This window comes from Micropterus salmoides, unplaced genomic scaffold (assembly GCF_014851395.1).
Source record: "Micropterus salmoides isolate LMB-PRFRI ecotype aquatic unplaced genomic scaffold, ASM1485139v1 Ms_hic_scaffold_15, whole genome shotgun sequence".
Lineage (NCBI taxonomy): Eukaryota > Metazoa > Chordata > Actinopteri > Centrarchiformes > Centrarchidae > Micropterus > Micropterus salmoides.
This window is the reverse complement of record NW_024040596.1, coordinates 26,238,398-26,526,755: the sequence shown is the minus strand read 5'-3', so window position 1 is coordinate 26,526,755 and position 288,358 is coordinate 26,238,398. Positions and strand designations below refer to the sequence as shown.

The following is a 288,358-nucleotide window of genomic DNA, read 5'->3' as shown; positions in this document are numbered from 1 at the left end:
TTCTAGCAGTCCTTGCGCTCTTTCTGTGTTTCTAATTAGACCTTTGAACTCTGTACACTTCTGTTATTTATTTACTCGTATGTGATATGATCACAATGTGTTACACACATACTGTCTGTTAGAGAAGCCTGATAAAGGCAGAAATCTGATTCTTTTAATCTTTATAGATCATTTGAGGACAAAATACATCCAACAACAGCTGTGAGTCACTGATGACATTAAACAGTCACATTCAGTCTGAGAGGAAATCTTTGATGAGTGAACAAACGGTGAGACAATGGTTACTGCATTTCCCTACTGGACTCTTGGGTACAGAAGTATTATTAGGAAAAGGCCTTCACCCAGCAAAGAGTTTTTTACTAATATGTCTTATATTATTGGATTATTATTATGGATGTATTAAGTAGCATTTTGCTGTAGTAATAGTAGTTGTAGTAATTTTAACTATTGTATATACCATTTTGACCTTTAATCTATAATAGTGCATCATTTATAAACTTATTATTTTTGTATGTAAAATCCCAATCTATAAAGTAAAAAGTAACACAAGCTGTAAAAAGTACATGTCTCTCTTAATTGAGCATCAGTATAAAGTAGTATGAAATGGAAATGCTCATGTAAAGTGCTATTACCTTAAATTCCACCACAGACAAAGGTATTGTTCATTGCTGTACTATTGTAGAGTGTTCTTATGGCTTTTTCCTCTCCTAGCACATGCATATTTATATTCGACAATTTAAGACATTAGCTTAATCACAGGCTGCTCTGGTCACGGTGAATTGTGAAATGTATTAAAAGGTCAACTCAATTTTTTCTTCAAGAATACGTGGAGAATATGAAAGAAAATGTGCTCACGGCGCAGGAAATGCAATCAAATTAAAAACTAAAGGATCTCTGCAAAATGTGGTTTCATTTTCACCCATGCTGTTAGCACAGCTAAATCGATGGCTATGCTGGTCCCCAACTGTAGAATGGATTACAATAAAATTCCATACACATACACATAGACATGCATTGTTACAAGACGACTTTGGTAATTCTCTGGCTTTTCATGTTTTGCCACCAGCAAGTTGAATCATGGCTCGACAATTTTCGATGGACTGCAAAAAATCCATTCCTTGCACGATAAATGCATTTTTCCTATAGCGCCGTGACCCAAATGTTAGCATGCCAACACATTAAACTAAATTATGATGATAAACATGATAACAGCTAAACATCAAAATATTGGCATTGTCATTGTTAGCATTCTATCATGCTGACAAAAGCATTTAGCTCAAAGTACTGCTGTACCTCTAAGTACAGCCTCACAGAGCTACAGAGGGAAGGTAAGAGAAAATACATACAACATGTGTTCAGAATCGAAACAACAGCAATTTCCAAAGCTGACCATTGTGAGAGAGAGCTCCCAACACAACCAAGAAAACCTTGGAGAAAAAGAGACAAAGTGAAGGGGCTTTGTTGCCGCACTATGCGGCAGGAAGGTTTTGTAGTTCCTCATCATTTTCTTAAGTGTTTTTTAAATATTCTTTTTGCCCTTTTGGCCCTGGTCTGTGGCACAGTAGCTTCCTTAAGAGCCAGAAAAAGAGCCACAGCAAGAGAGAGAGAGAGAGCGAGAGAGACAGACAGAGAATTAGGAAGAAAAAAGAGAAAATGTCAAAGACGGAGGCATTGAAGTAAGAATGGGAGCGAGACAAGAGAGAGATAATAAAAGAAAGCATGGTTATACAACTCGGAGCCTCAGAAGAGTGTGCCTTTGGCAAGGCTTCTTGAGTATGGCTGCTAAGATAACAAGGCAGGAATTATCTCCTAAAGTGCTATTAATAGCAGGCAAGTCACATCTTGTCCCTCAGTGAGAGAGCATCCTGCGCCCAGAGGCACTACTTTCCCATTTTAACTCCTTTTGAAATGTGCATTTTGACAGACATTTGCAAGCTAGGACAGTATCAATGAAAATACTGCTCACCTTTGGTCTCCTTTAACTGAGAGTTGGGTACGACTAGGGAGGACTGATGGTGGGTTCGCTGGAGCTGCATGATGAGGGCAGAAGTGATTATTGATTATGTTATTGATGAAATTTCCAGCCCAGGGCCCTTAGACTCATCCTACCCCCACCACCCACCCCTACCCCTTTATGATGTCCCTGGTAAAAGTTCAGGTTCACTGATTATGTTTTCACACCAAATCAGACATTGCGACAAAAATTGCTCCCATTCATTTGAATGTGGTGTAGCGCATTTAGCGATGGGGCATGTCGGGGTAAAAAACGCAGCGACCTGTGTGAAAAGCATAACCAATTTTTGGAGAAATGCAACCTGACATCACACTGCAGTGGCCAATCACGAAGGCTGGCGATCAGACCACACCCATTTTATTTTTATTTTATGTTGTTATGTTCATGTAGCATTGTAGCAAAGACATTAAAGGTCCAATGTGCGATTTTTCTGAGGATCTATTCAAAGAAATGTAAAATAATATCCATAACTATGTTTTCACTGGTGTGTAAAGATCTTACATAATAAACCGTTGTGTTTTTGTTACCTTACAATGAGCCATTTCTATCTACATAACCAGCGGGTCCATGGATGTCGCCACGTTGCGTCGTCACAGACAAACAGCGCTACAGAACACGTTCTGTCACTACGTTTTTCTTGTTCTATTTCTGGTAGAATTCAGGCAGAGCAGACACTTATCACTATGTTGACTATGTACGTTAGAAGAAGATGAAGTAGTAATAATATACAGTAGGGGTCAGCAAATTAGTTTAGCATCCGAGCAATATTTTCAACCATCAGATGGTGGATTAGAAAATAAGATATAATATTGACTTTCATTGACATGTTGTTTGGTTAGCTCAGTTGGTAAAGTGCAGGACATGCAACCTAAATATTGAGTGTTCAGCTTTTTTTTTTTTCACTTCAGCTAATGGAATCTGCAGCAAATTTTTCTCAGATTACAGCATGTGCTGCACTGTTTGTGTTTCGGTGTTTGATCCAGTTTTGGAGAGGATACATAATCACAGAGAGAATTAATGTGTTTCCCTTGTCAATGTTTGTTTAAACTTTATCTAATGTGTGGAAAGTGAGTAAATGTAATTTCTTAATAAATATACCTAAAGAAACCTCATTTCTTAACTGGCTACTCTCTGCTGTCTCATACGAGACACCTTTTGTGCTGTGTCAGCCTCCGTAGCTGACCTACGCTCTTTGAAGGAGTAGGGGGCAGTGGTAGACTGGAAAGTTGATTGCAATTCACAATCCTCACCACTAGTTGCCACTAAATTTTACACTTTGAACCTTTAATCTGCACAGTCGCTTCACATTTGGGATTTCTGGTTACATTGAGCACACATGTCACACAAATAGACCATGTAGTGACACTAGACCACACAACCCTGCCCTAATCACACAATTCCTGATTTGGTGTGAATAAAGCCTAAAAATATATAAGAGTTTGAATTCTAAAAGAAAAAAGATCTTCATGTTATGTAGATGTATAGTTTGTGTATTGAAAATGATCAAAACAGTGGTAGGAAACAGGAGCTCCATCCAGCTTATCATTTTTCTGAGCTCTTTTATGTTGGCTTAAAAGCTGAGGTTCAAAGTAAATTCTTGAAATGGGCAGTTTAGAAAAAAATCTCACCATGTGGCCTGTTTAGTATGTTCTGGAGCTGACAATTAACTTTAAAGGGGAACTCATGGAACACCTATTTTACACATCAAAGTGTTTACAGGTGGAGTACCACTTCAAATGTGAATGAAGTCATATAAAGTATTCTGTGGCTCCAAAGGGAGCTCTGCTAAATCTGATAAATGCCTTAAGTGATGTCATGTGAGTGAGTGTTGGTTGGGTCTGAGGAAGTGAGATTACCAGATCTCTGTAGCCCGCTCCTCATCTCTGCTGCAGGCTAGAGGCTCCAGGCTACTTGAGCAGCTACAACACACCTGAATGCTTCGATTGCACCGCCTGTGGTCAAGTTGCATTATGGATAATGTAGGCACCAGATCTAACAAGGAAGAATAAAGACCCTGTCTCTGGTTGTGCTGCATTGGTTTTGATCTGTATTTTTTAAGCTGTCCTTAATGAGTCTGAAGGTGAAGTGAAGTACTTTACAGCCAACAAGGACAAAAGTCCTTAAAGTGCTCTGAAAATGCTACTTTTGTACATTTGCAATTCAATGTCCTTAACAATTGGGCAAACTCCATACTTAAATAATGTGCCTCTCAACTACAAGATGGACCTTGTAGTGAGATTGTTTTCTCCACTGCTGTTTCCCAAATCAAAAATAAACTTCAAATCTCATACTGTGTGCCTGTCTGTCCAGGGAGGTGGTCCTACATCTACATGAAGGATCATGGTTCAGATGTTACAAGCGAGGAATTTTTGTGGCATCCTCACCTGGTTTAGTAAGGGATTCTTAGTATTAGGATTAGCCTACATTGCACCCAGGTAGCACTGCTGACCTGGCCGTTATGTCAGTGTCACACTAACCTACAGTAGTAGTCTTTGAGGGAGCAGGAAATATGCAGTTTAAATCACTCCCTGCCTTCACAATGCCCACTGTCACACTCGCAGTCATACAGAAAGAGAGGTATGTACACAAGCAGCATGTCACCCTTTGCATATGGCACATTTATTTAAGGAAAGAGTAAGAACGGCAACACAATGTGCTCATTCTCCACACGCCTCCAAGTGACCACCCACCACATCCGCAGCAACGAAGAGGCGCACCATACAGTGGACCTGCAGGCTGTTGCTTATGAAATTGTCTTACGGAAATATGTCCTCTGCTATTTAATGCTTCACACACATGTACAATTAAATTTGACAGTGGATATTTTAAAGCCCTCTCACCTCCATATTTTTCCAGTGCTATATCTCCAAGTGGAGCTCATATCCTGAAAGACAAGCTGTTTGCCTTTGGCCTTCGACCTCTGGGATAACCACTGTTAGCACTGTATCCTGTGTGTTTGTCTGTTCTTACTATTATTGACGTTTGCATTTTGTAGAGTTTATATGGGGGATCGCTAATTTGGGGACAGAGGTGATAATGACAATGGTTATTTATTTACGACCTCTAACCTTTGGGTTTCAACAGCCGTTCCTCCACACACATAGTTGTGAGCAAACACACACAAGTCTTAACATCTTATTTTCTCTCAATGAATCATTTTGAGTTACAGGCCAAAGCTGTAACATTTAGACTTTGACTGCAGCGCGGTGGTGCAGTGGTTAGCGCTGTCGCCTCACAGCAAGGTCGTGTGTTCAAACCCCTGAGTTTGCATGTTCTCCTTGTGTCTGCGTGGGTTCTCTCCGGGTGCTCCGGCTTCCTCCCACCATCCAAAGACATGCAGGCTAGGTTAATTGGTGTCTCCGAAATTGTCCTTAGGTGTGGTTGTGTGGCCCTGTGATGGACTGGCGACCTGGGTGTACCCTGCCTTTCGCCCAAAGTCAGCTGGGATTGGCTCCAGCCCCCCTGCGACCCTGTATGCAGGATAAGCGGTTGATGATGGATGGACTTTATTTATGGTGCCTGGTCAAGCTTTTCTAGTGGGTTGGGTCTTGCATTTAGGGTGACTTGGATTCATGGACAGACTGACTAACCTCATGGTTCATATTGTCTCCCAGTGTAAAGGGTGTTGCAAGTTAATTATTTGTTTATAAATAAAGATAAGCAGGTTTTTGTATTAAAACAATGCAAGTAGCCTAATGCATGCAGCAGTATTTTAGATGCAGGTGCTATGTAACATTTGTGATTTGAGGTATTTGATTTTATGTATTTCCTACAATCTATTCATTTCTATCATTTAATTGAAATAAATTTACTTTTTTATTATCCCCATTAATCCTCCTGGAACACGAATCTGTTGCATTACTACAGTGTTAAAGTTAACTTTAAACACAAGAGTTTGATAATATGTTCAATGAAGTAGTTACAGCGTGTTAAAGCTAACAGCCACAGTTCATCAAATACAGTTGCTCTTACAGTGAAATAATCTATCATTAGAGTCCAGGGAAAAAGCCAGGGTGACACTGGCGTCAGCCTCGGGTTTCGATCTTTAGTATATTTCCACCGCAGCTGGCCCTTTAACAAACGCATCTTGGCATTGATGGTTGAAAAAAATGTGAATGAAATCCAGCCATTCATAAAAATAGGCCACAGCTGCGCTGTGATTGGCCAAACCAAACTTCATGCATAATTCATTAGCTCCGGGGACGCCATTGGCTTCTTGCTTGACTGACAGGGTCGATCAACCAATCAGCTTGCGTCTCTGCGTGCCGCTCGAGCCCAGGGGAAAACCAACCGGACCATTAACGAAAAGCTCAGTCAAGTTTTGTGAGTCGAAGGAGGCACATCAGTTTGTCCGTGCGCAGACGACCATACGAATATCGACACATTGTTTTTTTATTTGTGGATATTTCTACCGCATTATTTCGGATATAGAGGACCTATATACATACAACAAGGTAAGCTGCAATATTTATTCCGGTGAGAACTTGCTTTTTGAAGCCCTCTTATGGCTAGATATTTGTTCTAACGCTCTTTTAGACCTACAAACGAGCGCAACGCCATCTTATTTAAAGATATTTACTTTGGCAACCATTTTATATCTGCTCCTTTCTGCATAAAATAGACGCTGTATGTCCGTGGAAGCCCAGCGTGTGTTATGTTTGGTCCGTGGCTTATCTGCGTGGATATTGTCTTTGGCTTAATCAGCGCGGTCAGACGACTGTTTGTGATTTTATGAATGGCCGGGCGATTTTTTTCTCTCCCACTGTTTCCTCACGGGTCGAGTTTCACTTCATTGAGAAAAACAAGGGAGGGAATGGGTGGGGGGAAGGGCGGGGAGGAGGAGTGGCGGGGGTGGGATGGTAGGGGTACGGTAGGGGGTGTCGGGTGATTTTCGTCCCCCCAGCGGCGGCCCCCTATCCTCGGCTGAAGCGCAAAAGTTGTACTGAAAATTAGCAAGTTCCAGTAGTGATAAAAGTTGGTCCTAATTGCGCAGTTTCCGAGTTTGACTGTTTACTTTTTTTAAATACCCCGATGGCTGTGAAGCTGTTGTGGTAAACTTTGTTTTTAGCGCCTTTGGGCATCTCATTGGGCATTGTAGTTTTCTTCTCTTTCAGTAGATCAATGCTGTAGGTGTTTTTTTTTTTAAATAATAAACTAACTTTTTACCCCATATTTAAATAAAAAAACAGACATTTAAATCCTCTTCATCTTGCAGATACATTCTCACTGACTGACTTCTTTATTTTAACTACTACCATATGAATATCATGTTAGAGTAGAGTCCATAAAATTGTTGGTTGACGCACTATAAGAGCATGTTCCTGTATGAAGGTATGTAAAGTGAGTCCCGGTGTTATGAGTGGTATCTGTGCTCTGCGCTTGTAATTATTGCCCAGCAGCGATCCTGTGTTCGTCATCCATTAACAGGAGATTGAGGAGTGAGTCATATCACTCTGCTGAGAGAGATGTGAGAGCAGAGGGCAGTGGCTTTGTTTTACTGTCGTTTAAAGGGAGCTAGTGTTTCTAACTTTATTGTATTGTACACAGGGGGAGCAGGGAGTTTGGGTTCTGCTAATTGTTACACCGGTATTGTCACCCAAGAATAGGTTCAAGCCGCTATAAGACACTAATCAGATCTATGACTGGCCCTTTTTTCTATCTTGTTTGGAGGCTTTGCGTTGTAGTGCACGCCACAGACCAGAGAGATTCGCCTTTCCAAGTCTTTTACTCAAGTTCACCAAGCTGATTATACTGGAGAGTAGTTCCTGCAGATGGCCAGTGAGTGTGGCTGCTTATATAACAGTATTACGTGTTTTCCATACTGACTGTGTGTGTTTATGTTGTGCTGCGTCCTCTCACTCGGCATGGAGCGGTTCAAAGAGCTGTTTGTTGGTAAAATAAAGGGCTGCAAGGAGATGGTGGCCTTGTTGCAGCATCAGAATGTGATACAGAGGACCAAGTTGGGCCGCTGCGTAGATGCTTTACTATATAATTAATCACCTCAAGACAAAAGAAGTGACACAGTAACACTTTTAACACACTCAAACTCTGATTTTAAGTATACTATTGCATTTAACAGTAAGGTCTAACTGTTATTTTGTCCACCTGTATTATAACTAAAATACATTTATATTGCAAAAGAGGATGTTTCTTGTTTGAAATGCATATCTGAGCAGTTTTGTGATCCCTGCTGCATGTTTTCACTTCCAATCATGTGTTTTCCAGTGACCCCACAAAGTGACGCAGGCGCCGTCGCTTTAAAGCGAACACCTCCCCTCCCCCCCAACATTGGTGCCCCCAATCACCTAGATAACATGGACGGATTCTATGACCAGCAAGTCCCATTTATGGTCCCACCCAGTGTAAGTGGACACATGCCAGCGTCACGGATCACATCCTCACACTTTTAACCCATGGCTCCACATTATGGATGGTCCTCCTTGTGGTTGCCGTACATTTATTGTACACTTTATGTCCCATCTCCATTGTGCATCTGGGATGGAAGTGATGGTCTGAAGTTTCTTCATCTTCTCTTTCTCAACAGCACAAGTCTCACGTGGAGGAAGCATCTCACAACAGGCCTCTGAGCGACAGGAAAAGGAAGTTTGTCGACACGGAGCTCGCCCAGGACACAGAAGGTAACATTGCAAATGCGTGTCTTAGATGCCACAACAACATATGCAAACATAGTCATTGTTTTGCAATTAATGCTCAATATCGTTTTGATTTCCAGAACTCTTCCAAGACCTCAGTCAGCTTCAAGAGATCTGGATTGCTGAAGGTGAGATCTATATTGACTTTTACAATTGTTTTATTTAGTGAAAGTCTGTGCCTACGCGTTCCACTGCTCTGCCACTGGACCTAGAAAGTCCTGTAGCTATTAAACACTGCAAAATCATTTTAGCAGAATTAAGTTAGATTTGTGATATACTTTCACTACAACCAGCCACCGGAGAGTGCGTTTTGTACTGTAGTGGAAACATCTCTAATCTCTTAGTCCGGTGTTTCCAAATGGTGAACAGGATGAAATTGGGCAAGTTTTAAGATTAAAGAGTAACTCGATGGGAATGTGAAATACTGCTATTTTTGTGTTCGCAATTAGAGCAAGAAGAGCAAAGTCCTGTTCATGAGAAAGTGCTGACCAAGACCCCCTTTGTCTTCTCTAAAAGTAGTTTTTGTGGCAGTTGCTCACTTTCCTTTTTCTGTTGGATTACGTTGTTACTCTTTTTAAAATGCGTATTAATTTCTGTTGTAATTTTTTTTTCTTTGTGCACACTTTCATGGGCGCTTAACAGTGTCAGTGTTAGGTTGTTGGATATACAGCGGTCAAAAGAGGAATGTGTTTTTCTCACATGTGCGACATTCTCCTGTATCTTTACAGCCCAGGTGCCTGATGACGAACAATTTGTCCCAGATTTCCAGTCGGATAGCTGTGAGTACCTGATTTTTTTTTATTAATTTCTGATGATTGTGAGTCTCCTGAACCAATTTGGTATCAGTCAAACCCAGTCGTGATTAGCATGTTTTAGCCCAGCTTGGTTCTTGCCTGATTTGGCCAGAGATTTAAATGGCTGTGGCAATTGAGGCTGAAAATCAAGAAATGTTTTAGCAGCACTGCGTCAGAAATTTTCACCCCAAAATTTGCACAGGCTTCTTTTATGCTATGAGGAAATGGCTCTTATTCTATTTGTCCCTGACCGGATGTCCAAGTCACCACTCTTTTATAAAAATGTCTTCATCCTGCCGAGGGCAAACACCATTCTTCGTCTTCAAAACACAGCTCTGGGGAAAGGCTGCTCTCCCCCTCCCTCTCCTCCATTTTGAGTTTAATCAGCCGATTGGCATGGGGCATCACATGAGCCAAGCTCCTAATCTGATTTCACACTTTCCCGCACTCAGGCCCTGCTGCTGAAGTGGGCTAGATTCCAGTGGATAGGGCAGCTTCAGAGCTGCCTGTTTCACTCAGCTCGTGTCCCCAAAACTGTCAGCACCCCATCCCCTAAACTACTCCATACAAGCTCCTGTTTGTCTCTGCACATAGCCTTTAGGCTGCAACCCAGGGATATATTTGAATTATGCCCAATGGAGCATTTTATGATCTCCCCCCTCCCCTCTGTCTTTCTGAGTTTATGTTTTTGTCTGATGCGTAGGAGGTGGAGACAGGGTGTGGTTGCTGCCTGTCTTTGTCAGAGCTGCCTTTTAAATCATGGTTAATGTGGCACATCGCGCTGCAAACTGACCACCAGCGTGTAGTGCTGTAACATATTACTGAGGTTGATGCATTGACATGTATGTATTTTTATAGAGGGACCCCATCCAAGGTTGGGTGCATAAGTTGGTGTTTACCTTATGTAGTCAGCTCACTGTAAAGTACTGTTGTGGTGTAGTCCTTGACCTTGTAGTGTGTGTGTGTGTGATACAGAGAAGTGAGTTTTGCAGTTTGCTTCTGTTGCTAGGCTGCAGGCAATTCTCTCACAAGTTGCCTATTCACCAAAACCCGATTTTCTGATATGAGCTACAGTAAGTAGAACATCACATGGTGTGAACCACCCTTTCAATGACCCAGGCCTGAACTATGTATCATTTTGCTCTGAGGTGGAGAAGCCCTCTCAGTGAGATGGTACAGGAGAGGAGTTTGCATGTTGGGTGCTTGTTTGTTAATCCACCCTCTCTCCCCATTATTTACTTTTCTCTGTGTGAGGAGTCTCACTCGAGCCATTAGGTTTCACAGTGCACACGAGGGGAGCTCACGTGCCCATTGTGAGCTCTGCTTAGGTCCATCAGCACCATGGGTGATTTATTTGGCTCGCGCTCCTCTGTACCCAGGGATCTAGTTTCTGCCTGGCTATTATGTGGCGCCCCGGAAACTGCAGCCGATACGAAGAGAGCTGCAGCTAGTGTCTAATGGTTACAGCACGGGAGAAGAAAATCATTCAACGCCATTAGATTACAGCCACACTGATTCATGGGTATTGGCATTGGCCTGCTCTAATGGGAATCAGATGAGAAGTTTGATGGCTTTTGTGTGTTTACTGCAGTTAGTATCATGCTACCTAGCAGTGGTGGATAGATGCTTGTTTTCAGAGCCCAGAGTCGACCGTCATTAGGGCAGATGATAAATTGCTGCTAAGTGGCTCTGTCATTCGAGGGAATACAGAGATGTTGTCCATACATCCATTTATCCATCACTTCCAAATGTGGTTAAGATAACTGCTGCACTTCTGTTTATGGCTTCAATTAGGTGATCTAGAGTTTATCCAGTGCACTCAATTGTGTTGTTTCTCTGAATGTCTCCTCCTATCTAGTGATGTTTCATGGCCCGCCACCAGCCAAGATCAAACGAGAGCTGACTCCCTCCAAAGAGCTTTCTCCCTGCCGCCAGGACAGGAGTCCCATGCCCTACGGAGAGAAGTGCCTTTACAGCTACAGGTATGTGGTGTGTAATTACATTTGTAGAAGTCTACCAAGCGCATGCCAGCAGCTGCTGGAAAGTGTATTGATTATCCCTCTCAGATTAAAGGGTTGTCTGAATGTGTGTGCCCCATCTCTTCATCCACAGTGCCTGTGACAGGAAGCCCACTCCTGCGTTCAAGCCATTAACTCCCCCCTCGACACCAGTCTCTCCTTGTGGCCCCACCAGCACACCAGGAACGCACCCACTGAGTGAGCAGACCCCCCCTCCTCACCCGCATGTAGCCACTCCTATCCCAGGGCAGCGTCCAGTGCACGTGCAGCAGCCTGTAACAGCAAGCGCAGGCTCTCCCAGCCAGCAAGCACTCCACAGCCACAGCCCACCCTTTGCCGTGCCCTGCGCACCCGTCAGCCAGGATGCCAACAACTTCACACCTGAGCACAGGTGAGCACTCAGTTTCATCTCTATCCGGGTATGAGACTTGCTCAGTGTCTTTGCAAGCAGTGTTTCTGAAAAGAGACTTTCCCCTCCATCTTTAGGTTCCAGAGGCAGATGTCAGAGCCATGTCTACCTTTTCCCCCATCAGAGAGTCAAGGGCGCCCCCATTTCTTGCCCCAGGCTCCCAGCAGCAGCAGCAGCAGCAGCAACAACAACAACAACAATCTGCCACGCGATAGCCGGCCACCGTACCACCGGCAGATGTCAGAGCCATTGGTAGCTGTGCCTACCCAGGGTTTCAAGCAAGAGCTCATCGACCCACGATACACTGAGCAGGGCGTCCCCACTATGGGCCCCCCTGGTCCACCTCCGGGACCTCCACGTCAGGCTGCTTTCCACCCTATGGCCATCAAACAGGAGCCTCGTGACTTCTGCTTTGATTCTGGTGAGTGAAAGGGTAGTTGTTTACAAAATGTTCAGAAGAGTCGATTACCTCTCTAGGAATCCCGAGCTTTCTGCACTTGCTCAGCGAGAAAGTCCATGGCTAGCTGTTTGACAATAATTGTCTAGGGCTGTGTGCAAGTAGAGCAGGCGGAGGGTGAGGAATGTGCCTGGCCATGTTTGTTCTGGGCACTAACGCATGACTGTGAGTTTTAGCATGCAGCAGAGTCCTGGGCACAGGTGCTCATTTCACACACATCTACTTTCTCAAAGCCTAATCTGCATCATTCCTCCAGAGTCATGCAAGGAAAGTAAGTGGGTCTATTAGCTCAGCCTAAGCCTCCAAGGGCACAAAGTAAATGGGTCGTCCAGCCAGGTGCAGAGAACCTCTTCTCTGAGCCTACCTGGAATAGATCTAGGCCAGTGCCCTCAGGACTTAGTGACCTGCAGCACAGCAAGTTGATTGTAAGAGCCTGGAAATTCTCATCTTTACAGAATACACAAGGGGACAAATGGTGCCTTTCCTCCCCTCTCTTCTCCAAAAAGCCTTGTCAAATAGCCATGGCAGAGATGCTGTTTACTCACATGGTTTAAATCAAACAAGCCAGAGCAACTGGTGCATTGTTTGATCCCAACGCCCACACACCCAGCTGTTGTCCCCGCTCAGTTGCATTAACATCCTCTTTTCCTGAAACTTCTTTTGCTCACTCACTCTCATATACTCTCATTCCTTTTCTGCCTGGTGGGTGACCGGCTGGCTGGGCAGTGATGTAATGACAAATCCTCTTAGCTTCTTATGGCCTTTAAATACCTACGTCACAGAGGCCTAGCATCTCTACATGGATGGGAGACGCATTGTTACCTCCCATTGGTGGTCTACAAACAGTGACAAAACCATTTAGATTTAAAGCCACAATTTGAATCCATGTATTATAAGCATTTGACGTACAAGTTTTTAACTTTTTATTCCCTCTTTTCGCTTCCTCTATATAATGATAAGACTTAACTATAACAATTACTTCCTGCAGACTCTTTAAGTGAGGACAAGAAGAGACAGACTTAAGGAAACACTTGAACAAGATTCATCTCTGGTTGTCTTATCAGTAGACAGGAAACAGAATAATGGGTGTGGGTGGAGAAGGAGATGGTTGGTACGCATCGCAGAGACACTGTGAACGGAAGACAGGCCTTGACCCCTCAGGGGGGAGGACTGGCGTAACTTGATTGTCATTGAGATTTAAAACAGGAGCCATGGTGCTAATCTAATTTACAGGCTTGGTGGACATGCGAGGGGATGTAGTGTGCAGTGCAGAGTACTCTGATCTGGGCTTGAGTCCACTACTGTGTGTGTGTGTGTGTGTGTGTGTGTGTGTGTTTTTCAGCCCAGCTGTTGAAGCTGCTGATGAACTTGACCAGAAAGCAGCCACCATGTGTTTTGGCCTTTTTAATAGCTGTACTGTATATTTATCAACATAGCTTTGACTGAATATCTTCTCCATAAACATAAAATAAAACAAACCAAACACACTGCAGATAAATATCGAAACCATGTATCTTTGTACACAGGGATCCAAATATATCTGCCAGCTGCACATTTGATATGACAGTGAGGATGTTTCTGGTCTAAAATTAAACACCCATCTTCTTTGTTTACAGAAGTGCCTAACTGTCAGTCATCGTTTGGGAGAGCGGGAAGCTTCTACCAAAATAACCATGAAAGTAAGTTCAGTTTATTGTCTGCTTTTGTCTTTTTATGTCTCAGATGTTTGAAGTATTTCATTAGTTAGGTGCAATCTCTGTGACCCTGAGCCTCGAGACTTATCGAGCTGCTGAAACTTCAGCATTAGGGATGGCTGGTATAGCAGTCAGCAGCACTGAAATGACAGCCCAAGGGGAAGTGAATCTATGAATGAGTCCTGTGTAGCTGCTCCACACATACAGTTTTGTGTGGAGCATCAGCAGCTGGCAGACGCTCCGCACAATACAAGCTTCCACTCTTGGGAAGCGGCCCAACTATATTGCTTTGCATGCAGTTTGGATCTCTGGTTTGCTCACTGGCCTTCATGTCCCACGCTCTATCTGCTATTACACCTTCATCCTAGTAAGGTTGCATTTCTTTCTATTTTCCATTTCAGGCTTCTCCTTTGACAGAGATCCTCAGCTGTACTTTGATGATACCTGTGTGGTCCCTGAAAGATTAGAAGGTGAGACTGATAAAACAATAAAGGAAATTGTAAATATAAAACCTAGATATTGTATGCCCATAAAGTGCGATACTGTGGGCATTTTCTGTCCAGTTCTGACTGCTCATGGTGCATAATGTGCAGCAAGTCCACTTCACAGTCACCATCTGGCAGGAATGTCTCACCACACTGTGGCAATGGTGGAGGACAGTGCTGACTGACTTTTCTTTTTCTTCCCCCTTCTGCCTCTTTTTATTTCTCTATACTCTCTTCTATTTCCCTCTTCTTCCACTACCAGGGAAAGTAAAACAAGAACCCTCTGTGTATCGTGACGGACCTCCCTACCAACGCCGTGGCTCCCTGCAGCTCTGGCAGTTCCTGGTCACTTTACTGGATGATCCGGCCAATGGCCACTTCATAGCTTGGACTGGTCGTGGCATGGAATTCAAGCTCATTGAGCCTGAGGAGGTCAGTCCCCACTGCACTGGACTTATCTTCTGTCTAGTTCTTCACCTCCTACTTCAAGTCTGTTATCATGTTGATCTAATAAACTACATCAGTTCTCTATAGCTAATAGCAATTCTTTGTGTGTGTGTCTTACTTTGCTTCAGGTGGCTCGTCGCTGGGGCATCCAGAAGAACAGACCAGCCATGAACTACGACAAACTGAGCCGCTCACTGCGTTACTACTACGAGAAGGGCATCATGCAGAAGGTAAAGGCACGTTCACTCTTTTCTTGTCTCTTCCTTCACCATCTTCCCTCAGCAACTTTGTGCTGCACGGGGGCTAAAATATTCTAGATAGTGATATTTGATTACAGACATGGGGGGGGTTCGCAAATGTAGACTTATCAGTCACAGTGAATATTAGCCTGCTAGGCTACATCTCTTCTTCTACGAAAAAATTATGTATGGGTGAATCAGTCAGGGCTGAATTTCCCCAGGAAATTAGACATTTACAAATGCGATGCTATGTATGCATTAAAAATACACAAGAAGTATTTATCAGTTTCATATGTGAGTTAAATATGTATTTTCTTTTGTTTCTCAGGTGGCTGGGGAGAGGTATGTGTACAAGTTTGTGTGTGATCCCGAGGCTCTCTTCTCCATGGCCTTCCCCGACAACCAGAGGCCCAACCTGAAGGTCGACCCGGACAGCCTGCCAGGGCTGGACGAGGACACTGTGCCCCTCACCCACTATGACGAAACTGCGCCATACCTGCTGGATGCCGGCGAGCAGTGTGTGGCAGGCCTGCCCTTCCCAGACGGCTATGGCTACTAACAAGCAGGGGGGGTCCTGACACACAACATACATGTACACGCAAACACTCCCAAAGTCTCTTGACACCCACTCTTATAATCCAGAGCTGGAACTACTGAGCTGCTTGGAAGGAAAGCCTCGCGCTCTGCTCCTTCATGGTTCCCTCTTCTGCTCCCTGGAAAACCTTCATAAAACTCTGTAAGCTCCCAGGCTAAGAATGAATGAGGGGAAAAACCTGCGACAGCTCGTCTACTGCGACCTCATAGAGAGTGAGAGAAAGAGAGAGAGAGAACGGGGTTGTGAAACCAGTGAGTGTGAGCTGGACTTGGTTTCTCTGCCCACCTTACAAGCTTCCTAAAGTAAGGCAAGGGACTGCTGTTGCTGAGGAGACCAAAACGAAGGAAGGCCCCACGCTGCCGACTTTAAAAAGAACTGACAGATGCCCCTTTGTACAAGACTGCAAGAGTTGTTACATTTCTGATTTTGTGACAATCTGCTTTTCTTAAACAATTGAATAACCAACAGAGTAAATCCTTCAAAATCAAATGAGATATTCTAAATGCAGCACTATTCTTTAGTTGCCTTTTTGGGTTCCCTTCCCCCATTTTCATGTCACCACATCTGAACTACAAGATCCGTAAAAGGGCTTTAATTTGCAAAAACGGATTGACAAAAAACTAAACACAACATATTTTAAACCCACAAATCAGTTTGTTTTTTGTAGATAGGACTACACCTTTTTTTTTTTAAATATGCCAGCTGTTCTTCTACAATTTTGTTGAAACTTTAGAGACCCAGAACTCTCAGGTTTCTGGGGCGTTGCTGTATTTCAGGTTAGTTGGTTGGGCTGCTCTCTCGTGTATATGTTACGTTCTTTAATCGTTCTGCCCGTGTAAGAGATTGTATCTGCTTCCCTTTAGAGACTGCACCCCGTGGTAGGAGCCCACAGTCTATACAGTACACTCCTCTCATGTCTGTCCATCACTGCTGGGTCCTTTTTATTGCTCAAGTTCAGAGATGATTAGCACTCCATCTCCTCCATTTCAAAAGGGATTCATAACACGTACATATTTTCCCAGAGGCGTTGATAACTCATAAAAGCCTAAGAAGTTGTTATGTATGATAAATTGTCACATTGCTCATTTTTTTTTGTATTTCTGTCCAGGTGCTTAATATTTCCTTGGCAGTGTACTAGTTCCTCTGATGCACCAGTATGGCAGGAGCATCAGGACATTGCATGCAAAAAACAAAACAAAAAAAAAAACGAAGGGTGACTTTTTGATACCTTCTTTTGGACACCTCTCTGCCAATCACAAGTTGTCAACAGAAGACTTCTGCTTCTCTTTGCATGGTGTCAAGTCAAGACTGTGTCCACTAACATATCGCTTTACTGTCTTTGGACAAAGAAGATATTTGTGATATTCTCTGCATTTTGTTAATGTTCATTATCTGTGTTTCTGAATGGGGGCAAAGACAAACATATATAAAGTATATATTTTTGCTATAAGGCTGCATTTGTTTTGATTTAATGTATAAGCTGTATAGTTCTGCCTCTATTAGACATGTCCCTTTTTAAAAAAAACAACAAAAAAACAATCTCAATCCTTACGATGCTACTACTGCAGACTGTTTCTTTAAGAGGCCTCTGTATTGGGTTGGAGAATGGCTGAGAAGATGTTATCTTGCCTGTAAAGTGTGTCAGTGAGTGTGTTTGTGTGTGTATGGGTGTGTTTAAAGGCCAGAGTTCCAGCAAAGGCCACAATGAAGACACACATTATATCATGGGATCCACCCCAGGCATGGGGATTGTCTGCACTTGTATAGGCTTCGGTACCCTCCCCTCACAACGTGTTTCTTACACTGCTGAGTTTATGATAATCTGTACTGGGTACAATAAACGGTCCTTTATGCTTCACTGCCTGCAGTCCTGGTGTGTTTCATCATTTTCTCTGCGCTTGTCAGCTGACTGGCTGCTGTGCTTGACCTGGCTGACTTCTGAGTCACATGCTTGTCCTAACGCTTTCAGATACGTTTCTGGGTAAATGATTACTCCCTTTTAACCTGGGAGCAAATTTGTTTGAGCAACGTCTGGTTAGTTGTGTATAAGAAGAAACACTCATTCGATATGTTCTCTTAATGCCATAATTGGTGCTTAAGCTCATTTAAGTGAGCATTTTGGCAGTCTATGTATTTCTTTGATTAATCCACATGATGACAATGTTTAATTTCCATTAGGCTGTTTCTGAAGCCACGGGTTTTGAAATTAAAACCACATTGTGTTCAGCACTTTTGTTTGCTGTCAACATACCAGAGCGTAAGAGAACAAGAAAAGCTCTATTGACTCTTTTAATATTTATGGATTAGTCACACTGTAATGCTCTCGTGGTTGAGTGTGATTCACCAGTAAATAATTCACAATTTGATGCTGTAAACGGTGAGCTCCAAAAGTATACTGCACATACTTCTTTGAGTGTGTACAATGATTCATGAGTATCATAGAAGAGAAGTATTAGACTTGTCTAAGAACACAGAGCAAGTCATAAATATCAAAATATCCAGTACATGCTCTTCCATACACTAACGAGGTTAAAGTGTAGTCTTCAAGCCGGGATAACACCAGGATAAATTGCATTGAAAAGATATAAAATGTTGTCACCAATGAACGCTATTTGACATTCTGTAATGTAACATCTTTTACAGTAATAGACTGATATTAAACCAAATAACAAATAATTTTGGGGTGGCATATGTTGATATTTGATGTAATATTAATCAAAAGACCCAGGTTGACTGTGAGATTTGATTCATTGTTGCTGTGTTTAGGGTCTGAAGGTTGGTCCTGCCACATTATCCAATCTTAGGGCCGTGTGTCAAAATATAGTTTTACAATTAATGCAGTTAAATGACGCACACTGCTAAATTAATATTATCACTAAATTTGTGTTATGACAACAAAGCAGTCCTGAGGCTACACAATATCCCATGAGAATACCTCTCTGTACAATATTGCACAGAGAGGGGATGAAACAGGTAGCAGGTAGTTGTATCCTTGTCGACTGTAATGGGACTGAACATTTCTGCATGCCTATGTCCTGACATTGCCCTATTTACCCTACACATTTATGTAAATGTGTACATCTGTGGGTAATTATGAAGACATTAGTGGAAAAAGTATTTTGACCCTTTTCCACACTAGAAAAATACTCACATGCAAGTAAAAGTCCTGCAGTCAAAGTTTTACTGAAGTAAAACTGCAGAAGTATTAGCAGAATGTACTTAAAGTTTCAAATATAAACGTACTCAGAATGCTAAACCCCCTGCCATTGTTACATTATTATTTTATTGGATCAATATTATTTAAGTGGTTCTTAAATTCTGTGGTTTGAAAAAGGAGTAGCTAATTCTAAAAGCTTCATAAAGCGTTGGGAAGTTCTTTAATCGATAACAAAGCATCACATTTTATAAACTAATAATATATTTTGTGTCTTGTATCTCAAGATACTCTGAAAAGAAGTGAAATAAATGTAGTGGAGTGAAATGTAGGATACTTTCATATGCTATAAAGTAGCATAAAATGGAAGTAACTCAAAATCACACTTGGATCTGTTTAGCTCATGTAGCCACAGAGTGTTGTTTGAACTGATCGTGTGTGTCTGATGTTTCACAACTATCTTGTGACGTTTGTTTAATTTTAACAACTCAGCGAAGATTTCCCAGTGCCTGAAATGCATCCCCGAGGCATGTGTAGTCCTTCTTTACAGTGCCTGTCTTGTCAAATTTGCCTTGAACTAGAATACTTAGCATGATGGTATCTGCTATGAGATAAAACTGTGAAGCTTTAGACTCAGACTTTGTTTTGATGGCCAGCAGCACTCTGCCTTGTGTTGAGTCAGAGCCTTATTAAACCACAGAGTGTAAAAGCCAAGCTCTGGTCTCCAGTAACACAGCCTGGCAGGCAACTTTCCATTGATTGAGAGAGCAGAGTGCCTTTGAATGCTGTGAAAGACCTTTTAGTGTGCTCATGGGAGTTGCCCTACCCTGATACTGCTGTATATGTGTGAGTACAGTAGCTGCCAGCACTTACAACAGATGTTTTTTTGATAAACTCCTGGCCGCCGAGCCGCTTTCCTTTCTTTGAAAGCAGTTGGTGGAGGTGTACGGGTGGCCTGGAACATGATTTATTTATAAAAGTCCACTTCAGATTGATTTCTATGAAGAGTGGCGATACTGTCAACCATGCTTGTTTCCACAGCTCTGTCACTGCAACAGTGTGGCAGAAATTTACACTGCCTATAACACTTCTGAAATCATTCACATTCGTCTCCTGACTAATAAGCAACAGTAAAAATGCATATTATTCAAGAAAATCAATATTCACACCGTAGGTGCGAATTCTCAAAAAGACACCCACAGTCCTCTTCAGTCAGATTCAGATGGAACAATGCATCACTGTTAAAAAACAAAATACACCTTGAAGCGGTTTTGAGCAACAAAGTTGATTCTTAACCATGGAAACAGTAGTTTGAACAAAAAGAAAAAGTCCACTTACTTTCAACTTTAGGTTTGCTTACTTGCTTTTTCCATAGTTATTGTCATATTTCCAGTATCTCTGTATTGTCACACCCCCACAAATCATTGTTTGTTGCATCTACAGTAGATTCTAGAGTCCACAGCCATGCTAACGGTTCTGTGAGGCTGTACCAAGGGTACTTTGAGCTACATGCTAACATCAGCATATAATAACATGCTCACAATGACAATGTACATGGTGATGTTTAGCTGGTATAATGTTAACCATGCTGACCATGTTAGTTTAGGATAGTTTAGTTGGCATCCAAACATTAGCTAATAAGGACTAAACCCAAAGTACAGGTGAAGATAATAGGAATGTCATGTGGTCAAGTATTGGACACCTTCAAATATTGACCAAATGGCGGTGCAAGATGGAATTCCGGATGAAAATTTGTTCTGTGGGAAGCATGAATGTTTGTACCAAATTTCACGGCAAGCTATCAATTAGTTGTCATACCATTTCACTCAAAACCATAAATGTCCACCTCGTGATGGAGAGGAAAAGTCAGTTAATTTTCACAGCACAAAAATATTCGTCTCTTGCTTTCCTTCCCCCCAAAAGAAACCTTCTATCCAGTCAAGATAAGGCCATGAGCCCTATATAATGATCCTGATCTATTTAACAGGAGCTTGAGGCTTTGGAAATATCCCATCACCTTGGAAAAGCTCCATCATCAATACAAAAGTCCTCCTGCTTGTCCAGTGCCACTTATTAACCTGCCAAAGGATAACAATAAGGTGTGGACAGAATGTATACCTGTTGGAGACATGATTTAGCACATATGAAACAATCAAGGTTGTATCATAAACATCACACTAAATCAATACATATACTATTACAGAGTGCTTGATTCTTGACACTGGGCTTGAGCAGGGAGAAAAGTGGACATACCAACTGGGTAGTCCTTCAGCATACATTATGCCACATGACCACTAGCTGCTTCCAAGTAAATTATTGATCCAGATACAAGAAAAGGCAAGGCTCAAAGCATATATGTGGTTTCAGCTTTGAATCTTGACATGGCAGGCACACAGTGCGTCAACACACACACACACACACACACAAACACAAAGCCTCCATCAACTGTAGTTTGAGAGAGTGAACCACCCTGTTCTGGCTCGCTACGACTACTGAGAAATATGGGTCATGCTGCCAGGAAAGGGAACAGTACAAATCTTTCACATTATTTGGCCAACAAGCTGTGTTCACACAATGCTAATTACCATGGTGAGACCTTGCTCCTCTGTTACATAACTGATTTCTCACAACCATGCACACAAACACACACCACCCACAAGTCACTATTTATTTCAGATTTTAGTGAAAGCTCATATTTATTTTTACATTTAACGTGGCTGCCCTCTAGTGGACGCATACCTGTCTTACTAGAAAATGAGCACTAGGATATCTTGCATACAGGACAGTAATATACATACACAGCCTACAAAATGTAAGTAAAGAACACATGAGTTTGGGTTAGGAAGTTTTGGCCAGGTCCAATGAGAAACTACAGTCCAGAAATGCTTTTCTCACTCTAACATATGCATGTTTAAAAAGCCCAAAATGTGTTTGCACTCTTTCTTGTTAACTCCATGATAACTGGGCTACTCCATCTGCTGAGTAGGATTGTGTGATATGACATACTATACACTATATAACAGCCACTTAATGAGTCTTATGGTGAGATTGCTTTGTTAACGTCTGTTTGCAGGGTTAAAAATGAGCTTTCAAAGTCACCTTTTGTTCACCTTTATGTGTTTTGTGCTGCACCTCCAGCCAGTGCTGTCACATGGCTGCGTGATCCTTTTCTTTGGATTTTCAGCTTTCACAATTGAGTTTTTGGACATGGTGCTTTCTTCTTTGTACTTCTTCCGTCATGGCAACTGTCACTAGGTACCAAACAACCCAGTAAGTCCTTTGTTTTCTCTACACAAAGCATGTTTTCAGCACTTCCTGTATGGTTGAAGATTCCCCCTGCATTTGAATCATTCACACATCCACTATATACTGTACACTGAATCCTTTGTATAAGACTATACTGTATATTGTGTTCTTTTCAAGACACAATATCATCATGTCCGATGCATGTTAGAGCCCATCTACATTTAGTTTGTGACCATTGTTCCGTACTGTGTATGGGTTGAATGGGCTATTAATCACACGGTTGGCTTGGTGACAGTAGTTGACAAAACAATCTTACCACCACCAGGTCCATTTAGAATACGTTCTGGGGCTTTCACTTGCACACCATCACAATCTTCCTCAGCAGAAGGTTGTCGAGGTATTGTAGAAGTTTAAATATGAATATTTTTAAGCACTTTTAAAAATTTATCACATGACACATCCTCTTCCTCAGAACAGCTACAAAATGGGCCGCGTGGTTAGATTGTTTTGACTTCAGCTTGTATGAGGTGATGCAAATGTGGACAAGCCTCAGTAAATTTAATAGGCGACCAGCATCTGGGTTTTGGGATTGGATGTGTCCCAAAATACATTATTTCCTACTAAATTAAATGGTATAAGTAAATAATGCACTGGTCTATAAACATTGAACTATTTCATCAGCCAAGTTTAAAAGTACATCATTGTTAAAGTTTGTTGTCACTCTTTAAATGGATTTTATAGCTCTCAGTATTATTTCACCTTGCAACAATGTGGCTTGTGTTGTTGGCTCTTCCTTATTGCTGATAATTATAATACACAATCCAGCCAAAACATTTGAGGTACATGTTTTGCCATTTTGTTTCAGTTTTACTGGAGTGAAATGGACTTTGTGACATGCAGATGGTATGTTCATTATGTAGTACCAGAAGCTAACCATGAAACTGAAAGCTGCATCACTGTCTTAACAACATAAACAGTCAAACATCTGTACACTGGATATCAAGTGTAAACAACACTTTGCAGTAGATGGACAAAGTGTTCCTTATTGCAGTTTTACAGGCTGCAGCTTTCTTTCTGTCGTGGGTGTAGTCGTGTGGGAGTTGAGAAATGAAGCTGTTGTAATATGTGTTTTTCACTCTTAGCTGCGCATTCAATTTCCACAACGGACAAACAAAGCTGGTGAACTGAACTGAAAAGCACAAAATAAAATGTAGCACTCAGATTGGGACATGAATATGTCCTGGCTGGTGGCACAACAACACAGTCGCTACATTTAAATCTCTGAATTTTAAACATGTTGACGTCACAATTATATAATTGTCTTCAGTGTGGCTTTTGGGAGAGAACCACAACAACAGCAGGATACCAGAATGGTGCGCGGGGGTGTTGACCACTAGCAATCAGTGAATGGAGACTGAAACTTTACTGTAAACTTTATTTCAAATATGAGTTTCCTTTTGAGAAAGCGTGATGTATTGAATGATGCAATTGTTGACAAACTTTCTCTTCAGTAAGGGTTCTCTGTGTGAGCCAGATGCAGGAGAAGTTTGAGCTAGACCAGAGTTATTCAGCTCTGTTTGTGTGGCTCTACAATATCATGTCAGAAACTCACCAAGGTAGGTCAGTACTGTGGATTATACTATTTGGCTCTTGTTTGTCAATGTGCTAAACTTTTAATTTGAACAAAACAGCTTTACTTAATTATTTCTTTCACACACAAAACTCTGTGCTTACATTCAGCAAAATTAATGCAGTTAGCATTGAGTTCAAATGTTTATATGGTTCACTAAATCCATTCAATGTGTTACTAAACATCTCTTCTTATACAACATTGTCACAGTGAGTGGCACTGCAACATAACTGCTGGTCACTTCACCACCACTGCAATGCATTTCTTTCCTTGTAATCACTGTAAAATGGTAATGTATAGAGTTTGGTCTATTGTAAATTCTAAAAAAAAATGTTTTTTGCTTTCCAGCATTAAAGTATACACTAACTGTATATATTTAATTATTAAACATAATGTAAGATCTATGAAAATATCTAATGTTTGGTGTCTTGTATCTTATGTTTTAACTGCATATATTAAAAGTGGGGCAGCATGGTGGTGCGGTGGTTAGCACTGGCTCACAGCAAGAAGGTTGTGGGTTCAAACCCCGGTTGCCCCGGCCTTTCTGTGTGGAGTTTGCATGTCTAGGTTGTCCTTAGGTGTGAGCGTGAGTGGTTGTTCGTCTATATGTGGCCCTGCGATGGACTGGCAACCTGTCCAGGGTGTACCCCGCCTTGTGCCTGATGTCAGCTGGGATTGGCTCCAGCCCCCCGCGACCCTGTACGCAGGATAAGCGGTTGACAATGGATGGATGGATGGATGGATATTAAAAGTGGGGTTAGAATTGAATAGTAAAGTAATGGCAGATATAGTAATAAAAGGAAAATAGAAGAAGAAATGCAATTATTATGGAAAGCAATAACTCCAATGTCATAAGTGAGGTTTTAAAGTGCATCATTCAAGAGCCAAAAAAAACCCAACTCCAGATAAAGAATGGAATTTGAAATATTTATTTCACATGGAATGTACATGGAAATTGTTTTGTCCTGTATGAGAGTGAGTTTCTCATCTCAGTCAAATTGATTGAAAATAAATGTTAAAATCTTTGTCAGTATGGATATGGTACACATCGTTAGATCCATTAGATTCTCTACAATTCAATCGCAGTTAATTTTTTACGAAAACAATTCAGATTTTCAGTATGGTAAGCAGAAGACATATTAGGCAAGATGAGTTCAATAATAGAAGCAAATAAAAGCTCGGGCTATTAATTGAAGTTTCATGTTAAGGCACTGTGGCTACATGAGCACTTGTGACAACCTCATGTCTTTCACTTTAGCTGAGAAGATGTGAGGCAGAGATTAGGGAAGTGTGAAGGTGTGTTCACTGAAGCTAAATGTGAAGCAATCACATGTTTGGCCATAACAAATCAGAAGACCCCTGAACTGCTACCTGTAGCGCCACCGCCTGGCAGGCAGTGTGAGGTGAGTTATAACTATTATTTTCACCAGAATAATAATTTTTAAAAAGTGGTATCTAATGATGGAGATAGTTGTGAGTCTCTGAGATGTCTGCCTAAAATGGTGAAATAAAAGTTGTGTCTCCTTTCACTTCAGAAATAACGTTAAGTTAGACTCTATGAAAATAGTTAAAAACAAGATTTGTTGATTAACGTTCACAGAAGTGAGGAACTGTTTTATTTCCTATTTTTTTGGTGGGCAGACTTTAACTTAACTGGCACATTTACCAGGTGTTGAATAACATTAGGTAATTTAACGTTGGCCACCGCCTCCATAACAAGTAACGTTAACGTTAAGTTGGCACCTAGGACGACAAGCAAGGCTGAATATCTTGCTCTCGTTCTGTAACGACGGTGAAAATGACAACACAGCAGGTAAAGGCGTTTAACGCTTAATTTAAAGGGTTAGAGTCGGTTTTTAGATAACTTTGGCGGTTGTCCTTTGTGTTGTGGTGCAGAATTTGTGCGTTAGCTAGCTGACGTTAGCTAACCGTTAAGCTAGCTAACCGTAATGTAGGTTAACGTTACATTTCCACTTGTAACGGAGTCACACTAATTCGCCAACACTTTGTCGGCCTCAACGACTGTGCTTGTCGGGCACTCAACCAATGTTTTTCAGTCTGTGTGGCCCAGCTTTCCAGTCACTTTACCCTACCAGGTGACTGTGCCTTGGCCATCGTGCCTGGCGTGTGACTATGCGGGCGTGGTGGTGCAGCAGTCGCCGGGGTTACCCTGTTTTTACAACACGGTGATTGAAAAGCCATGTCCACGTAAGTTAACTAAAGACAGTATTTCTGTTTAGAAGTAATTACGCGGTAAAGTAACGTTACACCTTTATTTAGCTAGGTTTGCCCAAAAGAAGCGAAGCGACAGTTGTCTGAAAATCTATCCCAATAATTTTGCTATAACGGTAACGTTACTGCATGGGACTTTGAATGTAACGTTATAATATTAAATCAATAGTGTCCTAGTAAACCTGTTATCAATAACACACGTTGCCCAGGATGTCATTAATGTATCGAACTGGTTTCATCAACAGAGAAGATAAGGAGATTCTTTCTGGAGAGGTATGCAGCTAACTTATATCATTATGCTCTGTGTTTAAGTGACCATGAATGACTATGAATAACCAAGAGCTATACATGTTACAGGTCTGTATTTGAGTTGGTGGAACATCATCAATACCTTCCCTTGTCTGACCAAAAGCTGTTGGGTTGGTATTTCGGTTTGTCTCCAGAGGACAAAAACACAATACTAGGTAGGTTTCAGATTTTTTTGTAGTTCGGGTTTTCAATTCAAAAAGGAATGTGACTGTGTCCATCTTGCCCAGCAAACAGAGCTGTGCCTCCTGGCCCTGCAGTACAGCGTGCAGACAGCACTGCTGCAGACTCTACTGTATGTCTGTTGAGGGAGGCTAGCTCACCAAATTGTGAGAAGACCACTCAATATTGATCCGATTTTACCTGTGTTTACCTTTGCTCCAGTGGCGGTTCTAGACCAATTTTATTAAGAGGGCCAGGCTGGGGCCAGTTGTTTTGTCAGAGGGGCCCATTCAATCCAGGACAAAAGAGACAAAGGCAATGTTCAAGCTTTAAAAATGTCTCGTTTAGTATAATGTAATGTTTTAGTAACTTAGTTATTTGTTTCAGTAACAGGATCTTCTCAGTAATTTACTTATAGTTTTATAAAATCACAGCATACAAAAAAAACACATTCCTGTTAACTTTAGCTCAACAGTATATTCTTTGATGCAACACTTCCCAGTTTGTATTTTGTATCCCACTATAACTTTTGTTGGGAAACAACAAACTTCTCCATATTCACCCCTGTTATTAGTCCTGATGTGAAGTAACACAAAATTAAATACTTGATAGTTGGCCATCATCTGTGCTTTATAAAGGGGGATATATGTTTAGGCAGACTGCATGTCCAGCCTGGTAGGACCAGTAAGCTAATGTTATCGCTTTTTGTGTATGAAAAGTTCTGTTTAAATGCAATGCATTATTAAATTGTTATGATAATAATTTACCCTTTAAGGAGGGGGACTCCTTAATTTTCAATTTCCAGCAATATCCAAAGGCTATCCATGCAATGGAAACATGGATTACAAGGACAAAATATTGTCTACAATGCTGCATAATTTAATGCAGAGTTTAATTTCATTGCAAGGAAGATATATTACTATGATCAATGCAAACCAGGGCTATTCAATTACAGATTCGATTGGGCCAGATTTTAAAACCAGGACACAGAGATGGGCCGGACATTTTCTCATGAGTTGGCATCATTAGGATTTATTGACACACTTATATTGGTAATGCTTATTGGTTCAGTTCTTTATCGATGCTCTTATCAGTCCTATTTATTACTACATAATTGCATATTTTATTAAAAAAAATAATTTAACATTTTTTATGAACTAAATGTTGTTTCTAGAGCAGCAACATGATTTACAACAGCAAAGTCACTAATAGCTCACTGGAAACAAATGCACACACATACATACACAAACCAGCGTAGTCGTCAATGTCCGCTGATCAGCTGGCTGACTTCGATCCATGTGTGGAGGCGCTCTGCAGACACAGAGGAGCGGGAGATGCTGCAGGTGGGATAGTTATGTGGAGCTTTGATTGGCGGTGATCAGTACAGCACATGTATGAAACTCAACCATGATGATAAGGAAATGATATAGCTCACTCTTTAGGGACTTCCATTCACTATACATATAGTTTGTTTGTTGTTATATCTATTAGATTATGTGCTGGGCCACATGGAGTTTGCCTGGGCGGATGTGGCCAGCGGCCGGCAGTTCAATGAGGCTGCTGTATATACTTTTCGTTCAGCGGGGGGGCCATAGGGGGGTCCAAGGTCTGTGTTACAGGGACGCTGGCCCCTGTTGGCCCCCCCTCCCCAAAACCGCCACAGCTTTGCTCAGCCACCGAGACAATTCTTACATAATTATCCAGATGGACTTTTGTAATAATGTAGTATTTATAATCTTTATTTATTAAGCACTCTAAAGTGCTTAGATAAAAAGTGCAGAGATAATAAAACAGATGATGAGTATGGCTGTAATGCTAAGCCTGAGACCGCTTGTGCCCTAATCTATATAACATTACAGGTGACAGGTTAATTGTTTAGTTAGTTGGAAAATTAATTGTAAACAATTATGATAGTGGATTAAGATACTTTTCAGGCAGAATACCATTCATTCTCTAGTTCTAGCTTCTCCAATGTGGGGATTTGCCATTTCCCTTCGTCATTATATAATTGTGAATGAAATGTCTTTGGCTTTTGGACTTTTTGGTCAGTCTTAAAAGACGTTTTTGGTGAGGTCACCTTGGACTCTGGCATTTTGCCCTTTTTTTCCCCCTGACATTTAGTACATCAAATAATCTATTAATCATTGAGCATATATATATTATATTTAAACTAGGAAAAAGTAATCTCCTTCCTTTCTTGACTAAATGTAAACTAAAACTAAGTGTAAATCAAATGATGAAAAGAGTAATGCATATTGCCGTCATTTCATCTAAATGCCATGTGCCAAATGTTCTCACCACTGTGTAATATAGAGGAGGGACATTTAGGTGGCAGCCCATTTTCTCTTGATGTGATAGAGGTCCATAGAGCCTTAAAGCAGCTGGATCCTGACAAGCTTGATCCTAACTTTCTCAAGTTAGTAGTAGACATTATAGCAAAACCTCTTTACTCATATTTTTAACCTTACCCTTTCCAACAATGAGATTATAACATGGAAATCGCTTTTGCTAAAAGGAGGGGATCTCTCAGTTAATAAATACAGGCTGATCTCTAAATTATTTGTTTTAGCTAAGGTCCTAAGTTTGTTATTGAACCAATTCGAAGAATTTTAAGACACAAAATGTTCTGTCACAGCATTTGTTAGGCTTCAGAAAACAACACAGCACAATGACCTTCCTGCCTGTGACATCACAGGCATGAAAGGGAAACGGCTGGACTACAAATGAGCTGTTTTCAAGTATTTCAGAGCTGAGTTTTCTGTGGGAATGGGAACTCCCTTTGGGCTGGACTTTGGGCTTTTTCACTTTGCAAACCTATTACATGCCCAAAAAGGAATATAACTCGGTAAAGTAGAGGGAAAAAGCATAATACCACCTCTTTAAGAACATTTCTGGTTGAACTGCAATGCTCTACATGGAATACTAGGGGTAATATCGTTATGTTTGCCATGACTGCTTGACTGTAAGACTACTCACAAGAAGCATTCATGTGAGAAGCGGAAAGCAGCAGAATGATTTTTTTGTACTATTTCATCACTAATTAATACACTTTTGAGCGGTTTTGAGACAAGAAATCAACTGTGTAGAACTTGAATGAAATATATATATATAAAGTTTTACGAAAGTTGATGGCGAATTCAAATATGTGCTCAAACGTTTTTGGGGTTGAGAAGCTCCACAAGCGCTTGTGGAGTTAGCGGTGCCAGCCAGCCGGTCAGTCCCGCCCACAGAGCCCTCTGGTCCCAGTTGCCACTCCAGCAGCAACAACAGAGCAGCAACGACAGAGGAAAGACAGCAAATGCAAGATAGTTTCAATGTTCGTACCGTTGTTTAAAGTAGGGCTGCAGCTAACGATGATTTTAGTATTCGAAGCTTCGATAGATTATTTCAACAATTCATCGATGCGTCGTTTAAGAAGTACTTTTGCTCGGTGGTAACGGGATGAGCTGTGCACGTTTGTAGGTGATAGATATTTATTAGTCCTTTTGGAAATTCATAGTGTGTCATACAGCAAACATCAGACCAACAACCAGATAGCTGCTTTACAAACATCACCCGAGTGCTAAACAAGTTATACTACAGGCTCGTGCAGACTACACAACTTTCAGTGTCGGCCGATGGCCGTGCCGTTCACACAACTTGCCGTCATATGACGGCAGTCTTGAGTCATTGTGGCGGTCACACTACGTGACTGATCGGTGACACGGATACACACACACCCTACAGGAGCTGACAGCGGCTGTGTCAACGGACGCTGATCTCCAAACCACGTTTTGTCAAGAAAACACATGTGAAATGGGAAATGAGCGATCCTGCACACGAAACAGCTGCTGTTTGTTATTATAAAGATAACAGTTCTAAAGACAAAGAATCTGGGTGAAGGATGGATAAGCACACGCAGGTAGCAGGGATTGTCTGAGCTACAGAGAGAGCTGCAGGTGAGTTAAAAGGTGCAGCTCCCCGACACCCAGTTAACTCATGACTGAGAGGTTACAACTCACGGCCCAAAAAGGAGAACAACAAACGCACGTGTGTTCATTTTCAGCTGAGGACTGCGGCTTACTTTGGCTAGCCTTCAACCCAACAATCAATCATGATTTCAGTGCCGTTAATGGACACAGCCGAGCGCCGTTAAACGTTGTTTTTCACAGCATAAGCGCGATGTGCAACCGTAATAAATGTCCCTGCGAAACACTGTGCTGTAAAATTACATGGATTAAAACAAGGCATCGATGCAAAGACTTTGTGTCGAAGCATTTTATTAATCCATTTTATCGATTTAATCGATTAATTGTTTCAACCCTAGTTTAAAGTAAATCAAGGAAAATCTGGCTCGTGATGTAGCCTACAGAACAGTCTCCACTTATAAAACATATAAGCACTTCGGAAAAATAAACTACAGAAGTAGTATGGAAGGGGACTGTTGCTTTATTATTCTAAATTGACATGACATTGTTAGTGTACAGTTGTGGTTATAATACTTGCTTTTAATGTGCTTTTATTTTATATAGTTCCAAAGCAAAAATCTTTGTTTAAAAAGTTAAACGTTTTAAAGTTAAAACCTACTTGGCAATAAATCAGATTATGAGCTTATTGTTTTGGGTGATGCCTGGCGTTATCTTGGAGCAGCCTCTCCATAGTTCTTTGCATTCTTGGTTTTGAGGTCTCATGGATGATGCTGACTAAGAGAATGCTCTTAAGTTAATAGTAAATCAGTGACTTTTATAGGAGTATCCAACGCTGTCTTGTCTTCCCTGGTATCCCGCTGGCGTTGATCAGTGTTTATTCTGAATAGTAAACCTTATTCACGTAATGGTAACATTAGCTAATTAGGCTGTGTGTTGGAGATCAGTAATTCACTTGAAAGATATTTAATTGTGACTAGTTGACTAATCGAATTAATAATTAACAGCTATTGCAGCTCTACTTTACAATACTGGTTTATTTGGGTAAGTTGGTTCTCAAATTACTTGTCAGCTAGAACCCAATTTGCTGGATCTCCTTCTTGCTTACTTCCTGTATCAAAAGGTGTGCCCAGGGTTTCATACTAGGACCACTGGTGTTCTCCATATACGTATAAACTCTGATAAATTATCAATTGTTGTGTTCCATTTTTATACAGATCATAGTTATATTTTGCTCATCCCCTTCAATAGTATAACCATTGAATTCCTGCTGTCTGCCTTAAGTTGGTGTTAAATGCAGTACCATCTCATCTTCCTTGTATTCAAGCTGAAACGCATATTAAGTTTCATTTTTCAGGAACAAGTCCTGTTTCTCCCTCCTAGGCAAGGAAACACTTGATTTCGGCAACGTTTTAACCTTTTATTGGATTACGGTGACCTGCTCTTCGTGTGTGTGTGTGTGTGCGCGCGAAAATTGTGAGATGTAATATATTTAATATCCATTCTTCTAGAGGAAGGAGGGTTTCATCGGTTTCTGCAGAGACATCCTGCCCTAGAAGTGTCTACGCATCATGTTTTTGTGAAGTGTAAGTTCAGTTAAACTGCTTTAATTGTCTAATAGCTGTGTACAAATTAAACAATGATGTCATTGTTTCTATTTACAAACAATGCAGATGACATTGAAAGGACCCATCCCACCCAGCAAACCATAACATCCAACAACCAAATGTATGTCTCCCAGTAAATGTAGTGCATTGATAACACACTACATCAAATGAGTTATGAATTTTTTATTTTACAGTGTTTTATTGTTGAAACTGCTTTATTCTCAGGTCTGGAACGTCAGGAGCAAAATACAGATGTGGTAAAATCCAAATCTAATACACTGACAGTGATCCTCTTGATTTATTTAAAGAGAAACAAGACACACAACGCACAGAAACTTTGTCTGGAAAGCTGGTACATCACTTACCCAGCATCAGTATTACTACCAGTGAGAAACTTGTAGCACTCTGTCAAAAAATAAATAAATTTAGAATTGTTTTGTAGAGCCAGTTTTCTGTACTATGATTGAGCCTGGTAATGGAGTGTAACTGAATCTGTGACTCGTGACAAGTCTAAAACTTCAGTCCAGTGACTTTGTACTACCGGGGTGATTAACCAACATGTAGAAATAAATGAAAAACATTTTAGTCTAGGACTAAGTATGGAATAATAACCAACTTTGTCAGGATAACTGTCACCTGATCTGATGAGCCACAATTGTTAGTAGAAAGTATGTATGAAAGCTCAATTTTCATACAAGTAAAGTTTCAACTATTTGCTCCTCTTGCAAGCAGTGCCCCATACACGTCTAAAGGTTGAGGCGCCCCCCACTAATGTGAGGAGTACTTTCATGATGGGCTGTAGCAACAGCTGGGATGGATCACAAAAACATCCACATGAGGAACAGCTAGTCAGTCCATTAAAGTGAGTATGCATCTTATAGCTGACCATCTGACACAATAATGTTAATTCCTTACAGCTCAACCATGTCCATCTAGACATTTTAAACTAAACCAGAACAAACCACATCTTTTTTTATTTATGATTCTGATCTAACTTCATTTATTACATTTCACTTCTCGTGTGTCCATTTCGTAGTTAAATATTCTTTACTTAATTAGGTCTTAATATGAATGCACTTCTGTTATTACATGTCTAAGTATTTGATCTGTTCACATGTAAGTATATTTTTATGAAACTGTTTCAGGTCTACTGTACAAGTTGAACTCATATTGATATGAGTGTCATTGTTGAATGTTACAGGTCAGAATGGCCCACATTTGTGAACGAGTCTCCTTCTGAGTACTACACTTTGGACAATATTGAAATGGATGGTACAGAGTGCAGTGACAGCAGGATACAGACAGTTGAGCAAGAACAGGTCAGCTCTCTTCCGGACCCAGATGAGGAAAATAAAACAAAGGAAGGGTGTCAGGATTACATGGTCCATGGTAATGAGTACCCTCTTGATGATGCTAAAGCTTGCTTAAGTTTTGAGGTTTCGAGTGACAAATTCCACAGCATCAAGGAGGACGATGACAGCATACTTGCCTGTGTGGCCAGCAAAGATATGAAAGCGCACATTGAATGGGTTCCAGTGACCACTAATGTTGAAGCACTGACAGCCAGCAGGGAGACCTTGAAGTCTAATCACTCTGTCCTCAAGATAAACACTGCAGAAAAATGCACCTCGCCCATGCCTGGCATGACTACCTGTGACATTATAGTTGGCACCGAGTTGCCACCGTGTAAGTCAGCTTTCACCCAAACTAAGGATCCAGCAACATCTGACAAGCATCTCATGACTGAAGTCCACATGGCAGATCTGGACTATCTCGCTGAGGTAAGGTTGAACACATAGAGCAGTCTTAAGTAGCTCCAGCAAAACGTCACACAACCGCTTTTTTACATTTCAGGAATTTATCAAACTCAGGGTGGCTAAAGAGGAACTTGCAGAGCAAAAAGCGAAAAGGTAATGTATCAGATACACACAGTTGAACGTTAGACTTGCCCACAAGGAATTTCTTCTGCAGTAAGCTTATATCTTTATTTATATGCTTTTTAATTTTTTTTTATATATATATAGTTCGGGTTTTAAAAAGGAATGTGACTGTGTCCATCGTGCTCGGCAAGCAGAGCTGTGCCTCCTGGCCCTGCAGTACAGCATGTGCAGACAGCACTGCTGGAGGCTCTACTATATCTCTGTTGAGGGAGGCCAGCTCACTGAATTGTAAGGAGGCGTCACTCAATGTTGAACAGATATCACCTGTGTTTACCTTTGCTCAGCCACTGAGACAACTCTAACATTATATATTTATATTTATCCAGATGGACTTTTATAATATACTATTATTAATCTTTATATTTAAAGAGCACTCTACAAAGTTCTTTCTCAAGTGCAAAGATGATAAAACGGATAACAAGATAAACCATAAGAATAAGAAGATATACTTTATTAAAAGTAATGCAATGCAAAGGTAAGCCAGCTGTTTAGGTCAACTAGTATTTATTTTGTTGTCCCCATCTGTGTAGGCCACAGACACCTCCAGCAAACTTTGTCAATGTTCTGCAAAAACTGGAATCCGACTATAATCAGATGAAGGATAAGATCTTGGCAGGGGTTCCTCTGCAGCAACTTAAGCCTCTTTCTGTTGACTCTGAGAAGATAACCATAGGAGCAAGTTTCATTCCTGCACAGGTAATACTAACCCAATAATGTCTAAATACTTAAAACTGTTTGGTAATGTCCTATATTTTAACCACAGCTGTAATAGTAGTGGTCTAATTCTCTGTTGTCCCTGTTTAGATTATTGGTGATGTGCTGGGAAATGTTTCATCTTGGTATGTTTGCACATACATGCATGCGTGTCTGATGTAATTTAATTTCAACGGTTTATCAGACTAGGCATTTGACTTTCTAGATTCTAGTTTTTTTTCTGATCCCAAGGAACTCCCAGGAGCCCCAGAAACGTACATCAGATGAAGCAAATGGATGCCCTGATAATGAAAGCAGAAATGGCTGCCAGGTATGCTTACAGATGATAGACTTTAGCATGTTGGTGTTGCTTTAGTGTTGCTAATTGAACCCAATTTGGCATCATTAGTTTGTACAGCTTTCGTGTTTGCCTCATTTCTTTTCTAGCACAGTGAGAGAAAGGGAAAACAGGAGAACAGCAATGTAAGTAGAGCAGTCACTCTACCCCCCCAAGATAGAGATGCTACCCATGAGCACAAACAAGAAGTGAAGCAGACCTGTAAGCAAAAGCGTCCCTGTCATACTTTTAAATGATTACCTGGGAAGTAGTTGATCAAAATCAAAGATGGGCCATTCTCTTGTGTGAACAACAGCAGCATGCGAGGCGTGGTATGATGCTGAAGAGGACCTGGAGCTTGCAGGACCTGCAGTAGCTGCTGAGACGGGACAGGACCCAACAATGGTCCTAAAAGATCAGAACAATGGTAAGCGAATGCAGCAAAAGGATTAAAGCTGCAAATGTAGAGATTCTGAATTCATTTTGGATCAAATCCTTAGTGGTGAATTTGTTTTAACCACAGAACCAGCCAGCATGGAGGCCAAGAGATCAGCACTCTGTGTTTCCAACCTAACCAGTAATGTGACAGAGGTGAGTTATAAGTGTTATAGATGTCATGTGTAATTCAGTGTTAATATATGTCACAATGTAGATTTTGTAATGTGTTTATCTTGATGTGGTGTTGGTAAAAGTATAGTACCATTACAACCAGCAGAGGGCAGTACAGGCTGTACCTACAACTTTGTCTTGGCCAGAGTAATGTGATGCTGAGGTTTGAGAAATACCACGCATCTGAAGTCAGCATCTCTGCTTTAAAAAATTGCCTAAAATATAATGGCTTTGGAATTGATATCCTGCTGCTCTTTGGTTTCTGTCTCTAGCGGATAATTCAGCCACCATTTAGCTCCAGCATCAAGAACAGGAAGGTGGTCTGCATCTCCCCCACGGCAAAGGGAACCTGTGTGCCCCAACACTTTGGCACCATGAGCAGCTTCGACACCCTGATGGCAGAGCTGACACAGCGCCACCCAGACATTGGAAGGCAGAGAATTGTTGATGCTCTAATCGAGCTGAAGGCCAAGCACCAGGGCATCCTCAGTGGCCTCCCTCTCAGGACAATCAGGGACATGATATCTGAGCTTCTGACCAGGCCAGCAAGTGCCACACAGTTATGAAGGAGCAGTGCTCCGTGCTTTAAAATGTGGTAGTTGGTACCAGTAATTTGTTAGAAAAGCATTATAACCCCTCAAGTTTTCTTTACGAGAAGAGGGAAGCAATTTATCTAAAAGTAATAAGTTGACAAGTTGTGTGACAGTCTGTGTTCTTGTCAAGTAGCATCAGATTGTTTTTGTAAAAGTAAAAAGTCAAGTAAAGTTTTTTGTCTTCAAAAGATGGTACATTGAAAGTTGAGGGCTACACGCTGTGCCTCTGCCAGTTATTTGGCAGTTAAATTTAGTTTTAAAGAAAATAGTTTATAGATTTCTAAAATGGTATTTAAGTTGCACACAGTTGTAGTGTGTATGCAGGAGCTTTGTTTTATGTCCTTGGTCAAATAAAAAGGACACACATATATTACCTTCAGCTTTGTTGTGCTCATTTTTTGACTTACAGTTCTAATTGGATAAACCAAACTAATAGAGTATTTACTGCAGACACAATGGCCAACAAGAGGAGCAAAAGGGAGCCATGATGAAACTACAAATGCTGAATTTTCATTCAGTAGTAAGCGAGTTCAATATGGCTCCCTCTGGCCCACAGAGTTTGGGGTGGACTAAACCTGATCACCTTCAGCTGGATTGTATTGTAATGCTTGTTGCAGCCAACAAACTAGGAAATTGATGTGCTAGTCATGTTGCCGTCCACCCCAGCAACAAATCGCTAGTCCTGCACCAGTGCTGGGGAGCCACCACTAGGTGTCCGCTCCAACTGCGTTCAGGGCTGTGCGGGTGTCAACCGCAATATGGTGCGAACTGTTTAACAAAGCAACGAATGGGTTAATGTAATCCCTAGCTGGGATTGGGCGGAGATTCCAGCTGGGACGCGAACCGGACAAACCGAGCAAGCAACAAATCTGGAGAAGAAAACCACTGTGCATGTATTTGTACATCTGTTGGGCCTTTTTTGCTCTCCCACTTCACTTGTGCGTAAATTCTGATTGTATCAGACCGAGAAATGCTGTGAACTCGATGGAGAAGTTTTGGAGTTGCTGTCAGCTATGGGTGAAGTAGTCAAGACGTGGAAAGTCGTAGAGGCGTCCAGGCACAAAAACTCAGCGGGCTTGAGTTCAAGAAGTGGATCAACAGGACTGCGTGGAGCGCTCCCTTTCTGCCTACTTTAAAACAATGGATGGCTGTCCCTGCCTTTACACGGACCCGTCAGTCTGAACCTAGAAAAAACGCTTCAGTGGAGCTGATATGGTCTGAGCACACTTTACTGTTGTGATTTGCACCAGATCAACAGGACTGTATCCAATGAGAGGTCTCATGGTAAAACAATACATTGGTGCGAACTGCGAATAGAGATAAAACTGTGGTATTTCACAAAGCGTTGATAAACACGCCGAGTGACACCATGTGGAGCCCGGGGACGTGGATCTGGCGAGCGGCTCTGTGCTGCATGCTTCTGGAAACGTTTCTGCACACTGCTAGAGGTAGGACAAAGCAGGCTTGTGTGCTTTGCAATAATTTTTCTAGTGTCATCTATCAGCCTGTTTGTGCAACAACAGCATCGCCCGGCGAGCCCGTGTTTGGTGCAGACACACGCGGTCTTTAGAGCTACTGTGAACTGGAGCCACATGGACGCGAGAGAAAGAAGTAAACATTTGGTTGTGTATGTTTACTGGCGTTTTACAGTGGAAGAGAGAGACACATTTGCTAGCATTAACCTCTGACCCTCATTAAACCAAGTAATTGTCTAATATAGATAAGTTAAATATGCCACAGGCTTATAGGTCGCTATAGGCCTGTATGTTGAAGCACTATAATTTATGGCAACACTCATGAAAATGTCATCGTGTACCACAGACACTGACCTGGAAAAAAAAAACAGCTGTGCAATATGCAATGTCTACTTCCTGTGCGAATATTATAGTGTTGGCACTGTGTCAGATCAATTTGGTATTTTTTTGTGGCTGCGGTTTGTGTTTTATTGGACTGCATGTAGCATATTGTGACATCTCTAACATTTTGTCTGTCTCAGTAACATATAGGCTACAGGTAAATAGAAACACTAGAAACATCCTATGGTAGAGTGCCATCCAGTGCAACCCCACAAACTACAGCTTCAAGCAGAGCTGAATACACCCCTCACACTCGCAAACAAAAACAAAAAAGATGATTTTTACAGTCAGTATTGGAATTGAATTACAGTGCACAGGGGTCTGTGTTTTTCTGGTCCCTAATTTAAGTCCTTAGAGAAATATATTAGTGATTATTTTTCCATTTCAGCCTCAATAACCATCCCTGTCTATGATCTTTGCCTGCCTTTTCTCAGGTCTCAACTTGTGTATGAGTGGCAGCGCTACCTCCTGTGAAGAATGCCTCCTGATTCATCCCAGTTGCGCCTGGTGCGCACAAGAGGTATAGCTTACCTGCATTATTTTCAGGATTTAAACACTGCTGTATGTTTCCCCAGGCCACATGTCTCATTATATTTCAACCTTTTATCATGTTTTTATGAGTTAATCACTGACAATCACTGATGCGAGGTTTATGGCTTTCTATCTTTCAGGATTTTGGGAGGGGGCGGACTCTGACAAGGTGTGATTTTAGTCAAAACCTTCAGAAGAGGGGCTGCGAGGCAAGGTTCATTGAGTACCCAACTAGCAGCCTTTCAGTCCTGCAGAACATACCCCTGAGTTCTAAAGGGTCCGGGTCGGCTCAGTACAATGTCGTTCAGATTATGCCTCAGAAGATTTCTCTCAGCCTGCGGCCAGGTAAGTATTGTACATATTTAGAGTGAGGGATAATTGTTGCACCAGCATAAGAGCTTTCTTTCTCAACTCTTACATGATTTGTGAGTAAACACACGGCTTTCCACCTGCCCATCCAGGAGACCAGACGTGGTTTGGTGTGCAGGTGCGGCAAGTGGAGGATTATCCAGTGGATCTCTACTACCTGATGGACCTCTCTCTTTCCATGAAAGATGATCTGGACACCATCCGTAACCTGGGCACCAAGCTGGCCCAGGAAATGGGCAAGCTCACCAGCAACTTCCGGCTGGGCTTTGGTTCCTTTGTTGACAAAAACATGTCCCCCTTCTCCTACACAGCACCCAAGTATCAGGAGAATCCGTGCAGTGGGTGGGTAGTGGCAGCAGAGTGTACTGCATGTTTATGTGGGATGGTGTTTTGTTTTTTGATTGAAATTCTAATGGACCAACACAATGTAATTTACACAAGACTGTATGTGTGGTTGAGCTGAGGAAGAACTGTTCTCTTGTGACGTAAATGTTGCCCTGTAGATGAATCCTGGGAGAGGCAGACTGTGGAGGAAAGTCCTAAAATAATCATTTACTCTAACCCGCACGTTCTATTTTTGCACGTTCATGAATCATGTATAGTTGGATATCCTGCAATGGCAGGAATTGAAGAAGAGATGTTTCATATTTAATAAATCAAAGTGATTAAGCAGTTCTTCAAAATGACCCCTATGATCCTGCACTCCTCAGGGTTGTTTATGAGGGCAAACTGAAAGGGAGCAGAATAAATAGAGGGTATAAAGCTGTGGCACACGACGTTTGCCCCGGAGGTGAGACTGCGCTGAACTAACTCAGCGCCTGCCATCGCGCATCACTACCCATCTAGGTTATGGCTTTGGGGTGTGTGTGTGTGTGTGTGTGTGTGTGTGTGTCAGTCACACACAGTGAAGCATAGCAGGAAAATATTTAAAGGGATAGAGGTCAATATGTTGTCGTCTAAGAAACCCAAATCACTTCCGTCATTGCTCACTGTCTTTCTACAAGACAAGATAACTGCCTACATTTTGGTCAACTGAATCTTGAAGAATGTCTCATTTTGCAGATCAGTGACCCCTTAAAGTAATACTGCTAGGATTGATGCACATCTTGTTTTGATAAATAAAAGGCATAAATAAATAAATACAGATAAAACAAGACCAAACGTTTTGTTGTTTTGAATGTTATTCTGATCTCTAGCTGTCTGTCAATCTGCACAGATACAAACTGTTCCCCAACTGTGTCCCCACCTTCGGATTCCGCCACATCCTCTCACTGACCGATAAAGTGGACCGTTTTAACGAGGAGGTGCAGAAGCAGATGGTTTCTCGCAACCGGGACGCACCAGAGGGCGGATTTGATGCTATCCTGCAGGCTGCTGTTTGTAAGGTGACAAGTGTCTCAATTCTTCATCTCTTTTTATAGAAGCTTACATTCATCTTCTATTGAGTAGATTTATGTAGAACCTTTTAGAGATTCTTGGAATGCTTCCTTTAAATGAACCCTGACTTGGCTGCACGTAGTGATGGGACACATTTGGTTTAGATGGAGGGGAAAGCCACTGTGAAACGACTGAGATGCGCCTGCGACAAGCGCCTGGCTTATTTGCTTGTTAATTAAAAGCACCAGGGGGGATAGACAGGAAGTGCAGTCTGGTGCAGCTGGTTAAACATGACGACTTGTCTCTTGCAGGCCCAGTCATATCCCTGCTTTTCCTCTCCCAATTTAATTGTTTTCTACAGGAAGAGAATGACTCCCTCCAAGTAGCTCCTGCCTTGTAATTTACTCATGCTGCACTATTTCAAACACTTACTGGTTAGGACGCTGTACTGGGTCTGTCCGAAAGCCTGATTGATCGTAGATTTTCTTTTTTAGCAATTTGATGTGAATATGACATTAAATAAATTGCCTTAGAAGTATTTATTTAATTTGTAATATTTAATATGTGGATCTTACAAAGGGAAATGAAATGCATAGAAGCAGACAATAACGAATTATCATCTTTTTATAATGTTAAAATCCTACCAGACATTTTTTTAACTTTTTTAATACACATGCCTTGTCCTTCAGTTTATTTCCTTGCAACGTAAGTGCTTCCTTTTTTTACTGTGTATCCTCAAAAACAGAAGTTAGTCATCAGTGTATGTCACACCTAGATGCAAAGCTTAACCTTCTCACACAACATTTTCCTAAACACTTGCTATAATAACTCTTCAAAGAGGCCTCTGATAAGGGCATCCACAGCTCTATTGTATACTGTACTGGCCAAATAGTGACAAAAGAATTACAAAATCCCTCTCTTCGGTGGTTGAAATGTTGTTTCTTTAGTGTCGTGCATTAGTCAGCACTCTGTCAAATGCTCACTTTGCCATTGTCTGTTGTTTCCTATTGATAATAGCCAGGACGGGGCCTGTGGCAGAAAGCTCTGGCTGTTCCACCCCCACTGTTTTGTATGTGTTTGGATCAGTGGTTCTCAAGCTTGTGGGAAGTGATGAGGTCTATTATGACCCAGGATATAAAGCCATTTATTAATGTGGTGATGTGTTGTATGGTGTGTATGTACATTTGTACACGTGTGCATTAGTAACCTTTCCAGATAATCATTTGGTGTAATCCTAATAACCAAGCCAAATAGCAACAAGATTGAATTTAATCCTCCTCTATAGCTGCGACCACATATGTGCATGCATCCACATGTTGATTAATCCACTCACACACAACCTCGCAAGAGTCTACTACAAATGGTTCTTGAGTTATCGAAGGGGCCTGGCTAAAGTGTAGGGGTGGGACAATGAAAAGGCAATGCTACATAGTCCAGTGACGTCTCCACTAGTGTTTACAACAATTGGTTCATGAGTTACATAAGTGAACGTGGCAAAATGGTGTGTGTGTGGTCTTTCTACAAAGTTTGGTCATGTTACGTGAATCTGTTCAGACGTTACCTGCCTTTTTGTTGAATGCTACTCCCACTGCCACCATTTGGCATGAACTCAAATACACAGCCTGCTGGTTGCTCTTTTGGGTCCTTATCTGCTGTACCCTGTTAACAGGAGAAGATAGGTTGGAGAAAGGAGGCCTACCACCTGCTGGTGTTTGCCACAGACGATGTACCTCACCTTGCTCTGGACGGCAGGCTGGGAGGCCTCGTCCAGCCACACGACGGACAGTGTCACCTCAACGACAAGAACGAGTACAGCGCTTCCACAAAGATGGTAAGAAGAGCTGCCCTTTCTGTTGTTTGGCTCACAAACAAAGCAGTGAACCCCTCCACTATTATTTTAACAAACGAATAGGCTTTACAGCCTTTAGAGAAAACTTTTCTCTTACATCTTATTGGGGCAAATTCACTCTGCAGCTTTAAATCCCATGAGAAAGTTGAAAGCTGGGATTTACTGTGACTCACATTGTCATTGTTCAATAAACCTCAGCTAACCTCAGCTCCAGCTGTGAATGGACATTTTAATTTCCAATGTTTACTCAAAGAATGTCTAATATATATGCCTAATACTTGGAGCCTTCCTTGATTTAGGTAGTTGTTTATGATGGCGTACCCTTTTGAGGATTCCTCTTATCCAGTCTACATCACTTGATTTAAGTAGTTTATGTCTAATATGTTTGCTAAATCTGTCCTTACTCCAGAGTTGTATGAAATTAGCTGAAGTAAAATGTTTTAACTTGAGTAAGAACACATGCTTATTATTGGCAGCAGCCTATGGTGGGTAATTGCAGAGGGAAGGGCCAGGTAAAACCACAGAATAGACTGCTGACTTGTAAATACTCAGCTCAAGAGCATGCAGAGGGACAAAAAGGTACAAATATTTCTCTTTGAAAGCTCACATTTTCAACCAAACTCTTCCAGCTGACCTGTGGATACCGTGGGGCACTTTTGATATAAGGTATAATGCTAATCAGGAACCAGTGGAATTTTTTTTGTCAGCTCAAGCAGGAAAAGCAGACAAATCACACAAGTTTTATACAGTGTCTGAAGATACCGGATGAATAATCCTATAAAAATCGATCAATATCATGCAGATGGCACTGTGCTACCATTTAATTAGGATTGTAATTTTCCCGGTTTATTGCCTAAAAGCTTAATTTCAAAAGCCTACCTGGCGTGTTTGTCAAAGAAGAGCAACAGTGTAGAAATTCTGTGATAAAAGGAGAAAATTGTTATGCCTTAAATATTTCTCTTTATGTTTGTGGGACACACTGATCCACATTTCTGTCTTTGAGTCAGAGCGTTGGATTGGTAATTGAGACAAATCACTGGGAGTTGTTGCTATTTCTTTTCATGCTCCATCTGAAATAAATCTCAGTAGGGACTAAATAGCATCCAATGAAAATAATCTCGTCTCAAAGTGCAATCTCGAATGCTCTCAGGCTTTTTATTTGTGATACGGAAATGTGCTAACGATGGGCTCTTATCGAAAAGAAGAAACCACATCAACCAGAAAAGCATGAACATCTGTAAACTAGCTTCTAGACTGGGAACTCTATATACAGTATGTGTGGACAAAAATACCCATAATGTCTCTCTCTCCCGCCCCCACCCCCCCAACAGGACTATCCCTCTTGGCTCTTCTCGGGGAGAAACTGGCAGAAAATAATATCTTTCTCATCTTTGCAGTGACAAAACGGCTCTATGTTATTTATAAGGTACTTTGATTTTAGCATTTTATCTTTATGGACACATGCTTTTCTTATTCTGTTATATTAATACAACTAATGCTGATCTTGTTTCTTCCCTTACAAAGAATTTTACTGCACTCATACCTGGAACTACAGTAGAAATCCTGGACCAGGACTCTAAGAATGTAATTCAGTTGATCGTCGCAGCTTACAATGTGAGTAAAGGAAATTGTGCCGGTCTGACTGTCAGTGCGTCTGGTTTCCTGTTTGTGTGAGTGTGTGAGAGAGAGAGTCAAGTAATTACACAGTGGGATTTGAGAAGAAAGATAAGACGAGGCGGAGGGAAAACGGAGGCAAATTCTTTTAAAGTCTTCCCACTGCTGTGACAGTTAATAAGCCTCCAGTTGACATGCGTGGTTGCACACAAGCTGGATTTCTCATTTTGGTGGTGAGGTTGGGGTGTTATGCAGTGGTTTTAACAGCTGACTTTGTAATAAATGAGATGCTTTTCATAGTGAGATTTCTTATAGGGATAGACATGATTAATCTATTAGTTGTTCCACAGAAACGTTCCGTTCTAAATCACTTCCCGAGCAAAAGTGTCATTCAGTGCTTCTCAAATGTGAGGATTTGTTGGAAATTGAATATCTTTTGGTTTTGGACCATTGGTCAGACAAAACATAGCATTTTGAAGATTTCATGTTGGCTCTGAGAAAGTGTGATTTGTGACATTTAGAGTAAAGGCCTCATCAGGTGTGGCAAGATAAATCTGAGGTGTCACCAAATGATCAACAGGATGGGAACCAGAAACAATTCTGCTACACAAACTCATGTTTACTTTTTCAGGCTTTACATGCTTCTAAAAACTAAAATAATAATGCAATGGTTGTTTTACAAAATCATTGAAACAGAAAAAAGAGGCATAGAATGAGGGAAGTACCAGTTATAGTAAATGTTATCAGTTATAACCCAAACAGTCAACAGTGAGAGATTCAGCCAACAGTTGAAGGTAAAAAGCACTACAGTGAAAGTACTTTTACTGGGAATATTGTACTACGTGTGCAACAGCTAATTTTCTTTTGCTTTGAATGCCATATGGACTGATATCAAGCAAATTTTAATTTATGGTTGATCTCTAGGATGTTCCACCTCTCTCTGTCTGGCCCCTAAACTGAAGCCTGATATTCATCTGATTTTCTGTCCTATACCTTTTTTTGTGTGTGTGTGTGTGTGTGTGTGTGTGTGTGTATTGTTTTTAAACCAAATAGCTGTACTGTATGTAGTCAACCTTTCCCTTAATGTTTTCCTGTGTGGGTGTACAGATTTTTTTTGGCCTCAGTCAGGAGGACCAGCATCTACTTTTGACCCATGGCAGTTTCTGCATCAGAAAGTTGTGTCAAACGCAGACATGACACGCTCAGTGCGTGGGAGTGAGCTTTGACTCACGGCCTTATTAACATTCCTGCTGCCACATTATATCCACTCCTCTAGGGTTGTTGGCTAGATAGGCTTTGCCAAACACTGTGAGTTTACGTTGTGTAACCAGCTCATTTATCCTGAAGCCCGACTGCGGCACAAAGTTGCTCCTTGCTGTGAATATGTTAAGGGTCAGAAAAGTTTAAGTGTGTGTGAGAGAGAGCGAATGAGGGCATGCTTATCCATGTGCACCAAGTACCTGATTTATCCTTGGCACCGTTACTTTGTAGAAAATGTGCATGAATGCCTACAGATTGGGTCTGCAGATGTTGCACCGAGCCAGATTCAGCTGGCATTGCAAACAGCCATGGTATTTCACATTCACACACATGCAACCTGCCTGCATGCACGTCATTTGTGGTTTTGGCTAAATTAAATATAAAAATGTGCCTAACCAAGGCAATACATTCCCCATGTTCACTCTTTTACAGGCCTGAAAAGATACATTTAGGTGGTTTTAACATATATGTCAGTAAGGCATGAAATTAATGTGGCTTTAGTTTGAGGAAAATGTCAATGTGCGCAATGGCAACTGCTCGAAATCACAGTGTTGCAGAGAAGCCTGGAAGGATTTATTTTACCATGCAACAAAAGTAATCTGTTTTAAAACCCTGAATCCCTAACATGTACCAACAAACTCTGTGTCCTCCTGGGTGTTTTCTCCTCAGAACATCCGTTCTAAAGTGGAGCTGTCGGTGTGGGATCACCCAGAGGACATCAGCCTTTCCTTCACCGCCACCTGCCAGGATGGAAAGCCGCTGCCAGGCCTCAGAAAGTGTGCCGACTTGAAGATAGGAGACACTGTGAGTCCCTGTTCACGCACCCCTCTCCAACTCCCCTCACATTATAAATGTTTTATGCATCCTGTTGGCCCTGAAAATGTATTCTAGCAGCCTGGTTGTCTTCACCTACACCATTTTAGCACCATTTTATTCTTTTGGTTTATGAAAACTTGAAGATCTTTAAGTTTTACTGGGTTTGCCATTTTTAGGATGCCTGTTTTTGATTGCATCCAATTTTGTATGACTTTGCAAAGCAGCGGCCTGTCGGATGCATTCAATTTTCAATTTATGTGCTGAAAAACGTGACTTTTTTACGATAAAATTGATGCTGTTGGGTGTAAATAAGTTTATTAGTACATACAAATGCATCTATCAGTGCCAGTGCAATAGAGTTTGTATTTGCAAATAAAAAAAAATACCATGAAACAGGAAAAATAAGTTCCCAGCTTGTTCTGCCAGAGATCCAATCATGTTTGCGACACATTCAGAGAAGCACAGAATTGAGGGCATGTGGAAATCATTGTTTGAGAGTGGAAAACAACCATTTGAGAGGTTGCAGATTGAAGCAGTTGGCAGGAGTGACCTGCATTTGTGCTGGATAGGTTGGTACTCAAATTACCTACATTCCCATGCAGATTTACAGTTTATTTTCCTGATATATATAGCAGTAACTAAAAAAAACATGTTTGTGTGTGATTTCCATAATGTGGTATAGGATCTGAGAGTTTGTGTTAAACGGTTTCAGGAAGTTTTGAGAAAATAATTTACTCTGCAACTTTTATCGATACAAATCACTGGGAGTTACATACATGGAAATGCAGAGATTCTTTGCTTATAGATACAGTTTCCATCACACAAGTGCTCAGGAGTTTTGTTACAAAAATGTCTTCATATGTTTCAGAACGAGAGCTTCATAATGCAGGTGAAGACAGTACACATAAGAGGGCAGGGCACAAAATGATCTAACTTTACTGCTGGGGAGGTTCCACAATACTGCTTGGTCTCAGGATGTAGCCAAAGGTTGCTGTATTGATCAGACCTGTCACTGTGGACAGATTATAGAGAGCTATATCTCACCTGTGCTTTAGAAAGCTATTCTCTTTCTTAGGGCTGGATATGTGAAATGTATCACTTGTCAGCCCAACTCATACTCACAGTATATTCAAAAAATACATGATCTTGTAACCGATATCCTGTATAAGTAAACAACACAAAAGAAGAATATTTGCGCTGATGTATTAAAAAAATAAGGCACCTTTGTTGTTTATTAGAGTAAAATTGCCTCCAGCCCCAATCCTTCTGCTCTCCTCAAAGTGATATTCATAATCACTGCCAGTGACTAAAGATAGCAAGTTGTGACTTGGCAGTAGGGTTAATATTGCTCTTCACTTTAAACAACAAGACCGCATAGCCACAGTAATGAAAGTCACCATGATGGACTTTCTGACTGTGTGAGGTTCACTCCAGGACACAAATCCTGCAACTCTGAACCAATTTCCCCTGTATGTGTAGCTCTCTTCTTTAATACTTAATTTAACTGATTGGCTAACTGCTTGATAATGGTTATTCAAAAGAAGGAAAGATCCAATTATCATCATGCAGCTCGTTTGGCAGAGGCTGTTCATTCCTAAGGGAATGTTTGCTCTTTTGCCTCTTAGCTGGATTCAATCAAGAGCAGATACAGCTATGGGAAGATGTCTCGCCCACCGTCCTTATGCTGCTTTCAGACCGACAATAGCAGTGCAACAAAAAAACTCATGTTTGTCCAGTAAAAATATTGAACATGGCTGACATGCGCAAATGATCTTTGCCAGCTGAGATGATTGGATGAAAACATTGTTTTTTTTATATTTGAAGAAGATTATTTTTTTATTGCTTTTTTAATGTTCCTATTGTGTAATTTCCATGTAGGTCTTTTACTCTACTGAATATTATTTTCTGCCCACACAATAACTTGATGTTCCCACAGGTATCAACCATTTCATCCTACCTCATATTAAACACTCCGCTCTTGATCTGTTGATGTTGCATGTAGTTTGCTTTTAATTAAAAACCTCGCCTGTTTCATGAGATTACACTCATATTTGGATTGGAAAACTCAAAGTTAGGCAAGTTTGAAAGCCAGCTTTGTGATCTAGAGAGACAGATTAGGTGTGTTTGTTCAACTGCTTTGTTGAGTTAAGTTTGTTAAGTACTCTTTTTTTCTTACCTTCAATTGGACTCTGTGGATGGTGCGCTGATAGATGAGACACACGCAGTATGAGTATGTCTTGTACATAAGAATATTGTATTAAATGTTTGAAGATGGCTGCAAGCTTTAGCTGTAGTTACTGCAGTTGGGATACTTTCTCTGTTGCTGTCTCTCTGGAAAGAAAAAAAAAAAAAAGCAGAGGTCAGGTGACACAGGATGATGGTACATCTTAATTGTTTTGAATTTTGCACAGAACCCTCTGTGGTGGTCACTTTATATTCTTTACAGCCCTCAATTAAGATTTGTGTTGAGTCCTGGATCCATTGAAAATGCTAGCAAGGGGCAGCTTCATACATGCTGTCACACAGTGAGCTTCAACGTTGTGGAATTCTTCTCCTAAAACCCCCCGTGCTCTTCTCTCTGCTGCTTTATTTTCCTGGGACGGTTTTGGGATGGGAACGGGTGGTGGAGGAGCTGAGGGTTATTGAGGCAGAATAACACCAGTGAATGGAAAGGGGCTCTCGGGTGACGGGCCTTGCTCATGTCTTTTATCCTCAGCAGTGAAAGGAGAGGGGAGGGTAGCAGCTCAGTCTGCCGGGTGCCAAGCTCCCCAGTCTTTACTGAGGATATGACCCAGGTGTCAGTCACTGTGTCTGTGTGAGCTTGCCATCGAGCCTCATGTTGCATCTCAATGACCTTGCACAAAAGTAGGCAGGAGGAGGCCTGTGAAACTGCAAGCCTTGAAAGAAGCAAAGCGGCAGAAGGAGAAATGCTAGCTGGAGTGTATATAGTTAAGCCGCAATCCTTTTCGCTGTAACAATACAGAAATGTATGACTACTGAATAGGCTCATGCATATGAATGAAACCAAGTCTGTGCTAACATACCATAGCTCCTTTTTTCTTTTTTCAAGTATGTTTGTCCAGACAAACCAGAAGCATTTGATTGGGTTTTTCTGAAATAATTTTTGAAATACAATTTTCAGTGTTTCTGTCAGACCATCATTGTCTACACATATTTCAGTTGTCCACCTCTTAGTATAACCTAACCCGCTGTCTGTTTCTTGCCCTTCCCTGATCGGATTCCATACATTTCTCATTGACTTTAGTCTCAATGTATCGTATCCTCATTCTTTCCTCCCCCGTCCCCCCAGTGTCCATTATTGTTATTATTATTATTATTATTACTACTACTTCTTCCACCCAAATTTTCACTCCCTATTTTCTCCACAACCTCATAGTTGTCCTAACAAGCCACATGATTGGGTGAACGGTCTCCTCGCGACTCAGATTTACAGTAAATTTAATTGTGCCCCTCATTAACTTGTTAAGCTTCCCGCGCTGACGTGGAGGGGGGAGTCCGGGCAACATGTGACATAGTTGCTTCCTGTATCCTGAATCACCTTGTGTTGTATGCCGGACTGAAGTACAACAAATGTTCCCTCATTAGTATTGGTACGTGTTGTTGCATGATAAAATATCCTGTTGAAATAATCAGCCACTCTATCTAATCTGTCTAAATTACTTTTCCCAAAGAGATATGACATGTGACAAAAATGAGAGTCATGTGAGTAAAACATAATTACGGTAGATGTGAGTGCCTGTTTGGAAAGTGGCAGTCTTGTTAGTTAGTGTCACAAAGCCTGTCTGTACAACAGTCAACATTACAGATTGTTTTGAGTGTGACTGAGTGACAGATTGTAAGTCCTGCATAAGACCTTAGAGAAACTGGAAGCCTAGAAGTCAAGTCAGGATTGGGAGATGTGAGTTGTGCTGCTGGATTTGCATAAGATTCTTTCTGTAGCATTATGCACCAGCTGTACTTGTCACTGATGTTTACTTAATAAGTTAATAAGTTGTGTGATGTGACCTGGAAGTTGTGCAATAATTACATCAATCCATGATTGACAACAGGCCAACAGTGTATTTAACTAACCTTTTTAACTTCGGTTTCAATTACAGCACAGCCTGTAACAATAGTTTATGCTTGGCCTCCATTATTTACACTTTGCAGTAACCTTTTCATTGGTCCTGTTCATGTAACATATTAACAGTTTGATATTTTGTTAATTAATTAGTTTATGCAAATTCTTCTTGATGCCAAGGGTACACTGGTTGTGTCTGCCAAATCTCGGCAGAGGAAGGCTGTGTTTATCCAACACATTTGGAACAGGACATGCCTTGCCCAGGTTGTGACATATTTGGTCTTGAAACACAGGAGACAAGGGGGGAAGCCCTTTACTTTGGAGATCCAGATCCAAACACACAATAGTTCTGCCAAGAACAGCAGGTGCTGCAAGGGTGGAATATTTGCTTTTGGTGCAAGATTTCAGTTTATTTTAGTGTGCTTCTGGTCATCACTTCAAAGCAGAGAATATAGCCCTCCCTCTTTAACAGTTTTGAACTCTGAACTGAAATAAATGATAATATGCAACCTTTCCCCCCCTCTTTCTACAGCTTTGTATTCTCTGTAATCTGTCTCTCTGCCTGTGGATTTGTCTATCTGTATTTGTCTATGTATGAAAAGAGCTACAATAATTACACAGGTTAAATGGCTGAAATGGCTATAAACACCCTCAAATTTAAGTTGGAATCTGGCACGTTCAGATTCAATGAGCTGAAATCCAAGTACCAAGCCAAACCAGTAGAACATGTCACTGTCCACTGGGTGGTTTTCTTCTTAGCACTTTGTCGTACTTTCATACATAAGTGGTGTTTAGGGTGAAAGCCTGCATTAAGCCTATTTCAGGAGCCAGAAATGCAAATTTGTAGCTGCAAAGTTTTTTTTTCTGTTTGAGTCAGAAGGCAACATCAAAGAAAAGCCCCTGAGCTCTACATTGAACAGACGACGTCAAGGATAGCTGTGACTGAGAAAATATTAGGAAAATACCAGAAGAACGTGCTCATGTTGGAGCAGAAAAAACAGCTGGGATTGGGATTCTCTTGTAGTCGAGACTTCCTTTCTCAGAGCAATCAAATGGGTGTAGGTCTTGTGTCCCACTTTCTGTGCAGGCAAAACCACATCAGCTGCAAACTGTAAACATAAACTTGAAATAAGCCCACTGGTGTAAACACAACACAGGGTCATGTGTAGTTCATGTCCACAAGATAGCTGGCAGCCGCTAAGAGATGTGGGGTGGGTACAGGTCACTTAGAAATATAGAAGGTGGTTGAAGATATTGTGATTTAGAGGCTGTATGATGTTGCTATTCTATAAAATCTCTCAAATCATCTGAACTTGAACTGAACCCTTCCCAAACAGGAAGTCACGATCTTTCCTCCATCAGTGCCCGTATTTACATTTTCTTCTCTAATTACACCACTTTTTTTTAATCTATTGTAGGTATCGTTCAACATAAGTGTAGAAGCGAGGAGCTGCCCTCCCCGCGGCACTGACCAGAGCTTTACCATCAAGCCGGTGGGCTTCAAAGACCGTCTGGAGGTGTCTGTGGATTATCAGTGTGACTGCGGCTGCAGCCAGAAAGCCCAAACCAACAGCAGCATCTGCAGCTCCATAGGTAGTTCATCCTGCGTTTTCCCCTTTTATTTGTGCACATTTCACGTGGATATACAGGAGCTAAATATTAAAGCAATAACAATAACAGCCCAATCATTTTAGAAACACCTGTTTAATTACAAGTTTCTTTTTTACAAACGTAGACCCTGGTACCTGATTAGGAGCTAGTTTACCCTTTTCTCTTGCCCGGGGACGTTACTTAATGTTAATCAAACTGCAGAGAGCGACATCTTCTTGCAGTAGGAAAAGCAGTCATTTTGAAAACAAGGGGACATGTAAAGCCATGTGAAAATCAGCTCCTGTAAGCCTGCAAGTTGGTAAAAACCAAAAGTCATGAGCCTTGTTAATCACACAGGGCAGAAAACCACTGCTGTACTGCTTCCTACTGGTTGAAACTTTCAAGGAAGCTGAACACCTCAATCAGTGGTGTCATACCTGATATTTTGACTTCGGAAAACTCCTACGTTTTCCCAGTTAATTTACTACTTTCCTTGGCACGTACAGAGGCTGTCACTTGTGGTTGTTGTTGAGAAATTGATGGTCATAAAAGCCAAAATTATACTCTGACTATATTTAGAGCTGTATAGATATTTGAAAAACTGTAAGGGTATGAGTTATATCAGTTGTCATCCATTTTTCTTTCAGGAATGCATAATATTATTTCTGTGCACATTTTAGAAGTAGTGACTTAAATAACTGGCAAAGTGGGCAAGTTTAAAACACTAAACACTTAAACCTCTGGAAACTTTTCAGATTCAGGAATGTCTGAACTCTCTCTAGAAGACTTGAAATGGTCATGCTAGAAACAGAATTTGATACTGTAGGTGTGGCTGAATAACCCTGCAGAGTAAATTATACAGGGACCTGGAAGTCATGCATCTGTATTCGTAATCGGCCAGTAAAATAGAGTAACTCTTTCCCTCACAGGTACTTATAACTGTGGGGCTTGTCACTGTGAGCCGGGCTACCTGGGCGCCCGCTGTGAGTGTCAGGAGGGCGAGGTCAGCAGCATGTACCTCAGCGCCTGCCGGGAAGCCGATGGCAAGCAGATCTGCAGCGGGCGAGGAGAGTGCAGCTGCAACCAGTGTCTGTGCTATGAGTCGGAGTTTGGCAAATTTACGGCATCTTCTGCGAGTGTGACGACTTCTCTTGTGCCCGACACAAAGGCATCCTCTGCTCAGGTAGGAATATCATCCACAGATTGTCATTTCCACCGAAGCTGAGTTGCTCTGAGTTGTGGATTTGAATTCTGCTGTCTGGGTGACGTTAAGAGACTCCTTGCATGCGATTCCATTGAGTTGCTCTGCTTGTAGTGAGGTGGTGGTTTGAACTACAGCTGTTGAGGGACCGCACCTCCCTGAGCATTGAAATTAATGAGAATACAAGCTGACATCAAACACACTGTAAACTCTTCAGATCTGCTGCTTGCTGTGGGTTATAATTAAAAATAATGCACATTCATGATGTTGAGTCACGTTTCCATACCTGCTCTGGGTGTGTCTTGATGGTTTGGCCTTCTCCTGACTCCAGTACGACCCACCCCAGTCACCTGCACGGCTGCTGGCTGTGCTCCCAGAAGAAGTTCAGAGGAGCAGCTGCAATAGTAGATGTTCAAATGTTCAGCTCGTGTTTTGTTTTGTGTCTGCCTCGGAGGGCTTGTTTTGGTATGATGCTTGACTTGGACTGATGAAGGACCTGAGAGAGGTCGAGAGACAAGTTTTCTGGAATAGAGAGGACCACACAAGAGATGTGTGACAAGTAAAAAACCACTGAGATAATATGGTGTGTCTCACTATAAACTAAGCTTTGAGCTGAAGCACTGTGGCCTTCAATTATCTTCATTTTGCCATTCTGGGGCGTAAAAGTTCTGTTAATCAGTGATTCATGTGCTGATGCCAACTTAAAATCCTTTTCCTCTCACTGAGCTGTCCCTGCTTTACTCTCATGTCCAAAGAAAGGCAGGTTTGGCTCAGTGTATCTTCTCAGCTATACCAAACAGACCGAGGCTGTTGTGTTCCCAGAACATTGGGTCCAACAGTGAGCGTTCTGGTGCAACTGGCCCACTGGCTCATCCCCAAGCCAACGGCTTTTCCTGTGAAACCACAGAGAGCGCATTGTGACAGTGGGGCCAACTTTGGCGCAATCCCCTAACACAATGCCTGCCTCTATTTATCCATACCCAGCAGACACAGAAGTCTTTCGTTTAGTCAGCAGCAAGGCTGGACACACTAAATGCACAGATGCAGAGTGGCTGTTTGTTTGTGCCGATCATCCATAAGCAGTCATTAAATCTTAACAGTCCACTACCTTCTGCTGCTCTTCCCTTCTCCTTTCTCAGCGTGGTTGCCCAGTGTGGAGCCATAATGAGTTCCTAATGATACCAAACGGTACGCCTCCTCCACACTTTCCTCCCCTGGCTCCTCTGAATCTGTCAGTTAATTATTGTGGAGTGCCCTGTGGGTAAGGCATGCTGTAAAACCTATTCTGTGCCTGCACGTTTTCTTAAAACCCACAAGAAATATTATTAAGGTCTGTTTCGAGCCCCATAGCAAGCAAGAATATCTTGTAAACGGCATTGAGCTCCACCTGGATTAGTCACACTCTGCAGAGAGCAAAATTTGGAGAGTTCAGACCTATAAACCGCCTAAAGGCGCAGCAGGTTTTATTAAAGAGGAAATCAGCTGGCATGGTGTCCTCAGTGTTTCTCCCCCCATTCTAAATCACTCTTCATCTCCTTAAATGTCTGAAGGTAGTTTCCCATGGAGCTCACTGAGGTGTAGCTATCGGACTGTGAATCTCTGTATTACTGAATATTGTTTATGTATTTCAGTGAGCTGCAGTGTAGTTGTTTCTGTGTATCTCCTGATATTATCATTCTGTCAGTATTTTGAGCTCCACGGTTATCTCTCAGCCGCAGTTTGTTTTGGTGCGTCCTTCTTCATCTTCCTGAGCAGTACTCTGCTGTGCTTTGCTTAAATTTAATTCTCATCCTTTGTGGAGAGAAAATGAGATGAAAAGGGCAAATTAGACACATTTAATTGTGTCACACAAATGATGGTGCTTTTTAATGATTTTTATAATGATGACAAAGATTTTCTAAGAAGCTAGTTCGAGAAAACTCAAAGTTCACATACTAGACATCCGTGGATAACATTTGCCTAGTTGTCATGGAGATGGCTTGAGGAAAAAAGCTAGTAAGTGGAGCTTGAGTTGAGATTGTTTTTGATAAGCTACTTTCACTGAGGTCAAAATGAACTTTAATGCTTAAAGAATCTAGTTTGAACAGGTTTTTTGTATTTAAATTGATTCATATGTAACACTGTTAATATCTCATTAAAGTTAAGTTGGATGAATACTTTTTTGCATTTGTTTAACTGGATGAGGACACCAATTAATTTCTTCTAGTCACGATAAGTTGAAGTAAACAAACTACATCGACTCTCTACTCTCCCGAATCAGTTATCCAGTCAGAGTTGAATGTGAGGACAGAGGGACGGAAGCAGGCAGCACTCCACACCCAGCTGTGGCTCACACCTGCTGGGCAGACTGGCTGGTGTGTGTGTGTGTGTGTGTGTGTGTGTGTATAATGGGTGCGTATGCACTGTGGTGACACGTGGCAACTAAATCAGCCAAAACCACTGCAACACACAGCTCCCCAGTATGCCTTTGAGTTTTATGAAGTTGTACCAGGAACATTACTGCAAGACTCCCAAATGCTTGATTGGTGGGGAAAAGAACCTAAAATTATGGCAATATTTTATATTTATTAGCTATTTTTCTCCTCTTCCCAGCAAAAACTGACTCATTACAACTTTGCCATGAGTGTCTCAAAGGTTTTTGTGACGTGAGGCTGTGATAAGTTATCTTTGTGGCAGCTCAAGTAAACTCACTTTTTATAAATATGAAGATGACTTTACTGCTGGTTTGCTTTACAATGGGTTAGTAGAATTCTCTGAGCCGTTTTTGTGTTTGTCGGTCTATATGGAGTTTACACTGGATTGTGCAATGGCTAACTAAGGTTTTGGTTCTAGGTCATTTTTTTATTGAACCTACTCAGCGCATTAAGCCAGTGTTAAAAATACATGTTACATGAATGACCAGCGTCCTGAACCAAAGAGTGTGACATTCAGAGAGATTTGTCAATTGAGGAAGTAGATATTTTTCAAGCAGGTGTAGTTTTTTTGTTTTTTGTAGCATGCAACTAGTGGCCTTTAGAAGAACTGCTTTCTAAAGCACTTCAACATTGGCTGAAGCATCCAGCTGGTGGTGTTGCTTGGTGTAATCAGCCTCTTAGTTGCGTGTAGAGTAAGTATGCTATGTCTTACTGTATAGTATCTGAATTAGTTTTGAAATATTGCAAACAATACCCAGCCCTTTAAACTACCCAGTTCTTCTTCTATTTATTCTAAACTAAAACACTCTAACTTGGAATGAATAAACAGAACCTGACACACTGCTGGAAATATAAAATGAATCACTCTTTGTAAATAGTAGATTTTCCAAGTGTTTTAGTACAGCAGATGTTTTCTGTTGTGAATTAAGAAGAAAGCATGACCATATTGCTGACACCTATCTTAAAATTAGATGGAAAAATTGGAAGTTACTAAACAATGACCAGACAACAATTTTTCTTTTTTTGATAATTAGATGTCCCATGCAAGGGAAGGGATGGAGGGTGGAAGAGGGGTTTGGGTCTTCCTGGGTAATGTGAATTATTTGTATGTTGAATGACTGAGTGGTTACAAAACAAACAACTTATAAACACTGAATATCTAAAAAAAACAAAGAAAAGAAGATTTTGTGTATAGAGACAAAGTGATTTTCTGGAGATTCTGATGAGCAATGACAACAAAAGCACCCAGAAAGACAAAGATGAACCAAAGTAATACAGCTCCCTAAAATTTGTGTCTGGACAGTCTGCTCTATATAGGAGAGGTAGTTAGGAGCAGGAAGCTGGGAGGAGTATGTGCTGTATCTGGGGTCAGATGACCTGTATTGGATGACTGTCTGTCTCTGAATGTTCTGGTAATCTTATCCTTAGTTTCTACACGGCCGTCTGTCTTTATGTTTATGTCTGTATCTGTTCTGAGGAGTATCTTCAAGGTGACTGACATGCAGACAGGCGTGTGCTTTATGGACTCTGTCAGGATTTGTATAGGGCTGGACGATATGGCCAAAAATGTTGATATAAAATGTTTCATGTCTTTCAATATCGATAATTATCACGAATAAGTTTAAAAACGTAATTTCTTTCGAGTTTAAAGGAGGATTTTTGGTTAATGTGGTTTAAACTCTTCTTTATGAGCAACACTTGCTGATAAACAGTGGATCACTTCACAAATCTGAGGCAGAACATTCATAGCAATTATGATAAAATCTTTGTCAACACAAATGCATGAGTAAAAATATGTAAAAGCTTTTTGTCATTTTTCCTCCACAAGATAAATATCATTATATAAAAATGAATTTGTTTATCATTCAAGTGAATAAAATTTATTTATATACATTTATTATATAGTTGTTGTTTTATTATCCAGCCCTAGATTTGTATAATGTAGCATTAGAACTGATTCAAACATTGTATGTATATTGATCATAAGTCTCTTAACTCTCCTATAGAGCCGTTCTGATATATGTACAGGCAGGTGTTACCGAGCATTACTGGCTTTCTACAGATGTATACGTGCAAAGATATAGAGAAACAAAAATTGCAGGAAGAATCTGATGAATTTTTCAACCTTTTTTAAATGGTTTTGTTTTGTGTTTTTATTTTCTAGTTATTATTTTTAATTGCTTAATTTAAGCTGTTTAATGCTGTTGTTGCTTTTTGGAATTTTGCAGATAAAACAGAAAGAACGAGTATTCTAATAACTCTTTTATTGTTAAATATGGACATGTGACTATTGTTTAAAGACAGACTTGGAAAAAAGTGTGAAAGGTCCTATCCCTTAAGCTAAAATATAATCATCTCTGTTTATTCAACTGCAAAATAGTTTTCCTCAGGTCATATCTTTTCACAACCAAATTTAATGGGTGATCGTCCAAAATGTGTTCTTATGTTAAGTAAGTGTTCAAAATCATCTGATATATCGGATATCATTGAAGTACTGATATCACCATCTGTCTCAAAAATCCATTGTTGCTTGGGCTCTTTTGTCCTTACAGTTTTTAACAAGGCCAAGTACTTCCGAGTCCTCCTGCCCCTCTGACCCACATCTCCACTGCCAACTCTGCAGCTGGTTCTAAATAATGATCTAAGTGCTCAGCAGTGTCCTGTTGACAGAAATAGCGTGGGTTTATTTTCCAGACTTGCTCCTTTTTACCCCATAAATAAAACTGTTGTCCCAAAGCTGCACCATATGAGTGTGTATGCATGCACATGCGTGTCTCCTTATTGGGTAAATGGGAACATGTGTGTTTATTCATGTTCGTGCCAAGCATTACTGGAACTGTGCTTCACGGAAAGTAGGTTCTCTTCAGACCCAAAGTGCCTTTTGGCTTATTTTGACATGTTAGAGGACTTGTCAGAGAAAAACAAGTGATGAACTTGTCTTTGCTTTAGGTTTAAAACAGAGCAGTCTGACAGGAAGAGGCAGGTGCAGGTGAAACCGAGAAGTTGTTATCCGAGCCGCAGCAAAGACATGTTGAAACACAGGTAATACTCCTGAAAGCCACTTTCACCATTAAGAAATATATGCAGCTGCTGCCCAGAACACTGAGGTCATTAAAACATATTTCTAAAATGTTGTCGTTATTTCAGTGTAACAACATAGCAAGCAAGCAAAATTGCAGTATTTCTTTGAAATGCGAACCTTTTGTTATGAGAAATGTAAACCACTTTACTGCAGATATATGTAAGAGTGAGCTTTTGAATGAACTGATCAGTTCTTCTTGTTGGAATGAACACCAATTACATTTTTGTATAGCATTCACACGTGGGACTGTCATTGGTATGTGGACACTCAAGGATTTTTTTTTCCTCCCCCGCAGCTCTGTCAAAGAGTGACATTCAAGAAGTTGTATTATTCCTTTTAGGGAAGCCTGTTCTGTCATCATTGTTTTGCATTCTTTTACTAAGATCCTATTGTATGAAGTATAGATAACGCCTTACAATAAAAGTATCTTGTTTTAACCTCTTCAGAACCATAGTCTTGTTTGTACCCTCTAGCTTTAATAAGATCCTGTGCTGGAGTCTTTTTGTCACTGTGGCAGCTCTGCTTTTTTTGAAGCTTGTCTATTAGATGGAGGTTGATATACTGTACGAAATTAGTTTTGAATGGTGTTTTGAAACATGTTGCAATGGGCATTAAATCATTTACTTAAAAGAAACAAGTCCTCAGATACACCAGTCAGGCCTAGTTGTGTGTCAGCTGCTGTTCAGTAGGAAAGAGCTGGGCTCTCGCTTCCTGCAACATGGAGTGTAAAATGTTTTTTGAATCAGTGGCTGTGGCTCACATCAGTGTTTTATGTGTCAATACTTCAACATGCAGCAATTAGTGAGTGTGGTCCTCATTAACGTTTGGCTGACAGACACACAGGCAGTCAGAGGATTGCTAGTAACAACAAACTCATTACTACTGAAAAAGATAATACTGCTTTACATATTATATGGCTCACTGGCAGAGGTTTTTTTTAATAGTTCTCTTGTAAAAAAAAAAAAAGTCTTCTGAGAGGTGAAACATATGCAACTATAAACTATGATAACATAAACATGTAAATGAAATTACTGCTGGGTATCTGGGGTATGAAAAAAAAAAAATATGAATCATCAGAATCATGTTAATTTGCCAAAGATGTTCTCACCTTTTGCCTGTATGAGAAGTACACCCATGTTATATATTGCTGAAACCTTAAAAAACACACTTGATTCTTCCATGTTCAAGGAAGAAGGGAATTTATATGCGAATTGTGAGGTGTCTGACTTAACAAAGGTACGTGAGCTGCACCTGTGCACCTTACAGAGCCCGAGGTAAAACAAACACCGGATGACTCCACCCTCTCCTTCGCTCTTTGAGGCTTGACTGAACTTGACCGCTGTAGACAAAGACCTCAGGTTTGTCTGGATGGATACTGCAGACACAAGGCCACACCTTGATCCTATCACTGTGTGTAGACTAATAAAGTTCCTTAGAAACTTGCAGGTGTTTATTTGCACAGGAGTTGCTGAGGTATGTTTGAGGTCTCTAGCACTCAATCTGACTTAATCTGGGTGTCACTAAATTTGGCAACAAAGCTGAAAGCTGAGGAAATGCCCTTATAAATTAAACAGATAAATGTTTTAGCAAAGCTGTCAAGTATTCACATGCTGTTCACATGCACGGCAATATCCAGTTGTGACAGTCATGTATGTTGACCTGACAACATTTACACATTCAAGTGGCTTCAAGCAGCTGCTTTCAGGGCTTGTTTTGAAGACAAGGTTTTGTGTGGCTCTTCAGCGTTAAGAGCCCCCACAGGTCCCCAGGATTTAGATCCTTACAGCTAACTAACAGCTGATTGTTAGTGTTTTGGTGAGAGAAAAAAAAAACAAAACACAGCTGTGTCTGCTTGATGTTGGATGCATGCTGGGGCATCCGCAGTGTGTTGAATCAGGGTGCGGATGAGAAAATAAATCAAGGAGAGCTCCTGAATTCAGCCTTTTGTAGAGTAGGTTTCAGGGAGTGGAAACCTTTCCTCTGCCATTGATTACTAGCAGAAAGAAGACCTATGAATCGATGGCTAATCTGTTTTTTAATGGTGAACAACTGGGCAGCAGTTCCTGGACTGGTATGCTGAGGCCTGGAGGTAGTGCTAGAATATCATATGTAAGTGAAAGTATTAATATGTACTATTAGTTCACTTAAGTCTACTGTGATACATTTTTATGGTAACAGTGGATCAGATATAGATGTATTGAAGTTTGGTCATGTGCGAGCATAAAATGGTTCTGTTAAAAACAATTTTAATTAAAGTCAGACACGGAGACAGTGTGCATAAACTGTGTCTCTGCCAGAGGTCCCGCTAGTGCTTACGTGCATCTCTTCAAAGGTGTTTCGGGTAAAGTTTTCCTAATCCAGTAAAGAGCAGGACAAAACTGCTAACATACACCATAGACTGTAATGCACTCTGCTGTAGGAAAGTAGTCCAAGGTGAACAAGCCACCATTACTGCAGTAACACCTCACTCGTAACCTGTGCAATACTGTGTGTGTGTAAAATGTTTTACTTTTGAACTATTTTCAACAGTTTGTCCCAAGAAATACATTATGGAGATCCAGCAGAACCTGCTCTTAAAACAGCAGTGTGTAAGATAAAAGTTTTGTACCAAATGATCCCAGATTTAATAGATGAAATCCATTAAGCTTAAAGATACCACAGAAACAGGGGCTAGCTCACAGAGGAGATGGTACTTTGTCTTACTTGTGGCTGAAAGGAGATTTGCTTTATTCGTTTGATTTGTGGGGCCCACTCACCCACTAAATACATATTGTGAGACCAATTGCATGAGCTACACTTCAACTCAAACGTCAATTTGGGACTCCTGTGACGTGTGTCTTCTAATGCTATCCATTTTTTAACTGAAGTGTTCCCCTTTAAGGACTGTTAAAACATTATTACTACCCGATCTGTGTGTACAGTTTGGACACACTTTCCTGTGTGTGGGGGTGTGTGTGTGTGTGTGTGTGTGTGTGTGTGTGTCAAAACAGCTAAAAAATGTTGGCCGTTAAAATGTGCAGGTAGAGACAAACTCCCTCTCTTGTATGCTGAGCCAAGCGGTTCGTCATCAGAAATAGACAGCCAATATCTGTATGAGATGTGGGGGGTAAAAGCATTCAAACAGAAACAACTTCTTCTTTGGTTGGGTTTGTGTGCCAGTAAATGAGGAATGATGCCACCATCAAAATAAGCAGCCTGCAGAGCTCACTAAAACTACAAAAACATGCAGCGGGATCAGATTGCAATTACAGGTATCAGCACCTCTGACGTGTCATTTTTACATGGATAACATCACATGCTTGAAAGACAACAGTCATTACCATGAAGATAGTGTTTACTTCTAGATTCTCCTCAGTTGGAGTCATGGGATACCTCACCATCCACTGACATTACTCACAGTAAGCAGAAGAAAAAAGTCTATAAAAAGAATCGTAGAGGTGGAATCCGGAGACACAATGATTATCTCTCTGACCTGTGTTTCATAACTCTGAGCCAACCAGCTATTTGGTAAGTACTGGCATTTGCTGAGTATGCTTATCATTTGTTGACACTCCATTTAGTGCTGGGGAAAATGATAATTATCTCTTATTTTTAAAAAGAACACTGCAATTCCGCAAGCTAAGCTTGATTTATTTTTTTATTTTTTTGGTTTGATGGTTTAAAGAAATAGTTTGACATGTGGGGAAATAGGTTTATTTGTTTTCTTACTGAGAGTTATTCAAAATGGTCCACAACACTCTCATATCTGTGTTGAGCCAGGAGGTGATTAGCTTAGCTAAGGGAGCTTGGGTGGATGGATAAACTGTAGCTATTAAGAAATAATGACACCATTCATTCAGCGCCCTCCAACACTGCAAGTCATCTTTACATCACTGTTAGTGCACGGATGAAATATAAGATCATATTAATGTTCTGTCAACTTGTAGACATGCTCGTTAGAATATTTTCGGAGTGAACCAGGCTAAGTTCTTCCTCCTGATTTCAGATCTTAATGAACAGCTAATCTAGTCACTTTATGGCAAGAGCTCCAAAATGCATGCACATTTCCCAAAGTGACAAACTATTCACTTTTTTTGCTATTGGCCAACTGGCCATCCGCTCTCGCTTCTGAGGTGGTATGAAAAAAGTTCCTGTCCAGTAAAGAATGGCTTTGGAAGAATTCACTGCTGGTCATGAACAGGACTTTAATCTGTCACACCTGTTCCACAGAAAGATGTTTCATTTCTGCCACCTGCTCTTATTCAAGAACTTTTACATGCACATTTAGGATGTGCAATGAAATGAAAAATGGCCACTGAGATGGCGCAGAACACATTAATGACCCCCCCCCCCCCCCCCAAAAAAAAAAACAATGCAAAATACACTACACTATATATTTAAATTGAAAATAAATATATCTTTGTGTGCTTATAATTTTGTATATGTGTACTATAATATATCTAATGTTTTGCTCTGTGCTGCTGGCTGCTGCAGTAATACTGGATGTGCCGGATGTTGTTGCTGTGTGCTCTGGGCCTCTAAACCTGACCTGACTATCTGAATTTTAAAGATGAATCATCTGCCTTATTTATTCTCACAACATATAACTCAAATCCTTATCCATTTGGCTATATCTGGCTGTAATTTTTAGGTCTCCTTGAAATGCTATTAATCTTAAGAAGTCCCTCAAATTGGATGACCTTTACTACCGCCCCCCTCCATCAAGTTAGCTTATTTTCAGTCCCGTGTAGCAAAGCTTCAGTAGCTCTGAGTTTAGAGAGACAGACAGGAGAGCCTCTCTGTGTGTGTTGTCTCCCTTGTATCTTATCAGAATAGAATATATTCAATCCTTTAGCCCTGTCGGAGGATTAGTTATCATTCCTCACGAATGCCAGAAAATGTGACTGACTGTGTTTGAACTTTGACTGTGTCCTCTGGTAAACCTAAAGAACCGTAACTTCTTGGGGGTTATGATACTTACATGTTTTCAGTTGGGCTTAGTGAGACACAAAAACAGATTTGTCATGTGTTTTCTCGTGTTGGAGAGTTAACTTTTGTCATGTCTTGGAATTTTTAATGAAGGAAAAAAAAAAAATCAGCCTTTGAAAGAATCAGCACTTTGGTTGTTCGCCGTGTCTCCTCGTTTACAGAAGCACCGTCACTCCAGAGGATTCACAGGTCTTACTTAGATGGTTGCTCTACTGGTTGTTTTTGTGGTTCTTCCTACTATCATGAAGGCATCATCTGTGTCCATCATTGTTTTGGCAGTTCTTGTCTGGTGGGGAGAGCATTGCTGATGTGGAGACTGAAATTATAGTTGGCCACAAATGAACCGGTCTGCCAGTCCCTATCCACTGAGGGTACCAATAAGTGCGTTTGCTTGTGCACTTCTATTGGATACTTAAATATACCTGTTAATTTTAGCACATTGCAACCTTTGACTGTGTTCAAATGCAAAGCAGAATGGGAGCAGCTTTTGTTTCAGTTTTCTCTGTTTTTTACTGAAACACACACACACACACAAGAAATACACTCTCAATCCAGTTTGAGCCCGTGACCAAACAGTAATCTTATCCCACAGTCTACTGTGTAATTAGGTTGAGTGGTTTTGATGATATTGTTCTGCTGTTCTGTCTGTGCTCTCATTTAAAGTCATATAGTCATATTCTGCACTCCTTCCCAGAGTCAGGGAGGGGCTGCATGCTATGATAGATTTGTCTGGCCGAACTTCTCTGAAATTAATGCACAAAGCACTCTGTCATTTCACATGTTTGCTTTTTTTCAGACGAAGAAGCAACACCAGACAAACTAGATGTGGTAGTATTAACGGCAATGCTTCTGTTGTGTATGGTCGTACAGATATATTTATTTGAACTTCTGCCTGTCAAACAGACCACCACTGTGGCTGCGGTTGAATTATGCCAACTACAATGGGATTCCAATGGTTACATTTTTTTATGGCAGACAAAAATTGTCCATTGTAGAGCTGAAAATCACTTGGTTGACTGTCACAAAATGAATCAATAGCAATTCATTGTTTAAGCAGCAAAAAAAAAAACCCCACTGGTTCAAAAGCTCTCAAATGTGAACATTTTTGGTTTTTGTCATCTATAATAGGAAACTTATAATGTTTGGATTTGTTGGACTAAACAAATGTCGCCTTGGGCTCTGGGAAATCGTTTGATCAATTGGCATTATATACTTCTCTAGCATTGCTGGTTGAGTGGCAGGTGGACGTCAGGGGCCTTGGACATGCAACCCTCCCTCTGTGGTAGGGGTGGGGGAGGAGAAGAAGGAGCAGAGGCTAGTGCTGGAGATCAAGCAATAACAACTAGATATACTGTAGATAGACGCAACCTCGGACTTTACCTATCCGGTCTACATGTGATTTATGGACTTAAAGAAGACCCGTGACTTGATCAGCATCCTTACCATCAACTGTGGTCCTGAACACGGGGTTTGAGAAGGATTTCAATTCCAGATACAAATGCCTGACATTAGTTTCCTTCATTGATTATGTAGGCTGTTTCCTTAGGGAGAGGGATTTTTTTCATTTTTAAAGGAGTCAGGTGCATTTGGCCCTGATGCCCTCTGGACATATCCCTTAGGTATTTTGGAAATGTCCATCTTGGAGGAGATCCCGGGGCAGACCCGGGACACACCTGAGAGATTAGCCAAGCCAGCTGGCTTTTGGATCCTTCAGGATTAGCTGGAGAATGTGGGCAGGAAGAAGGATGTTTGATTTACCTTGGTTAGCCTGCTGCCACTGTGATCAGAACCCACATTAAAAGTAGAACAAGAGTGACACATTTTGACACGGTGTACTGTAGATTAATGATTTTAAATAATGTCACTTTCCACTGCAACATTACTTTAAATATATGGAGGTATCCCATTTCTGTACTGCAGGATTTCCCACAGGAAACTGGAAGGCACGGGAAATAAAAAACATATACTCGTTTTCATCCTTGCTAGAGACAGACTTTGTTGCCTATTTACTTTTTTCTTTTTTTATTTAAATGCAGGCAACCCAGGGTGCACCACAAGTATTTCAAATATTCAGTGAAGCTTTTAATCTGGCTCAGCTGAGAGCAAAAAGTAGGGCAATGCTTCAGACTGCAACTGGAGATGTAAAAGGTTAGAGGGCATGTTTTCTTTCCATACACACACAAACGCACCACAACCTCTGGGACACAGACAGCTCTTTCACCGCCACTGCAGGAAGTGACTGTTTCTCCCTTTGCGTCCACAGTGGGAAAGAGAGGGTGCATTTCAGCCCCCCCGTCCAGCCCCTCTGTATGCTACCACATCATATCAGACACTGCATTCCTAATGAGAGTTACTGAGTTCGCAATGACAAACTCCTTGTACAAGATTATTCCTCCAGACCAGATAAAGAACTTTGGCTTGATGTAAAACTGATCGTATGCCTCTCAGCCTGAAAGAAGCCTATTACATTTTTGTGTAATCCCTGCTTGGTTTGGTGTTAAATTTGATCCCTTTGGTTGCATTTATTGGCCATTTAGAAAATGTGGCTAAAATTTAAGCTTTTTTTTCCTACAATTGTAGGTTTTACAGAGGGATTGAATACCTCAAACTCGGGCTAGACATGATGCCCAGCTGCTCTAAAACAACTGGGACTAGAGGTTTGTAGACATCTGATGGATTACACATCTGTGTCCAGTCCATCTCACCTCTCCCTCTCTTGTTTTTCCACCCACAAAACACACGAGAGAGGATGATGTGGCAATTGCTTCTCTGTACGCTCACTGCAGACAGGAAATATTTGGATATGCACAAAGGTCTGTTGCTTTCAGATGTCAGATGTAATTTGCTCTGGGAACATTGTGTTTATTATGAATGCTTTTATGAAAAGGGCAGCATTAGTTGAGCTCCTGTTTGTTTTTAGAGCCCAAGTTCTCGATGTCTGGCACATTTGCATGATTCTAAAGCTAATCCAACAGCTCATTTCCTCTTTATATAATCTCCAAATATTTACATAAGCCTGTGTAAATGTGATGTTGAAATCCAGCATATCTCCAGGCAGAAAATGTGGAAATGCGTTTACTCTATCTGTAGTGTATCCAGTGCTGGCTTAGTTTAGTGAATTACTTTTTAATGGGCTAATGCTTGACTGGCTGGTGGTGTCAACCATAAGATGTAAAGGAGATGGAGTAATTTCATATCTGTTCAGTGTTTGAGTCTTGCTAAGTTCCTCCAAGTCCATGGCAAACAGTAAATGTTACTGGCATTAAATTGTCAATAATCTAACATCCAGATGTGGAGGTTTAATGTAAACTCAGATTATGTTTTTATGCCCTTCTAAAGCATAAATTAAACATTGACAGAACAATCTCTCTTCATGGTCCGTAAAGTAAATGTTCTGAAACATTTTATTGTATCACATGATCTTCAAGATTTCCTGCTTTGCTTTGCTCATTCTCTTGTCACTCTATGTAAGCCTAAAGAGGACAAAAGATTTGAGAGAGCAACAACTTCTCAGTTTATTTCAGAGCCATTTTCGTCCGCTGTTTTGACAGCTTCTGAGCACTTGAGATCTCAAGAGGTCCTTTGCAACCTTTTTTGACTAGCAAGCTGCAACAGATACACCTACATCCAGACATCATGTCTTTTTCAAAGTTAAAGCAAAAAGTCAACTTTTGAATATATTACTTCTCTGTAAGGAGTACTTGCTGATCAATATGGCTATTTAGGATGTGATTTACATATTTTCTGCCAACAATGATTTATCATTTAAATTATCACAATTTAAATTATTTGCATGTGGATCTGCACAGCAGAATGCCTTTTTGTCACATACTGGATCTGAAATACAGCAATGGATGCTTCGAGAAGATTCATTATTCAGGAAAGCGAAAACAAACTTACTGTCGATGTCTATGAAGATTCTCAGTCATCCATGTCATAGTTATCCAACGAAGGTTAAAGTCAAGGGCAACTGGACTTGGTTGAAGATACTGGAAGACTTTTCATCCCTCATCCAAATAAGTTCTTCAGTTCTGACTGACTGGTGGGGAAACTCCGCTATTTAACCTCAGTGGGGTCGTTTGCCAGGGTCATCGATACCGCTGGTTCGTTAGTGTTCCTGGTTGCTGTAACAACAGTCGTTACAGTCGTTAGGACTACCTGTGGCCACGACTGAACGACCGTCGTTATCTTCACCTGAGGCCAATAGGTTACGTTTGTTGAGTTTCCTGGGAAGTGATGAAAGGACAGCATTGTAAGTGGGGGATGAGTGGTGGCGTAGACCCCCTCCCCTGTTCAATGACGGCCAACCCAAGAACACACTACAACAGATGCTGGTACACCCCAAAGACCGCACACCCAAAAACAAGAAAAGCAATCTAGTGTATGCGGCCCAATGCAGTGAGGAATGCACAGACCTGTATATTGGGGAGACTAAACAACCGCTATATAAACGCATGGCTCAACACAGAAGGGCCAACTCCTCAGGTCAAGACCTGCAGTTTACTTACATCTGAAGGACAGAGGACACTTGTTTGAGGACCACCAGGTGCACATTTTAGACAGAGAAGATGGATGGTTTGAAAGAGGTGTCAAGGAAGCAATCTACACCTGGGTCAAGAAGCCGTCATTGAACAGGGGAGGGGGTCTACGCCACCACTTATCCCCCACTTACAATGCTGTCCTTTCATCACTTCCCAGGAAACTCAACAAACGTAACCTATTGGCCTCAGGTGAAGATACCAACGATGGTTGTTCAGTCTTGGCCTCCGGTAGTCTTAACGACTGTAACGACTGTCGTCACAGCAACCAGGAACACTAACGAACCAGCGGTATCGATGACCCTGGCAAACGACCCCACTGAGGTTAAATAGCGGAGTTTCCCCACCAGTCAGTCAGAACTAAAGAAGTCCTTTGGATGAGGGACCAAACGTCTTCCAGTATCTTCAACCAAGTCCAGTTGCCCTTGACTTTAACCTTCGTTGGAAAACTTACTGTCTCAGTTTGATTTGTCTTTTGTTTTCCCTTGGCTGCATGTGCAGGCTGACTTAATGTCTATAGAAACAGCATGGAAAAGCCGCAAGCAAAAGAGGATGGTCACAGCTCTGAAAGATCTGAACACGTTGCATATCTCCTCCTCTGGCACAGCTGTGTTTATCATGAGCAGTTTTTAATCTCACTGCTGAGCAGTGAATCAGAGTGGCCTGACGGTACAGCCAAGAAGAAATGGAACGACTTATTAGCGCAATAACAAAAAGGAATGGAAGAATAAAGAGCTTGTGCACTTGATCCAAACATCTGTTTTAAGGCATGGTGATGGTCTTGTGTATTGTTGAGTGCTGGTATTCTCTTCTGTCAGGATTCCAGTTCCTTTCAAGAGAGTGTGGTGAGCCAAACGCTATTAGTATCTAGTTCACTAGAAAGGACCACACAATCAACAGGTACGATTTAAATTGATTATTGATGATCGAAACAGAAAGATGTTCGAGGCTTGGAGTTGCTGAATAGACATTCGAAAGCGTTGTGGGGAAGCTTCGATAGGGAAATCCACCATAGCACCCGGGCACGACGGACACCCTGATAACCCTGGGTGGGGGAAAGGGATGCAGAATGCGAGAGCGAAGAAGAGGAGCTGGGACGTGTTGTGGGTATTTATGGAAATGCTGCCGATGACGTGGCGTTGCATCAGTGGAAATACATGCATATAATGCTTGTAATGCATAAAATGTTGATACAATTGATATACAAGATTTGACAAGATTTTCATGATGTTTTGCTTTTGGGGGAAAGGGCAACAAATTGTAAATACATATAATATCTTTGTAACGTTTTTATTACTACATTTTTAGCAGTTACCAAACTTATTATCTGACTATCTGGCCAATGTTTGTTCCATGTTCACTCTCCTGTCTCACTGTTTTGGTCACCACCAAGTACTATCTGGCTCTTGAGCAGCAAAATACGTGCTATTTATCAGAGCTTTTTTTTTTTGCTGAAAACAGCTTTCTACTGCTTCTGAACAAAACAACACTGATGAGAGCACTGACAGTGAACCAAAACTGTAAAGTTGTGGGCAAAAGACAAAAACAATGAGCAGAAAGATGCTAAATCGCTCTGTAGATCTAAGGTGAACTGCAGAGTTGGGTGATAATTAGTTGTCTGTCACTTCTGTCGTCACCATTTTCATATTACACATTGTTCATATAAAAATATTTTAAATGTTAATGCATATTTACAGTTGCAGAAAACAGCAGAGAACACCATGCAATTCCTCCCCAAACTTCTGGGCTGTGAAACAGTATCCACAGACGTGCGTAAACTCTCATACAAATATAATGAGCAGAGGGGAGTGGAGGTAGACTGCTCGACAGAACTTGTTGAGCAAATCGCCACTGCACTTGCACTTATCCTCCCCAAACTCTCACAAAAAACAACAACCCACTTGTCGCCCTGTGTGAATCCCAGAGCAGCAGTGATGTCATTTAAGGACACACCGTGACTCAGCCACATGCCACTCGCCATGCCAGCCCCCACTGACCGAGGTGTGGGAGTGGTGCTTCAGACTCAAAACATAAAACCTATAAATTTATATCAGTTTCAGTTTTTCCACAAGTTCTGCAGCTTATCCTGAATAATTAAGAGTCAAGACGGGTTCATAAAAAAATAGAGAATTTAATGCTTGTGAGTCTACACGGTATGTTGCACAACCCTGACCACTTGGTTGATGGTAAGACGGACTGTTTCCTCTGCATTTAGAGAAGTCTGTAACCACTTTGAGGATCTGATTAATCATGCGCTTTCTTCCTTCCTCGCTGTGTCTAAAGTTGAGTGGCAACATAATCTGATTGTTCCTTTACTGTCATGAGTGCATGTTGGACAGAAGGATCAGCCACTCCTAGACAGTCATTCCATGTGTTAGTGACCTATTTTCTCCTCAGTCTTCACTCCTCCGTTAGATCATAATTCAGTTTTTTCACTTGAACTGGAAAACTCTTAAACATACTGTATAATAATTTTTCTCTGATGATGGTGACTCCAAATCTCTGAAACATATGACTGGCCTGTTTGACTGCCTGTTTTGTCCAGCCAATAGTCCAAAACCCAAAAGTATTAGGTTTACCATCACATAACACGAACAAAAGCAGCAAATAATAACTTAACTGATAACTTTCTGCACTAATTGATTTGATAAATTGACTAGTTGTTGATGTTCGGTCTCTTCAGATATGTTGAGGAACATTCCTACAACACTGTGTGGTTTTCACAAGTTACTGAGGGGTTCCAGTCTCCATAATTTAGTCACATGCTGGTTTTTACAACAGCTCAGATCCAGTTGGGAATTCTGTTTGAACAGTTTGCTAATACAGGATCATCACCAGCCACCTTTTGAGGATCTCACGCTTAGCAGCTGCCTTTCTATATCTGACACACCACAGTACTGATGTTTTTTCCCGCTATTGTTCTGCATATTCCTTCTGATACAGACCATAAAATTTTAGATTTGATCCGCCTGCAGCCACCTCCTTTCTGTCCACGCCTTATCCATCCAGATAGCAGCTTAATGAATGTGTTCTTTGTGGAGGGTCTTGGCACAAGCAGTGTGAAATAACCTTGTCAAGAAATGCTTCCCTGATTACAGCTGCTGTCCTCCCTCCACCAAGGATTCCTCCTGACGTAGAGGGAGTGCAGTCACTCAGATGACTGAGACAAATCGGAGTTTCAACAAGACCCAATGGGACACAGCTTTCTCCCCAAGGCTTGCCTCCTGATTTATTTCAGTGCAGATAAGAAGTTAATGAGTGTGGTACAAAAGGGGCTCAGTGCTGGTAGTAGCTGTGGATTAGGTCAGTGCTGTAAAGCTCCAGCTGCTTTAGTTGTTCAATGTTGCAAAGGAAGGTCAAGTTGTTCTCTGCGGAAGAAGAAAGCTCGACTCTTGTCTGTGTCCACCTCATGTCACACTTTAGCATGATTATTGACTTCAGTTGATCACAGCTCAGTAGATAAACTGATACAGAGGATATTGACATACGTTTAGGATATGAAATATCTAGAGACTGGCACGTTTGTCATACACTATATGACCAAAGGTATCTGGACACCCTTGTCCTCTTTTTGTATTTTATGTCTGGGGCTGTTTTTCTTGTTGAGGCTAGGCTCCTAAGCCCCTGTAAATATACATTTTAATGCTACAGCATATGTTTAGACAGTTGTGTGCTACTGTATTTGTGGGTGTCTCTTTTTGATAACACGCCTGTGCACAAAACCAGGTCCATAAAGAAATTATTTTCCCATTTTGATGTGGAAGAACCTGACTGGCCTACACTGGACTGCAATGATTAGTCGATTAATCAATTATTTGTCAACTATTAAATTAATCAGCAACTATATATCTTTATATATTTTTTTTTTTTAAGGGAAAAGGTCCAAACTCTCTGATTTCAGCTTCTCAAATGTGAATATTTTCCGGGTTTTCTGTGGCAGTAAACTGAGTATATTTGTGTTGTGGATAAAAGAAGATATTTGGCATCACATCTTGGGCTTTGGGAAACACTGATCGACATTTATCATAATTTTCTGGACCTAACAACTAATTGATGAAGCAAGAAACTAATCAACAGGTTAATCAATAATGACAGTAATGGTTTGTTGCAGCCCTGCCGGTGTTATCACATGATGTGTTTGTAATTTTCTTTATCGTGAGTCGCACAAAGTGTGAATATACTTCTATATATATTTACAAGTTTCCAATTTTATTCAAACATTTGTGGATGGTATTGCATAAAAATACAGTCTGAGATCTGCCTTGTTTAAACTGTGGCGTCTATTATAACTGTCCCGCAGAGTGACCATTGCTGACTTCCTCTTTGTTTTTCTCTTGCCCAGGTCACGGAGAATGTCACTGTGGGGAGTGTAAATGCCACACTGGTTACATTGGCGACAACTGTAACTGCTCCACAGAGACGGCGTCCTGCATTTCAGACGACGGGCAGATGTGCAGCGGGCGAGGCAGCTGTGTGTGCGGCCGCTGTCAGTGTACTGAGCCGGGGGCTTTTGGAGATACCTGTGAAAAATGCCCCACCTGCCCCGATGCCTGTGGTACTAAAAGGTAAAGTGTGCTGTAGGAGCACGCCACACTGTAATGAGCACTTCACACCACTGATGGAGAAACAATTGATCGGATGGGTTTATTATATGAGTTGGAAGGTGGAAAATTGAAACAAGGTGTTGCAATTTGCCCTCAGGAATCTGTGATGAGACGCAGTCAAACCACAGGTCAAACCACCAAACACATGGGAGTCCAAAACGAGAGTCAAAACCCTCACATAACTCACTCACTAATGGTGTTATCTAAGCTTTGATGAAGAAGTCATAAGAGTTGTCCAGATAACTCTCATGCCATTTGTGACCCTGACAAATGGATCTGTTGCCCAGCCATTTGAACTTGCATCACTCAGTGTGGCAGCTCAGGCTATTTTGAGGTTAGGGTTAAATGTGTCTAGTAAAGAGAATAGTATTCTGTGAGAACAAAATAACTGCTCTCAAAAGGCCTCTTTACATACACATGGCTCCAGTTTTCCAAGGCAGCGGCAATCTTTATGGAACAACCTTTTACCCTTGACCAGACTTGAGTTTACAGACAGGTCTGCTTTGTCAGCTGCGTGTGCTACGGTTGTATAACCAGTTAGATGGTATCTGAAAGATGAAATGAAGCTGAGCAGCAGCCAGACTTCTAACACTAATAGCAAGAGTTGTGCAAATTTGGATTTACTTTAGTATGCTTTGCAGGATATCTAAAAGACAGATTTAAATCATCTGTGTGTGGAGCCAGGAATTTGAAGCCAGTTATTTTTTACGTTTTTGGTCAGATGTGCTGACAGGTTTTTTGCCTCAAATCCTTTAAGATTTGATATTAGTTAGTTTTATATATTTTCTGCAGAAAACGTCAGCATACAGCCGAAGAGAGGTCCTGCATTAAAATTAGAAAAGCATTTAAAAAGTATTAGGAAGATGCAGAATGCATCAAAGCTGTTGTTGGTTTCTGACAATTTAATATTATAACCTTCACGAATGCAGGATTTATTCCAGGACTGTTGTATTAGACAATTGTTGCATTAGTCTTACCTAGGTGTACCTAATAAACTGGCAACTGAGGGCATAATATCAAAGAGGCGTCACTGTTCACAGAAGCTGGACAGCCTCTCTTTATCTCCAGTGTAAACAAAACAATTAATTTCAGGAATGCAGGTTTTAACAAACTAAATGTGTAAAAGTGACTGTTCACACTGAAACATCGGTAATTGAAATCACTGGCTGCAGTTTATTTGGTTTGTGTGCTGCATGGTTCACCTACTCTTAGTCTGTTGCTTACAGAGAAACTTGCAGTGTTTTAAGCGAGTGCAGTAGGCCATTTTTCACAGCTGATGTACTGATATAGATTACAAATAACAAACATTAAATACCAAATTAGAAGATTGTGCAAGTCTGTGTTTTCTAGCTCATGAGAATAGATAAAAGATGCCCTGACAAAAAAAACAAACACATTTTAGTATTGGATGTGTGTTGTACTTGGCTTTTCCATTAAACTTACTCTCCTCTGCTTCAGGGAGTGTATTGAGTGCCGGCTTTTCAACTCAGGACGGCTTGCAGACAACCAGACTTGCCAGCGCCTGTGCAAAGATGAAATCATCACCGTGGAGACCCTCAGTGAGTCAACACAAGTACACACATACAGGTGCTGGTCATATAATTAGAATATCATCAAAAAGTTGATTTATTTCAGTAATTCCATTCATAAAGTGAAACTTGTATAATGTATACATTCATTCCACACAGACTGATATATTTCAAGTGTTCATTCCTTTTAATTTTGATGATTATAACTGACAACTAATGAAAACCCCCAAATCAGTATCTCAGAAAATTAGAATATTGTGAAAAGGTTCAATATTGAAGACACCTGGTGCCACACTCTAATCAGCTAATTAACTCAAAACAACTGCAAAGGCCTTTAAATGGTCTCTCAGTCTAGTTCTGTAGGCTACACAATCATGGGGAAGACTGCTGACTTGACAGCTGTCCAAAAGACGACCACTGACACCTTGCACAAGGAGGGCAAGACACAAAAGGTCATTGCTAAAGAGGCTGGCTGTTCACAGAGCTCTGTGTCCAAGCACATTAATAGAGAGGCGAAGGGAAAGAAAAGATGTGTTAGAAAAAAGTGTACAAGCAATAGGGATAACCGCTCTCTGGAGAGGATTGTGAAACAAAACCCATTCAAAAATGTGGGGGAGATTCACAAAGAGTGGACTGCAGCTGGAGTCAGTGCTTCAAGAACCACCACGCACAGACATATGCAAGACATGGGTTTCAGCTGTCGCATTCCTTGTGTCAAGCCACTCTTGAAAAAGACACAGCGTCAGAAGCGTCTCGTCTGGGCTAAAGACTAAAGGACTGGACTGCTGCTGAGTGGTCCAAAGTTATGTTCTCTGATGAAAGTAAATTTTGCATTTCCTTTGGAAATCAAGGTCCCAGAGTCTGGAGGAAGAGAGGAGAGGCACAGAATCCACGTTGCTTGATGTCCAGTGTAAAGTTTCCACAGTCAGTGATGGTTTGGGGTGCCATGTCATCTGCTGGTGTTGGTCAACTGTGTTTACTGAGGTCAAAGGTCAACGGTCAACATAACCGTCTACCAGGAAGTTTTAGAGCACTTCATGCTTCCTGCTGCTGACCAACTTTATGGAGATGCAGATTTCATTTTCCAACAGGACTTGGCACCTGCACACAGTGCCAAAGCTACCAGTACCTGGTTTAAGGACCATGGTATCCCTGTTCTTAATTGGCCAGCAAACCGCCTGACCTTAACCCAATAAGCCAGACCCAACAATGCAGAAGAGCTGAAGGCCACTATCAGAGCAAAGTGGGCTCTCATAACACCTCAGCAGTGCCACAGACTGATCGACTCCATGCCACGCCACATTGCTGCAGTAATTCAGGCAAAAGAAGCCCCAAATAAGTATCGAGTGCTTTACATGCTCATACTTTTCATGTTCATACTTTTCAGTTGGCCAACATTTCTAAAAATCCTTTTTTTTTTATTGGTCTTCAGTAAAATTCAAATTTTCGGAGATACTGAATTTGGGATTTTCATTAGTTGTCAGTTTTAATCATCACAATTAAATGAAATAAACATTTGAAATATATCAGTCTGTGTGTAATGAATCAATATAATATCCAAATTTCACTTCACTGAATGGAATTACTGAAATAAATCAACTTTTTGATGATATTCTAATAATATGACCAGCACCTGTACATCACACTCACGCACACAGAGCAGCTGGCTGGCATCTGTGGCATCTGCAACACTTTCACTTTTCACGTTACATACCTCTTCCACTGTCACTTTTTATTACACCCTTCATGTTATTATTGCGGGGCCCTGCCAAAGTACAGTAAGTCGTCCAGTGATTTTGTTATGTGACACATTTAACACCTGTGAGGTGATGAAGTACATACAAACACTCACACAAACACGCTTAAGCACTGTTATTCCATGAATGGTCCCATTTTAAATATTTACACGCCAATAATGGAGTAATAACAAGTTGGAGTGCACTTAAAAATGGCTACATGTGTCACGGGGGAACATGTTACTGTAATTAATTAATTTTCTGTTCCCTATAAGATTTTAGCAATTACATTAGAAACTGACCCCTAGAAAATCGTTATACTTGCATTACAGAATCAGAAGGAACTTTATTGCCAAGTAGTGTTTTTATACAAAAACAGGGATGAGTCAAAAGTACACTTTTAACAGAATGCTATATTATATTGAATTAAAATCTGCATCAGTATTTGTCTTTGCTCATTGGTCCGTCGTTAGCGTCTGCATGCAACAATGCTGTTAGAGGGGGGGGAATAACATTTAAGAACTGCTGGTTGCTGATAATTAGAATTAATCTGGTTATTTTTAAATTATTGCCACACATGAATGGAAAAAAATGGCTGTTGTCAAACTATTGGTAAAAGAAGCTTGTCATATTATGAATAATGTAAGAATGCCTCAATGCTGCAGCATGCCAGTACAACCTCACAGAGCTACTAGCCTGGCAGTAGACTCTTGATAATGTACAGCTCTCTGTGGTTGTTTGAGGCTTCGCTGCTTCACATCTCTTCTTGTTTAACACCTCACGCACCTCTGTGATTAAAAACAAATTACACCAGTGAGCACTGGTCAGTTGTGCATGTGGCAGGTGTCAGTCTGGGCCTCTCACAGCTCCACGGCTACCGTCACTCCACACAGCAGGAAACGACAGCCATCCACAACTGCACACCTTCATTTGGTTCAAAGACTTCAATACATTCAAGTATGGCAAACCTCTCCCGTGCTCACTTCACTACAGCGAGAATCAGTCTGCTAAACCAACATGTACCTGCTACATAGACTGTCTCTCTAATGTGTCATTTTAAAAGGTTCAGCCTAACTATAAGTGCTTCTATTTATATCTTGTTATGTCCCTCACAGCCTGGAGGAAAATAGTCGGGAGACTTTTAGGAATGTATTAATAAGTGCCCAGTAATTTATGGCACAAATTATGGGACTGTGATGCTGCATGGTGTTGCACAGAGGAGATAGAGCAGAGTGGCCGGTGTGTGTTTAGTTATGGAGACTATTATAAGACCATTCCATATTGGCCCAGCATGGCCCTGGACCACATCCGACGCGTTTCATAGCATTCCCCACTAGTTTAGCCATCTGACTGGCCTTAATGGACTCCACATGTACATTCCAGATACTTTGTGCATGAAATAGAGGAGGAGGGGCAGATGAGGGGGGTGAGCGCAGGGAGGGGTGGACCAGGGCAGCATGACCTCACCCTCCCTTGTGCGATTTTGAGTCAGTTTGGGTGATGATGATTGACTATAAACAAGGGCACCCAGAATATCAGCGTCTCAATCAAGGAATGCAAAAAAAATTTTCAGACAGTTGTGATTTCACAGCAAAGAAATTCATGCTATGTGATGATCATTCAAAAGTGCTTTCTTTTTTTCCCTCAGTGTGAGATTTCTCTTCAGTTTGACCTAATCCTTTCCCCCTTTTCTCTCTTCGTTCCTGAATTGGAACATATTTCCTTGCCTTTTCTCCATCTCCTTTTGTTTTATTTAGCCCTTTTGTGGTAAAAAGTTGGATAAAGAAATTAACCGATTAACTCATCCATCATAAGATTGATACTGTTGCCAAATCCTTATCAGCCCCCCCCCACCCCTGCTTTTTCTTTCAGAAACGGAGGACCCGGGCGCTGTGCTTTGTCTGTATAAGACAGACAACGATTGTGTCATGAAGTTCACATATTCTGAGCACGCCAGCGGACAATCCATCCTCACAGCTCTAAAAGAGCCAGGTCAGTGCTCCAAACAACAACCAATTAGGTATTCTTTACCTTTTTAATCACACTGATTTATAGGTCAGTCACCTGCTAACAACGAAGTGCCTTTTTAGATTGTATTTATGGTGCATGAATCAACAAGGATCACCCACCACAACTTTTACAAATTATTGAAGACTTTGCTTTTCGTTCTGTGAGCCTGTTACTTCATAGCATCAGACTTCTATGACTGGCTAAAACTCGTTGCACACTGCCTTGATGGATATCTGCCTAATGTCAGCCAAGGATTCGTGTAAAAAAACAAAATGTTTAAACATTCAGATATATATATAATTGGCACCAATTACATGATTCCACACACAAAACTGCATTAAAGGATAGTTCTAGTTTATTTTTGTGCTTTTGAAATTAGTCCTTTTGATTATGGTGATTTTACTCACCCTTTTGTAACTGCGCAAGCGCAGAGTGGTAGGTCCTGGACACAGACTGTGTGGGTGCTCCACCTGCTTTTTTGATTCATGTAGGTGCAGCAGAGCAAAGTGCAAAAGGGTTGGTCGAAGTGGAATGTAGGTCAGTGATTGATAAATACACTGTAATAACAAGAGCTCAACAAAAGGAAAGACTCATCTTCAGGAAATGATGGTCTAAACATTAAACAGTTACAATGAAGATAGAAACACATCATTAAAAAATGCCCTGTCTCACATCACATCATCAAATTTAAATTTGTTACAGCATCGTAATGCGCTTCAAGATAAAACACAAAATGGGTTGTCAAAGAGGCTGTGATGCACAAGATTAATGTGGCCCTGTGATCACACGTCTCCAACATACACTCCCAGAATGCTGAGTTACAAAGGACCCGTCTGATTCTTTTTGATTTAAATAGCTCCAAATCATAACCAACAACAGACATGGTGAAGCCCCTTACAGCACTGCTTTGGGAGTGCTGTGCTGGTTTTGAAAGCGCTGCTTTGCTGATGAAATACCAGCAGAATATAGTGGGAATGTAGCCAAATGAGGTTGTGAACCTATTCTTAACTTATTAACTTAACATGCCAGCTATTACTTTTGGAGACGACTGCAGAGATTTAATGAACTTTTCACACGGTATAAAGCAGCTGGGGACAACAGATACTTTTAATAATCACTGGTGTTAATTATAGATAAAGGCAGACTGTTCTACCAGCATTATGCCTAAACCACATTAAACATGGATTTTTGATGTCTGTTCAAACACATCTACTGATTGGAGGGTGTTCATTTGAAATAGTTTATTTATATTTTAAGGAGTATTCCATCAATGCTGCACATTTACTCCAAGTTTATAGTTTGCTCCTATTGGTACTATCACTAAAGTTGTGGGGAAGTGATGTTGCCCTAGAGAGAGCTGTAGATGACGTCTGATATGCAATTTCCACCAAAATATAATTTTGCATTACAAAGTCTAAATTTGCCTTCTCCTGTGACAGAGTGTGGTGGTGGGCCAGATGCTATGATGGTGCTGCTGGCAGTGGTCGGCAGCATCCTGCTGGTGGGTGTGGTGCTGCTGGCTGTCTGGAAGTTGGCAATCACCGTTCATGACCGGCGAGAGTTTGCACGATTCCAGAGCGCACGCTCACGTGCCCGATATGAGATGGTAGGGATGAGTCACCTGTAAAATGTTTTTGTATAGTTTACTGTATCTATTAGCACCAAACTTGTAAAACTGATACATTTGGTTGAAAGTTAAAGACGCGCAATAATGATATCTTGACTGATAATGTTTTTAAGATTACTTTTTGGGCAGTAGTAGGGAATTGTGGCGTTGAAAGCTTATTTTTTGCCAGTGTGTAACTTGTGTTTTTGTCTTTCCCACCCTCAGGCCTCCAACCCCCTGTACAAGCAGCCTGTCTCTACACATTTTGTAGAAACAGATTTCAACATGTATGGAAAGTCGTACAACGGAGGGGTCCACTGATCCCTCAGCACAGGGCACGGCAGGACCGGTCCAACGAACAGATCCCTGAAGGACGGGGCTGAGGTGGACTGAACACACTCATCCCCCTGCATGGTTCACACCTGATGTGAGAAGTGAAAAGAGCTAGACTGTGTCTGAGGGGGGAATCTGTAGCCTTATTATCTTTTCGGAGGAGATTCAAGCCTACCACACAGACATGATGGGACTTCTTTTTTTGTGTGTTTCACTGACCGCAGCAGCAGTCGGTGGAGGAGCAATGAAGCGTGAACTCCTTGTTTAGAGAGAGTGAGAGAAAGAGAGAGTAGAGTTAGCGGTGAGTTTGTCTGCAGTTACACAAGATAAGCAAACTCTCGTGAAAACCATAACTCCAAACACATAAACCCACCACTCATTCTTTGTACAGAGCAGACAGGTCATTGGCTTATATTTGTATATTTTTATAAACACTAAAAATGCTTTTTTTCCCTCAGTATAAACTATGCACCCAACGGGACTCTGAACAATTTGAATTTCACTCTGCAACAGATAATTTCAAATTTGCAGCATCATTAAAAAGCACATATTTCTGAAGGTGGCTATGATTGTGGTACAACTAACATGTACTAAGCAATAGACTTTTTACCTTCATTTTGCACAGAAGATATTAAGAGTCAAATCTCGTAAAGAGTTGCATTTTATTTTATGGTGTGTGTGTGTGTGTGTGTGTGTGTTATTGTATGCTCCAGTTGCACTCCCTTCTCTATATTAATTCAAACATTACCAGTTTAACTATTATTATTCTATTTTCATAATGGATTTATCATGCAAGACTTATTTTTGTCTCTTTTTTTTTTATAAAACACCAAATATTCTCTAGTTCCAGTCGGAGTCGGCGCCAATATTTGCTGCTTTTCCCTGCTTTATGTCTTTACAAATTCAATATTTGAATTTTGAAAATTTGGACAAAACAAGCACTCTGAAGTTGTCACCTTGGGCATTAGGAAATTGTGACAGGCATTTTTATTTTTTATGATTTTCAGACATTTTGTTGACCAAACTATCAATCAAGAAAATAAATGGTAGATGAATCTGTAATGAAAATATATATTTTTAAGTTTGAATAAGTTTTTGGACAACAATGGAGCTCTGTGGCACAGAGGAACAAGATATATGAGGCTTTAGATACACAGAATATACTTGTTGGTAGCATGAATTCATTGTTGGTTTTTGTCTTTTCGTTGAATTAGTTGACAATAAGAAAAATATGAAATACCAGCAGCCTCTGAAACCTTAACAACACCTCAGAATCGGAAACGACTCCACTCATATAAGCATTCTTATATGATGATAAAATTGACTTGTTACATTCATGATCATTGGCGATGAGTAGATCACCACTAATTTGGAATACTAACACATGCAGTACTTTGAGTAAAATGTGGATTTGGGTATACACTATGACTGGCTGCTACTTTATAAAGTCCCTACGATGCTGTGTCCACCCTGCCTGTGCCGGGAGTGGGTGGAAACCTCAAAGGATAGTGTCCCAGAGTCATAAATCCACCATCACTGTTCCCACAGGAAGAGGCGGTGTCTGAGCTGTCACAGGGGAATCTGACAGTGAGAAATGCTAGATGGCTGAAGGGTGCTCTGTGGCCTTTTTTATTTTTTTGGTCTTACAGTAAAAGTAGCAGGGATTTGGAGTTTGGATGTGTGTGAGTGTGTTTGAGTGAAAAGAGTTTATGTAAATAATAATAACACATGGGTATGTATGCACATACAGTGCCAAAAGAAAATGTTCTCATTTGTGGAGTTTTGACTTGGCTTGGCTGTGTGTCTCTGCACAGTTTACTAAAAACTCATGCACCCACACCTTTTTCAGCACAAAATACATAAATCTGTAGTATAAAGTTGTTCCTGTACAGTTGTGAACATTTTCACATGGATGAACTGTCCACAAAAGGACTCACCCCACTACATGTTTATGTAATACTGCGCACAGAGCAAGAAACAATAAATTTGCTTTTGTCAGAAGCCAGTGAGTCTGTTGTGTTTGGGTCAATCGTACATTACATACTTACAACGGCGTTGGAAGGAGTGGCATAAATCTGAGATCTAATTTCAAACATCGCACATAACTCTGCATGTGTGTATGTGTATGCACACTTCAAAGTTTAGTAAAACATCTGTTTGGACCACTAACCATGTATTTACATGTCTGATGTGTGATCACACAGACAGGGAGGCTGGTCTTATGTGTCGTCTTACGCTGTAATTTACACCTCCCTGGTTAGACCCCTCCCAGATACGATGATCATTATGTTGCTGAAGCTTTACCAAAATGACCCTATTATTATGTATTCAATCACTTACTTCAAACGTTGTCATTTTAAAGCACCGTAACTCTATGAGCTCGTTGTTGGATTAATATTACTTGCAAATATGTGTGGAGGGTTATGAAACAGTATCGCAATAAGTTTAGAGACATTTAGAGATTCTTGTACACACCACAAATCTGTGTACGCATGTAGGCTATACTGAATGAAATACAGTTTCACACACTTACAAATAACATTACTGCCTAACATGTTGCTGTTCCTTCTTAAGGTGAGCTCATAAATCTCGGGACCTTCCTCCCTCTCTCTCCCCCTGACCGGGTGAGCACAGTGACATACTTGTGAAGCCTCAGGTTGAATCTGGATTGGGGTTGGCAAGTGCACAAAAACAAGCGAGTCTACAGAGGAAAGTTACCCCCTTAACGGTTTGACATTGATGATCGAAGACTAATTATGGCTGTACCAAGCAGAGGTCTGACCCTCATTAACGGAATCAATGTCCTAATTAGCTGTTGCTGAAGCAGCCCAACACAGAGCTCAAGGGGGATGATGGAACATTGATTTTAGACGAGGTCTCTGCTAGGTACATGTTTATGTTTTAGGAAACCAGACGTAGATTTACTGCAAACAGAACTTTTCCAGACACACTTCATATTTGTATTTCTTCCACAGTGGTTCATGCTTTACTCAGAGCTTTCACCGCATTTTGGGGAATTCTCTAAATGGTCCATTTATGTGTATACTAAGATGACATTTTACTGGTGAATCTCCTGCATAGTTCAACTAATATGGACTGCTACATCCTTTGTGACATACAGATCTGACTGGTTATGCCGTGATTCAAAGATCCTATAAATTCATACTAGAAACATTTTTCCCTGATGTTTAATGATATTTAAAACAACATAGTCTTTGTAACGTTATGGGTTTTTTTTCACATCCTTTAGGTCTGTGGTTTATTACTAACGATTCCCCCCTCAATGTAAAAGAAAAAAATGATGGGTGCAAATTTTAGAACAGAACTTCCAGTGCTTTTGTATATCACATCTATTTACTTAATATTGCAGATGCTTTCACAGTTAGGTAAAAGTTACCTCATAATGTGTTCTGAGGGTTATTTCAGCCACGCAAGCAGCATTACTCAAGGAATGTCAGTCAGTTGGCCAGTCCACGACTTTGACAAACATCTCGTAGATGGATTTCCATGACATTTTCTACAGGCAGTCGTGGTTCTCAGTGGCTGAATCCCACTGACTTTGGTGACTTTCAGCATGTTTTTCTTTTTATCTCATCTGTTGGATGGATTGACATGGTACACAATCACGTCCCTAAAAGGACCATCAGGTCACATTTTAAATTTCCAGTGCTGCCAATATGTTGATGTTAGCATTTATTTCAATGTCTGCGTGCTTACTTCATCCTGTGCAAGCTGTCTTATAAATAGACGGGCAGCTGAGCTCATACTTTCTTGTCCTCGCCATCTCACACTTCACACCCGTCTGAGAAAAGCTTTTCCGTTGGAGAAGCTGTTTCTGACTTCTGGACACTTTTCTCTTCCTTTATTTGGCTTCTTCCCTAAATCTCCTCTACCAAACTTCTGCTTTATTTCCTCAACACAGCATCTTTCTATTCACACTGCATTTTAAGAATCATTTCCCTCTTTCAGTTCTTCTCAGCCTAACAGCTGTGCTACTTGGAGAAATTGAAAATGAGGCCACACCTCGCTGTACTGTGTGTAGATGTACCTACTGTACTCTCATTAGCTGTTTCCAGCAGGCACTGTAACTGCAAGAGGCAATTATGGCATAATGATAAATGCTAAAATGTAATGTACTAGTTGCTAGAGGAGAGGAGAGTCACAAAGTTGACGAACTGACTCAGTAATGTCAGTTACACAGAAATATCCATTGTAACGGGAATTCCATGAGTACCATCTCCAAACACAGTTATGTAATTAATGTTACTCACTGAGGGCCTCTGGTTTATCGGGTGCAGGGTCAATGGGAGGCAAATGTGTGTGATGCTTTACGATGTGTCCAGCGGGTCATGTCTTTTCTTGTTTTACAACATGTACCTGGCTGTACTAGGGCATGATTGTCTTTCCGATAGATTTTGATTGCGTGTCCTCCAGAGGACCTCTTAAAGGCAACATGTTCCAGTGGTAAGATAGTGCTGACCCTGAGATGAGGATAAAAGCTGCATGTGCAGAGACACTTCAGCTCACTTGGATGATACTCTGATGCGTGTGTCTCCCAGTGAGTTCCTGCTGCAGAAGACTTGAATAAAATGCACAGAAAGACAAGTCTTTGCCTAAGCTGTTTATCTGAAAACTCGAATTGGCATCACAACCACCTAAAGTTTGCTAATAGCGTAACTACTCAACGAAATAAGGCTACAACAGCTGAGCTCCTGAGTATAGCCTACTGAGCTGAAAAAAGGTTTGTTTTATTGCTTAATAATTTAATTCAACATTTGTAAGAGGACATAAGATAAGATAGAACTTTATTTATCCTGAGGGAAATTGTTGAATAGTGCCGCTTTAGGTTAAATAGAAGTATCAATGGTAAAATGCTCCATTTCGATTTAAAGTCCAGCATTTAATTTTTTTTGTTTCAGTTTCTGTGGCATAAGCTTTTTGAGGTTGCTATCGTAGCACCCAGTCATCAACCATTTCTTGCTTCTGGAGGTTGTTGCAGCCTTACAGCGTGTCTCGGCCAGGATGAAGAGGGTTTGGTAAGTATTTAAAATTTTAGTTCAGTAAAATTATTAGTATGAATGGTACCATGTGGAGTTTTCTTGTAAACAAACAAAGGTTGTGTTGACACTCACCACAACTCCCTATGCATACCCTTGAGGCAAAAGTGATGAATGTGTTTGCTTCCTCATAAAAGACTTGCATAGGCTTTTTTTTTTTTTTTTTTTTAAACATTTTATATTGCTATGTTGGGGCATTACTGCCACCTGTAGTTCAGTGGAGTAGTGTGAAACCATTGTCTGGGCTGGTTATCACTTCACACACATGCATGTGTTCAAACGGGGATCCACTTATAAAGAGCTCCATAGCGCTACTAGAGGTTAAAATAATTAGATTTAAAAAAATGAAAACAAAAGTTTTATCAATCTCTGATTTGGGGATTTTTAATTCTTTACATTTCAACCTCTACAGGTTGTTTTAAATCTTATGCATTTTTAGGATAGGGTTAACATTGCGTCACCGAGCGGACACAAAGCTGCTTCTCAAAGATTTTGAAAAGTCTTTGCAGATATGAGATTTATACTTGACAGCACCAATATTTAGATATGAGTATATTTTAGACGTTTGTGTTGTCTAGGAATCTAAAAGAGAGATGAGAGAACTAAGTCCTGGGATTACGTGGGGACTTCTTTAAACCCTATACTAGAAAGTCACCCAAAATAAAAAAAAAATGTGCAAAGTACCTACACCTCAAAACTGTACTAAAGTACAGGAAAGATACTATTTTGCTTTTGACAACATATGTTTTACTCCAAAATAGAAATGAAATAACACTTTCTAATCCAAGTTTATGGCAGGCTCACGGCGGTGGATGTTACCATAATCCAAAATTACAATTTGTTTATAAATGTGAGGATCTGTATGAAAATATAAAACGAATTTCACTTCTGTGCAGAAGTGTGTAACGGCCATTGAAGGCAGTTTGATGTATTGACCATTTCTAATGATTTATGTAACCCCTGAGTGACCCAGATCAGGATGTGGCGCTGAACATGTGGAGGAAAGGGACAAGTCATCTCATCACACTGTACTGCGCAGAGCTCATTGACAACGTGTAACTGCGATGAGATAACACGGACCCTGAAGCAGGATAAATAACGCACTCCCTGAGGCATCCTCACTTATTCGAGCATTCATGTACTCGGATGTCCATCAGCAGATGATTTAATAAACCTACAGAGAGACAAGTGTTTGCTTCAAGTTGTTTATTTCAACTCCCACCACAAGTGAAAATTAAGTACATGTACTCAAGAATTGTGCTTAAGTACAATTCTGAGGTACTTCTTAGATATTTATATTCATTTAAAGTAATAATAATCCATAATATAACACTGAGAGGGGCCGTTCCGCATAATGAGTACTTTTCATTTTCATACTTAAAGTACATTTTCCTGCTATTACTTCTGTTCTTTTACTTAAGAGAAATTATTAATGCAGTATTTTGACTTGAAATGGAGAATTTTTGCATTGCTGTATTGTTGCTTTAAAGATACTTCTTCTACCACTATTCCAGAGTTTTAAAGTAATCTGCTTTTACTGTTTGATGCATAAAATGCACTTTATAAATGGAGTTGCACTCATGAGCCTGTGACAGTCTCTGTCTGACATAAACTAAGGCTAAGTGTTAAATTAAGTGTTGTTCTCATTCAGCAAGCACAGACATCTGTTTCACTCCACACTGGGAGGAGGAAAAGGGAACTGCAACTCTGTTTTCCGCAGAGCTTCAACCTCTTTGTGATGTAAGTGGTTTGTGCAAACTGCGGTTTGGTTCCCAGGTCCGAGTGCCGAGACAATCCGGGGAATGGGAGATTTTTTCACGTGAACCCCAGAGAGTGCGACAGCAGCTCACCTGTCACTCGTCCTCGCTGTTGGGAGTCCACATGCTTCCATGAACTCAACACTGATGTGCTCTGACCCTCACACGCCTGCTCTCACAGAAACAACACATTCAGGCCGTGTGCATCACAAAAGCTCTGTGAACCGTGAAAAATAACAGAAAGTCACATTGTTTTGCTCTTTGACCTCTTGTTGCTGAATGCTGTTATTGTCAGTATGATCTGAGCGTTTATATGTACTAATGTTACTGTTATGTAACTGATATGTTTAATGTGATAGTATATTTTTATTTTAGGCATTAAAAAGCTTTGTTATGTTATACAATCTGAAAGGAAGTAGACAAAATAAAGGAACCACTGTAAATCTTCTGTTTGATGTTGCTGTCCCCAACATTACTTAGGTCCACATACTGCGCAGAGGATTATGAATAAATGTAAAATTACATTATCCTATTATGTAAACTGTATTCCCACTGAATTGTTGACTACTATTGTGATGTTTGGCCTGTATATTTTTATTAGTTTGGCAGCACAAGGTTGGATGCTGTAGCATTGCTTCTCCCTGTAAGACTATCAGGGCCTTTTTGCATGTTTTGAGCAGCTTAGTTCCATTGAAGGGGCGTGTTAATGCTACAGCATACAATGACAAAAGTGTGCTTCAAACTTTGTGGCAACAGTTTGGGAAATAACCTGTCCTATTTTATCATGACAAAAAAAAAAAAGTCAGGTATATAAAGAACTTGTGTACTTTTTCACAGTTTAGTGTGAACTTGGGTCCTGCACAAAGTCCTGACCTCAACCCCATCCAATGCCTTTGGGGTGAACTGGTTAGTCGACAGTGAGCCACATTATCACCCGACGTCAGTGTTGGACGTATGGCTGAATAGGAGCAAATCCCTGCAGCCAAGTTCCAACAGCTTGTTTGAAAGGCTTCAGAGAAGAGTGGAGGCTTTTATAGCAGCAGATTACTGCCCATTGTTTTCAAATAAGGTGTTCTACACTCACATATGGCTGTAATGTTTATAATATACTGTTGCTTTTACTTTTTTAGGGTTTGTGTATATAAATAGAGCGTATTTAGATCAATGCTTCAACAGCTGATTTGTTGTTGATGAGAGGCTCCACAGTATCCTGCCTTCTGCTGCCATCTACTGAATGGAAACATGTCAGTGAAGCTTGTGAATTTACCCCCATTCTCGTTTAGGAACTCCTGGGAAATGTACTGTTGTAAGAGCACAAATGTGTGCACAATGAAACATGTTTGGCTTGTTGATTATTACTGGTTGCCAGGGAGAACACAACAATAAGGGGTACGTTCTTTCTTGCCATGCTTTTCTTGAATCAGTGTTTTCTTTCATATCTGTATAAGTAAGATTATCAAGAGGCAACATCAACATTGACAGACAGCTATAAATTGTACTGAGTAAGGTGTATTTACTCAAGTATTGTTCTTCTACTTTACTTGAACATTTGAATTTTATGCTACTTTACCACGTTTGCTACACAGTTACTATACATATTACACATAAAAATGTATGATAAGCTTGTTAAACGCACAACCCATTGCCAAAGATGAAATCGGTGGCTCCCAACCTTGATGCTTGTGACCTCTTACAATAAAGCAGTGTCCTGGGGCCCCTTGTGATTTTTCAGATGTTTAGCATTACTACCAAAGAGACATTTCCCCTCTAAACTTCTCAGATGGTTTCACTGAAACAACTGTTATATTATTAAAATTATTAATATTTCACAAAAAAATTGTGAAGATTAAAGAAATGTAAAAACAAAAATACAAATTTGTGTGGCAGAACTTCCTCATCTTTCCTCATTAATCATCTCATGTTTATCTTGTGAACCTTTGAAGGGGCCCAACCCCTAGGTTGACAACTGACTACAGACTGCTGTTCCCGGAAAGTCACTCTCATTGAGTTATTTTCTCTTCTTGTGCACAGGATAGTCCCTATTCATCCTCTCATCAACGTTGTAAACACTTGGTTTCAACAGTGACTCGTTTTTTGCGACGTTTTATGTCGTTAACTAGCCTACATACCGCTTCACATTAACAAGTAGTTTTATTTTGAAAGTGTAACCGCATGTTGCACATATATTATTGCTCACTTGACCAGATGTTGCAGATGCAGACAATTATTGCTAACTTGACCACGGAGCCTTACACCTCCAAAAACGACGCCAAGGGGTCTAGACAATTTTAATGGGGCATAGCACATGGTAAAAAAAGTTGAAGTACAATTTGCTGATGATAGGCTACTTTTACTTAAGTAGGACTTTGAATCAAAGTAATTTACTTGTAATGGAGTATTTTCTTCATTGTTGTTCTGGTACTTTTATTAAAGGAACTGTGTACCAGCGACAGAAGATATCCTTGCGTATCAACCAGACTCTGTGTTTTAGGTTCAATCTGTGAACACCAGGAGCCGCCAGCACTCTCAAAAAGTAAAAGCTCCACTACATTTCATCACCTAGTGTGAGTGGTCATGGCAAAGGAAGTCCCATCAATAGTGGCAGTAGGTGAGGTATTCTTCATATTATCCAGACTCAACATGTTGTCAAGCAGCACCTGGCAGAGGCAGGACCCACAGCTGAGTTTGTTACAGGGCCATTGGGTTAGTCTGCATACTTCATCAATCCCCCTTCCACACGCTCTCTCTCACTCACTCTTTCCACTAAGTCCTATGAGCTAAAGAATTTTTGAATAATAAAGAACCATTCTTTTTTTTCATTTTCATTTTCATTTTGTGGCGAGAGGTTTTGGTCCTTATGGACCGCAGCCTCCTGCCAGAGGGGAGAGTCTGAAACAGTTTGTGTCCAGGGTGGAAGGAGTCAGCTGCAATCTTTCCTGCTCGCCTCAGAGTCCTCGAGGTGTACAGGTCCAGAAGAGAAGGAAGATTGCAGCCAATCACCTTCTCTGCAGAGCGAATGATACGCTGCAGCCTGTCCTTGTCCCTGGCAGTGGCAGCAGCGTACCAGATGGTGATGGAGGAGGTGAGGATGGACTCAATGATGGCGGTGTAGAAGTGCACCATCATTGTCTTTGGCAGGCTGAACTTCCTCAGCTGCCGCAGGAAGTACATCCTCTGCTGGGCCTTCTTGGTGAGGGAGGTGACGTTCAACTTGAGGTCCTGGGAGATGATGGTGCCCAGGAAGCGGAAGGAGTCCACAGTGGCGACGGGGGAGTCACACAGGATGATGGGGGAGGGTGGGGCTGGGCTATTCCTGAAATCCCCGACTATCTCCACTGTCTTCAGAGAGTTGAGCTCCAGACTGTTCTGGCTGCACCAGGTCACCAGATGGTCGATCTCCCACCTGTAGGCGGACTCATTCCCAAGCAAACCAACACTTAGATATTTGTGCTGAGTTGACATTACATGGCCAAATATACATCACCCAAACTATATGTGATTGTTGAACATCTCATTTATGTCTGAGAAGATTCTCAGTCATCCAGGTCATAGTTATCCAAAGAAGGTTAAAGTCAAGGGCAACTGGACTTGGTTGAAGATACTAGAAAAGGTTTCATCCCTCATCCAAAGGACTTCTTCAGTTCTCACTGGCTGTTGAGTCGTTCTGGCCGAGGCCAAGACTGAACGACCATCGTTGGCATCTTCATCTGAGGCCAATAGGTTACGTTTGTTGAGTTTCCTGGGAAGTGATGAAAGGACAGCATTGTAAGTGAGGGATAAGTGGTGGCGTAGACCCCCTCCTCTGTTCAATGACGGCTTCTCAACCCGGGTGTGGATTTTAACATTTAAAAGCCATGGGCATTACTCTGCTGGTACAACAGCCTGCATTCTTGTTGGAGGGGGTTGAGGCCAATCACGTTCTTCCAAACCAACCTAAAAGAAAAGATAATTTCTCTATTGAGCAGGATTTGTGCACAGGGAAAAACTCTATTTAAAACCAAGGTTATAATGGCTTTAATGGAAACGATGAGACCTCGCCCAAACCACCCTCATGTTCCTAATGACCTTGGTGATCCCTTAACTTAAATTCCTCTCACCATCAGCAGGCTGACATTTTTAATTCAGCATTACAGAATTACATTCTTTTAACTTTTCAGTAGATTTTTAAAAAGCAAGATAAGGGCAAAAGAAGAGGATGTTTTTATTAATTTAAAGTGACTAACATATTTTATAAACATTGATGAAGAATATTATTATGAAAAGTATGACTGGTGAAACCAAAGACATAGTTTATGGATGGATTTTCTACTAACCAATAGAAACAAGACATGATAGTCTAGTGTTGTTTCATTTGCAGGAGGGATTGACTGTGCTTGCATGAGTGCATGTGTGTCATAGACCACCAGACAGAGGAACAGCACCACCAGCAGCTCCAGTTTGACACATGCTAGTGCCAGGATGTTAAGTCATGGAAGCCGCTCAGTACAGCCCATGGAAATTAAAGAAAAAAACACAGTCCAGAAACAAAGACACTATTATCATCTGCAGCTCTCTCTCCACCCATCCAGTCTTTCCCCATCTGGGCCTGTTGTATTTGACATGCATGTGGAGGTAGTTCACAGTAACGGTCAGCCAGAGAGAGAGCCTGAACAATAAAACAAGCTCTGCTCCAGAAACGTGTTTGACATGTGTGGAGAGGATGTCACGTCATTTGGTAGTAATTACCGACCACATGCTACCCCCCCCCCAACGCTCACGGAAATTTTCCAGAATTTGTTTGTACTGCTGATGATTTCCAAATAGTTCAAGCACATTGGGACTTTAACAACCACACTAAAAGCTGACATCAACACAACACTGACATCACATATTACCTTCATGTTGATTGTCCGAACCTAGATATTTAAACACAGCTACAGAGCAACATTATCATTCATTTGAAATTGTGTTTCAGGCCACCTGATGAATGTTTTAACTCTCTTTTTGGTCTTTTTGGTCTCTTGAGCTGCGAAATGCTCCACTAAGTTCACAAGCTAGTCTCTAACTGTGTCTGTCTACTGTCAGTGTAGCTTTTTACAGCTTTTTCCCTAAAAACAACACTGTAAAGTTGAGGGACGTAAAAACAAAACACTTGGTAGAACTGAGGTGAACTGCAGAGCTAAGTGATAACTCTCTTCGGGTTAATTAACTATAAGCGACTTTCACATACTTACTCAGTTGATCTGATGTTAATCTAAAAATATTGGATTATAATTAATAATTGTTTATGAATAATGGAATGGACTACTGCTGCACTATTTAATTTTGAATTTTAAACCTTAATGTCAATTTGTACAGATGTTTTTGTCCTCTCCATTTAAACAAGATGCACCTCTTTGTTTCATATTAACTAACAATCTAAAATAAACCTATTCACCTAAAAGCAATGACAACAGTGAAATTAGTTTTAAATTAATGGTATATGCAAGAAACATCTCTTCTATGGGCCGTGTCAACATTATGCTGTCTTTAGTCCTATTTCTGAGCACAATTAATATGTTTGGGGTTTTTTTGCATTTATGACTGTCATGACAGACATGATGTCAGTAGTATAAATAATTTAGTGTATGTTTATTGTTGATTAATCATGATACAGACTACTTACTCCAAGCTGTGTAACCGGTTTGCCCTTGCTGTAGTTGTAGGATACATAGAAATGATGATGAATCTAGTATTAAAGTTGTAATATACAGTATGTCACAATTACTGAGACAGAATTTCCTTGTGTGGGTTTGAATGGGAGAGGCGCACTGAGAGTTAAGAAGGTACAGATCATTTCCTCCCAGACCTGGAACCAATTCAGGACAATTTTAACGTGTGTGTGTGTGTGTGTGTGTGTGTGGCCGGCAACATGAACCTGTGATTCTGAGAAAAGGAGATGTACACGCTGCCTCCTGGTTTCTAACTGCTATCCTATTGGTAACCCCACAGATCATGGACCCCTATTTTGTAGAACTCAGGCTGATCAAACATTTGGTATCAGATATAGCTTTGCTTAAAGTTATTAAAATAATAATGAAATTGTACAGCATCGTCATGTTTGGTTAACTAGTTCCTCAGGACCAGGATGTTAAGTTTATTGTGACAAAAACGGGACTTGATGATTTATGATACAAGTAAAATGAAAGTAGGAGCCACGCAAGGCTTTAGCAAATTGAGGTAACAGCTCAGTTTGCTAAAGCCTCGCTAATCATTGCATGTGAACACTGAATAGTTAGCCTGATTAAAAAAGTCCAAATGTCACAGCCACAGCTCTGACTCGTGTCTGTGTCCTGTGTTTGGGCCCACCCTGTAAACACTGTGACACCAAATCCGAAACAAATTGTACTTTGGGCTGCAGACAGGCTGGCCCTTTTTAAGTGCTTTATTTCCAAACTACTAGCAAACCGCAATCCCGAAGGTGTTGGTGGTGGTCTGCCCCATTATTGAAGCCGTGGGAGACACCTAACATCTGGAAAAACGTCCCACACAGTGTCGTGGACTGCAATGCCCCTGTGGCCTGTGTTGTTGAGCAACTGTGCTGACAGGACTCTGCAGGGAAGCAACGCCAATCCCTTTCTTCTAAAGCATAAACACAGCGCAAGAAATGATCCTGCATTCAAAACAAGGACTTAATTAAGCTGCAATATTAATATCAATTTTAGTGGTAGAAGGTAACTCAGTTTACTCAAGTATTCTTACGTACAATTATGAGGCAATTGATATTCCATGTAATACTTTATATATACTTGTATCAGAGTATTTCTACACTGTGTTGTTGAGTTCACTGATAGTTCATGAAGACAAAATATCACCCACTGTGCAGCTTCACTGGGTGTTTCTGACTCTTTTAGGTCATTGTTTTTGGGTTTATGAAACAATAACTGCTTTTTGTTCACTCTCACCGCTCTCCTCAACCCCATCTCTAGCAGCAGAAGGCTTACCATTCTTTAAATTTATTTATGTCAACTGTATGATTGTCTACGTTTAGCACCTTATCACCATAGCAAATTCCTTAAATGTGTAAAATGCTAATCAAGCTCTTTATGATTCTAAACAAAACAAGCTTTGTCAAACCCACTTTACACTGTCCGCCCAGAGTTAGCAACTCACAGCTAGCTAAGGAAACACACAAATCTAGCAGATAAAAAGATTCTCAGCCGTTGGTGGAGACCAAGACAGAGTTAAAAGGAGAGTGAATACTGGGTTAGGGTTACGTTCATCTGTGTCTTGCAAAACACCTAGTGTGTTCAGAGCAACTTGCATCTCTCTGACTGGATGGCGCTTAATACCTCTGTGATTTAGTGTTTTTTAAGTTGGGAGACTGGCAAGAGTGTGGGCGGCTTTGATTTAGGGGGTAGAGTGGTCAGCCACTTATAAGAAGGTCAGTGGTTCGATTCCCGGCTCCCCTTCTGTCGAAGTGTCCTTGGGCAATGCACTGAACCCCAATGGGACGTGTGAATGTGTATGAATGAGTTAATTTCCATTTCTGTTGGGTAGTTGGCAACTTAGTCATCTGTTCATCAGTTTATGACTGTGTGTGAAAGGGAGGAATTGTGATGTAGTTTAAAGGAGACCTATTATACAGCCCTAGATTGTAGTTCTGTGACTCCTCTATGGTAGATTTGCATGATTCAAAATTCAAAAAAAGCAATTTTTTATCTTATACTGGTCTTTCATGTAGGCCCTCATTTCAGCCTCTGTCTGAAACAAGCTGTAGATGCTCCTGTCTCTTTAAGGCTCCCACTCTCAAAGCCCACTGCCTTCTGATTGGCCATTGCCTTACATGTTTACCAGGTTGCTGCAGGGATGGGACTGCATGTTCCTTTGTGGGCATGACCAGCATTCTCTACTTGGAGCAAATTACCATATATGGAAATCCGGCTCGGAATGACATCCGAGCCCTTTTTAAAATAAAAAATAAAAGTTTAAAACAGAGCATTCAGAAAAGGGGGATATCTGAGGTTTTGGCTCATAGGGATTTCTTTTAAATACCTCATTATTTAAAGCATTGGTCATGTTTAACATGAACATCTGGCATTGTAACATTATAGATAGCCTATGCCAGAAAATATGAAAAAGCATAATAGGTCCCTTCCTCCCACCGTCCAAAGACATGCAGACTAAGTTAATTGGGGACTCTTAATTGTCCTTATGTGTGAGTGTGAGCTTGAGTGGTTGTTTGTCTATGTGTAGCCCTGTGATGGACTGGTGACCTATCCAGGGTGTACCCCGCCTTTTGCCCGATGTCAGCTGGGATTGGTTCCAGCCCCCCGCAACCCTGTACGCAGGATAAGTGGTTGACGATGGATGGATGGATGGATGGATAATAGGTCCCCTTTAAAATGCTTTGAGTGGTCGCAAATACTAGAAAAGCACTAAACAAAATACAGACAATTTACCAAGAGACACATTTAACAACACATTTGTGTGTCTTTCTACTTGGTTGGGAGGTTAAACTTCTGAAAGTTCACTAAAGCAGCTTTAAGTTACAGAAAATAAGTATTTGCAACATGGTCACAATTTAATCTAAAGGTACCCAAAGTGTGATGAGCAGTTGTTTTTCAAGTTAAATCATGGCTGTTTAAACATTTTTAATGTTCCTGCTGGTCTGCATGTTGGAGCTGACTGGTTCTGTCTGACATGTGAGAACTTTATATTGAACCTTTAATCTTTCAGATAACTTATGTGCTCCTCAACTGTTTGATCTACAACCTCCCTCTCTGAAAGTAAAACAGGAATGCCTATTGTGTCATGAAGCTAAAGCAAGATCCAAAGAAGTTGACATTTCAGAATTACAAGACTGTTTTATGACCTTATGATGTAGCAAAAGTACCAATCTGGAGACCTCAGCCATAAGATGATAAATATAGTACAAAAAAACTAGACGTCTTGTAAATACTGAATTATGTGCCCAGTATTGTAGTTAATTAACCTGCAGCACTTGAGTAAAACCCAGTATATTCCCACCTCTGCTGGGAGGAAGCAGCAGTGTTTCGTATATAAAGCTAGCCAGCAGCAGTGAGCTCCTGGTAACATCTGGGGAGAGCAGCTGCGCACTGAGGGCTGCAGGATGCGCGTCTTCACTCTTCTGTGGATCCTCGGCTTCCTGCTGAAAGAGGCGCAGGCGTGGGGCTACAAAAACGGAATATTTCACAATTCCATATGGCTGGGTAAATAACTTCTTCTTTCTTTTTTACTGTTTTTACTGCCCGCAGCTCAACTTTGGCTTCTTTGTGGGCAAATTGTGATGAAGTTGAGAATCCAGTCGGGGCAAACGTTATCGAGTAATGACCGATTAGATTTATATAATCAGTGTGTCATATAACTCGTAGCTTATTTGGCTATAATAGTGTAGTCTGGACAGCAGTTCAACGTTATCAACCAGTGTTTTAACTGTTTTGTATTAATCTGATTTGTGCGTTTTGTGGCAATATATTTCTCTCTCCTCACATGTAATCAGCTACTTTTACCTGAAATTGTTTGGTGCCTGTTTTTTCTGCAAACACAGCAAAATAAAATATATTCCCACACGAAGGCATTTTGTGAAGAGTAACACGGATTAATAGGCAACACACAAGTCCAGCAGCTTTCTCTTGTGCCAAACTGCATGTTTATGACTTGGCTCAGTGCTGCATGAGCACAATAAACATGGAGAAATGACTTAATTTCAGAGCCTTCCAAAATATAAGCAGCTGAGATTCATAATAAAAGAGAGTTACTTTGGGAATTGAAGGGCTTTCACATTTTTGTAATCCTACAGAAATGACACCGGAGCTTTCAGTGTCTCCCCCTGTGTACTGAAATACAAATCAGACAAGCTGTTGAAGCTACCAGACATTCACCTCTTGACTCACTTTATGGACCCCATTATTTATGTTTTTACAAGGTGAGAGGGACAGAACAGTATTTCGTAGTGCTAATGAGCTTGCCTCCACATGCACAGCATTTTCTTTTAGTATTTCATGCAACTTCAGTCCTCTATTACATTTTAGTTTTTTTCTTTAACTTTTAGGAAGTGCTAATGTATGGCAGATTAAACTGCACTTTTCTCTCTGAAAGTCACTGAACACTATTTATACTGAGCGGCAAATGAGTGCCATTCAGAGCTGATCAGAGTGAAAAGGCACTGGGGTCCTGTAGCAGTGAGCAACAGAGTTTAATTAGTGTAAAAACAGGTTAAAAAGATCAAAATATCATATTGAGTCTAATGTCTGAGTGCTTTCTGCCTAGTTTGCAGTCATGCATGCGTAAAGCCAAAACAGGATCAGAAGAATACTCCCCATTGAGGAGGCCAGGGAGCAAGTGACCCAAATGTTGGTGAACTTCCAAAATGTAGAAAAATGTTAGCAGTTAGCCTGTCTCGTTCATGTTTTAGCTCAGTTTCCCCTTCACCTTCTCTTTAAAAACAATGCCACTTGCTTGGCTTTAGCCCCATGCACCTGTTTTAGGCCTAGCAAAACCTTTAATTGTACTAAGTGCTGTGCTAAAGCTTGGACACAAATCACGGAGGTTGCTGCAGACGGCGTCAGCACAAAAGCACAGACAAGCATTTCTCCCTTGGCTTTAGACAGTGCTTTTTTTTGTCTTTCTCTTTGACAGAACAAGCAGCTGGAGTTTACCATCGGGAATCGCGCAAAGGGAGATACCAGCTAACATATAAAGAGGCCAAGGCTGTCTGCAAATACGAGGGAGGGAAGCTGGCCACCTACAAACAGCTGGAGGCGGCTCGTCAAATAGGTCTGCGGCAACTCGCACACAATCTCATCAGCAATACACATGCGGAGTTCTTGGCAAAGAAGATTTACTCCAGGAAAAGTGCATGGATCATAACTCATCATAACTCGCTTGAGACAGAGTTTACCTTTCTTATCTCCCTGAAACAGATTAAATGGTGTAACAGCAGTGACACATCTGTAAACCCACGGATGCTTTTAACATGTAGGAAAAGAGGTTCCTATGTTCATAGGGGAAAGGTAATTTGGAAGCAGTTGAATGAAACACTTCTTTCCACGAGTGCTTTGCTTTTGCGTGACTGTGTTCCAAATTTTAAAAACAGTCCCATGAGCATTGCAAAGGCCTGTTAACACTGTCTTGGGTGGGTTTATATTGCTGTTCCCTCAGCACGGAGATTGAATCCAGCCACTCGCTCTGGCATTATGTTGCACCTCCCCGTCAGCTTTCCCCACAGCAGAGTACCTGGGAGGTCCAACCTTTTATCTGGGCTGTTGTGGCTGGGGTCTGCTGATTGTAACTCTAAGCTAAAACCTGAGGCCCCTCCAAATAAGAAAAACAACCAAATAGCAAACAAAAAAAACCTTGTTACTGCGATGCAGGTTTTTTCTTTTGTAATGTATTTGTATAGCACTTTTCTAGGACCACTCAAAGTGCTTTTACACTACATCTGCACTCACTCCCTGTTGGTGGAGTTGAAAAAAGACTGTGGTTGTCAGAATACAGTAGTTTTTCATTAGTGAATGAGTTTTGTTGCATAAAACCAATATTTTTTCTTGTTCAGGTTTCCATGTGTGTGCAGCTGGATGGTTTGACAAAGGACGTGTTGGCTACCCCATCATCAAAGCTGGTGCCAACTGTGGTTTTGGGAAGGTTGGCATCGTCGACTACGGCTACAGGCTGAACAAAAGTGAGAGATGGGATGTGTACTGCTACAACCCACACTGTGAGTACATGTTTTAAACAGAGTATTAAACTGTGGCTTAAGCACAGAGGTGCAAAGCACATTCACTTAAGTACTGTGCCTGAAGCTGCACTACTAATGTGTGTAATGTGAAAGAGGTCTCTCGTAGTGACAAACCCACAGATCACAAAGAATTATCACTTGACTCCGCAGTTCCCCCTCAGCTCTACAGAGCTTTCTGCTGATTGTTCTGGTTCTCTGGTCCTCAAATGTGCTGTTTGGTTCAGTCTCACCACTCTCATAGCATTGTTTTTGGACACAGCTTGCAGCAGTTTTCAGCAAAAGAGCTCTGAAAGGAAATCAACTGTAGCTACCTGTACCTGCTCACATTTTTCAGGTGGCCAGATACACAACTGTCAAAGCTAATGTTGCTTGTGTCTGCTGAATGTGTAAATAGTTCATTGTTGGGTAAAACATTCGTCATAGCAAACTGAAATTTAGAAAATAATATTGAAAAGTCAATGTTGTGTTTATATGTTTGCAGCCATCTGTAATTTCCCTGTTTTGTACAACTTACTCCACTTCATTACTTGACAGCTGTAGATTTGTAGATGGAGTTCTGACAGTCTGAAAATATAATAAACTCAAACTAAATGATGCATTGCCATTTATAACCCTGAGCGGGAGATTCTGCAACTTTTACCTGTGTTCAAATTGTGTCCACTAGGGGTTAGAAGAACTACAAATTAAGTAAGAGCTGACTGACACACCGCCCTGACCTTGCTTTACAAACTTGTTATGGCTAACGTGTCATAAAACAACCGTCAGTGAATTTGTAAATGCTCCGTACTTGTATAGCGCCTTTCTAGTCTTTTCGACCACTCAAAGCACTTTTTACACTACATTCACACACTGAGCCTAAGTGCTCAAACATTCACACACATTCATACACTGGCGGAACAGCCACCTGAGGCAATTCGGGGTTCAGTATCTTGCCCAAGGATACTTCGACACGCAGCCTGGAGGAGCCGGGGATTGAACCGCCGGGCAACCCGCTCCACCTCCTGAGCCACAGTTGCCCCTTGGAACCTTTATGCTGAAAATGGGGTTAATAAGAAAAATTTATTTTTTATGCCATAAAGCCAAAACAATTAGCTGCAAGACAACCAAAAAAAAAAACATTAAGACGTGGAGTTGGGTAATTATTCTCTATAGGTTCACGAATGACCGCTTTCACAATATATTTAGTTCAACTCTATTTTAAAAAATATATAAAAACTGTTTTAGACTGATTTAGTCTGAGGCTCCACAGACTCACTCAGGGTGCTTTCATCTCCACTGCTTCCACTCCAACGTGAGCGATAATATAGAGAGCCTAACCAGAGCAGGATGGCTCCACAGAGAGGAAGAGAAGACTTATTTTTGCCTTGACTCAAAGCCACAATCTCAGCACCACCCTGTGAGTTATCATGGTCAGACCAAGAATAAACCTGGAGGGAGTGAGAGCAGTCTGGATAAGATGTCAGTGAGTAACTGAGCAAGTGATAACAAACACACAGGCTGGCCTATGAGTGAGATCATGAGTAAAAACCACCAAGCCTGAATGATTCACCAGAGTCACAAAGAGTCAAACTTTAATGCATTTCACAATGTGCTTGATTCATTCAGTATTAAATCATAAACAACGCTCACAACGCATGTTTCTATTCCTGTTTAAAGTCCCATGTTTTGAAATAATGCCCGGCCAATTTGAGATTTTTTAGGCTGAAAAAAAAAAAAAAAGTATTTGAGAGAAAAACTGCCTGATTTCAATACACTTTCCTCAAGTGCAGCGCTCCTGGATCTATCCGGTACACACAGAAACACAAAGGGTAACGACTGAAACAAAACATTTTTTAGTTTTTTCTGCCTCCTAGTGGCAAAAAATTACTCATCGTGCAGAATCTCCCTTTCAATGTGTTGTAAATGTCAAAGCATCATATTATTTGAATTTATTATATGTTTAGTGTGTACAGCCTCAATACACAAAGCCACAGCTGTCAAGTAAATGTACAGTAGAAGTAGAAGTATAAAGTTGCGTTAAAGTTATACAAAGTGGCCACTTGATGGCAGCAAAAAAGATACGTAAACACAACATTGACATAATTTCACCTTCCAAAGATGTTAATGGCTAATGTGTTATCAAACATTTATACTGAATATATACGTAGAAACATTAGCTTCCACTTGAAGCCACAAATGTGAGAATGGGGACTCTTTAAGTGCTAAATGCTCCGTAATATCAGACTTTTTCTGATTTCCAAACAACCTATGTTTCATACTCAGTGGTGAGATTTTACAAGTATGAAGCATGAATTTCTTATATAACGTGTAAAGTTTACAATTATGTTATTCCTCATGTCAGTCTGCCGTGGAAGCCATCTCACTGTCTACAGCAGACATTTTGTCTGAATTGGACCCCAGTGATGGCTGTAAGATGACTTTATAATGATCTACAAATGAGAAATGATGTCAAACAGCATTACATTTCTTATCCCTCCAGGAGCTCTAGTGGGAAAGCTTTTGATGTCATTGTCACTAGTCTCAACATGTGTGTTTGATTTCCTTAACTCAATAAAAGGTATACTTTTTCCTATTATGAATTCATTTGGAGCTCACACGCAAAAGACAGACCCCCAAACCAAAATGCTTCACAAGAACAGATGCTCAATCCCACCAGCTACTTAAAGGAATACACTGTGTGAAGTTTCAAATGGCCATTTCACCTGAGAACACAGACACCAAATTTATCCACATGTTCTCAGTTGACAATGGTCCAGAGCTGCCTTTTTCTGTAGTTATATAAAATGTTTCACAAACAGAATATTAAATATATTGAAAACAGAATATTAAATATATAAGTCCATAGGCCAAGTCACATGAAATCTGATCTTTTGCATTTTGGAATTGGGCGACTTTCATATGTGGTCCAAAGTCGATACATATTGGATCTTTTTAAAAGCGACCTGCGTCTGGACACTCAGGTCGGAATTGATGCGACACTCTAGAGCAGCTGTTGTCACAGATCTGCTGTAGACGGAGCCGAGGTGAATAAAAAAGCTCCACAAAAGCCATTATTAAACATGTAGCTCTCTTTCTCCTCTACCTCGCTATCATCTGCCCACAAATTCCCTTTCTTACACCTGAAAACCACCAGACCGCGAGCTTTTTAAGTTACGTACATGCTACTTGTCCGAGCAGACGCAGTAGAGCAAGAGAGAGAGAGAGAGAAAGAGAGAGAAAGGGATTGTAATGTTAGAGGACAATGAAAAATGGGAGTCTCCTGTGGAGACCCCTGTGGAGGGTTAGCAAGTCACTTTCAGGCCAGGGACAGTTCACACTAGAGTCTGATATGGGCTGCATTTCCTAACATTGCATTTCATAGAGTTCAGATTTAGAGCTGCTGTGTCTTCTATTTGTCACATTTCAGATAATGCCTACAATCATTCAACACAGTTATCAGCTGTTGTGTAAATTAATCTACCTCTTCCATTCTGGCCAAGTCTGTCCAAGAGATAACAACACACAAGAGACTTCCCACTAAACATAAAACTTAACGTAACATTTGCAGGTGCTATGCCGAACTATGGGCCGTCCAAACACTTTTGTCCTTTTAGTGGAGTGTTCCAATAAAGTCTTCTAATCAAATATCAGTAAAGCTGCTGCATTGATAGCTCATGCGCCATCACTTCTGTAATCTAAAGTCCAAAAGTCTAATATTTCCTCAATTATCTCCTAATTTTTTTGCAGCTGTACTAGGTTTGAGCCTGTGCAAGAGATACAGCAATGACAAAAACGTGTGCAGTACCTCTGTTTTAAGTTACAAAATGCCTTTTGTAGTTAGACAGAATCTCTGAATGATCTTGGAGGATGCAATAGATGTTTATGGAATTAGGTAATTTAACATTTTCATGACAATCAAAGACTATGATCTACCTTCATCTACAATATGTGGCTATTTTGTGGTAATTTTCCAATCTGTTGTCATGACAAGTTCTGGTGCATAGAAACTATTCAGCCTAGTTAATTAAGTGTTTGCTAGAAATGTTTCAAATATCAGTAACTTAACATCCTGAACCTATGTTTAAGAAACTCTGCATTAAAAAACATATTTGAGAAGACTAATCACTGCATGTTATTCACTTGTCTTACAGCCAAGGAGTGTGGTGGGGTGCTGACAGATCAGCAGAAGATCATTCAGTCTCCTGGCTTCCCTGAGAAGTATCAGGACGAACAGATCTGCTACTGGCACATCCGTGTGCGCCTGGGCCAGAGGATCCGCCTCCGCTTCCTGGAGTTTGACGTGGAGGACGACGCATCGTGTCTGGCGGATTACCTGGATGTGTACGACAGCTATGATGACGTCTCAGGCTTTGCTGGGAGGTGAGGATCAAAACTTTATAATTCCAAAACCTTTATAGAACTGAAAAAAGGTCTTCATTGGGCAGATGGCAGCATGCTGAAGGGCAAGTTATATATATGCATTAAACTGATTACATAATACTGATGTAATGTAAAGATATATATATAATATATACAATCACCTAAAGGATTATTAGGAACACCTGTTCAATTTCTCATTAATGCAATTATCTAATCAACCAATCACATGGCAGTTGCTTCAATGCATTTAGGGGTGTGGTCCTGGTCTAGACAATCTCCTGAACTCCAAACTGAATGTCAGAATGGGAAAGAAAAGTGATTTAAGCAATTTTGAGCGTGGCATGGTTGTTGGTGCCAGACGGGCCGGTCTGAGTATTTCACAATCTGCTCAGTTACTGGGATTTTCACACACAACCATTTCTAGGGTTTACAAAGAATGGTTTGAAAAGGGAAAAACATCCAGTATGCGGCAGTCCTGTGGGCGAAAATGCCTTGTTGATGCTAGAGGTCAGAGGAGAATGGGCCGGCTGATTCAAGCTGATAGAAGAGCAACTTTGACTGAAATAACCACTTGTTACAACCGAGGTATGCGGCAAAGCATTTGTGAAGCCACAACACGCACAACCTTGAGGCGGATGGGCTACAACAGCAGAGGACCCCACCAGGTACCACTCATCTCCACTACAAATAGGAAAAAGAGGCTACAATTTGCAAGAGCTCACCAAAATTGGACAGTTGAAGACTGGAAAAATGTTGCCTGGTCTGATGAGTCTCGATTTCTGTTGAGACATTCAGATGGTAGAGTCAGAATTTGGCGTAAACAGAATGAGAACATGGATCCATCATGCCTTGTTACCACTGTGCAGGCTGGTGGTGGTGGTGTAATGGTGTGGGGGATGTTTTCTTGGCACACTTTAGGCCCCTTAGTGCCAATTGGGCATCGTTTAAATGCCACGGCCTACCTGAGCATTGTTTCTGACCATGTCCATCCCTTTATGGCCACCATGTACCCATCCTCTGATGGCTACTTCCAGCAGGATAATGCACCATGTGAATCATTTCAAATTGGTTTCTTGAACATGACAATGAGTTCACTGTACTAAAATGGCCCCCACAGTCACCAGATCTCAACCCAATAGAGCATCTTTGGGATGTGGTGGAACGGGAGCTTCGTGCCCTGGATGTGCATCCCACAAATCTCCATCAACTGCAAGATGCTATCCTATCAATATGGGCCAACATTTCTAAAGAATGCTTTCAGCACCTTGTTGAATCAATGCTACGTAGAATTAAGGCAGTTCTGAAGGCGAAAGGGGGTCAAACACAGTATTAGTATGGTGTTCCTAATAATCCTTTAGGTGAGTGTATTATTCAAGATACATTATCGAAAATCAAATTGTTGTAAAAATAGTTAAATAAATCACAAATAAGATTTAAAGAATATATTTGAATATATTCCAAACAATCTCTTTAAATGAGGTATACACCATAATATGACCACGTTGTACAAGTTTACATAGACTCCACTGTAAGTATAGCGTGAGTTTTTTTTGTTATGGTTTACTTCTTACAATCAGAGAAAGACCAGGTATAACTGCTAAGTATACCCATATAATTTTATACTGTAGTCTGTACTGCATTGCTCATTACAATCATATAACATGTTGACATGTGAAGTAGGCCTAAAGCTTCGACCAGTAATTTAAGGATAAATCTAAATCAGGGTACACCATGAACAGCTTATTTTTTAGGGTCCAAAATCCAGAATTAATGTACTGGAAGTGTACCACCAGAGATTTTGACATGTTACAGTAGCAACACAGGTGTAGATGGTAAAAAAAATAAATGATGGTTGAATTAAATTTAGCTGCTTTAGTTTCAGGGTCCTAGTATTGAACATGTTGACTCACTGTCACACTGTCATTGCTTACTGGAACACTTTAAATGAACAGAGCCATCGTTAATGTTACTAGTAACACCTGTGCTTTTCCTACCTTGACTGTTAAATTCCCAGAAATGAGTTAATTAAGTTACTAAATTACATATTTCCTTACAGATAAGTTCATGGAAATTACTGGACAGCACCATAAAATAAACATTACCTGCTAAATCACTGCATGTTAAACTGTGGGTAATAACAGCAACAGGGACCTAACTAATCTAACCCTATGTAGCATTTCCACGTTGACATAAGCTTAAACATTTATATTACTATGCACAATCTAAGCAGTTCAGAACTAACTCAAGCAGGTGACCGGGTCACCTTCAAGAGGCCAGTTAAAGAACCAGGTGTCTAATTGGGACTAGCATTTTTACAGTATTAAAAAAAAGGATATCAGTAAGCTATAAACCCACCGTGTAGGAACATCAGTGCAACTCCTGTTGTTTTTCTGCAAGGGGACAGTCATGCATTAGTGCATAGTTCTCAGACATGATCACTGACACTCTCACAGTCATGTGTATTTAATATGTGTGTTTACCAGGGCTGCAACTAGCCAACCCATCAAATAACAATTTAGTCTATAAAACGTAACAAAATAGCAAATATGCCAATATGCATAAGTTGCCAGAGCCCAATGTAATGTTTTCAGATTGCTTGTTTTTGCCTGACCTCCAGTCCAAACCCCAAAGATATTAAATTTTCTATTGATTTAAAATAGAGAAAAGCAGTCAATCTTCACATTTGAGGACCTGGTAAAGAAAATGTTTGCCATTTTTGTTCAATAAACGCGAATATCAGAATTGTTTGGGAATGATTTTGTTGCTGACCAACTAAATGATTCATCGACTAATTGCTCAAGCACTCTAACAGTGCCAAGCCGAAAGGTAGAAATGTTTGTGAATACGTTATGTGTTTGAACTGAACAGAATGAGACATGAAAGATTGATCTTTGTTTAATCTGTTTATAGATTCTGTGGCGATTATTTACCTGAAGATATCATCAGTACAGGTGAGGTCCTCATAATTCCCTATAAGAAGCATTCAGTGTTTCAGTGATGGATCTCTTGATTATCAAAACATTGACATTTTTCTCTAATGTTTTGTTTTACAGGAAACGTCATGACTCTGAAGTTCCTCTCTGATGCTTCAGTTACAGCCGGGGGCTTCCAGTTACAATATACTGCCTTAGATGCACCTCTGTTTTCACACAATTACACCCACTTTTTCGACTGATCAATGCTTTGATCCTGTTACTGTATTTAAAGTTATTGGTTACCTCATGTACTGTAATTAATACGTCTTTATAGCTTATTCTGTCAAATAAACAAGTTCATTAAATTGTGTTGTTCCTAACTTTGTTTTCACCTGTCCTGATGCTTAATTTATAGAAAACTAAACTGGTTTCTGTTTTTTCCAATTACATAAACTTTCACACTGCGAAGCATTTGCACAGCCAACTACGGTATTGATCATGGTGTTGGGTTATCATTGTTGCTTCTTTGTTGTGTCTCATTTCTACATATTTTATGACCCATCACTGACTTTTATACACACAACTTTTAAATAAAAACCTACACACTGTACTCATGGACTGAGAATTTGGGCTCATACCTCATTTATTTCACAGGCCTGAGGAGTAGTAATTTTAGTAAGTCATCTTGTATCCTGAACGTGTAATGAAAAACAAAGGGGCGGATACATTAGAGGTCTCCTGGCAGATGAGCAAATAACCATGCTGAAAATATAATGTCCAAAGGTTATGTTTTTCCCCACTGAGCTCATAGTTGGAGGAGACTTTTTTGATTCAGTTGAAGATGGTTCCTCCTCTGCAGCCAAACCCTTTACAGCAAGAGCTCTGATAAAAGAAGTCACAGATCCTAATTTATAAAAAAATACTAATAAGAAGCATTTCATTTCTAACTGACACAGTCTGATCCCGTATTTTAGTATGAAATTACACTCCAATTATCAGAGATGATTTAAGTCTGCAGGGCTGCAAGGATTAATTAATTAATTTACAGAGATCTTTCATTTTTTTAATCAAAAACATCACATGTTATCTGGTTGCAGTCTATCAAATGTGAGGATTTATTTCTTTGTTTTATGTAAACTAAATATATTAGGGGTTATGGGGTCGTTTGTTGGACGAAAAAAGATATTTGAGGATGTAATTTTGAGCTTGTGGGTAAAGCACTATGATTTGCTTTGTTGTTATTATTGTTATATATTATTTATTATAATGGTTATACCTTTTATTGGAAATATCATCGGCATAACGCCGTCAGCTGGCTTGTTTTACTTATAAGGCTGAATGGGCGGTACTATGCGTGACGTACGCCGGATCAAACGTCATTTTGTACGTCTGCGTGGTGGTTTGGCGCCAGCAATTTCGCGGGGCAGCAGCAGCAGCACAAGAGAAGAAGGAAGCTAAAATATTAAACATATAAAAACTGGGGTCCAGAGTTACAAACACCACAAAGTGAAGAAGACGGCCGGTGTGCGCTGGTCTTCATGGTGTGTTTGTGTCATTTCTGCGTCCTGCATTTCGTCCTGAACTCGGAGGTAAGCAGTCACGGTGTGTGTTTTTGTCAAACAAGTGTAAATATTTGTTCGTTAGGGTTGTTTATGTGCTTGTCGACGAGTCTAAATAAAGCCCCATGCCGCGGACAGGTGAGCCGCCAGGTGAGGCGGTGTCACCGCTGTGTGCAGCAGCCGCGGGGTCCAGTTGTGCGAGCTCGAAACTTTGCTCGACGTGCAGCCTGCTAGCGCTGCTAATCTGTTGGCGCTAGTGAACGTTAGCAGGCTGCGTGCTATTCCCACGCATGGTTCAGCGTTTTCTAACAAGATGCATTTAATGGTTTGGTCCCAGAGTCGTTACATTTCGTACTTTAAGACGTGTCGAGTGTGTTTAATAAGGTCACAGGGTGTTATTTACCGCAGGACACTGACAGACTTTGTTTTGGTTCCTCTGGGTGCCCGAGAGGAAGTTGCTAAACGGGACTTTTGGCCTCTGGTAGCATCCAGCAGTGTCACTCTGAGCGCTTGCATTGGCACCTAGTCCTAACATGTGCTCACACACATTTGTCCATTTGTCATAACCTTTGTCTTTATTTATCCCATTCTCTACAGCTCTGGATAGAGTGGAGGGTCAACGCAGCTTTACGTACATCTCACTGAGGTATGCCCTGCTTATTCCTATTCATTATGTAAAAAGCTATGAAGCAGTCCATGACATCTAACAGCTTATCAGATTTTTAAAGAGCAGTTTAAAGGACTTTTTAGAATAGTTTTCGAGTCTATGTTAATGCCACACTCACTCTGCATCTTGAAAATGTTATTGTGTCCTTACTGACTTAAGACTCCCATGGCTGACTCCGAATGCTGCAGCTTCATATTCGCTCAGATGAGCTTTATAATGCATTTTTCACAATGTACAGTAGTCCCTCTAGAAAGAGATCACTTCATTTAAAGCAAGGATAATTACAACAGTGTTTCTAAAGACTTATGCAAACAGTAGCATGTGAGGATTGTATTAAGACTTTGTTTCTCTTGAGAATGACCTTGTTCAGACTCTGCTCTTTCTCCCTATTTCCCAACATGGCTTCTGTTGTCACTTTTTCTAATCACCCCTTGCATTCAGCGTGTCTCCCTTCCTTTATTTTCATTTTTTAAGGCCTTGAGGAGGTGCGTAATAATGATGGCGACGGCGGAGCCTCCGAGCAGTTCAAGTCTCCTCCCACTGCTGGAGTCTCTTGAGGACAGCACAGCTGGGCAGTCAGAGCAGACAGACGCCTACCTCACCATCGCCAAGTACGTTACTAGTGCTCATCTTTGACTATCCTCCTGATATCTCAGGGGATGTGTTGAGACAGAGTGTCTCAGTTACAACTAGAATATGAGTAAGAAACAATTTATTTCTTTGTCCTGTCCAGTCGTCTCAGCGGAGAAGAAGGCCGCCAGTTTCTCCCTGCCATTGAAAAGCACTTTTCTCGTTTGGGTAAAGCCACTTTGGTGAGTCTTTTGTGCCTCATTATTACATATAAAGCTGGAGGAACTCAACATATTTATATTAAAGCTCTTGATATCTACTATTCTGTTGTCTCATGGTGTTTCCAGGCTCACATAACCAGTCCAAATGCAGAGCTGAGCCAAGCTGCCTTACAAGCTTTAGGCTTTTGTTTGTACCATTCTCACGTCGCCTCTGGAGTGTCTGGTATGTTACTGTTGTATAAAATAAGTAAATTATTTCAGATGTGAATGGATAAAATTCTATGGGAATGTAATTGCTGTTGAGGGTGATTATCGTCTTGTCTTCCAGAAACCTTTGCAGAGGAATTACTGTCCGCACTTTGCTCCTTGGTGATGAAATCAACAGACAAGAACACATGCACCAGAGCATTATGGGTCATCTCAAAACAGAACTTTCCTCCACATGTGGTTGCCAAAAAAGTGAGCATCAGCAGACATTTGAATCCTTAGAAATATGACTGGGCAGTGGTGGTTTTTAAGAGGTGTCATGATGGTGGTGTGTTGATCGACTTTGCTTCACTCTCTCAGGTGTCGTCTATACTGGGTGCGCTGGAGAGTGTGTGGAGTAGAGAGGATGTCCAGTCTGCGGTGATGGAGCATGAGGCCTTGAATGTTGTCATTAGGTAAAAAAACATCATATCATATTAATTCTTTGATGCGTGGGATTATTTCTATCTGCAAACAGGACATGAAGCAGATCTTGGGTGACTATAAATTCGCATAACAGTACAAATCTGATATACTATGTCAATTTGCCATTGAGATGTATGTATTTGCCTGTAATACATGATAGCATTCAGGATCATTCTGCGTCTTACGAGCATATGTATTATATGAATGTTTACATATGACATTGAATTGAAAATACAGGCCTTTTTACTCATGGATGTGAACATTGCCTGAAGAGCATCAGAAAACATTAATAACTTGGGTTTAGTTGTCTAGTTTTGTCTTTTCTGTACTGCAAGATCTATTAATGAGTTTGGCAGTGATGGGCTGCATTTCTGTTTACATGTGAATGTAGGTGTGTTAGCTAAAGTTTGTTTGTTCTGTCATTAGCTGTAGTTTTAACATCTGTCTCTTAATTCTGAAATATTTTAGGCATCAATTTATCTGATATTAGATAAACTTCACCAGTTGTTTGATTTTACCTTTTTACAGTTCTATTCAATACCTGCTGCAATCACAAGAATTCAGGCAGATGGCAAATTGCATATCATTGTAGTGAACCAGATCAGGATGGTACAATTTGGTGAGGAAGGCAGAATACCAGCAACTGTAACGGTAGATAGCATTGCTGGAAAGTTTAGTTTGTAAATTATTTTTTTAGTGTAGCATGGTGGGCTTAAGTTCTTTTATAACATTGCATCAGCATTATAACAACTGTACATGTTTATATTGGGATGTCCAGGCTGAAACAACATGCCGTTTAGCGTAATTTATCATTCTAGTCCATTTGTGTTGATTGCAAGTGCACATCTAAGTGCATCTAATTTCTCCTGGTATTTATAGGATGGTGGAGCAAGTACCGGTCCAGATGGGGGATGGAGCGGTGCGGTGGGCGAAGCTCGTCATTCCGCTGGTGGTCCACTCTGCCTCTAAGGTGCGTCTACGGGCCGCAGCAGCCGTGGAGATGGGCATGCCTCTTCTCCTGGAAAAACAGATGGACGTGGCTGCCATCATCGAACCAATGATGTCCTCAGTGAGTATCTGTGTGTCAGTAACAGTTCTTCAGTAGTAGTAAGGTGAAAAGCCCTGCACAAAAGTACTGGAAACATTCAGCCCCTGATCTTGTTTAATTAAATATGCACGATTCACATGCAGCAGTAAGTGCCAGCCTTCCTCGTATTGAACACCTGCCTTGACGATAAAGGAATTGAGCAGTGTAAATAACATTGCTGGTGTGCCTCTTTGTCTTCACAGAAACTGATACCAGAGCTCCAGAAGCTTTTCATGTCCAAGAATGAAACTAATGTCTTGAAGCTCTGGCCCTTATTTGTGAAATTGCTCGGAAAGGTAAAGTGTGTGTGTGTGTGTGTGTGTGTCAGCATGTTATTAGTAGATGAATGGAGGACTGATCGTGTGGCCCATATTGAAGAACAGTAATGTAGTGTCCATAAGGAATTGGAATTTGTAGTGAGGCACATTGGAGTTGACTTGATCTGCAACCTGATTTGAAAAGATGAAGATAAGCTTTAGTCCAGACTGTGATGTTCCCTGTGTGAGGTTTCCCAAGCATGAGGAACTGCCGACTATCGGATGTAAATATCCATATCTCATAAGTAATTTCATACGCAGTTACTGCACAGAGGAGGCCCCTTCATCAATTCTCTGCTGCATTTGGAGGAACTTGGTTTCCGCAGCTCTTCTCCTACCATCAAGAAGATTGCCTTCATTGCCTGGAAGAGCCTCATAGATAACTTTGCCCTGAATCCAGGTGAGCCTTCGACTCTCTAGCCCCAGTTGCTTTTGCTCCTGTTTCTGAACTCCCCACGGCTGAGTTTAATTTCATACATGTCTCTCCTGAAGACATCCTCTGCAGTAGCAAACGTATGAAGCTCCTGATGCAGCCCCTCACATCCATCCATGTCAGGACAGAGGCTCTGCTGCTCACCAAGGTGGAGGTCTGGTGGTACCTGGTGGTGCAACTTGGGCCCAACCTGTCACCCAACTTTGATCAGGTTAGACATGCCCCTCTTTCTCTCTCAACTATTGCAACATCTCACCAGTCCCAGCCAGTCTGCATAAGCAAAAACAAGACAAAGATCCCACCTTATGGCCATTATCTTAAGTACTGTTTTATATGCTTGTAGCCCCTCTGTACATGAGGGAGCTGCTGTTCCATGTCACCACACGGCGGAGTCCTAAGTAACATTATTACAGTTACTAATCAAAGTAACGCTGAGTTATTGCCTTACTGAACGCACTATGCTTAACTTGAATTCGCAGCAGGTCAGTGGCACCAGAGTTTGTTGTTCATGTCCGCTGAGATACAAAAACTAAAGGAAGACTGGAGAATGAGGGAGATAGGCATTCTCTCCACAGCTGTAAGTAGCTACTGCCATTATTCTGTCACAGTCTAAGTCTGTTGTAAACTCTGTGCGACCAGCAAAAAGCTTTCAACCGCGAACAATTCTACATTTAATTATTATTGAAGCAGCACAGCAACGTGAAAATCGCGGAAAGAAACTCCAGCAGCGACTGTCAGTGATGCTTGGACTCATCGGGAGAGAGTGGTGTTGACGTAACATTTTGTAAAAATACTGAATTGCTCTTATTAACAGGCTACATGTACAGAAAAACAGTAGTTTAAAAGTCGGGATTTACTTGCTTTAATTTTTTATTTCAGCTGGTGGTGTTGAACGTTTAAAAAGTCGGGAGAGACGGCTTTGTTTGGGGGAGGTAGTGAGAGCAGCGTGTTCAGTCTTAATATGCACACATTTCCAGTGTGAAAGGACAATTGAATAAATACATAAAAGATGTTATTAATGCTGTCCCAAAATGTGCAGTTGTCAGTTGTTCAGTAAGAATGAGTTTCGTGTGCTTATTTATTTGTTTTTGTTTGTTTTTCTACATTTCCTCTTGTTTATGATGTTAAAATGGTATTAAAATCCAAAGGATTTAAAAGTGTCACATTTGACCCCATGAAGCCCACAGCTTGTTTATGACGGGAGAAATATAGGTTAGATACAAAGTACTAAGTAATGATGTACTGCAGGGTAAAACATTGTAGTGTGAGTGAACAGTTTTTGTCTCTCCAGGTTTCTGTACCCCTGCTCCAGTGCACTATTGGATCTGACTCCTCTTCAGTCCCAGGCACCCCTTCTAGGGCTGTCGGTCAGAATGGTGCTGTTGCACCGGGCACACCCAAGACTGGTATGTTTAACCATCCACTGCCCTCTACCTGGGCTAATCAATCCTCTTCAGTATATGATCCACTAGACCAAAGACTGAAGTTGCATCTCAGTGAGGAAGGACATAGATTGAGAATTTTTTTCCTTCCTCCCTATTGCAGGCACTTCAGGCTTCAACAGCCCAGCCAGCACGCCTCGGATGAGCCTGAACTCCAGCGTCCAGATCCCCTCCACCTTCCCCTCCATCCAGCTGCTGGGCCTGGAGATGTTGCTTCACTATTTTTTGGGACCAGAGGTTATTGCTGCAGCATCAAAGAACAAACTCAACCTGAGTCTTGGTGAGAGTCAGAGCAACGTACCCCCACCACCTAGCTTCTTGGACATGATTGCAGCCATTCAGACATTTGCACTGACCTGCTCTGGCACAAGGGGATCTTTATACATGTTGCTTATAAATAGGGTGTACTTGAGCCTCGACTGAAAATCCTACTGGGTTTTATTAATATCTTGTGGAGTTTTTATAAGACCATCAATAGTTTGTGGTAGTAACGCACCAAGAAAAGGTAGTGATGCACAAACGATGGCAAGCAAGAAGACAGCTAGAAAGTAAACATGGATGTTAATGATGCTGAATTTTAAAATCTTAGAAAATGTTTGCTGAAGAAGGAAGTCAGTGTGTTCAAGGATCCACACAGTGCTTTTGGATGAGAAATACAAAACATAACTTTTGATTACAAAAAAATCCACAGGGTGTCTTTAATGGACTCGCAGAGACAAAACTTGTCAGAATACACCACCTGAATGCTCTATGTACAGCAGGTTATAATACCTTGCAGAGAAGGAGTAGTGTTGTAGATGATGTCATACAGGGTTGCCTGAGAAAGCTAGAGCAGCAAAGTAGGGAATAACCTGTTATTGCCTGCCTGTCTTACTTGGATCATTGCGCCTTGTTTTTTTTTTTTTTTTTTAGACGTCTGAATTGATGTCCACATCTCAATTTTATGCTTTAATAAGCAGGATTAAGAATGGCACAATCTTCCTGAGCCAGAAAAAATGTGACAAGCATGGATGAGGCAGCTGTGGAGATTGCTAGTTGACTGACTCTTCAGTTGCCATGAACTGTCTCTAGCAATTGCTGCCACAGCTTGTCGACTGAACATTAAATCAGCAGGGGGAAAATGTTGCTTTCTATTGACTGGGCAAAATACGATGTTGATGATGAAAACAAATACACATTCAGTCTCATGCTAGGTTCTGATAGATCAGCTGTTCAACCACTATAGTGTGCATGTTGGGTCGATAAAAAAAACAAACTGCCGTTTAATTATAATGTGTATTGGCATGTTATAGCTCACCTCATGTTTCTCTTATTTCCAGAGCCCTTGAACCACCCTCTCCTCTCTGGTGCTTCCTCTTTTACTAAACATGCTGCTGTGCTCACCTCTAACATCAGAGATGGATTCATCAGCATCGGCAAAGACGCTCCAGGTAGATGTCACAGTCAGTGGGGAATTAAAATCATCTCATTCAAGTAAAGCTCTCATGTAAATATGACTTTCATTCTCTTAGGAGTCTAAGAGTTAAATGGAATGGCGTCTCCTTGTCATCAGAGTTAAATGAAGCCAGTTTTGTTGTCAAGTACTTCAGAAACTGTAGCTGGCCATTTATCAATTCACAAAAATGGAAGCAGCTGTTCTTTGTTTATTGACTGATAACCGTGTTAGAGGTATAGCACGTATTTAGAGGTATGGCATTGGGTTAAGTTAAACAAAGTGCTTTTATGTGTCCTAAAGTAACCTGGTTGTCGTTGGCTTTCTGCAGTAACATAAATTCTTAGATGGCCTTCAGAACAACATCAGCCTTGTGTTAAAACACTGCAGGGGGCTTTGTAAGTAGGGAATGTTGTTTCAGGATCCTTTTGAGACAATGAAATATGACCCAGGAAGTCCCTGTTGGAGCCCATATTGATGAGGAGGCAAAACCCCATGGCCCTAGCGTTGGTCGCCAGTGTCGAGGAGTGGGGTTTACTCACTGCACATCCTCGCTGGCTTCCGTTGTTAATGACAAAAATGAATGCAATGATTTAGGTCGGTAATACTGAACGTTGAGCATAGCCCAAACATCTGTCCTTTTATTTATTTATTTTTACTCTGCATGTCACAATGATTGTGTGGATACATATGTTGCGGGAGAGGGAGGTATGGTTACAAAATTGGCTGGATCAAGGAAACAGTCCCACGTAGGTCTCTAGTTTGTAATACTCAGAGGATTTGATCACGATGATCGTGAGGTAAACGGTAGTTCATGTTGTGAAGTAATCCACCATGAATGGGGCTTGAATATATTAGGGGTGGGAATCACCAGAGGCCCCACGAAACGATATTATCACGATATTTATGTTGCGATTCGATTTTATTGAGATATATTGCAATTTATTACCTCTTTCCAACTTCCAATTAGGTCCCTAAAGTCAAACTTTTTAGATAAACAGATGTTGACAAAGATAGATTTCTGTTTGTTCATATCACTTCAGTCCTCTATATGGTCCTGTTAAGTTTTCTAGTGGACTAAAAAAGCAATAGATTTTATTATTCTAGTACAAAAAAGTTAAAACTTCCATCTGCAATTTATATAATAAAATATCAATACTTGGCATCCGTGTATCGATACTGTATTGCCATGGCAAATATAACGATACTATGCTGTATCGGTGTCTTTTTTTTGTTTTTTTTACAATATATGTGATTAGCCAACGCAGTGCCCTGCTGAATGATGTTGCATTATGGCAGAAACTGAGCCACGTTCGACCTTTTGGCTCAACGACCCTGCATTTGTTAGGCCAGAGCTCACTGTGTTGGAATGAACATCAGGTTTTACTGTAACAAAGTTATGCAATGCACATTCTCAGATTTCCTGCAGCTTCAACCCAAAACCTGCTGTCTTGAGTTACGGTTCCATTTCTCCTGCTCCTCCTACAGATCCTCTTCTGGCTGTCATATGGACCGGCCTTGTCCAGTCTGTCAACTTAACTATAGAGTCTGGTAAGTACTTGGGTGTTAAGTCCTCCTGATTGGCAAAAAATCTGAATTGTTTACATGTGGAGAACACTACCAAAGAAATGCTGATTAATGCTCATAACCCATCTTTTCATTAAATACGAACAATCTTACCTGCTCTTCAGCCCATCCACTAAAAGTGCACTATTATGGAATAATACACCTTTTAAGCAGCAAATTATAACTCCAAAAGTAGCTGTAGAATCGAACTCCTCATTTACGTTTGCAACATGGTTTTGAAAATGTTTGTCATCAGAAAACTAAATTTAAAAAAAGCTGAGAGCTACTCCACGTTTACTCATTTTGTTAGCATTTTCTACTTCTGTCGGGCAGTAAACAAAGTAGTTTTTTGTGATTGAGTGATTTTTGCCTGTCTACTGACTTATGAAATGCTGTGAATGTACTATAATGTTTTACAAGAAGCCAGTGATGCCAGAAGTACTTTGCAGGGTGTTTATTTATTGGGATGCTTTTGTATTACCACAATGATACATGTTTGCAAACTGACAAGACAAACCATGATTACTTGCTAATTCCAGATATGAAATGAAGGGACAAATAGAAATGGTAGCAATGAATGATATTATGATTTTATCTAGATCAGTGGTTCTCAAAGTGACATTTGCCACAAACCCATTCCCAAAACATCCTTGATGTGAGAAAGTTTGAGAACCACTGATCTAGATAACCATTTCAACTGTTATTGTGGCCGCTGCTCTTCATGGTGGAATCTTAAAGTTGTGGTTTCCGCCTTGTAGCGCCACATAGAGCACTCTGATTGGGTCTGGTCTCTGTCATGTGGGAGGAGGACCAGCAAGACCTCATCCTCGTCTCCTGCCCGACCCACTCTCACTGTCATCAGTTTAAGTCGGAGCGTTCAGGCCCTTGTGGTCCGGACTGCTGTGAAGAGAGAAACGCACTGAGGGGTCTGTCCCCAATGATGACCCTCTTCTCTGAAATTAGACACATTTCCAACTCTCATGCTAAGCCTAAAAAGATTAGAGCATAATTAGTTTGCATTTGGCGTTCTGCTGATGTGATTTTGTGATGAATCTCTTCCCTGGCTGTCAGTAGGCAGTAAAAAGGATCGCCAGGGCTGTGAGGTACTGACCATGATGCTCCAGGTTCTGCAGAGCATCGTCACTTCAGAAGCTGTGCCTGCAAATAAAGTCCTGGTAAGACGGAGATCATGTACTGTTGTGTACTCTGCCTCATCATTCATTTACCTTACTTACTGTAGGTACACATAGAATAAATGTGTGAATTTTTTCATATATTGTACCTCCATTTAAATGTCATATTTTAGTTTAAAACACAGGGCTGTCTAGAAATTAGTTACAAATTATAGGAGAAAAAATTTTGTTTCACCTTTTTGCTGACAGTTAAATTTACCATTTCAGTGACTCTCAGACTCCTTGACCAGCTGCTTTTAACCTGATTGTGAAATATTTAAATATTGTTGAATTGTATTGTTGTGTTGCGGTTTTTAGAAGTTGATCTGTGTTAAATGGCTTAAATCCAAATACCAAAAATCTTTCACTCCAGATTCTGTTTGAGGCCACAGTGAAAGGTCTTCCCCAGAGAGTTCTTGGCTCTGCCTCCTATCAAGTGGGCAAAATGGATGTGCTAAATGTGAGTGCTTCTTGGTCCACTGTAGCCAGTATTCAGTGTTCATGGTAATGCTCTTAAAGGATTGGTTAAACTGTATCTAATTTTTTAGGGGACGCCTGCTCTGTTCCTCATTCTGCTCCTCTACAACAGCAGCATGCTCTCAGCCTACATAGAGGACGAGAGGTGGGTCTACTATTTATTTACTTTAGATGGCTGTTTAATCTGTCCTCACATCTGTAGTTTGCAACATCCATGGTTGCATTTTTAAGCAGTTTTGTCTGAAAAGGCTACATGCAGACTTGAAGCCTCATGGTCTGACAGAGAGACTGAGTCATTCATTAAATGGTTATGATAAATGCATCATCATTGCTTCAGACCTGCAGGAGAAATAATTGTTTGGCACCATCTGCTAGTGTAAATGAGAATGGCAGGTTTGAATTAAATTACTAATGTGTGTTGTTTTTTTTTTCTAAATAAAAACCAAGCAAACATTTTGTTTAAAAAGAAAAAAATAATAAAAATTGCCCCTAAAAATTAAGAACTTTTAAGAATGTAGTACATACTCTTTACATTACTTTAAATCCTGTAGGAGTGTTGCTTGATGTCTTTCTGTCGGTAGTTTTTTTCAGTGCCTTCAAACGCTGGTGGGCTGCGGTTTGTCCGGACCCACTTCCCCTCTTGCGTTCGCGGAGGCGGTGCTGGCGGCCATCAGACGCAGCGCTGGGTCCGTGCAGAACAAGGAGCGGCTGTGGATGATGTGGAGTGTGATGGTCAGCCCGCTTACCGACACAATCACACAGGTGGGCAGAGAAGCAGTGGGACTGATAACGTTGCCATTAATGGTGGAGGAATGCCTAATATCAAGTTTTAGTTTAGATTTTAGTCTTATTCAGGCCTGTTTGGTATCATGGCCAATCAAGGCTTCTTTTTTGGTGGATCAGGGTGGGAGATATAAACCTTGAGCAGCAACTGATGGCCGAGTTATGAAGAGGTTAGTAGGGACAAGGGCAGCCTTAAAATTGGGGTTACAATTTGAAACAAATATAGGAGATCTATTTGCACAAAATAAACCCACTCAACCCCGCTTCTAATGTGCAATGCACTGAGTATACTACTGAGCAGCACAAACAAACGGCAGCAGTTTAAATTAGTAGTATACCGACAGCAAACCTAGTAAGCGGAGCCGCTGTGAGTTAAATAAATTTATTTTCATCAGTTTACGACATCTTCAGTCTGTTCTTTCACCGCAAAACAAAAGACCGTATATAAAAAGGTGCAAACATTTGCACAAATTATAAACTGTAATTGGTCATTTTCTGGGAAGATTAAAATTCTGATCGCTGTTATTGTAGGAGAAGCGATCACAGCTACTTACTGTTTTTCCTCTAAAAGCTTTAAGTGATCGTGGCAGCAGAGCACTAAATTAATTTAATCTCACACCAGTAACCTTAAACTTTTTGTTTTACAGTCAAATGAAGTCAACCAAGGGGACGCTCTGGAGCACAACTTTAGTGCCATACACTCTGCCTTGTTGTTCCCAGTTACACACCTACTACGTGGCGCACCACTACAGCAGGTCTGTTTGTTTATTTTAAGATTTTATTTTACCTACATCATCCTCTTAACTGTTTGCTCTTGAAGACCATGAAGCAGCCACACTGGTCCAAAATCCTAATTTCACTTTGAGCAAAGGGAATGACCTGATTCTGATCCCCCGTGTGTTGTTCAGGCGGCCCAGAAGTCGATGCTGTCTTCGTGGTCAAAGCTGTACAAAGTGTTTGCTCGGTGTTCTGCGCTGGTGGTCACAGCTGAGGAGAACATCTGCTGTGAGGAGCTCTGTACAAAGATGACGGCTGCAATAGACAGAGACGCACTAATGGTGAGTAGAGGAGAGAAATTGTCATCATGGAAAAGAACAACCCACAGTGATGTGTAAATGTCTAAAGGTCATACAAAACAAATGGTCTGCCAACCTGAAATAATTCAACTACTATGTGGGGGGGGGGGGGGGGGGGAGAAATAAAGTTTGAGGATTGTGATGGCTGCTACTGTACAGTCATCAGGAAAACTGTTCCCACAATTGAATCGACGTATGGAGGTAAACACATTTTTGGTTCAAATAAACAAAAAACTGGCATTTGAAATTTTACCTCATCAAGTAATTTTTATTTGCCTCAACGTACAACACCCTCTATCCTTAGACCCTCATCTAGACATCATGATGGGGAAAAAATACAACAAATCAGCTGTAATAAATGGTAGTTTTGATTTGTTTAGACAACAACCCTGGTTTGACATAATGATCCTGACATCTGATCCTTCAGGTTCCTTCAACGTTAAATGCTGTTGCCAGTTTCCTCCATGTCATGGTCGAGTGCGTGGACTTCTCGCCCTACACTCCTCAGTTTCAGCAGAAACTAAAGTGTAAGAACATAAGTTACTCTTGTTCAATCTTCATACTTTGTTTAAATGGATAATTCACATTTTTCACTCTTTGTTTCTTTCAGCTCCTCACACTCCAGTAAACTGGATGAAAAAGAGGAATAAGGTCCTGGGGAATCTGTCCACCTTCCAGTCACTGCTAGTTCAATGTCTAGAGGTTTATCTGGAGGGCCCTGAGGCTTCCTCTGAAGCCACAGGATTGGCCCTGGTCACCGTCCTGTCTGCCCTCTTCACCAACCTCGTTCTTGCCAACACTGTCAAAGAAGCCCTGACTTCCCTGATTCACCCTCTCACCCTCTTCTACAAACAAGCAGCCAGTGAGCCGCCCAAATTTAACTCGCAACTTCTGGGAAAGGTGGGTTGATTGTTAAATGGGTACACAGATTTTAACCACTTTTATTTTTAAGCAATAACTCTGCTTGTTTGGCCTCTGAATCCTGCAGTTGGAGAAGCTTCCCAGTGAGGTCCTCGGCTGCCTGCAGACCCGCTCTACTTTGGCGTACAACGATGAACTCCTGGCTCTGCTTTCTCCTCTGCTTTGCGTGTTGTTTCCTCACAAGAACAAGCAGCTCCGCACTACAGTCGTCCAGTTCTGGAACTCGACCTTCGCCAACTCAGTCAGCCTCACTTACCCCGATGAGATCAGGTGAAAATCTTCAGGTCATATGGGGCTTTTTGTCAGTCTATAAAATCATTATGACATACTGCTGCAGTGGGAATGCAACAATAGAAGAAATTCAATTAATTTAGGTGGGCTTACAGTAATCAGATCAATGTTGCCACTTTCTTTACACAGGCCAGTATTGAGCCAAGTGAAGCAGAAGACCCCAATCATTCTTCCTGGCTTTGAGGTTGTCAGTGTTCCTGATGAGCTCAGTGGACAATATTCAGTGAGTTGCTTTCACCTTTTTCAGTGTTGTGATTTGAGCTACATCCATCGCTGTCTCTGTTCTCATTGTTATTTGTGGTTGATCGGTCTTTTAGAGTGAGAGTTCCCAGTTGGAGACCAAGCTGAGTGGGATGCCGGTTTCATCTGCGGGGAAGAGGGACTCTCTGCTGGGAAAGGCTGCTGAGCTGAAGGACAGGAGCTCCACAAAGACCTCCAAGCCAGTTTCTGTAAGTTTAGACGAGACATGTTGTTTTGCCTATTCTAAATATGTCTTGACAAAATGGTGTTTATCTGAAAGCTTACACTTCAGGGCTGCATATGAAAATATCAAACGTCATTGATAACAACTAGAAGGTCCCACACAAGGCCTGGAATTAACTGGGATATATGCCAAAGCTCTCACAGGGCTTTGTCTGCCATGTTAACTTGCCCCCCCCACCCCCACCCCCAATACTGGGCAGGTAATCGATTTTCGCTGTTCTAGCTGTTGTCTGTTCAAAAACAGCGGTCCTTTGTGTCAACAGAGACAGTCTGGCGAGCCGCCATCTTGGTGAGGTCGGGTTAGCCGATAAGTTTCAATTCTATCATCAGATTGAAGTAGAGAAGAAGAGTTTGCTTTGGCAGAGGCGGTCTTTATCGACCCGTTGGAGCTACAGACATGCAATATATTGCAAGCGATTTGTCTCTTCAATATGAAGAGAAAGACCCACTCACAGCCCTGTGACCTGTGGCCTATAAAGCATCGGAGTGCTTTTGGTCATATAGACTGTTTTTTATCAATTTTCAATGTTTTGGAAACTTTTGTTATTTGGAACGTGGTTGTATGGAGAGAAATAATGTTTTGAAGAAAACTCCCTATAAAAGTGAACATATAAACAGTAAAGATGGACATTTGCCTGGTATATTTTTGAAAGGTTGTGTAATAACTGTTGTATATGCTTCTGACCTTTCAAAAGAGACCAGAATTATGCATCTAGGCCTAATGGTTGAGGAGTAATCACTGATTTATTTTGGGAATGTTATTTTAGGCATTGTTCCTGAAAATAGGTGCCAGGGACCATGTGATTATTGTGTGTTGTGTAATGTGTACCCATGACGCAGGTGTGTAGAAGAATGAAATCTTATGAGAAAGTGGTGGACGATTACCCATTCAATGAATGATTGAAATGAAACGCTGGGTGACGGAGTGGCCTAGCAGAGCAAGACGCCTGTGATTGTAGCGTGTGCTTTGAGTTTAAACAGGGGCCTGTCAGCTCTCTTACTTTAACTTTACTTTGAGATGTATTGATTGGTCATCTTATGGGTGTGTTCGGGAGAATTTATATTTTTTTGCTATGAAAGAAGTTACTCATTATATTGTTGTTTTGATGCCTGACAGTCTGATAGAAACAGATTCTAAATTTTATCACTGACTCTGTGACCACTTTCTCATTGATTATATAATATAAAACATATTGGCGGCATTAATCATCTTTACATACACACGGTTGCTTTGCCAGCTGTTTTATCACTGGCAATGTGAATGATGTTCTTTTTAAGTGGCGCTCTGTAAAAGATGTTTATGTAATTTACAATGGGAAATCTCACATTCTGCAAGTCAGACTTGTTTGGTTTTTTCCTACAACTGGTTTACAATGTGTTCCCTTCAACAGACAAAGCTGGACTTTGGTTCTCCCAAACCTCCTCGCAGAGAGGTTTTAGAGGAGGAGGCTTCCATCGACTTTGTCTTCATTCCTCCTGAGACAAAGGAGCGAGTTTTGACGGAGCACCAGAAGGAGGTGAAAAGGACTAAGAGGTCAGAGTTCTGTCATTGCCATTTATAAAATGCATTTAAAGTGTCCAGGTTGTCAGTCTTATGTAGAGCTAATGTTTTCTTTCGCACAGGGTTGACATCCCTGCTATGTACAACAACCTTGATGCTTCTCTGGATACAACGGTTTTCACCCAGTACACACAGAGCCAAGAAGACTCTTCGTAAGTTTTGAGCATCTGCTAACAGAATCGAGATAAATTCCTGCGTTCATAAAAAATAAAACCTATGCATTCATATAATAAATTTTTTTCCCGCAGGGACAAAGTGCAAACTGAACAAGCTGAAGAGGTTACCAAAGAGTCTTCTGGCACGGTAATGAATGCTATTCGCTATTACGAGCAAATATAAACTACACGACAATTACAGGAAAGTCTTCCCCAAGCAAGAATGAATAAAACAAAAACTCCATGGTCATTGTTAACTTCTACTGTTTTGGGACTGTTACTGGAGTTTCAGTGTTAAATTCAGCAATGGTACCATCATCAGGTTAAATACTTTTACTACACTATGTACTGTCTAACTACTATCTTATCTCAATCTGAATGAGTAACTCAGAAAAATGGCAAAATACTTATTCGAAGGCAGATATCGGACCAGATAATTCATTGCATTAGCCCCGATCTGTCTAAAAATTTATCTGTCTTTCAATGAAAATGTTTCTTTGGTGTCGAAATGAATTCTGAAACAAATATTCGTCATTTACTTGCATGGTGTAATTTGAAAAGTCACCAAACTTGTATTTTATACATACTCACACTGTGGTCGTGGCAAACACAGATGCTTTCTAACATCTTTCTATATATCTTTTCTTCCAGGTTCTTCTTGAAGCTGTGGAGAATGAGGAAGACAATGAAATTCTAACAACAGACACTCAAGACTATGCCAGCCCAAGAGCAGGAGATAACATGACAGAAAACCAAGAGCAGGAAGAGATGATCCCTGAGTCAGCAGAGGTTTCTATGGAGGATGATGCCAAGAGTGACGATAAGGCAGAAGATATGGACATCCAGTCTAAAGAAGGCACCAGTCCTAACATGTCTGGCTCTTCAGATTTGGTCTCAGGAACTCCCCAGAAACCCAACAGTCGCCGTCAGTCCTTTATCACTCTGGAGAAGTATGCAGAGGGAAAGCCTGCCAGCCCCAGCAGTGTGTCCACCTTCACAGGTCCCCTCATAAAGACCTCCAATAGCCAAGAACGCTCAAACACCAAGAAGACATCATCCTCTAAGGCATCCACTGCTCCAAATGTTCAAGATTCCCAGTCCGCTCAGACTGGAAAAATGAACTTGCAGTCTCCTGTGAATGATGCCACAGAGTCTCCTCGAAGGCCAAAAGACTCTGGGACAAGAAGTGAGCCAGTTAAACTGACTGAGAGGATGCCCAGTGATGCAACAGAGGATGAAGATGTTATCCCAGACACCCAGGCAGAAGTGGAGGCCAAGGAGAGTACAGAAATAGAGGAAATGATGCCCTCAAGCCAGGAAGAGGAATCTGAACCAACTCTCGATGATTCTCAATCCTCTGTGACCCAGACCTCTCCAGGTGAACCCAGGCGGTCTGGACGTTACAGAGTCAGACCTCTGCTACCCGGAGAGGACCCCGATGAACGCGAAGATAAATACACGCAGTTCAAAAGGAGACGTTCTGGAGAAGAACCTAAAAGCAATTCTCCTAAGTCGAGCTCAGTGCAAAGCAGACCAAACACGCGAAGTAAGCAGGCTGCTGAGGAGGACAATGGCAGAGACAGATTACGAAGCAGGGCTCAGAAGGACAAGACTGAGTCGAGGCAAACCAATTCTCAGGGCAGAGCACACAAGAAGATCAAATTGTACAGCAATTCAGAGTTCCTTGATCAACCTGAACCCAGAAGGAGAAGCAGTAGAGCGCATGAGTCCAGCCAAACGGAAACACAGTCTGATTACGAAAGCCAGTCACAGGGTAGGCAAGGTCGGCGGAGCAAATCATCACTAGACACCAAGGATAAAGATGGAATGAAGAAAAATCTTTTGCCTGACAAAGAAGAGTTCAGCCAAACTGCCACACATGAGATTGTAGAACAGGTCGAAAAGGATGGTGATAAGCCAAAGAAAGATTCTCAAATGATCACTCCTTCCCCTCAAACTGATGGTACATCCCAGGAGTTTGAGCTTGTAGAACAGATTAAACAAGATGATAAACTAACAGATTCTCAAATCATCACTCCTTCCCTTCAAACTGGTGGTATATCCCAAGAGTCTAAGCTTGTAGAACAGACGGAACAGACTGAAAAACACAGTGATAAACTAAAAGTGACCTCTTCTCAAACTGGTGGTACATCCCAAGAGTTTGAGCTTGTAGAAAAGACAGAAAAAGATGATGATAGACTAAAAGATTCTCAAATGACCACTCCTTCCATTCAAACTGGATCCCAAGAATTTGAGCTTAAAGAAAAAAAACCTAAAAAGGGAAAGAGAGCATCTCAGACAATCACTTCTCCAACTAACGACGAATCCCAAGATACAAGCACAACAAAGTTGGTGAATGAATCAGAGGTCAATGACAAACACAAGACAAGAGAAGGTATGGATGACAATCTTAGTCAAGAGGACTCTGAAGTGATCACACCTTCGTCTTCTGACAGCCAGTCTGTGCGTAGATCCAGGAGAAGCAAATCATCTGAGGCAGCAGGGTCTGAAGATAAAAGTGAAAGTAAGGATTTATTAGGAAGGCAGAGTAGGTCCAGTTCTCAGGCAGCATTGTCAGCGGTCGTCCAGGAAGAGGCCAGAATTGGAGGTAGGACCAGAAGGAGCAAAGTACAAGAGGAGCAGTCAGTGTCGAGTCCGAGCTCCACCCCACAGAGTTCTCAGTCATTAGATGTTGCTGGATCAACAGAGTCCTCTCAAGGCAGGGGCAGATACTCAAGACGAAGATCTTCTCAAGCCTTAGTAGCCAATATAGAGTCCTCAGAGTCTGAATCCTCGGAGGCCAGGGACAATTCACCTATGCTCAAAAAGAGAGGCAGGAAACCTCGAGCATCTCTTCAGAGTCCTCTCACTCTTGAATCTAAAGACAAAATGACCAATGATATTGTAAAGGATGATTCTGATACTTCTAAAAAGGCAGATACACAAAGCATAGAAGATAAAAAAACTGACACTGATTTAGAGGATTCATTAAAAACCCAACATCTACAGGGTTCTGAGTCGCTCCAAGTTACACATAACGTTGAGGAGGAACGTAACAAAGAATCTCCAATGGAGGTAGAGGTTGATACTGTTCAGAAAACTGAGACTGAAGACACAAAGAGCAAATCGCTCGGTCTGTCCCCTCACAAGGAGGGGCAAAGACAAGAGCGCTCTGAAACAAACATGGATGATGCCTCTTTACAAGAAAGTGACTCTCAGGACTTGCAATCTGCTGAAATGCTCGAATCAGTTGGAATCTGTACTGAAAATGTGCCCTGTGACCCATCTGCTGTGGACGCACTGGTGCCACCTAATGAGACAACAGAGAAACTGCAGACTTCAGAGGAGGAAGCTGCACCTCAAGCATCCGAGTCTGTTGAGAATGTTACAGAAAAACAAAATGATGATTTGGATTCAAACCACCACGAACATCCAGTTCCAGTGGAGGATGCAGCTGGGGACAGTCACAGCACCTCTTTTGGACAAAATCAAATGGAGTGTCTAGATGTCGTACCGGATTTTTCAAAGGAGGAGGAAGAGTCTGCCTCCATCAAAGAAGGCCAATCAACAAATGAGCACACAGAGGCCAGCGCCGGTGATGACATCACACCTCTACAGGAGAGCGATAAAGACGGCAAAACCCAGAGTGTAGAGTGTCAGGATGAAGAGGAAACTGAGACCGCCAACGATGAGAACAATGTCGTAGCAAATTTGGTTGATGTTTGCAATACATCAGTGTTATCAGAATCGACGAGCAAAGATGCTTTTCTGGATTCTCCGGCAAAACAAAAGGACCTGGAGGCTGTAATGGAGACGGATGTCATCCACAGCCCCAGTAGTGGCCGAACCAAAGGAACCTGGTCTCCTTCAGCCTCCCCATCGACCAGTATTCTTAAAAAGGGCCAGAAGAGACCACTAGAGGATGAGACTCCCTCACCTCTTGTCAAAGTAAGTGACACAGCACTTGTAAATTTCAAAAAGCATTTTAAATACACAAGTTCTGCTATAAAAATCTGACCATTTGTAATGTGGGTGAAAGTAACTTTATTTTCGTCTTTTTAACTTTGTAGTCCAGGCGTGTATCCTTTGCTAATCCAATCCAACATCAGGAAGTAGCAGATGACATTGATCGTCGCAGCCCTGCCATCAGAACCAGCTCGCCCAGGAGATCCAAAGTTAGCAGTGTGCCACAGCCTAAGGTGGGAATGAGGCCAGCATTTTTCTTAATTGCCGTATTTCTGATCCACATGAAACCGAACGTTTCTTTAGCAAATGATCTGCTTTGATCTAACCTGACTCCCCTCTGCTTCTTGTTCTAGTATGTCACTACTCCAACAAAAGGCTTGCTGGTCTTTAGTCCCAGAAATCTGCATAGTCCAGGTTACAAGAGCTCCAAGAAATGCCTGGTATGCAAAAAATGACAAGCACAGTGGGTGGTTAAAAAGCTCCGTCGATACTAATTCTACTAAACATCCTTCACCATTTTGTTTTGATTCAGTGTGCAGCTTTAAATTGTATTAGTTTGAACAGTTGGAGCCTGTTGGTCCTAATGGTAGATGTAACGCCCCCGACAGATTTCTGAAATGAGCCAAGAGCCGCGGCCTGTCTCCAGAGACTGTATCTACCCTGCCCTGGTTGGCTGCTCTGCACCTGTAGAAGCTGTGCTACCTCAGATATCCTCCAACATGTGGTGAGGAAGGCACAGTGTTAATGAAAGGAAGATGTTTTCTGTTGGGTCAAAAAGAAAAATCTCTTTTAAATCTTATCGGGTGTATTTATGTGTGACTGCTGTTGATTCTCCTCATAGGTCTCGGGGCTTTGGGCAGCTTGTTCGAGCCCGAAACATCAAAACAGTCGGTGACCTCAGTGCTCTTACTCCCAGTGAAATCAAGGCTCTGCCAATTCGCTCACCAAAGATCTCCAATGTCAAAAAGGCACTCAAAATCTATGAACAACAGGTATGCCAGGGGATACGTTACTACTATTACAGTCACTGTATAAACAAAGTTCTGGACAAAATCTGTACGTTTTCATCATTGCCCAATATTAGCAAAATACAACTTGTTGAGCTGGACAAATCTGATTAAATATGTAAATACTTGTCTCATGTACAAGATTATACAAGGACTGACTTCTGCCCCACTCAGTCAGTTTGTTACTACAAGAACAACTGCATATCATCGCACAAGAGGGTCAGCAAGAGGAGATTGTATTATCCCATTAAGAAAAAGTAATTTCAGTCAGTCTGCATTTTCGGTTTCAGCTGCATCAGAATGGAACTCCATCCCAGCTGCTATCAGAGACTTGGATACATACAGCTCATTTAAAATCTGTTTAAAGAAATAATTAATCAGTACTCAGCTCTGTCAACACTGAAACTGAAATTGCATGTTGCTGGCCTCAGGCTGTCTGTTATTAGTGGCATTCTGACTGCTGGTCTGCCTTTTTTTTTTTTTTTTTTAATAGCTGTATGTAAATCTGTTATCTGTGACTTTGTTTCATTTATTTTCTTCTGGAAATACTACTTTAATGTATATAGTGCATGCTGCTATGCACCTGTCAGTCACTGTCTATGTATGTAGTCATTATGAGCTAGGTTGTACGTTGCATCTTTTATTTATTTTATTTTGTTGTTGTAGTATGTGAAGTCCATGAAAAAGCATTTCAGTATAATGTCTGTGTTCCTTCTAGCTCATTTTAATGCATGCATTCATAATGTATGACTTTATTTTAAAAGATTGTTAAATTCATTTTAGAATTGTTTTTTAAGTTTTATAGGTTGACAACAGCACCAGGATACACATTTTGGAATTATTGTATTTGACATCTGAACAATTCTCTTGTAGCGTAAAGGACGAGGTGGTGATGAGTTGAAGAGTTTTGATGAAACGGAGATGATGACTTCTGAACTTGAGGAGACCAGTGCTCCTCAAAACCAGGATGAAGAGGATAAGACCTCAGGCGAGACACTAGGTGCGTAAAAACCCTCTGTATATAATGCCTTATTTTTTGTTTTGAAAAAATTATCAACAAGTTATCTCGAAATACATTTATCGTTAAGGACGTGCCAATTCACATTTCATCCATGAAATTGTTTAAGTTTAAAGGAATAGTTTAACATTTTGGGAAGCTTTTTCTTCAAGGAGTTTTATGAGAAGATCAATAACAATATCTGTACAGTAAATAAGTAGCTCGAGCAGGAACCAGTCAGGGAGGGTTGTGGGACTATTTCTTTGCTTGGGACCAGTCACTGTCTGGAGTCTCAGCTGGCCCCAGCCAAGAGAGTGGTGTTTATAATTTGATTTGATATTGTGTCTGTAAATATTTATTTTTTTATTTTTTTTTTTCTCAATGAAAATGTGTAGAATTTTACAGAGACTCAAAGTTGGTATTTCCTCACACTTAGCTGAAAATCTCCACTTCAGTAGCACTTGAGTATAATGTGTCAACAAAATGAGACAACAATTTTGAACCTGATTTAATCCAATGTTCAGATTTGCGTTTTTAATTGCAAATTGGCAAATATTTCATTAGATACTGCCTCATTTGCATATTTAAACATAATAATTCAGAAAATCTGTAATATGAAGAAATTTTGTCTCATTGTGAGTAATCAACTTTCATGGTGAAATCCATTATTTTTTGTTACCTAATTAACCTGCAGCGTCTCGCCTTAAACGAATATTGATTAGTGAGCGTTTGTTACTTTCAGACAGAGCAAGGCTAGCTGTTTCCCTTGTTTCCAGTCTTTAGGCTGCAGCCTCCATATTTACATATCGACCTAAAAGTTGAGAAAATCGATCCTATTATCTAACTCTAAAAAACAATTTCTCAAAATGTCAATCCTATTACTTTTTAGTATATAGACAGTCATGTTTCTGTTTGCAGCAACAGAGCTGATGGACGAGCCTGTTTCTGACGATGGGAGGCCGGAGCAAGAAAGCTCCGGGAATCCGACACCTGACACGCTGGTTGGACAACGAAGACCTGAGGGTCACCCTGAAGGGCTGCTGTCAGAGGTGGAGGCCCTGACCTGCAGGATGACGCCATTAGAACTCGGTTACTGCTCACCACAGCAGCTCGTTCAGATGCACGATCAGTTGGGAGGCATGATGAGGCGTGTGGTAGTCGAGCTGCAGACACGCCTGTGCCAAACAGATGGCAAACGCTGAAGAGACTACTGCTTCTGTTGGATCAGACTGCTATAAAGACCTTTTTAAAAAGAAGAATCTATTCAATATGACCCAAAGGATTTGACCCTTTTTCTTTCATCAACCCAGGCTTTGTTTAGAAATGGGAGAAGGATTTTATGGTTTTAACTCAGAATGCCTTGGCCTAGTCTCACCTTATTGTTTTTGTTTTAGTTATGTTTTTTAAAATGCTAGCAGCACTTTTTTTCATTTTTAGCTTGAGCTGTTGTGTAGTTTATGAATCTAAGAAACACTCAAAGGGAAACACTCTTTTCAAGCTGTGTCAAAAGAAGGTTTTTAAGAACTGTAGTCTTGATGGTATTTTCCTACTTTATCCTCTGTAGACTGTGTATATGATTCCTCCATGTGCCTGTTTTTAGGCTGTTTACAACTCAACTCATCAGTGCTCTTGTATATTTTTGTAGTCTGTCACTCCATGTTAACGTCTTATTGCATTTTTAAATTTATGAAGCATACTGTAGATGTTGGTAGACAGTGTGCACTTCAGTCTCTATTTGTGGTTTTAAATACTTCAATAAAAGAAAGAACTGATTTTATTTTTTTTAAAGCTTAATTGCATTTTTCATTTTTGTTCAACTTGCATCAGGTAGGAGTAGGGCTGGGCAATTTAAACAATGAGAATTATCGCAGTATAATATTCCTCTATAACAAATGTTCGGTTTAATTCATTTGACTCAAACTAATTAGCACTTAATTTTTCTATTAAGGTGTTTATTTTTTGGCGAAAAATGGACTGAAAGATTTTACTTAATTTTACACATTTTTGAAGATTTTATTATAATTATTTTGAATGTTCTACCTCCAGATTTGTTAAGTGACCACTGTTAGGCATGAAGTTTGTTCTGACCATAAATAATTGTTGATTTTAGTTTTAAACTATCTACTTTCTTCAACTTTCACACAGAAGCAAAAATCAGCCTTTAATTAAACTTGAAAGAAATAATAATTTATCGTGATAATTATCATTGTGGGTTTAAAAAAAAAAAGTATTTTAATATTTTTGTTCGTATTGCCCAGGAGCAAAGGCTTTTTGCTTATCTGACTATCACTCATACAACCACTTTTTAAATTTGTGTTTTAAAGAAAATGTAGATTTAGTTGAATTTAGATAACGGTTGTGCCGTACAGGTGGCGTAATTATAGAACAACTCAGATGTTTTAACACTCCTGAGAGTCTGCTGTCTACTGGTCAGAGAAGCTGGAAGGCATATGGCAGTAACCATGGGTAAATTAAGTATTTTCCCTCTGCAGGTTTGTTCCAAAGAGGATGACTAGCACTTAAAGGATGAGTTGGTCTCTACTGCTCATATCATCATCATCATCGTACATTAAAACAATAGCGGTTATCATGCCTTCATACTGGCCATCGAGAAATCCCTTCCTAAAGTGATTTCAGTGGAAGTGATGGGGGGACAAAATCCAGTCTTTGTTCTAATTGCCACCTGATTTGCCTAATATTAGAAATTTGGTTTTCATAATCAGGATGTTGGAGAAACCTGATTTCCCCAGTTGGCTTAAGCAACGCACTGTTTTGTAGTTTTTTTTTGCTAAATTCAGTTGGAAATGGAAATCACATCCAGACAGCTCAAACAGACACTGTGTTGCTCAGGTTTGAGAGCCTGTTGCACCTCTGACCTCACCCAACAGTGATGTCATAGCGAACTGACACACCCAGAAGTACGCTTTACATCACTGCAGCACTGTTTACTCTTGATTTGTATGAGATATGTGAAGTGGAGTGAGTATTTTCTTACATTTTACAGTACAGTTTTCAGGTATTTTAATACTTTTTATCACCTGAACTCTATTCCTTTTAACAGCTATCCACATTTAACACAAACATGGGTAGATTTATAGAGTTAGATTAAGCTGCATGATCGCTGTTAGGAACTTGTCTAAAAGCCTAGAATGGAAATGGAAATACAGACATGATAATATAATACAATATGACAGGAAGTGCCACTGACTGCTTACACTGTTTCATCCTCTCCAACAGGGCCTGATAAGCAGGCTTCTCTTTGGCTCAGTGTGTAAGTAATTATCTGATTATTCCTGCAAAGCGCTGCCAGGGGCTGCATTGCATTTCCACAGTTTATTGAGCGAAGTTGGCCTCAGCATGCAAGCTTAGCAGATTGGGCTGCAGCTCTGTTGGGCGAGGACCAGGAAGAGAATCCGCTTTAAGAGACATCTCCACTGCAGGACGAGAGCTTCCACGCAGCGCTGTGAAGACGAGACGGCACTGAGGTAAGACCCAACGCAGATTACAATGCATGTGAACACACGGAGTCATTTTAACCTCCTCTGATATCTGAACTATGAGAAGCGTCTGTGCCAGAGTTAACATTCATGACACTAAGGAAAAATAAAACAAGTGAATGTATTATGGATCAGGATTCGTCATCTTTTTGAGTGGGATAGCAGGTCTCAAACCTATTTCATTGATAATTCAGAAAAGGAATCATGTTCATTGTAATTAAAACAAGAAGTGAGCTACTTGTCTTTGGCCGTCAACACCTATAGCAAATTCGAATCCGTTTGTGTGAGAACTTTTTTGAAAATCTAGTCTGGTAATCTGGTACCTTGTTAACAGTGGAGTGATCTGTCTTTTTCTGACTTATTTCAGGAATAAATACGTTTTCTGAAATATACAAGCTGTAAATACGGGCAGAGATTCTCTGCTCCCCACAGCAGACATACAATATTTTACTTGTTATTGGAACAATATAGTTGATAGTGAATAGGAGACTTCTAATGTCTGAAAGAACTCCCCATTGTGTAAAAATATTTCAGGCATGCATATGCACAACTGTGTGCAATGAAAAATGATAAATCCCATGAGTTCTATATCCGTCTGCTGCTCCTCTGGCACCAGGGCTTTGTGTGTGTATTGTCAGGAGTGGATATAAATAAATGGACATTCACATGCACAACAAGAAATTCATATTTATTGAAGTGAGGGCTGATAAATGAGGTCCCAGATCTTCAGACATATATATATATATATATACACTTGAGTACATACAGTGAGGAAAATAAGTATTTGAACACCCTGCTATTTTGCAAGTTCTCCCACTTAGAAATCATGGAGGGGTCTGAAATTGTCATCGTAGGTGCATGTCCACTGTGAGAGACATAATCTAAAAAACTACTAACTTTAACTATTTATTTGTATGATACAGCTGCAAATAAGTATTTGAACACCTGTCTATCAGCTAGAATTCTGACTCTCAAAGACCTGTTAGTCTGCCTTCAAAATGTCCACCTCCACTCCATTTATTATCCTAAATTAGATGCACCTGTTTGAGGTCGTTAGTTGCATAAAGACACCTGTCCACCCCATACAATCAGTAAGAATCCAACTACTAACATGGCCAAGACCAAAGAGCTGTCCAAAGACACTAGAGACAAAATTGTACACCTCCACAAGGCTGGAAAGGGCTACGGGGAAATTGCCAAGCAGCTTGGTGAAAAAAGGTCCACTGTTGGAGAAATCATTAGAAAATGGAAGAAGCTAAACATGACTGTCAATCTCCCTCGGACTGGGGCTCCATGCAAGATCTCACCTCGTGGGGTCTCAATGATCCTAAGAAAGGTGAGAAATCAGCCCAGAACTACACGGGAGGAGCTGGTCAATGACCTGAAAAGAGCTGGGACCACCGTTTCCAAGGTTACTGTTGGTAATACACTAAGACGTCATGGTTTGAAATCATGCATGGCACGGAAGGTTTCCCTGCTTAAACCAGCACATGTCAAGGCCCGTCTTCAGTTTGCCAATAACCATTTGGATGATCCAGAGGAGTCATGGGAGAAAGTCATGTGGTCAGATGAGACCAAAATAGAACTTTTTGGTCATAATTCCACTAACTGTGTTTGGAGGAAGAAGAATGATGAGTACCATCCCAAGAACACCATCCCTACTGTGAAGCATGGGGGTGGTAGCATCATGCTTTGGGGGTGTTTTTCTGCACATGGGACAGGGCGACTACACTGTATTAAGGAGAGGATGACCGGGGCCATGTATTGGGAGATTTTGGGGAACAACCTCCTTCCCTCAGTTAGAGCATTGAAGATGGGTCGAGGCCGGGTCTTCCAACATGACAATGACCCGAAGCACACAGCCAGGATAACCAAGGAGTGGCTCTGTAAGAAGCATATCAAGGTTCTGGCGTGGCCTAGCCAGTCTCCAGACCTAAACCCAATAGAGAATCTTTGGAGGGAGCTCAAACTCCGTGTTTCTCAGCGACAGCCCAGAAACCTGACTGATCTAGAGAAGATCTGTGTGGAGGAGTGGGTCAAAATCCCTCCTGCAGTGTGTGCAAACCTGGTGAAAAACTACAGGAAACGTTTGACCTCTGTAACTGCAAACAAAGGCTACTGTACCAAATATTAACAATGATTTTCTCAGGTGTTCAAATACTTATTTGCAGCTGTATCATACAAATAAATAGTTACAAAATCATACATTGTGAAATCTGGATTTTTTTTTTATTTTTTAGATTATGTCTCTCACAGTGGACATGCACCTAGGATGACAATTTCAAACCCCTCCATGATTTCTAAGTGGGAGAGCTTGCAAAATAGCAGGGTGTTCAAATACTTATTTTCCTCACTGTACATGCACATATTCATGTTTTCTATTGAATTATAGTATTTATAAAGTTTAACTTTCAGTTGTTGCAGGAAAAGAGGAGATGCTGACTCAGCTAGTTTTGGGATGGACTGCCTTGCTCAGTGGCCTCCAGCCGGCTGGCTCCTCTATCACAAGCAGTAAGTGCAAACATGAGAGAGGTAGCCAGATGTTGAGATGAAACTGTAACCGCTCATCCAAGCCAGGTGCAGCTGTTGTGAAGTTGGCGCCTAGTTGACACTTGACAGAACGTGTATAAATTTTCCTTGATGGTGGGGGAGTAATGGTGGCCCCATCTTCTCTCAGAACCAGGTGGCAAACTTAAACCCATCTGGGACTTAAATTTCGTAAGTCGTGGAACACACCAAACACAAGGTTGAATGAGACCCATCTCTCTTCAACAAATAAATCATTGAGAGCCTCTTTCACATGCTCACCATAAATCACTTATTGAAGTAAATCCATTCACTCATAGCAGTCATCCCTGTTCTATCTCAGCTGTTTGCTCTTGAATGGTGAAGAACCTCTGTCTACTCACACACGGGGATTTAGACCAGAGAGAGCAGTCTCAGTATAATGCTGGCTTTTCTCTTCTTTGTTTACTACTTTCCTAAATTGTGAACGGGATGTGTTTGGCAGTTGTAATTCGAGTGTAGATGCAGCCCTCTACGATTGGAGTTTTATCCACATCAGCTGAGGTAAAAGCTGGCTCACGTTAAACAGTGATGACTTGTCATGATTGTGGATCAGATGGGGTCCTGTGCTTGGGTAAAGCTTGTGAAACAACTTCTTCACAACAAGCGTAATCAATGTTATGGTAGTACTCAAAACTATGTGATCTGACACACAAGCTTGGAGGAACAATAATGGGTCACTTCAGCAAATGTATTACGTCTGTCTGTCTGTGCAGGATTTCCATCTGGCAGAGACAGCAGGTGGTCAGCTCGGAAATGTGAAGTCTTCATGGCTCCTCCTCCTCCACCACCTCTGTTTCCTACAGTCAAACTGAAAGCAGAGCTGATGGTGACCTCACACACACGAATGTGCTTTGCTGTAGCAATGGATTATACTTCTAGGGGGAGGGCCAATATCTGAACATCCTGCACAGAGTGGCTTTTATTTGAAATGCTGAAATATTAACAATTTTGATTAATAAAATATCTAAATGTGTTCTTGGGTAAAACTTGCACATGAAATCATACTGGTCTGCCTTCAACTCTTCAGGTTGATATAACAGAACACATCACGGGACTGAAAGGGGAAAAGGTACGAAAGACCTCGGTTATGAATGCTGGTCCTTTTAGGGACCATAAAACAAGAAATGTGTACATTAATAATTGATTTAAGCAGTGAGATTCAGAAAATGAAGGATAAGCTTTTCCATACTCGGTCTCTGTAACAGTTCACACAATGTTTTTGTGTTTTTTAATTCGCACTATACAGTACATTATAATGGTGTTTGTGTTTGAAGGGCTGCAGAGGAACAAGAGGACCCAAGGTACAGTGTAACATGCACATGCACACACACATACACACACAAATGCATTTAACCCCATGTTGCTGCAAGTGTGTACACATGAAGCTCTTAAAAAAAGTCTCTTTTTTTTTAAGATAGAAGGAGATTACTCCATGAGCAAAAGGTTATTAAAAGAAAAGTTATGTCGCAAATTGTGTGTAATGTGTATTTTAGGGCCAACCTGGTGTGATGGGTCCAGAGGGAGAACCTGGAACACAAGGATACATGGGACAGCCAGGTCAAAAGGTCACAGAAAGACTATCCATGTCCATCAACCCCACTATCAGACGCTGACATACAGTGCTCTCACATCTAAAAGAGCGCTTATGTAATCTAACTTTGAAAGGCACTCTTGATTTGATGTTTAAAGAAGATCGTTGGTTTGGGTTTTACTGCCACTGTGGTGATGTTTTTCACCTGTGTAGTGTTCCTATTTTGTGTTCTTTCAAAGATACTGACACTTGTTTGTAGATAATCCTGCCAATTGCAGAACCGGAAACTGAAAACTACACACAAAATGTAATCAGTCACTCAATTGACCGTCCTTTTTCTAGTATTGTATTGAAGGCTCCAATATTAGTCGTTCATTTGCATCACAGTGTTTTCCAGGCGGACTCAAGGGCAGGACTCAGACAGGGGTTATTGAAGGATAAGGGTGCTGATGGTGCAGTGGATAAGACACCTGCCTTTGGTGTGAGAGACAGACCCGGGTTCAATCCCCCCGCTGTGACACGTCCACCAATGTGTCCCTGAGCAAGACAACTAACCTCTAGTTGCTCCAGAGGCGTGCGACCTCTGACATAATTAGCATCTGTAAGTCGCTTTGGATAAAAGCATCAGCTAAATGATAGATACAGAGGAATGATGATGGGACAGCGCAGAGAGAGAGGAATGGGAGCCACATCCACGCCAACTGACTCACAGACAAACACACAAGGAGAACAGAAAAGGGAAAACACAGGGATGGAAAGGAACATGTCACTGGCAGCTACTGACAGTCTGTCTCAACCATAACACAGCTGGGACGTTATTTTAGAATTTATACCTCTGTCATTCGAAAAAGTGTTCAAAACAGCACATTAAGCGTGAAGCACTGGCACAATAGCACTAATGTCTGTTAGACACTAATGGTGAATCTTATTTCTAGCTTCCCAGAAACCTCACTTTGGACTGTCAGAACTGCAGGTCACATGACAGCATCTGGACCACAAATACTTTTGTGCATCCATTACAGAAAACAAACACAACAAACTAACAAAAAAACAAATGTAGAGCTGTATGAAAAATATCGCCTCTTTCGATTATCACAACTTGAACCACAAATGTCACAAATTGTCTATCACTGTCAACATTGAGAAATTACTTCTGAGTAACAAAGTCATGGATGTTTAGACTTCTCTTTCACTAAAATTGTGATTAGTATTGTAATCACTTGATGTGGCAAACAAAAACAAATGTATTTGCATTAATTTTAATTAAGTAAAACTCTAACATGCTGTGATTTGATGTTTCCACAGGGGGAGAAGGGTGACAGAGGCTGGAGGGGCCTGTATGGAGACATAGGAACTCCTGGGATGATAAAGGTACATTGTAGCTTTGATTTGTGCTGCATTGATTCAACCCATGTCAACTTATAAATGATCAAAATGATCACACATAATATAAGTGGATATGTCGGCGACTTCTACTACTACTGGCTGGACATGTTGGTCATCAACATGTTATTTACAAACATATGACAGAGAAAATGAAGTTATGATACCACTTACCCAATGCATTGTTTGCCATTTGTCCAACATGTGTTCAAATCACACATAAGAACATGTATATTAACATGTAGCTTTAACAGCAGAAGTGGGTCATGTGGTAAAAGGGAAGCGGTGTTAATTAGATTCAGTAGTACAGTGTTTTTTTGAGTCTGCCCACTGCTCCCAAAGGAGTCATGTATTTAGAGTATGTACAAGGCTCACAACAACACATTTTAAAAAAAAAATAATTTTTCCATCACAGTGTGTTTTTGTTTCCAGTTGACAAGAATAGAACAGTGTTCCCTGTCCTAATGACATGTTAAAGGTTTGATGTTTCTCCAAACTGTCCTATACAGTATTTACTGGTTCTGCACACAAAAAAAGTTTGAAAACATTTCAAAACCAAGCAAGACTATTTAACTGCAGGTCAGTGTGGTTATCCTCTGCTGTGAGGAGCACAGGAAACACACACTGGTGCAGCCTGGTGTGCAATATGATGGCAGTGGGAAAATTATAAAACCAGTTACACTCGTGTTTGTATTTACAGGGCAGCAAAGGGCGTAAGGGATTCAGGGTAAGTGATGATTAATGCTGCATGTCTTTTTTTGTTTTATATATGAACAACACTGGCATTTTTAAAAAAGCAACACTTACGATTGCCTCTCATTTCTTTTTTTATTTTTATTTATTTATATCCATCTATTAGGGGGATAAAGGTATGAAAGGACACAGAGGACCCAGTGGAGAGACGGTGAGGGAAAATGTTTTATTTTCTTTCATTTGCTGTTGCTGGAAATGTGACATATTTATTAAAATGAACCTCAAACTGTGTGTCTCTTTAGGGTGAGCGTGGCACCACTGGAGCGCCAGGAGAGAAGGTAGAAGACTGGCTGACTTAACACAATCGAATACACTATGAATGTACTCTAAGCTGTGAAGGCATGGTGTTCTGTGCTGTGCTGTGCTGTTTTAGGGTGACCCAGGTCTGCGGGGCGATGCAGGGCGAAGGGGTGAGCAAGGACCCAGAGGAAAACCTGGTGGCAGAGGAACCATGGTAGGTATAAACAGATGCATGCAAACAGATGTACACATAAAAAAGGCTGACTTGAGCCAGCTGTTTCTGGCACAGAACTGATATTTAATCACTGATCGATCTTACTGAATTTGTGTTTAAACACTGTCGCCTTGGTATTTCTGCAGATTGATTATGATCAGTTCAACACTTGTTAAATGATGAATACTTTTTGGTGGTTAAAAATGTAAAGTAATAGGTGATATCTTACAGCAGAGTAACTATGGTGTACTGTACATTACTGAACAGATTGACATATTGACTGTCGAGGATGTTTTTGAGATGGTCTAAAGTAGGTTACATTTTGCGGGTTTGTTTTTATTAAGTGGTGTGTGCATCTGTCAGGCCCCAAGTTGTGCTTCCCAAGTGGCTATAAATGAGGCCACAACCCTATTGTTGGTCTGTTTGCTAACACGTTATCCATGACAACAATTCTACCAGGCATGGTTGAGACAGGAGTCCCCACAGCGCAAACTTGCATATCCAAATGTAGCTATGAGTAAAAATCTACTTGGCTCAGGCCTAAATTGAACAATTTGCCTCCGTTATACTGTAGAGACACAGCTGGTTGTAAGAGGTTGGTATCCCAGTTGGTTTGCCGGCTAACTGGCTAATTGTTTGGTCTATCAGTTATTCAATGAATGAATAAATCACTGTGTGCAGGGTTTGATGGGATCTCGTGGACCTACAGGAAAGCTGGGTCGTCCTGGTCCTGCAGGACTGCGTGGTCGGACTGGAGAGCCTGGACTACCAGGGCAAGGTGCGTGACAGGAGGAAAGGCTACGGATTAACCAGCATTTTGAAAGGTCTCCCAATTGGGAACAGCTCTCTATTCACCACAGTCTTTGTCATGTCTAACCCCTAACCGGAAGATTGTAAATGTGTGTGAGGTTCACATTACTGTCAATAAGTTGGAGTTGCTGGTACAGCACTGCACAAACTTTATCTATAGGCAAGAGTAATACATAGATATAAACATCTCTAATGAACACACATCACAGATGGACTTATAATTGATTTTGACCATCAGGCAACAACTTAAGCACAGAGTTTGGTCAAAATGACTCACTAATAATCCCTTCACTTTCCTGCTTGGCTTTTAAAAGAACAAAAAAGATGAAACTGAAATCAATTAGTGAGGAATAACAGAATATATATTAAAAAGGAGAAACATGGAGCAACATGAATATGGCATGAACGTGTTTTACTGGTGGTGTACAGATCAGCTATGGGGATTTCCTGATTAATGATGCCTTGTGTTGTAGTGTACATCCTACCAGGCCTGCAGGGAGACGCAGGAAACCGAGGTCCTCCAGCCAAATGCAACTGTTCACAGGTTCAAAGCCCACAACGTTTGTTGGGCAGAGTCCCGACGGTCAGTGTCACACACACTGCTGAATGAAACCCACTACATTGATCAATACATACTTTTCTGATGGGTAAGCCTAATGTTAAGCTTCAACTGCTTTAGATGAGGTAGAAATGATAAATTAACACACTTGTTCAAAAGTTCACAGTGTAAAACAGGCTCATTTCTGTCTTTCTCCAGATCTTTATTGCAGATGGAGAGAGACAGATGAGGAGGCTGCGGGGAGAGAACGTGATGGTGCTGCGGACAGACAGAGAAGCTCTGTACATCTACACCGAATCTCAATGGATCAACGTACTGGTAAAGCTGAAACAACTTCAAAACACCCAAATGGAATCAGCATAAAAACCGCTAAGATATACATAATAGACTGCCATTGGTTGAGGTGTAATAATTGACGGATCAATAAAGGCTAGCCGAAATGACATTTTGATTAAATGATGACCGTTTCTCTTTAAATTTTCAGCAAAACAAAAAGTCATGCACAAAAACATTCATGAATTCAGTGGGAGGAAAAAAAGTAAATCACATGATGCATCAGAGTTCAGATGAGTCACTGGAGGTCGTTAAAATTATGTAATCTTGTCTTGAACAAGTCTATCTACAGCCGTGCTAGCAGCTCTGTGGGGCTGTGCTTTGAGCTAAATGCTAACATTGTCATGCTGCACAGCCGACACTGATGGGAATGTCATTAGTCTTGCAGGCATTTGGTCGTAAACCAAATTATTGGAAGAACTGGAAATTGGACCTGATGTTGGCACCATATAAGAAGTCAGGGGATCACCAAAGTTATTACAGTTTATACAGAGGAGGGCTTCAATGTGTTTCAAGGCAATTTATCCAACAGTTATTGAGACATTTCACTCAAAACCAAAAGTGTCAAAAGATCACCAGAGTCATAAAAATACATCATCTGGGAGCAATGAATGTCTGCACCAAATGTTGTGCCAATCCCTCCAGTAGATGTTGAGATATACAAGTGAAAGCTTTGACATGCTGGTGTCACGAGAGGAAAAGTCAGGGGATCCCCAAAATAGCCCCCATAGTGAGTTCAAGTGCAACCAGAACTTAGTTTTTGTTCCAGAAGTAAGAAACTCTCAATCACCATGCCATTGACAGTTATAGAAATGCTAATAACTAAAAATCCAACCTTGGAACAGAGCCTTTCTCAACAGTTTGTCACATGTCTCTCTTTGTTTATTTAATATTTCTGTTTTAGCGGAACACCATTTTTCATTACGCTCGAGTCTAGACCACTGAGGATGAGGTTAGCGCACATGTCTGTAATAAAAGCAGGACAGAGAGGACTGAACAGTGTAGATGTTCAGCATGGTACAGCTAAAAAAAAAAAAAAAACAGGGTTAACCACTGTACAATTTTTACATCCAACAACCCTACATACTCTGTGATTGAGAGAGTTGGGATGCGTTATTCATTTTTGCTAAATTTTCTGAGATTTGCATTTTAAATGTGAACCAAATCTGCATCAATACAGTACAAATAAAATGTAGCAACAGTTATGTGTTACAGCAGACAATGTTACAGAGTGATTTTTTTTTAGATACAGAGGACAAGACAGATGCTTCCTTCGGTCTCCAGCATGTGAGCTTCCATTTAACAATAGTGAAGTTACTTATAAATGAGCGGGTAAACAATCTCCCCATGTTTGAGTTGCCAGTCATGTGGTTAACCCTTCACTAATAAGTGTACCTGACTAACTGGAGGTGGAGTTTTCATTATGAGACTGAGCGACAGACGTTAATTACATTGACTGTGTTCTCTTTGTCCTCATTACCTATTCCTCTCTGTTTTCATGCTGCTTCCTGTTTGGAACAGGAGTACCCCAGATACTGACCCCACTCCATTCAACACTGGCTGGAGTGCTCTTGACCAAAACCTCGAACCCCAACTGTTTAGTGGCCAGCAGCTCAGACTGTTGCTGGGAAGCTTCCAAAGTGAATGTGTGTAAAGTAATGAATGCGATCAGATCAAACCTATTCATGTTAAATAAAGGTTGTCCTATCCTCTGTACAGCTCCTCTTCAGATGAATTATTACTTTATTGTGCGGGGCGGCTGGAGATAGAGTTGGTTGCCCGGTAATCGGAAGATCGGCGGTTCGATCCTCGGTTCCTCCAGTTTCCTCCAAGTTCCATGTAAAAGATGGCTGTTCCATCGGTGTGACTGTTAGATTCTGTTTGAGCACCTGCAAGAATGGGTGAATGCGATGTAGTGTAACAACAGGTCGAAGGGCTTGAAAGGCACAATACAAACATAGAGCATTTGCATGTAGTTACATTTTTCCGTGAGTCATAACTTCAGCATGACCATTGTTTGAGCATGATTTATACATGCATGAGCATTGTTCGAGTAAACATTGGTGGATGGAATATTCAGAGTTTCCGAGCAGTTTTTAAACTTTTAATGAGCTCAGAAAAACAGTCCTGTTTTCAGCTTTGGGACCATGCATACTTATCCAGATACATGGTTTTCACTGGACAGGAAGGGTTTTAATCTAAAAGTAACTAGTAAATAAAGCTGTTAAACAAATGTGGTGGAGTAAGAAGTACAGTATTTGCCTCTGTGATGTAATGGAGTAGAAGTTATAAAGCTGCATAAAATGGAAATAATTTAAAGTGCAAGTACCTCAAATTTACAGTACCTGAGTAAATGGACTTAGTTTCATTCTACCAGTGCATTTAAAAATTCCTTATTCATCATTGCACACAATTAAATGAACCTTCACTGTATTTGTCATTGCAACACTTTCCTGTAGTTTTATTTCATGGATCCAGAATGCATTATTTATTTAATGGATCACACATTATATGCGTCAGCAGCTGCTGCTGCAATGCTCCAGATCCAACAGAAAGATAAATAAAAATCTGTAATGTGAGGACAAAGGGTCTGAATGCTTCACTAACAAGTTAGTAGGCTACTCACAAAAACATGTAGACTTGGCAGGAAGTGCTGCATGTTACACACCTTTAAACAAAGATAGAAAGTCGTATTAAGTCACTTAAGCAACACAACAAACAAGCTAAATAACCAACACCGCTGTCTGCTTGTCTGTTTTGTCATGCCAACATCAGCTGAGCAGTTTTAGAACACGCACGGTGGACTAGTGGATAGCACTGTGGCCTCACACAGCAAGAAGGTCACGGGTTCAAACCCCGGTCCTCCTGGCCTTTCTGTGTGGAATTTGCAGGTTCTCCTCGTGTCCTTCAAAACATTGAAAACATGTAATGTTCTCCAGTCAGTGTTTGAGTATAGGTGTAAACACCTTTATTATTATAAAAATAACTTTTCAAAAACTAGTTACAAAGTGCTTTAACAAGTGTAAAGACAATAATACCCAAAAGACAATAATACAAAAACAATACAAGATAAAAGCAAGAAAACATTGAAAAGACTAAAATACACGTTTAAGATAAATATAAAATAAGGAAAATAGAATAAAATAAAAGGGATAAAATAAAGTCAAATAAGATCGGGAAAGGCTCTCGTATAAAAGTATGTTTTAAGAAGGGACTTAAAAGAGTTCACTGACTCAGCCGACCTGATTTCCTCGGGCAGGCTGTTCCAGAGCCTCGGGGCCCTGACAGCAAACGCTCTGTCCCCTTTAGTTTTCAGTCGAGACTCTGGAACAGACAACAGACCTCTGCCCGAGGATCTCAAGGTGCGTGCTGGTGTGTATGAGACTAAAAGGTCAGAAATATAATGAGGCGAGAGGCCATGAAGAGCTTTAAAAGTGATCAATAGAATTTTAAAGTCAATTCTAAATCATACTGGGAGCCAGTGTAATGAAGCTAAAATAGGAGTAATGTGGTCATATTTCTTTGTTCTGGTTAAAAGCCTGGCAGCTGAGTTCTAGACAGTCTGGAGTCGATCAATAGATTTTTGGGTTAAACAGGTGAAAAGGCTGTTGCAATAATCCAGGCGTGATGAGATGAAGGCGTGTAAAATGGTCTCGGTGTCCTTAAAAGTTAACATAGATCAAATTTGAGTTGATAAAAACATGATTGAACAAGCTTTTTGGTGTGCTGCTCGAAAATGTATTTACTATCACCAAGGTTCTTTGCCACAGGCTTCATGTGATTTACTAGGGAACCAGCAGATGGTAGTATTTGTTTTGCCATCTGCTGAGACCCGATGACCAGGATTTCTGTTTTTTCTGATTTAAGCTGGAGGAAATTATTTGACATCCATTTTTTAACTTCACAAAGGCAGTTGTTAAGTGAACTCAGCATTCCAGGGTCTGTGGATCTGACAGGATCTGATCAATGGTGTCAAACCTTTTTATATACAGTCTATGTGTCAAACGCAGCGCTAAGGTCCAGGAGTACTAGGACTGAGCACATGCCTTCATCAGCAGACATTAAAAGTTCATTGGTGACTTTAAGCAGGGCAGGGCTAGAATCTTTGCAATAAAAGGCAGTTTTGAAATTGGTCTAAATTTTGTGGGAGGGAGGGATCTAAACCAGGTTTCTTTAAATGTGGGTTCACAAAAGCCATTTTAAAATAATCAGGGACACAACCAGTAGATAGGGAGCTGTTAAAAACAGAGATCAAATGGGGCCCAACAGAATCCATTACTTTCATTAAAAACTTTGTAGGTATTACATCAAACAAGCTTATGCAGTCTATGGTAAACACTAACGCTCCCCCGGTGTTCCAAGTTCCCAGTAAAGCTAATCTGACCAGCTACTAATGGCAGCTATAGTTAGCTGTTAACTAACGTCAGCAACAAAAGCTTTCTGTGCATCAGGAAACTCTGTGAATCACAGAGTTGAGGCAGAGCAGCCGAGGGACAAGAGAGAAAATTTGAATATATTTCCAATATATTTCTCCATCAAATGATCCAGTTTGAGCAAAATCTGTGAAAAAAAGTTGTTTTTGTGTAGCAATCAGTGGGGCCCGGCCCCAGAAACACTGTGCTTCAGCAGCATCATATTGAAAAATCTTTTCATTGGACGCTAAATTAATACAAGAAGTGCAGAATGAGTCATTTTAAAATGTTTTTACCAATGACAGACTCTTAAATATCATCAAGAATACTATATGACACATGGAGGGGCCAGATGCTGCCATAGTGGTGACAAAGTGCAAAGCATATCATATAAAAATGGATTTTGATTTCATGGTAATGTAAGATTTTTTTAGCATTGGATGTTTCTCTAAAAATAAACAGAGCAGACATGGATCATTACGCTCTTGTCATCCAAAAGTAACTAAAAGTAATCAGGTTATACACTGCTTTTATTAGGTCACTGATTAGGCCTACATTTTTTTAACAAGTAATTAGTAATTGTAGCAGATTACATTTTTAAAGTAATCCTCACAACCCTGATGGTAGTCAAATTCAAAGGAGAGTTAACTTCCAGGGCGAGTTGACAGTAGGTGGTGATCTTCCACAAACACATGACGGTGTCTGCGCGCAGCGATGCTCTGCCCTCAGCCACAGGTGTGCGGCTGCCAGCAGCAGGTGAGCTGATGGGTTACTGAAAAGTAAAATACTTTAGGTGTAACTTTCAAAAATGCCACGGTTTTCGCGATTTTGTTATTTGGGTTGGCCTACCTGGTAGCTGGTTGTGGACTTCGGCCCCGGACGGTGAAGTTTTGGGGTTTTCTGCCATGTGTTCCTCAAATCAAGTCACGCTGGTGAGTCGGTTTTGATTTAGAGAACTCTCGTTGCTGGTTGGTCATTCTCATTGTTGTGGGCTATGTTTTCGGTAGAGATTGGGTTAAAGATTTTGTCAAGGTAGCATTTCAGGACTCTGCTGGTGGAATATGTACTCATATTTTAAAAAAGTAAGAGTACTTAGTTACAAGTAAAAGTGAGTGGACACCTAAATAGCGATCATGTCTGTCCGGGTCAAATTGATAAGCTCATTGTTAAAATAACCGCTGTTTTCTTTTTCTATATTTCTCATGAGGATTACCATCTAATTGGCGTTTGAATATTTATTATATGAATATAAAGGAATGAAGCAGCTTCGCTGTTGTGTGTAATTTAAATATACTAATACAGTACTGTAAAGGCTATAAAAACTAGCTTGCTGTAGTTCAAATTATTTAAATGTTGGATTTAGTTACATTCCACCACTGTTTGATGGATTGGCATAGCTTTTGATAGACATGCTTCCTAAATGACCAGTAACTGTTGATGTACATAACATTCCCATCACAGTAAAGATTAGAGCTGAATTGATTTGTAGATTAATTAGGATTTTGACAGTGAATCTGCAGCAATTTTGTATAATAATACATTCACTCATTCCAGCTTCTGTGTGAATATTTTCTGGTTTCTTTCTTTTTGGTCTTTCATGACAGTAAACTGATTATGTTTGAGTTTTGGACTGTTGGTCAAACAAAACAAATTTGAAGATGGCACCTCGGCTCTGGGAAATTGAGTTTTTCATTATTTCCCTAAAAGCAGCGAATCCTTTTTGGGAAGATGGAACCAGGTACTGTTTCATATATCTGCTTGATAAATTTGACTATCATTTTGACATTTGACTTATTGGGTTATCTGTCCAGTACTCTGCATTCTGTTGCTGTGGCTTGACACATCTGTTTGTAGCTGTTCTTTGGTCTGGACATGTTGCTTACAACAACTGCAGCTTACTGTACTTAATTTTCCCACATATTTGTGAACTCTGACTTTCTGGTCCACTTGGTTGGCTAACTGCCTGTCTCTCTGTTAGATCAGGAAGGGCAAGACTTGGCGATGTGTTTTGGTACTGTAGAAAACCTAAAAAGAACCTGTTGTTAATAGCAGCTCTTGGGACAGTGTAAATGTCATACCAAACCAAATCTGGTGCCATTACACCTTTAAGTTGTGCTCCAGCGACATTCATTTTAGTTATCAAAATTTTGCAGTTAGGTATTGTCATTGCCACCATCCAGTCAGCATAGATTTTTAACACTGTGGGTCACAGGAGACATTTCGCCATGTCACAGAAGGAAAAGAACAGGTGTAAATAATCAAATACATGCATTTTGCATTTTTGTTACCATTTGTAGCTACATAACATTATCTTGGCTTGAACATTTTATTCAACATAAGCGATGAATAAAATCAGAGCAGTCTATGGTAAACACTAACGCTCCCCCGGTGTTCCAAGTTCCCAGTATGGGCAAAGCAATGCATGAGAGCAAGAAAACAAGAGATGATCTTTGTTTTCTTGGTGCCTCGCACAAGTGTTTACTGAGAACGACACAATGTGTTTGACTATTTAGTCTTCATAACGTGGACTTCATATAGTGCCTTCAAGTGAGATTGTGTTGACAGAATCCATTTGAACAACCACTGATATTACATTCATGACTTTGTAACGATAGAATTTCTGAGAGTTAACAAATTTTCATTTACAGTTTTAAAAATGTTGGAGCCCTTCGAATATAACTTTTAATTTAAAAAAACAGCTGTTTACTGTTTTTTAAAAACAAGGCTTCATCCATCTTTGTTGTGAACAAGTTTTCCCACAACTTAAACTACTTGAAATTTAATTTTAAGGCACTAATACTTTGATATTATCCAAGAGTGGAGCATGTTGACTAGTGTGACTTTACTTTGTTTAATTTGATGTCAGGAGCTGGGCAGGCTTGACAGCACTACTGTATAAATCAGACATCACAAAAAGTTTCACAATGAAACATACACATGATGCCGTATCTCTACCCAACCCACAGCTTCTCAATACCTGAAAAACCATCCTCCGCACTTTTCCATCCCCAAATTTCCAATGCATGGTAACAGTCAAATTAGACCGGCACATCGGTTTAACAAATTTTCTCATTTATTTTAAATGCAACAGCAGATTTGACACCAATAACAGCCATGTGCTCTGCTGGGTGTCCTTGAGCAAGCCATTTCAAGACATTGATCAGTTTTAAACTGTATGTTGTTCTTGAGTGTCACTGAAAAACACCATGATGTAGGCCTAGTGATTATTTTCCTGCAGGGCAGTGGACACAGGAAGTACTTTTCAGTTGACTTCTCCCCTCCAACAATATCACAAAACAGACACATTTGATGTTATAATTAATTGAAATAATTTTGTAACTGTAATTATACATTCAAATTAAATCTGAGTACTTCAACAACAGAAACGACTGCACATTAAAAATCAAAACTGGGGCAGAAATATCACATTTTTGGCATCTGTACTGTTGCACTGGTGGTGACATGTCATGCAGATCATTTTTAATCTAGTGACTGCAAGGATGATAAAAACAGGATGGTAGAAACAGACCTAGGTTCAGATGCACATAATAAGTATGTAACTATGACCAGAAAATGTATGTAGAAAGTCTTTATCAGCTGATCTGGACACAGTTTTTCACTTCTTTAAAATTATGTTTCTGTAACTATAAGAGTGTGGAAGGGCGCTTGGATGGAGCTGCAGACTAGCTAACTACTTAACTGACTGGTTTTATCCAGCTGGCTAATCTAATCTGACGTACCCGCCCAACTGAAAGATAAGAGATTATAACTACCTAACTGACTAACACAGACACTTTTTCAAATGTGTTGCTAAAAACCAGAATACTTATGTACCAACTTACTAGCTAACTAGATAGCTAATTCCCAAAGTGACTCAGGGTGTATCCATTAGGCATACTTGAAGTGCCACTTGCTTGTACAGTGCTTGTCACTGCCTCCTAACGCCAGGTTCTGTTATTTATTTATATAGCTCTTCATTTTTTGTGTGGGAATCCCCAAGCAGTAGTGAAACATCTCCATCACAATTTCCCAGAGCCCAAGTTGATGTATTTAAAATGATCATTTTGTCTAAAGAGTCTAAAACCCAAAGGTTTTCAGTTCACTAGAGTTCACTTGATTAAGAAAACCAGTAAGTTGAGATGCTCCAACCAGTGAATCTTGAGATTTTTGCTTAAAAAAGTTATTTAAATAATTACAAAACATGGTGCAGATTAATTTCCCGTAATCAACTAATGAGTTAAACAAATATCTTAAAATCTGGTTGAAATTTGGCAAAAACATTAGAAGAGGCTTGGTCTTTGTCACTCATTCATTAAAATACCTATCATAGAAGAGGAAACTGAAGTTTGAACTTGCAATAACAAACAATGTTGTTCTTTACAACACCAGAAACTGAGCCAAAACACAGAAGTTACCCCAAGTAAGAAATAAAGAATTAAAACTGGATATTGGAGCTCAATGGTGTCGCAACCATAAAAGAGACTCCTGTAATACCTGAGGCCTCTGGGCATGGGCACTAATGTCCGCCACTGCATCTTTTATTAAATTTTTTTCTTTTATATTACCAATGAAGTGTAAGTGTTGGTTAACAATTGTACCTCAACCTGCTCCAAAACCAGCTGTCATGATGATCCATTAATGAGACACTAAGGTCTGAAGACCAGTAGGTTCTCTCGCCTGACAGTTGTCTAAGCCTATCACTCTCGCCCTTAGCTAGTTGCTGCTTGTTGTCCTCCCAGGCTTCCTTGTATTTGCCCAAATTTGGATTTTCTGACAAAGACGGCAGTGTGTGAATGGTAAACTCCTGGCTTCAAAATGTCAGAAAGCTAATGGTTGACATCACAGTTACAGTCAAAGGTTCCTGCGGGGTATGATGTCACCGCGCACCTGTGAGCAGTTTGAGCATTGTGTTTTTCAGGCACTTGTTCCCAGGGCATCCCTTGGGCTTCTCTGATCATTTAACATGCTAAGTGGACATACACCTTTAATTAGCAAAATGATTGGCCAGTGTTAAGATGAAAAAGAAGTGGCTGATTTATTAACTAGCAAATTGATGATCACCTTCAGTTCATTGTAGCTGACTAGCAGCTTGGTCTACTAGATATCAAACAATTACCTATTTAACTGACTTACTAATGAATTAACAGAATAGAGTCTGTTTAAATAAAGTGGTATCAAGTCTGTCACCACAGTGTGTCCAAAGTATTCTCTTTTTGTTGCTGATTGAGTGACATGCTAAAGCTGAGCTCAGATTAAAGGAGGTTCTGGTTGAGTCTCTGTGGGACAGTCCTAATAATGCAAAAGTGATTGATATTAACAAACGTGTTATTTGGTCAGCTGAGTTGAATTAAAGGCATGTCTAGACTTGTCGGATCTATCCTGATGGCCCCCAAGACATCTAATTTTACAGAGTGAAGGGAGGAAGTGGTAACTGATGTGTAGTTCCCTCTGGTGTGATAATTATAATCTGTGATGCAATTTGATTTTTAAAACTGGTTAGGATTTCAAAACATCTGTAATCTGAGCACAGCCTTATTGGCTGATTCTGACAGCAACTGTTTGTTTAATTACTGTGCATTTAAGTATTAAGTCTTATCCCGTCTTGTTCACCAACCAATCAGCCATCTAAATGTAAATATATGATTTGATGAAACGATCCAAATATAAACTCAGTAAAACTAGCTGTATGCTAGTTTGATAACCCAGATCAACATTTTGACATATTTTGAGAATACAGACCCACGTCCAGTCAAACTCATTCTCTTTTGACACTTCTTAAAATAATTATAATATCTTTCCAGTATTAAATAATCTTATATAAAAACACACACAAAAGTTTGAAATAAATGGCATTGCTCCCACCCCCTAGTTCATAACATAAATTTTTATACACAACACTTTTGCATCTCTTGTTCCTTCCGTTAATCCCTCCTTCCCTTCATCGGTAACGTTACTTCCATTGCCACGGCTCCATGCAGTACCAGTTATTTTGCAGCAAATTGTCTCTGTTGCTGTTGTCGTTCAAGTCTCGTCTTTTGTATATTTCAATGCAAAGCTGCACAGACATTGTGAAAAAAGCTTGATTGGTGATTTTTCTGGCTTGCTTGTATACAGAGATATATATATATATATATATATATACATATATATATTTTTACTCATGTCATTGGATTAACATGTATTGGTAATGATAGTAATAATGATGATGATAGTAATAATGAGGATTATAGGAACAATCATAATCTGAGATTAAGAGTAGGAAAGACAATTTGCTACTTGCTCGGAATCCAGGGGTGGATGGTTTAGGATGAGGAGAGACAGACAAGTCAAGACAGACACTGATTATTTCTTCTCTGCAGGAACTATGAGACCTAAATGGTCAGTTCAGTTTTTAGGCTCAACCCCAGTGTCATTGTTTCCTACCAGTCACTGGTCAGTTTGGTGCTTTGGTCCCGTTTCGGAGGAGCGGGAGGTGGGCCTCGCCGCAGCGTTGCATAGCCTGAGATGTTGGCATGTTTGGTGGAGTGGGAGTGTGTGTGGTGGCGAGATAAAGTGTGGGAGTGTCCTCTGACACCCTGCTGTTGCTGCTGCAGGAGCTCAGGGGGAGGAGGCGGGAGCAGTGCCATGTCGTCCATGGTGCCCATAGGCTCCATCTTAGAGGAGGAGATGAGGTGGGAAGATGTGAGTGAGCCATGGCGAGACACTGACTTCCTCTTAAGGGTGCGGTTGAGGTCTTCCAGGAAGAGAGGCTTAAGTGCCAGGGTGCTCGGCCCTGGTGATTTCGGGGAGGTTGGAGGGATGGGAGAAGAGGAAGAATAAGAGGACAGGGAGGGAGGTGGGGTCTGAGACAGGGGAGGCGGTGAGAGGGGCATTGAAGATGTGTTGTCATACTGGGTGGTATTGCTGGTCCGCCGGTTCAGTGTTGGAGGCAGGACTGCCCCCTTTTTCAGTGAGCCTTGTTTCCATGATGACGATGACAAGGAGGATGTTGCCAACTGTTGAGGTGGCTGCATCTGAGGCTGCGGGTTCACCACGGCGACCTTTGGGGGGTGATGGAACTCTGATGGGTGGGGGGGGGGAGGGAAAAGCTCAAAGTCACTGGGAGGAGGCGGGAAGTAGTCAGGTGATGAGTCGAGGTGAGGAGGCTGAGAAGGGGGGGGTGGGGGAGGAGGGGATGGGAACTCAGACGGCTGATGGTGCTGGCCCGTTTGCAGCCCCTGGAGCGCCAGCGGGAGGTTCGCCAAGTTCAGCTTCCCCGGCTTAGGGAGCGGAGTAGGGAGCGCAGAGGAATCTTTCGAAGGAGACCCAGTAACTGACGAGGAGCTGGAAGAGGTGCCTGTTTGAGGAGCTTGGCCAAACTTGTTGACCAGGCTTTCTACCTTCTTTGGCCTCTCGTCCTGGCTCTCACCTGATGAGCTGCACCTGATGGAGGAGGCTCTCTGTGGGGCTGGTGGAGGCCCCCGCTTCGTGGATCCTGTGGATGAGGAGGAAGGTGACTTCTTTATGGGGGAACCTGTCTTGGAGGAGGATGAAGAGGAAGGAAGATTTAAATCTCCTATGGAGCTGTCAGGAGGAGGTGGGGGGAACTCTGGTGACTGTGGAGCCACAACGCCTCCTGGCTGCCACTTCGGTTTGGCCTTGACCGCTGGAGGAGACTGAGGAGCAGTGAATTTAGATCCTTCCATTGAGTTGGAGGCAGGTAGAGTGGAAGGAGGAGAGTTTCCAGGGAACTGATTGACAATCTGTTTGACCAAAGAGGAGGTAGCAGCCGCGATGGAGACGGAAGAAGAGGAAGAAGAGGGAGAGAGGGCAAGGTTTTTGGAGGAGAGGCTGTGCTGCTTTGGCAGGGTGGGAGGTGGTTGATTTGGAGAATGTCCTGTTGAGAAACTTTGCTGCTTTTTAACTGGTCCGTGGCTGCTGAGGGGCTGTGTTGGTGACACAGGTGAGAGGGCGATTGGAAGGGAAGAGGGACCAGAGGGTTTGGGAGCAGTTTGAGGGGGAAAACCACCAGTGAAAGTTTTGGGAGGTGCAGGTGGGGGTGCATTGGGAGACAGGGGCCGCAGAACTTGTAGGGAGGTAGGAGGAGAAAGTTCAGGTGGAGGAAAGGGAGGAGAATTATCCTCAGCCACTGTTGTGTTGAAGTCGTACACCATGTTGGGAAACTTCTGTGCCAGGAACTGCTGAAGACCGCTGTTGGAAAGTTGAGGGCAGGAGTTGGTGCTATGCTCTGGCGGGGGAGGGGGAGGCAAACCATTGGTCTCCAGGCTCTCCGGTGGAGGAGGCGGGAGGTAGAAGGGCTCCTGCAAGTCGTCCTCCAGTGGGGGTGGTGGTGGGAGAGCAGAGGGGCTTGGTGGACCAAATTTCAGTGCGGCCATGGCTGAGCCAGGAGCCGGCACCGTCTGTGGAGGAGGAGGGGGAGGAGACGGTGGTAGTGGAGGGGAGGTGCTGTAAGTAGCTGGGAGGGTATTGTAGTTGGATTTGGTAGACTGGGTGAGGAGGCCAGGAGAGGTGGCTCCTGCCAGCTGTGTCCCAGATTGGTTTTGGCTCTGCAGGCGAGCCAGTGTGCTGTACTTAATGTATGAGGAGGTAGGTGCTGGCTGATGGGCCACACTTGCGATGGCGGGAGGTGGCGGTGGAGGAGGCGAGGGCGGTGACGGGGACGAATCCTCAGATTGGACGAGGCCATCTGTGTAGCTGCTCCGGGAGGGTGGGGTCTGAGAGAGAGGGAGGGGCTGCGGGGAGAGAGAAGGTATCTGGACAGGGATAGGCCTACTGATAGGGTCGATCCTCATCATCTGGAGAGGGGACAGGAAATGGACGGGGGGGGAGAAGAGAGAGGGAAACAAAGAATAGAAGGGGAAGGAACCGTGAGATGAAGGTGGAGCATAGAAGTAGGGAGAGAAGCAGGAGAAAGATTATTAGAACACAATTAAATATGACCATATGTACCATTGTCATGTTTCTGAAACCAAACTATCCAAGACAAGATGCAGGGAATGCAAAAAACCACTGCCGCCTGAGAACAAACAGCTATTATAACTCCAAACACGGTGCATCTATTAATCCACTGAAAAAACTCTGCTGACCTACAATAATTCACCTCAAGGATGGACTTTACATTTATTTTTGCTCTGTTAAGTTTTCATTGCCAGCCACAATGGAAGCTGAAAGAGTTTCTACGGATCGTCAAAGGTCAGTCGATCTATACCTACATCTCTTTGTTTAAATCTTAAAAACCGTACTTAACTGGTTTTAAACTAAGCAGTTTTAAAAGAGGTTGCAAACAAGGTGTCAAACAACATGTAACGGGTTATAATCTGGTTCCAAACTGGGTCAATCTGGTTGTAAACTGTTAGCAAATGTGTCCAACTAGTAGATGGCTAAACATTGACAATTATTGTTATCATTTGTTGGTTAAGACATTCCATCACACCACAAGGTTAAAACAAGCAGCCATTTAAAAACAGGGAGACAGTCGACCATGTATTTAAATATGTCAAGTTCAACTCAAACTTGTCAAAACATGAAATGAAACTTGACCTACATTTATCCATTATGTAAAACAAACTGACTTGATTTTTGTTTGTGTTGGTTACTGCTGAGCAAGTCTTAGGTCATCCTGACAATGTACGTAATTGGAAGTTGTAAATATCCAGGCAAATGTACAGATCATCAGCTGAAGCTAGTAACACGAGTACTCAGATTATTTTTTTGTTGTAACGAGTAACGTTAACACGTTGTTTTGAAATTTAAATGATGAGGTTTTTTTTTTTTTTGTTTTCAAATAATCAATCCATTATGTTTAATCCTGTTAGAGGTTTACCATACTTCCTGTTCCTTTTGCTGCCACAAAAAAAGAAAATCCTGACATTTGCATAGTTTTGGTTTCTTTCCTACTTCTTAGATGGTAGTTGCGTACTAGTGGAAGGTATCCAATCCTGTGGTTGTGTCAGTGATCCGCTGCAAAGTGGAAATAACAAGCATTGAGCTGCTTAACCGGTTGCTGTTAAAAAAAATGATGTACTGGAAGCTACAAAACACAGTTATTTGTTTTCACAGAGGCAGCTGTGCCTCTCCCCAGTTCTGTCAGATCGTTAGCAGCCAAACGGCTGTACAGGTGTCACCTGTCAAGTACCCTCAATTTTTATTTACTTACTGCACATTTTCAAGTGGCCTTTTATTGTGGCCAGCCTAAGGCACACCTGTGCAATCCCCATGCTGTCTGATCAGCATCTTGATATGCCACACCTGTGAGGTGGATGGATTATCTTGGCAAAGGAGAAGTGCTCACTTACACAGATTTTGACAGATTTGGGAACCATATTTGAGAGAAATAGGCCTTTTGTGTACATAGAGAAAGTCTTAGATCTTTGAGTTCAGCTGATGATGAATGGGGGAAAAACAAAAGTCTTAAGTTTATAATTTTGTTCAGTATGTTTATTTGCAATAAATATAATTGTCTGCAATTCCAGATGGCATAGAGATCCACAGCATTAAGCTAACGCTACATCCACAAGTGCAACCTGCTAATTAGAGTAGTGCGATAAGACCGATGCAAACTAGTCCAAACCAAGCACCAACACAAACAGCTAAGTGTTTTAAAGGCTGCAGCCAAACTGTTAACATGCCTGTCACGTCACTTCCTGTCTAACCTCCACTCCCTCCTCCTGCACAAAGAGGAACTGGCATACGTCCCTTCACCTTTGACTGCTGTCAGGGAAGCAGAGAGGAAATATGGGTCTACAAGAAAACAGGAAAGGATAGGACAGAGAGTGTTTGTGTGTGTTCACACCTCTCCTTGCGTTCCTCTTCTCCAGGCATCAGAGAAAATGGAGCTGACAACACTCTGGGAGCGGGTGTGGCCTGATGATGTCATCTCTGATACGCCACTGTCTGATTGGCTGGAGTGGTTGGACTGGGACTCTGGGGTGTGGACACGCAAGAAGTTATATTAAACTTTTACTACTGATAATGATATTTATCTATAAATGGATATTATTATTTTTGATTATTTACTTCACTTTTGCTGGTTTTGTATAATCTGTAACTTTCCACAGAATTATCTTAACCAAAGCAGGCAGACAGACCTGGCAGGCTGGAGGAGCTGGATCCAGACTTGATGGAGGAAGAGGAGAGGGAGGACCAATCGTAGGCTGCCTCCGTCCTCCTCATTGCCTCCTGGTAATTGATGTACAGCTGCTTCCCGTACTGATAGATAGACAGACAATAGATTTTGGCAGATATGCATTTTAAGCAATCTAATTCTGGAAGGACTTAATACTGCATGTTCACCACACTAAACATATTGCAGCTTGGAGAATGTTAGTGTATAAACAACACTGTTTCTACAGGATCAGACAGATTTACTACAGGACAAGTTTACCTTGGCGATGCGGATACTGTTGATCCATTGTTGGAGGGTTCTGACATCATCACAACAGAGGTACTTGATGTACTGAGACTTCTTCTGGATCTGAGGGTGCTACACACACACACACAATATTATAAGATACTTTACTAGTTGTGTTATTACTTGCTTATTATTACTACAACTCCTGTCACTATTAATGACAAACACAAAGTTAATATTTCTAATGTACTGTTAAATTAAAATCAAAGCACTACCGTATTAATACATTAAAGACATATTATTGTGTATCATTCTTGTTTTATCTCTTTTCTTTGAAATATAAGTGTCATTACTCCGCCCCACCACTAGGTGGGATTGCAAGACCACTGTGCTACAAACCAGACAGTAATTTATCCCAAACCTGATCACTGCGGTGTGTATGTGTGTGAAGTTTACCTTCAGCACCATGCAGTAGTCTGTAGGAGCCTTGTACTTGCTCTTGTAGTCCTGGCCGTGGTAGACATTAACATGATCCAACTGGAGAAAACACACCAGGTCTCTGGATGCCTACACAAACGCGCACACATTGAATTTCAAGCATCTTCTTCAGTTTAACAGTAGAAAATCATTACCGTTATAGAACATGCTGGAGTGTTTTCTCCGTATTGCCCACTAAGTTTCTTTTCATTACACACACCTTGGCCTTTCCCTTCGGAACATAGTAGATGCCAGAAGCCCTCAGCAGAAAGTAGCGTTTCTTCCACGACTTCTTCCCATCCTCCTTCAGCCACAACACTCCCTCCATCTCGGGGACAGACACTGAGCTGCCACCGAAACACTCCTGAGACACACGAAAATACACACACAGACAAAACAGAGACATATTGATGCTTCGATTTCAGTCTAACACGGCTTTTCTGACATTCATACCAATATCAACTATTTTTACAAGGCTATTAAGCAAAATGCAGAGTGGCAGAACAATACTGAAACAGCATGCCGTGGTTTCACACTGACAGTGAGCAGGGCCAAGGTGGGTTAAAACGTTGGTCGCTGGTCAATCAAGACTAATTCTCAAGATAGCATATATGTTGGACTGATTGTGGCACTATACACAAGTTTAGGAGTCACCAGAATTATCACTAATGCTTTGAAGACTATATATTGCCACAGCAAATTTAATGAACAGCTAGTGAGTTATCTTGCTCTGGAGCAAAGGGCTTGCTGACTGACAGATGTTTCCATCCATAGGAAAAAGTAAAATTTGGATGCAGTTTGGCTGCCACATCAAGTGAATATGATACAAGGTTAAATTGTGTAAGGATCAGACAGAAGATGTTATATAACAGAACTGTGAAACAGAAGACTGAGATGGAAACTTTCCAGAGAATTTCTGGGTGAAGATGCATTTGAGGAAGCAGCTGTGTGCAAGAGGGGAAAGAACAAACTAACCTCTAACAGAGCCTCTTTGTTTCTTTCAGCCATCTCACATGTCTCCTTCCGCCCCAGTAAATAGTTCTGCAGGTATGACAGAAGTAGCAGGAGAGACAGGTTAGCAATATAAAAACATCTGTATAGTATCAATTATACAAGTTTGACTTTGGTAAACCCTCCCATGTGTTTGTGTGTGCAGGCATCTCACCTGTGGGTTTTTGAACAGAGCATACTTCTCGATGCGTTCGGTGAACATCAGGCGGTTCTGGCTGTCTCTGGTCCAGTTCAGCAGGTTCTCCACCAGGTTCTCGTGATCCTCGAAAATCCGCTCTGCACAGAGTGAATTTAACTTAATTAAATTAATTCAGTTAATTTTACTTGGAACATGCTGTAAAATTAATGTAAGGCAGTTTCATCTAGTTCTGTGCTGCACACCAATTCTACCCTACTATGAGTATTAACGTCACTGGCAGGACTCAAACTGAAGTAATGAGCATATAGGTAACAGGTTGCTGTCATATTCATGTGTGTTTCTGTGTCACTAAACCGTTTATTTTTCATCTGGAGAGTGTCAAGGAATAAAAATAGTCAAATGTGAAGATTTTTGCACAAAACTCAACCAGCTTACATCCACAAATGTCAGTTTTGGCTTTTAAAACACTATTCTGATCTGTTTCTCTGTATAATAATGTTAAACAGAGGAGAGAAGTGGGTGTCGCCAGTATTTTTTCCACTGAGTAGTAGTAGTAGTAGTAGTACTACTATGCGAGTCTCCTGTATAATTTAACAAGTTGTTATTGTGTCCATCAGTAAGAACTTTGTCACCTTTTGTTTCTGATATACAGGTTCTTTTTTTGGTATGGTGTAGAACACTGAAAACACAAGTAACCACGAATGCCGTCAACCATTCAGAGAAGACGAACAGGTCTGCAAAGTTCACCCTCTAACTTAGTAAAATATAAGGCTGATTTGATATGTGTCACTGCAATGCTTTCTGGGATTTTTAAGCACATATTCTAATTTGTTTGAGAATATGAAAAATAGAAAATTTAGACAGTTCCCTGCTCTCAAAAGACAACATGGCTCATGGCAACCTACTGCCCTCATTCCCTCTCTTTCAAACTCAGTGCCTCATACCCCAGCTGACTTGCAGATGTTTTCCTCTGAGGACTGAAATGGACAAAACCAAGTCAGATGTGACCCACATTGAATTTGTGAACAACTGTGTTGATTTCACAAACAAAAAGTGCCCCTCTTTCTTGTTTTTTTTATTTAGGGCCGGACATATTAAGTCAAAAGTACTTTAATGTGGTTTCACTGTCATTCTGAAATATGGACATCTTCATATACCTCAGCATTTATACATATGCTTACCAACAATCCAAAGTGGCATATAATTTTAACAAAGGACTAACCTGGTACTACCCTATTTTATGCCCTATAAATATTATGTCCAAATACATCACATTTACACCGATTTCACAATTATACTATGACTTAGATGGCAGTGTGATAGTAATTATAAACATCTGATATGATCTTGGAATGTGTAATACCAGGAGCAAGATTAGTGCTGAAACAATTACTCAATGAATTAGTGAAACAGCAGAAAATTTTGCTTCTGTCCTGCCGATAATGTGAATGCTGTCTAACTTCATTACTTAAGTATCTTGTGCATTAATAAGTAAAATAACTGAGTTAATGACTAGGCTACCTAAACAGACAACTGTTATTTTTTTTTTGTATGAAGAACATGTGAAGTAATGATGTATCCTAAGTAGTAATGAAGCAAAGATCTGAGACCTTTTTGTAGTTTCCCTGATAATTTTACTAATACAGTACTGCCAAATACAGTGTGTCATCATTTATCACACATTACATAAATCAGTCTGAGAGATGGAGTTTACCATTGTAGGTTTAAGACCACAAATATGTTTAAGTCATAAAAACAACAAACATAGACAATACTGAGCCAGTCTGTCTTCTACTGCAGGCTGGTAAGAAGACATAAAAATGCTTTATAACTCAGACACCATAAAGGAACAAAACACCTCAGTTCATACTTACACTGATTCATTTTTTCTTTTATTTACTACTACTACTGTACTATGACTACTACTAAATGATTGTTGTTCTTCTCATTATAATCATAATTATTTGCCATTGCTATTTCCTGCAGGGTATGTTGTGAGAGGTCAGAGGTATGATCTGACAGGAAGTCTGTTTCTTGCCAAAGGGCGCTGGTGGTGCTGTGTGTGTGTGTGTGTGTGTGTGTGTGTGTGTGTGCTGTCAAACAGTTTGTCCCCCCTTCCACAGCTACACGACCTCTTATTCCCTTAATTAACACAAATTAAATCTTCCAAACCCTGGCCTTCAAGCCCAGGTTTTAAAAACACGTGCAGTAGATTTGTGTAAACAATGAGAGGTTTAGTTTTGGCTGAACAAGCTACACTTTACCTTCTCTCTCTCTTTCATAATGATGCCGACTGGCTGTTCAGCAGAAGCCCTGAAGATGTAGGTTAGATCACACGCATCATCGCACCGGACCTACATAAAGGCTGTGTGTGTGTATGTTTGTCAAAGACTGTTAAGTGGAGTTGAAGCTTGTAGTACAGTGTGTGCTGGCAAACACATCTTCCCCCAGCCCCCAAGCGAACTGTGTGTGTGTGTGTGTGTGCGTGTGTGTGCTCATATTTTTGTGGATGTATGTATGTGCTGTCTGTCACTTCTGGGCACAAGTTTTCTGACTACAAGTACAGATATAGTCAACAATGTTTCAAACACACAAGTACCTGGGAATCTGGAATAGGTTGTACTACTTACTAGTAATGAACTAAATCAGGTTGCGTCACTCAGAAGGCCTTTCATCTTTAGAAATGTCTGAACATAAAGCAATCAGCACTGAAGTCAATGACGCATTTTGAGCTTTAACCACTTCACAAAGGGAAGTCCAAGGTTTCACCTTACACTTACATGCCAATCTTTTCTAAAGCTAGCTAATCCAACAACACCATCTAACAGACATCAATTATTAATCAATTAAATGTGTTCTGTTTTATTTGCTCTGTTTTACATGAACCTCTACTCACTCTGGGCCAGTGATATAGACCTCTATGCATTACTAGTTTGTGGAGCGTAAAATACTTGAGACCTAGCAGCCAGGAAACTGTGTGTGTGTGTGTGTGTGTGTGTGTGTGTGTGTGTGTGTGTGTTGTTTGTTTGTTTACCCATCTGCAGCTCGTTGATGCTTTCCACCAGTGACCAGTCTGGACTGTAACCACAATGAGATTTCTCGAGCAAACTGTCCAAAACCTGGAGAACAGGAGTCACTGTGAGCATAACACAGCACTTACAGCAGTACTACTGTTGATACTACTATTATGAATGACAGAAGTACTGCTAATTACACAACAACTACTACTACTATAGCAGCTACCACTACCAATAATACAACTGTTATTAAAAAAGTATAACCGCTGCTACCACTACGTTTTCACTACTTTTACTGCTGGTAGTTCTTCTACTGATGCTACAGCTATAGCCATGACAAATGTTAACACAAATAGTGAATACTACTGATCTCACAAATGTTACTTATATTACTATTAAGAATATTATGTCTTATTACTACTGCTACTGACAGTGAGTTTTTATTGTACTGTAACAGCTACTGTTTTTCAAACTAACTGCTTCTACTACATTACTGCTACTGCATCCCTACTACAAGTGTAATGCGAGTCATACCTGTCTGACTGTCTGTCTCTCGTCCACCATCATGGTCTTTGAGCTCTCGTCTGACAAATGAACGCGAATCACCAACTATGAAGAGAGAAGATGAGAATTTACATCGTTATTGTCAAGTTATGACACCATTATGTCCAATTCTTGATTGTGATTGATAAAGTCATCATTAGTACAAGTTTTTAATGCATAGTCTCTTAATCCAGTTCAGGCAATTCTTTTTTTTTTTTAATAAACTCTTTCTAGCAAGTACTTTATCCAGCTTTAGGGTCAAGCATATCATCCCACTGAGACACGTTGTCCCTGAAGTCTGAATAGCACGGAGAACAGAGATCACCTTTACATATATTCAGTGCCACAGCACCCATGAGTGAGACCAGGGGTTACATGAATCAGTAAGCTACATATTGTTTTTCACCTGTGTTTTAAAACGCAAACAAATGTTTGTGTGTTGGTTTGTAAATTATTTGACTGGTCAATTGTTTTTATAAATATTACTGTGTGTATAAATATAATGTATAAAAACACAACTTGGATTTAGTTGCATTCTAGTCTTGGTGTCACATAATTTATGTAACAGACTCCTCTCTCACGCTGTTATTAATCAAAATATATTTTAGGTATTCAGCATGTGCAAGTTGCACGCATTACAGCACATTCTGTTTTGCAAAGTGAACACCTCTTTATGTGTAAAAAATGGCATATTTATGGCTTCTGTTCATCGTTTACACATCTGGCCCATAATATTTTAACACCTACCAACCAATGAAGTATTTCTCACGTCCACAGTATAAATGAGGTTCAAGATCCCAAGTAAAAACGGACATTTTCATGGTTATATTTTCATCGTCTTATCGTCTGTGTGTGTGTGTGACATACAGAGATTGAAAATAAAACGTCCACTGTCACCTTTGTGCAAAATCAACATACAGGTAGCTGGAGTTCTGTCTTTGTGTAATAAATCCAGGTTAGTAATCCAGTCTCCCTCCCTCCCTTCGGGATTGGGACTTAACATGCAGTGGTCATTATGTGTGTGTGTGTGTGTGTGTGTGTGTGTGTGTGTGTGTGTGTGTGACCACAGCTGTCATTGACCAGATTTCAATGTGGAGTAACACTGACCTGACCCAGAAAACTGAGTCCGCTGGACACGTGCCAGGACTCAGGCACATGCACGTAGTCTGACACACAAATATGCACAACACATATTTCTGTAGAATCTTTCTTTCTACTGTGTTTGAGATCCAGTCTCACCTTTTTAACCTGGGCCTCCTTGATCTTCTCCAGGGCGACTCTGATATTGTCTGCCTTCAACTTGGCAGCCTGCTCCTCCTGTGCGCGCATACACACACATTGACGATGCCAACACAAATTATACACCAGTCAGTCAATACAAACCAATAGTTTTGACACATTTCTATAACACCCGCTCTCCCTCAATCCATATTAAAAGACACACATGCTTAATAAAATTCACTCTTGTCCTGTCACCTACCTGATTCCTCCAACAGGAATTCATTGTTTATTTGCAGTTGATTTCTCTAAAACAACCAACACTTCTGTGTCTGCTTAGCATCAAACAAAAGTGCAAAATCTGGTATTAAAAGGAAAAACGCGTCCAGAATATTCCAGTGTTATCGGCACAGGTTGGACAAAGTATAAGTTTATTCTCAGTCTTGTCGGTTTGTTGTGCACCAGTCGTCCTAACGCATTACTCCAGATAATTAGGTTTCTTCTTGATGGATTTTTATCATGCAAATAGTTTCCTGACAGAGAGCCAAGACAAGCTGATTTGAAAGCGGAGATTATTCCCCCGAAACGGCAGCCCAAGGTTAGTCCCAACAAGACCGAGGTGCACTGCCCAAGGAGCCCAAACTGGGAGGAATCATCATACATGTCTGGTTGGCAGTGCAAAACCTGCTTCTCCTCCTCCTCTTCATAATCATCATCTCTGTATAACTGTGACTGCAGGGGAATGAGACTGGATTAATGCTCTGACGCTACATGTTGATAGTTATTGTCTCTCTGAAGGAGGATTATCCAAATACACACACACACACACTCAAACTGGAAGCAATACCAGTGTTTCTCTGACACTGCAGCAGACAAACGAGAGGACGGATGGAGGCATGAAAATGTCCAGTCTGTTTTCCTCTGACAACTCGGCAGTTGGATGCTCGGCACAAACACCCCACTCATCAAGCTTCAACGGAGCCGAAATAATCAGCTGTGAGGGAAATAAAACAGTAGAAGGAGGCAGTGGAGAAGGACGGACGGTGGATAGAGGAGTAGTAGTAGTCAGACAGCCTAAATTCCAGCAGAGCAGAGGGCAGGCGCACACACAAGATCTGGAAGCAAAAATAAAAGTAGAAATAGAAACACGAGTCGAAACAAACAGAGCAGTATTGACAGAAAACTTAAGTAGAAATACTGACCAACTCACTGTCTGAGCTGCAGGTTGACTAATCTATCAACTGATTTACAGACCGGCTGACTGGTGTCTTGACTGAGAGCCAGGTTTGCTTACTAATTAAATAGGAAATCTGGTGACCGACCAGCAGACTAACCGATCGTCTGGTTAGTGATGCATGTGATGTTACTGCCTCACTGACTCTGACTGATTGACTGAATCATTCACCGACTAGCTGGTAAATCAAAGTGAAAGATGCTACCTTGTCCTGTCACATCCTCCCTGGCCGAGCGAGACAGAGGGAATGAGAGGAAGCGAGAGGGAAGTAGAGATGGACGAGGCTGTGGGGGAGGGGCGATGTTTCTGTGCCAACTTCCATGCAGAGGCACTCATCTCTTTATCTCGAGCTCTCATGCCCCCCTCCCCGCAGTCCCTCTATTCCTCTCTCGCTCCATGCAACACAGTCTTCTCGTCTTTCCGCATCTCTTATCTGATTCGTTTTTTTGGCATTCTCGTTTTGTCCTCGTCTCGCTCTCGCAAACACTCTCTATGCAGTCATTTTTAGGGGATCTTTCCAGTCACTTCACATGAGTGTCTGAATGTGTGTCTATGTCCTAGCGGAGGTGCTCCACTTTACCCAGTCAGCACACACACACACACACACACACACACACACCCCGATCCATACTGAGAATGAGCGAAAGGGCAGAATGAAACAAAGATGATGGTAAAGAGGAGATTAGCACCCAATCTTCTTATCAGCACCCCCCCTACCCCCCAAAAAACACTTAAGTACACATGCACACACACCCAAAAGACCTAAATTCTCAAAGCAGCTGCAGCAGAGAATCCTACAGTATAAGCTCATAAACGGCTTCATAATGACTAGCCTATGCTTTGTTGGTTGGGATTAACGAAGCGAAGGTTGACAGCATATTGACTTGGGATAATAATCATTGTAATGTATATGTAATGTAAATGTAGATTTTCCAGGTATGTGACAAAAAAAAAAAATCAGGGATTGTAATTAAATATGTCAGATCGTATATGAAAACTTAAGCAAAAACACTTAATAAATGTGGAAAAATATACTGTTTTAGTTAGCGTCTTAATAATAATAATAATATTGATGATGATAATATTTAGATCAGAGGAGTTACAGGGGATGTGTGAAAAATCAATATTAATAGAGAAAAATAGAGTAAATATAAAATCCAATTTTATAATACTAGAATGGAAATCTGGTTAAACTGTCAGCTGCTATGTAACATGACAATATACATGTATACATGTATGTAATTAATTTATTAGTGTCTGTAGCATTTATTGTGGGGGAAATTGAAAAGAATAGTAAAAAATAAAGCAGAATTGGTAATGGCAGGTTACAGTGCAAGTCTGGTTAAACAAAATAATTACATAAATCTAACATTGTCAATTAGCATTAGCAGCTGTTAAAGTACTCGTGATGCACAGACAATAGACTTACATAACACCAATTTGAGCTTAAATACAGCTAAAAATAATAAGTAGATTAAATTTGACAAAATATATTATATAATACATCATCTGTTAGTGACTTTTAACATTTGAACTAAATAGATACTTGTGGGATAAAAGTCAGAAGTTTAATGGCTGCTAAAATATTTATTAAAATGTTACAATATAGATGAGATAATACAGGTGGCCAAGTTAAAACACCAGTCATATAACATTATAATGTCACGTCAATTAGCATTTTAACACTTTAACTGACAGTCAGTGACTTTCAGTTAGCAGTGAGTTTTAGCTTGCATTCACTATTCCTATCTAGAGAGTATTACATGCCTGAAGCAGCTGGCTAAGGAGTGTCAGTTATCATCATCATCTTCATCTTCATCATCACAGCAATCAGAATCATTATTGTACCCATCATCTCTGCCTTCAAGATCTTCATCATCACATTCACAAAGCATGCTAGTGCAAGGCACTGCCCAGGGTTACAAGTTTGATTTCCACATATTCAAATGTTAAGTCCTTTGTAGCGGTCAGGTTACTTTGGATCATTCTCCCAACTCTTAATATTATCAAAGGAATCTTTATTGTTTTACTCGAATCGTATTTACATTACAATCCAATCTAAAAACCAAGACATGGTCTCTGTTAAAGCGGGATATCCCTTTTCTTTTCACTATTGTTTCCTACTGGCTTCTAATGAGTTTTAATCAGTATACGTCTATAACCTACATATTTTAGACATGCTAATGGCTAATGGTGGTGTTACTTTGTCTTGATTTCAGTCCAGTGAAATTGCTACGACGACCTGCTGAGAAATTTGTTACAAAATTCCTTTCAAAGCATCCTGGGTGAAACCATTTCTTTTCATCTGGTACCTCCAGCTGGTTAACATTACCGCAATTTCCAAAAATCCAGTTCATGACAAAATGCACTTGAATGAACCCAAAACAAAGCAAGCTAACATGCTAACATTTAACATTCACACATTGTGCGTTACCTTGCTAATACTGATGTTGGCATAATTTCAGCCTTAGTGACTTGTTAAGCCGTAGTTTCCACTGACAGATGTTTTTAAATGTATGCATACGATAAGATTCATGCTTAACATAAGCCTGAGAGAGGGATAAATGAAACTGTGATTCTGAAGCATTATAATGTCAAGTGTCTACTTAGTGCACATGTTGCTCAAAAACAGTGTTTAGTTGGCGTATCTATCATTTATTCGGACCCTCAATCACCAATGAACTCAATCATCAAAAATGTTCCTTAAAATACCATAAATTTAAATTAATAGTTGAGTAATTAAATTATTTTAGTAGAATTATAATGGGATAATTAATTATTAGGAGAAATTATGGGGTTTTAATGACTTACAAAAACTCTATCCATTAAAGAAAAACTATTAAAACCATTCAAATATGATATGAGTTTTCTTGTTATACCGCCCACCATAGACGAGACCTCCTACCACTGTTGTCACGTCATTTTCCAGCTTGCAGCGTAAACGTTTTCTCTCCATCTCATACATATTCACTTGACCTACATTATAGAGCCTCTAAAATTAGCTTCTGCCCAGGAAAGATCCTTCTGCCTTTGAAGTTATAAGGAATGTGTCCCTCCTGAGCCACCACAGGCTCAAAACAGAGCAGAGCGATGCGATTTAGGGTATATAGAGGCAGCAGAAGTGGGCCAGTAGTGTGTGTGTGTGAACAACAATATGTGTGTGTGGATTGCATTTATTGCTGAGGCAGTGTAACACTGACACAGGAGGAGTATGCTACACACACACACACACACACACACACACACACACACACACACACAGCTGTGCCCTGGAAGCTGAGTACATGAGTATGATAATTACACCCTCAGCTGCAGGAATTAGACTTGCCCCTTAGCTGGTAATCTGCCTGGAATCTCAGGGCTCCATCATGGCCCCACCCACTCTAATCTGGGACCACAAATTAAAAACAAAATCACGTTATTTTCAGAGGCAGCTCAGAGTAATTTACGCCACTGAATCAGTGAAGTCAGACTTACTGCAGGAAAATAATACAAGACGACGATGCGATGGGTTATCTTGGCTTGCTCCACAGCAGTAAAAGCTGGATTTGAAGATAAATGGATCTTAAAAGTAAGACATAATCTGACTACATTCAATTTATTTGAATCCACTGGGCCTAGACTGATGTCTGGAGCCGGTATTGCACTGTTACAACAAATCCAATACACTGGTGTATCAGTGGGATAAAGTCCTTAATTTTATCTACTGTCTACTAGATTATGTCAAACTATGATCTTTAAAAAGGTAGCCTACTGAGGTCTGCTTGATCCAAAACTCAAGCAAACTGAAGCAGGTTGAGAAAATGAGGAGGGCTCGGAGCAGATTTATATGTCTGTGTGCTGCCGTTACAAAGACAGCCAAAGTCAAGAACTCCAAACGAGACAGCCCATTGCCAGCCAATCCACTGTGTGCGAGAGCGTGTTTGTGTGTACACACGTGTGTGTATATATGATCAACAGGGAATCACCCTGTCTCTGCACCAAAGAAGATTAACCCTGCAGATCTGGCACATTCTTCTAACGTCCAATCAAACTGCGTCATCTGATTTATCATCCAATCAAATCCTTACATTGCCGATCCAATCAGAATAAAGCCTCCTTACTTACCCTTTATCTAATGCCCATACACACACACACACAGATAAATAAAACTTTGCCCTTAGCCATTAAGAAGTCTGCAGCTTTAGCTTAAGAGCATCAGAGACATTACAGTCACATTAAGAGCCATCTATCCAAAGACATTCATGTACATTATCTTTGTCATATTATTAAGTAATTTCTACAGCCAGAGCCCAGGAAATTCTGATCTCCACCAGCATCTTGATCAAGCGGAAAGCTTCCGGTCTGAGACACGAAGCCAATGCAGAAGTCCCTTAAACCTGCATTCTATGTAACGGTCAGCAGGGGGCGACTCTTCTGGTTGCAAACAGAAGTCCGGTTCCATTAGAAATAATGGTAAAATGGACCCTACTTCTCGGCTGATTTATTACCTCAGTAAACACTTTCCTGATGAGTTTATGGTCTGAATCGCTAGTTTCATGTCTTCTTCAATACAACATGATGTTAATTTAGTAAATTATGGCCCCATTTAGAGGAAAATGGACCATAAAACAGAGTAAGCTTTAGGGTGGTTAGCCGTTTGCTCCAACCTCTCGTCCAAATATGGTATATTTCCAGGCACTTCCTGGTTACAAAAAATCAACATGGCGGCGCCCTATCGGCCAAACTCGAGGCTTCAAAACAGCAGTCCACAAACCAACAGGTGACGTTATGATGACTAGGTCCACTTCTTATATACAGTCTATGGTCCTGATCTGGGTTGAACTACAAAAGCAGTGGGAACTCACTGCGTTTACATCAAAGGGACCAGGGTCTAAATTTAGTTCTAGGGTCTTTATTTTACCTCCCAAAAGTGCTCAGGGTGTAGTACTGCTACTTTGGGGGTGGGGGTGGGGCTTGCAGTGAATTTCTGAATGAGCGAGTAGAGGCTACTGGCTTTAACTAGAGAACGTCAGTTGTTTTTCTATGACTGCTCTTGTCTTTTCCACCGTTGTTTGCAAACCAATAAATCACAATCAACAAATAGCGACACAAGTCTCGCCGATGACATCGTACGTCAGCTTTAAATATATTGCTCGGAAATAGCTGCCAGCGTGCAGCGCTGTATTTACAGCAAACAGCTGATGGAGTTACGCTAAATACTGAGTCTGGAGTTGTTGTTTTAACTTTTTACAGCAGGTAATAAAGCTCATTAAAAATCACGTTTCTCCGACGCTCAGGCCGACACAGACGTGAGTCTGGCCAGCTGATCTGCAGCTCTTGTTGGCTGGAAATGTTTTAATAACCTTCCAGTCGCGATTTTATTTTTGTGTTGCTTTCTCTGTGCTGGAGTTATTTTAAGAACTTGATGGCTTTATCCAGTTTGTTATTAAATTTGTCCCCTCATTATACTCCCACACAAAAAAGCTGCTTTAATGATCCAGCCTAGCCTATAGTTTTTCGTTATATTCCAATCAAATCTGGTTCATTTATAAATTTTGCTCATGGATAGTGGTTTCAAATAATAATGCCTGTGCATCGCGTTGTATGGCGTATATGCCTACCTATGGTTAATTTGCCTAATCTTTGCAGGTCTTTAGACCACGGTGGAAATGCACACAGCAATGAGCTGAAGGAACCTTTTAGTTCCTTGAAAAGAGATCTGGGGACTTCAAAGTCCCTGGTACTTTAGGTTGAAACGCGGCTTATGAGTAGTAGCTAGTCCCATAATCTGCACTGATCGGCGTTAGCTAGCACCAGGCTCATCTACTGAACTCCATTACTGCAGCTGGCTGAGCTCCAAACACTCATTACCAAACAAAACAAATCAAGGCTTCTTAACAACTTAAGGACTCAGGTCACCAGTGCGCTCTGCACACCACACACTGCACTTGTGGAAATAAGAATTCTATATTCATAACATCTTCTCAACACTGATTACTGCAACTTCCAAGCACAGATGTGTGTTTTGTTTCTTCTTAGAGGAAAAGCTTTTCAGATGGTTTCACAGGAACAAACAGTATGGCCACAACTGTCTTTAGTAGATAAAAAGCAGACACAGAAGTGCTGACTGTCACACTTACCTGTACTTATTTTCATAAAAAACATGAGTCATTTCAATATTATCATCCTAAACATTTCACTACAAATACTGCTGTTGAAGCGTTCTTACAGTTCAATCACACAGGATGTTTGTTAGCAGCTTAGGGTGACCTTTAGATGTTTGCAATGTGACTGTTTCGATCACTGTCACTTGCTGTGACAACTATTGTACAATAGACACAACGGATCAGTTTGGCCTTTGTGATTTAAATGCATATCACACATGTTAAGCCAGAAGTACTCTCCACACTTATATTTGGTATATTTTCATGGGCAAAATAGTGGAAAGCAGCGATGCTGCTGGCAGAATGACTCCTGTGTGATCGCATCATTGTAAGACTCCTATATATACACACACGTAACCCCCCCCCCCGCCCACACACACACACACAGTATGCATGAAGTCAGGTAAAGTTTGCTTTAACTAATGCCTTTTTTATTCTTAAAGAAAGCAAACCTCTGTGCTTCATAGGGAAAAAGCAAAATGGCCTCTGCACTCTAGCTGCAGATTTGACTGAAAGCAAATCAACTCAAAGATGCAGAAACAGTATCATGTAGTGGCCCATGCTTTAGCTTATACAAGGAATGTACAGGCAAACACAGAAGCCAGTTCACAAAGCTTTACAGAATGAAAACATTCATTAGATGGTGTGATCTTTTCTGCAGCCAATCTGCAGGACATTTGACCAGTGTGATTATATTGTGTTCACATTTTGTTTTACATTTTAAACTTTGCAAAATGGGTTTGGTCAATCAACACGTTTGAATCTTTGAGTAGTTCTTTAACACAAAAAAGCCATTTTTGAAATAGCAACTGTTGCAAGGCATAACCGTCAAATCTCACATAGTATGATTGGGTGATTAGTTCATAATAATGAACTCCTCATGGTAATACTTAATGATACTCTGATTCCTTAAGCAAGTCTGTTAGTGTAAAATTATTGTCAGTTGTGAATTATCTTCATAAATATAAAACTGCATATTAAATGAAACAAAGGTGCAAAGTTTGTATATTTTATGTGTAAGGAATAACATCTCTACAAAGGCCTTTTCGAGTGACTCTTCTTTTTTTACTATTATCACTATTTGCTCACTTGTGGAATTCAAGTCCCTGTTCCATTTTATTTTGGTGTGTTCATTCATTAGAAACAACTTTAAAAATACATCTGACATTTGCAGAGCATTTCTGCCTTGCAGGCTTTGACGCATTTCACATCATGACAAACCAAATGAACACAGATTGGTTGGTTTATATTGGTTAATCAGGCTGCAGCTACACTGGAAACAGTTCTGTTGTTTTACACTGGGGTTGCACAGTATACTGGTAGAGCTAAAGTACCAAGAAAGTAAGAGTTTTGTGATACTGCATGGGGAAACCAAGTTGTATCACAGTCTCTGTAAAGCTTTGGGATTATATACCAGCATACTGCAGCCACACACTGTACCCTCTGCATCACTACTGAGAAGGAAATGACAAAAGAGAGAGGTGGAAAGAAGTCAACATGCATGCCGGCTGGCCACGACTCCTGACGCAGCAAGTGAAACAACATGCATGCTCATTTACGCATGCACAGACCTATAAAGGGAGACAGGAAGATGGCATGCAAGAGAAGAGGAAGGGCGTGCAGTAGTGAATGCGGCGTCACCTTGGTCAGCAGGTGGGAAGGCTTCCCTGCTATGTTTCTCAGAATCAGAGAGGTTTCCCTGTCCAGATAGGAGTGCTTTAAAGACAGAGAGAGTCCCAGTGAATTAATCTGGTGTTTGATTGGCTGGATGTGGCAGTTTAGCAGAAAGCTGTGGTGAAGCAGTGATCAGCAGCAGAAAAACATCAACATCACTGATAAGAGTGGTCAGAGAACAAAACCTGTGAAGGAGAACTGTCCACACATAATAAAGAGATTACAGTAATGGTATAGGTACGCTGGGATGGAAAGGAAACACACATTAACCAACTGTCTTATAAAATAACTAATTTACTTCAACCCAGATTAGATAACTAAGACCATGAGCTGCATGCATGCACTCAAACAGTTATTTTGTGATGCAATGCTTTCATTTAAGTTTTGTAAGAACACTGCCAAAGTCTACTCACGATTGTTTTAATTTTTTCCATAAAGTGGTTTAAAAATCCCTAAAGAAGAAACTTAAATTTTAAATCATGCTCATCACGACAACACGCTTTGTGGACATACAGCAGGCACTTTCTCTGATCCAGAGAGCGCATATCTACACATGGCCTCTGAAGGGTCTTTTAGAAACCTGGAGGTTTGCTTCTCGTTACTGGATCCAGAAAATCCTAATCGTGCTTGCCAAATAAAACCCAACTTGTGTTAAGGCAATCTGGTCTATTGAAGCTGCTGCATTGCAGTCTGGTATATGTCCTGATGATGTATGAATACAAACTGCTCTCAAATTCTTATCTTCTTTCTTCTCCCTGTATGGTTATACATAAATTAAACATAAAATTATGAACCCATACTCTAACTACTGACTGGAATTTTACAAGCATGGTTTTATGAGGTTCAATGTTTTTTTAATGACTTTAAGGAGTTTTCTATAACATTTGAACCGCCATGAAATCAAATGTACAAATAAAACTTTTTAAAAGTTTGTGAATTTGGTCGTGTCATCAAATTTGCGTCCATAGTTTGGTACGGTTTAATCTCTGGGAGAAGGGTGTGACATAGTGAGACCACAAACTGCACTCGGAAAATCTCACTCACTGTTTACTCACTGATTATGATGCATTCGGATACAACCAATGGGGAGACATGTGAGGTTGCCCAGTAAAGTCAGTTGTCTTGCTATACTTGACACTACAAACTAAAGTGGGCCGGATTCCGGTTAACATATCTTTGGGAAATAAAGGTTAAATAATTCAAACAGACACAAGTATACAGTCACTACTGCTTCAGGGTTTACTGGTAGGAAACAGGGAACACATACAGGATTTCAACTCCAGGCCAGCAGGCTACCAGACAGATTTTTATTCATTATTTATATGCTAAATTATTTACTATATTACTCATATTTACTGACAATGTGAATTCCACAGACATGGACCAAATCTGGGCCAGATCATTGAGCTTCATATAATCCCACATACTTTTGATATTCCCACATATTTTGTTTTGTAATACAAATATCAACTTCCTCAAATGACGTACATCATTTTGTTCCAACGAGTGATATTGTTGAAATATGTTATCCATTTAGCGTTGCTAGAAATAAATAAATAAAAACAAATCTACATTTTATTTTCAGATCTGTTCTCGTCGTCAATAATCTCATGAGTGTGTGTGTGTGTGTGTGCGCTCCAATCACTAGAGACTGTTTTATAGAAAGCATTAGTTGTCCCTTGATAACCACAGATTAAAAAATGATATTTAGGTCAAATACACACACACGCACACACACACACACACACACACGATTACAGCTTTTCACTTTGGCCAAGATCTGACCAACAAAATCCGTGTGTGTGTGTGTGTGTGTGTGTGTGTGTGTGTGTGTGTTGAGTCCCTCTAGGATGCAGTAATCAGGAAGAGAGCTGCTATAGACTACATAGGAAGACTTTGTTGGTGATTATGTCTATCTTTCTGTGTGATGTGTAAGATGACTCGCAGGCTGTGTAATCAATGTAATGTCTGTGTAATCAAAATATGTTTAATTCAGTTTCTGCTGTATCTAATTTACATGTATGTCAAGATGTGCAAAGTGGACACAGCTGTGGACTTAAGAGCCTGTTCCTGCTGAAAAATCTCACCTCATTTTTTTATTTTTATTTATGATAGATGAGTAAGTGTGTTGACTTTATCATCAATGAGTACATGCAGTCATAGGGCTGGAAGTTACAGGTTAACTCACAATATACTATAATTTGATTTTGCACATTATAGAAATGGTTATCACCACACAGGTGATTCTGCAATTCTACAATTTCCTTTTCTTCAGATTTTTAACATGTAAGGTACATGTTAAGGAAAATCATTTTTTGTATCCTTTGTAAGGCAATTTGCGCTGGGATAATGTCAGCCATAATCTCTACAAAACTGGATCCTGTTTGCTTGTTGTAAAGGTGTTTCATGCTGCTTCTCATCCCACCTAGCTTTTAGGATTTTCTTGTAGTAACTTGCAAAGATGGCAGCGAGCAGTGAACCCAAGAAGAGTCCAGATGGACAACTAATTGTTTAAATTAAAATAGTACCTTAATCTTTTTATAGTGTAACGATAAGCATGTCAGTGGCCTGTTGTTGTTTTTCTTCTCTCTCTGGCACACAGTTGAATTGGAAAGATTATAGTGTACTGGACTACCAATGTAGCTGAAAAACAAAACCTTTTTCTTTTTTCAAACTAGCATTTGTGGCTCAGCAATACTGTGATTATGGAGCTTACATCTAACAATCAATACTTAAATAAGTTAACCTTTATTTCTCCAAACACTTCAATGTGGGATTTACTGAGTCTTAAAATGTTGTTAGTTTTACTGCCCTCAATAGACATTCAAAGTGAACGCATAAAGGAGATTCAAACTGCAGTCCCAGTTTCTAATGAGCTGGACTCAAGGGAGTTGTGCTCTGGGCAGACTACACCACATCCTCTCCTCTAATTCCTCTCTTTTTGTATCCTCTCTCCTTCTCTTTCTCCTTATTTATACTCTTTCTCCCTCTTTCTTTCTTTCTCTCTGTGCCTTTAACTTTCCATCATCTCCTTCCTTCGTTCCTTTATCATGTAGTGTCATTTACTGACTCACTCTGGCCTCTCACCTCATTATTCTAATTTTATTCATTCCTTCTCTCTCTCTCCCTCTCTCTCTCTCTCTCTCCCGACTTTGTAATATCAGTGTTTGCACTGGATGAACTGAAGCAGTAACCCAGTTTCCTACTCACTGAACAAGGTTTGTGTTCGCAGTACAGCTCATTGGGTTTCTTCTTTTGGTTGAGCAAGGCACTAACATTAACATTAAATTCCCTCAGCAGCCACCAGTGTTAGAAATGTAAGAGGGATAGCATTTAGGGAGTATAAATGTTTACAAAAATCCTTCATGGTGAAACTTGTATAATTGTGATGAGCTATTTTTTTGGGACATTTTATCCTGTTGTATCTTGTTCCTGTATCCATTTTGCTAGCACAGCTGTGAATCATTCACATCTGACTACGTCGGTGTTTAAGGGAAGATTATGACCAGGCTTTTCTTTTCAGTGTATTCTGCGACAGAAAAAAACAGAGCAGTTTTGAACATAAAAGAAGCGAGGACGCAGCTTGAAGCAGCAGAAACTGTCAGCAGCACACAGCCGGCAGTAGGAGAAAATGCCAACCGACACAAACCATTGCTGCAGCAAAACCTAAAACAACCTACACTTTCAACAGCAAGGAAAGTGGACTGTTTGACTGTACCCTATTTGCAGCTCTGGGAAACAACATAACTTGAATAGACTTGATGCCTAAAAACACACTATGGGTCAACGATTTCTTTTTTTGGAAAGTTTATACAAAATCTTCTAGTAATATTTTACAATTCTGGAGTTTTAAACATTTAAATAGTGTTTATATGATCAACTAGCAGCGGAAATGCTTTAATAACTGTGTGTTGTGACTGTCACATGGAAATGCAGTTTTAAATACAGATTGGTCTAAAAATGTCTGCATTCGCATCACAACCTCACAAAATGCCACTTGGACAATAGTGCATTGTGACTGAACTCCGCAAACAACTTGCTGAGTGACCCATTCCAGTACTGTGTGTTTTCTGGTATTTTCCTCCTATATTTTAAGTGGAATTATCAGCTGAAGCACATAATCTCTTCATAATCTGCTTGAAATGATAGAAGACTCGGCATAATCCCAGACAGTGGACAGGTTTTAGTGAGGTAGATCCACTCAAAATACCACCAGTCCTGCTGCTAAACACCTGAGTATGAGATTAGCACCGAGGTAGACTGTTGTGATGGCAGTCACCGGTCAACGTCTGGTTAAATAAGGAAGGGAAACAGTAAAAATAAATCCTCCCTTCAGGAAGGTGAGAGGTGTTTCTGTTATTTCACCTACAGTCACTGATATAAATGGACAATATAATCCAATACAGTTCAATCACACGGTGGAATAAACACCTCTTTAATACTGTTTCAACAAAAACTGAACATACAAACATACAAATCATCCATTCATTCTTTTGCTCATCAAAAGTGGGGCTTGTACCTCTGTGTTGTGATGAACGTGAACGGCTACTTCAGCTGAGGGCATAACTGAAGACTGCTGACTGTCTGATTCACTGCGAAGAACACTGTCCAATGAGTCCATGGAAGAAGCAGAGTTAACAGAAACCCTGGAGGCTGAGGTGACGGAGGAGCGCGCGGACTGAACAATTGAACGCGCCTAAAGTGGCACAACAAGAGAAAGAGAAGGGAAATCAGTTTGGAAAACTTTATACTTTACTTTGACATCAAAATTATCTTATCTCTAAGCAAAGTCTAGACATCATGCACCCAAGCCTGGAGTGATCTTTGCATTAGCTTTATGAACAATGTTTTTTTAAAAAGGTGTCAACCCACTATTTAGTCCACTGAATAATACATGCTGCCTGGCTTCAATTTCCTCTAACATCACCATGATCCTGTCTTCCAAAAGGTTTGCTTTTCTCTTTTGGTCCTCATTTGTGCTAGCATACTATAACGGGGAATCACTGGCTGTAGGGCGGTACTGTCAACTTCAAGTAATTTGAGATTTTTACAGGTGCGTAAATTACAAATGGGCTTCTTAGATCCTGTGTAAGCAATGTTTTTCACGCTCAGCATCTTCTATGAATTGAACGTAAGCATACCATCAGAAATTACTTTGAGACTAAGTTCATGTATAAATCCAGGTCCCAGGTCACACAGACTTTATAGCTCCAAATCCTAAAGATCCTAGTTTAGTGATACAAAATTAAAAAGCTCAAAATACTATAAAGTAATCAACTTGATATTTACCGCATTTTTATTCATGAACTGTGAAGAGGGATCAACACCACATAAAGAGGCTGAGGTCACTTGAAACTTACCTCATGTTCACTGACTGTGCCGACTGATCCTGTGCGTCGATGTTGGCGCTGAGAGGATCCAGGCCGCCGCATTGTGGCTGATGTATAGGAGGAGGCGGAGCTAAGAGAGTGGGATGAGGTCTGCCGAGCAGCTTCATCCATACTGAGAGACGCCTGATGGGTAAGCAGAGACCGAGGACAGCAGGTAAAGGTCAACCTTATCCATCATACAAAAATAACACAAGTGAACACATCTGACCAGGTACGCTGGTCGAAGAGCATATGTGTCATCCCTCACACCTCTGGATTAATTAATCCTTTTCACCAAAGTTGTGGTTGTGTAATCTCACGTAGCAAGGTCTGATCAAGCTCATGGCTGCAACATTAAAAAATGATTTTGATGGTTGATCAGAACATACCTAATTTTATTTCAAGGGGTTCACCTTAGCAAATCGGCACCTCCGCACAGCTACGCTCAGTCTGTCTGTACCGCCAAAGTCCTTTTAGGCAAATCTTGCCACTCGGGCGCCATCTTGGCAACGCCTCCGGTCAGCTATTTCGGACTAACAAGACCAGGCTCCTATCTGAATGAATGGGGAGAGAGCCAGAACTGCACTTGTACTGGTCACTGGGACATAAATACTGCATGAATCGAATCAGCAGTAAAATCTAATAAAACTTGCTGGAAAAGTTTCACAACTTTGCTCCAAAATAAGGTTTTTCCGGTTATACTTCTACAATGCTTGCGTCACCACTTCCACATACGCGCAGTAAAACAGACCCTTACGTCAGTGGAACCACACGATTGGCTGAAATATGTTTCCCGCTTTGGCTGTTAAAAGCAGACAATTGGCTTTTTAGCGGGAGGGGTGGGATAACCTCCATCTTTGCCGTTACGGGTTTTCCCCTTAGAGTTGTAGCCAGCCTGGTGGGCCTTGAGAGTGGGGGCCTTAAAGAGACAGGAGCATCTACAGCTTGTTTCAGACAGAGGCTGAAATGAAGGCCTACATGAAAGGCCAGTATAAGAGAAAATAATTATTTTTTAAATGCAGTATAAAAAGGTCTCCTTTAACAAAAACTGCAGCAAATTCAAGTATGTAGTGTTAAATAACTGAATGTATTTGAATCCTATTCATACAGTTCTCAGTAAGTATGTATTTAACCGTGTGTTTAGTACTCTGATGGTTGTTTGGAACACTGTCATGTTTCAATGCACCATCGTTTGCTCCATTTTATTAGTTTTCAACCCAGACAATTTTATCTTATCAGGAAAAATAGAGTATCTAAAAAGGTTGCAGCAAAACACTGACCACAGTTGGGTAGAAATCTATTTTTCAACCACAAAAACACTGAAACATGTTTCCTTCTTTGCTGAGCTGCAGAACAAGGCTCTGCCTCCAGTTCTCCCGGACCTATTTTGATTTGTTTGCAGTATCAAGAGAGCCCACTCTGCCCCTTAATGCTTCAACTTCTCCACACTTCCATGCTTTTGATGAGGCAATGATTGGTTTGTCAAGTTTACTTGAAGTTTTAAAATGTTTACCTCTCGCTAACAACTCCCCCCTAAGGCCAAGGAGTCTTTACAAAGGCATTTTTATTGCTTATGTTATAAAAAAAACCTTTGACATTTTGAGGCATATGAGTTTTTGTTGAAATGAATGATGGATATAAAAATGGCACAACACACACTACATAAGGATAAATGACAAAAATATCACTCACGCAGATTTATTCTTATAAAACACATTTCCACACTAGCACACACCTTCTCCAGCTGGGCAGTGATGTCGTCAAGACTGAAGTTAGAAGCCAGCGCCGGTCTCCCATGATGCCCAGCGGAAGCTCTGATGGTGCCAGCGGGTGAGGCTCTAGTACTGCTACTGCTACTGCTCGCCCCGCTGCTGCCCCCCCCACCACTCACACTGTTACTACTGCTTCCACCACCACCACTGCTGCTCCCTGCTGGTTGCTGCCTGCCGCTGCGCCCTGCTGGAGGCTTCTGACGGACCTGGAGATGGAAAGAAAGAGTGCAGAAAGACTCGAAACAAAGCTTTTCTGAGACTGAAGAAACAGAAAAGGCATTCCTCATATTTTATAAAAAGGAAGTATTAACCAAAACATTTAAGCTGCCTTAAAACAATTTGATTTGAATCAACCTCTACTTGGAGAAAAAAAAAAAAGACATCTCAATGACTCTCTGCTTTCAATATTTAGAAAATGCTCATCAAGGACAGCAACAAGAAATGTGATTATAACCGATGAATGATGGCCAAAACTCACACTATGAACACAAGCTCATATTCTGTACACGTGTACCTTGGTGTCGGTCAACCCCAGGCGAGCCATGCTGCCAATGCTGTTGGGTTTGGCGTTGACGGTGCTGAGTTCCTGTTCGATCGAGCTAAGATCAGCCATGAGAGCATCAAGATCCACGTTCTCCCCCTGATTCAACGCCTCTGCGGACAGAGAGATATCAGGATGTGAGATGTGGAGGAGAGAGAGACAGGCAGACCATAACAGAGCAGGAGAGGAGGAAAGGAAACCAATCAAACTGCGAGTGAGGAAAGGCATCTGTGTGGGGCTGACCGTTGATGTTGTAGATGGAGAATCTGTAGGAGAAGTTGGCCATGTTGGTCTCTTGTCTGAGAGGAGCTTTCTGCTGTGGGGGTTGCTCAGGGCGGCCATCATCCAGACTCTGAATGGACAGAAGAAGAAGAAAATTAAGTGTGTGCAACACCCATTTCACATTTTTGCATGTTTGTGTGCCAAAAACCCAATCATCCATTTATTTTCAGCAGGCTAGGATCAGATTTCATTTGACACAATATTGAAACAGTGCTTCTGTAATGATTACAGTACATGCCACAGCATCTGATTTCTTGCAGATTAGCTCTGGACTAGAGCGTGTACCTGTGTGAGTTTGTCGAGCTCTCCCAGCCAGGCTCCAAACATCTTATCCAAGTCCTTGTCCTCCTTATCACTGTCGTCCTCTTCCTCCTCCTCTTCCTCCCTGACCTCCACCTCCTCATCTGATAATTGATCCATCTAAGGAGATGACAAAAGGAGGAAAAGAAAAAGAAAAACTGGTTAATTCCTCTGCAAGACACAGCATGATCTCTCGGCTCCATCTAGTGGCCAACAGTTTGTGGCACCATAACTGTTCATATTGCATTCTGATTTCACTCCCCTGATTGTCTAAATGTTATCAACATTCATGATCCACAGTTGATGCTTCCTTTTCATTTTGGGGACCCTCTGGCCTTTCCTTCGGGCAGGTTACATCTTTCACAACAAAAACCAAAATGAAAAGACAAACAGAGCACATTTATGCCCCCTGGGGGTAAACATCTAACGGTTAAAGTTCTAAAGATCATCAACATTGTCAGTATACCTTTAGTCCCATCCACACTTTTGTATTGTGGGGCGCAATCAACACTGCAGCCAGACCAGTTATAGACCGTCTTGTTCTTTGACCCTGGGACCTTTTGTCTTCACGGTGTGTTATTCCGCATATTTCTGACATTTTGCAGCCATACTGGCTTTGTGCTGAGCAAAAGTAAAATAATGTTGAACATATTTATAACAATAAAAAACACAAAGACTTTATGTTAACATCAGAATGTCAACAACACTTGCAGGAAGACAGAGTGGTCTGTTCCACAGTCTAAAAATAATGGTAAAAATAATCAACATGATTTAAAACAAAAGAATACACGAAGCATGACAAGGAAATTCAGGGGAAAGGTTATGAAAGATTAAGACTGTGTGTGTGTATAAACCGTTTATGTAACCGCACTGAGAACAAGTCAACACACTTTTGGAAAGAGTGTGTGATTAATGATGGCAATAATGGTCCTTCACACACACACACAGTTATGAAAATATATGTGGCTTCAAATAGATTACACAGTGACAAAGACACACAGCAGCTGTTGAATTCTTCTCTGTGTTGACAACCAGTAGCAAACAGTTTTCCACCCTATGCATGATGTAATACACTTATCAGACGTAGCAAACTAAAAATGTAGGCTAGCTAAGTTTTTGAAGTATAGAATGCATGAAAACCTTCTGCACGCTGATTTGACCCTGTTATTAAATTTGAAGATAAAGCCACAATTTAACTTAAATGTAATGTTAAAAGTATAGTTAGACATTTTTGGAAATATGCTTACTCACTTTCTTGCTGAGAGTTATTTGCAAGTTACATATAAATGCTGCGTTCCAGGCAACTTGGAAATTTCCGTCCTCCAACTACAAAAAAAAAAATATCTACCCCGATTTCACGAGTAACAGCTGAATGACATCACACAACAATGGCAGCTCCTATGAAAGCACACATAAAACAAACTAAAGGGCAATAAAGTATATTTCCATGTATTTAAATTAAAATAATTCAAACTGTCATATAGTAAAACATGTTTTGCATGAAAATTGATCTATAAATTTTTTGCCATTGTCATTAGGTAGCTGATTACAGTAAAGAATCTCTGAAAGACATCTTCTCTTCAAAAGAGATATTCAATAAAATATTAAAAACGCCAAAACATTTGGAAACATTAGGACACTTACTGTCTTTTGAGGATTATCACTTCAGTTACTTGCTTTCATTAAAATGGACATAATTTTTATTAACACCAAGGGCAGAGCTGAGGGTGCAACTGGGTGTACACCTGACAAAGAGTTTGTCATGGTCAGCTATGTATTTCATTCACTTTCGGTGTCAGGCACCACCATGCACCTGGAACGCTTTGAGGTTCAAAGTCGGATATTTCTACTTGGACATTTCCCAGTTCTGATTGGTCTGGAACGCGGCATAAGATCCAGCCAGGAGACAGTTAGATTGGCTGAGATTAGATCCAGAGGGGAAACTGCTAACCTAGTGCAGTCCAAAAGGTAAAAAAAAATATCTGCTATTTGTTTTTTTTTATATCTGTACAGAAACTGAAGTGTATAAAAAAAAAAAGTTGTGGTTTTAAGGGGGATAATGTGCCGAACTAGCCTTTGTTTTGTCATCACCATGAGGATTATTTTTAACCTTTGGACAAAGCCAGGCTTGCTGTCGTCCCATGTTTCCAGTCTTTATGCTGAACTAAGCTAACAGCCTGTAGTTTCATAATATGATATTACAGCGTTCATCTAACTCTCGTCCAGACATCGAACAAGTGTCTCACCTCTCACCTCCCTTCCTTATACTCCAGTTCTCTTTGCTCGCTATGCTCTCCTCCTCCAATCTGTATTCCGTCCTCTAACCTCCTCCTTTTTCCTCTCCTCCACATCGCCACCCAGGTGACCCCAGAGTATCGCCCAGGGCCCAGTGTGCTATTCCAGGGTTGCCGTTTTGTCGTTGCCCCCCTTGTCTCTCTCTGGGGAGGGACAGCCAGCCAACACACACACAAGATTAGAGAGCAAAATGTCACACACCCACATACAAACACATTGAACCCCCCCCCCCCGACACACACACAAGCTGAGGAGCGGCGCTACAATTAGATCCCTGTGGTTAGCAAGGTCTGTCATTTAGACTAGAGGATAGGGCGAGTGTGTGTGTGTGTGTGTGTGTGTGTGTGGTTTGGGGACTGTTGAGGGACTAGAGGAGCGTTGCGAAAACTCTCACAGCTGCGCTCTTGTACAACAATCTGCTGTTTTCACCCAGGCCAAGGTTGGATGCAGGCCAACAATGTAACCTTTTTTCTTTGCATGCACAATCTCAATGAGAAGAAAATTCACTTCCCGTTGTATCTAAACTCACCCTGCTCCTCGCATGGAGCTTTGTCTCGAAGTGGAAGAGAACACGGACGACAAAAACTGCTGCATGCAAACCTGCTTCCAACCACATTAATAATGAAATTGTGGTCCATTTTTTAAGGTTCATAATGCATGTGGGTGTGTATGTAATAGGTAATTATTATTATTTATCATCCTTCTACATAATTATATGAATACAGGTTTCTCTTATTATTGTAGCCCAATATTAAAACGTATGTCTCAAAGTGCTGTACATATTTGACCAAAATGCGTCGTAGCGTGAAAGCTTAAAGTTGCACTAATCAATATTTTCATACTAATAACTGATCAAATGAAAAGTGTAATATGAAAGGGGTCACTCATAGTGATGACCCCTTCAGGGTAAGTACCCGTCTCTTCCCCTTAAAGAGGATTACAGCAGTATCAAGACCTTGCTGGGAGGTGGCATTCCTGGTGGATCTCCAAGGTGGTTTTGCCAAGTTTCCCAGCTATCTTTGATTTTGGGACAGGAGGGACACCAAGGTGCACTACCACAGGCGGGACTGGCCTCAGCGGACCGAGTTCTCTGTGGGGAGGAACAATGTCAAGTGGGAGCACTGGTGGACCACTGAAAGGTGCTGATGCCACCACTGCGCATCAGAATCAAAGACCTTGTGAAACAATTTGTCAGAGCTCTAGATAAGGAATCGGCAGCTGTCAACAACCTTCAAGACTTCTTCCCTAAGCTGCCTGAGGCAAAGATCAAAGCCGGTGTATAAATGCATGTTAATTTGTATTCATACGTTGCTTCTTTCTGACTTTATGTGAACGAAAACACACAAATTTGCCTATTTTCTTATTGGAAATTTCAACATGTCACTCTCCTGGTCACAAAAGCAATGTTTGTGGGGAATAATAACTTTCTTTACTTCTGAGGGATAAGCAATTAGGAAATAACACTTACTAATCAGGAACAAAAAAGAAAATTTGTTACATGGTGTAATGTAGTTGCAAACAAGTCCTATCTTCAGATCTCATCAACGTGTATTCATGGACACTGCGGTGTCTGCAGAAAAGCATTGTCTGGATGAATTTAACTGTTAGAAAAATCAAACAATTAAAAATTTGGCCATCTCTGTATTCTGCTGGTTAATGTTCAACTGTGTGTCAGATAGCAGTTGAATGCACCACCAGAAAGAAAACCAGAACTCTGTTTTGTCAAACAGAGCTGAGAAAGCAAGTCATACTGATGGGCTATAAGTGCTGTGCATGTGTGTCCAAAGTAAACAGTAATTACTTTACTGCTGCAGCCACACTCCTCCTGTCTGTCAGACTGAAACCATGCAATCATACTCCCATCCTTCTTTCCTCCTACTTCTCTTTATTTTTTCTTTCCCTTAATTTCTCTCCCTTCTCCCTTGTCTATTACTGTTTTTCCTCCCCTTTCTCTTCCTCCAAAACCCTTCTCCCTCCTAACGCTTTAAAGAGAGCAAGTTTAAAACTAAACTATACGGGTTTTCAGCAGACACAATCAGCTGCTCCTGTAACCACACTGTAAACTACCACAGATAGGAAGTGACCTTAACCTCAAAACTTTGACCTTTAACCCCTCACAAAATATAGAGTAAGACTGCTGTAGTGTGGCAGAGAGGAGGTGTGGCTCATACAGTGTTACAGGCTATCACACAGGCTATCCAGGGTCCCTGTGTCAACCCGGGACATTAAACTCTAGAGAGGAGGAGGAGCCCTTGAGCGACCCACTGCATCTGTATTGGGCAGCTCCCAGTTTCCCACAGTGCTACACAGAGCCTCAACTGGTCCACTGCCACAACAAAACAACAACAGAGAGGGCTTTAAAGTTCCTTCAACTGCATTCAATATGGCCTATTCCCACGGCTCTATATCAGGACATCACACACACACAGAACGGTATTTTTAGGCCTGGTTGGGTTTTTGTAAAGCGAAGCTATAAATCAGATCCAGAGAAAAAAGAAGCAATGAGTGAATCCACAGAGTAAGTTGAGATGTTTCTCTCTCTCGCTCTCACACACACAAAATAATTTACAGTGCAAAATCTTTACGAGACTTTCAAAATTTATGAGAAACTATTTCCTTCCAATTCCTCAGTTCTTCCATTTGCCCTCAACAATAGCTTCAAAAGAAAACCTTCAGTTCTATCTTCACAACAGACATAGAACAGTTTACTTTTTGTATCAACTCTTCTGCCAAAATTACTCTTGCTGACAATGAATCAAAGCACATCTAACATTACACAACAAACCAAATACATTTACATTTATTCATTTAGCTGACCAAAGTGACTTACAGTTGCTATACATGTCAGAGGTGACAAGCAACTAGGGGTTAAGTGTCTTGCTCAGGGACACAATGGTGGATGATCTCACAGTGGGAATTGAACCCAGGTCTCCCACACCAAAGACAGGCATCTTATCTATGCGCCATCACCCCCTGTGTGAAAACAGCTCCTCACAGAATTGAGGTTTTGATGTCATCTTTCACACTCAGCTAAAAGCTGTAACTAAACCACACACAGTGTCTTTGTATTCATTTTTGTCTTGCCAGGGTACATAATTAGCCCGAGGAGTCACACTGTGACATCAATTACAGGAGCTAGCCTGTGTGTGTGTGTGTGTGTGTGTGTGTGTGTGTGTGTGTGTGTGTGTGTGTGTGTGTGTGTGTGTGTGTGTGTGTGTGTGTGTGCGCGCGCCAGGCCATGCGGGGCTGCCAAGTCAGACAGTGATTCCGCAGTGAAACTGTTTTATGCTTGCTGCTCTCTCTTTCACTCAGGACACATGTGAGATTGCTGTACTAGAGTGCTCTAGTCTGGTAATCTAACTCAATGTGTAGACGCAAGCTAGAAAACACAGAGTGGACTTTCAGGATGTTCAAAAACCAGATTTCAAGACCTGGAGTTCATCAACCAGATCAAACACGAGAACAACCACCACCATTCATAGACAAACAACCACTCACACTCGCATTCACCCCTAAGGACAATTTTAGAGACACCAATTAACCTAGCCTGCATGTCTTTGGATGGTGGGAGGAAGCCAGAGCACCCAGAGAGAACCCACGCAGACACGGGGAGAACATGCAAACTCCACACAGAAAGGCCGGGGCAACCGGGGTTCAAACCCACAACCTACTTGCTGTGAGGCAACAGTGCTAACCACTGCACAACCACGCTTTGTAAATTCTTTGAGGAGCAAGTAAATCTTCAACAATAAGCATTAAATACACTTCTGACAGACTCTCATCCAAACCAAGCCGTAGTTCATTTAATGCCATTGTCACTTTTTTCCTCTTATTATTTTTTTTGTTTTTACAACCATACACACAAGCCTCCAACTCTGAAGGTAAGAACAGCATGCATAAACACAGCGAAGACAGATTTCCTGTCTCTGTTACTTCTCTCTAATTCCATTACAGCTCATTGACAAGTACGTCATTCAAAGACAAGACTACGCACAAAAAAAAAAGTCTGACATTTCGACCAACATTCTAACATTTGACTTGCTCTTCCTGCAGATTCAAATCTAATTTAAGGCAGCAGTTCTTTTACAGCTGTCAGACATGTCAAAATTGTTAACCTCTTCAACCCCAAAGAACCTACTTGTAAGCTTTGCATTACACATTCTTCGAATTTCAATCGATGGCTCAATAGCAGGGAGGAAAATCACATTGAAAAGCCAAAATGGGTTTTCTCTGCTTTGGAAAATGGTCTGCAGTTTGAGTAAATTAGCTAAAATATACAAAACCACCAGCATGCTTTTTAATCAGTTAGTCATCTGTGTCTTATATATAGGTTGAATGATTCATACGGTAATTCATGACTGAGGTGTTTGGAATAACCATTTAGCTAGTATCGCACAGGAAGAAGCATTGAGAGAGGCAGAGGAAGCAGCCTGCTGGTCCAGCAACAATGATATCACTTCCCCTGAGACTTACAGGAGGGATTACATCATTTCCTTTTCGTTTCTCTGCATCATATCGACATCTGCCTCCGTCTCTGAATACAAGGAAGGGAGATTAATATGGAGAAAAAGTGTGAGGCAGGGGTAGATTGTGTACTCTGTGGTGCTCTTGTTTTACTTTGCTCAGCTACGCTGTGCTGTTTTTTACCTACACTGCAATATATAGTGTGTTTCTCTTTGTCTTCTACACAGCTGATAGAGAGATGCTGAATTAATAAACTCACTGCGCACGCGGCCACAAAGGTAGTTATCCCCAGCTTATTATACTTCATTTGGGCTACATAGCATGAAGATTTGTTCAGGTCTGTACCTTTTTGGGGGGATTTTTTGTCTCAGCTTAAGGTAGTGGCACTGTGTGAGTCACAAGCACATACATATGCGTGTGTGTATTTGACCCAGCAGATCCCAAGGGTACTCAGCTGCCGCTGTGTAACATGATGCTGACACACACACACACACACACACACACACACACACAGCAGTGTGTTCCAGAACAGTTGTATTTTTGCTCCAAAAGAAACAAACAAGAGGCAGCAGGAAGTTGATTCTATTCTAACTGAATGGATGGACGTATTAACAGCCCGACCGATTTATCCGCTGGCTGATATTATCAGCCGATATGAGCTAATTGCATTTAATCAGCATCGGCTGTTTATAACGGCAGATATATGACAATTATAAAAGAAACAAAAAGTCAGATCCTTCACTCATGTCATGGGTGTTTCATAGTTTGCCCCAGCAGAGGGCGACCAGCTGCAGCACCCTTGATAACAACACTGCCTCACCACAAAAAACACAATCAGCTGAGTGACCGGAGTTTACCAGAGCTTACATGCAGCATGTGCCAAACACGCAGAGGGCTGTGTGAGCGGTGAGTCGGTCTTTTGTCATGTTAATTACATGACTTAAATAGTTATAATAAAAACAGACCCAGTCACTTCTCCTCTCCTGAAAACATTCATGACTTGCTAACCCTGCCGTTGTTCTCTGCCCTCTCCCGGCTTCCTACCAGCTCACAGCAGGTTAATGTCACGGTAGCTGGGTGTTGGAAGCTGCTGACAGACGTAACTGTAGATTTATTCTGAAACAGTGTATCAGTTCTAGTGAACGGTCCACATTTGACTCTAGTTCATCACTTCTAAATATTCTCTAAAATCACGTAACATTACAGCAGCTAACGCTGCCCGTTGCTAAATTAGCCACAAAGGTAATGCCGTGTTTATCAGTGGAGGAGCGCTAATGTCGTAATGAGCTGTTAAACTATAGTTTCTGACGTATCCTAAATATATCTGCGAGCCGTCTGTCTGCAGTTAGCCGCCATGTCTGAAATGATTAAACCAGAGCAGACATGTAAATAAACGTGAGCTGAACAAGAAAATAACACAGCTTCCTGTAGCTCATCTTTGTGTGACTTTGTAGATGTGAAACGTTGTAGTCAGAACCCTAACGGCTCTGGTTGTAGTTATAACGTTAATTAAATGAAATCTCAAAGTTGCAGGTCCTCGTTGTAGAGAGTCATGTTGTATTAGATGCATTCAACAGCAGCTCACTGTATCATAGACGGCATGATTTAGACCGATTATGAGAAATGATTTCTCGTAGCTTTGGTTAGAAGAGTGCTGGTAAAGGGATGAACTAGATGTGAATGTGCTATATTGAAATTATGGCAGATTATGTGTAAAGTGAAATACACATGCTTATTCTCTCTCTGTTTACAGACAGCTGAAAAGGTTCCATGTTCCAGCAACAAATATTTATTGATGTGCAATTGTTTACATGTTCACTTTTTGAGACTGTAATCTATTTTATTAACATAATCCATTTAGGAAACAGTTTTATAGCCCACATACATACCAGCTTTCAAAATCGGCCTGTTCTAAGTGCAGTTTAAACAGTAAAGGGTTCCACTATCCAAATCATTCTCTAAATCTAAATCTCGGCTCATTAATCAGCACTTATTCACTTTAATATCGGCATCGGCCCCCAAAAACCCATATTGGTCGGCCTCTAGTATTAATAAAGTTGGATATGGTGCAGCAGAGTCATCCTTGCTGCCAATTTGCTCCTGTGGCCCAAAACATTTTCCCCATACAAGTTGAGGCGGTGGAAAAGCGGAGGCACAAGTGCTATTCTCAGATTCTTACCAGCACTGGGGCCAAAAAAGTCAAATTTGGCCTTAGGATGGTGCCAGAGGATAGGTAAAGCCGTCAACAGAATGAAAAGGGTTTATTTTAAGGTTAGCAAGAAATCTTAAAGAGATTCCTGTCCCCTATGTTTTGGCCTAAAGTAAATCTGACTGAACTTTTCAGATCAAGTTCATCTTTGTTGAACTTTGACATGCAAATTCGGTCACTGACAGGCAAAGTGTCTTGGTGATGCTGACCTTTAAGGGAACAGAGAGTCCAAAATGGAGGAAGCTAATGTAGCTTATTAGCTATGTTGCATCATCCACTTTTGTTTTTGTTCCTTTGTTCCCACTACAATTGTTTACCAACTTGCTCTGCAAGTAGGCACAACATCACTAAGCTCAGACCGCCACCTATATTGGGAGGACTGACCAGTAGTGCTAGAGGAAAGGTAAAAGTAGACTCTTCTTCTAAGAAACAGAATGACATTGACATGACATTATATTGCCATTGGAGGAAAATTAGGATATTCTTATTCCTGAGGATGATAGCTATATCATACATTATGGCACCCTAAAGGTTGTTGAGATATTTAACTCTGGACCGACATTGCAATCCCTGGAGTCACTGTGCTACTATATAAAAGCTAAAATGCTGCAGTCAGTATTGTTCTTCATCAGAATTAGCTTTATTGACACAGTACGTGTACACATACAAGGGATTTGACTCTGGTTCCTTACACAGAAAATACAATACTTAATGAAGACAATTTAGTTATGCTATAGCAGCATATTTACTCATTCAAATTAAATTTTATCATGATTAGACATTACTCTATATATTTTTACCGTGCCATATGTTGCCAAACCTATACAGCTCGTATAATAAACATAGAAATATGAGCCACTCCCTTCACAAATGCCCACAACCACACACACACACAGACTGTGTACATTTATATGTATATACACACCACTTTGATATGATCATCAGTACTACATAAGCAGTGCAGTATATGCAGCTGTGTGGGTACAGCTACACTCACTCCAAAACTGAATGATAACAGGGCAGCATCCCACACACAAACATACACTCCCTTGAAATTTCTGAAAATACTGTCTGATCATCTCAAAAAAATGCAACATTTCCAACTAAGTGTTTCCAAACCTTCTCTCTCTTATCTCTCTCTCTCACACGCAAATTTACTTCACCACTAGCCTTGGGTACTACTGGCTGAAGATGAAGTTTAATTATGTGTTTAAGTGCTCCATACAAGCTCAAACATGATACAGCAGAGCTGTCAAACACTGTATTTGGTATAAAAACTGTTGCCTGAAGCTTATTGTAATGCAAATAGGTAAAAAACAAGTTTAATTTTTTAATTTCTTTAGTCTATGCAGAACAAGTGTGCACACTATAAACATCTAACTCAGATGATATAATAAATAATTACAAATAATTAACAATAAACTTTATTTATAGAACACTATTAAGCTAGTTCATTGACCAGGTACTTAAGTAAGATTGTCAAATTTTACTTCTGCTTGAGCAATTTCTAATGGGAGTAATTGTACTTTTACTTGAGTATAGATTTCTAGTACTCTTCCCATCATTGATTCACAGCCTCTGCCCAGTTATACTGCAGATTAGTAACAGCAGACATGTGAAATGTATATGTATAATTACATGGTATGTGTGTCGGTATCACATACATGTAGTTTGTAAGCAAACAAACAAACAAACAGCTGGGGGAAATGGCTCTATAAAGAAAATCGGATCTTGGATTCAACCTGGCAACTTTAAGGAGATGAATTTAAGTTATTACTGTAGGGTTGTGTTGGAGGAAATATTTTAGAAAAAATCTACAATGAATAAAGCAGTAATATGCATTACATTTGTGAATTTGATTTTTTTTTTTTTTTTTTTTTTTTAAACAAATGGTGCCCAGGGGCATTTCCAGGTCTCTTGAAACATTGGAGGCTTAGCCCAGCCCAGAAATCTTTCATGTTTTCACCCTCCCCGCTGCCGCCTACCCAAAGTAGGACTATGTCTATAAAGCAACAGTAAATAACCTCAGCAACTCAATCAATTGTCTAATTTTCTGTTGCTACCTTGTTATGCCAACAGTCAAACTGAACTTTATACCCACTTTATCTCTAAATCATTGAGCTACATTTTAATTATTAATTATCATAGGCCATATAAATACATTTATGATTTTTATAATTACAACTGATAATAATTAACACTGATAATATTCTGGGGAATATATTTGCAGAATAATATTTTGAGACAAAAGTCGTAATATCAGAATAAAATCACAATCTGACGAGAATAAAGTCATAATATTTTAACAAAATCTAACCGCCCCACTGCTGTGCATTACCCTGCGTGATTGCTCTGCTGATATGGTAGTAGGCTGCTACTCCCTTTAGACCGTCTGACAGACACAGAGCCCGTCTGGGACTGTAGGCCTACTCGATGAGACGAGAGCACTGCTCTTCATCAGAGGCGGAAACCCGAAACTGAAAACACTTGTGATCAGACAGAAATCTCACCACACATCCACACAAACGTTTACTTCAGCACTTTCAGCATCTGAAGCTCACAGCCGTTTCAGAGGGAAACATCCTGGAGCAGAGACAAAGTCCCAAACAGAGCAAAGCGTCTCTGAGCGAGTGGGACGGAGACACAGAGCGACAGGTGTATCATGTTATTCTCTCGCTACTTTGCGGCGGACTGTTTGTAGTGCATATACATTAACTAGACACTGACTGACAACATTTATATCTAAATGTTTTGATTACAGTTTTGTTAAGGACAATTCAGTAGTCGCTGAATGAATCCAATATTACTGAGAGTACCATTTGGAAAATATTTTTGTTTGTATTATATTGGGGCTACAGTCACAACATTCAGGGCTAAAGCCCCAGAAAAATTAACAGGCGACGTCGATGATGGTGCCTATCAGACTTTGATAGGAAAACTCTGATCCATGCTACTGTCTCAATAGCACTGTTAGCATTGATGGTAGTTTCACTCTCATTGTAAGCAATATGTCTCCAACATGCAGATCGTATTTTAATTGAATATTTTACACACTCACTGCTAACATGCATTTTTAGGGTTTTTAGGTATTTTTAGGCAATCATGAGGTTAAAATATTTTTGGTAAGCTTCTTGGTTTTAGGAGACAGCACATCCAACACACAAAGGATCACATGTCACTTTCCACTATTAATACCCAACCTCTGCAGGCTGTTACATAAAATGACATGCCTTCTGACTTAAGTGTCCAGGAATTATTTTGTGCTAACCACAGATTTATACTTTTGGCACTTAAGAGTTGGCTATGGGTAAAAGTTGCCACAGAGACATTTAGTTTTCCAGAGAGCTCAACAGGGATGAAACACAAATCTAAAGAATACAGAAGCCTGTAAAAGTCTGGGAGTGATTATTTATCATAGTCACTACAAGAACATTTTGTTTGGAAACCTCTACATAGCTTTCTAACCATCAGTTGTGTTGTGTGCTGCCTGATTTTATTTATTTATTTTTGTTACAATTGGTTATATATTTACGAACTGAATCAGAATAAGTGACATAAATACAAAAATATCGTATGCTACACTAGTGGGGTAATAAATGTTATACAGTATGTCTGAACCAGATGTCAGCCACAATTTTTCCAAACATTTACAACCAGTTTAAATATCATTACAGCCAAGAACTGAAACAGGATGGCTCAAAAGGTGGTCTGCAAGTAGCTGTAATAAAAGACAGTAGTGGCAATCTTAAATTCTGTCAAAAGCTATTTCATTTTTGGAATATTACCAAATACACTATGTGGCCAAAAGTATGTAGACATTATACCCATACTTTACACGATTGTTGAACATCTCAATCCTATGGGCATTAATCTGCTGCTATGACAGTTACTCTTCTGGTTTCAGGATTTCCATCAGATTGTGGACCCGGCTACAGGAATTTGCTCCCATTCACACACGTGAACATGAGGAATGTAGGCTGCTGATGTTGTGCTGTAAAGCTTTAGTTTTTGTTCCAGTTCATCCTGAAGATGTTGAGTAGGGGTGTGCATCTTCACTGGTCTCACGATTCGATTATCAGGTCAATGATTCGCTACGATTCGATATCTCACCTCAAAGATGGGAATTTCTAGGTACCTCATCATGATTATGAGAGCTACGATATGATTGTAAAATGAATAGGATAAAGATGTATTTTTCTCACTGTGTGACAACTTAGTACTTTAAAAGCAAAGTATTTGTAACAATCCAAACAACAAGGAATAAATATGCAGTCATAACAGATGCATTGATTTTATTCATCATGTGAAAGTTTAGTAGTTTAGTAGTAGTTTAGTTAAACCGCTAGATAATCGATTATTGAAATTTGTGAATCAATTGAGAATTGTCCAAGTCCGCATCGTGATGCATCTAAAAATCAGTTATTTTCCACACCCCTATTGTTGAGTGGGGTTGAGGTCAGGGCTCTGTGCAGGCCAGTCAAATTCTTCCTAAACAAACTAGGAAAACCCCTTCTTTGTGGACCTGGCTTTATGCACAGGGGCATTGTCTTGTTGAAACAGAAAAGGGGGTTACCCAAGCTGTTGGAACAAATAGTAACTAAAATATAACTGTATGCTGTATCATTAAAATTTCTCTTAATAGAAGCTGGGCAGCCCAGCCCAAACACAAGACATAGACAAGGAGTATCCAAAAAGGTCCACATACTTTTGGCTATATATTGCGACAGAAGTGGTACACAACTCTGTAAAGCAAACACTATAAAGCACATACCAGCACACATAAACACAGAACAGACGTTTTCACATGTGACAGTGAGGTATGAAATGGTAAGAGTGGTGTATTGCTGTTTACCTTTGGTCTGCTAACAGTGCTCAGTCCAGCTCAAACACGGCACAGAGTGGATGAATTCAATCACCCTGCAGAGACCAAGAGAGAGAAAATGTATTATTATACATGATCATATTTCCTTTAGACAGACATAGAAGCAAACACACCGTCTTCCTTCCCGCTGACAGCACCATATGAAAACCACACTGGGCTTCCAACAATTGTTTTTTGGTTAGGGTGATGGCTAAATATCTGGGGATTGTAAATATAAATAGTTTAAGAGAACACTGTCATTTTGGCAAATACACATTTGACCCAGAGACAGAGGAGAATGCAAGTTCCATCTTTGTGAGTCCAGCACTGATAGCCATCCATTACTTACCTTGGCACAAAGACTGAAATCAGGGGGAAACTGTTAGCCAAGCACTGCTCTCCTTTACAGCCACCCTCTATGTCTTATATTTCTCGTTCATTTTCCTTCAGTGAGTCTCTCTTGGACTGCATTTGCAAACTCAGCTCAAATAGGTGACATTTCACAAAATATTCACAGCTCATAATGTCAAAACTTCAACTAGGCAGATTCAATCACGCTATAGGCACGTCTGACCTTTTTCGGGGGTTTATACACAAACCCAGTCAGCTAAGAAAGTGTGCGTGTAAAAGTTAAATATGTGTATGTCCGAGGGAGTGTTTTGGTAGTGTGCCAAGCTGTGACATGGATGTCTGTTTTGTGTCTGTCCTCCTTCTACAAACTAACCATGCCATACATACACACAACAATGTCTACATACACAGGAATATTACACTGTTCTGTTCCAAACACACACACACTCCAATCCTTGCTTGCATAAGATCATTAGCAGCTCTCATATGATCAGTAGCTGATGGCTGAAACAACAAAACCACTGTTGCTTGGTCAAATACACAATTATCTGCTCTCTACCGGCGTCCTGCTCATGGGTACATCAGTACATCAATGTTACTCAATAATGGTCCCAGTGCAGACCATCAAACCCAGTCTGGGGGGTTCAACCCAGCAACCGTCCAGTGACAATCCTGAACATGGACAGCTGACAGCAACGTGCAATATTTTTAGAAACAATGCTGCTGTTGTTACTGTCAACAAATCTCACAGGCCTTCCTTCATTGTTGTCCAGAAACTATTGCATAACAAAAGTGTCCACTGCTCAGCCTGAAGGGCTTTCCTTGGTAATGGAAAGATCATACATGGATACAAAGAATGGCTCTTCTTCCCTCACAATGCGTCTAAGTGCACAGCTGTGCCAGCTAAACACACTTCCACTGAAGACTGAAAGCAGTGGCTGGCCGTTGAAGGTTTTTACTGCAATAAACATTGAAAACTATGTTGGTTAAAACGCAACAAATTTGAAGATAATGACTAAAAACCAGAAGAATATAAGATATCACAAACAAGAGATTGAAAGAAATGTTCCCTTCAATGCTCATTATTACAGTTTTGTATTTCTCTGTAATGTTTTACAGTGTTAACAATTTTATTATAACATTCTTTCCCAGCACTGGAATTCAAACCATTTTAAAAAATATACAGTACTGTTTCAGAAAATGGACAAGTTAATAGATTTATTTATCAATTAACAAAATGCAATGAGAGAGAACAGAAGAAAATCAAATAATCAAATCAATATTTGGTGAGACCAAATATTAGGTACACTAGATACACTTGCACAAAGTCAGGGGTTTTGTAGGCATATTGCCAGGTGTGTGATTAAACATTTATACCAAACAGGTGCTAATGATCACCTATCACCTAAAACTGAGTGAGGAACAGCCAAACTCAACTAACAAGGTGAGGTTGCTAAAGACAGGTTACTGTCAAAAATCACACACCATGGCAAGAGTGAGCATGAGTTAAACCGCATGAGTAGGGTCTCTCCCCGGCAGACATTTCAAGGCAGACAGGTGTTTCAAGATGTGCTGTCCAAGCTGTTTTGAAGAAGCACAAGAAAACATGCAACACTGAGGACCATATACGCAATGGTCGACCAAAGAAACTAGAGGCTTGAACTAATGAATACTAGTCTAGGAAAGTCTTTTGTCGGGGGGCAGTCCTAATTAATTTACTAAACATTTACCATCCAAAAGAGTCCACATGTTAAGAGTAAAATACACAACTTTAGTTAGACCAAGAATAAATTAGTAGTTACCTAGAATGTTTAGAAGTGAGACGGCTAGTACGGTTAGCACAAAACAGATCACATATCAAAGCTCCACAGCAGTCACAAAATAGCAGTAAAAAATGAGGGTCTGCAGATAAAGGCCTAACATCTGTATTTATAGAATGTATAGAAGCTGCTTCTATACAGATCTGTTGGTGGATGTAATAATGTCAGTTAAACTGCTATGGATCTCTGACACTGAGTGACGGTGGCAGAACAATTTGCTCCCTCCATGATCTGTTGTACTTAATGTATCCTTCCTTAATGTGGTAAATTTCAGTTGGACTGATGTGGTTGTGACATATAGCTTTACACTTCCATCTCATTCCAGGAATTCAAAACTGATGTGTCATTTAAAATACTTCCTCATCACTCTGTGTTGCAACCGATTACTTCACAGGAAAGTATTAGAAAAAATTAACTAATCAAAATAGCTTGTGGTAGACCATCTGTCCTCTGTAAATATCTCTAAGGGTTTGGTGTGCTGAATGTCTTTGATTGTGGGTTAATCATAACCTCTTTGTTCTATAAACATTATTTTGCAGTTAGCCACTCCTTATGAATACCATTGATTCAGAGTTTCCCCGATATCTTTGTAGATCATCTTTCCTGAAAATATTTATTTTTTGGCTCTTTAGTTTGGGGCTGTTCGTTGTCTTTTGTTGTCTAGGATTTAGAGCAAACAGATGGATAGTTTTACCAATCAGTTGGTCTTTCAGAACCCCAAAAACACAGACAAATTAAATCAAAACGATTGAGAATGGCAACTTTATGTTGACCTTGCCCCCTTCGCAAATTGGAAAACCTCCAAAAAAAAACAAATCCCCCAGCAGTAACATGTTGTTGCTCCAGCGTCTCTCTCTTTCACCTACAGAAATAGGTTTCAGCCATTTTTATCTGTGCAAATGCCAATATAATACAATATAATATAATCTGTCATACTCATCCATAAATCAGAAGAGTGTAGTTACTTACTCGTGTTTTCAGTTGTTTGGTGTTAGGGCCATGGTGAGCTCCTGGTAAATATTGTCACTCACCTTATCTTGCAAATATATTTTGCGTGAATATGGTAAATGACAAACATTACTTTTTAGTCTCAAACAATGTTTTGGTAAAATGGCCAAACTTGGATTGTGGGTATAATGCGGCCTGCGTAGCTTAAAGTTCTTTTTTAGGCTTGTAACTAACAATTGTTTTTAATATCAATGAAACTGTCAAGTATTTTATTGAAGGTTGATTGATCAATCGTTTGGTCTAAATATCAGCAAATATTGAAAAATACCCATCACATATTCCTTGGTGATATCATCCTATGTCTTGTTTTGTCTGTCCAAAGATTTTTACTTTCTAATAGGACAAAACAGAGAAAACACCTCATCTTAGCGAAGCTGGAACCAGAGAATATTTGGCATTTTTGCCTACAAAAAATAATTGTTTTTCTGTCGATCAACTGATCAAGTAATTGAAGCTGTAATACTTCTGAGATCTTCTCATGGTACATATCTTCAGATTTGAGGGGAAATATCTCAGTGTTGGGTCCTCCATCCATCCATCCATTGTCAACCGCTTATCCTGCTTACAGGGTCGCGGTGGGCTGGAGCCAATCTCAGCTTACATTGGGCGAAACGCGAAAGTGTTGGGTCCTATTTTAATTAAATATCCTTTTTCCCGTGCTTACAAGGTCTGATTTTTAGTTGGCTTTCTTGTCTTGGTATGTCTTTTTACTTCTGAGTTCATCTTCTCCTGGTTAAAAAATAAATGTGTTTCTAATATATTTGTTGAGGCTTTGTGATGCTGAGGCTTTGGTTCTCCTTCCCGGCAGATTGTTGTTGCCTAAGAGGGTGTATTAAAGGGTATTACGAAACAACATGGACTGCCAAAACAGAGGCTTTAAAACCTCGGCCTGAAAATAATAGCTTTACCTCTGCATTATTTCACGCATGATGAGACTTGGACATCTAATTTAAGTGGACTGCACAGTTAATAGTGTGTATAATTGTCAAGATTATACTTTCCACAAAAAATATTAAGCAATTGGCAAACTGGGAAACATTTAATTTAAACCAAAGAAATTGTTCCAACATTTCTAACACATTGCTCTATCAGTTTGATTCTTCAAAGCATTAAGACAATTAATTAATGACATCACAAACATACATCACTTAGTAACCATCCACCCACATCTTATTTTATTTTGAGTTCAGTATTGCTACGCAACATCTTATTATGCGACTACAATGTGTCAGCAAGAAGTCTGACCAAGTTTCAAACAATACACAATAAGTTCCAGACCACTCATGAGTGTGTTAAGGGTTGTAGTTACAGATATGTCCAGAGCTTTTGGGGTTAAAAACAGCAGAGATTCAGCACAGGAAAAGGAAGCTGACACTTCAAAGGCCAGCAGTATACTCCAACTAAAATCAAGTTTGCCCTTTTAAAAATTCTTATGGCATTGCAAGTAAATGCGACTCCAAATCTGATCACCTAATTCAGTCCAGACTTGAAAAGATGTGCATAAACAAGACTGCTGGCCATCACAGTTTAGTTACACAATTTATCACACACCATTATTCAGAACTTAAATGAAAACATTATGTGATTATGATCACATATGACAGACTGTGTCCAACACCAAAGCTACTCAGGGAACTGCAAAGAATCCTTTTAGAATTAGGCAATTTTATAAAAATTGGGTTAATGTTACATTAATACTGAAGCTGTAACTAGTGCAACGAGTGCAAGTTTAAACTGGTCATGCTGTAGTCCCGTGCTCATACTGGGACTGTTCACTCAACACCACATAACTGGAAGATATGAGTTCATTTGAGCCTGCAGGATATAAACTCTGTACATGTGTATTACAGTGTTTGTGAGGACATATTTGGCCAGTCCTCACTACTTCAAAGGACTGTTTGAAGGTTAAAACTTAGTTTTAAGGTTTAGGTTGGAATTAGGCATTTAGTTGTGACGCTAGGGGCTTGGGGACGCATTATGCCCATGAGGGTCTTCGCGAGTACGGAAAGACAACTGTGAGAGAGATTCTTGCAGCTGAGAAGTTCAAGGCATAGGAGAGTTAGATAACCCCCCAATGCACCTATTTAGAACAGCTTGTCTCTTGACAGCAGACAGTTTAGTCTACAGCAGCTCGAGGTCACAGACATATAGAGAGACAGATTGACATTTTAAATCACTTACTCCATAGAGTATCTCTGATGCTGGATCACTATGAATAGCATTCAAAACATCAGATGTCGTTACTGATGCAAATTTAACAGAATTTACTATGCCAGAGTCAGTGCCTTGCTGCTGAGCTGCAAGAAGTAATTACATACTGGTCTGCTTGGTAACTAGATAACACACATACTCACAGCCCACCTAAAACAGCACTGCCTACTTGCAGTGACACACACACACACACACACACACACACACACCCACGGGTTAAGTCTGCTGCCTGCTTTTTTTATTTAAATGGGGCACAAGCTGCCAGCACTGGAGGGCAGAATAAATGGAATATAATAGAATTGGTACTGCTCTGTTGGCAGTGCAGTGTGAAATTCAGTGTTGTAAATCAACGTTTGAATAATGTTGCTTAACAAGGGAAAAAAATGAGAAACGAGACCTAATGCTAACAAAGCTATGATTTAAAAGAAACATGTTTGACTTGGTGACAGCTGGGTGTCATCTCCAAAACATCAGCTTTTCAGGAAGTAAGTAGGTGCTCTCACACTGTTAGGGCATTTCCTCTATTTCCAATCTGGCATGGGGGTTGCTGGTTACTTTTAGCTGATACATCAAGTTTTTAGGGTTACAATGTATATGCCAGGTTTGCATCTCCCCATAGGCTGACAAAGTATATAAATAAGTTTGGATTAAATTAATTAATTAAAATATTAAATAGTTGCCTGCATGACAACACATGTTCGCCACTTAGGCCATTGTCAATTACAGCTAAACTATTAAGAAATTATTATCCAGCAACAGTTTTATTGATTTAAATGTTTGTTTTTTGTAATTTTGCCAAAATGTGAACATGAGTTTGTCTTCCTATTGTGTTAGAGAGTGGGAAAAAATGGAGGTCTGGGAAATTGTGATGGGCATTATTTTCTTTTTTCCCCTACTGCTTTCTGATTTTATAGAACAAATGATTAAAATCAAGAAAATAATCCGCAAATTAATTGATAATGTCAACATAGTTTGGGTAAGGGAAGGAAACTTCATGTTTTGAATAAATGGCATAACACAAGCCAGGGTGGCAACCCCTTGCTGCAAGGATGGAGCGAGGTGGCACAATAAAACAACTAGTAAAACCACCTCGGTCTGCATACACACAATGAACTCTGATGGGTGGCAGCTAATTGTGAAAACCTTTGTTAAGTCTTGGAGTTGAGAACACAGTTTCAGAATGACCAACCTGATTATGAGCCCACACAAAAGCCTTTGAAACCAAGGTGTTAAGAGAATCCTCGTAATCACCATTCTCACACACACACGCAGTATTGCTGCAGTAGAGTCGGTCGCACTGCAGAACTGTCAGGCAGAATAACAGCACTCTGCTTAGCTGCTTTGACACACACACACACACACACACACAGAATACCGTACAAGGTCACTGAGCTACTGGGTTAAACCACTGCTAAGGGGAGGATGAGGAGGACGAACAGCAAGAAAGAGAGTGAGGCTGCAAGGTTGACTGCATCTGTGTCTGTATCCAGCGTACACTTGAAATTAGGGATGCATGAGATTGGATTTTTGCCGATATCCAACGTGCCAATATTTTGCAACTCATTCTGGTCGATTGCGACATCGATATTTGCACATATTTTTTCCACCTAACCGCAGAGAACATCAAGTCTTTCCTGTATTGGAATTAACATGTTATACCTAATCTTATCATAAAGACTCACTGGCAGTGAATGTACTCATTAACTGTGCAAAATAAGAAAACTACTGCTGACAGGTTCTTTTATCTGGGACCTGTTTTTCCTTCTCAAATCTGTCATAATGATCGAGATGACTGCTCTTAACATAGGCAATTAAATTTGGTTTGAAGAAATGCGATTTGGCTCCTCCTCGCATGACTAACGCTAAGCAATCATTGCAAATAGCAACTTTGCTCTACGTTTCAGACACATCAGAAAAACCTCCACATAGTGCATTGCATGCACATAATTAAAGCGTCATCTTTTCTGCCTATAGGCTGAAATTTTCACCGTCATCACCGTATATCAATTTTCATGCCTTTATCAGTCAACACCAATGATGTGCCGATATGATCGTGCATCCCTTCTTCACATTAGGACAAAACACAAAGAAGGACCCAGTGGTCTTGGATGATCGGGTTTTACTCTGTCAGTCAGTTAAGCCCTAGTGGAGATTGATGTGTGACTGGATTCAGAAAAATCTAGTATAGGTAAAATGCTATGTTCAGGTTATTAAGAAAATCGGACTCCATCCATCCATCCATCCATCGTCAACCGCTTATCCTGCGTACAGGGTCGCGGGGGGCTGGAGCCAATCCCAGCTGCCATCGGGCGAAAGGCAGGGTACACCCTGGACAGGTCGCCAGTCCATCGCAGAGAAAATCTGACTATTATAGTTAATTGGAAAATGTACTGCTTTTCTCAAAGTTGAATATTTTCCAGTAGAATTTTTGCTCTCAGTCACTATTTTTATTTAATACGTACCATATATTGGTGGCCATGTTGATGAAATTGTTCTTCATTTTGAGAAATATGCTGAAATATATGTCTTGCCCAGAGTTAGATAAGATTGATACCACTCTCGTCTCTGTACAGTACAAATGAAGCTATAGCCAGCAGCCAGATAGCCTAGCTTTGCATAAAGACTGTAAACAGGGGGAAACAGCTAGCCGTGCTGTGTCCAAAAGGAAGCAAGTGCTTCCTACCAACATATTTTTTCCACAGGTGGGAGTTACAAACCAGATAATTAGTTGCATGGAAAACACAAACGTCATCTTATATTTGCATAGAGATAGTTGATTGGAACATTCATCGATTCACATTTTATTTTCCAGAAATTCACTAAAACTTCCAACAATGGATGAAAACAATGCACAAGATAAACATTTTTCTTGATTCAAAAGAATCAGTATAATATGGTCAGAATCAATATCCATATACTGGGTAGTCTTTTTTGCTCCATCTATCAGGCCACCCCAAGTGTCCACACCGTGAGTCAAACACCCACAACACAGCTGACATTAAAAACAACCAAAAATCCCCTAAACACACCAAATTTAGCTCCCATTACACAACAGTGGTTAAAGAGTAGGATTTTCCTTTTATACACACAGTGACACCCAAACTCACAGTAAAAAAGAAGTAAAACTTTCCACTCTCATCTGTCCTCAGCTGAAATGGTTCCTGCCAGAAACAACATTTACAGTAGGAACCAGTGACTACCTTTTCAACATGAGAGAGTAACAGGAAGAGTGAACAAATACTTACAGAAAGTGTGTTTTGTGGGTGTATTTGTGTGTTTTTTTATGCACACATAGTACCAGTGAAACGTTTGGACACACCTTCCCTTTGAAGTGAATGGAAGGGTGTGTCCAAACTTTGACTGGTACCGTCTCTGATTTTTGTGTATAAATGCTGTATTCATTAGGTCAACTTTTAGAAGCCATACAGAAGGACGGACACACACACACACACACACACACACACAGAACAATGTTCAGTAAGTGATCTCCTCTGAGCTCTGCTAGTAGTGCAAGACAAAGAGGAATAGACGCGTAATAAGTATTCACTACTGAAAAACCTGCTCAGACACATTTACCCTTACACAAAAATGACACACACTTGTACAGAGTTATGGAGCTAATCATATAATGACAGTGCAGAGAAGGAGTGACTGAGTCTGACTCAGGTAAAAACCATCAGACCAGCTCCAGTTCTAACAAGTCATCAGCTAAGACTGTGCCAGGCCCAGCTTCACCTGCCATAAAGAATTAAACTAACGCAACTTGCACTTCATAAAACGCCTCTTACACACCAACAGCATCAGTCTGTGGCTTGCAGTGTAAGTTCATTTTATACTGTATTGAACGCTTCACTCCTCACCTGTTCTGGCATGAATTTAGATTTACCCAGTACCTGACCAGGAGTGTCAATATGTCTGCTCAAATTCAGGGTTTAGTGTCTTGCTCAAGGACATGTGGACAGGAGGAGCCCTGGGGTTCAAACCACCAACCTTAAGGTTAATGGGCAAACAATGTTATACAGTTACAGTCATCTTGTATGCTTCCAGACTTCGGAGCTGCTGCCCAAATCTGATTTTTTTTCCTTCCAGTAATTCAAATAGGTCTGGTGCTCATTTACATCCGTTTTTTTGGTTAGGAAACTAGCCAAGCCTATTAGGACTTTATAAGTAGATAGAAATCCAGTCTGATCATGCTGCTTAACAGTTGCCTGCTCCCGAGTTATAATTCTTGCTTGCAACTCCCACTATGAATCAGCTGAACTGTAATAAAGATAGCAAAACTTAGAGAAGCATGGTCCTACTTTTGGAGCTGCTTTAAAAATCTGGTCACATCATCAGCTCTATACACTTAGCCAGTTTTCCACAGGAAGAAGAAACATACACTTAACTGCTAAACAGGGTATGAATGTAAAGTATATCTGGGTTTTTTTTTTAACAGTCGAGGAGTTTTGGGCAGACTGTTGTTTGCTGAGAGACACCTACACAGTAATTGCTGAAGTAGGCGATCATATTCCTCATTCACTTTCCATCCACACACTTTTCCAAACCAGACAGAGGATTTGAGTTGGCAACCCTCCAGTCATAAGCCCAACCCACTTGACTTTTTGCGCAGATATTTTGTGTTCAATTTCCCAACTGAAAAAGTAAATTATGTCCAGTGATTTCTGTATCTCAGTGGGCTGCAAGTACAGAGACTGCCATGAGTGGTGTAAGTCTGAACCATGGCCTCTGTCACAGCTGATCCCGTCTTACAGCATGGCAGCGCCCTCTCTCCACAAGACAGCAGAGAGAGTCTCGCAGTATAAATCTACATCCACACTGCTTCGATTCACGTTGAGACAAAAGTCGGCAGACAGAAAGAAGGCTCGCATACTTTCCATCTCTACTGGAGAGCTGACTTTATGTAGGAGGTAGCTGTGGTTTGGTCTGGACCTGGTTCACGTGTGAGTGTGTTTTCACATACGACAAAGCCAGCACAGAAAAACAGTAACTGTTCCAGGTCTACTCCAAGCCATAACATTAACACACATAACCAACCACACACACACACACACACACACACACACACACACACAGGTTCAATGCCAGTACTTTTCTGTCATAGTATGAGCAATGGAAAACCGGCTTACAGTATCAACAGTTTCTTCAAGCCAACAGACAACCACCACACACACACACACACACTCACAACTTACTGTCAACAGTTACTTCAAACCAAGCTAACCGACCAACCGGCCAACCCCAAACACACTCTCACACGTTGTTTCGCCCTCTCAAAGATACACACACTGCCACACACATTTTATAAAAACATCATCTCCTATAAACATCAATGACACACATTAAAAGGCTATGTGGCCAAGCTAATAATTCTACCAGTGGATTATCTGTTTGGCTATGTCCTTGTTTGGCTCTGATTTTCTCTGTGTTGGCACATTTTGTCATAACGGAGTGATAAAAAATGTGATGTACATAAATGTGACAAACAAACTACTAAATAAATAAATAAATGTGAATAAACTTGAGCAAATAATACACCAACAGCATAAAAAAGCACAATGTGGAAGCTAACAATTAACCCGCTAGCAAACCAGGAACACTCCAGTGCTAGTCAGTCAGAATAGCTCTCTCAGCTTTCTCAGTCTCTAAACAGACAATTAGGCTACAGAAATTATTCAAGAAAAATATTTGTTCCAATTCCTGTATCATCACCTTCCACAGACCGTGCCAATAAGCTACAATAGTCCTCCATTTTGGACTCTTTGTTCCCACAAAGGTCAGCACTGTCCATTGTAGCAATTGTTTGCTACTGGTCAACCAAAGTTCACCAAAGCCGAATTTGAAGCGAAAATATTCTGTGTTATAATTTCTTTTTACTTATTGGCCAATGTCTGCGTGGACCCCAGGAAGAATAGCTGTTGCTTCGGCTACAGCTAAAGGAGATCCTAATAAATGAAATGAAAAATATATGTGCCAATATCAGTATATCTATGACAAGCTAATAGCAGCTGCAATAAACTTACAGTATATAAACTAGCTCCACCTAAACCTGCCTGCATGAGTACTTTTACTTTTGACACTTTCTTAATAATACTTCTGTACTTTTACCAAGGTAAAATTTTGAATGATGGAACTGTACTTCCAATGGATGTGAGCCATGTCAAACACAAATTTCCTTTGCCTTCTGATGGCCAAGAGTTTTCCTGAATTTGAATATTAAGTAAAGGATTTGAATGCCTGTTCCTCCACTTCTAAGGCAGAATGTCCGTGTAAACTATAAACTTTGAAAACAAAAGGAAATAGAGTCCCGATTCCCAGCTGCACAGCCTGCCCCCGGATCTCCACAAGGGTCGAGAGACATAGCCACAGAAAGACAAAGAGAGAGAGGGAAGGAGAGAGAAAGTTGCTTGGCGAGAGTAATGCAGCTGAGGAAAAACACGAAAGGGGAAAATAAAATAATAAAAAAAACACACAGAGAAGAAGAAATGAGATTAAATTTTCCAAGAACGAGGGCTGTGCAGTAACACAGCAACAGCAGCCAGAATGACTCTACATCTGTCTGGAATTAAAGAGAGAGAGAGAGACAGACGGTGCTGCTGTTGGTTGAAAACTGGATTTGAACTTCAGGGTTTTCTTCAAGCTGGAGATGAAGAGAGTCTGTACACAATTCTGTCTAAAGCTTCCTGCCACAACAGAGCCACAATGACATTTTCTACTCAACAAAGAAAACAATAAAAGGAAAGTATAAAAACAAAAAGGTAAAGCCATTGTGTCGTTATATTTAGAAACTATATTTTCTCAATGCAGAACTAGTCAGCTGTCAAGTTGATATTTTCTAAATTGGATTGCTTTTAACAATTGGACTCTGTATCTGAAGATAATTTAATGACACACGGATCAGATCCTCAGTCACTTCCTTATTTAATTTAAAATTTTACTCCTACTTTATTTGGTTTACTATTTAAGCTATTATCCAGCAGCTACAACATTTAGTATTTCAAAAGTTGGTCTTATTTTGTTAAATAATGAGGTTTTTTTTAATAGAAAATAAGTATCTAATCCTTAACTCTTTTATGTCTTCTGATTATGTATAAACAACTAACTGGGTAGGTCAAAGTGACGTCAGCGCCAACAACCAGAGCTTCTAGTTTGTTTCCCCAGATTTTCCTGTTCTTTGACCCCATCACTGGCACTAGCAGATGAATGTCCTGACCAACTCCAGCTTTCTAAATGGCATCCCTGACCTCTGAACCCCGAGGCGTTTCTAGGGGTTTCCCTAGTGAACATACCATAGAAATAGTGTCAAAGAACCAGTGAAATCTGATCACCTACTCAGATTTACTGAACACACCATCAGGCCATTTTACTGTTCTGCTCTTGGTCCATTGTGTTTAGTTTACAGAGTAGTTAACTAAGGGGAGAAATTGGAGTACTGTTACCTCATCTGGATACTCAATTAATACTTCTGTCTGTCTGTCTGTGTGTGTGTGTGTGTGTGTGTGTGTGTGTGTGTGTGTTACACAGTCTGAGTCATTGCATTCATCTGCCAGTTGACACACACATACGCGGAGATCAACATTAATATGAGATATAATGTAACTCTTAATGCCAAAATTTATAAGACACACACAGAGCTCACAGTCAGTTCAGTCTATTCAGGCTGTGTGTTTTGCAGTGTTTTTAACAGTTACTGACCTTAAAATGTCCATAAATATCTTAAAAATCTCATAAAAATGATAATTACTCGCCACATTGTGCTCTGTACTTAAAGCAATAAATTATCTTGTAAATCTCACTGTGCAAATAAACTATGCACCTTCTACCGGTGTTTTAATTGATTCTATGACTTTATTAAAAAATAAACAGATTGGATTTTATTCAGCTTCTATACAAGCTTTCCTTTAATTTAATCCAACATCTAATCTCAACCTGACTGAAACCAGGCCATTTTATTACTATGCATGTGAATATGAATATTAATCTACCTAGGCTGGTCAGCTGGGTCAGGCTTGTGAGACTCCATCCCTTTGGTTATCTGTGACACCCAGGCCGATGGCTCTGACACTCTGAGGTTCAACAGCACAAAGCTCCTAAGCACTCAAGGCACCAGAATTTCACTCAAAACCCTACAATGACAATCATTTATTTCCAGATGTATTTTTGTATTGGGAGCTGTGAAATGTTACTTAAGTGACGGCAGCTGATTCCTGGGTTGGCTGGATTAATCTGTAAGAGGAAAATGAAGTATTGTTTCCGTCCACTGAAGTGGTCTTTGAACAGTGTCTTAAATCCCCAACTGCTGCAGTGAAGTCTGCCCTCAATAGGTAGGGTAAAGGGCATGGACAAAGTATCAAACACCTCAACAGCCACCAAATTTACCAGAACGTTGAATCTACGCCTCTCTAAGACAGCTTCAGGCAAATTCTGAGCATTAAATCCCCCCTGAAGACAGGATGTATTGTTGTTGAATTCCGATGCAATCATTTGAGCTAGTTGCACCTAATAATCTGACAACTGAGTGTGACAATACATTTGTGGAAGGAGGTACAACTGTAAGAAAAGGGGAGGAATATACAATTAAATTCACCAAGACATCAAGACATCACCACTGTATATCAAAGTAATGACAGACTGAAATTGTTGATAGGAGAGAGCTGGTATTACAGAGCCCGACACTCCGCTACTGATGAAAATCAGTGAATCTAAACAAACAGTATGTTGCATTTAGATTAGCCAATTAGCATGACTGAACTTCCATGATGACAAAAAGCCACACTAGCCACCCTACATTAGGCTAGTTAGCCATGAGCCTTATGTTTTATCTACCCTTATTGTGCTAAAATAAGCAGATAAGCGCCCACTGCCAACCAGACAAAGTAGTCAGCGGTCCAACAGACAGTCATGAATAAAGAACACACTCAACACACTCACACACACACACACACACATCCCAGCTCCAGTTTCCTGCTGCAGTCCTGATGCTATTTAATGTGAGTGTCTCTGCAGGTTCAGCACTGACACAGCAGACTACTACTATAGACTACTACATTGCTGTATGAGTGAGTGCTGCATTACTCTATTAGCTACACAACACCTTAAAACATTGTACTATAGCTAAGTGCTGTTTACTTAGATGTAAATTGGTGTTTCACATGTGGTAAGTTCCCATATATGTCGCCGTTCTCAATCCAAGCTAAGGTCATGTACATGTGAAATGTGTGAAAACATTAAATTCTCACGGGCTTTCTCACAGTGGTCATTGTTTCTTGCATTAAAATGATGGCTTTGTAGGGGCCAAATCTCAAATGTCTTTCTTGAATGCACCAAGGGGAAAACAGCCCCTCTTAACAACTGCTTCAATGTACTAAGATAGGGCAACATTCACAACAAAATAAGAGACTAAATCAGAAACCGGGGTCTGGAGTGTCCCTCTGCAGCAGATCTGCTCTGTTGCTCCTTCACACCCTCTCTGTCTGTCTTACCCCTGGGACAAGGAGGAATTTCCTGAGAGAAGGAGGGATGACTTTTCCATACACTTGGCGAGAGAGAGAGAGAGAGAGAGAGAGAGAGAGAGAGAGAGAGAGAGAGAGAGAGAGAGAGAGAGAGAGAGAGACACACACACACACACACACACACACAGAAAGACAGACGGAACGGAAGGAGAAAACATCAGATGGTGACCTGTTTTGACCTCTCGTAGCCACCAGTGAGAAGATTCTGACACACTGCACCAGAGCAGCTGATCCAGATGTAACTAGTGCACTTAGTCTGATGTTTAGAAGATGACTGCAGAGCTGCCAGAGGAAGCACACAAGACACACATCGTCTCTTAACGCTCGCAGGCCTCCCCGGTGCCAGGAAATGCAGATGCCCAATTCCCACAACAGTCATTTATTTAAGTGAGCAAGACAGTGAACCTTGACCAATCACTGAGCTGTGTTGAGTTGTGGATTATCCAAACTTACTATCTACATTACTGTCACCATGACTGTAATACATCGCTTAAAACATCTTGGGTGAAAGGTGGACGTCTTGCTCTGCACATGGGGCTATAGGAAAGCTCATGGATTGAAATCATACTCTGGGAACCTTGAATGTGCTCAATCTTCCCTGTGCATTTTGATGATATATCCATTGGAAAAGTGGATTGTTTATTTACTTGACGACTGTGCTTGAGGAAAGGCCTGAAGGTCACGAAGAACAAACAAAAAGGAGTCATTCACTGGGGACTGTTATTGTGTCCTGATTCTATACTAGATACTTAATCTTAGATATGATAGAAAAGCAACAGTACCCTCAAAAATGTCAGAATTCATACTATTAAATACTTCATTTTTTAGTGTGCAATTGATGTACACTTTTTTCCCACATACAAAAAGGAAATGGACCAACTGCTCACGTCTGCAAAACATTAAAACAAAACGCAGATGGTGACAAAACAGCAAAACTTCACAAATAGTGTGTTTGTCTGTGAAGTTTAATTGTCAGTGACATTCCAAGGTCACAGTCTGTTTGATGTTAGTTGGTTCAAGTCTTGTATAATTTCCTGTTTGTGCAAAACAGTACAGTGATTTATTTTATACAATGCTAGAAAAAAAACTATACTATAAAATAAACAGTACATAGTACACACAGTATGTAGCAGGCACAACAAATTAACATCCAGTGCAAATTTAACAAATCTATTTAGTTTTGAGATAACTAAGCTGACTGTGGTTTTAGGGAAAAGCTCAGGCAGAATCATTAGGCATAGGTAGCATCCTGAACTGACCGAAAACACCCACAGCAAGTAATAATAATCTGTCCAGTTGTCACAATATCTTGCTTTGGAGCAAAGTGGACAGACCAACGTTGACATCTTTAGGGTTAAAAATAACCCAATATCACATAAATTTAATGATAAATCATGATATTACAAAACCACAATACTAAATCAGCATATTTAGAAATCAGCGTCACACTGTGTCAGGATTTCCCTTCTTATTAATCTCGTTATTGGTGATAACCAGCTGCTCAAATGGCATCAATGTGAAGTAAAAGAACACCACTTACCAAAACTCAACACAATCAATAGAAGTCCAAAGCAGAAGCACCCATGGGACGAGCACTAACCAACAGTGAAGGATACTGAATCAGAAAAACCAGGACCCTGCACGTCTCAGATGTCGAGCTCAGGCTGACTGGCTGGTCGGATACAGTGAGAGCAGCCTTTAGTTGAAGTAGGGCAGTAGGGATTTTTATACTCCAGTTAACCCTCAACACTACGGGGAGATGGCTGAATTCTGCCCCACTTTGCTGCACGCGAGTGTGTTATAGAGGTGGAACGTCTCCAGCCTGTCTGAATGATTACACTTAGACTCCAATAGGACTGGTTACAGATTACAGTGTTGAGACAGAACCTCCCATCTCTAATGATTGTAAGTCAATTTAGTTCAAACAAGGTATTAAACATTTGAAGGAATGTCAGGTTTGTTTAAAATCACGCTTAACATGTCTAAGCAGTCCAGCGTGATGGACATCAATGTGATTATTTCTTGTGCTTGTGCATATTGGGATGTGTATTAATAGCAAGCAAAGCATGAGTATGAGAAATTACAGAAGTATTTTTTTCTGTCCCAATTTTTCGCAAATAAAAAAAGCGACAGTGAGGTCGAAGCCTTTCCCAGTTTGCTTTGGAGACAAAATGCAGGGAAACGGAAGGAAACATGGACACTGCCCACTTTCAGTGGAAAGGGCAAACGTTCTCATCAACAATCTCTAAATATGAAACCATCAAGGAGGGTTAGGCAGGGTATAAAACTTCCACACCTCTTTGGTACGGACCAAAATAGGTCTCCATATAGACAACTGTCATTTACTGAAAGCTGGCATCAAAATCTTTGGTTACTTACTTATTCGTTGTTCCAATTTTTTTTATTTAGGCAAAGTTTCATTTTTGTACAGGGGGTGATTGCTTGTGTTAAGACACCATTTCACCATTTTTCTTCAAAAAACAAACCCTCAATCATTTCAATAAGAGTTACAGTCCAACATCATCTGGCAACAAAATATATGAAGGAAGTGGTGCTATCAGTGCATAAAATCCTTTGCTCCACTATGTTACTCAGTGTGGGAACAAATTTTCAAACATGGTGTAAACATAAGGTAACATGTAAACGTATTTTGAAACCTTTATCTAAATATAATAATTCCTAAAGCGATCTAATAAACCCTAATGTTCAGTGTGGCAGGATAATCACAATATTTCTACCAATAACTTTGTTAGAATTCATAACATTAAGACTGTCTGCAAGAAGTCAGACAGTGAGACAGTGAGTCTATTTAGTTTAGAGCAGGAGGACATGATGGTGAGACAGGCTGGCCAGCAGACAGACAGACAGATGGCAGGCCTGCATGTCTGATGATGCTGAATTTTAAATTACTTTTAAATGAGACTTGGGGCAAATCTGACCAGGCGGCTTATTAAAGAAAAAAAAACAATTAGAGTCGGGCAATGATGAAATCATATTTATAGGGTCGTACGTCTGTAATAAATTCATTTTTTAATAAACTATAGATTTCAAAAGTCATTTGTGCGGCAGCTGCGGGGGGAACACGCCCATAGCTGTGTAATGCTATATGAATGCCACGCCTTGCTTGTGTCAGCACCGCACGCCTGGCCTCCGAGCTGCAGCACTGGACGCAAATATTCCGGCTGAAAAGGCGCTGTCAGCCGGCTGCTGCTCCCCGGCGAACCTGCGCATCCAGGCCGGGAGTCCGTGCTCTGCAGGCCCTGCGGCGTTTAATCCAGCGCCGCAAAAAACACACATGCACCATGAATGACGGCGCTTACAGGCAGAAATCAGCCCTCTCGGTGTGCATGCCGTCACCACTTCAATGTATTTATCCAGCTAAAGGGAAGGGAAAGCCATTTTTTTTTCTGTGAAGGTGGTCGTTTTCTCTGCCCCCCACCCATCCGCCCCCACCCCTTCTCCTTTCTCTGCACACACATGCAGCCACTAACGGGATTAATTGGCTTTTATTCCAGCGGTTGTTAATTAAAGGCTCCGACATCCGTTTGCGACAAAATAAAAGGTCTAATGTCGGTTTTATCTGCGAACAGTTTAATTCCAAACGTAAAACAGTGTGGCAAAGAGAAAACAGGGTGAATGTGGTGGGATAGAGATGCGTTTGGGTGAAGGGGAATTGGGCTACTTACTGTGCGGATCCTGGGAGATTTCAGGCAGAAAACCCGCAGCCAGCAGCGGGGAGACAGCGGAGATGTGTCCGCTGGGAAACCCCGCGGTGCAACGGTCAAGGCTTCGTCGGGATTTCTTCCGGTTTAGTCCCGGGTTTCACCGACTCCGCTTTCCCAGATATCCCAGATTTCCCAGATTTCCCCTGCTGCCTCACTGAATCCCAACACCGCTGACACTGATGTCAAGTTACAGGCAGGCGAAAGCAACGACTTCCGGTCTTGACTTTCACAATATACCCTTCTCAATGTCAGGTTATAAACACAAACAATAAAATAAATAAGTAAATTAAAAGATAAAATAAAACTTATTTTAACTAAATGCTAAATCATCACAATGAAATATATCCCTCAAATGAAGTGTTTTTATTAAACTAAATGTTGTGTGTATTTATGTTTTACATTATAATATCTCATCACCAATTAAGTTTAGTTGTTATTAATATCCATTACAGGTGTATTTTTTTTGATTGATTGAATAGCCTTTTTTTTTTTTATCCCTCTACCCTTCCTCTACCCTGACACTGCTGAGTCCTGCATTGTCAGTTGCATTTACAGATGACGTTTTAATGGGAAATATCTTTTTGTAGCACAAATGTGTGTTTTTCCCCCCTGTTTCCCTATCCTGCCCATCATCTCACAGTCCCTCTTCAGATTTATCATGTTACCTCTGGGTGGATTCCAATCCCCTGTTGAGAACCCTTGCCACATATAAAAAAAAAACCTTGTTGAGGAACAAATATTTAAAAAACTGTACAAATGTAAGTAAAATCACGTCAAACGTCTTGGTATTTTATTGTGAAGCTGAAATGATCTTATTTTCGATGTTTTAGAGTCTGACTTGACGCAGCCTCAGCTCTTCACCGGATCCCAAAAAACTCTGCGGGAGCGCGGATCCGTGCCCTGCGCGTTCCCGGTGCCTTGTTTCCTGTCCTGCCCAACCCAGAAATCAGCCTCAACCAATCAGCCATGATGATGTCATTCTATGCTTTTCGATTTTATTCTATTCATACATTCCCATTACATTGTATGTTTCTGTAATTATATCAAAGTTAAAATGATGCCCCGCCCCCCTCACAGACACATACACACACAAGTCAGCACTTGTGTGTGTGTGTGTGTGTGTGTGTGTGTGTGTGTGTGTGTGTGTGTGTGTGTGAGAGAGAAAATTCTGACCTCTAGTCTGACCTCTAGTGGTCTGAGACTGACTGTGTACACAGCAGTGAAGCAGTGGTGGCAAACAAATAGCACATGCTGATATGGAGAGCAGTATTTACCAAAATGCAACATAAGCAGGACCTGTTTAAAATCATTAAAATTTTAAAGTATAATATAAGCAACACTGTCCCCATTCATCATGAACTGATCTCAAAGATCTAAGACTTTCTATGAACACAAAAGGCCTATTTCTCTCAAATATTGCTCACAAATCTGTGTTAGTGACCACATCTCCTTTGCCGAGATAATCCATCCACCTCACAGGTGTGGCATATCAAGATGCTGATCAGACAGCATGGGTATTGCACAGGTGTGCTTTAGGCTGGTCTCAGACGATCTTGGAAGAAGATGAAGATGTTGGATGTGGAGGTCCTGGGCTGGTGTGGTTACATGTGGTTGTGAGGCTGGTTGGATGTGCTTCCAAATTCTCTGAAACGTCTTTCTAGGCGGCTTATGGTAGAGAAATTAACATTCAGTTCACAGGCAACAGCTCTGGTGGACATTCCTGCCGTCAGCATGCAAATTGCACGCTCCCTCAAAACTTGCCACATCTGTGGCATTGTGCTGTGTGATGCAACTGCACATTTTCAGTGGCCTTTTCTTGTGGCCAGCCTAAGGCTCACCTGTGCAATACCCATGCAGTCTGATAAGCATCTTGATACACCTCACCTGTGAGGTTGATGGATTATCTCGGCAAAGGAGAAGTGCTCACCAACACAGATTTTGACAGATTTGTGAACAATATTTGAGATAAACAGGCCTTTTGTGTACATCGAGAAAGTCTTAGATCTTTCAGCTCATGATGAATGGGGGGCAAAAACAAAAGTGTTGCATTCATAATTATGTTCAGGGTATATTATGTGTATGTGTGTGTGTGAAAAGATCCATGTGTGTAAGTGTCTCAAGGGTATCTATCCTACAGCAATAACAATCAGGAGGCAGAAAGCAGAGAGGAAGGAAGAGGCGGTGGTACGAGCTTCTGGTATATAAACCACACGGCAGCACCCCACTTGTGTGCGCACATGTTCTGTGTTTTGCACTGAGTAGGTGGGGACAATAGTCACTGTTGCCAAAACCTCATGGGTGTTAACATTTTAATTGTAAATTTACATGAAAATAATTCAAATTAAAACCTCAACTACAGTTTAAAATCACCATGAGGTTGCAGTAAAAAGAGACATGTCAAACAGAAATGGCATTTCTCCACTTTTACAAAACTCAAGTGTGAGGAGCTCCAGATTAAAGAGGCAGGCAGACAATAATCTGGAGTTGCAGTCAGTTGAAGCGGGACGTCCCCTGTTGGTTAGCTGATGAAAAAAGAAAAAGGAATTAATGTTTTCCACCCAGTTGTTCTGAAACCCTTTTAAAATTTTTTTTTTTTTCTGCATACATATCAGCGCCTTGACAACCTTTGCAGCCCACAGCTCAGATTACTATCTCAGCCTATCAGGACACTCATTTGTTTGTGCAAAGCAGTCTGCTGGGAGATTTTTGGCTCCCGACCAGAGATAAAGTGGAAGGTAAACCCTCAGTTTATGCAGCTTTTCAACCATAGGAAAATAGTTTACCACCTCTTTATGGCCCAAATTCAACACGTACAAAAGCATTTTTGCACTGAGTCAAGTGGTTAAAAGGTTCAAGCCCGTTGCACTTCTGAACATACACAGTCAGGCACAGTCTGATATATTTATGACTACAATCTGCATAGAGGCTGAATGTGAACACCTGCAACGCTAAATTCATGCATTCCTTTGCACTTAGTGTGCAATATTTGTCTATTGTATTCTTTAACATGCACAAAGAGTGAAGAGCTGGATCAGCCCTTCAAAATCCATATTAATAATTTGAATATATTGTCATTCCTGGCAACAACCTGCAAATATTTAACCCAATGTGCTTATTTGAAGCTACTGAACACGCTGTGATGTTAGACTGGAGACTTCAGTCTGGCCTTCTTATTGCTGGTAGTGAGCATGTGTGCACAGATGATGGTACAAAAACTCTCCATGGTTAAAATAAGTTATTTGGGCATAAACAGTTTTACAATAAATAATATAATTTATTAAAACTGGGACTAATGTGTGTTATTTATTCAGACTTGAGTGACATAAATTCCTAATATTCAAAGCAATTAAGGTAGCAATTTGCACGGACATTTTTGAGTAGGATGAATGTAGAATAAAAAAAAAACTGGCTATAGAAGACTCATTTAATTTAATCAATAATGTAAGAGTTAGAACGATGCGTACAAATTGTTACCTTATTTTTAGAATACAAATACCAAATACCAACAATGAATTGATTCGACTAAAACGTATGGTCTGCGTATCCAAAGCCCGATGTATCTTGTTCCTCTGTGCCACAGAGCTTCGAATTGTTGTGAACAAACAGTTAAAAATCCATCATGTCAATTCCACATAGACCATAGTGAATACCAATATTAAAGTTTCAGTTCATGCAAATTACAGAAAAAAAAAATTCCAAGTCACTTCTAATGGCATGTAGTGAAGCATCCAATGTCCGGGTTACTCTGGATAATTGACATTATCAACACTATGACACTATCAACAGTAGGAACAAATTCTATGTTGGAAGTACTTCGAATGAAAGGCAGGGCTGTCGTATTTTAGAAACACTGAAGTCATGAGTCTTAGCCCCGCTAGGAGGGTTCGAGGGATTCGATGGCATGCCCCTCACCCCCATGCCCCCCACCCCCATGCCTTTTGACAGTATCACTTTCAGTTTCAATAATCGCTTAGGAAATAATGCCAGCGCCATCAAATACATAAAAATCAAGATTAAGATACAAATAGTTTACTTTCTTATTGCATTGAAATCACTTTTACTGTTTGAGCAGAGGAGCACAACTGAAGGTGCTTGTTACACCCACTCAAAATCGCATGTTCAATACAAAGGAAGAAAGGGGTACTGGAAAATGTTTGATTTGGAAATTTACAATTTGTTTCAAATGTATTTCTTAAAAAAAAGAGACCAACATGTTCCACAGATTCAAGGAAGTTGTGCAAAACTGTTGAAAAGGTACATAGACCTAACATGTCTTTAAATTATATATATACCAAAACAAAGAAAATAAGAAATAAAATACTGATTAGCATTAGAGAGTAAAAGGAATCAGGAAATCTTGTCATTCCAAAATCTTTAGCAGTACATTGACCCAGAATACATGTGAACATATTTACCGCTGCAGGAAAAAGTATGTGAACCTGTTGTGGGTTGGTCTCTCTCCCCTCTTTTCCTCTTGTTCTCAGTTTCCCTGCCCCTGCTGTTTCTGTCAGTCATGTGTGTCTTGTCCCATGTCTGTGTGTGGTTGGGCGTGTCTGAGCCTGGCCTCTCTCCACCAGAAAAGGGCTTAATGAGACACTTAAAGATGAGTTAGCGGCACGAGACGAGCCCAACGATTTGAACTCTCTGATCTCCCTGTCTATTAGACTGGACAACCGCCTGCGGGAACGCCGGAAGGAACGTTCAGCCCGACCCTCCTCTGATTTCCAGCTTCGCTACCCAGCTACCAGGGACCCCCCCTTGTTTCCTACCGTTCCCTCCGAGCTCCAACCCCCGTCCAGCTCCTTACCTGAACCCATGCAGCTGGGCCGGGCTCGGTTAACACCGGAGGAACACACCCGCAGACGAAGCCAGGGTGAGTGCCTTTATTGTGGCACCAAGGGCCATTTTGTTTCTTCGTGCCCGGTTCGGCCAAAAGGTTGGACTCCTCGGGAGGTGTGGGCATACTGAGGAGTCGACCTCTCGGCCCCAACACACGCTCCTCAACGGTTGTCCATCCCGGCCACATTATGCACCCCCTCGATCTCCCTGTCCATACAAGCCCTTATTGATTCCGGTGCCGAAGGGAATTTCATTGATAAGAATTTGGCCAGTCAATCCAACTTTCTGCTAGAACCCCTCCCTGAACCCAACACTGCCCGAGCCATTTATGGACGCATCCTAACCCGAGTCACTGAGTCTACAAGACCCTTTAGGTTAGTGTTATCCGGGAATCACCACGAGGACATCCGGTTTCATGTTATCTCTGCCCCTCAGACCCCCGTCATTCTAGGATTTCCTTGGCTCAAACTACACAACCCCCATATTGACTGGGTCACTGGCCAGATGACCGTGTTACACCTCCATGGCATTCCCCTGGACATGGTGTCGGACAGAGGACCTCAGTTCGTCTCCAAGGTATGGAGTGAGTTCTGCCAGTCTCTGGGTGCCACTGTCAGTCTCTCCTCAGGTTTCCACCCACAGTCCAATGGGCAGGCTGAGAGAGCTGACCTGGAGTCTGCCCTCCGCTGCGTTGTCACCCAGAACACCCTGGCCTGGATTGAATACGCCCATAATTCCATCGTCAGCGCTGCCACGGGGCTGTTGCCTTTCGAGGCCTCTCTGGGTTACCAGCCCCCCCTGTTCCCAGCCCAGGAGAAGGATCTCACGGTGCCCTCTGTCCAACACCACCTCCGTCGCTGTCGTAAGATCTGGAGGGACACTCGGGCGGCCCTCCTCAGATCTACGGAGAACAACGTCACCTGGCAGACCGTCATAGGATCCCAGTCCCTGCATATGAACCAGGTCAAAGTTTGGATATCCACTAGACACCTCTCAGATCAGAATCCCGAAAACTGTCACCTCATTTTATTGGCCCCTTCACCATCGAAAGGATCATCAACCCCCTCGGCCGTCAGACTCAACCTGCCTCGGTCCATGAGGATCCACCCCACCTTCCATGTCTCCCAGTTGAAGCCGGTGATCTCCAGGCCCCCTCCTTCCACCCGGCTCATCAACGATCACCCTGCCTATTTGGTTGGGCGCCTATTGGATGTCCGTCGCCATGGGAGGGGCCTCCAGTACCTTACGGTCCTGAGGAGAGGCAGTGGGTCCCTCGTTCCTCCATCCTCGATGCCAACCTGATCAGGGACTTCACCCTGGTGCAGAGTCGCTGCCTGCCTGTCCGCCTGCCCATCTCTGTGCTCTTTAAATAAAGTCCTGCCTGTGTGCCTGCCAACTTCCGCTCACGAGTCCTTTCTGTGATCCCTAACAGAACCCTTTAAAATTGCCTGGATTTCTGCATAAATTGGTCATAAAATGTGATCAGATCTTCTAAGTCACAACAGACAAACAGTCTGCTTAAACCAATACCACACAAACAAGTATGTTTTTATTGAACACACTGTGTAAACACTGCAGTGCAGTTACACAGTGCAGGGCGGAAAGCTCATTTAACTATCGGTAATAATTCATTTACAAAGGCAACCCTTGATTAATGGTTTCCCTAGCAAAACACAACCAAACATCCTGGATAGCCCTGTCCATGACACTGCAGGTTCTGCTGCTGCTGGTTTCCCCTAATTCACTTGTGTTAGCATCAGTTATAGTTTTGGCAGTGTGCAATACCAAAATCTACTGTACTGACAGTACTTGGCAGGTCCTGTTTCATCTCCATCTCACAACCCAGTAGTGTTCTGATAACTGGCAAATTATTGTTAATGTGTTACGCTGAATGAAACTTGTTGTCCTGGTTTTGGTATGTTCAGCATCTCCTGCTCCCACAGTGGTTACCTATGTTTCTTCTCATACAAACTCCTTGGATGAATAACACCACCAGATAATGAAAAGAAAATGCAGATAAACTGAGTGAAAATGGAAAAAGGACTCAAGGTTTTGTCAAAGTATGAAACAACTAATGTCTACTTAAGAAATCAGTAATAGAAGCAAGTTCCTCCTATTTCTCTGACATCACTACAACAAACCATCATAAGCCCAACATTATTTTCAAAACTATGAAATCTTGTGTTTTCTCTGACTGTGGCTGAAAACAAGAGCATTGCTTTCAATGAAACACCCCTCTGAATAAATAAAGGTGAGAACAATCTCAATTGAGCTGAGTCACAATTTTTAGCTTTAGGCATGATTTTTTCTGTAGGTGTGATGTGATCCACTTTCACATAAAATATTGAATGCATCAGGGTTGACATATTTTGGTAGGCCAACCCAGGAGCGGGTTCCCTTGACAAAAAGCCAATGGGATTTTCTCATTAAATTTTGGTTTATGGCAGAAAATAAGGTCTGTGGCAAACAAAAGTTTATGATACTTACACATTTTGTAATATTCCCAAATAAACACCACTTTTGTGACTCTTGAACCATAACTGCAATCATCTGAAGTAAAGAGCTAGGCATCTAACCCAAAGACCTATTCTAAAACTGATTGACTTTGAGATGAGGGAACCAAAAGTGCAAAAATCAGAACTCAATACCTATTGTGGTTACATTTGCCACCCCCCTCACCCACCCTGTATGCATGTGTGTGTGTGTGTGTGTGTGTGTGTGCGCAGGTTTAAAGGGAGACTATAGTTGTATGTTTTGCATGCACCTTTGTATTAGCATGCTGGTGCCCATGCATGTGTGTAAGTCTATATAGACATATGTAAGTGTTTATATGTGTGTAAACGTTTCCAGGCTTATCTGTAAGCATCCATGTTTGTTTTGTTTGTGTTTGTCTGTGTGTATGTGTGCACACGTGGGTACTTTGCGTCTGATATGGTTTCACAGCTTCACACAGGAAGTGTGTTCCTATCTGATTCACATTAGACACATTTCCCTTCACTCATGTTTCTTTAATATCGAACAGAGATGCAATTTCTGCGTTCACTAGCCTTTTTGCAAAGAGGGTAGTGACAATCTCATTGTCCCTTGCAGGAGAAGAAAACTGTCCTTGGTGTAGACTACAATCAAAAACTGATAATCAATAGCAGCCGATCAAGAGGACAAGATGATAGCGGGGATCCTGTTGATGGTGATGGTGTGTTTGAGTGATGGAGAGTTCACAGGATGCTCAGGTAAGAAGTGTTAACGTTTGTGAAATTGCTTCAGAAATAAACTTGAGCCAGGCTCAGTGAAGTGATGGCTGAAACTGTTCACATGGAGATTCTTTAATCAACAGCACAGCTTTCAGTATGACTGCGAGGACTTTCATGTGCTTCATCAGCGATCTGGAATCAGATCCAGATCCTGAAGCTATCTGATGATTTCTCTGTTCACTTCAGCAATACTTTCTTCACACAACAGTTCTCTGTGATCTGCAGTTCACAAACTTCAGTGACAATATTAGAATAGACTGGCAGAACAAAATTAAACTTATAATCCTTTAAATCGGTTGGAGATCATGTAAAGCGCCAAATTCCAAAAAATAAATACAACAAACACAACACTGCATAAACACTGCTCAGAAAGTTTTAGCACATTTAGTACATATGTTGACATCTTTCAGCATACTTTACTTTTTTTTCCAGCGTGACAGAATGACGATGTAGTGTGGAATTGGGGTGCGTTTTTTGCCTTAAAAATAAAAACAGGTTATTTTTGGGTTTGTGTCACTCATTGAACAACTTGGTTGAATCGTAATTTCAATTTGGATCCCACATAAACATTCACACAGTCAAGGCCTGCCGCTGCCGGGACATTGCAATGGGAGTCAGTCACTCTCTTTGCCTCTTTTCCAGTGTTGCCAGTTTGGGCAGTTTTACACCCAGCTGGGCTACTTTTTATTTTACTGGGCCGGTAAACTGGGCTAGACTGGGTCTACAGTTTAATGAATCGGCCTCCGCACTTCTGTAATCAGTATGATTTAGATTGACAGGGTCTGGAGTTCAGTAGACCCAACACACAATCACTGATAAGTGATGGCCGAAAAAACCCAGTGACATTTCAGTTTGTTACAACTGTTTCCACCCGCAACGATATTATTCATCATACCTCTGTGATTAAATTCTTGGTTGCATCGGAGCGGCTCGATGGCTTGGGGAAGCGGACCTTTTGTAACATCTCGCTCTACCTTGTTTTCATCTCTTGTCATCTCTCTACTGTCTAATAAAGGCACAACATATCCAAAACAAACATTTGCTTGTTTAATGTATGCACAGTGTTATATATAGTTGCACATTGTGTTTGTTAAAGAGGCCGGTAAGTTAATGTTTTTTTTGTTTGTTGTTGTTTTCAAATAAAGCAGATAATCATAACAATGTTAAAGTGGATAACTTTTAATTACTTACAGCTACAATATATTTCTTTGTACGTGCTTTTAGTATTTTGATAACCCATCTATACGCTTCCCGTCTGTTTGTCTGTCAGTTGGGACGATCATCACAGCGTCAGAACTCAGTAGAGTGTCCATCTCCTGTCCGTCTATCACGGCCAACAGTGACGAGGTCAACTTCCTGCTCCTCTTTAATGGCAGCTGCATCAGACAGATAGATGTGAAAGAGGTTTGTGATTGTGTGTGTGTGTATTTGTGTGTGTGTGCACGCGTGTGTGCGTGTGTGTGTGTGTGTGTGTGTGCTAATATACTTCTGTATTTATGATATGTCACAATATCTGTGGCTTGTGGGTTTAAATGGTTACCAGCTTTTTTTATATCAAGCAACAAATTAGGCCATATTAAAAACCTTTTTTATATTTTTTCCATTCATAATGTCTTCTGCTTTCTATGTCATTACAGGATTTAGCAAAGCCATTGTTACATTACAGTTTATTCTTATCTAATTGTCATGTTGATTTTTTTTTTTTTACCCAAGAAGATTTTACTGAGCTTTACTGAGAAGTTCCAAGAAACGTTGAGCTCTGCCACATTCGGAAGCCACAATGTCTCACCTCTGCTACAGGACTGCGCTGCACTGAAAGTTCATGCAAGTGTGTGAGCAACCTCACACACACAAATCTTGTATGCACAGGCTACTGCATCGAACTTCACATGCTATGGACAAGGCGTGCAGCGACCTACCACCAGATGGCAACACAAACAGGATTTTAAGCCAGTGTGTAGTTGGTCTTTAATAAAGTGTTTGTCCAAACTAGACTTTAAAAGGAGTAAAATATAGCTGCACTGGCCTGTATGAGTTGACAGGTATACATTTCTTGAACCTCTGACTACACCCAACATCATTGCTGGATGGGTATAGGTGTGGCCTGCTGTGATACAGTGCGTTACTATAGTTTCGTGATACATCACTGCTGCACAGGTTGCTTGAAATAGCATGCCGTCATAACGAGTTGGCAGTACTAGCAGGACTATTAGACTGGGAGTAGTTTATCTTTGAAGAGAAACTTAAACAGCAGCTGGAAATCTTGTTTTTGCTGACCCCCAGTGTTTGCAGTTTCCTGCAGTGATGTAGAAGTCAGGATGTGGTCAATACACCCTGACACCACAAGTGGGTGCGATTGCAGAACAACAGTTCACACTTGTGACCACATAAGCAAAGTGAGAAACAAAAAAACACCTTGTCTGCAGGTGTTAAGTTCGAACAAGAACTTGTGTTTCTTCTGCCCCTCAACATCAATTACTCTATTTCTCACTCTCTCTTCCTTGAAGCAGCGTGTTTCTGCAGAGGATTTATCCTCTAGTCAGTTTGAAGTCACAGCCAACAACAGTGGAATGTATATCTGCCAGAGGAAGAAGATTTATCCTCCACCATACAATGAGGACTGTCACGCCACTGAAGTCATAGTGACCGGTAAAATGCATGACCAAAAACTCACAGCTACACTCACTTATATTACATACAGTATGTAATATTAAAAATATATAAATTATGTTCTGATCAATTTATAGAAAAGCCGTTTACGCCAGCAATCAATGACACTGTGCCAGAAGCCCGTCAGAGCTGTCCAGCCAGTTCTTCACCTATCCCACAGATAATAATGTGGTCAGTTTGTGGAGTGTTATTGTTCTACAGCCTGTCAGTCACCTACATATCCATTTTTGTATTGGTAAGAATGAAAACATTGGTTGACCTCCCTAAGTCTCCTGTACTGTACATATTTGGAAAACAATTTGTCAATATAAGTACAATTCTTCTCTCTTTCTATGTGTTATATTCCTCAGGGGAAGCCGAAGAGAGACAAGGATGATACAAACGTGTATGCCAACACAAGACCTGGACAGCCCAGGAAGTTATACAAAGCTTAACAACAGCTAACAGGAATTATAAAGACATATCACAGCTATTAAAGCTATGGATGTTTTGTGAGACCTTTCAGTGCAAATCACAAGACTACAGTTTGTGTGTACAGAAAACAGAGTCTGGTAGTTGGAGCTCCCAGTGCATGAAACATGCAAAAAAAAAAACTCAAACTCAAAAAGATCAATCACTTGAACATGTTCGAAAACTTAGGACAAATACAAGGATATAATGTAAAACAACATAAGGTCAAGAAAGAAATCATGACAGGTGCCAGAAAAACCTACAATGAAATGTCAGATACAGTAAAGGTTTTGTGACCAGAGTGCTTATTTCCTTTCATGTGAAACTCTGTTGTTCAGACAATAAATCAAATTATTTAATTATTTTTCTTACACCACAATGTATTACTTAGTGACACATAGAGGTACATAGATATTTGTGATAAATACAGTTTTGTTTTTGTCTAATTGTTTGATATTTTGGAGTGTGTTTTGAGATGGAGGTATTCCGTTAATTTGTTTTTGGTCATTGACTAGACATCTGAATACGTATTTAAACATCAGTAATCACCTTGCTTGGGTTACTGAAATAGTCCTCACAGTCATATTTTGAGGTTGCAAACTGAAAAAGCTGAGACAGCGAAAGTTTTAATGTTATGTGCTCTCAGTGAGTTGTTTTTCCAAAGCTTCTGTATGTAAAGCTGAATGTTAATAATATTATATGCTGTCTCATTTTGGTACTTTAACATTGTGTAGAGCTTCTGAAATATTACTTGTGTGTTGTGTTATAAATATTAAATCATTTGATATTTAAAAATTTTTGAAAAATTAAAAATATATTTGTTTCTTGAAAATCTTGTGCTCTTTAGTAGGGCTGACCCCTAACAGTCGAAGATTCGATGGGCGGAGCCTGATTCGACTGTCAATCTCACAGTCGAAGCTTCGTAGTGAAACAAGGATCATGAGAGGTGAGGCTCCCGCTGCTTCCCCCTGCCAGCTCTCTCACGGTGGGGGCATTCGGGAGTCTCTGGAGCGCATGACCGGTGTTGTCGGGGTAGGTTTTGGTGCTCCTCCTTGAGGGTGCTTGACTGGGGGGGGCTGGGCCCCTGTCCGGGGATGAGATCGGCCTCGGGGGCTGCTGTCACTGCCTGCACTGTAGGGAGGGATGCCTCTGGCTGGGCTGGGGGACCTTTGGCCTGGTTCTCCCGCGTTATCACTCCCTGGCGGCAGGGAACTTCCCGGCAAAGCTTTCTGGTGTTCTTCCTTGGGGCGGGGTACAGCTTCCCCCTGGACATGCGGTCTGGGGTCCTTTGCGCTTTGGGGGGTCGCAGGGTGACCTGGCTACTGGGGGTGGGGGTCTCTGCGCGGGTGATCCAATTGCGGTTTGGTGGGCTGCGGTGGGATTGTGGGGCGATTGTCGATGCATCTTGATGCATTATGCTTTTTCCCTGGGCAGGGTCTCTGGATGGCTGCTGGGCGTTTAGTTTGTGCATTGGAGTCCGGGGGAGGAATTTCCTCGTTGGCTTGGAGGGACCTGTTTGCGTCCCTGTTTTGCTTCGTTGGCCTCGGATCCGTGCTTGCCCATTTCTCTGTCGGCCAGTTGTTGGACCCCTCTGGATACTGAGGTATATAGTTAGTTTTCGGGATGTGCAGTGTGGGTGCGGGGCAGGGCTGTGCTCCGGTTTGTTCTGGGTTTGTGCCTGGAGTTCTCGGCCCTTGACGGGTGGGTGGGTTGTTGGTGGCATGCAGCTGAGCTAGTTGATTTTGCCTCGTTGCTGGTTTGGCTGGTGTTGCAAGGCAGCCGGGGGGCGCGCTGGGCATGGGGGATGTCGGGTGGCACCGGCGGCCTTAGTTTTTTCCGGCGGTTGGGGAGATGGCGGACTTTTATTGGCGTGTGCACGGTGACCTGTGCAGCGCGTTTGCTGCCGGGCTGGGACTTGCCGCTGGTGTTTCTCTCCGCTGGCTTTCGCTGTCGTGTTGTTCCGTTTGCTCTCTCTCGTTTGGGGGGCTGCTGGGCATTGGGTGTCGCCGTGCTCGCGCAGTGTGCGTGTTGGGCTCGTCACTTGTGCATTGGTGTTGATGATTGCATGGCATTTGGGCATTTTGGTTGTTTGCTGCGCGGCGGTGGGGTGCTGGATGGGGGGGAGCACTGGTCTATGTTGTGTGCGCGCCGCGGTCGGTCCGGGCGCTGCTCTTCCGCGGGTTACGCTTTTTGCATTCCGTCGGCATTACGTCTCCCACCCCTATATACTGGGGTTCTTGCCTGCCTGTTACAGTCATGGCGCCCCACTCTCACTAACAACTACATTCTTTAACAGGCTTATGCGCACACACATGTACACACACACACACATACAGACACATTCACCCACACGCACACAGACACACACAGACACACACAAACTTAGGTTGTCCCTGGTAGAATTATTCCTGATGCCTTTCTTTCAGTTACTTATTTAAATTAATTATTATTCCAGCTCTCATGGCTGTGCTGTGTTGCTTATTTAGTGTGTGTGACTGTTTCTTGTTTTCATTTTTCTCTTAGTTGTCTTACTATGTCAGCTGTTCATTGCTGCTGTTCGGCTGGTTGTCTTTTACTATTATTATTTTTATTGTTTGTTTTTGTTTGTTTGTTGTTGTTTTTCTCCTCCCCAAGCCCCCCTCTCTGTTCTATTGCAGGTTTCGTTGCTTTCTGCAATTGGTGTTTCCCACAGCTTTTCCCTGTTGTCCCCACCCTCCATCCCCCTTTCCCCCTTCTCATACAGGTGTTGTCCTTTCTCTGTGCTGTCTGTTTGTGCCCCCCATCCCCGTGTCTGCCCCCCTGTCCGGCCCGGTGACAAATCAATACATAATTAAATAAATAATAAAACAAAGGAGTATTTTAATACTCTCTTGTTAAAGTAAAATCTGTCTGGCACAATATGGTATCCAGGTCATTATACTCTATACCAGGCTGCTGGGCAGGACAGGTTTAAAAAAAAAAGGAAAAAAAAAGAAATAAGGATCATGCCATTTTGGCGATATAGGGGTGCTCAACGTCTGATTTTACATAGATCTACCAGTTTTCTCTCAATAAGTTAATATACAGCCTATTACAAAAATTTCAACCTTTAGTGCTCGTAACGTAAATCCAAAATTGTAACCCTAACCCTGGGTCCTCAGTGTGCATGTGTAGGTGTGTAGTAGCAAAAGAGGAACATTTGCTGAAGAGATGAGCGGAACCCCAGCTTCACCGGTGTTGTGGCGAGTTGTCCGCACCTCGCGGGACTTTCAGATAATTTATCACCATTAATGAACCACACAAAGAATATTTTATCATTTTTAAATAGCCAGCTACCTGAAATGGAACCGCGTCGTGCATGCAGTTGTCGGCAGCACGGAATGCACGCTAAACTCTGCACAAGACTGGTCAATGACAGGTGAGAGAGAGGGAGAGAGAGAGAAAAGGGTCTTCAAAAAGCCTCTGTTTAGCTGGAAATTTACAGTGTAAGTTGAATGAATAGAGACTGCACCTCTGCAGCTTCTCAAGATTAAAGCGTAGCTACCGTGTGTAACCCCCCCACCTGGGCTCGCAATCGCAGTTCACAAAAACACACATGAATCGACTATCAGTCGACTATAGGCATGACTTGACGATTCTGATCTGATTATGTAAATCCTTGGTCGAGGACAGCCCTACTCTTTAGTAATACATGTGACTGACATACAGATTAAAACTAAAAAGGATTCTTTTTGACATTTCAAATGCGATAATTTTTAAGATTCGTCATTTTGAGTGGTAATAGGTTGGTGTACTGAGAATGGATTTCATTATCTGGTTACTGTGAGATATGAGTCATTTTCCTTCATATTTATTCAAAATACATCTTGAGTAGTACAGAAATGTCTCATGCATGAGGTAATTTACTTTTGTTGATGCAAATGCAACTTGTGTGAAAATATACAAGTTATGACTGTTCTCATGCCCCTGCAGGTCAAGTTTGATGCTCAGAAAGGATAATAATAGCAGAACTATTATTGCTGATCTTCCTTGTAAGTGGCTAGTGACGGCTACTACAACTTGTGAAAGTGATGACCACAAGCGCGGGGGACAAAAATACATCAAAGTGTATTTTAAAATAGGTTACCAACTACTCATTTTAAGTGTATCAAAATAAACTACAAAATACAGCAGCCACTCAACGTTTCAAAATAGACTACTGTATTTTTGTGTTTCAAAAATACTAAAAATACTTATAAAAAGGTACCATGAAATCACTTCTCAAACCACCTATCGGCCTGTTTGATCTATCCATTCACCCGACCATTGACTCAGTTGATTGAGTGGACAGCATTTGATTGGAACAGCTTTTCTCTGCCTACTGAGTGATGACATAAATCTGACATATGCAACCAGTTAACAGATCAAATATTCACATTTACCTTGGATTAGTTTTAAAGTAACCAGTAGTTTAATGTAAACAGTTTGCTAATTTAGATTAGGATAGTATCTTGTATTGAGTAACTTTTGAGGAATCAATACGGTTAAGAACATTTCTTAATTGATGTAACTTGGAAAAGTAAGACAGATCTTGCTTCGAGTAATTTAACTGATCCCATAAGTGTTTGACATTATAGCTTTAGGTATTTCTCACATGTACTTGTCCTTGTCAGGAAGACAACAATAGACTGATTAGTTAGAGACAGTAGCTCAGGCATCAGGCTAGCAGATATCAGTGTTCTCTGGCAATCTTACAAGGTTGATTCTTACAAGAATGTTTACAAGAACTCACTGGCTCCACAGATTAGAGTACAACTTGTGGATAGTGAGAGATTCCAATATGATGAAGCATTGGAGTCTAAACATCAGATAGATAGTTGTTCTAGGTGAAAGGTGACCTAATAGAGAAACCTACAGACACTAGGGGGAAGACGGAAACATGAAAGGGACCACAAGACGTTATCCTTCAGATTTGGTGTTCACATGTTGTGTGCTGGCACTGTGTCTCCTCGGCCAGGCTCAATAAATAATGCTATGTTAAGTCTTCATCAGTCTCCGAAGCTTCTTCACACCTGAACCTGGCTCACAATATCATTTCAACAAATACCATTAATGGGATTTAGCTCCATGTAAGACAGACTGGTAGTCACAAGGGATCAGTTATATTTTTCAGTGATGACGCTACCGCCAACATTACACTACAAACGATCTTTTCTTTGTCGTTCTCTTACTCATGTCTCTCCTCATATACTACTTCCTCTACATGCTCTTATCTTCACCTAAGTCTCATTCTGACTATCAAAAGAGGGAGAATGACTTTGAGGTGTGCATTTTCAAATATAGTACCCACACAGTCTTGTTCAATAGCAGAATTATTTGGGAGAAATTCTCATGAAACACAAAAATAGCCCTAATTCCAGACTTAGTGAGAAGTTGTAAGCTACAACAAACACGAGTGGTGGATGGGTTGGAAACCCGCTGTTTAATGGCATTCAGCACAACCTTGTAAATGACAATAAGGCATGTGTGTTATATGTTATACCATTTTGTGGCATTATAAAGTAGCCTGATGTTGTACAACAACTACAAGCTACTGTTCACTGTGAGAGCTGCTACTCAGGTCAAATAGTTAGAACATTTATGTAAATTGGTTAACAAGCTTCTAAAATGAACACCAATACTTAACAGGAACTGTTAAGGTTTGTAGCAGTTTATGCTAAAAATAGATGGAAAGCTGGAAACCTACATGTTTCTCACCATGACCTTCTTCTTCGGGTCTGGATCAATTTTCTGTTCTGGTCTCAACAAGTCTGGGAAAATCACTGAGTAGGCACCAATCAGAGGCAGCATTTTAATGATGTCAGCACATAGGCTTGCAGACTCACAGAGTATTTTACAAAACGCTAAATTGTTTTCATACAAAATATGAAGCTGTTTTCATCAAGCCTATCAAATACAAATGAAAAAATCCTATTTTGTGTTTCAAATACATATTTTAAACACATATATCCTAAATACTGCCCATCCCTGATGACCACTATAATGTTGAACTTTTACTTGATTCACGTATCTTTCAAATTACACTGATTATATGCATTTTTTACTTGCTTGTATGTTTTGGTTGGAAAATGAGTCTTTGTGCAAATGGGGTGCCACGCCTACTGTAGGTTGGCTTGATGTGGAAAAAAGGCCAAATAGATCATTAGTAGGAGGAATACAGAATCAACAGGTGGAATCAGGCTGTTCTACAATGACGGTCAGTCACATAAGCTCGTCTCATCCCTTTTAAAAGCAAGAAACTGATTAAATGTACTTGGAAAGAGGGAGTGTTTGAGGGAAGTAAAGTTTATTTCATTGAAGCACCATAAAGTTCCACAACACATATATAAATAACCTAATATTTTAACATACGCCCCAAATAAACTGCCAATCGCAGACAATTACTTGTTTCTTAGTTGAATTTCTGTTTCTGCAGATGCCATATTTCTTCTCCATGTGTTAACAATTGGCCAATCTAATGAAGTAACAACCAGATCTGTTGCCTCATTTTAATGGTTCTTACTTTAGTGATGGATGCGGTTCCATGCAGACTGCTGTGCCATTGCTGTTATAATGGTCAGATTAGTTTTAAACCTAGTTCGATTATATGTAACTAGGTTATATATTGTTTCAAGGCTACTATGATGAAGTGTCACCAGCTAAATGCTTTTTCTCTTCTCCATTGTAGACAGCCAAGAGCTTACATTCCACTTTCCACGTTCCTCATACCCTAACCAATTTCCTTTCCTTTGTTCTTCAGGCCCTGCTGGTATTGGGAATGACTCGCAGTTCGGTTGTTGGCGTGTCTATGGCAATGTGATTCTTGAACCTAAAGTGTGCGTTCAGAAGGCAGGTCAGCTCCAACCAAGAGCTCCTCACGAGCGGACAGCGCAGACGGCATCAGTCGGCTGTTCTTTCAAAGTTTTGGTGAACAGAGCACGAGATAGCAGGCTTTCAGTTAACGATTCTCTTTATTTCCCTCCATGTACATTCATGTCAACTCATGTTAACATTTAACATCATACAAGCACATGCTTTGGCCATTAGATTCTTGGATTTCATTGGGTCTCACTGAAATTGGCTTCGTGATGAATTTTCGGCACAAGTACGGAGAGACTGACTGACAGCTTCTGATTATCTTGCACCTCATACTAAACCATACTGAAACAATGACAGCAGCAAAAAGTAAACCGCTGTTTTCCAAGTGACTGAAGACTGTAGTACTGACTGTAACTTCTGTAAGTCAGCTCTCTCAGAATGGGGCTTAACCCCACAGAGTGTTTCCAGGCAAAACACAGATGTGACGTCAGGAAGACGCTGAATCTTGTAACATCAGCACTTTCAGTGTGGTCTATCTGAAAACAGTGACTAGAATAAGCTATTTTCCACTGTTTGCACCATATCGTTGCATATTGAGCTTGAGAGAAACAGCAAAAATGATTACAATATTCCAGAGAAGAATAAGCTATGATGAAATAACAGAAACTCTTACATATAAAAAGTCACACATGATGTACCATCATATTCAAACATGTGAAATTGGCTTGGATTGCATCACACACACTTTAATACAGGACAAAACATATAAATTACAAATTACAATTTATTTCTTAAAGGTTTTTTTTAGGCTTTATAGGTGGTGATCAACAAATAAAAGATTTAACGTTTTTCCAGTGCAAATGTCTGTATTGACATAATCCACATCTTTAGCTCTCTCACTAATGAAATGAGGGACCTGATGGGAATAGAAAATTCTTTCCACAGTATTAATGTGTGGGTGAATAGAGGCTATTGTCTTTATTGGCTTTAAAATATGGTGAAGATGATTTTTCTCCTCTGCACTATCAAGACAACGTGATGTAGCTCACAAAGCCAAGTGGACATGCTCTGTCTATTAGTAGCAAATTTATTTTGAACGTTTAGTATAAATCATAAATACATTTACAATTAAATGTTACATATTTCTTAACAAAAAACTAAGGTTTTCAAAGTTTGAATGTGTCCACAAACTCTGAACTTGGCCAGTGAGCAATGTTACCTAGATTTATAAAGCCATTATAAAACCATCAACACTCTCATTGTTTTTATATTTCTTCATTGATTTAATCTAATTTTAGTTGTTTATTCCCAGAAGCCCATTTTTTTTTATCTCACCAACACGATCATTGTTTTTATCCATCAATGTATTATGTGTTTTAATGTGGCTACAGTAGTGTAAAGCTGATGATACACGGAGCAACTTTTAGAGCAATCGTGCTGGGCAATGTTACTGTCAATGGTAATGAGTAAAGATTACTACCGTAATCCCCTTCCCCCACCACTCCGCCACCCACACCGCACCGCCGCTATCCATTCAAAACATAGTCGGACTTGCCACTAGCAAGATTGCCCAGCAACATTGCTCAAAAAGTTGCCCCGTGTATCATCAGCTTAAGGGATCCCAGATATGTCATGTGATATTACTGCAACTCTGAAGAATCTATCCACCTGGTTGATCTCCAAGATGAAAGGCCTGTCAGAGACACAATTTGGAAAAGTTAACCCATCACCACCTCTTCTTTGATTCCTGTATTTCAAAGTGACAATGTTTTGATATTCTTTTTCATAATTTGGCATAAATTAAGTAAATCAACAGTGTTTTTACCATTCAGTTGGTGCTCCAGTAGATGTACTTCTAGTTTTGCCTTTAACAGTGTTATTTTTCATTTTGCTTCTGCACTTGTACCTTGGTGAATGTACCCTACTCATTGGTCAGTAATCATAGAAAAGTATCAGCAATTACCATAAATAACATTCAACATGTTTCACATTATCTTTTCTCTCAGCTGATTGTCTGATTTCCTGTGATGAGATCATCACAATTTATTTAAACCTTAACCTTTTAAAAAGAAAAAAAAATGGATGTTGAGTAATTACCTACTTAATTCATTCAGGGTTTTTTCATTTTTTTTGCCAGATTAAGTGATTCTAGTGGAGCGGCATCAGTCTGCGTAGCACTGTGTTTTCACTCCTACGCAGCTTTTCTCTGCTCACACTGAGAGCATCCCACTCTGCTCCTTTAAAAATATGGTGAACAATTGTCTTGGCTATCCCAAGTTTAAGCAGGAAAGACTCTTGACTCCTTTAGATTTTTGTCCGGAAATTGCATCTCTATCCTATTTGCTACAACTGTAACGTGAAAATGAATGAAGTCGTGTGCTCTGGCACAATCTGTATTATTCACAAACATGTATAAAGTGTCTTTTTTAATTTGGGAACAGTCATGAAAAAAATGAACTCATGTAGTTGTTCAGTCAAAACCCCTTTGTCTGTCTTATTATATAAATACACTTTCCATGCGCTGTACACATCTTGCAGAGAAACTTTGCAGAGATTCAGTGTTAATTAACCCTGCAAAAGTTTCCACATGAACAAGTCATCAGTCAAGAGCCATCTGCACAAAGCATGAATAGATTTGTTTTCTTTCTGAAGAATATCAACATGTTTTAAGAATGTTTTTGAAAAATGAAAAAAAATGAAACATCTCACAAGATAGCAAATCCTCTCAGAAACATCAGAATACAAGAAGAAATCAAGTTCTTTCGATCATGATTTTGGTGTACTGGACTACACTATTTTGCAAGTGTGCAACTTTACTGCTTTTTTACCTGCTTCTTTCCCTCAAGAGGCAGTTAATAATGCAGAGACTTAACTAGTTTATTAATATCACTGAAATTAGCTCTTCTCAGCTTTCCTGCAGAACCACAGCGGGTTTGACTTGCCGTCTCTCTTTACTGGCAAAACCCCATCATCATTTCCTGTGCTGGCACGCAGTTTCCATGACAGCTGAGGGAAATCACTATAAAGGTGAGTTTCACTGTTTTTGCTGTATTTTAATGAAATTAGTTCATTGTGAGGCTGTGTGCTCACCACCATTTTTTGAACTTCAGGCTTTCTGTGCAGCTGTATGAGATACTGTAGGATGTTCCTGATTCCCTCCGTGATGGCATGGATTGTGCTGACAGTAGTCAACCTGCCTGTGTGGAGTGGTGAGTATAAACAGACTTTTTTTTGTGATTATAGTGATGTTCACTACATGAATTGGTAATACTTTTTGCACTGTCCAGTCTTAAAACTCTATCAGATGACAAAATATGGGAGGATTATTTGACTATTTTGCTGGACCTCTGTAGGCTCTAACAAATTACCTTAGCCTAAAGTGACTCTACTTCTAATGATTTAGGATGAACACAGCCTGATTAACACTGAATAAACGCTCTTTTCACACCATTGTGAGTTTGAGCTACAAGAGAACTTGAACTGACTATTAGAGATACCGGATTTCTGATGTGTTCTGTGCTGGTGCTGAATCACCTGCTTTAATTAGGCACTGAATACAATATCATCAAGAATTTCAATCACTTATTTTCTTACTTGCCAAGAGTTGGATGAGAAGCCAGTTAGCTTAGCACAAAGAAAGTGAATATTTTTTCCAATATGTCGAACTATTCATTTAAACTTTGTGATAACTTTCAGTAAGAACTAGGGATTACAATTTGAAATTTAGTAATTACCGTTACATTATAGTTAAAAATACCGATATTTGTCTGCTTGTTTGCTTTCTTACTAGAAGTTGAACGGGAGGGTTGATATCAGTTTTTTTTCTCCACTGTGTGTTCAGTGGAAAGATTAGATGGAACCTGTTTGTGTGGCTTCTTAGCTAGAGCTAGCCATTGATTTGCCTACATTAAGGAATGACCTGGTTTTGTTTAGAGTTTGGAGCATGTGTAAACCTTGCAGTTTCACTGTGAGGACGTCTGCAGAGCTGCTGTGTGCAGTTAAACCACAATGTTTCGTTTTTTCATATCTCCATGTGTTAAACACAGTGGGAGTGACGTGTGGGTGTGGAGAGTTTTTAGGATTTGACCTTTGACAGAGCAGGGTGACAAAAAGTAATACAAGAAGTAATGAAATAAGTAACTTATACTGAGTAATTAGTAATGTAATGACATTTTTAATTAATAATACATAATGATTAAAGTGACTGTGAACTGACAGCTGCTGCTGTATTAAGTTTGTTCTCCCTTAAGTTGCTATCAGTAGTAGATCTACAGAGGTCTTATTTGTCCTTTGCCTTTTGGATTAGTACATAACGGTGACACTCAGGGGACACAAAAATGCAATGCACACTAGTCCGTTACCTAACTATCTCCAATCGACCTTCCATTTTTTTGCCAGCTTTGAAAGTAGTCCAGCCCTATAGAGTGGTGAGCACCAACGGTACAGCACAGGTCCAATGCTTCGTCCACCCACGACCGTCCTCCCACCAGATTCAACCCTCCTCTGATCAAAGCCTGCCATACCCCTATGCTGACCCAGAGGAGCTTCGCGTGATTTTGCTGAAAGGCCTCCACGGCACCCAGCAATTTTGCTCGTCCATCCTCAGCTTCAAAGAGCAGAAAGAGACAGGCGTGGAGAAAGAGGGAGAGGTAAGTCTATGGATGGGTGGACATTAACTTATTCCAACTTTAAATACCGTAACATTCTAAAAACACATTCTTTTTCTATTATCTTATCGTAAGAGATGGGGATCCTACATAAAAACACTCTTCTTTTTTTGTTTTCTATTAGAGAGATATATAGAGTCGGAAAATGGTGACGTCACATACCTCCGTGCACCAATTAAGATGAGGCAACATTTAACTCAGAATCTGATAAAAGTTGGATGGTTGCTTTTTTTTGCTAGTTTGGATGAAGCACCAAATAATACATAATGATGTTTTTTCCCCTGCAGTTTTTTTTGTCATGAAAATACCAAATACTTAATATATGAAAACACCCCCGCACACACACACACACACCAAGTATGACAAATCATGTCTGTCTTTGATTAAAACAAACACAAAAATATTATAATAAGTAGAGTGATCACCTGTAAAAGAATGTGATTTAAAACATTGGATATATATCATGAAGTGAAGTTATTCATCTTGACCCCTCCTTTGACCCCTGATTTACCCTCAATCATGGGATCATTAAAATAAAAGTGGTTCACCTGCTGGGAAGAATGAATATCTTCATCAAAATTTATGGCAACACGTCCTTCAGATTAGGAGATATTTTGTGTTGACATACAACAATTTTGCCAGAGGGTGGCGACAAAGTTCACACTTTCCAACACTGTCCAACAGGAGAAAGGAGCAGGAATGTGCTCAGTAAATCCTAGAGCTTATTAGATTTTAACTATTTCTTGTGAGGACTTTCAAAGAGAAAAAAAAATTCTCATCAATAGCTTCTTTTCTTTTTCTTGCAAACAGTTGTAAGGGAAAAAATTGTTAACTGCAGGCATCAAACTCCAGTTTAATGTATGTTTTAGGTGCAGTGCTCTGCACAGATGAGAGAGGGCGCCGTGGAGGTGACAGTGTCCGGACTCAAACCAACACACACGGATATATACCGCTGTGAGATAGAGGTCTTCTACCCACCACCATACCTGCGGATCCCTGGCAATGGCACACTCCTCCATGTCTTAGGTGAGACGTCAACACGCAACGTGCTGACTCACAAGCATGTTTACCCACTGAGCTATCATCTAACTTTCTGTTCATCCATTTGCTTTGTCCACAGAGAGCTCTGATTGTCCTGTGCAGGGGACTCAGAGACAGATTGCAGACCAGGGTGAAAAAGAGAGTGAGGAGAGGATGGCACCATGGAACATCAGTGTTCCTGTGTTTATACTGGCACTACTGGTCATATTCGTCGTCTTGATCATTATCTACCTCCAGGTCAGAGCATGTAATGATTGTGATGTGATGATTAATGCTAATTGCTAGTAGAATAAATCAGTACAGTTTTTGTATGTTATACATTACTTTGTTATTATTTATTTATGTTAGTACTAGTTTGTGGTTTGATACCCATGTTAAAATTTGAAATAGCCCGGAAATATGCCACCTTTCTTCTCACACCTGTCAAATCTTTGTGTTTTCCATTCGCAGGCTCTCCAATGCATACGAGGGAGGAGGGAGATTGTCAGACCTGTGCCTGGTGTGCATCACAAGGTGGATCCTGCTGCATTTTCATGTTAAAACATGAAACGTGTCTAGCAGCATCTAACAGCATTGTATCTGCCTAGAGGCATCAGAAAACCACTGATTTTTAAAGGAGGGTTAGAGGAATATTTGGTCATTATCGGCCATTTATTATATATCACCTCAGTTATGATTGAGGTTCTTTTTTACAGCAACTGTAGAAAAATGCTATATTGTTTACATTATGGTAAACACAAATTATATTAAAAAGCTGTAGCTTTGATTAATGAGTTGAGTTGTTGAACATATGGGAGCTCCCACCGTAACTGCAGCTAGAAAGGCTTGTAAGGCTACTTCTGTGTACAAACTAATTGTTTGATTAAAATCCAAATGAATTTTAACTTGGCTAAATGCTCCAGCTAAGAAAATGCAATGCTTTGAATGATTAGGGTGCATTACGGCTATAGAAGGTTTTTGCCTGTAAGTGTATTGTATATTCATGTTGGATATTACGTGACAATAAAGTTTCTTAACTTTCTTAACACAGCTGCCCCAAAGCAATGTCTGAAAGGTGTGTATGTGAGGTCGGGGGGTGGGTGACTAAGATCTGACTAAGAGAGAGAAATGTACAGCTGTGTGTCATCCACACATAAATCTATAGGATAGAAGGTTTCCTTATATGTTGCCAAAATTGACCATGTGTTAATGAAAAGAAGTGGTCCAAGGATTGATCCTTGTAGAACACCAGATACAATTGGATCATGGCCGTAACCAGCTATGAGGTTACCGAGGTCACCGAGGTCCGGGCCTTCATAATTATATGTAGCCTATCAATAAAAAAAAACATTCTAATAAATACCCTTGATATTGCAATCAACTTAAAAGAAGGACCATTCGGACGCAGCTGATTACATCATCCCAACACTCAACTTGACATTCAACTTGAAAAACTGTTCCCCGATCAGTGTCCAGACTTGGGGAAACACATGAAGCACTCTGCTGTCAGTGTCAATTGATAAATTTAAGAGCATCATAAAGAATGTGGTGAAGGAGACGTGGTTGTTTTTCTTGAGAGGCCATCGTGTTTGAATAGATGTGTATTTTGTGTTGTTTTTTTGATTTTTTGTTTGTTTGTTTTTGTGAATTTTGTTATGATTGTATGTACCATTTTAATATGTTGTGTTTATGTATGGCTGCTACCTTGGCCAGGTCTCTCTTATAAAATAAATTTTTGATCTCAATGAGACTTCCTGGTAAAATAAATAAAAAATAACTGAGCACACCACTGTTCTCCCTTAAGTGCAACTTCTGTGTCAAACCAACTCTGCATAGCCCCGTACCCTACGGCGTCGCCTACACCGTCGCCTGATGTGCACCTCCTCAAAAATGTAACTACACGTCGAGGCGACACGGACCGTAAGCTCTGCGATTGGTAGGCTAATAATAGCACTAATATGAGGGGGTTCCGGATATATAGTGTAGCATGGCTAAATTTTAGCTATGAATTTTTAATAAATTTATGAGAATTAATACCCAGTTATGAATTCTAATATTCAGAAGATATCAAAAATCCATAAAAGCTCTTGTTAAAGGGCACCACCGGAGTTGTTATAATCCTAGAGTCTCCGGACCTCTAGATAGCTTTTAATAATTATACAATTATTACTAGTGATCAGTTAGTTAATAATCGCTAAATTATCTTAAATCAATCAGTCAGTCTCATATCTAAAGGGGCAATTCTCTTGGCAGGGACGTGGAAATAGGCAACACACACAGTTCTTGATTACAGTGAATTTATTAACTAACTAAAGTGTGTCTGAAGTGTCTGAAGAAAACGTCGTCCTCCGTCTGGCAATTCGGCTGTTTTCAGGTTTCCTTCGTTGCCGCTGGCGAGACCACGTGGCTTGGTCTGACCTCGGTGAAGTTGGCTCAAAGAACAAGCTTGGTCGTTCCTGAATTAGTCCAGTGTAAGTTAACGGACTGATAACTTTAACAAAACAAAAGAAAGAAGTTGCTGTCAAACGAGGGACAAATCGATGTCGCGGCTCTTCGCATGTGTAGCTTCAAGCGAACAAAGGCCTGTTGCGCTGGTCGAACTCTTAGGCCGTTGCCTGGAGAGGCACGGCGGACGCGTGCCGAAGCATCCAGAGAGCAGAGCGGAAGACCAGGGCATGAGGGGAAGAGCAGAGCAGAGAGCGAACGACCTCTCGTGTCGCGCTTTTGTTGTCTGGGGCGTTTCCCAGAGGGCAGTCCTTTGTTCCCGAGGGAGCATTTCCGGTTTCCCGAGGGACTGCCTTTCTAAACTTTTGATGTCTATCTATAAAGTCTATTTGCGCGTATTATAATCAAATATTTTCCACAATCAAACCACAATGGTCAAACATTTGTACCGTTCTAAGTTAAGCATTTGCTAACAGGAAAACAATTGTCACATTATTGGTCAGGATAAGTGGGTGACATTTATACAATAACGGCATTTCTGACGATGGTATGTAATACTTATTTCGTCCACTTGGGGGAGCTCAGGGGGGGAGTTTAGGATTTCCTGCCCCATCCAAGGAGATTCTGATAGGCTGTTTAGGGAAATGCTAATTGCTGGTTAATGTCCCTTTGTCAGTTTAACAGTCAGGCACCGCGTTATCAGCTTCGTAGATCAAAAAGGTGCCAGTTTGTTCACCTTAAGTTCCACCTTATTTCCTCCTTCCAGGTGGGTGTTCCACCTTAACTCCACTTACAGTGTTCGCTGACCACTCCTCTCCTCTGGTGAATTTCTTATCCTCTGTTGCCATCTAGTGGCCGTTTTCATGTACTGTTTTAACAAAATTAACCCTTTCACTAATGTCACAATTTCCATGGCTATTATTATATGTAATTATAGTTACAATTTATCCTTCTTTATATTTTTGATATTACTGGATTAGAAATTCACCAATATGTTTCAACTTCAGTCTCACCGTGTTTTTGTAAAAGTTATACAGGCATAATTTGACACCATTAAAACTTAAACACTTACAATTGTATTTTAAAAAAAAATTAATAAGGAATAACATATTTGATACATGCATAACATGATTCAACAATGCCAACCATGAGGGTGCTGTGTCTCATACAAGTGTAGTTTTGGCAGTGCAAAGCTTGGTTTCATGCAGTACCAGGTGCCATTAATCACTATGTGTCATGATCTCATTCTTGGCCTCAGCGTGCCAAGATCTCAGGCCTGGCGTACGTGACTCACAGCAGGTACCTACTACCATTGTGTGTGTTACGGTTGACTAGGTTTTGCCTGCGCTGTCTGAGCAGCTGCTCTGCTCATGCTGGCACTTTGAAAAGGCACATGTTCATAAACACACAGAGTATAGGAATAAAATATTGTTCATAAACACACAGAGTATAGGAATAAAATATGAGTTGGTACACACTTATTAAACATTTAGTAGTCAAACTTTATATTGAAAGAATAACAACAGTGGTCAACACCTTTACCCCGTAAAACCACAGTCATTCTTCCAATGGCTACACTACAAACACTTCTGAGTAAATCTTCTATGTTATGCAATTTTTGCAAACAAACAGAGTACAAGAGTACTAGAAACAAAGAACAAAGAAACGCCAAGGAATTATTCAACAATAGCACTTAGAAAAAGCAACTTTTCCACCCCGTTTCTGTTGGGGTCTCTTTAGCAGTCTGTTGAAGTTGATCTTCAACCCCCCTGCTCCTCTCTGGGAGAGAAAAAAAGAGGGATTTGGAGTATCTCCAAATTTATTTAATATAAAATGCACAAATCCACACCGTTGTCCCACTACAATAGCGTCTAGCTCTTGAGGCAAGATCTGGGTCCGTGTTTATCAAGTTTCTCAGAATTACTCAGAACACTGCTAAGAATTGACTTAAGGGGAATCCCAGCTCTTTCAGAGATGTGTCAAGCAGGCTACAGACTCTTTTTTTATGTCATTCGGAATTTTTCAAAGTAAAACCTCTCAATTCAACTCGAAATAATGCATTGCTGCAAAAAATGTTTTTATAGTGTTTTTATTTTGTAGGCCAAACCACTAAAGAGGAAGTGATTATGTGAGTAACTGCTGTCATGACTGAGATCTATTTCAGCACCGCTATCGAAGTATTTATTTATTATTTATTTTTTATTTTTTGCCTTTATCAAAGCACCATAATCTAGCAGCGGGCCAGATATTATTGCTGGCGGCAGTTTTGGTCAGGGTCCATAATCACAGAGAGAATTAATGTGTTTCCCTTGTCAGCGTTTGTATAAATTTCATCTATTATGTATTTTATAATGGACTGTGCGCTGAAACAATGTTACACAGTCTTGGCTTACATTTTCCATGTATCTGTGGCCAAGTCACATAACTTATGGTTTTAAGTAAATATAATTTCTTAATAAATCCATCTTAAGAAACCTAATTTCTTAGCAGAGCTGCTGTCGCCCTGAATCCTGAGCCACGACGGAGCCACAGAGAGGGCAGCCAGATCGCTGACCCTCTTGGCCGATGTCAGAGCCAGGAGCAAGGCGACCTTAGCCGAAAGGAATCTCAGGTCCACCGTCTCCAAAGGCTCAAACGGGGCTTGGGTTAACACGCGTAAAACCAGCGCCAAATCCCACTGTGGGGCAACAGGCCGCGTCACCGGCCTGGCCAGACCCAGTAGCTGCGCAGAGCGCACTCCGCCCTGGCGGTTTATGTGGGCAGCCGCGTGCTGGTCCCTCAGCAGAGAAGTGTCGGATCACCCTCCACACCGTGAGAAGCTCCAGCGCCGTCTCTGTCTCACGGGGTCGACACGCAGGCGGATGTAGCACCGCTGCAGCCTCCTCATGTGGAGAAGGCCCAGGGGAACCACCACGTCAGCCGGCGACATGGGACAACATGGCGGAGCAGCTCCATCAGAGCATCCACCCTCTCCTGAGAGAGCCGCGCTCTCTCTCCATTATACCACTCCTCTGGTGAGGGGAGGAAGGCAGGGGCTCATCGCCGCACCGCTCGCCCGGCAAGGGAAGAGGGCGGTGGAGGTGTACATGTGGGCTCTGTCCAGCCACCTGACCATGTCAGGGAGGGGGGCAAGGGGAGAGAGGATGTGCAGCTTTGCAGCAAGCCCAGGCTGCTTGTTAGCCATTTGGCGCGCGGAAGGGGTAAACCCAATATCGATAGCTTAAGAGGGCGAAGCCTATACGAAATAGAAACAAACATGAGCACATTGCTCTCAAACATTGCCAGGTGGTTCACCACTCAAGAGCTGTGAAACAACAGCACGGCTCTGTTGATAAATAAAAAGGAAAAGTTACGTTGTGTTCTCTGGCGGACCTGGATCAGCTGTAAACACACCACAGGGCTAACGTAAACGTTGCTATGTGGCTGTGTTTTAATGTTTTAATGACTGGGTCTGTTTCTTTTGGAGAGGAGACGACCTCTGAGGTAATTCGGCTCCCGGTAGAACCCTGTCAGGGCACTGAAGTAGAGTGGACCCAGAACAGCTCTCATCAGCTGTTAGCTGTAAACACTAGCAGGACTAAAGTTACTTTACGACTGTGTTAATAAACAGCCTATTAAATTATACATTTCAACGTTTAATGTTATAAATAAACATGTAAAAACGAATAAAACTCTCAATAAATGATTTTAAAGTGCCTAAAGAAATCCAAAATTGTAACACTAACCCTGGGTCGTCAGTGCGCATGTGTAGGTGTAGCATGTATGTGTAGTGGCAGAAGAGGACCACTTGCTGAAGAGACGGAGCCGCAGCTTTCAGATAATTTATCACCACTGATGAACCACACAAAGAATGTTTTATCATTTTTAAATAGCCAGCTACTAGAAATACACCCGCAAGGATCATCGACGTGGATGCAGTTTTCGACTGCATGCACCTCACGGGTCTATTTCAAGCACCATTTAAAAACGATATAATATTCTTTGTGTGGTTCATCAATTGTGATAAATCATCCGAACGTCAAGCGACGTGCGGCCTACTTCGCACCGGTGAGTCTGGGGCTCCTTCTCTCTGCCACTAGGCTACACACACATACACGCTACGCCTACACATGCGCACTGACCCCACTTCAGAGGGCAATCGCTCACCCTTCCACATGTCGGTGACTTGCTGCTAAAATATTTAAAAGTCAGTTTTTGTATTCTAGCTGTATTTGAGGGGATCGGAGACCAAACTTGCGTAAAAGGGAGAAATCTACCGTTTACTTTGTCATCGCATTTTCTTCATGGAGACTGAATGTAATATGTAATGGATAACTGGATTGAGTTTATGTTCATATTCATTTGGTTTGCAATATGTTCTCAAAATTATGTTCAGTATATGCACAGTCACTGTGGTTCTGTCTTTATCATTGCTTTTCACCAGTAGTTTTTGCACAGTGTCAAAATATTTAAAGAGGAACTCATAATTGTATTAGTTATCTGATCCTTAGTGGTGGCTGAAACCTGTTACTTAATATATACTTGTAAAGAAATGCACTGTAAAGGTTAAATCCCAATGGTTAAAACATAGGCGTCACTAGACAATTTTTATTTTTTTAGACGTGTAGGGCTCTGACGTAAAGTTAGCAACAACTGACTACATCAGCAACGTCCAATCAAGTTAGCAATAATATATATCCGACGTCGGGTTCAGGAGCGTTGCTAGACATAAAGCTCTACTGGGGCACAGACCCCCTCATTCCCCATGTAAATTGTTGATTGATTGAAGTCTATGAAATGGGTTAGTATGTGCCCTACCAGCTTTCCTTGCTTAGCACATTAATAATGGAACTGTCATGTCAGAAACGGAAGAACAGAGCATAAGCACACACACCTATGGTACCACGTAAGAAAAATTCTGCTATGGGGCCCTCATACCTGACTTGTGAGCCATGCAAACAATTTGCCACTGCTGCACAGTCACACCTGACACTGCACTGCTCTCGCTACCACCTCTCCTTTGTCTCTGTGATAAGCCTGAGTTTGAAACCTCCTCTGGAAAATACCACTGCTGATTTACATGGACCTCTGCGCTCTAACTCAATCCTCCATTAGGGTCTGAGCTGCTTGTATCAGATGCTGCCTGTAGACCTCACATAGTCATGTCATAGTATAGTATAATTAGTATTTACCTTTTGAAAATGTATTAAAGGAAGCCACATCAGCCAGTTTGAATGGACTTGAAGCAGCTGATAACATTAATATCTTGCAAGTTTTGATACAGGGGCTATGCTGAAGTTTGTCAGTAGAGTAGATGCTGGATCATAAGCCAGTACAAGCACAGCTGATCCAAATCCAGTACCAGCACAGACCCAGTCCAGACGTTTTTTTGGGAATTGAGGCGTTTTTCGTTTTTTTTTGTTTCAAAACGAAAATCCGTTGGCTGCAAAGTACACGGACCATAAATCTTATTCCTCAATTATTATTATTTTTTTTTCCAGGAAGTCAGCCTGCTGAATGAGTGAAAGACTCCGGGGACCCATGTGAGTGATCAAAGAATAGTTCATGTCACGTGACGAATGACTCAAAACTAGAGACCTACAGTGTAAAGTGGTGAACTAATCATTTCTGTTTCCTGTGCTACTCGCCAACCACAGCCCTGTAGCTGAGCTGTCATGTGACAAATTAACTACTCAAATCAAGAGATCCACTGTTATGGGTAATAAATTCGGTTTCTTGTGCTGCCGGAGCCCCTGCAGCTGCCGTGTGTCATCCACACACTTCTGACATGACCGATGTTTCTCATATCTCATATACCCCATCAGTTAGTTTAGTTGTTTGTTAGTTTGAGTTTGAGTTAAATAAACTTTTTTTTCTCCTATTATCTGTGTGAGGCCTCCCTTTTTGTTGCCAGCCTTGTGCCAGGCGGTAACAGACAGCATACTTATATAATGAGGGATACCACTAAAAAACAGAAACAACAATGCTGTAAATTAGTAATAAATAATAATCAAACAATTGAAGATAAGCAACAAACATCATAAAAACATAAAATATTCAGTCAATAAAACCAAGGCATTTACAGACCTTAAAACACACATTAAATAGTACATATCAAGACAAAGGCCTGTTTAAATAAAAGAATCCTCACTTTTTTTTTAAAGGCTTCAACAGAGACCACGGAGCGCAGGTCTGAGGGAAGAGCGTTCCACAGTGTTGGGGCCACCACTTGAAATGCACGATCACCTTTAGTTTTAGCACGCGTAACAACTACTAAGCCTTGGTTTTTAAGACCTAAGTGGCCTAGTGGTGGTATACAGGTGAACCAGGTCAGAGATGTATCCAGGTGCCTGACCATGCAGGGCTCTGTAAGTAAAGAAGTAAAGACAAGCACCTTAAACTGAATCCTGAACCTGACATGGAGACAGGCTAGACCTGGGCCCATATTTATCAAGCTTAAGAACACTGCTAAGAATTGACTTAAGAGTATCATAGCAACATAGTCCTATTTCGAGTGAAGTGTAGGACTAAATCTTAAATTTCAGTCTTGGAGCTGATTCACGACACTTTCCTGTGCAAAAACAGGATTTTGGATGACGACATAGGCAAGGACCACTGAATGGATTTCCTTATTTAAGAAAATTCCCAAATAAATTCACATTGAATGGTGAAATTCCTAAAAGGAGTTTACGTTCAACACACATTTGACAATAGTGATTCTTAGCTTTAAGAAATTTGATAACTTGCTTTTATTCTTTAGTTTGAAAGTAGGAGTAAATTTCATAAATTCTCAGCACTTAAGACTAAAATGGCAAGTTATCAAATTTCTTTCACTGTTACTCTCCCAGTTATTTAAGACAGCTCGAGAGGTCTCTCAGGTGGTTAGGAGCTGCCAGTAGGGGCTTGTGATGGCGCTGTGGAGACAGAGACATGCATCTTTCAGGAGAGGAAGAATGTTTCTGAATTATTTGACGACGCGCAGTTAATAAGACGCAGTCGGACAGCGCAGGCATAAACTTTGTCAGCGAGTTGGTGAGGGACGCTTCGTTTATTTGCCACAGAACAAACGCGGAAATGCTGATGATTGTAGCCGTCAATAAGCCGAATAGTCATGGAAACAATTATCGACTTCCCAACAGCACCCCCTGTAATCCGACAGAAGCAAACACAGTTCATGCAAATAGCCGGCAATACAGGAGTAGGAATCTATTCAGTGAATGGTTCTTGGCTACATCATCATCCAAAATCCTGTTTGCGGCACAGCAAAGTGTCGTAAATCAGCTCAAAGACTGACACTTAAGATTTAGTCCTACACTTGACTCAAATTAGGATTATGATGCTTGATAACTAACTTTTAAGCACAGCTTTGAGCCAAGAATTTTTTTACTCTTAAGTCTTAAGTCAGCTCTTAGCAGAGTTATGAGTAATTCTGAGAAGCTTGATAAATACAGGCCCTGATCAACAGCCTTGCAGCAGTGTTTAGTCCAGAGACGACTTGCTGATGCAAGTGAGGAGTGAGTTACAGGATCACACTGTGGGTGTGTCTGTTCTGCTTTGGTCCTTTAGTTTTCAGTCAGTCATATTATTTGTAGTCTTGTTAGTATCTGTCTTATAGTATGTTGGGTTTTGGGTTCTGTCCTGTCTAGTGCCCTGTGTCCAGTATCTGTTTGTCTGTGTTTTGAGTTTCAGTTATTTCTTGTGTTCAGTTACTCTGTGTGCTTGTACTGGTTGGTCTGTTACTGTCTGTATGTCTGGTTGTGGGGTTATTATCTGTCCTCTGGTGTTTAGTGGTGGTTTGGTATTTTCCTGATTTCCTGCAGTTCTGTTCCATTCTCATGTATTAGTTTCTGTACCATCATGCTTGAGTTCTGTCTGCTTGTCTAGTTCTGTTCCCTGCCAGTTTCATCAATTAATCTGATTTTGTTCATTCTGCTCTACTCTCTGTGTAGCCTTTATTATTATTCATTCACATCTTACTTAGTATCTGTCTTGTCTCGTATCTTAGTTCTTAGTCCTGTACCTTAGTTCATGTCTTAGTGTTCACTCCTGGTCTGTGTACTTCTGTGTTTTGCTCATGTCTATCTGAGTTCTGTTTTACCGTAGCTTCTGTGTCCCTTGTTGGTGTTAGATTATTCGTGATTTGTCCGCTTGTATTAGTTTATTTATATTACTCTGATGTTTAGTGTTGAGTAACTTGTGTTTTTTCTTTTCCCCCCTCAGTATCTGCCTGCCTGCTAGTCTCTCTGTTTGTCTGTTAAAAGCATCTGTTATTAAAATTAATACATTCATTTCAATTTCTGGTTTTGATATAACTGCTTTGAGCTTGGCAATGTTTCAGAAAAAGCATGTATGGGTCAAAGCTTTAATTTGTTGATCAAAATGCATAGATGTGTCAAACAAAACACCCAGATTCCTGATTCCATTTTCGCCAACTAAGTTTAGTGTGTTACAGTTTCTTACAATTTCTAAAATGTACCAAAACACTGCATACTTGTTTCAAAGTCAAATAATTTTACAAAAACACCAGCAGTAGTTCTTTCCAACAGCAACACTTTGTCACTCATAACACAATTACCTAAAAAGCACTAACGGGTAGCATTAGAGTAGATGCATCATTTTATTGGAATCTTTGAAGTAGTAAATAATTTTGTGTGTGTGTATTTATTTACTGTTAATAGCGTAAGAAAGGCGGACATTGTCTTATTTTACACTAAATAAAGTTCTCATTATGAAATCGAAATGTCACAGGAAAAGCTTCACTGTGCCTTATCTTTGCCATCAAGTAACTCAAAAATAATCTTGCATCTGCGTAGCAGCACGCCATCAGAGGATCTCACTGCACACTTGGTAACATTGGCCCTGGAATACCCACTTTAACTCTTTTGACAATCAAATTCCGTCCTTGCCAGCGTGTTTTGGCCAAGTCCACATAGATAAAAACATGGGGTATGTGATGGGCTTCCAGCTTCATGACTCTGTAAAAGAAATCCCCCCTGTGGGTTTAGTCATTGGGTCCTAAAGAAGACAAACAAGAATTACACACAAGCAATAGATTTTAATGTTGATAATATGCAGTTGTGCCTTTTTCAGAATACATATTTTACCAGTTGGTTCACTGGAAGATTCTGACAATTGATGCCCCCGTTGAGCGGGCCACATTTGGCTGCTCTCTGAGACTGGCCCATGGTTGATGACCTGGTCAATCAGTTGCCCTAATGTCATCAGAGACTACAGCTCTTGATCATGTCTGCTGTTGTCTTACACCACCACGTATGCAGAATCCTCTTCCTCTCTGTACCACTCTTTCTCCTCCGTCACTTGCAGGTTCCATTTTGAAGTGGAGGTGGAAAATCCCAGGATGTCTCTTTTTTATAGGTGGTAATGAGATCACTAGTTGAAAAGACCAGGATAGGGCTCTAACTGAGATGGGAATGACCTGTCGTTGGTATCATTTACATGATTTCAATCGTTACTATTTCACTATTTGTCTCCATCTTTTTTAGGATTTTGAATGTATTTCAATGGGGTTTGTAATTTGGTTTTTCTTGTGGTTGACTATGAGTGAGAAAAGAATTCTTGAATTTTGAAAGCTGTGGTCACTGAATGTATCTTGTGTTATATAAATGCATTTTGGATTACAGCAAGGCAAGAGTCAGTCACAGTGTGAAGAGTTTTGAAAAAGTGAAGAACGCTTGTTGGCAATTTTAATAAACTGTAAAGGAAATTCTTGTGAGCTTTTGTCAACTTTTGCTAATGGAAAAAGATTTCAGGAAACTCAGCATGTGTTAAGCAGCAATATTTATTGAAGCCTGTTTGGGAAGAATAAATAATAAAAAAAATTATTTATCATTTAGCTGACGCTTTTATCCAAAGCGACTTACAATTACTATATACTTACAGAGATTCACTCGATGTCCAAATAAGGATATTGCTCACCCCTCGATACGTGTGTGAAGATTGTATTGGATGTTTGTTCAAAACAAGACGCTATGCTTATCTAAGTTAACCTAGTTAAAACCCAGTCTGTCCATCTGTTTGAAACAAAACAAAGATAATATTGACTGTGTGTTACCTAGGAGGTGGACCACAAAGTTCATCCTCACGAAGGCAGCTCAGTCAACCAAGCAGGCAGAGAGGAGAGAAATAGTTTGACCTATTGTTTTGGAGTGTATTTTAGCTTAGCAAATGATCCTAATGTCACCTGGAGAACCCTGTGTGATATTACCCTTAAAGAAGGAAAAACATTAACAGGCTGCAATTATGTATATATTTGTCTAGCTATCAAGAGCAATTTGGGGTTCAGTATCTTGCAGATATAGCTGTCACTGAATTTTTATTTTTTTACTTGATGTACCTGGTTATAGAAGGTTAACAAGACAATTGTTCTCTCACACATAACCCCCCCCCCCCCCAAACAAAACAGGAAAAAAAGTGTTTTTGACAGAAGAGCCCCGAATAAGCACTTCATTTTATCTTCTCTCAAAGAAAGAGCAAATCTCAGATGGACCAATTGGAGAGCAGAAGTCTTTTAATGCTGATTCTTACTGTGGTTTCTATTTGTCTCACATACTCATGCACCAAGATTTTACATAAGCACAGTGAAAAACAGGATGTGGACTAACACTGCTGACTTGTTTCATCAGATAGAATCAAAGGCCCAATTTTAATGGAAAGTGATGACAACCAAAAATACAAAACACACATATTTTCCTCCTTATTCCACTCAACAGTTATGTCACTGAGGTCTGGGTAATCTTTAGCTGTTGTAGAGTGGTGGAATATTATAATTTTTTGATATAGGTATGTGGATATACATACATACATGGAACTGTGGATTACATACATGTAATCCACAGTTCAGGCAAATAATGTACTTTTATTACATTTTACATCCTTTACATTTATGTGATGGCAATAATTACTAGTTATATTCAGACAGATATTTTAAAAACCTATATTCATGACATGGTGCGCTGATATACAGTAAATGAATAAACCCAACATTGTATAAAATACAAAGACAAATATTTGTCTTTTCAAAAAGTTTACCTGCAGGACACCAGATGTCCCTTACTTCACTGAAAAGTGTTTGTGCACTGGAGGATTCAAATTTCCACATCACACGTATAAGTTTCATACAGGATCAGGATTGACTTCCAGATAACTTATGTTGTCACAAAATCATGCTTACTTTCAGCCACATACTCTTCCAAAACTCAGTTTTAAAAAAAGAGAAGTAACAAGCAAAATACATTTGAGTGGCAGGGGACATTAAAATAACATTTTAAGTACATTTGTTGTTAATACTTCTGTACTTGTGGTATTGCTACTTTTACTTAAGTAAAGGATCTGAAGATTTCTTCCACCACTGATCTTTACCAACCAGGACATTGTTTCTGAAAGGAGATATTCAGTGTTTTGACCACCAGAAACCCTGATGCATTCACCCCCACTGTATTGGGTTAGAGGCAGAAGTCTAACGGGTGAATACTGGGAGTTCTTAACATTCCTATTTAAAATAAAAAAAATAAAAAAATCCATATACATAAGTTCACAGGAATAGCAAATGAGAACCAATGTAACGGATCAGGCAGGTGTAGATAAGGGTTCAGGTAGAGGTTTCAGAGGCTGGAAAGCAAAGGCATGAAGCTATATGGACAATCTGGCAAAGAGCAGGTGGAGATGGGCTTGTTTAAATACTGACAAGGGGTACTTGGGGAATGAGAAACAAGTGAGCAGGAGGAGGTGGGAAACTGAGGGCTTCTGGTGGAGAATGGCAATAAAGCTTAATAGTGATGGCAGGCCTGGGGAAATGGGTGACAGAAAACCTCCGTCAGATCTTCTAAAGCACAAAGTGACGTCTTCGGTTGTCTGAACTACAGTGATTTTACATTTTAGAACCCTGACCTATCAAGTGTTTGGCATATGTCAAAATTTGATTGATTTTCTGTCGATCAGCCAATCAATTAATTGACTAATTGTTACAGCTCTTAACCTTTTGGTCAGAGATGCACTAAAATGGAGCCTGTAGTGGTATCATATTCAACTTTACATGTAAAGTCAGGATTCATGGTGTTGGGAATAGCTCGCCTCCAACATGTCTGAACAATTTCAGGAATGTATGATGAAGAGCTAACTATAGGTGTTAAACACTGTTTTTTCCTCCCTTACTTGTGCCCCTTACTTGCAAATTCTAAAAAGTTCCGCGGAAAGAAAGAAATATATTATACTTCCTGCTGTGCAGGAAGTGGTCTGATTTACCCTTGGTCTATGAAAGAAGAAAATGACAAGTTTTTTCATGACGAGTGATAGCTACAGGAAAATGTGCAACCCACAGAAACCGTTTCAGTGACAGTTTATAAGTGGAGACTGTGGAGGCAGGACAGCAAAGAAGTGTAGGCACCATAGAAACACAGAACTTGGTTAGATCAACATCAAGTCCAACATCAGTTTTTCCAATTTTATAGAGCGCTCAGCATTAGAAAGAAGTTATAGGTTTGTGGCTGGGATGTTAGTTAACTCTACTGTGATAGTTTTTTAGGTCCTATCCAGTTTTCAGTGTGAGAAGAAGCAGAAACGCTGAGATGACAGCTTGTAGCTTCAAAATCTTAACAGTTTATCTGAGCTTCATCTTCATCTTCCACCGAAGCCATGGTAGGACTCTCCAATTCACAATCTATTGTCTATAGGAATTTATGTGGGGGTTATTTTTATTTCAAACTTATTTGTTGTATTATAGTAATACTACTAATAATTCACCTAATGATCCACTGAAAGCTTTTTATTCATCAGGTTTTAAGGTGATTCAGCCACGCAATCAGACTGTAAACCCAGATGGGTCAGTCTTTATCAGCTGTGAACACGACGCAAAAGATAGCTCTGTTCAAGATGTTCGACTCAACAGAAAACCAGTGTATGTATCCTGATGTCATTCAATTAGTGATATTTGCGTGTTGATAGGATGCGGAGTTGTGAAATACACAAATTAAGGGAGTTGATGCTTTTCCACCTGCATGGTGACTCTTACTATCTTCAATTTGAACTTCTTTGTGTCTATTTTCTCTATGGTATCAGTGTCTGAAGGTCTTATTTCATTGTACTTTCTTTCCCTAAACATATTACAGAAATAGCTAACTATTAATGTCCTTAGTTGCAGCATGAAATGCCTAATAAGAAGCCAAGTAGACAGATGTTTATGCCTGTATTTGTGAGGTGGTCTGACCAGCTAGAAACCAACAGTAAATGAACCAAACGGGTGCAAGAACAAAAAACATGTCGCTGTGCCTGTACAACTTTACAATGTTATTGGGCACCAAATATTTTAACATTTAGAGTAAGATGATAAGATTGATACCACTCTCGTGACAGTGTGTGGTCTTCTCATCTAACTCTTGGCAAGAAAGCGAAAGAATGTGTATTTCCCCAAAATGGTTAATTATTTCTCTCATTCGTCAACTAACCTAATTAAAGACTGCAGACATACTCTAATATATCTTTGTCTACTCTCAGAAAAGACAGACCTAAAATGCTCTGTCAGAAGGGAATGGAAAAGTGTGAGGACATTATCATGCATGAAGAGAACCAATACAAGTGGCTTTTCATCATGCTCAATGTTGGGCAGGAGGCCATGAACACTGAATACGAGTGTGAGTTCACAGTGAAAAAAGGTAATCTAGATTACACAGAGAAAGGAACGCCAACAGTACTACTGCCAGGTATGTTTAACTATTTGGGTGATTTTTATATTCTATACACAGTTACTCAATTAAATGAAACCCATAGTAAAAAGACAGTTATTTACCCTTTCATCTTCACCAACTGAATGAACAGTTTGTTTACTCAACAGTACATGAAATATGAAATTTTATTTCAAATATTCACTTCCTGGTTATGATATTTGAGTTTGTGCTAAACGTACGAGCTAGAAAATAGGTTCATAATGTCAAAACCATATTTGTGTGTAAACCAGTAAAATACAAACAGGACATGTCTAATACATGTTTAATCAGGTCAAAAGGAAACAATCTGTGTACCTACTCCTCCTCCTCCTCCTCCTCCTCCACCTCAGTCTGGTCTGCTCTTGATTATTCTGATTGGTCTGCTGGCTCTGATGTTTCTGTGCACTTGCATCATCACATCCTTCTACATCAGACTGAGGGTAAATATCTGTCTGACTTACTATCTGTATCCGCACACGCATTTCAAGTGGCCATTGTGACAGAACTAAAGTGTATTCTGAATAATACATTAAAGTACACTAGCATTTACTCAGACACACTGAGAGGAACATGGTTTTGGGGGTTTTAGTTGTTGTAAGTTGTATAGAAGTTTAAAAGAAATGTGTTCAATAAATCAATCTGAGTTTTAATTTTGAGGAATGTTTTTGAAAGAAAGGGTCAATTAAGTGTTTTTTTTTAACTGAAAAGGCTTTAGCAGCTACAACTAGTAGTATTTTAAGGCCCGTAATACGTTTTTTTGTTGTTTTTTTTTAATTGCCATGGCCGCATATCAGAGGTAGAGGAAAAGCATCTGTTGTGGCAACATGGCCTGCCATTTCACTAAGATAAGAAAAATCCTAAGAAATCTGTTACTTTTCTGTTTCTGTGTTTCAGTGCACTGACAAAGCGCCCGAGAACTCCACCTATGTAGAAATGAGGAAAGCTCCTTTGCCAAGGAATCAACCTTAAGACATTTAATGTGACTGGCTGACTCATCTTTCTTCGCCAGCTGGTGTCACACTTTTGCTCTTTTTTGCCCTTTTGTCTCTTTTTTTGAGCTGAAAAAAATTGGACTACTGCAGGGTAGGATGCAGCAGGGTGAGACAAAGTCTAAAGTGACCATGCTGTCTGCCACGGTACATCTGTTCGTCTCTCTTTATATAGCTGTATGCAATGTGGCACCATGATATTATCCATTATATGGATTTGATATGTACAATTAGTTATTAATTTTAACCTATTTAAATCAATGCTTCCAACATCCAACTTAAAGGATCCTATATAATGCTTGCACTGAGTGATTTCATGTATATCTCCACAGCTTTATAAACTAAAAATTAATTATGGTTGAGGGTTTCAAGCTGGTTTGTATCCCTAACTGGTACTTGATTTTTTTTCAAGTAATTTACCGTAGCTCAGAGAGCTTTATATTAATCAATTATCATCAATTCCATTTTTTTTCACTGGAGTGTTCACTGGATAAAAAATGCCTAGGGAAAGTGTACAGAACAATGGAAAGAAAATATAAAAACTCCAGGAGCTATTGTGACTGAGCAAACGGTTGGCTTGTCAGTTATAGCAGTTCACTGACACCAAGTGATAGAGTGAGCGAATATCACTTGAGTGAACTGTGGAAGCCCCGAGAGGCAAGTGAGAAAAAATGTCTGAAACTGTTTTCTCACCTGTGTTCATGACCTAAAAACAGGTGGGGGAAAAAAAAAGAATAATCCTTACATTTTTTAATCTTTAAAAAAAGGTTCTGGCAGGTAAAAAAGGTTTATTGTTGAAATGCTCATTTCAGCCACAAGACGCTGAAGTGCACCACAATCCCATGCTCTAAGTAAGTCTAAAAGCAATCTTTCAGAAGAGTTTTAATTTCCCCATGCACTCTAAACACAAAGTACATATATTGTGTGTTAGCTTAGTTATGTAACATTACAGTGAGGGATGTAAAATGTAAAGGATATCACACAAAACATTTTAAATCAGACTTAGAAAATGTATCACCAGAATTCTTTATCCTCACTTGCCTCCCATGGCTTCCAAAGTCACCTTTGCAAAGGAAAATACATCTGGCCTTAAGGATTGAGGACAATACATACAATAGTCAAAATAGTATTTTTCCACATGCCTTAAATTTGCACTATACTGTAAATGGTTATTTACCTCAATTTTGTTTATTCCATTGTGTATTTAATGTACTTTATTTTATACAGTGTAATTTGAACTGCTTGTTGGTGTTCTTGCACTCACACATTACAATGTTATTATTTTTATTAATATTTTTCTTTATTACCATATATTTTTGCTGGCCCCTGGTTGTCCCAGGAGATGATTTAATCCTTGAGCCTCTGTCCAGTCTCTAGTAGTACTTTAGGGCTTTACCGATGGGAGAAGACTTGATCCGCAATTCATTGACAAATTAATGCCATTTACTCATCCCTTATGGGACGGGCCTGAATTAGAGGTGATGGGCCTGCCTACTATGAGTCTAGGTGTGGTCCCAAGTGGTTCTTCCCTTGAATATCCTCCTTCAGCTTTTGAGGGGATTGAATCAGATTCGCTTCATCTTGTATTTTATTTTGGTACCTAGAGCCAGTTGTACCACCTGGTTGTAACTTTAAATTGTTTACTAAATTGAGTTTAATGCATCACCAACTTGAAACGGGTTGCCCCACACAATCTACTTCCTACATGGAGATCAGTTGTTTTTATCTAAACATCTACATCCAGAAATTGATGAATGAAACTGCTGCGTAGCTAATTGAACAAATTTACAAAATGTTAGTTATATGACCCGTTAAGAGTGATAAGTAAAAGGTGTAATATATTATATGCGGTACCGAAAACTTAATATACTATTTAATAATGATGTAAATCTTGAAGATTTAAAGATACATTTCACAAAAATATCACAACATACCTCAATTTACAAAGCGTTTGACTAAGTAGTAAATGACGTCAGTTATTCTCACTCGTGCTAAACTGTGCAAAAATACATTCTAAATCTGAGGTGAAGCTAATATGAGGCTTCAGCAGTGTGAGTTTGCCTAATCAAGTAGGCATCTGTCCTGGCAGTTACATGTAAGTTTACTGACTGTGGCTGGGCAACAAATTTATATGCATAAGTCTCCCTCCACTGGGCACAGCAAGAAAGAAATGGTAACATGCATTTATATGCCACTTTTCTATCTTATCAGACAAAGCTTGCTCAAGGACATTTTGACATGTGGACAGAAGGAGCCAGGGATCTAAAAAGAATATTAGTTTGAACAATACCAACTTGATTTGGCTCTGGTATGCATTTTTACACAGGAGTTTGGATTGAGTCCCTCATCTTTTGCAGTATGGACGTACGAACTAATCACTAACTCTTTTACTGTACATAGGGAATGTGAGCATATTACATAAAGATGGACTTTAAATAATCAGTAATAATAATGATTGTTTAATACAAGCACTGGTAATATTTGTAACGCCACACCATAGTCAATGAGCTTCTTTTTATGTTTTTTTTGCTGCATCTATTTGTCTCTCATTACTTTGCACATTCAATAAATGATCATTCAGTCAGTTTGTTTGGTTTTCTTATTATTTACTATTGAACCCAAATTTGAGACAATTTTGGTTGTATTTAACTCTTAAGATTTCAGAGGCAATGAGCTGCTAAGGAGAGAGTAGAGAAATGTGATAGGTATTGGACAAGGCCTGTTCTGAGGGACTGCAGGGGAGAGGTATGGAATATTTTTAGTAAGGCTCATTGAAGGATTTTCCAATATAAAACATACATTACTATTGTAGTAAAGATCCTCACCTTTCATTCCTCCTAATTGACTTGATTGAGTTCACCTGTTCACACTATTTAAGGACTGCACTCCCTTTCACTCACTCTTTCCACTTCCACATGGAAGTTGCGGCAGTTCTGATTGAACAACTCATGTGTGTTCTTTCCTGATTATGTTGACAAATGCATCATCTAAATTGGAAGAAATAAAATGTTTATTCAGAGGATATACCAAGTTTCCTGGCTTCCTTCTACGCATTCTGACCGATGACGATAGTAAATGTACCTTTTTGAACCTCCTACTTTACAACTATACTACGCACCGTTAAGCCATCAATCAGAGCATTGACTTACTTTAAAAAGGTATTTAAGAATAAACAGTGCCATGAAATTTGACCATCACTGTCTATTATGGAGAGTTTAGACTTAACTACATTAAAAAAACATTGAATGTACTGATGACTGTGTTCAGCTGTTGGTCTCATCAGGCGAGATTGCATCATCCGTGGCTATGGTACATTTTTTGCCTCGTAAAAGAGTTTGCATCATGTGCTCTTGTGTGGATTTTACATCATATGTTTACCTTGGAAGATGGGTATTTTTCTTAACACCTCTGATTGGAAGGATCCCTCTGAGGTTAGAGTTTCCAATCATCTGACATTGAGACAAGAAGGTGTGAATCCTTGATGAGAGCGATTCATGAGGGGGCATTAGCAGTATGTGAAAGTTTGTTTTGTTTAGTGCTTGGCACGAATCCAGTCTCATGGGCTTGTGTCCATCAGGTAGAAAGTGTGTGCGCATGTATGAAAGTGAGAGATGGAGAGAAGATATTGTAAGATGCCAATTTGTAAGCATCACACTTACTAATGACGTCTTCTACCTCCGTCTCAAACTGAAAAACTCCTGGTCTGTGCTCTCTGCCATGAAACAAACTGTTTTCTTTTTTTAAACCAAAAGTCACCAAAGTCGAATCAAGACCGGTCACGTGTCTCATGCAAAAAGCCAAGCCTGATGGGAGTAGCTGTTAGTGGCTGCAGCCTTGAATCATTGTATTGTTGCATGCATGTTCTATGTAGTGGTCAAACCTGGAAATGTTTGGATATCAAAATTGCCATCTTGGCAGCGCGGGTCACTACTGGATCATTATAAATGGGCAAAGAGGTGGGTCGTGGGTGAAGCTGAGGTACCTAGTTGCTGAAACCACCTATCCAAAGAGGCTAAGAAGGCTATATGCTACTTTGTATTGCTTGCCGGTGTCTTGCCAAAAGTGATCGTCTGCCATAAAATTATTGTATAGCCATAAGCGGAGATAGCGTGGCTGCGGCCGACCCATGGCCCCGATTGGGCTTTTGAACGCATTATAGAAGGCGCGCAAAAGCACTAATCACTCTGCCATTAGATAGTTCATCCAACAAATGAAAAGTTGAGCTGTTCTCAAACGTACCAGTCACTTCACTCCTGCTGTCAATGATAAGCCAGCAAAAGAATAACAATTACCAGCAATTGGGCGCTTTAAAACGAAAGGAATGAGAGAGTAAGAGAAGGGTGGTTGCAACATGTGCTCCTCTAACATCTTATTTCTCATCATCCACGACTCAACACAACAGTCAAAATGAAAACAGCCCCGGAAGCTGCTGGATCATTAGGACTCCATCCTCGAGCCTGAGTAACCCGGTCAGCCGAGTGAGTTATGTCAGTCACCAGTCCCAAAACAAGCTCATTGCAGCTCTTTACAAAGACACACTTTGCTGATTTTACATCATCGATTATTGTGCAAAGTTTTCTCTTTCACTGAGATATGTCACCAAAACAGGCAGCAGCATTGAGCGTTTTATTAAATTTGAGGAGTTACCTTATGGCAGTGCAGCGTCCTTTTATGATCTTCTGCGTAATTCGCTGACAAATGACTTTGGTCTCAATGTAAGTGATATAAGGGAACAGGCATATGTTGGAGCCAGAACGATGTCTGGGCTGCAAGCCAGGGTTAAGCAAAATTTCTCAGACAAGGCATTTTATGTCCACTGCTGCGCACACAACCTTAATCTCTTGAACCTCAAAGTTCTGCATCTTTAGGGGCGTAGCTGCTTGGAGAGACAGGTGGGTTGCAGACACACGGGTTAAAAATTTGCTCCGAGGTTTTTGGACATGTGAAGTCCTAGTATGGGGCAGCCAGTATAATGTTACCGTCGACAAGTCTGATGCCAAAAAGTGATCGTCTGCTAAAAACTGATTGCCGTCCTCTTTAAAGATATTTAAACTGGTAAAATGGCTGGATTAGTTAAAATCTAGGACACAGAGCAGAACAATACTACAATATTGTCTATAATCACATAAATATCATGCCTGACTATGCTATAAAAAACATTTCTTTGACTATAATTGTGATTATTTACAAGAAACATTGAGTTTCACAAATATAGGCTTTTACTATTACCACTGACATGAATTTATGTGTTTTGCATGCTAGGACTGATTCAGATAAAAAAACATCTGTAGACTTATATTGGGCTATACACGGTGGCGGAGCTAGACTCAAAACACAGTGGGGGCAGAGTTTTTTAGGGGGGCTGTTGAAAATTAAAACGTTTTTTAAAAAAAACCCCATAAAATAACTAATTATTCTACATGTTAAAATGTTTCACTTACTGAGCCAAGTAAGCATTTGTCTAATAAAACATAGAAAAAACCACACTTTGAGACAACCTTGTATTGAAGAACAAAGCCAACTTGCATGTCAAGTAAAAATGGTTTAGCACCAAGGACAGCGCCTTGCTGACAGGTGAATAGCGACAGCTGATCGACAGCATGCTGAACAGGTCAAGAAGGCTACACTCTCTCAATTAATGGCACTCAACATAAACAGACACTCAGCACTAGCTTATCTCAGGCATAACCCCTTCTAACACTGTATTGGTGGTAAGATCCATGTCTAACTCGGAACACATTGCATGAAAAGAGCAAAACTTGTCCACTGCGTCCTCTGGTTTGGGTATGTCTTCTGAGTAGAAAAGTGTCAGCTCAAGCATTTTCTCCTCAGCTACTGGGTGCTCAAACCGCTTTGGGCAAAGTATTGCGAACAGTTTGAAAGTCGATTTTCAGACTTCAAAAAAATTGGGCAAACTGCCTCACAAAAACAGAGGATGTAAAAATATACATCTGTTTTAAAGCGCAGTCTGCTATCCTGGATCTGGTCATCCCCCCCCCCGTTGAAATATCGCCTTCTCTTGCAAAACCTCTGCTCCGCAAACTCGGTCGTTGCGTCGCTTTCTCAGGCCATATTTTTTGCTGTGTTCTCCATCCCTAATTCGACAGGATGTATGTTCTCTTCAGTAAGTCATTCCAACACCTGTCTCTCAAAGCAGCTACGCACCTAAAGATGCAGAACTTTGAGGTTCAATATAATTTAAACAAAATTAGCTTCATACAATAAAACCACTTTTTGAACCAGGCTGTAAACATGTATACAATGTCTAATTCTGCTGTAAAGTTGGGCATTTTAACACAGTCGTGTAGCAACAAGTGGCCCAACGCAAGGAACCCCCCTCTCTCAGGTCACCATCTCCAGGTGCCCTTAGCACATTATGAATTCAGATACCACTTGATGTCTGACCTCTGATATCAAGCTAGTTTCAACACTAGGTACTGGCCTGACTGTATTGAATTTCTAACTCCAGATTCAAAAGTTCCCTAGTCAACCCCTCTCCCCCCCTCGCTTTAGATTCCATAGAGAAGCAGAGCACTGAACACATAACCTGGAATGAGCTCCTCAAAGGGCCAATTTGCTGGTTATCTGTAATGTGTTAATGAAGGCGGTGTGGATGTTAAAGTAAGTAAATATTAACTTACCAAGTCAAGAAGAGGGGGAAGAAAACAAAGACAAAAAAGAAAAGAGAAACTCTTTCTAGTTTTCTTAAGGTGTCCACCCAAAGAGAAACTTATTTTTTTTTCAACAAGCCCAAAAAAGTTTGTGCAGAGCTCTAGGGTCAGCAACTTACATAAAAAAAAAAAATAGACAGGGAGGACCCCACTCTTTTCTCAGTCATTGGCTATTAGGACTTGATCATCACATTGATTTTTACATTACCTTTTCCTTTTATGGGTAGATGGTCCTGCTGTCCAGTAGGTGCAACACCCCTTTGCCTCAGTTCACAAACAATTCTCCAAATAAGGTAATAAAGCATATCATGCAGGTCTCTATAACTCATGTTAGTAGAATCCTTTAAAGGGATTATATGTACGTTTGTCAGTGGGCTCAAAACTCACTTAGAAATGAAGCACACGCCTGTTTTCTCCGTTGCTTGCTTCAGCCACTATTCCGCTTTTCGGATTCAGCTCTGCGCGCACTCCCGAGCCTCTCTGTGACTACAACAACTAAATGGCAACGAACGACATGCAGTTTACTAACGCCATAAAACAACCAGCTCACAACAAAACAACAAAGGTTTATGTGCTGAAGCCCATCAGACCAAACAGGTTCAGAAGATGTTGAGTAAAAACACAGTGAACATTAGAGAATCTGGAGAAACACAGAGAAAGTCACGTTAGCTCGCCGGCTAACGCCGAGCAGTTGCTAATGTTACAGCAAAAAGCAAATGTGGAGCAATTTGTTTACTAACATTAGCCTATAGTGATGCAGCCAGCTAACACTACAGTAGCTCGGACCTGCTGCTGTTTTCTTTGTAACGTTCAGTTTATGTTTATTCTGGTTTTACCAATACTCAGATACACAGCTTCTGCACCTCTCTGTAACTAATGTGACCCACGTAACATAAAACACTGCAACACAACGGTCACAACAACCCAGAGGAAGGAAGGGGCCCACTAACACTAGTTACAGTAAAGTTACTTACTGCGGTCTAACTGTTAAAGTGTGACACAATCTCATTATAATATCCATTCCAGCTCACTAACCGTTTCATTATAATCCAGTACATGTAGCTGTGCTGATATTGCTGAGCCTCCGGTGACATATTCACAGATAAAAATAGTTACTGAAAAGCAGCAGGCAAGCTTATGCTGTAGCACATCGGCTAAATGCAGTAAATGTAACGTGATCATGTAACGAGCATGGATTAGTTCAACCTGCAGCTGATGAAACTATTACTGTAACTGTACTGGAGTTTCCAGCTCTGTGTGTTCTCCCTGTCTGTATATAGCCGCTGTCACACTGCCTTTTTTCGGGAGATATGCGGCTCGCTCCGCTGACTGAAAGGTACGGCGCCGTTGCTGATCTGCCTCTGAGACAGGAACATTGAAGTAACAGAGCCTGAACATGTCTGGTGAAAATCCACAGCCTGCATGCCGGTGTTCCTGCGTTTATTGTGGTATTTCTGTATGAAAGTGCTTGTATTTTGGATTATGCTCACTCATGAGTTCAAGTGAGCACGCGTACGAGCACACACCTGGTTGCAATCTTAGAACTGCACCGCTAGCGGCCGCTGAAAATTACATAATGCCCCTTTAAATGTTTAACGCATAAAGCCCAAATATAGTTGGCCACACTTCTCAAACAAAATAAATAAACATCCCTTCTCTTACATAATCTTAAATGCATGCACAAATAAAAAAAAAAACAGTTTTAAATGCATCACTCCAAATGCAGGATACAGAACGATTAATAATCCTTACGCTGTGCATTCCTTATGTTAAACACCAAAACTCCCTGAATTGCTGATACTAGGCACTAACCCAACTGTCAGCACTGCTCATTATATCATCGTGGCCCTAGCTCTTACTCTGAACGTCCATATACACTGTGATAACGTTCCATGTAAACAGCTAGACAAACTTCTTGTATGTGTACACATACTTGGCCAAAAAAGCTCATTCTGATAGTAAAACATTTTTTTTTTTAAACAAGGATTAGGTTGATAATATAACCAACAATTCTGAATTGCAGAGAGAATTGGAAGGAAAGCAGAAGTCATAGTGCTTCAGTCTCTATGGAGAGAAAAACAGCAGTAGGGGTGAGGAGGAAGGAGGGGTGGGTGGGGAGGATAGAGATAAATCAGTTGTAAGACAGAAAGCTTTGGTCAAAAAGCTGATAGAGCTCAGCAGCTTTTCCTGTCTCCAGTGATGCAAACCCTGGAGGGAAGTGAACTCTGCTTTCCACAGCTTCTCAACACCTCCTGCACAAAGCTGAAGCTTCCTCACTTTGAGGGCATGTTGATTTACATTCTGCTGTCCTCCATCGTTCTACTCACTGTAGCTCTTAACCTGCTGGTCATCATCTCTATCTCCCACTTCAAGTACTAGAGTCATTTTTCCAAATATTGTATATCAGTCTTTGCTCTGTCTGCTTTTGTGTGAATTATGATCGATACTATAAATAATGATACATTTATTGCTTGTCTTCCTCCACAGGCAGCTCCACACGCCCACCAACCTCCTCTGCCTCTCTCTGGCTGTCTCAGATTTCTTTGTGGCCTTCCTCATGTTCTTTCAAATTATGCTCATAGACGGCTGTTGGTACCTCGGTGACCTCATGTGTGCTCTGTATCAGTATATAGCATACATTATTACCTCTACCTCAGTAGGAAACATGGTGCTCATTTCTATTGAACGCTACGTGGCTATTTGTCATCCTCTGCATTACTCCACCAAAGTCACTCAAAAAAGAGTTCAAGTCTGTGTTTCTCTGTGTTGGATGTGTTCTGTGATCTTTCAAAGTCTGATTCTGAAGGACATCTGGAAACCACACAGATACACCTCCTGTTTTGGAGAGTGTATATTTGTCATTAACTACTTTGCTGGACTTGCAGATCTTATTTTTTCCTTCATTGTTCCCATTACTGTCATCATAGTTCTGTATATGAGAGTATTTGTGGTGGCTGTGTCTCAGGCTCGTGCAATGCGTTCTCATATCGCAGCTGTCACACACCAGCAGCCAGTTAAAGTAACTACAAAAAAATCTGAAATGAAAGCAGCCAGGACTCTTGGTGTTGTTGTACTTTTGTTTCTACTGTGTCTCTGCCCATATTATTGTGTTGCTGTTACAGGTCAAGATAACTTGCTCAGTGCTTCATCTGCTGCATTTGTGCTATGTTTGTTTTATTCTAACTCCTGTCTAAACCCTGTGATCTATGCCCTTTTTTATCCCTGGTTTAGAAAATCTATTAAGCTCATTATTACACTCAAGATACTGCAGCCTGACTCCTGTGAGGCCAGCATATTGTAGACAGTTTCTGCACGAATGTCTGAAATTAGACCCTCAGCATCAACAGAAAAATGTACGTGGTCATGGTGACAAGTCATGGATTAATGCAGATCATGTGTGTCTTTACAGAAAAATGTTCTGTCATGATGAGGAGTAATGGAATAATGGGGATCACTTGCGTATGTTCGAATATAATATTATCTGACTGTTTCATTCTCACTGCAACACTGAGGCTACTTAGGATTTGTTCATTTTCATTTATTTAGGACAAAGCACCAGTGCAGCTAAGTATCAGGACCGAGACACTTTTTGTTTTGTGCTGGTTGTCTATTCAAGCACAGGTCATTTGAAAAGAAACTTTGAGGTCCCAACTTTATTGTGAAGGCGTTTATATCCACTTCAGAAGAACAGTGTAGGAAATTCTTTCATTTTCTACATGACTTAAGTCAGCAGACAGTTACACTGACACGTAACCTGTGTGCTCCATGAATTACTATGTTTTTTACTTTTACTTTAACGTCATCTTGCTTTTCCATTCCTGGTCATGGTCCGTTGAGAATGCCATTAAGTGCAACCTTTAGCCATAAAAAATGCAGCCTTCAGATCAGCTGGCCATCACATCACAGATGTTGGATTTTTTAACCTCTGCATTGAAACCACAATGGTTTTTTTTTTATTATTCTTTACAAAATATATAATCATGGACCCGCAAGGACTAGACTTTTTCGCCATGCTGATTTGGCAGTACTGTCTAATTCCTCAGTGCCATTTCAGAGGCCAGGGTTGCATCAACAAAAATCGTCCACCAAAAAATACTTGAGCAGGTTATGTGTAGCACACAGCTCCTAATATTTCTCTTAATAAAGCTAAAGCTAGTTAGCTAAGTTCAACCAGAAAGACTGTCCTCATGCGTCCTTTATTCACAACTCTTTCTCCATCTTTCTCATTCACTCTTTCTATCCCTGCCTCTACGCACGCTTGCATACACGATGGTGTATTCAAGGCACCACCACTTCTGTTGAAATACATTTTTTGCTACGTTTTCTCGGCCCTGTTCTCTCCTGTGTTGACAGCTGTCATTTGATACGATTCGCTGTGGCCCTCCTACACCCCATTCACCTCCTGCTCACCACATCCAGGCCCAATTCAGCTCAGCAAAAGCCTTTCCCTCTTCTCATCGAGATCTACAGCATCTTCTCCACCCCTGTCTAGACTCCATCAGGGGGATTTCTATGCCTTGGCAGCGCCACCCTCTTCAGAATACCTTGTCAATACAATGAGGTCTAATCGCCAAATGACTTTCCACATTCTCACCCAAATGTATCACATGTCAATAAATTATTTTTATTAATTCAGTCAAGTCTCTCCTGATTAAAAGTAATACATTAAATTACTATTAAGATCTATGAGTTCAAAAGAGATACAAAAGGCTATTCGAAGGGGATAAGAATCAGAATCACATTCAACTTTTATTTACCAGTTATGTGTACACATACGAGGAATTTGACTCTGGATTGTATATTACTCACAATGCGCTTACTTATACAATAATACAGTAAAAAAAATCAAACACAGCCTACAGTATAGAGACACATATAGACACACTTTAAACAAAAACAATACAGACAGATTGAGACAATAGCGCAATGAGCAGAGGGCGAAGGATGATGGAGTAAATTATTATTACCATTATTATTATCATTATGTGTCGGAGGTGGATGTGATACAGGTACACATACATGCATACATGTACACAAAGAATGCTGGAATAAATAAGTAATATGTACTTGGGGTAGGTGGATTTGGTATCCAGTATATACATTATACAATATGACAATATGAACAGTATGAACTGCTCTGAAATAGAGAACGCGAGAATGATTAATAAATAAAAAGTGGTAGTCAGTAAACAGGTGGCTGATTAGAGGCAGAATTACTGGGTTAATGCACAGGAATTGTTCCTGACACTGTGAGTCAGAAGTCAGCTGTTCATCAGAGTGATTGCTTGTGGGAAGAAACTGTTCCTAAGTCTGTTGGTTTTGGCGTACAGTGCTCTGTTGTGCCTACCAGAGGGGAGAATGGAGGGTGAGATGGATCTGCAGTGATGTTTCCTGCCCGTTTCCTGACTCTGGAAATGTATAAGTCCTGAATGGATGGAAGGTGGGAACGATTATCTTTTTTCCAGTCCTGTACGTTGTAGTCTGTCCCTGTCCTTTTTGGTGGCAGATCCAAACCAGACAGTGATGGATGAGCAGAGAACAGACTGGATGATGGCTGGGTAGAAGTGGATCAGCAGGTCCTTAGGCAGGTTGAGCTTCCTGAGCTGGTACAGGAAGTTCATCCTCTGCTGGGCCATTTTGATGATGGTGTCCGTGTTAGGCTCCCACTTTAGGTCCTGGGATATATTGGATCCCAGAAACCTGAAGGATTCCACAGCAGACAAAGGGCTGTTTAGAATGGTGATGGGGGCAGAGTGTGGGGGCACCTCCTTATGTCCACAATCATCTCCACAATTTTGAGTGTGTTAAGCTCCAGGTTACTCTGGCCACACCAGAGAGCCAGCTGATCAACCTCCCATATGTAGGCCGACTTGTGTCGTCAACAAACTTCATGAGTTTGACAGATGGGTTTCTTGAGGTGCAGTCAGAGAGCACACACACCTAGAGGCCGCAAGTGCTAATAGTCTGGGTGCTGGATGTGATGTTCCCCAGCCTCACCTGCTGACTACTATCAGTCAGGAAGTTTATCCATATCACTGACAGGTGGAGGCTGGCACAGTGAGCTGGGTGAGTTTGTTGCTGAGGATGTTCAGGATGATGGTGTTGAACGGCGAGCTGAAGTCCACGAACAGGATCCTTGCAAATGTCCCTGGAGAGTCGAGGTGTTGAGACTCGAGGATGTAATGCAGTCCCAAGTTGACTGCATCATCCATTGACCTGTTAGCCCTGTAGGTAAACTGCAGGAGGTCCAGCAAGGGGTAATGGAGCAGTAATGTTCTTCAGGTTGGCCAACACCAGTCTTTCAAAGGACTTCATGACTACAGATGTCAGGGCGACAGGTCTGAAGTCATTTAATCCAGAGATGGAGGGATTTTTTGTGGACTGGGATGATTGTGAAACGTTTGAAGCAGAAAGGAACCTAACATAGCACCAGTGATGTGGTGAAGATCTGTCTGAAGATGGGGGCCAGCTGGTCTGTGCAGCTTTTCAGGCAGGATGGTGACACCCTGTCTGGGCCAGGCATTGTGCGGTGTGATAGAAGTGCACATTTTCGAGTGGCCAGCCTAAGGCACATCTGTGCAACATTCATGCAGTCTTGTTAAAATGACAAAGAAACTAACCAGAGATTACAAACAGCCTATAGGAACTCCCCCCCCCCCCCCCCCCCCCCACACACACATACGTAAACGTGGCAACTAAACTTGCTCTGTGTTTCATTACGTCATCAAAGAGATACTCCTAAAACAATGTTTCATTATAAACTGTTCTCTTCAAATAATAATCCTTGCTAAATTAGTAGTGGCGCTGCCTCTATTTAAGTAGTTATGTTACCATGTTGTTGCTATCTGTTGTTGATATTATTGCTGAAAAGAATCTAAATAAGTTACTTTTGCAGTGTTTTAATTTTTAGCAAGATTAAAGGACACTTTCATTTTATGTGTAACCAATGCTTGTTCACAATACTTTCTCACACAATTCCTTTAGAAACGATGATAAATGTCATACTACACGCTATTAATTGCCAGCTTGAATTTAAGGCTAAATAAATATATTTCCCAGGGTGAAATTGTTTTTGGATTAATCTAAGCTTTCCTCATGTAACCTGAGCTCCCCCAAGTGGACGAAATAAGTATTACATACCATCGTCGGAAATGCCATTAATGTATAAATGTCAATTATTTATCATGACCAATAATTTGACAAGTGTTTTCCTGTTACCAAATGCTTAAACTTAGAACAGTACAACTGTGACCAGTGAGGTTTGATTGTGGAAAATATTTGATTATAATACGTGCAAATAGATTTTCTTTTTTCTTTTATCGACATTAAAAGTTTAGAAGGACTGCCCTCTGGGGAACCTAAGAATTCGACCAGCGCAACAAAGTCTTTGTTTCGCTTGAAGCTACACACGCGAAGTGCCGCAACATCGATTTTTCCTTCGTTTAACAGCAACTTGTTTTTATTTTCGTACTTTTCGTTTTTATTAAAAGATCAGTCCGTTAAGTTACACTAGTTTTTACGCTTTATAAGTCGAGCTAAGCCCACGGGGGTCGGACGACGGCATGTTCCCCGCCAGCAGCAACAAAGGACGACTTAAACCTGACCCGAGACAGGGTTGGGAAGGCCCCCCCACTGCAAGTTTCTTCCATAAGCCTTCCAGAGACAGACCCCCGGGAGAAAGCGACTGGCCGAAAGCTTTAAGTTGTCCTAACCGAGAATGCACGGACTCTATCTATATATATATCTATATATATATATATCTATATATATATATATATATCTATATCTATATATATCTATATCTATCTATATATATATAGATATATCTCTATCTATATCTATATATATATATATCTCTATCTATATCTCTATCTATATCTCTATCTATATATATCTATATCTCTATCTATATCTCTATCTATATATATCTATATCTCTATCTATATCGATATATAGATATATATATCTATATCTATATATATATATCTATATCTATATATAGATATATATCTATATCTATATATAGATATATATATAAAAATAAATAAATTATATCATGAGAGAAACTCCAAGACCTAAGATCATCCAGATAATCCATCCACCTCACAGGTGTGGCATATCAAGATGCTTATCAAACAGCATGGCTGCTGCACAGGTGTGCTTTAGAACTCGAAAATGTACATCAAGTTCTGATTGACAGCTTTTTTCTTTATAATATAACCAATAATTCTGAATTGCAGAGAGGATTGGAAGGAAAGCAGAAGTCATAGTGCTTCAGTCTCTATGGAGAGAAAAACAGCAGCAGGGGTGAGGAGGAAGGAGGAGTGGGTGGGGAGGATAGAGATAAATCAGTTGTAAGACAGAAAGCTTTGGTCTAAAAGCTGCCAGAGCTCAGCAGCTTTTCCTCTCTGCTGTGATGGAGACCCTGGAGGCATCTGCACTCTGCTTTCCACAGCTTCTCAACACCTCCTGCACAAAGCTGAAGCTTCCTCACTTTGAGGGCATGCTGATTTACATTCTGCTATCCTCCATCTCTATGCTAACTGTAACTCTTAACCTGCTGGTCATCATCTCTATCTCCCACTTCAAGTAGTCAAATATTTCATTATTGTTTTAAACTGGTAGATAGTAATATAAAGTATCACCTGATCTTAAACTGTGAGAGTAATTTGTTTAAATATTGTATATCAGTCTTTGCTCTGTCTGCTTTTGTCTGAATGATCATTGATACTATAAATAATGATACATTTATTGCTTGTCTTCCTCCACAGGCAGCTCCACACGCCCACCAACCTCCTCTGCCTCTCTCTGGCTGTCTCAGATTTCTTCATGGGCTTCCTCATGTTCTTTCAAATTATGCTCATAGACGGCTGTTGGTACCTCGGTGACCTCATGTGTGCTCTGTATCAGTATATAGCATACATTATTACCTCTACCTCAGTAGGAAACATGGTGCTCATTTCTATTGACCGCTACGTGGCTATTTGTCATCCTTTGCATTACTCCACCAAAGTCACTCAAAAAAGAGTTCAAGTCTGTGTTTCTCTGTGTTGGATGTGTTCTGTGATCTTTCAAAGTCTGATTCTGAAGGACATCTGGAAACCACACAGATACACCTCCTGTTTTGGAGAGTGTATATTTGTCATTAACTACTTTGCTGGACTTGCAGATCTTATTTTTTCCTTCATTGTTCCCATTACTGTCATCATAGTTCTGTATATGAGAGTATTTGTGGTGGCTGTGTCTCAGGCTCGTGCAATGCGTTCTCATATCGCAGCTGTCACACACCAGCAGCCAGTTAAAGTAACTACAAAAAAATCTGAAATGAAAGCAGCCAGGACTCTTGGTGTTGTTGTACTTTTGTTTCTACTGTGTCTCTGCCCATATTATGGTGTTGCTGTTACAGGTCAAGATAACTTGCTCAGTGCTTCATCTGCTGCATTTGTAATATGCCTGTTCTATTTTAACTCCTGTCTAAACCCTGTGATCTATGCCCTTTTTTATCCCTGGTTTAGAAAATCTATTAAGCTCATTGTTACACTCAAGATACTGCAGCCTGACTCCTGTGATGCCAGCATATTGTAGACAGTTTCTGCACGAATGTCTGAAATTAGACCCTCAGCATCAACAGAAAAATGTACGTGGTCATGGTGACAAGTCATGGATTAATGCAGATCATGTGTGTCTTTACATGTGTATGTTACAATATCATATTTATCAAAAACTGACTTTCATTTACACTACAACAGTGAGGCTAGATTTCGGGGCCCAACTTTATTGTGAAGGTGTTCATATCCACATTAGAAGAACAGTGTAGGAAATTGTACCGTTTTCTACATGACTTGGGCACAGATACATGAAAATGTATTTTAAAATAAGATATCTAACAAATACCCTAACTTTAAATGTATCAAAATAAACTACAAAATACAGCAGCCAAAAACGCAATTAACAAGTTACACCCTCTCGTGGCTTTAGAAAGTAATGTTGTCCAGCAACTCTCTTTTGTGCAAACTGACAAAAACATAGATTGAAAGTGCAAGCTAAAATTTACTGTGAAGAACAAGAAAATTGGTACACAATTTAGCCTAGGGTTATAAAACAAACACTAAAACTTAACAGCAACCAATAAGAATTGTAGCAATTTATGCTAAAAAAAATAATGGGGAGCTGTTTACACTTTTGTCACCTTGACCTTCTTCTTTGGGTCAATTTTCTGTTCTGATCTCAACAAGTCTGGGCAAATTACTGAGTAGGCACCCATCAGAGGAAAAATATGAAGATATTTTCATCAGCCCTATTAAATACAAATTACAATATCCTATTTTGTATTTTGAGATATGTATCAAATACTGCCCATCCCTGGCCAAAGACATCAGTAGATATTTGGTATTGTGTCTTTCCTGGTGATGATGTGCCAGACTTGCACTGACACATAACCATGTGTGCTCTGTGAATTACTATGTTTGTTACTTTTCCTTTAACGTCATCTTGTTTTTCCATTCCTGGTCATGATCCTTCGAGAATACCATTAACTGCATTCTACAGCAATGACAGCCATAAAATAAAATGCACTTAAGGATACACAAAACAAACCAGCCTCCTTGTGGCAATCACATCACAGATATGTTGGATGTTTCAACCTCTGCATTCAAACCAGACAATTAACGTGCTGTTTTTCCCTGCAAAATATTTAATTGCTGTCCGGGACCTGTACAAGTTGTTTACATACAATTTTATCCAGGACTATCAAAATAAAAGGAAGTTTAGATATAGGCCTGTTGAATGGAAGAGGTGGGTCAAGGTTTTTTTTTTTTAAAGTGGCTGCATAATTGCATGTTTAAAATAATCAGGGACACAGAGCAAAGAGAGCTATTTACAGTAAAATGTACTGTATGTATGGTCCTAAGGAACTAAAAACATCTTTAGAAAGAGAGGTTGGAACACTGTAAGGAGACCTATGCTTGCATAGCGTTGCAGATATGTAGGCATCTTTTGCAATAATAAAAGGTTAGCACATTTAGAAACCAATAAGCACAACCAATATTCATATTTTGGATTTGGTTCTAATTTGGAACCAGTTTTAAGTTCCCAACCCTAATAATATATGAATTACATTATGCCATGAACTATTCAAAGCAAAAATTGATTAGTAGAATAGTAGTATTAGAAGTATTACGCTTGGGTACATTTCTCTAATTTTAGATGAGATTCACTTTACCCATGACATGAAAAATCCAGTCTTTCACTTACCAGGTGAGCAGCGATTCTCTCTCATACATCTAGTAGTCCAGTACATACTGTTACTCTTTGTATTTGACAACGTTATAGTGTGTCTTTTAGGTAGATTTGTACCATTCAGCAGCAGGTTCTCTCCCCACAGCCACCCAGTGTCTGACAAGCTTATATTGTCCACAGGGAAACATTGCAATGGAGGATGATATCATTATTCGGAGAGTGGTCTTATGCTACTGTAACATTATATTTAATTGTTTTTATCACAAGAGTAAAAGAAAATTCTTATGAAATGAAGGTAAAATCAGTGTGCCATTATCCTGTGTTCACCACTTGTGGTCACAGTGGCAGGTCTTTATCAAATATTACATAGTCTAGCTTTAACATTCTGAAAATAGCCGATTAGCCTAAAAGCATGTGGACCTTTTGTTTGTTGTTAAACTGCATGAGACACAACACTAAGTCCAGTTAACTTCATGCAGCTAATGATGTAGTTGCACACTAGGGGAGAGCGGGGTGAGTTGAGCCAGTTTTTACTTGAGGTGCCTTTAAAGTTACTACATGACAGTAATGTCTCAGACTAAAACATGTACATATATTTTAGGATGTGGTGCATCCCTGGGAATAATCAATTTGGATCTAAAATAAGCTGTTTTTTAAAATATGGCTTTCCAAAAAAAAGTTGACTCTTCGCTCAATAATATACCCCCATATGAGGGGTAAGTTTGAGCCAAGTGAGAGGATAAGTTGAGCCACATGGGGGTCGGGGACATATATGTGATTTCATCGTGCAAACTCAAACGCCAGGTCCCAACATTCAATTGCACTTAAGATAGTGAAACATTGCAGCTATGTCTCCTAGTTGTTTCAAATCAATGTATCACTTTAAAGTCATCCTGTTGATGGTCATGTCCTGTGCCACCTGATGAATTCCCATTTTTGTACCTCTCCCACTTCTCTGTCCAAACCCACAATAGGAGTTGAAGCCTGTCGGTCTTCCATTTATAGAAGCATGACATGATGGTTTCTGGTCAAAAATGCATAATGTCACATCATCTCGGTGATGCATAAGAAAGCAATGTAAAATGACCCATCCCTGCCATTTCATCCTGCTATTTAAGGGTAAAGTCATGCTAACAGTATAGCTTCATATTGTAACTTCCAAATTCCACTAAGCACTAACACATGCGTAAGATTTTCTCAAACTTGTCTGTAATAGACACAAGAATCAGGACTCCTTGAACATGATTAAAAATCACTTTGAACGGCAAAAAACTGTTAACTGTTTAATGTGCTTATCGCATATTCCATTGGCCTCTCTCCGTCACAGGGTGAGTAAAATGGATGTATGTAATCCAATTAATAATTTCCAGAATATGGCAAATCATCTGCTCTAATATCTACACAACTACTGATGTACCAGCACTGACAACTCAGGGTACTGGTGCATTAAAATCAGAACCTCTCATATAAAAGGTATTGTGACCAAGGTTATAATTGTCCATCGTCTATTGCTTGCTGCTGAGATTGTTCAGCTGCTTTTATTCTTCGTGAAAGCACACCGCACATTAATTTTTCAGCCAAAGACTGGAATTACTTCAGAAACAAAGTCTGTAAAGATATGAGCGCTTCAAAAGGAGTCTATACTGCACAATGGTGCGGGTCTGTGCCTGGAGAGCTCTATTGTGTAGAAACAGACCTTGAAGTCTACGACCCAGAATCCTACATCTTTTTTAGATCATGCAAGGACGATTCTATCATTCAAAAGGCAAGGATGGGAACCCCAGAGCAACAAAAAGGCTACCCCATCACGTCTAAAGAGTGGGAGACGTGGTTCAGCACCGGCTTTGTGGTCCAGTGGGGAGAATGGGATAGAACCCTCGAAATATTCTCACACATTGATAAATTATTCAGATGGTACAAACCTTGTGTTAGCTCTGTAGGGATCAAAAGAAAACTTTTTGGTCCTGAGGACAAGCAAGATGAACAACAAACAACACCGCAGACAACCTCAAAGACCTCCACGGCGGAGCTGACGGTGAAATTGTTCTAATTAAAATGTTTTGTGCAGGTACGAGGACATGTGCAGCGGGTGAGGATCTATCGAGCAAATATTTATATTTATATTTTAATATATATAAATATTTTCCATTACTACAAGATGATGATAACTCATGGGTGGGTGACTAAGAGCAGGGCCAAGCCATTTAAGGGTGCCTGTTGGACGCTCTGGACTGTTGCGACAAGGACAAATCTAATACTACTGCTAGCGGTATTATACAGGTAACCGGTGCTTATTATTTATACGATATACTGCAACAAAAAGCTATACAAACATGTGTGTATTGTGCATATACAGACGAATGGTGCAGAAAACAACCTCACACATGCATTGACACGCTGCCCTTCTTTTATATTAAAGGACATAAGAAACAAAAATTTCGCTGATGCTCAAAAGTACATCCTACTTGGTCTTGAGTTGGTGCCAACGTGTGAATGCAGTATTCGAGACAATGCAGCAGCTGCTCTACAGCAACACACTATCTGACCAGTTTCATAATATAACGTATAGCATGAAGGACTGTCGGAGGAAGACAAGTTTTTTTCTAGTCTGACAAACATCAACCGCTATTTACATAGCGGCATTAATTACAACAGCTCCGGGACCACTTGCTCATAGAGATGGGTCAGTATATGTCAGTTTTTGTGTTTATAACGATATGATATACTAACAAAAATAGTCTGAGTGGCCCTTTCAAATATGTGCTAATATAATATTTCTTCATCCAAAACACAGACAAAGACTAATTTGATTAGTTACATTATTACACACTGCCCATTTTATCTATGATATGGACATATTATTGTATAACAAGGTCATTTTCCCAAATTATTTCATGTGTACTACAGTAGGTTATGTTTGACGGTGTTTTTGCAAAACTGTTCTTAAAATCAAATGTTAAAAAGATTTTTGACCAATGTCACTAGTTTGACATTATTTTAAAGTTTTACCCTTTAAGGTTGTTAAATTAAGTGACCCACTCACTGACAACATGCTGGAAGAATCTGCTTGTTTATTTACCTGGTAAAAAAAAAGGTTCTGTGCTGTTACACAGCTTAATAAAGAGCATATTCTTGATGTGTGTTGCAAAGTTGTTTTTTCACATTCTGTCTTTTGTTCCTTGAGCACTCAGCTGCCTGGTGAAGTAACCGGCAGCAAACCTTTCCATCATTTTAGTCATTCTACAGACATCTCTACAGTACATTAGCATCACGGGAGTCAGGCTGCAAAATCTGAAGAGTAACAATTAGTTTAATAGATCTCCTAAACCAGGGGTAGAAAAAAGCATAGACCACTGGATTTAGACAGGAGTTGCAATAAAGTAGCCACACCCCAAAAATTGAAAATGCAACACGGGATGACACATCCTGGCTCGCGAGAGAGGGATAAAAATAAGGAAAGAAACACATTAGAAATACAACCACAACAACACCAAGAGTTCTGGCTGCTTTTCTCTCAGACTTCTTAGCAGTTACACCAGCTGAGCCCTGGAGTTTAACAATGGCAATATGAGACCTCATGGCTCGAGCTTGAGACACAGCCACCACAAATACTCTCATATACAGAACTATGATGACAACAATGGGGGCCAACAAAGGTCAACATGACATCAGCAGCTCCTGTTACAGAGTTAATTACAACTACACACTCTCCATAGCAGGAATTATATCTATCTGGCTCCTTCAGGAAATCAATCAGTATTACCCCATTATAGAATACAGAACAGGCCCAACACAGACAAACACAGATTTTAACTCTTTTTTGAGTGACTTTGGTGGGGTAACACAAAGGGTCACAAATGGCCACATAGCGGTCAACTGATATGAGCACCATGTTTCCTACTGAGGCAGATGTAAGGATAAAAGAGGTATAGTAATATAGTCCACATATGAAGCTCCCCAAAAACCAGCAGCCCCCCATACGGAGGATTAGAACTGGCATCAGCAGGAGGCCAACAAGTAAGTCTGAGACTGCCAGTGAGAGGAGGAGGAGGTTGGTGGGGGTGTGGAGCTGCCTGGAGAAAGAAAGAATATTGTCACTGAACATATTTTTATATGCAGTTGTAGAAACCATAAGAATATTATCATGTGTAACAGTATGAATAATCTTATAAATTAAACATGTCCAGATACAATACAATCTAGAACATGCAGTACTAATTTAAAATAGCAAGGATGTGCTCATCAAAAGCCTGGACATAACAGATGCAGTACATGTAACAGTTGTGTATACTACTGTACTTATGTCTAAAGTAGAGTAGAAGTAGGTTAAAGACTGTGCAGCAGCGTTGATTCATGGTCACAATGTTATTATTAGATGAAGTAATAAGAATACTAGTAATACTATCTAAGTTTGAGTTTTCTTCTCAAAATGTTACATTTTCATAAAATTCCTTAATCTAACAATATCTATATTGTCCCAAAGCCAGCTCTTAGAAATGAATTACTTATGCTTATAAATGTATGTTGCCTGAAGTGGGAGATAGAGATGATGACCAGCAGGTTGAGAGCCACAGTGAGGAAGGACATGCAAGACAGCAGGATGTTAAGGAATACAATCTCAGTATAATGTAGTGATGTCTTTCTGCAAGAGGTGTTGAGTTGCTGTTGAAAGCAGAGTTCAGCTCCTTCCATGGTCTCCATAATCAGCTCTGATTATCAGATCTGCTGAGCTCTGGCAGCTTTCTGACCAAAGCTCATTTATCTCACTCCTCCCTCTTTTCCCATAATCAGACACATTGCATTGATTTTGTGACGTAATGATAAAATACATACACATGAACTCCCCCCACCCCACTGATGGAAAAGCATGAGTGAAACAGCAAATGGCCAATAGAAGAATGGAAGGGCAACTTCATTACTTGCCCTGCACTGACACAATGTGTCTCAAATCACTCCCTTATTAATTAATTAATTACTCCCAATGTAATAGGCACTCAGCAATGGTTGGCAGTGTTGGTTGCACTACAGTGGGCTGATAAAACTAAAGTTACTTTTCCTAACTGTCAGTGTTTCAGTAGGAAACAGGGTGGTAGACTGCTATGTGGCTATTTGTGACCACATGTTTTAGTCCACGAAAGTCACTATGAAAAGAGTTCAGCTCTGCATTTGGTCTGTGTTGGATATTTTCTGCTGTCTGCTGCTGTGGTTTAATTCCTGTTATGGAGAGTGTTGCGTTTTATCATAAATATCTTACTGTCACCAGGATGGTCTAATTATACTCGGTTGATAGGAACTACTTTTCCTTCCACCTATCAAAGTCATGCTTGTGCTTCTTTGAAGTGAGCCGCTGCAGCCCTTTACATTTCCCGCGATTGAATACTGACTCTGGCTGTATTTTAGCTGTGAAGGTGATAATGTTGCTCTGTGTGATGTGTGTGCAAACACAGTGAAATACTTTGGCAACACCGCAAACTTCGCTAAACATCTGAGATTAAGTCTGTCACAATAATAGGATGATGTTATGAAGCAGCAGTTCTGATATTTTCATTATAATTAAAGAATATGACAGTAGTTTGATGTCTTGTCATTATGCAGTTATTATTTTGAATTGGTAAGGCCACAGCCTACTCCTTATTTCTCTCATAAATACAGAAACAGGAGGAGGGAGGTCACATTAAACTAGAAATAAAATATGTAAAAGGTATTGGTATCGGCAATACCAGCCTGGGTATTACTTGGTATTGTATCGTATAGGAATTAAGTGCTATCGCACATCACTAGTCGGGAGTGAGAATGTGTTGCTGGGGCAGACCCAGTGAATCTTTTGTCCTAGTGCACAGGTAAGAAGTGAAAGGTCTTCATTGCGCTAGGTAGTGGTTGGTAGCGTTTTCAGGTGGACATTAGTATCGCCCTTCCAAAAGCTTACATTCACCGACTTTATTCGCTATACATTCTGTCTCTTAATGATGGGTAAGTTAAGAATAAATCCTATTTCTAGGTTCATTGGGTCTACAGAGATGGGAATTGAAGAATAAAGTATTTTAGGATCTGTTTGAAGAATTCTAGGGATCATGATCAAATCATATCAAGGAATGGAAAGGAAAGCTGGAAATCACTTTTTTACCTTTATTTATTCAGTGAGCTTCACTGAGAGCAACCTCTCAATTGCAGGAAGTCCCTGATCACATTCATACCTGGAAGTTGCCCTGTCTGGTCCGCTGGCTGCTAAGCAGCTCCACTGGAGCTGTTGGGGTCATGGGCCTTGCTCAAGCTCGCTTCTCTAACCTTTGGGCCACCACACCCCTTGTTGGAAGAGTTCAACAGAAAGAAGCATAAGGAAATGATTCGCTTTCTGAAGAAAAGGGAGTTTGCTTTGCTTGCTTAGGCAATGGTCACATGGGCAGGGATTGTGAAAGGTGCTTGACATGCAAAGTTTGTGGTCAAATTCATCCCACTGTGCTGCACATTAAAAGGCAACCAAAAAAAGTGAAGCAGTCAAAGGAACCAGGTAACAATCAGCCAATTTCTTACGAAACGTGGACATACAGGGTGGGTACTTGTCAAAGGTACAGATTCCCAGTATAAAAGCAAATGCTGATAGGAATCTATGCTCCCAAGGTATTGGACATTATGGAGCGCTCAGCAGTACTGCAAAAGTAAGTATGTTTGAAACTGCCATTCAGGAGCAAGGAAGTTTGTCTGCCCAAAACCCTAGTGAAGAAAAGGACTGAGGGTTTAAGGAAAAGGTACCTCAGCAGCGATTGTGTAATGTGCAATGTGTCAAGCAGAACTTCTATGTGGTTGACTGCTAGAAGAGCTTAACCACTGATGGAGAAGCAATCCAGATGAGGGATTTAATTGTGTTGTGTCCTAAGGGAGGCTTCACCTTAGAAAAATGAATCAGCAACACTTGTGTTGTTCTGCAAGCCATCGCAGAAGATCAAAGGGCTAAAGAGCTAAAGTATTTGGATCTGGATCGAGACTAACTTACCATAGAAAGAACGCTAGGTCTTCAATGGTGTGTGGAGAGTCTTTAAAGTTCAAGTTGGAGGTAAAACAACTGTCGTGACGTGATATGTTGTCAGTTACCAGCTCAGTATATGATCCGCTGGGTTTTGTGGCACTCGTCACTGTCATGATGCTTTGCCACAGGACATTCTACACCAGTGGGAAAGATCTGCTGGTTGCCTTCAAGGCGGACAGATGCATCAAGCCAGTGGACTTTGGAGAGGTCAGGCGGTCAGAGTGGATGCTGAAGGCAGATCCAGTTGGAGTATTCTGGACTGACAGAACATCCGTATCAGTGTCATATATACAGTTTACAACAATCATGGAATGGTAAACTGAAATAACCTATATTTCACAGATGGTAGGCCCATGTCTAAATATCGTTGTATATATTTGAAAAAAGACTGTAGCCTATCAATAACAATTTATGGCTGGGTTACATATAAAATAAACTTACTCTACTTAAATTATCCCTACTAGTGGATACAGTGACTGATGTGACTCCTCCCTGCACTTTTTAGGCAGTGCAAGAGAGAGTTGATTTTTTTTTTTTATGTATAACCCGATCCATAAATTATGTTAATTATGATTGAACATGCTGTGTGGATAACTATATAAATTATTGGCATGAACATGTAACTAAAGGGTTAGTGCATTAACCCCTTGATGCTGATTGTCGCGAATTCGCATCATACCTCTTCCTTGCAGACTGCAAGCCAAGATAGCACATGGATTCCCCCAATGCCTGTTGGTGCATATTTGATATGAATCTAGGAACCTTTTGCAAGCCCTGGTTTCTCATTTATGCCTGTTGTCGCTAATTCATCATACCTACACATACCTGAATTTATATCTTTTCTATGTTCTAAAGACAAATTAACAATCTTCATTTAATTTAACATCAGCTTGAAAGCAAATGAAAACAAATTATTATTATTTTTTTTGATTGTAAAAAAATTCAGGCGTTAAGGGGTTAAAGTTAGCGATAGTCTTGATACCAATTTTCCGATTTGGTGTAACTTTTGTACTTGTAGGTTGCGAGAGTTTCAAAATGAGACAAAATCCAAGGCCGACAAGGAGAAGGAGGTTAACCAACCACCCACGTACATTAAAGGTACGCTTTGGATTCATAACTGAGGAACCAATCAACCAGTTCCTCCATATAAGTATTGGATTTATAGGAAAAGATTTAAACAAATCTGTACAATCTTTGGTCACTTTTCTTATAAGTTGTAGAAAACTTTAAATAGTTCACTAGCCAGCCATACATAGGCTATTTTTTTTATTTTTCATTCAGCGTTTCAATTGGATAGGAGTTTTGAGACATTTATTTAAATTAATTAACTTATATTTTTTTCATCATTGCAGAGAGCCAGGGGATTGTAAGTCTGTATGTGCCTTTGGACAAGACAGAGGAGGAGTTTTTCAATGAAATAAGGGATGTTTTCCCAAGGCCTGGTGTTAGTCAATTTCAGCTCTGTCAGATAGATGCCCACCATAACATCATCGTCCTAAATTTGCCTGGCATTACACCACGTGATATAAAAGAGTGCCTTGAATTGAATAGATCTGCGGATTATGTCAGGATCAAGGTAACAAATTTTGTATCGATGCAGCAAAACATAAAAAGGAAGACACAAATGTAACGTGACCTGTAAGTTGACAGCAAAAACTGTTGCGTGTAAAAATAGATGCACAAATGCGTAAATAACACTTTGTACACACATTTTAATTTCACATACAGAGTAAATTGTACATATTTGCAAATTACACAATACAAGTGTAAAAATACATATTTTGGGTAGTGAGATTTGTGTGTGTGTGTGTGTGTATATATATATATATATATATATATATATATATTTTTTTTTTTACAGCTCTCTGCAGTCCACATTGGACAACATTCCACAAATGTGTAAAAAGGAGGTAACATGACCCACAAAATGACAGAAAGCAATCTGCTAATGCGCAAAAACCGTTTTGTGCGTAGAAGTCACTGTTTTTGTGGATATGATTTTCACAAATGTAAAAATACATATTGGTAGATAGTGAAATATTTGTGCATCATAGTACACATTTGTAGATTGTTTCTGGGGGTTACAAATGATTACGTTAATCGACTACCACAAGTTTGATTTGAAGACCACATCAAGCCTACATGTGTGCTGACTCAGCAGAGACGGTATTAGAGAAAAGTTGATCTACATGAGAAACATATCTGAAAGCAACACAGAATGTCTGACAGCTGCACTGCATTAGATTCTGTCGGAGTTTCAGACTTTTATGTAACTGTCACCTGCCACCAGAATTTTTCCCCCGTTATATAAATGAAGACTGGCAGGTATTCTGTGGTCGAGACAGAGAGAAAACAAGTTACCCCACAGTGTACCCCAGTCGCTCTCCCACATCAGTGTTTCGTAATGTGTTGGGTAATAATAACATTACTTTTCACGGTAAAGAGTAGGCTAATGGAACAGATTACTATTTCCAAAACAGTTGTATTATTACAGTTGCTATTCCAAGTAACACTGCATTACTGCGCTACTGAATGCACCATTCCTGAAGTGAATGACGTGCTGCAGGTCAGGGCATGGGACCATGTTGTTTAAGTCAGCTAAATGAATAATGGAGAACAAGGGGAGAGAGGCGTCCGTTTCACAGCTGTAAGTAGCTACTGCCATTATTGTGTCACATTCTATGATGCAAACAACATTGTCTGTTGTAAACTTTGTGCGACCAGCAAAGAGCTTTCAGCCGCGAACAATTCTAGATTGAATATATTGAAGTATCTGAGGCAGCACACCAACTGAAACTTATAGAAATAAACTCCGGCTGCTACTGCCAGTAATGCTTGGACTCATGTCCTGGCATCGCTTAGCCCAACACGAGTGGTGTTACACTAAGCAATGTTTTAAAATAAGATAGACAGTCATCACTAAACACCAAGTAAACATCCTCTCCCCTGATCATTTATTTTTCTTCTAGTGATTTCATACAATATTTTCAGAAATCTTAAAACATTTGTAAATTTGATTAATTTCTAAATAATTTTTACTCCCCTTTCTCCCTTTCAGACAACTTTCAGGCAAAATACTCAGAGCTCACCAACAAAATTAATTCAGGGGATCAACATTCCTCAAATATGATTAATGCATGCAGAGATGACATTTATGGCTCTGCACAACGTGCATTTGCTAGTCTGTTCAAGCCATTGAAGCCACTGGGAGTCGTTTTTATGGATCTTTGCGATAACCCAGAAGGGGCGGTGGATGAAGGTGGGCCAACAAGGGAATTTTGTCGTCTCCTAATGAAGGACATACAAAGTAGGAGCCAAATCAAAGGGCCAGAAAATTCCGAGTTACTGGCCCTGGAAAGCCATGGTAAGCATTTAGTTATGATCACATTTATTCAAAGGTCTAACCTGTTTTGGAAATATGGAACAATGAAATTTAACAAATGCAATTAAACATTTCTTTTTTAAACTTCTTTTTCAGCCATTTCAAAAGAGGATTACAAACTGCTTGGAAAAATGATCAGTTTTTGCCTGACTCATTGGGGCGTAGCATCACAATTCTTTGCCCCACGACTGTTCAGTCTAGTTGTGGGTTAGACTACAGAAGATGTGGACCAGACAGAAATAGTTGATGAGGGGTTCAGGAGGAGGCTGCAGAATTAAGGCACGTATTTTTGTTAATTCTGATGCCTAGTCATGATTAATACAGTGTTTCTGCCAAAGTACAAGTTCCTATGTTACTAAGAACTTACTAATTTTTTGATCCAAGATGCCATAACCATTGAGGAGACCAGGGAGGCTCTAGAGGGGGCTTTAAACAGCCTTTTTGTCCTTGGGTCATTAGATTCTTGAAGACAAGGAGACAGTCAAGTGTGTAGCCAAGTTTTATCTGGAGGGTGACTTAATACGGCAATGGAGCAGTTGAGTGAAAAATTTCATATTAACACTGCATCCATTGTGCGGTCATGAATGTAGGAGGTTTAAGGGGAACATGAATTGTGATATTTTGCCAAACTTATTGTGCGCATGTGTGTGCGTGTTAAGTGTAGATATAATAGTAATAATAATAATAATAATAATGTTTTTGATTATTACAGCCAATTCAGTATCCTGTTGCTTGGCTGCGTGAAGTTGAAGGTTAGCTGCAGCACAATGCCACAGTTTAGTGTGAAGATTTTCATTGATTTTGAAGTATGTATGTATTCCAATAACAAAAAGAATTTTAAAACAAATTGCCTTGTGAAAAATAAACAAAATATTAGTTAAACTATATGTCCCTCTCCTTGTTGCAGTCATTCATTCTAAATATATACAGTAGCATAAATGACATGCACAGTGTGGCATAGTTTACTTTGCTGTTGCCTGCTCTTGTGATAAACCTAGTGAATAGAAGACCATGGTCTCCGTGTGAACTGATTATTTTATAGACAAATGTTGAGTATGAAACAATTGCTTGAGTGTGAGGGAATTGGAATAAATTGGTAAGAAGGTCAGAATTGCGTTAATATATTTAACCTTTTGTTTAAAAAAGAAAAAATGTATAGATTATGAGAAGTGCCCTTTTTTTCCACTTGAGCCCCTGACCAACAAAATGTCTGTGCACGTCCCTGCTAGCTCACTAAGACGCTGTGAAGTTAGGAAGCATTTGAGCTGAACTGTTGGGACATTGGATATGTGGTTTAACATTTATTGCTGAGACTGAGAAGAATGGACGCATGTTAAACAAATAAATATTTGTCATTCAGCTCTTTACTCTTTACATCTTCTGAAGGCCCTTGTGTGCTAACAACAGTTAACCTCAGCAGCTAAACAGTATCAGACTGCGTTTCCGTAACAGTCGGTATTTGTATTTAACAATATGATATACTAACAGAAATCTGAGTGGCCATTTAAAATGTGATAGTTATACAATATTCCTTTATCCAAATCAGACAGAAACTCATTTGATTTGTTTCACTATTACACACCATCCATTTTTCTATGGACTTTTTATTGTGTAACAAATTAATTATTCCAAATTATTTTATCAATAGAATATAGAATATTACATAGTCTTTTAATTCATGTTGATGAATTAGCTTCCAGGCCAACCAAAGTAACAACAAATGATAAACATGTAATGTAAAACTGATAGGAGGGTCAGACATGTCAATCAAATCTATTCTTTACAATTACCAGAATGTATGGTAGGTGTATGCATGTATACTCAAGTAGGCCTAAAACCTATTCAATGAAGTCTAATACAGTTTAAATAATTTTCCACAATGTGTTATGTTTGAAAACCAGGCTGGCATCTTCAACAACATGAAGAGAAAACAATTCACAATTCCTCATGTAGGTTAGTTCAAATACATGTAGAATACATACATTTGTCACAAGTTCAGGTTATTCTGTAACTAGCCTTTCAGCTAACTGTTGATTAATGTATTAATGTATTTTGTCCCCTTTCAAATACTAAAAAAGGTGGTAATGTAAGGTTGTTGAATTAAGTGACCCACCCACTTAGTGACTTGCTAGAAGAATAAATTTTTTCACCTGGTAAAACCTGCTTTAACAAAACTTAATAAAAAGCATACTCTTGAGTTGTGTTGCAAAGTTCTTTTTTCACATTTTGTCTGTTGTTCCTTGAACAGTTAGTTCACTGGTGAAGTAACCGGCAGCAAACCTTTCCATCATTTTAGTCATTCTACAGACATCTCTACACTACATTGGCATCACAGGAGTCAGGCTGCAAAATTTGAAGTGTAACAATTAGTTTAATAGATCTCCTAAACCAGGGGTAGAAAAAAGCATAGACCACTGGATTTATACAGGAGTTGCAATAAAGTAGCCACACCCCAAAAATTGAAAATTCCACACTGGTTGAGATGTCCTGTCCTGCGAGAGAGGGATAAAAATAAGGACAGAAACATATTAGAAATACAACCACAACAACACCAAGAGTTCTGGCTGCTTTTCTCTCAGACTTCTTAGCAGTTACACCAGCTGAGCCCTGGAGTTTAACAATGGCAATATGAGACCTCATGGCTCGAGCTTGAGACACAGCCACCACAAATACTCTCATATACAGAACTATGATGACAACGATGGGCCCAACAAAGGTCAACATGACATCAGCAGCTCCTGTTACAGAGTTAATTACAACTACACACTCTCCATAGCAGGAATTATATCTATCTGGCTCCTTCAGGAAATCAATCAGTATTACCCCATTATAGAATACAGAACAGGCCCAACACAGACAAACACAGATTTTAACTCTTTTTTGAGTGACTCTGGTGGGGTAACACAAAGGGTCACAAATGGCCACATATCGGTCAACTGATATGAGCACCATGTTTCCTACTGAGGCAGATGTAAGGATAAAAGAGGTATAGTAATATAGTCTACATATGAAGCTCCCCAAAAACCAGCAGCCCCCAATACGGAGGATTAGAACTGGCATCAGCAGGAGGCCAACAAGTAAGTCTGAGACTGCCAGTGAGAGGAGGAGGAGGTTGGTGGGGGTGTGGAGCTGCCTGGAGAGAGAGAGAATATTGTCACTGAACTTAGTAGTTGTAGAAACCATAAGAATATTATCATTTGTAACAGTATGAATTATGTTTTAAGAGTATGCAGCAGCTTTGATAAATTCACTGACTTCACAGAGTTATTAGTAGTAGTATAGTATTAGTATAGTATAGTAGTAGTAGTATTTGTAGTAGTAAGAATACTATTAATATTATGCAAGTATGATTAATGCTAATTGATATACATATCAAAATGTTACATTTTCATAAAATTCCTTAATCTAGCAATCTCTTTATTGTACCAAAAGCCAACTCTTTAAAAATTAAGTACTTATGCTTATAAATGTATCATTATGCCTGAAGTGGGAGATAGAGATGATGACCAGCAGGTTGAGAGCCACAGTGAACAAAGATATGCAAGACAGTAGGATGTAAAGAAATATGTTCTCAGCATAATGCTGTGTTTTCTTCCTGCAAGAGGTGTTGAGTAGTTGTTGAAAGCAGAGTTCAGCTCCTTCCATGGTCTCCATAATCCGAGAGAGAAAAAAGATGAGAAGCTGCTGAGCTCTGGCAGCTCTCTGACCAAAGTTCTCCGTCATGAAGCTCATTTATCTTTTCTCCTCCCTCTTTCCCCAACACACTGCATTAACTGTGTGATGTAGATATACAATACATACACACCCTGCCCCCAGTTTTCTTATAATAATAATAATAATAATAATAATAATAATAATAATAATAAAGCACTTTTCAAAACAATGTTACAAAGTGCTTTCACAAGAGCAAAGACAATGAAACACAACAAATACAAGATACACGGTAAAAGCAGGAAGAAGCTTGAGAAATTAAAACAAAAGGGACTATAGCCTATGTATGTTTTAATTTTCATAAATCAAATTTTTATTGCCTAATGAGCTCAAAAAGCACCCAGAAATCAATCACACGCCCAGACCGAACAGGTTCAGATGATGTCCAGTAAAAACAAAGTGAGCATTAGTAAAGCTGGAGAAACACAGAGAAAGTAGCAATTGCTAACGTTATCCGGTGCAAAGTTGTATCACTTTCCATATTACAACTAACATGACCCATGTTACTTTCCAGTGTAAGGAAAAAGGAGGAAGAGCCATCCAATAACACTACAGTAAAGATACTTACTGCGGTCTAACTGTTATAAAGAGTAACACAATCTCGTTATAATATTCAGTCCAGCTCACTAACCTTTTCCTTATCATCCAGTACATTTAGCCGTGCTGACATTGCTGAGCCTCCAGTGAAAGAGACACAGATAGTATAGTTAGTTAGTGAAAAGCAGACAGGAGAGCTAATGACGATGTAGCACGTCGGCTAAATGTCACTGTACCGTTATCATGTAACGAGCATGGATTAGTTCAACCTCAAGCTGATAAAAATATTACAGTAATGTTGCAGTCGGATTTACCTGAGTTTCCACCATGTTGTGTGAAGCTGTCTCTCTACCTGTCCATAGCCGCTCTAACTCTGCCTTTTTTCGGGAATAACACTGTTGTAGTGAACAACGGTGTGGATTTGTGCATTTTATATTGAATAAATTTGGAGCTACTCTAAATTCCTTTCTCCTCCCCAGAGAAGAAGAGGGAGGGGTCAAAGTTGCTGTCTCTAAGTGGTATCCCGACCATAAAACTGGCACCTTTTTGATTCCGAAGCTGATAACGCGGGGCCTGACTGTTAAACTGACAAAGGGACACGAACCAGCTATTGGCATTTCCCTAAACAGCCTATCAAAACTGGCCCCCCACACATGTTTCCGTGGCAACTGATCTTATTCTTTGTTTTATTACCACATCAAAAAGGAAAACCCCTGTCTCACCCAAGTGTGACATGGTCCAGACGCCAAATTTTGAATGACAAAGGACTGCAGTCTCCAAAGACTCAAAGCATTTAATTAAATCTTTAGTTACCTGATTACGTTTGTCTCTATTTGAGTAGTTATGTTAACTGTTGTTGATATTATGTTGTTGTGCTGAAAAGAAAGTTACTTGTGCAGTGTTTTTATTTTCAGCAAGACACTCCTTCATCTGATGTAATCAATGCTTGTTCATAATACTTTCCTACAAAATTCCTTTAGAAATGATGACAAAGGAATGTTTTACTATACTCTTAATCGCCAGCTTGAATTTAAGGATGAATCAACAATATTCCCAGTTCCTAAGGAGAGACGATCTTTGATTTAATCCAAGCTTTCCTCATGTAACCTGAGCTCCCCCAAGTGGACGAAATAAGTATTACATGCCCTCGTTGGAAATGCCATTAAATGTATAAATATCCTGACCAATAATGTGACAATTGTTTCCTGTTACCAAATGCTTAACTTAGAACAGTACAACCGTTCAACCATTGAGGTTCGATTGTGGAAAATATTTGATTATAATACGCGCAAATAGATTTCTTTTTAAACATTAAGATTAGAAAGGCAGTCCCATGGGAAACCTGAGACGCCCCCTGGGGAACCACGCCCCAGGCAACAAAAGAGCGACACGCGACCTCGCTTCGGGCTTCTCTTCGCGGTTGGCTCTCTTCCACTCTGCTCGGCCCTCTGGACGCTTCGGCACGCGTGTGGCGTGCCTCGCCAGGCAACGCCCAGACTCGGCCATCGAAACAGGCCTTTTGTTTGCCTGAAGCTACACACCTGAAGTGCCGCGACATCGATCTGCCTTCAGTTTGTTTTATTTTCTTTATTTCTTTTGTTTGTTAAAGTTATCAGTCCGTTAAGTTACACTGGACTAATTCAGGAACGACCAAGTTCCATTTTAAGCCTTTTTCGTCGAGCCAACTTCACAGAGGTCAGACCAAGCCACGTGGTCTCGCCAGCTACAACGAAGGAAACCTGAAAACAGCCGAATTGCCAGACGGAGGAGGCGTTTTCAATCAGACATGGAGAACCCCGGAGCATCCCTAGCAAAAAGCCAGGATCGGGCAGCTAGCGTGGGACCCGTGCAACAGGCCAAAAGCAGGCTGCCGACAAGCAGTAAGACTTAACACACGTTCTGTGATCAGATGTCCGTTTTAACTCCTAAACTATAGCATTAGTTTACTTTCATTAGCTCTTCTATGCCGTATGAGTCCAATGCTTCCCACAATCGAACCTCCAGGCTCATTGTTCAGCAAATGTTTATGTTCCCTGTATCCAACCATCTTTTTATCACCTTAGTTAGAGAATAAATTCACTGTAATATAATCAAGAGCTGTGTGTGTTGCCTATTTCTAGTTCCTGCCAAGAGAATTGACCCTTTAGATATGAGACTGACTGACTGATTTAAGATAATTGAGCGATTATTAACTAACTGATCACTAGTAATGAACAGTGAGAAGGGGGTTCTCTCTAACCCTGTTGATATTGCTAATGGTTTTAATGATTTCTTTATATCAGTTGGTTCTGATCTAGCGTCTAACATTAATGATTCGGAAATTCATCCATGCTCCTTAATTAAAGGTCAATATCCTTCTTTTTATAATTTTGACCCACCAACAGTTCAAGAGGTTCGGAATATTATTTTATCACTTAAAAATGCAGCCCATGGTCATGACGGTATTAAAAGTCTTCTTATTAAAGAGACAATTGACTACATTATCAAACCACTTACTCATATTCTCTCACTGTCTCTGAGAACTGGAATTGTCCCTCAAAATTTGAAGATTGCTAGGGTTATACCAATTTTCAAGACCGGTGACTCCAAGGATTTTAGTAATTATAGGCCAATATCAATTCTCCCGTGTATATCGAAAATTTTATAAAGACTTGTCTATTTGAGATTATTTAATCACCTGGATGCTAATAATATTTTATACAAACATCAATATGGTTTTCGGAAGCGACACTCTACTGAGCATGCCCTTATTCAACTCGTAAACTATATTTCTTCAGCTCTTGACAATAAAAAATATGCTCTTGGAGTCTTTCTGGACTTGAGTAAAGCATTTGACACGGTCAGTCACAATATTTTGATTGCTAAACTTAGTAGATA

At 40.5% G+C, this 288,358-nt stretch overlaps 13 protein-coding genes and 3 long non-coding RNA genes across 22 annotated transcripts; 13 read left to right on the top strand and 3 right to left on the bottom strand.

The window, feature by feature from the left end:
- The first annotated feature begins 6,322 nt into the window (after positions 1-6,322).
- Positions 6,323-17,663, top strand: etv5a (ETS variant transcription factor 5a). Of its 2 annotated transcripts, none has more exons than XM_038721326.1 (13): positions 6,323-6,468; positions 8,240-8,376; positions 8,559-8,652; positions 8,748-8,795; positions 9,396-9,446; positions 11,320-11,443; positions 11,574-11,870; positions 11,966-12,309; positions 13,962-14,024; positions 14,441-14,509; positions 14,787-14,956; positions 15,100-15,201; positions 15,539-17,663. In XM_038721326.1, exons 2-13 carry the CDS (start codon positions 8,329-8,331, stop codon positions 15,767-15,769), a joined length of 1,641 nt encoding a protein of 546 aa, XP_038577254.1. In that variant the 5' UTR covers positions 6,323-6,468; positions 8,240-8,328; the 3' UTR covers positions 15,770-17,663. The 2 variants fall into 2 exon arrangements, with proteins under 2 accessions (XP_038577254.1, XP_038577253.1); XM_038721325.1 differs by having other exon boundaries at positions 15,100-15,207.
- Positions 17,664-25,501: 7,838 nt separating this feature from the next.
- On the top strand, positions 25,502-36,598 carry rbm44 (RNA binding motif protein 44). 3 transcript variants are annotated; one of them, XM_038721322.1, is made up of 18 exons: positions 25,502-25,648; positions 25,893-26,043; positions 26,313-26,340; positions 26,425-26,531; positions 31,952-32,026; positions 32,114-32,168; positions 32,273-32,304; positions 32,777-32,909; positions 33,249-33,828; positions 33,902-33,957; positions 34,072-34,215; positions 34,518-34,683; positions 34,792-34,826; positions 34,933-35,011; positions 35,128-35,239; positions 35,334-35,444; positions 35,541-35,608; positions 35,899-36,598. In XM_038721322.1, the coding sequence occupies exons 1-18, from the start codon at positions 25,634-25,636 to the stop codon at positions 36,190-36,192; spliced, it is 2,241 nt and encodes a 746-aa protein (XP_038577250.1). In that variant the 5' UTR covers positions 25,502-25,633; the 3' UTR covers positions 36,193-36,598. The 3 variants fall into 3 exon arrangements, with proteins under 3 accessions (XP_038577250.1, XP_038577252.1, XP_038577251.1); XM_038721323.1 differs by having other exon boundaries at positions 25,504-25,648; positions 32,780-32,909; XM_038721324.1 differs by lacking the exons at positions 32,114-32,168; positions 32,273-32,304 and having other exon boundaries at positions 32,780-32,909.
- Positions 36,599-37,059: 461 nt separating this feature from the next.
- itgb5 (integrin, beta 5) lies at positions 37,060-81,584 on the top strand. The gene is given in 18 exon segments (XM_038721321.1): positions 37,060-37,667; positions 38,510-38,595; positions 38,747-38,951; positions 39,068-39,317; positions 40,192-40,360; positions 42,022-42,183; positions 43,533-43,539; positions 43,542-43,627; positions 43,726-43,815; positions 45,745-45,879; positions 51,391-51,565; positions 52,492-52,677; positions 52,680-52,745; positions 72,108-72,330; positions 73,828-73,928; positions 77,507-77,626; positions 79,084-79,250; positions 79,476-81,584. Coding segments are annotated over 18 exon segments (2,403 nt in total). The 5' UTR covers positions 37,060-37,588; the 3' UTR covers positions 79,572-81,584.
- Positions 56,956-58,707, top strand: LOC119904549. Its single transcript, XR_005444722.1, has 2 exons — positions 56,956-58,219; positions 58,555-58,707. It is a non-coding gene; the product is annotated as an uncharacterized LOC119904549 (long non-coding RNA).
- A 2,515-nt stretch (positions 81,585-84,099) lies between the features above and the next one.
- On the top strand, positions 84,100-86,845 carry LOC119904547. The gene is made up of 3 exons (XR_005444721.1): positions 84,100-84,324; positions 84,503-84,619; positions 85,614-86,845. It is a non-coding gene; the product is annotated as an uncharacterized LOC119904547 (long non-coding RNA).
- An 8,592-nt stretch (positions 86,846-95,437) lies between these two features.
- Positions 95,438-105,768, top strand: tnfaip6 (tumor necrosis factor, alpha-induced protein 6). The gene is made up of 6 exons (XM_038721319.1): positions 95,438-95,588; positions 97,018-97,155; positions 97,934-98,095; positions 102,247-102,475; positions 105,386-105,426; positions 105,529-105,768. The coding sequence occupies exons 1-6, from the start codon at positions 95,489-95,491 to the stop codon at positions 105,648-105,650; spliced, it is 792 nt and encodes a 263-aa protein (XP_038577247.1). The 5' UTR covers positions 95,438-95,488; the 3' UTR covers positions 105,651-105,768.
- Positions 105,769-106,780: 1,012 nt separating this feature from the next.
- rif1 (replication timing regulatory factor 1) lies at positions 106,781-130,027 on the top strand. Of its 2 annotated transcripts, none has more exons than XM_038721318.1 (36): positions 106,781-106,979; positions 107,547-107,595; positions 108,091-108,227; positions 108,350-108,428; positions 108,534-108,630; positions 108,736-108,866; positions 108,975-109,069; positions 109,959-110,148; positions 110,370-110,462; positions 110,745-110,883; positions 110,976-111,127; positions 112,208-112,322; positions 112,462-112,638; positions 113,678-113,788; positions 115,279-115,341; positions 116,431-116,531; positions 116,902-116,988; positions 117,077-117,150; positions 117,587-117,767; positions 118,436-118,543; positions 118,697-118,846; positions 119,292-119,391; positions 119,475-119,764; positions 119,853-120,055; positions 120,206-120,299; positions 120,394-120,525; positions 121,951-122,093; positions 122,183-122,272; positions 122,369-122,423; positions 122,927-126,223; positions 126,346-126,474; positions 126,595-126,681; positions 126,850-126,965; positions 127,083-127,233; positions 128,122-128,248; positions 129,164-130,027. In XM_038721318.1, exons 3-36 carry the CDS (start codon positions 108,112-108,114, stop codon positions 129,445-129,447), a joined length of 7,557 nt encoding a protein of 2,518 aa, XP_038577246.1. In that variant the 5' UTR covers positions 106,781-106,979; positions 107,547-107,595; positions 108,091-108,111; the 3' UTR covers positions 129,448-130,027. The 2 variants fall into 2 exon arrangements, with proteins under 2 accessions (XP_038577246.1, XP_038577245.1); XM_038721317.1 differs by having other exon boundaries at positions 116,428-116,531.
- Positions 130,028-134,148: 4,121 nt separating this feature from the next.
- Positions 134,149-141,848, top strand: LOC119903591 (collagen alpha-1(X) chain-like). Its single transcript, XM_038719833.1, has 14 exons — positions 134,149-134,253; positions 135,024-135,136; positions 135,338-135,379; positions 135,585-135,611; positions 135,804-135,875; positions 137,147-137,212; positions 137,925-137,951; positions 138,084-138,128; positions 138,220-138,255; positions 138,351-138,431; positions 139,113-139,209; positions 139,715-139,824; positions 139,999-140,118; positions 141,655-141,848. Exons 1-14 carry the CDS (start codon positions 134,178-134,180, stop codon positions 141,670-141,672), a joined length of 930 nt encoding a protein of 309 aa, XP_038575761.1. The 5' UTR covers positions 134,149-134,177; the 3' UTR covers positions 141,673-141,848.
- A 3,476-nt stretch (positions 141,849-145,324) lies between these two features.
- On the top strand, positions 145,325-157,928 carry LOC119904543. The gene is made up of 6 exons (XR_005444720.1): positions 145,325-145,477; positions 155,363-155,473; positions 155,603-155,726; positions 155,897-155,988; positions 157,377-157,446; positions 157,529-157,928. It is a non-coding gene; the product is annotated as an uncharacterized LOC119904543 (long non-coding RNA).
- raph1a (Ras association (RalGDS/AF-6) and pleckstrin homology domains 1a) lies at positions 147,601-212,281 on the bottom strand. 3 transcript variants are annotated; one of them, XM_038721315.1, is made up of 21 exons: positions 212,036-212,281; positions 193,439-193,503; positions 181,865-182,056; positions 179,604-179,738; positions 179,280-179,388; positions 179,010-179,149; positions 178,459-178,701; positions 176,715-176,867; positions 175,874-176,050; positions 171,322-171,396; positions 162,322-162,399; positions 161,074-161,148; positions 160,557-160,641; positions 157,538-157,659; positions 157,348-157,413; positions 156,593-156,736; positions 156,352-156,462; positions 155,929-156,027; positions 155,633-155,753; positions 155,338-155,468; positions 150,965-153,340 (listed from the first exon to the last, which is right to left on the bottom strand). In XM_038721315.1, the coding sequence occupies exons 4-21, from the start codon at positions 179,736-179,738 to the stop codon at positions 150,965-150,967; spliced, it is 4,440 nt and encodes a 1,479-aa protein (XP_038577243.1). In that variant the 5' UTR covers positions 181,865-182,056; positions 193,439-193,503; positions 212,036-212,281. The 3 variants fall into 3 exon arrangements, with proteins under 3 accessions (XP_038577242.1, XP_038577244.1, XP_038577243.1); XM_038721314.1 differs by lacking the exon at positions 181,865-182,056 and having other exon boundaries at positions 147,601-153,340; positions 212,036-212,280; XM_038721316.1 differs by lacking the exons at positions 171,322-171,396; positions 181,865-182,056 and having other exon boundaries at positions 147,601-153,340; positions 212,036-212,280.
- Positions 212,282-233,170: 20,889 nt separating this feature from the next.
- On the top strand, positions 233,171-236,833 carry cd28 (CD28 molecule). The gene is made up of 5 exons (XM_038719830.1): positions 233,171-233,309; positions 234,499-234,749; positions 235,637-235,793; positions 235,888-236,045; positions 236,259-236,833. The coding sequence occupies exons 1-5, from the start codon at positions 233,228-233,230 to the stop codon at positions 236,346-236,348; spliced, it is 738 nt and encodes a 245-aa protein (XP_038575758.1). The 5' UTR covers positions 233,171-233,227; the 3' UTR covers positions 236,349-236,833.
- A 13,741-nt stretch (positions 236,834-250,574) lies between these two features.
- On the top strand, positions 250,575-255,502 carry LOC119904541. Its single transcript, XM_038721313.1, has 5 exons — positions 250,575-250,865; positions 251,004-251,124; positions 251,721-251,926; positions 252,221-252,369; positions 252,824-255,502. Exons 1-5 carry the CDS (start codon positions 250,796-250,798, stop codon positions 252,896-252,898), a joined length of 621 nt encoding a protein of 206 aa, XP_038577241.1. The 5' UTR covers positions 250,575-250,795; the 3' UTR covers positions 252,899-255,502.
- A 6,286-nt stretch (positions 255,503-261,788) lies between these two features.
- Positions 261,789-262,890, top strand: LOC119903889 (trace amine-associated receptor 13c-like). Its single transcript, XM_038720172.1, has 2 exons — positions 261,789-261,961; positions 262,077-262,890. Exons 1-2 carry the CDS (start codon positions 261,789-261,791, stop codon positions 262,888-262,890), a joined length of 987 nt encoding a protein of 328 aa, XP_038576100.1.
- A 5,115-nt stretch (positions 262,891-268,005) lies between these two features.
- On the top strand, positions 268,006-269,174 carry LOC119903898 (trace amine-associated receptor 13c-like). Its single transcript, XM_038720195.1, has 2 exons — positions 268,006-268,178; positions 268,361-269,174. Exons 1-2 carry the CDS (start codon positions 268,006-268,008, stop codon positions 269,172-269,174), a joined length of 987 nt encoding a protein of 328 aa, XP_038576123.1.
- Positions 269,175-274,079: 4,905 nt separating this feature from the next.
- LOC119904612 (trace amine-associated receptor 13c-like) lies at positions 274,080-275,414 on the bottom strand. The gene is given in 3 exon segments (XM_038721424.1): positions 274,080-274,472; positions 274,474-274,900; positions 275,356-275,414. Coding segments are annotated over 3 exon segments (879 nt in total).
- An 8,132-nt stretch (positions 275,415-283,546) lies between these two features.
- LOC119903976 (trace amine-associated receptor 13c-like) lies at positions 283,547-284,887 on the bottom strand. The gene is made up of 2 exons (XM_038720314.1): positions 284,715-284,887; positions 283,547-284,366 (listed from the first exon to the last, which is right to left on the bottom strand). The coding sequence occupies exons 1-2, from the start codon at positions 284,885-284,887 to the stop codon at positions 283,547-283,549; spliced, it is 993 nt and encodes a 330-aa protein (XP_038576242.1).
- Between the last annotated feature and the right edge of the window lie 3,471 nt (positions 284,888-288,358).

What these genes read in the sequence shown, in the direction of transcription:
- LOC119904541 (XM_038721313.1), top strand. Translation starts at nt 250,796, where the DNA reads ATGACAGCTTGTAGCTTCAAAATCTTAACAGTTTATCTGAGCTTCATC. An exon ending in CATCTTCCACCGAAGCCATG is followed by an intron (nt 250,866 to 251,003) that starts GTAGGACTCTCC and finishes TTTATTCATCAG; the next exon opens with GTTTTAAGGTGATTCAGCCA. An exon ending in GCCAACAGTACTACTGCCAG is followed by an intron (nt 251,927 to 252,220) that starts GTATGTTTAACT and finishes ATGTTTAATCAG; the next exon opens with GTCAAAAGGAAACAATCTGT.
- LOC119903898 (XM_038720195.1), top strand. Translation starts at nt 268,006, where the DNA reads ATGGAGACCCTGGAGGCATCTGCACTCTGCTTTCCACAGCTTCTCAAC. An exon ending in ATCTCTATCTCCCACTTCAA is followed by an intron (nt 268,179 to 268,360) that starts GTAGTCAAATAT and finishes CTTCCTCCACAG; the next exon opens with GCAGCTCCACACGCCCACCA.
- etv5a (XM_038721325.1), top strand. Translation starts at nt 8,329, where the DNA reads ATGGACGGATTCTATGACCAGCAAGTCCCATTTATGGTCCCACCCAGT. An exon ending in AAGTGCCTTTACAGCTACAG is followed by an intron (nt 11,444 to 11,573) that starts GTATGTGGTGTG and finishes CTTCATCCACAG; the next exon opens with TGCCTGTGACAGGAAGCCCA. An exon ending in CTACCAAAATAACCATGAAA is followed by an intron (nt 14,025 to 14,440) that starts GTAAGTTCAGTT and finishes TTTCCATTTCAG; the next exon opens with GCTTCTCCTTTGACAGAGAT.
- tnfaip6 (XM_038721319.1), top strand. Translation starts at nt 95,489, where the DNA reads ATGCGCGTCTTCACTCTTCTGTGGATCCTCGGCTTCCTGCTGAAAGAG. An exon ending in GTCTCAGGCTTTGCTGGGAG is followed by an intron (nt 102,476 to 105,385) that starts GTGAGGATCAAA and finishes ATCTGTTTATAG; the next exon opens with ATTCTGTGGCGATTATTTAC. An exon ending in TGAAGATATCATCAGTACAG is followed by an intron (nt 105,427 to 105,528) that starts GTGAGGTCCTCA and finishes TTTGTTTTACAG; the next exon opens with GAAACGTCATGACTCTGAAG.
- LOC119903591 (XM_038719833.1), top strand. Translation starts at nt 134,178, where the DNA reads ATGCTGACTCAGCTAGTTTTGGGATGGACTGCCTTGCTCAGTGGCCTC. An exon ending in GCCTGGACTACCAGGGCAAG is followed by an intron (nt 139,210 to 139,714) that starts GTGCGTGACAGG and finishes CTTGTGTTGTAG; the next exon opens with TGTACATCCTACCAGGCCTG. An exon ending in TGTTGGGCAGAGTCCCGACG is followed by an intron (nt 139,825 to 139,998) that starts GTCAGTGTCACA and finishes GTCTTTCTCCAG; the next exon opens with ATCTTTATTGCAGATGGAGA.
- rbm44 (XM_038721322.1), top strand. An exon ending in GGAGGCCAGCTCACTGAATT is followed by an intron (nt 34,216 to 34,517) that starts GTAAGGAGGCGT and finishes CCATCTGTGTAG; the next exon opens with GCCACAGACACCTCCAGCAA. An exon ending in TAACCAGTAATGTGACAGAG is followed by an intron (nt 35,609 to 35,898) that starts GTGAGTTATAAG and finishes TTCTGTCTCTAG; the next exon opens with CGGATAATTCAGCCACCATT.
- cd28 (XM_038719830.1), top strand. Translation starts at nt 233,228, where the DNA reads ATGAGATACTGTAGGATGTTCCTGATTCCCTCCGTGATGGCATGGATT. An exon ending in CACACTCCTCCATGTCTTAG is followed by an intron (nt 235,794 to 235,887) that starts GTGAGACGTCAA and finishes CTTTGTCCACAG; the next exon opens with AGAGCTCTGATTGTCCTGTG. An exon ending in TGATCATTATCTACCTCCAG is followed by an intron (nt 236,046 to 236,258) that starts GTCAGAGCATGT and finishes TTCCATTCGCAG; the next exon opens with GCTCTCCAATGCATACGAGG.
- raph1a (XM_038721315.1), bottom strand. Translation starts at nt 179,738, where the DNA reads ATGGATCAATTATCAGATGAGGAGGTGGAGGTCAGGGAGGAAGAGGAG. An exon ending in GCACAGTCAGTGAACATGAG is followed by an intron (nt 176,051 to 176,714) that starts GTAAGTTTCAAG and finishes GTGCCACTTTAG; the next exon opens with GCGCGTTCAATTGTTCAGTC. An exon ending in GAAGAGGAACGCAAGGAGAG is followed by an intron (nt 153,341 to 155,337) that starts GTGTGAACACAC and finishes TCCCCTCTCCAG; the next exon opens with ATGATGAGGATCGACCCTAT.
- LOC119903889 (XM_038720172.1), top strand. Translation starts at nt 261,789, where the DNA reads ATGCAAACCCTGGAGGGAAGTGAACTCTGCTTTCCACAGCTTCTCAAC. An exon ending in ATCTCTATCTCCCACTTCAA is followed by an intron (nt 261,962 to 262,076) that starts GTACTAGAGTCA and finishes CTTCCTCCACAG; the next exon opens with GCAGCTCCACACGCCCACCA.
- rif1 (XM_038721317.1), top strand. Translation starts at nt 108,112, where the DNA reads ATGATGGCGACGGCGGAGCCTCCGAGCAGTTCAAGTCTCCTCCCACTG. An exon ending in ACTTACCCCGATGAGATCAG is followed by an intron (nt 120,056 to 120,205) that starts GTGAAAATCTTC and finishes TTCTTTACACAG; the next exon opens with GCCAGTATTGAGCCAAGTGA. An exon ending in CCAAAGAGTCTTCTGGCACG is followed by an intron (nt 122,424 to 122,926) that starts GTAATGAATGCT and finishes CTTTTCTTCCAG; the next exon opens with GTTCTTCTTGAAGCTGTGGA.
- LOC119903976 (XM_038720314.1), bottom strand. Translation starts at nt 284,887, where the DNA reads ATGGAGACCATGGAAGGAGCTGAACTCTGCTTTCAACAACTACTCAAC. An exon ending in ATCTCTATCTCCCACTTCAG is followed by an intron (nt 284,367 to 284,714) that starts GCATAATGATAC and finishes CTCTCTCTCCAG; the next exon opens with GCAGCTCCACACCCCCACCA.